The sequence below is a fragment of the Grus americana genome, chromosome 3 (assembly GCF_028858705.1).
Source record: "Grus americana isolate bGruAme1 chromosome 3, bGruAme1.mat, whole genome shotgun sequence".
NCBI classification, from domain to species: Eukaryota; Metazoa; Chordata; class Aves; order Gruiformes; family Gruidae; genus Grus; species Grus americana.
Window position 1 is genome coordinate 93807646 of NC_072854.1, and position 272869 is coordinate 94080514.

At 40.0% G+C, this 272869-nt stretch overlaps 1 long non-coding RNA gene across 7 annotated transcripts; it reads left to right on the plus strand.

The window, feature by feature from the left end:
• Positions 1–1447: 1447 nt before the first annotated feature.
• Positions 1448–235666, plus strand: LOC129205198 (uncharacterized). 7 transcript variants are annotated; one of them, XR_008576648.1, is made up of 19 exons: positions 1448–1605; positions 21498–21617; positions 26160–26321; positions 32310–32740; positions 155284–155414; positions 160383–160591; positions 160681–160825; positions 162235–162393; positions 163036–163415; positions 165001–165176; positions 176572–176644; positions 186733–186805; positions 187390–187574; positions 190120–190221; positions 195278–197875; positions 202544–202686; positions 208881–208964; positions 209159–209256; positions 235579–235666. It is a non-coding gene; the product is annotated as an uncharacterized LOC129205198 (long non-coding RNA). The 7 variants fall into 7 exon arrangements; XR_008576646.1 differs by lacking the exons at positions 208881–208964; positions 209159–209256; positions 235579–235666 and adding an exon at positions 202916–205700; XR_008576650.1 differs by lacking the exons at positions 208881–208964; positions 209159–209256; positions 235579–235666 and adding an exon at positions 205505–205700.
• Positions 235667–272869: the final 37203 nt, after the last annotated feature.

Here is a 272869-nt window from a genome sequence, read left to right on the forward strand (position 1 = left end):
AGATGATCCTTAAGGTAGATCCCTTCCAACCTGGTATTCTATGCTTCTATGATTCAATCCATTACTTTTGCCAAAAAAAAAAAAAAAAAAAGACAGATTTAGTACTGGGATGAGAAAAGTGCTGAGGGATGCTGTAGGAGCAGAGCACCTACTGCTGTTCTTTGTTCTTCACGTAAGTTCTGAAACCCTCATGTATTCTACCTTGTGAAAGGCAGAATGTACAGTTCCTGTGGGCTGCTTGTCTGACCAGGGAGAGCAAACATTTCCTAAAGGACCTAAATGTTGAAGGAACCATGAAGATCCAAGTTCTGTCCTCTAGAGTGGGTATGGTTAATTCTGCATTAAATCTGAATCTTCAGAGCAAGACCCGTGAGTCTGTGGTGCCTAGTGTGTACGCCTCAGCAGATCTTGCTTGTTTGTTCTTCTGATTCAGTGCACGTGATTTTGTTTCCTTCCAAAGGCTGGCCTAGTGAGTTATAAAAGCCTGCTATTAGTGCATCTAATAGAGTTGCTCCTTCAGGTCAAGCGGTGAAGATTTATGCCTTTCATGCTCGACTTTGAATCTCATTGATGCCCTCAGTGTCCCTGTGTAAGTATGATTGATATACATTCTAATGTTAATGTGATAAACAGGAGGAACACTGACTTTTATTTCTTATTCTGAACCACATAATCTTGGTCAGAGTTTTGTTTCAAAACGAGCTGATGACTCACTGCTGGGGTTGCTATTTCATATCAAACTGGCTTAGACAGCTTAGATCTAAACTGTGGGATGCAGGAATACTTCCCAGCTCCTAGGTTCAGGGCCTCTATCTTCATATCTTTCTTATGGGAAGAAAAAATTATTTTGTGTGGGCTGGAAGACATCAAGGATACTCCTGCAAGTCTCCCAGTCTGAGTAGTCAGAGGACATCCCGAATGAAGGACTTTCTGATGAAACGTAATCAGCTTGACATTATAAACTTTGCTTTGCAGGAGTAGGATTTGCCCTCACATTGCAAACAGCATGGTAATTTTCAAAGTGGTAGCAGTTTTCAGTCACCCCAAACTCAGTCAGGCAGGTCTCAATCAAGAATTCATAATAAATGAAAAAAATCTATTCATTTCATACCATTTTATTAACTCACGAGATCAGCTGACAGTTTGATCTGAAATGCAAGTTGTAGTGTAACTGGAAAACCAGTCTGGGATTTGCATGTTGTAATAACTTTGGGAAGGAGCTTAAACATCCAAAGGATTAAAAGATTTGGTAATAGTTTAGTCAAGTATGAGAGACAGTACCTAAAAAGTGGTGCAGCCAGTCAATACCCTGAGGGAAAGGGAGGTGGGAAGATGAAAAAGAGCTTTCAGTTCCTGTTATTTGCATTTGTCCAGAGTTAATAATTATTTGAAAGCAAATTGCCTTGAATCAGTGCATTCCACACTGCTGGCTCTGGAGCTTCTTATCTCTGGGGTTTGGAATCACTTGTACAATGCTCCAAAACATTTAGCCAAAGTATTAAAAAAAACCCCAAACCAACATTCCCCTTAATGTAGAGAAGTGAGGAGAAGGAACATCTTGGACAGCATTAACCAGAAAGTCTCTTCACATAAAGCAAGATGGAGGTGAGTCTAACTGAACTCCAAAGACTTTGATGGATTTTATAATATTGTTATAAGTCACGATTATGGGTCAACACTATTAGACAGCCCAGATAAAGTATTCTGTTACACGTTTTTTTCCTGCCCTTCTCTTTGGTCACTAGTACAAACTTAAAACCTTCTAGTCCTTAAAGAAGAAACCATAATTTGAAAAGTGAAATCCCAGCCGTTATTATATCTCCAAATATTTCACTCCAGGAAGAGTCAGTATTAGAGGTTAGAAATGTTTCATTGATTTTACTGTGAAAAGTCAAACTGAGTTCAGGTAAGGGTGGGAATATTAGTAAAATATTGATTAAATACTTCAGCAACCAGTAACGGATGGAGTTTACACCTTTATCAGTTCTTAGCTGTATAATTTCAAAAGCAGTATAAAATTGAAATAATTGGTGCGCATCATCCTTTAAATTTATGGATTGAGTTACAAGCCTCATCAGAGTAATCTGCATAATGTTCTGACCTTGCGTTTCTTCTGCTGGTTTCATGTTTGCTGCTTAGTCTCTCCCTTCTTTCATCACTGTTGAAGTCTTCCCCTCACTACATCTTTCTTTACATGGATCAATTACACTGCTCTCCATGGATGGTCAGTCATTTCACTTCATCTTTGAAAGAGATGATTCTTACATTTTCTGAGGATAAAAATGATTCCTATGCTTCCATTTACATCTGAAATCTCCATCTCATTATTCGCACTGTCTTGAAACAATAAGTTGTAAGTTATGAATTTAGTGCAAGGAAATTTGACATTGATGAAAGATACTCTAGTGACATCTTTCTTTCTCCAGGAAACATATCCTGTGAGCAATGTCAGGGCAGGCTTTTCTTATAACTTTCACTGATATACTTTTGATTTGGATGTAGGACCTACAAGGAGACTTGAAGCTTCTTACTCCTTATATTGGTGTTAAGAAATCACATGTGAAAGAGGAATAGCATTTTGCTTGGTGGTCTCTGATGTGAACAGATAGTGAAAGACTATGCCAAAAGAGACAATGACAAGTAAAAGGTGAGAAGCACAAGTTCACAGAACAAGCAAATACCCTACTTTGAATCCTTATAACTGGCTCTGGGTCCTTGTGCCCTACTCTGTTTCTTTCGTCAGTGTCAACCACTTGATGTATAGCACCCCATCTGTGAAACTTAAATGCTTTCAGGTTGATAGCACTGCTCCCTCATCACACAGACTATTTGCCTCTTTTATTACATTTGAGTACTGTTTACTTGAAGACCTTAAAAAATGTTGGTGATGCCATCAGTCCACAGTGACTGTCATTAGCTGCTTCAGGTGCATGTAGGGAAAAAAATCCATGGAACAAAGTAGAGCTGTACCTGCTTCCTCATTTGTTGTGCTCAGAATACTGATAACCTGTATAAACATAACTTGTTAATTGCAATGCTGATCTTTGTTTGTTTTCTTGGTAACCAACAAGTTGACAACCTGCATTCTGACAGATTTTTCTGAGATTTTATATTCTGTATAGAAATAGCCATTTGGAGGATCCATGCCTAAAAGTCTGTAAATACAGTCCTCTGTAGCAATAAAACTGTCTTCCCTTCCTTCAAGTAAACTGAATATACCTTATGCATTACAGGTCAAGGGAAAACTTGTAAAAAATGAGCGTTAGTTGTGGGATTCCAGCACCATTTTGTCTTGCAGCCCTACACATTTGGAACTACGACAGAAAATTATCCAAGTCTGGGGATATGGGGAAAAGGAGGCTTGCAATTTCTTTAATACAGATGTCAAAATAAGAACAGGTAACGCAGAATAGCAAGCAATGCCACCAGGTGTTGCCTCCCTGCTTTTGGATTACCAGTTCTCAAATAATATTATTAGCTACATAGCACATTAGATTGATAAGGAGTGAAATTCTCTCCATTGTCATAATGTTAGGATTAAGGAATCATTAAGAATTGTGACAGAAAAATGAGACAAACCAATCCACCACTTATCTACACTCTCATTTGACTTTCTCTGTCCTGATCTCCTTGGTTAGTCTGTTGCTGTATCATGGAAATAACTCTGTGTTTCTCTGAGGCAGGAATTACCAGCCACATCTGATGTTGGCATGACTCTACTGATCCCGATGATGTTGTATGATCTGAGAATCTGACGGAGGGAGTTGTTTTTAAATGCCTGGAATACTTTGCAGTACTTCAAAGTAGATTATTAATTTATGACTGAAAAGGTTGAACATTGATGTAAAATTGGCAAGGGGATAGGCTTAGTAATATATTGTAAATATTTATGCGGAGGCCAATCAGTTCCTGACAATGGGATTTCTTCTTGCATTATGCTCACAGCCTCAAACTTTCATTCACCATCCAAAAAAAGTATCCTAAGAAGCACACATAACCTCCCTGCTTTCTGTTTCCAGAATGAGCCATGTTTTCAGCAATGTCCTGAATGAGAGAAAATTAACTGAAATTTTAGTTATTTTCAGTTTGTGATGTGAGGTGGAGGCTTGGCTGAAATTTGAGTCTGCTTTTCATGAGATATTGCACTTTTGCGGATATTATATCTTATTATTCAGACTCTCTTCATTAACTCTCAGAGATGAAGCCTTCCAGAATCTATGTCTCGTTGATGTCTCTATCTGTCTTACAGAAGTGGAAACAAAACACAGGGTAACTGGGAGGTTTATCTAACATCTCAGAGTGAAGACTGTGTGGGAAGAACACTGCCTTTCTTATTTATACCCTTGTCTTCCAGCACTTCGACTCTGTTTGTTTGTTTGTTTGTTTGTGGGTTTTTTGGTAATTTCAGCACTGCAAAGTACTTTTTCTGCTTTCAGTGACTTTCTTTAGAGCTCCAAATGTTTTGAGAACTTAGTGCACAGGCTGTCTTTTTGCCATTTCACCCACGCTGACTAGTCATTCCTCTCCCAGAAACCCGATGGATACCAATGCAGTTTATGGGGTTTAAATGTATTTCCTAGTTTCCTACACAATGTCACCATTAGTTGCTTTCAAATGTTAGCAACCATGATATTTAAAGAGGTGTTGAGAAGCTGCTTGATTATCTGCATCGTACTGGAAACTAATCTGCTAGCTAGATTGTTTACAGCTGGGTGTACAAGAAGTTGCTTTTCTCAGTTGCCATCCTTTTGGAATCATCCTATCCTTCTAGATTCCTCCAAACAGCTTCTTACTTTGAGATTGGTTCTCCACTGTGTTGACTTCTGTTGGAGCTGAGGACTCCCAGGAACAGAATTTCATGGAATTCTTAGTTCACCTCTTTCCTGTTATTAACTTGGGGAATACTCCTATTCAAGACTGAATTAGATGACTCACTGTGCAATCCTTAAGGAGGCTGACATGTTGCAACTGTAAACAAATTGATTTGTTTGTGTTGTATGGCTGCTGTTTGAATGGTTTGAATTTGAAGGTACAGCCCAGAGGAAGTGTTTCTCCCAGCAGCTGTTGGAGGCTATAGCTTAGTGTCTTACCACTTGAAACTCCTCAGATTTGAGTGTGTGAGAATGAGATGAATCAGCGGGAAAGGCAAACATGGGAAAGTGAGGTGCTGACTGTGAATTCCAACTTCTGATGGAAATCTCTTGGTCAAACAAGGCATAGATGGAGAGGAATATTCATTAAGAGAGACAAGACAGCAGACTATATACCTGATTTACTTTATATATTTTGAAGTGAAGCAGCAGCAAATTCCCTGATGTCAGGAATTTCTTTTAGCATCAAATCAGTTTATGGGGCCAAGTGCATGCAGGATGCGAGTAAATATAGTGATGCTCTTTCTCTTAAGTAAGTGTTGTGGTTTAACCCGGCAGGCAGCTAAAACAAGCACACAGCCGTTCGCTCACTTTCCCCCTCCCAGTGGGATGGGGGAGAGAATCTAAAAGGAAAAAAAAAGTAAAGACGGTTTAATAGGACAGGAAAGGATGATAACAACAACAACAACGACAACAACAACAACAATGACTAATATACAAAACAAGTGATGAACAGAACAATTTCTCACCACCTGAAGTTGATGCTCAGCTACTTCCTAAGCTTCCTCATCTCCCGGCCAACCGCCCAGTTATGTACTGAGCATGACGCCATATGGTGTGAAATATCCCTTTGGCCAGTTTGGGTCAGCTGTCCTGGCTGTGTCCCCTCCCAGCTTCTTGGGTGCCCCCCGCCTTCTCGTTGGCAGGGCAATACGAGAAGCTGAAAAGTCCTTGACTGCTTAGCAACAGCTAAAAATGTCAGTGTGCTATCAACATTATTCTCATCCTCAATGCAAAACACAGCATTATACCAGCCGCCAGGAAGAGAATTAACTCTATCCCTGCCGAAACCAGGACAGTAAGTCTCAGCACAGTTGGGTTTTTCAAGAAATTCACAACCCTTTGGAGAACCAGATCTTAAATAGAGTAATTTGAAACTTCCATGCAATGTCAGCCCGTTTGTGGTATGATTTAGTTAAAGGGACAGTATGTGACTACCTGACCTGGTGGTTAGAGAGAGTCACATGTGTTGTGTTGTCACTATCCACAGGAATGAGACCTAATGTGAGCTAGTTCTCCAAAGGACTTATTTCAGAAGCAAGCCGAGTTTGAGTACCAACAGACTGTCACTAAGGATTCCTGGGAGATTTTGGGCCTAAGTGCACATTCACTAGTCTAGCTGGTCTAGGCTTTAGACAAGAGTTAAATCCTGTGCTTTGAGGGTCCTGATCTGAATCTTTGGAAAGTGGATGGTCTGGAAAGTATTAATAATAAGTGAAATACTGAAAGACTTATTATGTTCCTATTGAATTTTGGATCTTAGCATCATTAAAGGCCTGGCCAATTATTAGCTAATTTACATGCACAAATGCCTATTTTCTAGGACACAAACGGGGTTTTTTTTTAATGCATAATCACCTTATTAATGAAAGCACAGAACTCACAAAATGCTTAGAAAGGTTAAAGTTGGTACAGGCAAAGGAGAAACTGATGACTAACTCCAGACATGAGAGATGCTCTGAGGGAGAGGGATTTCATTGTATAATTTATGGGCAGGAAAATGAAAAGAGAGGCTAAAAAAGCAATGAGAACTGCTTGGCTAAATTCCTGCTAAAAACTTTGAAACTATACTCCCTGTCTTCTTATGGCAAAACAAAACCAACCTAACCATTTAACAGATGATCCCCTTGCTATAAAAAGCTGCCAGCTCGTATCATTTTGGCTCACGTATTTGGCTTGGAGATAGGAACAGCTGGAGCAAAGCAAAAGGAAAAACCCCAAAGTGCTCTCTTCTTCTCTTTGCTCACGGGCACTGAGCTTTAATTAACTTCATCATCCTCTTATTAAAATCAAACTCTTCTAATGGGGCTCTCCCTCTTCCCCAGTCTTTTTATTCAAGCTGTGTTGATACCAAGGAATTTTTCTCTTGGAGGCTGGAATTACCTGGATATCTCTGAAAGCATTCATACCATCCTTCAGATTAAGATTGCTTCTGAGAAAGCCAATACTAAGATCCCATAGAGAAAGAAGCAAAGTCTTAAAAAATTGTCTTGAATGGGAATGCTATTTTTCATCTTGAGGTAATCTTCCTCTGTTAATTATATGGGAACACTATTAACAGTGTTGACAGGCCAAGGAATAGTGTTTTGAGAGTACAGAAGAGCTCCAGAGACACAAACAAGCCAGAAGTTTATTTTCTTTAATAGTATTATGTTCTGCAAAGGGAAGCATTGCTCCTTCCAGGCTATGTTAGTGATCTGCTGGCAAAGACCTCGGCCGTACCTGCGGGTAATGTGTGCTATCGTTCCATCCTTTATTGCTCTTACAATGAGGGCACTTGAAAGAGACCTTCAGATATTCATATCACTACCCCGACATCCGAACAAAAACTGCCAGATATGAAAGGACATAAGCAGCATTGGCAATTTGCACAGGGATTTAGACTGACAGCATAAGCTCTCACATTCCAAACTGGCACACAAGATACCAATCATCCTGTAGGGAGATGAACTCAGTGGATATGCCTATTGCTGTGTCACAGGACAATATAAAAAGGAAATAGTTACATTTGTTTTCTTATTTATTGTTTAGAATTTCTTCTATTCCTTTTTACTGCCTGAATACAAATCCCCTGTTTGTGGTCTTCTAGCTGCAAGTAAACATTGGTTATTGTCCTCCCATGCTTCCTCGCTTTTCTTTTTTAGGTTTTGCTTTATTTAGGAAAAACAGTGTTTCAGCTCTAAAATGAGTCTTGCATCAAGCCATAGGTTCTGTCAAGTCTGTGCACTTTCATGGCTTCTGCTCCTCCCTACCTGAGCATTACTTGGTCTCTAGCTGGGATTAATATGACATGTCAGGGTCAGGATTAAAAAGGAAACATTCACCTTTCTTGAGTGATGCTACCTTTATGGATACCTTATGTCCACATGATGCTAATCTGATAAACCATGACCTTTAAAAATGAGCTTTGCAATAATTCCACACTGGATAAGAATTTAAATGAGAAAAAGCTATTCTGATTTTAAAGCTGTTGATATAAAAGAAAATAAACCATAGGAGGGATGGCTGTAGAAAAAGTGGACTTGGGCAAAAAATCTCTGACATACTCTCATGTGCAAATCTTTTTAGGTATCTGCAAGGGAGCACCCCCTGTGTATCTTTTCTATTCCAAATATGTCAGCAGAAGTATCACAGAAATTTTTAGAGAACTGGCATCTAGTCCTCTGCCTGTAAAGCCAGGTGTCTTCATTATCTGATCCAAGTTTTTCAACATCATTGACTCTCAGGACATCTGTGCGTATTCAGCACTTTGGAAAAATATCACAGCATTTAGGTTTGCATTCAGTCTCCCCACACATATCTGTACCTGCTGTATTTTGATGCACTGTGTATTACCCAACTGCTAAGAATCAGTGTGCCAGTTCCAGTCACACAGTGATCCCTGGTGAACATGGGAGATACTGTGAAGCTCATCTCTTACTTGATTATAAATACCTCATGCTTAAGACTGATCCCATATGTTTTGGTGCTGTCTGACCTACTTGCTTCCAGAAATGTCTCAACTGGCTGACAACCCTGTTTATTTCATATTTACTAGTCTCATTCTCAAGCCATTTTCTTTTTTAAGTCAGTGTGCCCTGGTGTTCATTTACTGATTTTTGCATAAGCAAATGTGCTATGTTCCTTTGTACCAACCAACCCATTATATTCCAATATGAAATTGAAGTCATCTCCCCTCTTTTTTAAAGACTGTTATTTTGACACAGTCTTTGGCACAGTACTCAAGATTTCAGTTTTGTAGGAATTGTCAGAGAATGGAACAATATATGTCCCACCTAAGGTAGGAAGAGTAGTGGAGACTGAACACTTTTCCAAATGGGATCCCATTTCAATGATTTTTTTTAGCACCTATGAACTTGGGTTAGACTCGTACTTTGTTCATTGCATATACTTTAACTTTATTAAAATCATGTGCATTTTACAAATCTCTATAAAATCAAACACTGTCAGGTAACAATTGTACAAATATTTGTTAAATAGACTTTATATCCATATTTTGGAAGGAACTCCTCTGAAAGCCTCAAAAATACATAGAAAGAAACATTTTCTTGATAGCAGCTTACAGAGTTTTAGCGTATGTCTATGAAAACATGATACTTGCACGTGCATTACATTCTGTAGTGGTTCTCTGTATAGGATCACCATCCAGTATCATCTAGTACATACCATTGGGAAATCCTTACTTGGTCTATAGTAGACAAGTCAGTTGTTTCATTAATTTGGAAGATAAAAATGTACACTTTCCATTTTGTCTACAACCTCTCCCTGTCCTGTGTGCACGATTGTAACCAACGTGTTTAGAATCACAATAGGCAAAACACATACAAGCCTGTTATTGGACCTGATTACAAGACTCTATTAAAATTAAATGAGCACATGGTTTTCACAAAAACAGAATTTGTATTTCAAAGGAAATTCTAATTCTGCAACGATGTTTTCCTGATTTACATAAATTATGAATTTTGCAGTGATAAAATTTAGAAAAAAATCCAAAACAAATTAATTCTGAAAATTCAAAAGGTCTGTATTAAAACCAATTTTTTAACTACTAAATCTTAATAATTTGTATTTCTGAAGTAACATCTATGTTAAACATATCCACTTTTATTTAAAAAAAAAAAAAAGAGTCAGAAGAGAACCAAATGAGAAGATCAAAATGAAATACCACATTTTGACATCAAATCACTTCAGAATTCTTCCTATGGAAAGAATTAAATCAAAATCAAAACATTCTAGAACAGACAAGCAGACAAGACACCATTTTACCAGTGAAATACTATTGAACTGTTTCCTATTAGCCTGCAGTTTCACTTCAGTTACAAGAACAGCATGAAAGGTAACTTAGCTCAGTTTTGTTCCTGTATAGCACAATATATCTTCTACCCTAAAAAAAAAAAAAAAAAAAAGAGAGAGAGAACAAAACTGGAATATCCTTGTTTAAGATATGGTTTCTGGGAGTGAGGACAGCAGTTTTCTCTTCCATGGTCTGTGAACTAACTGCCTTAACTCCTCAAATAGTACCTGTCTTCTGGAAATAGAATGGACTGAGTTTGTTTAATGTTTGCAAACCAAATTGAACCATCAAACAGAAATCACTTTCTAAGCATGAGGTATGATATTTGACCTGAGTCAAAGTTAGAGCCGAGGTTAAGGCAGAGTGGAAAGAGAATAAACGATACCAAGAACACAATATTCAGAGGAAAAGGCAGGGTTTATTTTTAGGGTAAGTAAGTGGAAGAAATTGAATAAAACTGCAGGATTAAGTAGTTGCTATAAGGAATTATCTTTGTGCTATGAACATTTTTCATCTCTTTTCCTTTCAGTACAGTAAAAAAATTACAATGCTTTTTAGCCATCTACTGTAAAAACTCTTTACCTTTGGAACTAGCTGTTTGGAAAGGGCAGAACACATCACAGGACTGAAGCTTGTGTAGAAGCACTCGGTGAAACTGAGAAAGCTGTTGTTTCATATGCAGCCTCTGTTGCTTGTGGTCTGCGACGTATCTAGAGGCTCCCCTTTGACACTTTGCTCCCTTTTATCTAAGTATCAGTGCCACACACACTGATTGCTGAAAATTACCATACTCGGTCTGAACACGGCCTGAGCTAGGCTGACCCTAATTTACTCTTTGGCACAATTGGGTGAAGGGAGGTTATGGTGGTTCCGTTACATTTTACATTTCCCCTATTCCTAAGCTAGTCAAGGAAGGGAAATTGCCATTCAAGGAAACTAATTTCTGGTTTAGGGATCAGCTAGAGTAGTCTGTGGGTAGAAGATCACAGAATTTGCATTTCTGACCCTTTCCCAGTTTTGCTAACTGCCCCAGCTCAGACTGTCACTCATGTTCTCTACCAGAATTTGCCAACATGGGGAATCTTTATCAGCTCTTTTCTGTTGAACCTAATGCCTTTGTGTTGTGTTTGGATTGTAGACCCCAAGAATCTTGTTAGGTATGGGTATGAAACTCAGTCTATGTTGATACTGCAAGTAAAGGGGTGATTGCAGAATGGGTAGGAGTTTCCAGTTCATTCTACCCTGACTCTCAAAATCTTTGCAACAGCCATTCCTCCTGGGACAACCAGCTTTGAAGCATTTAACCATCAGTCTATTTAATCATTTCACTTTCAGCTGCATCATTTAGCAACTAAGTGTGTTTTTTCTTTGACAATAGAGTTTGAGTACCTTTATAGGTCTGACTGCTTAATGAACAAAATAAATGTTCTAGAGCTTAGAAGTCATGAGTCCAACAATTTACTTTTTGTAAAGTGTGGAAGTGTGGGTGTATTACTGAAAGCAATTCGTCCTTTGGATTTGGCACACAGTGAGATGATTTGATTTGTTTCTATTGCCACATGCTACAGGCAAAGAATAAAATTTAAAAAAAAAAAAAAGAACATATTGTGCCTGGGATGGGAGAATGTATTTAAATAAGAGGCAGACCTCTAATTTGATCAGGGCTGGCATAATTCCAAGAAGGTGTTATCTCAAAAATTGGAAGTTATCATCATGGTTTGCTACTGGTTGCACTCCTAAAAAAAAAAAAAAAAGTAAAATAAAACAAAAAAAATTTAACCATCTAAATGTAAATTCTTTTTTTGTTTGTTTGTGGGTTTGGGTTTTCTGTTTGCACTCAAGGGCTTGCACACAAAGTACAGTTGCCTAGGAAATGTCAGTCCAATTAAAATTTTAATTCTAAACCTGTCAAGATCTGTTGAGGAATAGAAGTGTTTCTAGAAGACCCACACAACAACAAACAGTGACTCTCGCATGATGATGTAAGACTTAATGAAACTGGACTCTGGTGGATAGTATGGTACTCTCCCCATGCTCAACTGAAACCTGCAATTTCTTTGCAGTTCTAAAGCCTCATGATCTGGAATTGTGAGAGACAAAGTGACTTGGAAAATGAAAATAACTCTGCTTGCTGGGTGAATTTTTAAAACAGTCTTAAACTTGTGTATAAGACAAGACCACTTGTCAGAGATCTAAACTAGTGGAACAAATATGGTGACAGGCAGGATTATTATTCTGAGAACCACTGTGAGCAGCAACCCGAAATCTCTGAGGCATGAAGAGGGCTGAAAGCTGCTTTTTCTTTGGGGCTTTATTGTTTTGACTGACACTGTTAAAAGGTCTAGGTTAGCCCATTTAATCATCTATTATTGTTGAAATTATTATTATGACAGTAATTTTTCAAGTGTGGACAAGGCACACAGGAACAGATGGTGTAGATCTCAAAACGCTTACAAGCCAAGTGTGAATATGCTGTTGTGAATCATCTCAGTAATAAGCCACAATCTTTTTAGAGCTGTGACTAGCACCTGTTACTGAGTGTACTGCTGATTTCTGCCTGGGGTACTTGGTTTACTGCCACAATAGCAGTAAGAAGATTAACATTAGAGCAAAACCAAAAGTTTTCCAGAGGCTTAGACAATGGAGTCAAGCCTTCCCCTATTACTAGTCCAGAACGCAAGCAAAATTTTTTCAGTAGAATTTGATGAGTTGAGCTAGTGAAGAGAACTTCACAACTTTCAGAGTAAATCCAACAGTTTCTCAAACCCACAGCCAAGCTTCACCACATGAACTGAAATGAATACGACTCATGCCAGATTTTCAGAACCTGTCTGTGACTGGGTCTTTTGGAAGGTGAAGAGTTGCTCTGTGAAGTAGTCCCCTTCTGCTTCCTGTTGCTCTTCCCCTTTCTCTACCCTTTCCCTGCTCTTTTCCTTTCCTTTTTTTCTTTTTTTTTTTTTTTTTCTGGGGGGGGGGGAGGTGAGGGGAAGGAGTGTGAGGTGTGGGAGGAATCCAAAGCAGCATAATGACATTGAACACTTCTTGAAGACGGCCTACTTTGGATTCATCTCACCTCTGAATAAGTTATTTGACTATCTGATAGAAAAGACAGACCCTTGCAATAGTATTGTACATCCTCTAGAGACACACAAGCAGTAAAAATATATTTAATCTAGAGACTCTTCACTGAGTTTGATGACATCCTCTCTCATCAGTTTCAACCTTTCCAGATGTTTTCCCTTTCCTTCCACTTAAAAAATAGGAAGTACTTGCAAGCCTGTGTGTTTTCTAATTTAGATTCCAGTTATTGTTTGTAATTGTCTCTTTTCAGCCAATAAAACATCCCACAGGGACTTTTTAAGGTTTCTTATGCTGAAAATAAATAATTTCAAACTAATTTTGAAAATATATTCTAATTCTGTTTACCAAATTTGCACAAAGTGCACAAAGGCTCTGCTCAAGCGCACAAGCAGTACTCTGAAATTGCGCTCAGACTCAGAAGAGAGCTCTAAAAGGCAGCACTGTGTAGAAAGTAAATGTGAAGGTAAAAATGTTAGATAAGTGCCTCAATAAAGCAGACTCAGTGTCTAGGAGAATGCCTCATTGGTTAGCTGAAGGAGTGCAATCAATGAGCTTCAATGACAGAGTTAAGACTCGATATTATAACTCCAGGACTGATTGAAACATGTGAAGGGATAAAGGTTCCTTTGAAGCTACATTATCATTGATTTGAATCTAGACTGGAAAAGGTCAGAATGGACAGCAGACAATATAGGAGATTTGTATGAACTATAGTGACTTCTTTAAGGTTAGACTTGATGATGTTAAACATCTTTTCCAACCACAACTATTCTATGATTCTATGATTCTCCACTGCAGTGTATGGCTTATGTAGCTATTTTTGTTTGGTTAGTTGAATTTACTGAATTTATGGTAAAGGCACACCCACATATTATTTTACCCAATTCAGGTTTTAGAATCATAGAATCATAGAATAGTTTGGGTTGAAAGGGACCTTAAAGATCATCTAGTTCCAACCCCCCTGCCATGGGCAGGGACACCCTCCACTAGACCGGGTTGCCCAAAGCCCCATCCAGCCTGGCCTTGAACACTGCTAGGGATGGGGCATCCACAGCTTCTCTGGGCAAACTGTTCCAGCGTCTCACTATATTTTAATCATATATTTTATCATTTATTATACAATTTATTTAGTTTATGGTTTAATCATATATTTTTAATAGCAAGTCAGAATGAAAATGAAATTGGCAACCTAACATCCAGTATCTTTATGGCAACTGAATGTGAAAAAAAAATGACAACCTCTTTCATTCAAGTCTTTTATCTATTCCTACTCCGTATCTCTTTTGCTCATTTCAGGAAAGATTTAATACATTTATCACTTAAAAAATATGAGGCTCCAAGAGGAAGGAAACAAACTCACTCAAAAACCCTCAGTCTGCATCTACTGTATATTGAAATGCAAACAGAACTCAAGACAAGGCTATTCCAAGTGATCAAATCTTTGCACCAGAAGAGCGCAGTTTGCATATTGAGTTAACTCACAGTTGTCAATATGCCAGCTTGTTTTCTTACTGTCCAGCCTAATCCTTGGCCACCACAGTGGCCATTCACCATTTTCACTCTGCTAAGATCTGAGAACGGCTTCTCAAAGCTCTCTGAAATAGATGGGTCTGAAGTCCCTAATAACTTGGATGACTTACTGTTATCTAAGTCTCAGACCTTTGTAAGTTTGATGTTTCTTCAGGAAAATCGTTCTATAAAGAAATGAAGGACAGGTATAAGGGCTGGCTTTAATCTCTTTGAATTCACAGTGAGTGAATTAAGATCAAGATAAATCAGAAGTAACCCTCCCTCTCTAATTAACATCCAAGACAATTGTGCCATTAAAGGTGAACACAAATCTTAAATCCTGTCTATTTTAGCATAAAGTACCTAGGAATCAATCAAATAGCAAAGTAGCTAAAGATTGAGTAGAACTTCAGTCCTGACTCCCAGCCTCCTGCTTAGACTAGGAGATCACAGGGATTTAACTTCATGAAGACATCAGATACACCTGCTTTGGATAAATTTCTTTTCCCCTACTCTTTTCTCCCTTCTGAGTGGAAGGAAAAGTTTCCTTGGCTATTTTAGCAGAACATGGTTGTGAAACCTCCTCTTTTTCATTCACCGTATTCTGGAGTACTATGTATGCAGAAACTCTGTGGTAATGCCACCATCAAAACAGTGGCCTTCTGAACTTTGGGAAGCTAGACCCTAGGGCTGTTCATTAGATTGCAACTTTTGTATGAAACAACTCTACCGGCTACTTTTTCAAACTAAAAAGAGTAGCCCCCATCACTCAGCCTCAAACCCTCTCTTTTTTACTAGATTCAATTTCTAGCTTTTCTGAGCTCTGGATAAATTTGTTTAAAGAGCATTAGAATCTCATGTCTTCTTTTCCATAATGCATTTTCCTGGAGCATGTGACAGCTCAGTCATGGCATGTTCTTGGTGTGGTCTTTTCATTGATGCTGCCCCTGATGCCTGTGTGTAGTAGCTGTGTTATGATGTGCTGTAATCTAACAACACGTTAACAAACTAATACAATTAACTCCTCAATAGTTTCCAGAATTACAGCAGCAGCTGCACAGCTGGATGACTGAATATACTTCATCACCTATTGTAGCAGCTAGACACGCATTACAGACATGTAGTGTTTGGGCTGTAACCTGGTTTATAGAATACCACCCACATTCAAATAAGGTTTTTATGCAATCTCTGACTTTAATGATGGTTATATATATACATTTTTTTTATTGCACCTAATAGATGGAGTGAAATATTTCCAATCTGCTATTGATTTCCAAGGCAAAGCAGCCAGCCAAATCAGATGAGAGCAATTTGCCAGCAGCTGTTGAGCAATAAATATTAGTCCCAAAATGTCATGTTTCTTTGCATGCTTCTCTGGAAGGAGCTGTCAATATTTTCATCAGGAGGCTGGTTCTAAATCCTCTTTAGTGGTAAGGGTTTCCCTAGGGTATTCAGCACCTCTGAACAACAATTAAGCAGCCCATCCAGAGAGCATGCCCAGCGGTTTCCAGCTATTTCTTTACAGCTTGTAGGTGAGAAACTTGCTTGCCTTGTTAGCCAGAGTTCAAAGAGCTGAGGGAAAATACTCTGGGTAGAAATGAAGCAAAGGAGGAAAACTCAGTATCAATGAGAATCGAGACTTATTTATCTTTCCTGACACGAACCAGTGATTTAAACAGTACTCTAGGCACACAACTTGAATTATGATGCTAGAGGTGTGACAGCAGCTTTATAATTGTTTATCAATCATTTAAAAAATGCAGCTCAGTGTCTGATGAAGGTCTTCAGAAAGTTTGTTTTTAATTTATTGCAGTTCTCAGTCTGATTTGAGAGAATGCTATAATACATGGACACATTTTCTTTTACCTACCTTTTTTCTATCTGCCTTACAAGGTTAAGTAATCTGAGCAAACTGCCTGCATAAATATCCTCTCTTGTATACATGCTCTATCACCACCTGTCTTGCTGTTTCTCACTTATGAATTTATACCCACGAAAATGATTAGTTGCAACCCAGCTCTCCACCACATGAGAGTACATTAACTTTGAGGAAACAAGGGGATGTGGCCGCAGGAAGGAGCGCATGACTGAGGGAACATCAATGAATTTTAGACCTCCTCTTAACCCTGTCCTAGTGCTATAGAAAACATAGGAATTTAAACATTATCTTAAAACTTATTCTCTTTTCTCCAGTTTCTCCCTACTCACAGTTGTCTCCCATCACAACCCTACAGTCAATCATTTTCCTTCACATTATTGAATTGTTCAATATATCAAGTGGCAAGGTTGGTTTACTGTTCTTGGGTACTTCAGTATAATGTGCATGACATGTATAATACTTGCTGAAAAGGTGAGAGGGGGAAAAAAGAGGGATAGGGGAACCTAACATCAAGTGAGCTGGTGAGTCAGGAGATTTTTATCTCCACAGTCAGTAAGACAGACCTGTACACTAACTAAAAGCAAGTTTTGCCAGTTTCTACTTGTACCCAAGAGGAAACCTGACTCACACTCTATCCCAGCCTTTTCAGTTTCTTAGAAAGCTCTTGGAGCTTGAACACAAAAGCAAGCACTTCTCAAAAGATCTCTTAAAAAGACAGCTGGCCCAAATTAGCCTGACTGGAAGGAAAGCAACAACACAATAAGCAGGCCATCTGTTTCAGACATTGTGTTCCTTGTCAACAACTGGCATTGCAGGTTGCTAATTGTTTAGTGGAGGAAGCAGGGATAATGTTCGTTGACCCAGAAAAGCCAGGTTTCTCAAGGTATTTAGGTGCCAGTAGGATTTTCAGTAGTAGATGTTTATTTTCCACTGGATCTAGAAGTGATGCACAGGGGTGCAAATATTGCAACTGTGGACACCAAAATATATTTTTGAAATATCACCATTTGCTCTGTAGGAGTGTCAGGAAGCTGTTTTCCATGTGAAATGCATCACCAATTGAATCAACATCTCATGTAAAGGCAATTATGTTAAAGTTCGTCTGCTTCCCATACTCCACTCAGACCTGATATAAGGACATCTGAGAAATAGAATCATAGAATCATAGAATGATTTGGGTTGGAAGGGACCTTTAAAGGTCATCTAGTCCAACCCTTCTGCAATAAGCATGGACATTTTCAACTAGATCAGGTTACTTAGAGCCCTGTCCAACCTGACCTTGAATGTTTCCAGGGATGAGGCATCTACTACCTCTCTGGGCAACCTGTTCCAGTGTTTTCACCACCCTCATCATAAAAAATTTCTTTCTTATGTCTGGTCTAAATCTAGGCTCTTTTAGCTTAAAACCATTACCCCTTGTCCTATCACAACAGGGTCTACTAAAAATTCTGTCCCAATCTTTCTTGTAAGCCCCCTTTAAGTATTGAATGGCTGCAAATGGAGTGACATTGGCTGAGGTATGGTTGATAACATGAGGGGGTAGAAGGCTAACCTCTAATTTTGCAATCAGTTGGGCAGGGAGACAGGGTAGAGCATTACTTTGTCTTCTACTACTATTGGGTTTCCTATGGCCTCAAAGCTAACCTCATGGGTGCTGGGACTGAGCTGCACATGAAAATCAGCAAATGGCATTTGCTTACAAGTTGTGTAAACTTGTACATTTACCTAGCTACATGTGGATTCTCCCTGTCTCCTTCAAAAAGCACATGTAGTGCTACTATAAGGAAGCCATTTGGGTAGCAATCTAGGTCTTATACGATTGCGGTCAGAATCCAGCAAGTTTGAGGAACTGGATACATGTTTCTGCTGCCCAGTTCCAGGTCTCACCACCTGGGTCTGTTGGCTGTCTGTGTGAAAATCCATTATGGCAGAGCCCAGCTCTCTGTTATTCAGTTGTCTCACTGTCTGGCTAAAATCAGCAAGTAGCTGTGAAGCAACTGTCTAAGCCTAAGTCCATTCAAAGAGATGCTAGAGACAGGAATGCAGGCAGTGTTTTGATGGTGTTGTCACATTTGTATGCATTGACAGTCTCTGCTCCCAAAAGTCAAATTGGTTCATAGCCTGAGAGCATTTCTGGACTCCTTTGATTCTTGATACACAAATTTAGTCCAATGCCAGAAAGACATTTTTCCATCTGTGATTGGGAAAGGGACCCTGTACCTCACACTCTGGCCATTTTACTGACCAAATTAACTCATTCTGTATTGGAAAGCATACACGAATCATAAAACTCCAACTGGTCCAGAACAGACCAGACATCTCCTGGAGCTATGTCACTGGGTAGAAGTAGATTTGCCGAGCACTTCATGCATCACATCATTGGCTCAACAGACAAGTTTATCACAAGACATTGATACTTGTGATGATAGTGAAACTACATAGAAGGCCAATTCTCATTTAAGATTAGGAAAACTCTTATTTGCTGCATCCTACCAGAACTGTGGTGGTGTCAGGGACTGGAGGACCAGGCTCCTCCTACGTGCCAAGCATTCAAAACAGTATCAAACCTATAATCAGGTTAGCAAATGTTAAGTAGCCCTGTATTTTCCCTTAATGCTCTTCTCTCCTGAAAATCTTGCCTCTGTTAAAGATTCCCTTTGTAGCATGATTTGCTTCATTTCTTTGAGCCTCAGTTTCTTCTCTGGTAACTGGGCAAGATTTATTTTTCATTTGGTCTAATTAGTCTTATTCGAAAATAAGCTTTTCAAAAACAAGGAAAATTGTGGCAGATATTTACATAATCGGAGGAAGAGAAAGGGAGGGAGCTGAGATCCTTTAGTCTTTCTTTCACTATCTGCTGATGCAGGGTGAGCTACCACATGACATGGAGTGAGTATGATTCAGAAGAGGTCTCTGTTGGCCCCATAGAACTGAAAAAAAACTTGTGACTTGGATCCAGGAATTGCTGGGTCAAATTCTATGATGTATATGTGTTGGGTTTGCATGGCAAGGTTTTGGTAGAGGGGGCGGGGCGGGGGGGGGGTGTCTACAGGGGTAGCTTCTGTGAGAAGCTGCTAGAAGTTTCCCCTGTGTCTGATGGAGCCAATGCGAGCCAGCTCCAAGATGGATCCGCCCCTGGCCAAGGCCAAGACAATCAGCGCCTCTGTGATAACATATTTAAGAAGGAGAAAAACAGTTAGAGAGAGCTTTTGCAGCCAGAGAAAGGAGTGAGAAGATGTAAGAAACTCTGCAGACACTAAGGTCAGTGCAGAAGGAGGGGCAGGAGGTGGTCCAGGTGCCGGAGCAGAGATCCCCCTGCAGCCCATGGTGAAGGCCATGGTGAAGCAGGCTGTCCCCCTGCAGCCCATGGAGGAAGGATGAGGGGGTGTAGAGATTTCACCTGCAGCCTGTGGAGGACCCCACGCCGGAGCAGGTGGAGGCACCTGAAGGAGGCTGTGGCCCGTGGGAAGCCCACACTGGAGCAAGCTCCTGGCAGGACCTGTGGCCCCGTGGAGAGAGGAGCCCACGCCGGAGCAGGTTTGCTGGCAGGACTTGTGATCCCGTGGGGGACCCATCCATGCTGGAGCAGTTTGCTCCTGAAGGTCTGCACCCCATGGGAGAGACCCATGCTGGAGCCGTTCGTGAAGGACTTTCTCCCATGAGAGGGACTCCATGCTGGAGCAGGGGAACGATGAGAGGAGTCCTCCCCCTGAGGATGAAGAAGCAGCAGAGACAACATGTGATGAACTGACCGTAACCCCCATTCCCTGTCCCCCTGTGCCGCTGGCGGGGGGTGGAGGTTGAAGCCGGGAGTGAAGTTGAGCCCAGGAAGATGGGAGGGGTGGGGGGGAGGTGTTTTAAGATTTGATTTTATTTCTCATTCCTCTACTCTGTTTTGCCTAGTAATAAATTAGATGAATTCCCTCTCTAAGTTCGGTCTGTTTTGCTCATGACAACAATTAGTGAGTGATCTCTCCCTGTCCTTATCTCGACCTACAAGCATTTCGTTATGCCTTTTCTCCCCTGTCTAGTGAATGAGAGGAGTGAGAGAGCGGCTCTGGTGGGCACCTGGCCCCCAGCCAGGGTCAACCCACCACAGTCCTTTTTGGCGCCCAATGTGAGGCACGAGAAAATCGAGATAAGGATAGTAATTGAAAGAGGTAACGGGCAAAACATGAACTGAACGTAGCTTGAGAGTGAAATAGTGGTGGGAATTAGATGAATATTCATGTTAGTCCTGTCTGGCCTGAATATACAGTTCAGTAGTTCTTGGCTTTCAATTCTACATACTCTTTTATGCTCTATAACATCACTGTATACTGTATAACACTATTAATTTTCCCACTGAAAAATATATGCATAAATATCTTCTCATCTAGATGATCAAATAAACAATGGGCGACAGTGTCACTTCCTCCTCCTGCCCAACTGCACTTATTACTACTTTCAAGGCCTCCTAGAGTCCCTCTAGCAGAAGAGGGAGACTCACGTTTGTGTTTGTGATTTACTTCTGATTTGCTTGTGTTTTCATTTGATTGAAACTACAGTGAGGAGGAATGTATTGCAGAGAATTTCATGTTAAAAAGTTGTTGCGAGATTAGAAAAGGTCTATCAGTTGCTAAAGCTAATATGTGTACCCAGTCTGAATTCTGTAGAATAACCTTTTTCTCATTAAGTGTAGCATTTTAATGAATTAAATTTATAACAGGCACTGCCTTGGACCTTACTGGCAATAAATTGCTTAGAAGGGTTAGACCTTGGAGCTATAGGAACCACATATTGTAGTTAATTAAGGCACATTAGTAGCACTTTTATTAATCAGAAATTATAGTATCACCCTTGAAGCCTCTTGCTTAATATTTCTATATTAGCATTTCAACTAGTAATGAATCAACCTTCCAAATAAATACAGCTTAAAATAATACCATTAAAATGATGTGTGTTAATATTCAGTGCATTGACTTCTTTCTTTTAACTGATCTGCATCTAATGAAATATATTGTGAGGAAAAATGAAAAAAAATGTTGAAATATTTCACCCAAAATAAAGAATGAATCCAAAATAACTCCTTACAACATCTTAGCCTCAGCTCCAGGAAATTCCTCTGTAGCCTGGTGAACCCAATGGTGTCTCTACATGCTCATGATGAACCACGTCTGTTAGCATGATGGCTCTTGGACATGCAACCTTGGGGAAATAAAAGGTAAGAAACTTCTCTAAAATGGAAACTCTTTTGTGTTAAGAAAATGGCTTCTCCAGTAGGCAAGAACTAAAATAACTGAAAATAAATTCTTTATTTCCAAAGTTTTCTTCGAAAGCCTGCATATAGGTTTGGAAAAGCTTCTGAAAATATCACACCACTTTTCAGTTTAGAAAAATTAAGCCTGAGATCCCAAGACATCCTATTTTAGATACTTTAAGCATAGCAGTACTTAATCATCCAACTGTGGAGAGGGGAGGGGAAGCATACCACAGTGAAAAGTCTCTGACTTAGTGAGTTTTTCCATCAAAATATTGGATGTTCTTGAATGTCAAAATGGAATCTGTCTCACCTCTATTGTGTATTTTCTTTTTAACCTAATCATTTTTTTTTTGTCCAGGAAATTTTTACTTGGTAGTTTTTCAACTTAAGCATTGAACAAACATGAACTGCAATTCTTAAGAAGGTATCTTCTGAAGCTTCTCTATCCTCAGTAAACATAGAAAATTGGCATCTTAAGGAGTCTCAAGTTCACACACTAACCTTATTCATTTTGCAATCTATTAAAATAACAGTGCTGTTTGCTATGTTTAAGATAACACTAGGTTTTAGTGGGTATTGCAATGGTCTGTATTTTGAATGGACTCCCTCGATCTATTTCTACCTGTACCTCCAGCTGTTTTGTTGAGATCACTAGTGTTGTGTGACAATGAATGAAGATTTTTTAAACACTTACAAATGCAAGGACTCTTATCTTTATGGCCAATACTATATCAAACACACTTGGACAGGACAGCTGTTCCTGCAGATTACAAGAGCGATGAACTTCAGAGTTCAAGAACAGGGCTGTCTTGTGAAGTTCCTTAAAATCTTAAAGAGGTTTTTTTATACATACCTATCCCTTTTAAAACAGTCTGCCTCTTCTTTTCTTCCTTTTTAACATCATCTTCTTCAAGTGTCCTCTGCTTTTACATACTTTCCTCAATGAATATGTTCACATCCCCTCTACTTACTTTTGTTTCTTTGTAATTTTTTGCTTTTTTTTTTTCCTTTATGTAGGATTCAGTTAATCCAGTTTCTGTTCACCATTTCTGTCACTGCTTGAGTCCTTGCTTAAAAGACCACACACGATTGGCAAAAATGGATACAGGCTTTGTCTTGCCCTTCTTCCTCTCCCTTTCCCCAGCTTGCTCCTGTCACTGACACTGGTATACATATTTGAGTGCAGAAGGATAGAGAGGTGGGTAAAAGAAAGTGCTGAGCAGAACAAAGTAAGGATATATTTGCAACTGGTTCATCATCTTTTCTGTATCTGCTTGATAGGAACATACAAAACAAAGTAAATTTTTACCAGCAGACTCTGCTATTTTTGAAACAAAGATGACTACAATTCTCTCCTTGTTCTAGACTTTACAAGGTCTGCAGATAATAAAGTTCAGAAGTGTCCACAGACCATTTTGTCCTTCTATCAGTTCCTGTCTGTCAATATTCTGAGCATCTTCAGCTCACAAAGGTAACATATGTTAAACATTTAGACCATTCATGTCTTCTAAAATCCAGGCCCATGTAGAACTCCAGCTATACACAAACCTGAATTTTTCTGTAAAGGCAACAGTGATTTGAGGCATTAGGGACATCATTCAAGAGACAAGAAGGAGAAAATTAGAAAAACAGTTTTCACCGTTGGATCATTGAGATGCTATCTCATATTCCAGGTCACGTTTTAAGGAAAGCTTCAAACATATTCAGATTCTCTGGTTTTGTTCTTTTGGGATCCTACAGTTTATCCCTGTGCTTTCAGCATATGTACCCTCTTCACTAAAGACAAAAGAAGTTGAGGTACAAAGAAATATTTGACTTTTCAAAAAGCTTTTCTGTAAAACAGTTTCAAAAATGAAGTCTGCCATATTTTCTTCTCAAGTTCTTTTGGTGCACAGGTCTTTGAGTCATTAAAGCTTTCTTCTTCCTTTTTCCTGACTTCAAAAGTAACCTACAAGTTTTTTAAGAACAAATATAATCTCCTCCTGAGGTCCTGCCATTGTTTCTCTGAAGGGTCACTCAGCAGTGTGCTGTGTCATTCAATACAAGGTACAGGAGAAGATCAGTAACCTTCAGAGGACCAGGTTCAAATCCCACTACAGTCAATGGCATATTCAAAGTTTGATTTCAATAGGATTGAGCTACAAGTGCATTGCTGCCTGTTTGTTTACTCTATTCAGGTACACCAGTCATAGCCTATCCAAAATATAGAAACATGCATGTTTTTTTGTCTTGTTTCAAGTGTCTCTAGAAAATACATTAACAGAAATCACAGTAATTGTTCTGGTGCCCACATAACCATATGTCAGCTTTTTCTACTTTGCATCACCATTTCCTTCTAGAGCTGCCACCTCTGCTGCTATCAGACACACAGACCAGACATTCTTGTTTTCAAAGGTAGAGTTGCTAACTAAATTCAAGCAGAGTTGTGGGTGATATCTGTATCCTCTCTAGCCACACTTTCTTTATGGCAATGGGTTAGTCTTTGGTTGCTTGGTATTAAAGTTTCTCTTATCATCAAGTTTCAGTGGCGCTCATCATCCATTTTTATAATTACGCGGTCTTTCAATCTTCCTTACTACAAGGTTTTACTGTAAGCCTTTTTCCTTTTTTCTCCTGTCTGTATTCCTAGTTTATGTGAACAACATACTAGCAGCTATTGAGTCACTGACATTTAGCTTTTCTTCTTAAGGCTCCTGCCTGCTCCTGGAAACATGTAATATAAGCAAATAACTGAGAAAACAATCTCTCCCTTGAGATTCTGGTGTAAAGTAATTTTCTAGTTTAGAAAAGCTGAAGACTTACTTGTAAAGGCTCAGACTCAGAGTGTGAGCTCATGTATTTAAAATATAAACAAACTTCATGATTTTTAAACCTTTTTTATAATTATCCTGGAATCTGGTTGTTGATGCTGAACACCTGATATTTAACACTAATGTATGGGAAAGTTTATACTGAAGTTTGTTTACTTCTTCTACCTAAAGTTCCAATCTTGAGAAAATGAAGAAAAAACAGGCATCTCCAAAAGGTGCAATGGTGTGATCCTCAGTTTTTTGAGTGCTACTTTCTTCAGACTCAGGCATTCATTATCCTAAGTACTTATTCTTTAACTACAGTTATCTTGTAAACTTCCAGCCTCCTGCTTTCAACTCTTCATGGCAAATCACCTAAAAGAGAAGAAAGCATCCCTTTTCATAAAACATATATTTCAGCCAAAAGTCTCATTGCCCTGGTGTATGAGCCCTGTAGCATTTTCATTTCTGGTACTTCTGCCCAGGAGGAACACAGAAGTATAGGTGGGCCTAGGCTACTGGCAAGGCCCAATTCATTTTGTCACAAGCATAATTTCACTCTTTAAAAATTCTTGTCGAAAGAACCAGCATCATAATATATAAGAAATGAATAGAAATGCATGAAAGATGCTGTTCATTTGAAAACATTCCTGAATGTCCCGTGGTTTTCTGCAGTTCCACCATTTGACTTACACCAGCTTGCAATTCGGAAGGAACCATGTCACTTTCATATGTCTGATACGAGTCATACTATAGGGCTTTCCCTTTATGATTGGCTGACTGTAATTCATTTCAGATGTAAATGCTTGCAAAAAATACTTTTTAATTTTTTTTTCACACAAGCATTCAGATATGCAAGCTAATACATATATTTTGCATGAATATTCATTTCAGAGAAATTCAATCATAGAAGTGCTTATGGGAAATGATCACAGAAGACAAGTGCATTGATATGAACATACAGGCACTACATTGAAAATTTTGATTCCCCAAAGACCTTCGCAGTTACAACCTAAAATCTTTAAGCACCTCAGCTTTTGCCAGAATATTTTTCTGACAAAAGGCTTTCTTTATTGGAATGGATAATAGATTTAGATTTCATCTTCTTATCTTCAGTGACTGACTAATCTCCCAAGCTTTCTAAGTTATTCCACCTTTCTTTGTCTGACCCAACTGTTTTATGAAGAATGGGATAGCTTCACCTAGAGATACTGAGAGGTCATGTCTTTCCTTGGCTCCTTTTCCTGTCCTCAGACCCCTTACTCAACTTCAAAAAAGAATGCATGGTCTAGTAATAGGGTACTTCCTAAGCTGTGGAAGGACCTAACTTCATAAATCTTAGCCACGGAACAGCTAGGTTTAGGCATTCAGGGACATCTAAAATGACAACCAAATTGCCTAGCCTAAAATTTAATCTTACCCTCAGATATTCGTTGAGATCTACTTTTTTGTTCATTCAAAGAATCCTAGGAGAACAGTTTTTCTTAATATAATTGAGTTTCCTGGTGAAAATAGTAAAACAAAAGAAAATAACAATCTCTCTCTGGGGAAGTACTGCCTTTTAGCTCAAATGTTAAAATCTCTTTGAGATGTAGAGTCCAAAGAACTTCTTCCCTAATCATTTTCCTCAGCCGAGTTCTGCTTTTCCTCAGCTGATCTATCAACTTCCTTGAATTAAATTTTAAGTATCTTTCTTTCCCTATGTGTTATTTAGGCCTTTTTGCTATGATCTGCACCTGAATGGCAAGCCACCTACAAACTACTTTTGGAGGGGTAATTATTGGTTCATGGAAATTCTCCTGTGGAAACTGGGACTCTTAAGGTGCTTTTATTAGAGACTGCAATAGGACCCCTCCTCTGTGCCCAAATTCCCCTGGTAAGTCTTCCATTGTTTTACCTTCAACAGTCCCATGAGAAACAGTTGTATGGAAAGGTTCATTAGAAAATGTGGGAGGTAATGCTCCATCACCTCCACATTTCCCAATTGTTTTACAGTGAAGGATAAAGCATTACAATGCATCATGCTATTACATTGTCATGTTTTCACTGGTGCTATCATTGCACAGTCCATAAATTCTTGCAATGAAAAAAGACTACTAAACTGTCTATACAGACAATGTTAAATTCAATGTGTTGCCTTCCGTTTCATCTCAATTAGCAGCAGCTAAATGGTTGGAACCAATTCTGCATCTTCATTTGCACTGCCTGTCTAATAGCCTGATTTACATCAGTAGCACCAGCACAGAATTTTAGTTAATTGGGATTTCAGTAGGTAAATGGCATTTCATTGTCCTAGCAAAACAAACACGTGTTTATGAGTTTTTAAGTAAAACTGTAAGAGCTTCAAATGTTGCTTAGTTTATCAAGCAGCAAAACTGCTTTCTATTACAATTCACCATTCATAATGACACACAAAACACTAATGTATTCTTTGGGGAAGGGATGCCTATAGCCACAGTAGTGACAGGTAAGGTGTAAGCACTGCATAGAAACTCACCTGATAGTAGCTTCATAATAAAACTGTTCATTACATTATTCTGCTGTACTGTGGAGGTGGAAACTTCTCCTTGTGAGCAGAATTAATTCCACAGAAGCTGTGCTGTTTTATCACAAAAGCTTAGATGTATTGTGAAATTCACTTCTTTTTATGCTCTGCTTAAGTCCTGCTGACACCCAGAGGGACCTAGAATAGTTTCCTAGCTATAAGATAGTGTTTGTTTTATTGCTACAGTATTGCCTAAGGGCTTATACTATGATGGAGCCTTGTTTTTACTGTCACTCAGTATTGTTAATTCCAGGCATTCTAGAATGATGAGTCATGCCCTTGAAAATCATGAGATAAAATGTTTAAAATAATGAATTTAAAAACCACAATAATAACATGCCTTAGGGCTTTATTATTTTACTTTCATTTTTTGAGATTAGAGTGGATCTGAGTCCAATGTTATTCTCCCATCAAAAAACCCCCAAACCTTACATTATCAAGGTACAAGGGTGATATATTGCCCTGATGCTGGGAGATCGGGGTTTTGAAGAAAATATCAAATTATGTGAGGCCTTTTTTCTAGTATGAGATGTATAACCATATACTTATCCACAATCTGGTGAATGTACAATTGAGAAGACTATCTAAGGTGTGGTTGAAGTATGCAAGCAGGCAGGGTGAGGAGGGAGGGCAGTGGACCAAAGTGGACGAAACTCTTGGTTTGCATGCACTGAAGCCTGGACTGCTCTGTGTACGACTCCTAGCATGTCAGAGGCAACACACACTTTGTTGTAAAGTAAAGTAACCTTTACTTGCTGTTTGCCTCCAGAAACAAGTCTTGAAAGTGTATCATAAAGCTCAGTCCCACCTTTGACCTAGGGCAATGGAGCAATTCAGTCAGTCTGCTCCCATCTTGTTTCTGTGATTACAAAGAAGAAAAGAGACACACTCAGGAAACAGAGGACAGTCCATATAAAAAAGAAATGTGCAAATGTGAAAGCCTTCCAAGAAATAGTGAAAGTACTTCATAAAAATTTGTAATAAGTTGAAAGAGTAAACGAGAATAGGTACATATAAAGATGGAGAGGTTGAGAGAAATGAATCTGAAGCAATTAAAAAGAAAAAAAAAAGGTATTAGAAATCCTGATTAGAATTCAACACAGACTCATATGTCCTGCAAGGGACAGTTGCATATACTGTATGAAGCATCCTCAAGGCATAGCTCAGAATAAAGTGACTGATGACTGTAATAATGACCGTTATTTCAGTTCTCCATGTCAGCATTCAGAACTGAAAAACCACTCCTGCTTAGAGCTACAGAGCATGTTAATGAAAACACAAAAGACAAAGTCAAGAATCTCATTTTACCTTGGGGGAGAGGCAGTTTAATACCCTTCACTTTTCAAAAGTGATGGAATTTCTCTAAAGTGATGACAATGTTGCAAGTTGATGACTTCAGTGCAAGTCAAAGAAAGCAGATAAAATTCTGCATGAGAAAACAATTAAAACCACAATATTTGTGAAAGATCTTGCCGCCAAAGCAAAATAACATGCGTAATTCTCTCTGAATCTCAATGGAGCACTTAATCAGCCTACCAGAAGCACTAATGGAAGGTGCATAGTAAAAATCCAGTGCAATTGTTTTAAATCTGCACATGTCAGTGCTAGGTCAAGGAATAATGATCATGAAAATTTGATCCAGAGCTTTCAATTCACAATAATATTTTTCTAATTGGTTTTCTTCTTCATTTACCACTGTATTTTGCTTACAGTGGACTGTATAAAAGTTAAAATTGAAAGAAAATACCTCAATTTTTTCCATCTTGAAAATGAACACAATGTGGATGAGTGTTGGACTTGTAGAATGGAAGAGCAAGAGCTTTGAATGATTTATAGTACATTCAGGATTGCATCCATTTATCCACCACAGTGGGCCTCAGTTTGGTCTTGGGAAGGTAGCAGTCCTGTTAGGTCAATGTTGTTAGGCCATTCTTTCACTAACGCACTGTGCTTCATCAGCAAGAACATGACTGTGATACCACATTCTTCAATTCTACCTGCATGGTGTGGGCTCAGTAAAGCTGTTTTTCAAGAGTTTAAGATGGTAGCTAGTGCTGGTAGAGGAACTGACAACAGTGCCATGGAAGAGTTCTCACAAAACCCTTTCTGTAGTAGCAAATGCAATTTTTCCAAAATGATTTTTTTGGCTGGAAGCAAAAATTATGTGATCGTGTTGGCTTTCCACCTGTTTGTTCATCTGTTTGTCCCCTAATCCTTACCTAAGTAAATCTGAAATCTGTTGGCCAGTTTCAACCACATTTTGGATGGAAGCAGAGACATCAAAGGTAATTGCATTTATATAATCTTTGGAAAAAGTAGTAGGTGAGAAGAGAAGCGAGACCCAAATCAGATATCCCGCAGAGGGAAAGGTTGCAGTGAAAACTCAATGGTTAACTGTTCTGCTTGGCTTGCCTCTGGCAAAATATTGCACACAAAGCTTGGAAGCTGTTTGAGCACATGTCCTCAGTCTGTTAGAGAGTAGCTAGTACAGGGATTAGACTGAGTGTGTAGAGGCTGTTCATTTTTGTATTGGGATGAAGGAAATGAGGAATATCGAGGTATTTCAGAGAAAGGTAAGATTTTTCAAGGTCAGAAGGGTAAAGGAATGCACTGGGGTAACTGCTGACAGAGAGCACCAGAATTTGAGAGTTGGTATCACCTTCGTTTTCCCACTTGTGGAACAATGTATTTCCCCCTGGTTAAAAATCCTTTACACTTTCCATTAAATGACATTCAAATGCTGCTACACTGTGGTATTGTCCTGGTTTCGGCTGGGATAGAGTTAAATTTTTGTCCCAGCAGCTGGTATAGTGCTGGGTTTTGGATTCAGGATGAGAATAATGTTGATAGCACACTAATATTTTAGTTGTTGCCAAACAGTCAAGGACTTATCAGATTCTCATACTGGCCTGCCAATGAGAAGACGGGGGCAGCCAAGAAGCTGGGAGGGGACACAGCCAGGACAGCTGACCCAAATTGGCCAAAGGGGTATTCCATACCGTATGATGTCATGCTCAGTATATAACGGGGAGTTGGCCGGGAGGTGTGCGGCTCAGGAACTAGCTGGGCATTGGTTCCAAGTAGCAAGCAATTGTGCTGTGCATCACTTGTTTTGTATTATTATTGTTATTATTGTTGTTATTATTATTATTGTTATTATCTTTTTGTTATTGTTGTTGTTTTAGCTGCCTGCCAAGTTAAACCATGACAGATATCCTTTTCTGCCTGATAAACTTTCATATACTAACAGACTAATAACTACATTTAGAATTTTTCATCAGATTGATGGGAATCAAAACTTTTTCTTTCATCATACAAAATAAGGAAATGTTTATTTTCTGGGTACATTCATCATCAGTCCACATCTCCCTGAACCACTAAATGCCCCACGTTGATGTCTTATGCTGCTATTCTCCACTGTCAAGGCTCCCGATCCTGTGATGAAGTGTGTTTTCTCTAGCTGAACTGCTGTAATGCTGCACTGCAGTGTCATGACTGCAGTGACTACGGGAAAAGTAGTTACCATTTGTCAGCTAGCCTTACAGAATAATTTTTTTTATTCAGAAGCAAAGCAATAGAAATATAAATAAAATCAGGAGGCAGCTTACAAATTATAATAATGCTTTCCCAAGAATAAATTATACTATAGTTAAATAAAAACAAATATGGGGAAAAAACCCCAAACAATAGTACTGACATTAAAAATAAAATGAAAAAGAGAATACTAAAAGTCCAGAGAGAAATATGTAAACTCACTGATATCTGCCTTATGGCTTCTACATCTGTAAATCAATAGTATCTGTATCGTTATCACTGGAGTCTCGGTTTGTGGACCTGGAGTGAGAGTAGAAATTGGCTCTGTAAAATTTTTAGTTGGTTATATTGAAACACTTCTGCAGATGACAAATTTCCTGGTTAAATTTGCTTCCTCCCAGTCACCAGTGGTATGAGTCCACAGGAGCCTCAAAGGATTGATTAGAAAGCCAGTAACTACATTAGTTAAATTTATCCATAGGTATGTCTCAGACAAAATCTGTAGTTTCAGTCTCCTGGGACTTGTCTGAATTACAGTAGTGTAACAATTAAAATCTGTAGGGACTAGAGATGTAGAGACCTAGAGCTGTATGTCTCTCTCTTTGTTCTTGCTTTTATTTATTTGTTTGTTTGTTTATTTAATTCTTTTGGCCTTTGGTTGAATTTGACAAGATTTCCATGAATGCTTAATGGGCAAACTAAAGGGGTTTTGATTAAACTTTTTCCCAGACATAATTTCATTCTGCTTTAACAGCTCCACATCTCTGCTCAGTTCCCTCCTTAAGAAAAATATTAAGTCAGAGAAAGTAACACATCACGGAGATGCTGCCACCACCAGCAAATAGCTGTCTGGCTGCATTGAAATCACGGAAATTAATGATGGAGATGTGATGAATTCATTCATCTTGTCCAGCCTGACTGTCATAGGAAGCATTCAGTGCTTATACTGCTAGAAATGTTCAGATGGATAGATATAATTTAAAGTGCTTGGCACACTGCTTTGCCTAAAAGTTGGAGCTCAGAGCAAAGTGGAAAACATTTCATAAACAGTCCATTCAAGAATAGAACAACTTTGAGTCAGCTGAGGAAAAATGTTTTCTCTCTCTCCTTTTCCATAATCTTTTGCATGTGTAAGGTTTTGTTCATACATCTACACAAAAGGAAACTCAGGTGTACAAAGACACACGATGGCATGACAGCTTAGCCACTTGAAAGAGGCTTCTTCTGCTGTCTTGGGTTTGCAGTGGGAAGTGAGAGAGGGGTCTGTCCCTTGATCTTCACAGATAGCATGAAAGTGGGGCAGAAATTTTTATAGTAGGCTTTTTGCTCCTTCCCCAAGAATAAACAATTCTGAGGAACGTCTGCTGCTTCCAGTCAGCCTCAGTCACAAAACAGACTGAGCTCTAAGTATGTATATTTTTGGTAGAAGTGGTTTTGCAATAAGTATTAACGAATTTTTTTCCTTTTTTTTTTTTGAGTCAGGACATGAAGCTCGAATGCGTTCACACCAGTGGCATGTCTGCTGGTTTCTAACCATGATGCTGTCATTTTTCATTCAGGTCATGGATTAATCAGATCCTGAGCTGCTCCCCACCCTGGGTACCTCCAGCTGCTATGCTGTGAGGCACAGAATACACACCACTCATCCCAAACTCAGTTTTGCTGGCTGCTGTTGTAGCTCCTTTCTTTCTATAGAAATTTGCTTTCAGAGATGAATGCAATTTAAAATGTTCTTACAATCTAATATACATAGTTTCATGTTATTCATGTTTTCCTTTTGTCTAGGTTCTCCCATCTTCCTATGTTTAAATGGGATGATGGGATGAGCAGCAGGGATTGTGTTACACGTGCCATCAAGCTTCTCGAGGGGACTATCCAAAGCAGGGATGATGACCTGACGTCATTAAGGAGCTATGGGATTTACTGTGAAAAAACAACTGAGTCTGTAAAACTGGATTTGGAGCAGAAGATCGTAAGTTTCATGATCACAGAAGGCTGGAACTACTCACTCCTTCCAATGGTGAGAGAGTGTCCTGGTGTCTGGTTCCAACCTCTTTCTGTCCCTCTTCAAACTTGAAGAGATGGACAACGTAGGAAACTGTGTTGACAATGGTGCAAAGTGTGATCAGAAGCTACAGCACCTGTTATTTTCATAGATTAATGGAATTAAAGTGGAAGAGATTGTACTGATGGTCTCTGCCTGGGATTATGGGCAGGTGAGCTTGTTTTATTTTATTTGCATAATATATTTCTCCGTATAGTTTTGTGGCAATTGCATTTCTGCTCTGAGCTCAGAGCAGCCTCCTGTTCAGAGTGCAGTTTTCCACCTTTAACCTCTTTTGGATGACTTTAAATAAAGCTCCAAAGTGAGAAAAGTATTATTCCATTCACAAAATCTAATGATAACCCCTTTCCATGTTGTTTTATCTACTTCAGAGTGCAGGTGAACAGGCACTGTTGGTCAGCACTACCAGTTTCAGCTATAGAAACACTCAAATCCTCTACCTGTGTATTGAATATCTGTTGTGGCAGGGCCTCTCCCTTGACAGAACTGCTTTGGAACTCCCAAATTAATTCTGCTATGGCTGAGGATTTGCCAGCGGACAAAAGAAACAAGACTGGGAGGTAATTAATTGAAGCAGATCAGTAGTTACAGATGGAAAGAGTAAGTAAATTCATTCCCTACTGGAGCAAGTTATATTCACTGACTGGAATATTATTTCTACCAATACTCATTCCTATTATTTTCTATTGGTAAAATGTACTTACAGCAGCAAATGGCGATGTTCAGGTGTCCTGAACACCTTCTTTTTTAAGTAAGATAGACAAAGACATGTGAAATTCAGATCTCAGGAAAAGGTGGTATGAAGTCTATGCGTTGACCTAATATGCTAAAATGTGCAAAAAGTATTCTGCAAAAATGTGCACTTTTAGGATGCAGAGGCGTGAGCGCTACTTGCAACTGCCTCCTGTGATAGGCCAGCTGTATGTCATCTCTGTATTATACTCGTGCTCCTGTGCAATTTTATAGATTTTATACCTACTCTTCCACTCCAGCATCTCATGTGTCACATGCAGCTGGGCAACGGATAGATGGTCCAAGAGCTGAAGTTTTCACATTTGTGTTCATGTGTGTCCTGAGGAATCATGAGGTCCTGCACATGAAATCCATGCTCATAGCCTGATCACATTGCAATCTGTGCTGTGGCTATGCAGCCCTGAGAGAGGAACACAGATACCTTCAGCCTCTACGTTAAAACTTTATTGTGTGCAATCTCAAAGTCTATAAGAGAAAGAGATCACAGCTTTATGCTGCAAAAATGTAAAGTGTGAAGTGAGAGTCTATAAGCACAAGTCTGGTAGACAGTGAATCTAGATGGGATTGTCTTGGATTCTCTTCTTGTTTCATTTCACAGAGTTGTTAAAGCTGTAGGACAGCTACCGTCATCACTCATTCTGGTAGCTGCTACAGATAATAAGGGTTGGATTTGAACAGAGGCTTCTCTAATGTTGTGAGAGGAATACATACTAACAGGAGCTGTGACATTGTGAGAAGTTTCAAGTTCTTATGTATAGAGTGGAGAGCGAATGCTATTAATAAAATTAGGATCCATTTTTTTTCCCAGATGAAAGCTCATATAGATTGTAGATTTACATTTGAAAGCAATGAAGACATTATCGATGAGCTTATTTTAGAGAATCACCTTGGATTTAGTGCTCACATATAACTACAACTGAAAGTGAATAGAAGGATAAATAAAAAAGAGCACTTAGCACTTGTTAAGCGAAAGTGAGGTTTCTCTCTTCTGTCATCTCTTGCCTGTTGAGAAAACTGGGTTCTGAGTTTCTGAAACTTTGAAACTCTGTTCTCAGAAACTTCTGCCATTTGGCAAGAAGCACTTCAAATTCTGCTCTTTATTAAGTTCACCTTGTAATCAAATTTTGGATGTTTATACAATTCACAGACTTTAATATATGCTTAATTATACAAATTATAGCTTCAAACACATACTTTTAACTGTCTAGTTACCATTTTTCTTCTATTATTACACACACTCATACATTAATTTACAAAAACATAAATATGTTTATTTGTGAGTATTTATCACCAACTTCTTCTCCCCCTGCCTTTTTCTTTTTACTGATTTGTCTTGCCCGATTGTGCCTTTGGGATCTTCCAGGATTTGAAACAGTGTCCAGTTGTCATTCTCTGTTTAAATGCTTTCTTTCATCAGATTTAGCTTGGTGAGTTACAGGTTTTCACTGTATGAAACTGAACCTTCACAAAGTCAATATATTCCTGGCTGGTATTTAATTCTGTGTGCAAGCAATGAATAAAATGCAACCTCTCCCTAAATAAAGGCACCTCTTGTTGCCATTATCTTGACCTCCTTTGATATCTTGTGGATTGTTTAGGAATGAAAGAGAGGGAGACACAAAATATATGCAATTAGGAATTTCAAATACATTTTGTTTGGAAGTATAGATGCACTGTTTTTGCCAGGACAGGACTGACTTTTTGCTGATTTTAAAGTTTGTGTGTTTTGGTTTGGTTTGGGGTTTTTTTCTGTTTTTTTTTTTTTCTGTTTTTTTTTTTCCCCTGAGTGCATAATAAAATGCATTATGATGAATGAAATAATCCACCATTTATTATAGGAAATGCTACCTCTAAAATACAAATTACTGTTTACCACGTCTATTTTATTTCTCCAAGTAGAAGATAGAGCACAGCCTCCTTCGCACAGTCTTCTACTTTTCCAAGCTCTTGTGCTTAAAGTTTTCTGAACAATAGTTTACAAAGAAAGTTATCGAGGATATTGACCAGCTCTCATGGGAGAAAAGCTTCTTTCTAATGCCATCATCATCTGTATTAGGGTGTCTTTTGGAGATAAATGACCATGAATTTCAAGATAATCCATCAACATTAGTGTTATCAAAGCTGTCATGGGAATTAAGGGGTTTAGAAATAGGATCTTTATATTTAGGGAAAATAAAATTACAATTGATCAAAAATAAAATAATTACATCAGTTTTGATTGTAGACATTTTATTAATGACAGGTTCCCTTTGTAAATGAAAGCCAACACATACAGAAATTGATGCAGCAATATCCAAGGAAATGAATTTTGCCCAGTATTAATGCCAAGTCTGACACAATCCCTGTACCAACAGGGACAGTTTTACAAGGATCAGTTTCAATCCTGAATTTTTAGGACATCTCTTCTACTGTCAGTGGTCCATCAAAGGGAATTAGTATCAGATCAATCTAACAACTTATTTGGAAAATATGGTGTATGCCAGTCCTATAGCAATACATTAGTAGTCAACAAAGTTCTTACTTTTGTCTCCAGTGATGCTCCTGACAAAATCTTTCATCTGGCTGCACTAGAACATAAGACCTGCACATAAATATTATTCGTAGAAACTTGCTCACAGCTCAGGCAAATCCAGGTTGAGCAGTCCATTTCTGGAATATGCCACTTCCTGTCTCTTTCCTTCTTTAACTTAATCTAAATGTACATACATGGACATAAATAGGTATGAAGGGTGGGGCATGTTCAGGAACACAGAGTTTGGAGTGGATAGAGGAAGTTACAAAGTTTGTACCAGTAACATTAAGACAGGTCTCTCTCTGCCACAGCTTCTACGAAGGATGCTAACAAGGACCTCCTCTAGATTCCTTCTTGTTTCACTCATATTCATTGTCTAAATTTTGTAATATATTAACAGTGCCTAAAATTGAGTACCTGTCAGCTGAAGGTCACAGAACATTTGACATAGATTGCAAACTCCCTGAACAAAAAAAATCACTTTAGCCTCCATTGAACCCCTTCTGTAGCACAGAATATAAGTTTGTAGCACATGCTAATTCTTCATACTAGCTTAGATAAGGAAGAATATAATGTATTAGATCAAAATTCCAGGTCTATTTACCTAAACCTGCAAATGAAATTTTGCAAGTATATCAGAGTTAGAAGATAACATATATGGAGACATCATCATCTTCTGGCAACTCAGTGCAGCACAAACCTTGGCTTCCTATCACATCTGGAAAAGAACACCCACAGCAAATATGACACTAAAAGCATTGGATATTTGCTGGCTCAGAGCCCTGATTGGTATCATAATCTATGGCACCTGAACATTCCTGATGGCAGCATTGTGATCAGGAAACTAATTAGCTAGAAAAGGGAAATATTAAGTCATCAATTACTGATTACTATGCCATTATGTAAGGAAGCAATCATGCGATGGAAAAGTACAAGCCTGGAGGATAGAAAAGGTCCAAAGTAATTTTATGAGCATAAATTGGTCCAGATACAGAAGGAAAAGAACAAGTAAGAGGTCAAGTACTAGCACTGAGGGGCATATTGAACTCATGAATAATCAGCTTGTTTGAAGACAGTGCCTGCTAGTGAGAAAGTTACCACTGCTTTAATAAATCAGTGATCCACCTGTAATGGGGAAAGCTGCAAGAAGAGCGAGTGGGTAAATTGGAGCCTCTAAGGTCAGCAACACAATGCGTTTCTCTCCCACGTGTTTGATAATAGCAGATGGAGGAAGTGGTACTGTGAAGTTAGTTCTCTGGCTGGTGTGAAACGAAATGTGAAATATTTCTTTTTGCATCTCTTTTTCCTCTCTTTTTTTCTTTTTTTTTTTTCCTCCCCACTTGTGCAGACCCATAGCTGGATAAAAGCCTTACAAGTATGTTCTTCCTTCTGGAGCTACTTCATGTTATGTCAGCTGCTAATTTGGCCTATTGATGTCAATAGAAATGTGACTTACGTTGGGGTACTGATCTGTGGTACTGATTCTAGTACGGTTTTACACCTGTTGAGGATTATATCTAGAATTGGTTCCTCATTTCAATTTGACATGGTCCTTCAGTTACATATTATTTATACATATTTTAGAAGTGAACAAATAACATCTAAAGTAACTTGACACATAAATATTTTTTTTCTACTCCTTAAAACAATATGTAAGGATATAACTTTCCATAAAGCACTCTGGGCCAACAACTCTTGGTCTTTAGCTCTTAATGAAATTAAAGTCGACTTTCTGAAAACATTCTGCAACAGTTGCCTAAAGCTTGTCTCTAATCCTGCAAACTCACATACTGAAATCAACAGAGATGACAAACTAAATACATAAACAGTTGAAACAGGTCTGTTTACCTTTCTTGACGTTTCTATTTACCTTCTCTAGATTGAAACACTGCTCTGGATGTGTACTTAGGGATCTGTATCCTTACTTTCTATTATTTTGTAAAGTGCCATTAATATTTACTCTGAGTCAGATTTTACCGCTTTTGATAGTGCGGAATAGCACTTCCTTACTTGAACAGACAATAAGAATTCTCATGTGGAGAGTGTTATTTAGTGAGAGTGAGATACGTTGATAGACTATGAAGAATACTTACCATTTTAGAAAACCCTATAAGGAATATTTTACACATTTGAACAGTGGTACTTTATATGAAGTTACATATAACATTACTCTTCAGAAAACCGGGAGAAGATAATGTTCTTTCAAGAGCATATAACTAATTTCAGAGGAGCATTGCATGTTACCATGGAAACTAAGAACTTAAATTACTTTATGAAACTGCTAAACAAAACAGGTTGATTGAATGATAAAGCCCAAAATATCAGATCTGGTCAAAGATCTATTCCAAAACAATTTGTTTGCCATGGGGAGATGCCACTTAATCTGTACCAAACCTTAATTTAAGAACATAGTATATAACTTCACACCCATGGATTTACTTAGGCTGAACTCTTGGCCCACACTGCATGATGTACCACAAAAAGGCATTCTGCATGAGAGCCCTTGACTGATAAATCTCCTCTGCTAAGCATGAAATCATAATGGGGTGGATGAGATTTAAGGTGTTCAGACCTAAGAATAGCGATACTAGCAAATGAACCGTATCAAGTCAATTAACAGAATGCTTAGCTCAGTACACGGTTCTTCATGGTGTCCAGTAGACACTGAATAGGAAAAAGTATATGAACAAAACAGTACAAAATTATATTTTCTCCCATTCTTGTTCCCAGATTCTGGAAATCTGTGGTGTAAGGATTCCTGAGGCAGGTGCTATAACAATTTTTGTGTTTAAGAGCCCTTGAAGAATTTTCTTGCATGGATAAATCTAGTTACTTTTTAACCGTTTGTACTTTTGACCCCTGTGCTGTCCTGAAGCAAGGGCATGTGAAGAGGATATTGACTTTAGTTTCAGACTCTCAGTCAGTCATTGTATTGGGTTCCCTCTAGCTCTTGTGTTATGTGAAATGGCAAAAAATTGTTCCCTGTTCACCTTCTCCATGTCAGTAACGATTTTGTTGTTGCCTGTAATATCCGTTTCTTCTGTTTCATCTCCAGTATTAAGATCCTTTATCTTCTAATTTTTCCTCATCTGGAATCTGCTCCTTATTTTTCACTGGCCTCATTTAACTGCTCCGAGGCATTATAGCACGGCATAATGCACTTTCTATTTTCTTTTTCCCAGTATTTCTCTCTCACCTCTTTGTAATAGTCTGTTTCTCTCTTTGGCTGATGCTGAGCACTGAATGGATGCTTTCATTGAATTCCATGATCATTTCTTGAGAAGTAAGAGTTAACTTACAGGCCGACATTTTACCTGTCTAATTAAAGTTGTTCTCCATGTGCCTCAGTGTGCATTTATTGACACTGAATTTCATCTGACACTTTATTGCTCAGTTACTTAGCATTAAGAGCCCTCTGCAACTCCTAGCTGTCAATTCTAGTTTTCACTGCTCTGAATAACTTTGTGCCACATCATATGTGAACACCTTAAAAAACATTAGGACTACTTTTGATATCTTTCCATTGTGAAAATTAACCATTTATAGCTACTTTCCCATGTTTTATACTTTCTCCTGAGAGGGTCTTTTCTTATGCCCTGCGGTGATGTATCTTCCAAAAAAGAGTTGGATAAACTGCTCTGGAAATCAGACCAGCTGGAACTAAACAATGCAGTAAGAGACTGTCATGTGTTCTTGGGTTTTTCAGGAAGCTGAGAATCTGCACCAGTAGCCTAGAATAAATCAGAAGCAAAAAGCCCCAGATCTTCAGCAATAACACCACACATGGCAAATAGAAAATAGAGATATGAAAGTGAAGTCCATCAGCACTGCAGAGGGATTCAGCACAAGACGTTAAAACAACACAAATGGGTTTCAGACAGGGATTTCAAGGAAAAAGTATTGTCCTCATGAATAGAATTAGGAAAACTGCACCTGATTTTTTATAATACTTGCCTTGCATTTTGGAGAAAGTAAATTGAGACAAATGCCAGTTGTACTGCTCATGTGTGGATCAACTACTGTATTTAGGCCTGTCTACAGCTACCAGAGCTTGAGAAGTTACCTGGAAAGATGGTTTCCATGCGTAGGATGCCATAGGTAAAGTAATTCCTACAGCCTGCTCACAGCTGCAACTTTTCTTGATTGCTCTTGGGACTAGGACAGGGAGTAGACAGTGAAATGCAGGAACATCCTATGCCTGGGAGCTCTTTTACCTCTTAGTCCCCTCAGTCTTTCTTGCATTGTGTGATCACACACTTAACACGTTGTAGAAAAAGATGCTTGGGGGAAGGTAACCTCTTGCTTTCAGAAAAATCCATCTTCCTTTGCAAACTGCTGTTGGCTCAGACTGAGACCTCTGAAAGGGAATCCAGAAGCAGGCTACAGCCTGTCACATAAGGCTACAGATGGCTTGTGGGCTGAAATCCCTTGTAACGAATGAGAACACAGAGCATTGTTGCATTGTTAAGTGCTTAATTCGTTCAAAGGGTAATTTTAGGATGATAGTTTGAACCAGTCACTTGAAATGTTTTCATTTTTCCTTTAGCAAAGAAAATTCTTTCAGCATTTGGGTTTTTTTTCTCTTCAAGGTCACTAATGAATGGTTGACCTGTGAGTGGAAAAAATGCATATCTTCAGGTCACTAGCTTTCAGATGAGGCCATCTGCTTCAAATTGGTGGGAAAAAAATAGCAAAGTCTCTTGCTGGAAATTAAAAAATTGATTCAAACATGCTCAGGAAATTGTATTGTGCCACAGGGAAAAAAATATTTATGACCTCATCTGGAGATCACCTTCTGCCTCAAGCCACAAAGACTCTAGGAGCAGGCTGGATAAAGATATTGGAGAACAGTTTCCATGGGAAATCCTGCCATTGGATGGACTGGATGACCTATAAAATAGTCTTTTGTATCTCTAATTTTGGAGTATCTATGATTTTCAGCCATTATAATCTCATTCTACCTAGTGTCACTATGGATGCAAAACTTATTCCTACGTGTTTCTCATCTTCCCTTTAGATTTATGGAAGCTATCTGCTTTAATCTTGTAAAATAGTTCAAAGGAAAGGATGGGTCAATATGTTTTTAATTTACCATTCTATTAGGTGCTTTTGTGGCCCCTATTGCATTTATACTTGAGTGTCCCATACCATCTCTGCAAGAGAAGTGCTTTCTTGCTTTCTACATTTCAGCTGTGAGGATGAAAGGTCACACAGGACATCTATGACACTGCAGAAATCTGTCTTGGACTTCTGAGCTCCAGCCTATCTCTTTGTCCACTTGCCCATCCCATTATTTGCAGGTCCAGGAAGAACAGCAGGCAAGTGTAGGACTGAGAAAGGAAACTGGCTTTGTTTATATATCCAAGGCTCTTGCAGAACATTAAGTACAAATATTTTTCAACATATTTCAGTGCATGCCTTTTTTTTAATTATCATGTTTGGGGGCAGGGAAGTAAATATAACATAGTTAATTAAGTTATCCATTGCATTTGCAGAGATGGAAGTATGACTAATGAAAACTAGTGGAATATATCAGTAGTAAATCCTCTTCTGATGCATGTTGTTCTGAGTAGCAATGGTGAACAAGCGTGACGCTTTGAGTCAGAGCTCTGACCCACCTTAAAGCCTCACACTCTTTCAGGACCAGAAAAATGTTGCCAGCAGTTTCTTTAGACAGGACACCTGTCTTCTAGAGTAAGAAGTTGTGAAAGAAAGTGAGCAGAGATAGGATGATGACAGTACCTGCAGACTAGGAAAATAAACAGGAAAGGGTAGAGGATTTGGGTGCATAAGAGTAGCAGAGGTGTGAGAGAGCTCAGCAAAGCCTGAGGGTAAGCAGGGTAAGTAAATAAACTAGAGGAAAGATGTGAAGGCCCCTGAAGAGCAGGTTGGCTTGCTAGTTGCAATGGTTAAAAGAAAACATAATTGTGGTAACTGCATTGTAGGAAGATGGAGCTAAGGAAAGAAGTAGTGTGGGACTGGAAGGTTTAGACAGCAATAGATCAGGTATCAGTGTATAGACAAAAATTCCCCAGTGGACAGAGACTGGGACATGGCAGACTACGCCCTGACAACAATACCTGAGTGTTCTGGCTGGAAGAGACATTAACAAGCTCTTGGTTTAGTTAGGAAGCATTTTCAGAATGTTGCTCTTGCTGGTTCTCTTACAGAGAACTGATCCCAATGTGAACCTCAGCCCTCAGCTGAAACAGGGCTGGGAATTCCTCTAGGTCCTGAGGGCACATACTGCTTGGAGGAGGATTTCTGCTGCAGTCCTTCACTTTTCCAGCCCCTTTTCAACCAACTGTATTCCTAGTGTTGCCCAGGGATTTTCCTTTTTAAGAACCCTCACTGTTACCTGAACCTGGAAAAGAATCGGATTCAAACCAGACTGTCTTCAAGTGCCTGGACAATGTACAGTTGGGAGGGGTGTCTGAGTTCAAGACCTACATATCACCTCGATGGGCCCTTTTGAACTCTACTTTTACTCTGTCTCTTGTTCAGGTGTTTCTCAGCACCCTACTCCCTTGTCTGAGGGTGAGGTGTATAGATCTTAAAAGCCCTAGAGAGAATGATACTTTGCAGACAACTGAAAAAAACAGTCCTTTCCTTTTACCACAGGTCCTGCCTGCCTTCTCCTAAGCTAAATTGATACTTAAGAGAGGGAACTCTCCCCTAAGTCCTTCAAAGTACTGTACAGCAGAGAATTGTGGCATCAGACCTCCACTAAGCTGGGAAGTAGACATGGTTGTCTCTCCCAGCTTTAACTTCTGCTGAATGCTAACCCTACACCTAGGCAACCATGACATTTCCACTCCAAATATTAAATAATAAAGGTGTTTGGCAGGAACCCTGGCCTATGTCTCAGTTCATAAGAAGGGTTAAAGTAACAGTGGAGTTTCTGACAAGGAAAAAGCCTGGAGCTATACTGAGAGTGCAATCTGCATCAGTAGGCTAGAGACTACTGCTAGGTTTCCTACCTAGGGGGTGTGTGTGTGTGGGTATGTATGTGTGTGTGTAAAAAAGTCCAGAGGCTTCAAAGGGTCCTTGCTTAAATTTACCCTTCCTGGCTATTCAACCCTGTTGCTATCATCTGTCCTGGCTTTCTCATTCTCCAAACCCCAACCCTTGTTGGAGACATAATCCCCAGCCATCACTGAGGTTGTGTGCATTCCCAAATTATTGCTAGCAGGATAATTCTACTGGTGTGCCCTCATTTACTTCTGCAAACCCTTTTGAGACCCCTTTCCTCTCTGTCTTGCCTTCCCCTTGCCTAACACCTTCCCCTGAAATAAAATTCTAATCTGAGGTTCTGGCAGTATCCTGCCCATGTATCCGTACTCTGCATTGCTGGAAGAGGAATTCTAGCTGCATTCTTCAGTTTATTCTAGAGGAGCATTTGTCCCTAGTGTGGAAGTCTTTCCTGGCTTTCTTAAAACTCTAATTCTAACCTCTCTTGGAGGCAGTGATATTTGACCCTGCAAGGTAGAAATTCAACCCAGCTGCAGCAGTTTTTCAAAACATTCTAGAAGATCTTTAATGAGATAAAATGTTAGTGGATATTTGCATTTTAGCAGTGTCATTATGCTTGCCCTACTACATCTGGTACAGTATATACAGGCAGGTAAAAGCCGTCCAAATAGCTTAATTTAAGTAGACAAGAAGAACACAGATGATGTGATCGATCTTACATGTCAAGGCAGGTTGACAAGAGCACAGCCTGGAGAAGAAATGACTGCAGATGTGCCGTGTTCACCACCGATCACAGGATGAAGACCAGAGGCATGTATAAGGGCCAGCTGCACCAATTTTTTTTCCTCAGACTGATCCTTCTCCACCTAGGCATTTCTCCCAATTAGTTTGTACTGGGAAGCAGTTTCTCCAGCATCAGGCAGATTTTGGCAGTAATGGAAATAAACCCCCCCAAATTAAAATGCACCCAGAAAAAGACAGGCGCTGTATGCAGAAATAAGTGACAGCAGAATCATCCGGGCATGAATTACAACCTTGCTTGGCAGCAACACTAGGGGAGTGAAGCATCAATCAAAAGGAGATGAGCCATGCCCCTTGGATCTGGGACTCCTGACATGACTAGCTAGTGCCAGACACAGCTAGGCAGCCAGCCATTCTCCTAGTAATGCATTCTTGTAGAATAAAGCCTGTATCTGTAGGCTAATGGCTTGAAATTGCTCAGAGATTTAATAAAAGCTCTGAGGAGAAAGGGAAAATAATAGTCATTTAGATAAATGATAGGACTCTAACCAGAACAAAGGCATTTTAATACAAATGTGTTGCCATCAATGGTGGCGTGTGTACTCTGCTGTAATTAGACATTTTCTACTAAGGCAACACAAAGCCAGCTGTTTGGCCCATTGTGTGTGCCTCCATTCTCTAAGTCTCAGTTGCGCGTACTACAGTCATAAGGCACAAAAGACTAGTTTCATATTGAAAATATGAAAACATGCAAACACACACACAGGAAAATGGCAGGGGGAACAGACTGGCAATCGCACAATGAGCTGATTATAGAGTGCTAATAATAAAAGCATAATTGCTAAATTACTGCCAGATGGACCAGGTACAGCTACTCATGAGACACCTGTTTTACTGGGGTGTGAAGCAGTTCCATCCAGACAGAACACAGCTGCAGTGTGGATGGATCCAGACAGCCGTGTTGGGAGAACACATGTATTATGTAGATTAAGTACCAGACAAGCGTGGGGTGAACCATGTCTGCTTTACCAAGTTTTAAAACTCATCGCAGCTTGGATATTTCCTACTGAGCTGGGTAAGTTCCACTGGCTAATGCTGAGTTCCTATAAAAACAATACCTTCTTTTAGAGAGTGAGAGTTTGAAATTGCAGTGACTCATACAGAGTTCTGGAGGTTTGCTGCATATAGGATATAATACATTTTGGCCTGAGTCCTTGTCTGGTGTAGCCTGTCAAAACTAACGTGATTTCTACCATGTGAGGATTTATCTCTGCATAATTCTGAATGTTATAGAACAACACTGATATGAACAAGGTCTATCTAAATGCAAAAGCCTTAAATACACTCCTGTATACTTACAGGTTATACAGGAAGATTGCATCTACTACTGACTCTGTACAGAGATCCTGTAAACAGCATTGCTGAGCTGTTGTATATAACAGAGGAACTGCAGAGGAAAACACCTACTGAGTTCTTGAGTATATCATGCTCATCCTCTGAATCCACTGATCTAATATCAATCTTTGTATAAAGGGAAATACGAAGATGTGGTGGAGGAAAGTCATGCCAAGGTGAAAATACTCAGCAAATTCTTGTTGTAAGAGAATGATTTCTTGTCTCAAAATATATATACAGCTTTGAAGTTATTCTCTCTGATGCCCTGAAAGATGTCAGTACTTATTTCATTGATTTATATTGTTGCAACCTTCCTGTTCTCAGAAGAGCAAATCCTGATTATCTCTGGTATAAGAAATAAGAGTCAGGTTTTCCTGTATTTTTTATTTTTTTTTTGTTTTCTTTAGGTTTGAGTAATAAAGGAGGTATACAATTATTAATATCATGTGTAATGAAACAATGCTGTGAATGACATCTCCTCAAATATCTATAAGGAGGACAAGAGGGAACTAAAGCAAAAAAGTAATTCGTGTTCTTTGCCATATGGGTACCAGACAGGTGATTTGGAAAGAATATGTACTAGTACTCATGGACTTTTTCATCAGTTTGCACAGCACAATGGGTGAATGTTATGCATACAAATCAGGAAAATCATGGGACACTTTTCTCCATTTCTTTATTTTGCATTCTTTTCACGTTGCATATAATCCTTATTAAGAAAATAATGAGGGGATAAAGGTTACTATTTTTTATATTTCCTACTATATGTAGAAATTATTATATATATAAACCTTCTTTTTTTCATGAACATCACTTTATCTCAGCGCAGCGTGACCAAGTAACTATTCGATCACGTGGAGACTTGTGAAAGTCTTATGGGCTGATTTTGAATAGAATCTGAAATAGAAATAGACTGGAACAAGCTGAGCTGGGTAGCTACTAAAAAAAAAATAAATATATATATTACTTGGAAAGTGGCCAAGGTTAAAATGACCCAGGAACTGGTGACCAAGCAGCATTCAGGTGAATTCTGGTTAGCTAGCATCAGGGCTTATATTGAAGTTTTCAGCCACCTCTGCTATTCTCATCTGGCCATCTCTACTGAGGCCATTGATCTCTGAAGGAGATCAAAGGAGATCATCCAGTTCTGGCTTATGTAAGCTGAAGACCAACTGCCATGCTTTTTGAAAGTGAGAATGAAAAAAAAATCCCAAAACACCAACTCTCTATATTTCATGTTCTGAAATGTTTTTATATTGTACTGGGAGAAAGAAAAGAAAAAGTGAGGAAAGTGAAATGAGGGAAATCTTAACAAAGTGGAATGATATTTATTGTTGTAGGCAATGGTTTAGTTGGCATATTAACTTATCTTCCTATTGGTGGCATTTTATTTGTCCTCGTGTTGTAGCCGCCTCTTAAGCCTGCAGGTAAATTCTTATGATGGATCTCTGATTCTACCATATTATTATATTTCTTCCTGAGTGTGAAAAAAACAAAAAAGATCTGTGTTATGCAGAACTAAGAAATAAAGGAGCAATAGTTCACCTATGCATAGCTCACAGCTAGTAGTTTTACTGGCTATGTATCATAATTTTATAATGATCACCACAGCAGTAGACATTCTTATCATAGTATTATTCTAAACCCTCTGCAACTGGCAAAGTACTAAAAACCCTTCCTCATATAAGAAGAAGAAAGAGGATGGGGAAAGTTATGTTCCTAATTGAACCATCTGCTAAAATCTAACCATTTCTGGCAGTAACTTGCAACCTAACCCTGAAGTCTCCAGGTGCCTCCATTTCTGTCATTTCCACTATGCACACAGCTATTCATACCTTCACACTTACGTTTATGATTTCAATAAGTGCTTGAGTATCCATTTGCCTACCTTAGCTTCTGGGACTGACCTTGTGGATGTGCTTTGAGCACGCTGAAGGAACAATCAGCAGGAAGAAATGCCTTCCTGTCTTTTACACAAAACTCCAGCTGTTGGAGCACTTACCTGCAGCTTGTGAGATACGGGTTCATATACCTCTTCAATCCCTTTTACGATAGGGATTTTAATGCAGAGCCCTCCAGAAGGGTTGCAGAAGTCTGTTGTGTGGGGTATTCTGAGTCCTGGTGCTTCCTCACAGTTCTTCACCTTTGTATGAAGCAGAGTCTGAGTTTGGGAATTTTGCTTGAGCTGGGTCTCCAGAAGTCACATAGTACCATGCTGACTGTTAACATCTCTAGTCCTCCCTCCTTGTGACACTAGCTCCAAGTGCCTGTCTGGTGGATTGAAATGGATGTGGCTGCAGGGATTTTTTTTCCAGTAGACAAGACTTACCTCAGTGATGAGGCTGGAAAGTGCTTAGAAGTTAGCTGTTCTCCCTAAACATGGCCTAAAGCCCTTTTGTAATCAGCAATGAGAATGGGACAGAAGGGAGACACCTCTTTGGTTTGTATTAACTGTCTAGTTTCCTGCAAAAAAGTCATGTTTATAACAAAATTTGTCTGCACTGGATTTTAGGAGGATGTTTAATATGTAGAAAACCCTCATCGGTGTATGAAAAGTTATATGCTAATGTTTGTTTAATAATTTTTGCCTATGGCTTTGGATTCTTTAGGTAAAAAATAGCTTTGTTTTTCAAAGATTTTGAAACATAACTGCAGGCCACCTCAGGTGAAAGTTAACCCACACAGTACTCTCTTTCCAAGGGTTCTGCAAAATCAAAGAAACATGTGAAACAGACTCTTCCACTTCATTCATAAACCAGGATCACAGCATCATCTGTAAGGACATGTTCACTGGGGACGATAAAAAGCTTCAGGAAGAAGACTGCATAGAGACTTATAGAATATACCTTTACCCATATGTTTATTCAGTGTGTTATGCCAAAAAACCACGTCCCGCTGTTCAGATTTCTCCTTCTTCGTTATCTGTCTTATCCCATTTCTGCTTAGAGCAATACCTACAGATAGTGGTGGGAATGAGAACGTGTTGATATTCCTCTTAACAATCTGACAGAAATACCATCAACACCTCAATGCTATGTAATTCTGTGGCAGGAAATATACAGTTCTCTGTTGGTTCCATAAAAATACAGAACTGGTTTTAATTTCTGTAAAACTTTGATGGCTTCAACCCTGGTAAATGCTGCAGAGATCTTTCCATACTAACACCAACATTGTGATAAACTTATAAAACAAATACATCAGAAGGGGTAAATGCAGCCAGTTTTTGTTCTTACTCAGCTATTTAGTTGTCTTGATAGAGGACTAAAAAGGAGACATTCTCAGTTTATATCTTGCCAGGGCTAAAACATGGCATTACACAATGATGAACAGAAAATGATAGTGCCATCTTTCAGAAATGGTGCATTGGTATTTATTCCTTACTATTATGGATGTAAAAAGACAAATCACCGAGGAGTAAATTCTGGTGTCCTGGCAAAATCACAAATTTGGCACATTGTATGTACAATTTGGTTCACGCATTGTACCCATATAATTTTTTCCATCAGTTTCAGTTGTGAAGTCGATGTTTGTATTTACCCTAAATGGACATGTAATGTTGCTTTGTACCATTCCAGAGCTGACTGCATTTTTGTGGTGAAATCCATGTGGCTTCACACATGGAGCTAGATTAGATGCACTTCTTCCACAGAGAAACTGGCACTGTTCCTGTAATGAAATCAGAACTGCTGCTGGACTTTCCTTTTTTCAGCACTTGAGCACTTTCAGGGGTCAATGTAAGGTGTGTGTATGTGAGGGAAGACAAGGGACCCCTGTGAACAAAATAAACTGCCTCAACTCATCCCTCAACTGTGTTAACAGTTACATGGGTGAGGAGAGACAAGACTCTGGGATTCTGGTCAGTCTCAACACAGATGTGCGAGAAGCACCTTGCTGGCTTTCTCGCATCACACCTGGAGCCTGGTGCTTCTCTGCTGGATTAGAATCTAACCCCTGCTTTGTGAATCTGTTCAAGCCTGCAAAAATTTGTGGAGCTAGCAGAAAAAAAAGAGAAAAAAAAGAAAGCAAAAAAAGCGCTGATATCTCTACATGTTATTTACTACTTATTGGTAGTACGGGGAAAAAGCATCAGCAAGCTCTGCTTTTTTGCTTGTTAACTTCTCCACTGCCACTTTGTGTCAAGGATCTCAAGCGACTGCACCTTTCAGCAGAAAGCTTTGGGCTTTGTTCCCCACTGGCTGCTGGTCTAATTGCCTTCCAGCCCTGGCCACAGGAGAAGCAGCTTAGCGTGGGGATCCAAGGGCTTAAAAAACCAAAGATAATGATGACAGCCACCTTAGTGCTGAAAACAGGAACTCCCAGATGTTGTTAAGACCACTAGAGTTCACTTTGACTCTGCTTCCCAGACACAGTCTTCCTCAAAGATGATGCAGTTGTCTTTATCTGGACAAAGAATCTTTTCCCCTTATGACAAAAATGACATTCACCTCAACATGTCTTATTAAGGACACAACTTCCAGCCCAAGAAGACATGCCTTTGTGAAGAGAGGTTGTCATGGCGCTGTATGCGGTGCCTAGCAATCAGAATTGCTGAGGATTTATTGCAGCTAAAAGGGATAGGAACTCACATGATCCCTCATTACTTCTTGTCAGCAAGTCAGCCTGGGGTTGCAGATTGAAGGAGCAGAAACTTCAGACTTAGAAGCCTAAAGCTGCTAATGATAAATTGCAATCTGCCATGTGATTCTTGTACAAGACAAACACTTGTGGCACGAAAAAGCAGAGAAAAGCTAGAAAAACTGCAGCAGATGCTTGTGCCTTGCAGTGTGTGGGCTTGGGAGGAGTCACAACACCACCAATACTGGTACCGAAGCACGTCACGACAGCGTCTTCTGTAGCACTGGGATTTGTTGAGGCAGATACAACCAGCACTGGCAGCAAGAAGAGCTGTCAGTCAATCTCTCTCTCCGGTTGGGCTGGAGCTAGTGGCTGGGAAAAGGTTCAGCCTCCCTTAGGGAAAGGCACACACTTGCAGATGTTCAGCTGGGCTCCAGGATGCTCTGCTGCCTTGGAATTGCTGTGGGATCATATAAACAATAAAGCAGAGGCGCCACATGCGAGTCTGTTCCAGTGCGGCTACCAGACGCAGCTGGGGCACTGAACAGGGGCCCCTCTAACCTGAAAGAGAAGTGGGAGTGAGAGGGTATCTCTAGCGAAGGGAAAATGTGAGTCTTGCCCTGAGTGGTTTTAAAAATTGGCTCTTTGGGCATCAGAAATTGTGGTATTAGTTTCAAAACAACAACATTTCATTATAGTAGAACAATTTGGTTACTTTTATTCATTGTCTATATTTTTAATCTTATAGTTCATGTTTTCAGGGTTTGGGGGAGGGAGTACACAACACAGTGTTGGTGAAGTGAGGTCTCAATGTCTATTATTTTTCACAGGCTTCAATGTTCTGATCATCAGAAAATTCCTGATGCTGGTCTATGGGGCAAAACATGAATTTTTAGGGTTTTAAGGAAAATGCTGATTTTCAAATGAAATTACAGTGAAATTTTTTGATCTGGAAAAACTTAGTGTGGAAGAAGACAAAGGTGTTGGTTGGATATTAAATAGATATCCAGAACAGATAAGAGCTGAATGACAGGAAAATGGCCTTTGAACAGCTGAAGGAAAACAGTGTGGAGGAAAAGAGAGATGTAGTCCTACAGCTGTCAGAGCTTCAGGGAGAAATGGTTAAGCTGAGGAGCAACTCTAACGCACAGAAGATCAGAAAAATTACTGTGATGGAAACATAGTGAAGAATTGCTGTCCTGGAGAGCCAGGCTTCCAAAACATTTTTGATGAGACCAGGAAGAACCTCCTGGGAGATGGAGAGAACCTGGAGCTTGCTTTGTCACTAAAATGAGCAATAGGGCTATCGCATTACTGTACACAAGTGGGTTCCCAGTGATTACCTGTGTTGGCTGATCCTGCATTGCACTTATGTGTCAGCAGCAGCCCTAAAAAGCCTAAAGAACTAGTTCTAGAAAGACGTTTGGTGCAGAGCATTAGTCCTATATTTTAAGCACTGGAGAGGTATGTCTTAGTGTCACTACTTGACTGGTTTTTTTGAATGATACTGGGATTACGTGTTGGCTGATCCAAGCAAGTACTATTCCTAGCTGAATTTCTGACTGCCCAAGGTTTGCAAGAGTTTGAAAGAAACAAGGGATAAAGGTGCCTCTAGTCTTGTTTGTTTGTTTGTTTGTTTGTTTTCCTCTGGTTGCAGATCATTCAGGATTTTGCACTGACCCAGGTAAACAAATAGTAGAGGCATAATTGTAACAAGTAAACGTCTGAGTTGTGTTGCAAAGGACTGCATTTACTGCAAATCAGTAGCTGGGAAAAGTCTCTGGTTGTATTCTCCCTTCAGCTGGTGATAAAGCGATTGGAAGAAGATATAGGGCTAAGGAGCTGGACAAAAATTTTAAAATATTGATTTTTTTTAACAAAGTGACAGATTTTTTTGAGGGATTTAGTAATGCACAAGTTTTGCTCGGAGGAAGACTGACAGACTTTTTTGTGTGTGTGCATATGTAACACTCTCCTTCTTTTTACTTGAGGTTTAGGTAAAGCTCTCTGCAGGATTTAGATAAAATTTTTGAGGCATCTTTTGTAACAGACTACACAGCATCCACAAGAAAGTCCATTGCTGCTCACTTTTGCAGCCCTCCTCTCATTTACCAGCTATGGTAATGTTTGTGTGTTGAGTGTCATAATATGTTTGTTTTGGTTTGTTTTTTTTAAAAGAAAGAATAAACTGAATTGAAATTGATCAAAATTAGCAGCAACTGAGATTAGCAGAGTATTTTGTATTGAATTCTGACGTGTTACTTCCTGTAAATGTCCTGTGAGTCCTTTTTTTATGAAAGGTAAAAAACACTATAGTTTTCAAGTAGTCTGTGATGCTCATTTGATTATGAAGATAAGAACAGTTGAACATAGGACAATAAAGCAATAGTTTTAAGTAGAATTAACTGGGAATCTTCCCAATTTGCTGACACAACTCTTGGATGAGGATTCTTCACAAAGTAGTTCAAAATTTCTCATGCAAACTTCAGTTTGGTCACAAGACTTTTCTTTCTTGATAGCGAAAGCAGTGAAACATCTCCCTGCATGCTTGTCTGCGGGGTGCAGAGATTTTTTGTTTTGTCTTCATTCTTCGGGGCTGGGGTGGGTCAATCCCCATTTCCTACAAGTGGATCACAAGGGAAAATACAGAGACAGACAAAGAACTGGACAGTGGAAGAAATGGGGAGTTAAGGCAGTAGAAGGGAATCTTGAAAAGTTCATTCTGCTTTTACTCTCTGTGCAGAAAAAAAAAAAATCCATTTCTTCTGTCTTATTTTGTGAAATCCTAACCTGTGAAAAATGTGTACTTCATTTGGTGTTTTTCTTGCTTTTCATTCTAATTCCTGAGGCTTCCCACCCTCCCAAAGACATTCTCTGAATCTATTCAGCTTTAATTATAGATTAGCTTGATCAGATTATTGATAATGATGGGATGTGAGAGGTGAAGGCTGTTGCTTCAGGTGGCTTGTGTTTAAGAAGTCTGATGCCACTGTGTAAATAAGTACCAGCAGTGTTCAAAGCTTTTTGTAGGTGCTCTTTTTGAATTCATTTTGTATCAGACTGGAGTCTGAGAAAGCAGAAATAAAAACACTAGAAATCATAATTGATAAGGCAGTCTAAATAAAACTTACTTAATTTGCTTTTATCAAGGAAGTCTTAAAACCTGGGGAAAATTTAGACCCATTTTCCACTCCATTAACCAGAAGAGAGATGAAAGTGAGAGTGAAAGCTGGGAGCTCCAAGACAATGTATGAAACTTGAATTCTTGCTCCTCAGATATCATATAGCAGTAACTGTTTAAAGTCCTGTGGATGTTGTTAGTCATCTCAGTATCCTCAGGATTCGTTCAGCTGGCAGTTTGCAATATGCCAGCATGCTATAGGCTAAGCTGATTAGAAATGTGAGCGTATTTTCCCTTCTTGTCAAATTTTCTGAGGATAAATAGTTCTTATATTTAAGAGAGCTGAAGTTTGTGGTGATCCAAGGGGAACAGCCTTTAAAATGCTGTGATCCTCTAAGGGATACATGGCTTTTGTGGTTATAGTGATAACCACGAATCCTATGTCTAATAGTTCTCAAACCCTGATACTGGCAAGGTCAGAGTCTTGGTTGTGTAATCAGTTTAGGATCGTTAATAATTTTGTATAAATTGTAATGCCCTCTGTAGGGTGAATTTTCTCCATAGGGAAAATTCTTTTAAAGATATTGCATTGATTTTATGTCAAGTAGTTGTACATACAAATGATACAGATGCAAAACATACCTGGCCAGGAGAAAAGGGGAATTGTTGTGAAGTTCAACAGATAAGTGGAACATTTTAGTCCAGACTTGATGTCTTGGGTCTTTGTGAGTGCTGCTCCAACGCAAGTTTGAAATTTGCATTAGTGGTGAAGTACAGATGTTAAAGTGAAAGGAGAAAATTAAAAAAAAAAAGCGAGGAAGTAGTGAGGAGGAAAATAAAGTAAAAGGAACAACCCGTGATTATATTACAGGATTAGTATTCAGGAGATTTGGCTTCTTTTTACAGGCTGGCAGCAAATGTGCAATTTAAATATAGGCAAATAATTTCCTCCAGTACTAATGTCAAGAATAAGACTTTAGAGAGTTGCTGAGAGTCTTAAGAAATTGCTTTTTATAAAGAATATCAGTGCCATGAATGGGAGTCTCACTTTATGATATAAAGATATGATAACTGAAATTAGAGAGCGAGAACAGTACATTTTTTTTTTTTTGCACTGATAATAAGATTTAGCCATTGTACAGATAGAAGCAATATTAAGCATTAAGAAAAAGAAGTGCTGAGCTTATCACAGCACATTCTTATAAATACTCCCCAAATTCCAGTATTGAGAGTAACAATTGGTGAGAATGAATTGAAGGCTTCAGCATATAATTATTTATTAGTTTATTGACAATAGGTCAACTAGTCCAAGGTTCCCATGCTTCTTATCTCTTATGAAGGGCCTTAAGGTTCCTGTTGACCCAAGAGATCTCTTAAATACCCCTCAGTGCAGTGAAATTGTAGCAATGAAGCAATGCATAAGTCAGTATTGCCCCTGTTCCTAATGCAAAAGACAAACAATCATGCAGATTTCTTCCCAGATAGATTATCCATCCTAATTAAACATTTCCTCTCCTGGGCCTTTGCTCTTTCTTGTAGCTGAGAAGGATAATTAATCTTGCAGGTACTATTGCTGGAATCCAGAAGTAGTTTATTATGTCCCCTGAATTTCAAACACATCATACGACTAAGATTTGTCTGTCTAAAATCCCAAATGTCTTTAAGCCTAAACAGACAATGCATTCTCTGAGTGCTGTTCTGCTTGTTGTGCTTTACCTTGGATTGGCAATCGCTAGTTAAAATGATGTCTTTTATTCTGTGTTTTCCACCTTCTGAATTTAGGCTTGCAATTTAACCTAAGCTTCTAGAGGTGTCTTAGGCAAGTTTTGTAACATCTCTTGGCTATAATTTCTTGCCTGAGAGTGAAGCTGAGCAAATGTTTTCTTGTGTGTTTGGTTTTTTACTTTTTCCTTAGAGGAAAAATGCAATAAGAGTGGGAGGAAGAAAAGTTTCATCAAATATGTTTCTGTTGAAAATCTTGACCCTTTGGTACATAATCAGAAATATCAATTTCAGGAAAAACCCAAAGGAATTTGGCTAAATCCTACAATTTTTAATTATAAACTTTGGGATTGAAATTGAAAGACTGTTTATATCCATAATATTTATCAAGCACAGTGCATTTTCAATTATTTCTGGAGGTAATCTAGTGTTTGAAGTGCATATGTCATGGTGCCGCAGTCTTCTTAATAAGACAGACATCTTTGGATGTAGAATTCCTTAGATGTGTTGCATGGCTGGGGAATCTGACATATAAAAGAATATTGAGCCTGAAGACAAAAACCAAGACTTTTTTCCATTTTCATCTCTAATTTCCCCAGCTCTTTGAAATGGTGCTTTCATCATCTATCATTACCCAGAGCTGACTGAAAATATTTCTTCTACCCATTTTATGGCTTATCTACTTAGATTACTTGGATTGTACCAAACTCTTGACCTCTGGCCTCTGTGCCTGGTTGCCAGGTAAAGAACAACTATGGGCACACAATAACCAATCTCCAGAAAGGAGCATCAGGAATGATGTATTTCACTGGGAGGCCCAGCCTGCACCAGAGAACAGATGCCTTGACTTGTGCGTTTGGTTCATTTCCTGGTGCATCCCAAGGCCATCCGACATCTCTCATTCATGTTAGTCTGTGCCTGGGAAATGTATCTGAGCCTGAGCTGTGGGACACATGTATTCCTGATATTTTTCAGTTCTCCCAGGTGTCTCTATTGAGAGACTGGCTGGATCGTGATACAATTATTTTCCACCTTGAACATCTGTATTTTTGTTATGGCAGGTGTGTACCCTGGTCTTGTTCTGACCTAAAGGCAGGACAACATCAAGACAGGCACACAGTAATATTACTGGATTAAACTTTTACGACATATATGTGATATGATTCATTATTCTTCTTCTTTTCTGGTCACAGAACTACAGATAGATTGAATGACTTAATCTGCATTAAAAAGGAAATTAATTTGCTTATCTGTGATTATTTGACTCCAAGGTCTAGTGGGCCCCATTTTATCACCCTTTGCACCAGATGAGGAGTCCAACTTGTGGTGTCCTCACTGTCAAGGTAGTCTTATCACTGTTAATGAAGAAAGCGGAAGTGATCAGTTTAAATGGCTCTGATGTTAAATCTGGATGATTACTGATAAGTATGGGATGCCCACAGTCCTCCTGCACTTGATACTCCCTGACCTAGCACATTTTCCAGCTAGATTCATGGGCAAAAGTATGCCGGGGACCAGGTCTTGGTCTTCCATGACAACCCCTGTGTATGCAGTGTTGCTTTATGTAAAGGTAAAAATACAGTTTTTACGAGATAAAAATTAGTCACTTCAAAAGATCTCATTCTTGTATTTCAGAACTGATTTGTGAAATAGGCCCATTGGTCTGATCCTCTGCTTTGCTAAGCTTAGAAGAATCAAAGTGATAGAGGACACTCCATTACTTTCAGATTCTTCATTTTTTATCTGTTAGATTTTTGCCATTAGTTTAAGATAGATGGCTAGCACTGGAAATCTTCATGAACCAATTTCACACATCTTATCTATTTTAAATAGGGAAAATTGTTAATTTCTTCCCTATATGTCTATACAGTGGACATGAATAATTTTTCTGGATATATGCATACCTATACTTAAAATAATCAGGAGTAAAAAGGTAAAATATATTGTTAAATGAATGTTACACAGCATGATTTTTTATTTCTAAGCCAGCTGTGATCTTGCTGCTTATCCTTGTACTCTTCCAATTTCTTTCTCTGAATGCAAGGCATGATCACATTAAATTAACCTTTTTTCAATTCCAAGCCTTCTCACAGGGGAGACTGTAGGCCCAGAGGACTCTTTCTTGTACTTGTTATTTATCTATCTTCATGTTCATAACATGTTTACAACACACTGTAAATGGAGTGAATGCATATTGCATCTCTGTGTCCTACTCACTGTGTTTATTTTCACCTCTCTCCTAAATTCATTTCTATGTTAACAAAATCCAACTTTATGCTGAAATTCATTCTTATCCTGTTTTTCCTCAGAAAAAAAGCCATTTTAATAACCTCTAGTGGGTCTCAAGATTTTGAAATATACTTCTCTAAAAATTATACTTCTGAATTCTGACATTTTGTCACAAACTGGAGTCACTCAGAGTATCTGAGGATGGTAAACTAATTATGTCTTGCCCTTCTCTTCCTAACATAAAAAGATTAAATTAATCACATTCAGTTATAGCTGGCATTAAGCATACAGACATTTTCTTTTTTAAGGGGAGAGAGAGACATCAGTGGCTTTTATTAAATGTTTTTCTCTGTATGTCAAAATCTTCTTTTGAAAATTAAAAGTGCTAAATTAACAATTTTGCCTGTTTTCTATTCATTTTAATGTTTCCATATTCTTCATCAGACAACTGACTTCTCTTAGGGTCTGTTTTTTATAACCCACTCCTAAATGAGAAATTCTATGTTCTGTGTCACTTTTTTTTTTCTTTTTTCATTTTTGTAGTATAAAAGTCTCTGAGCTGTGCAGTGAAAGGACTTTGACTTGGCAACAGATCTATCTTGAAAAGTAAAAACAAATCAAAGTTATCTATGAAAGTTCTGGTGTCTGCAATTGGAAGGTAATCTCTCTGGAAACCTTTGAGCTAGCTCACCCTAACTCAGAGGAAGTCGTGTCAGATCATTACGTGGTCACAGACAGGGGACCTCAGACACAGGAGGAACTGGGACAACTTTCTACCAGAAAGCTGAGCAGATTCCAGGAGTTGTTTGAGGATTTTTTTTGTTTGTTTGTTTGCTTGCACTGGTTTTAGACAGAATTACAGTACATGGCTCTGTGGCTGCCAATGAAAATATACTGCCTTGTCCAAAGAATTTGATTCTTAAGACCTGATTTGCACTTATAAGCTAATATACTATTTGCTTCTGTTGAGAAGCCTTGTTGTCTTAGGCTGCTCTTCCGTATACTAAGTTTTGGTAGTGGTTAGCAAACATCATCTGTGTTTGTTTGGGGTATGTATAGTTTATTCACAGTGGGATTGGGCTGAACAAGATTTATCAGGAGCAAATGACATAGGATTGATCAAGAAACACCAGCTCTTCCATCTGAATCCATATGTTGTGGTGTACAACTCACCAAGGTAAAGACCTTAACCTTCAGCTTGTATAAAAATCAGCTCAAGATCCTTCTTAATGAGACAAGACATGGTTGAAATTCTGTACCAGCACTTACCTAATTGTAAGTCTCACTCCAAAATGTCACACAAACAACTCTGTGTTCTCATGCTGCAGTTTTAGTTTGGTAGCAGATCCCATGGTAGACTGCTAATTCAGATTACTCCTCCCCATTGCTTACAGCAACTTCTATTATTTCAGTGGTCTTGCAGCCCTTCCAAATGAGATCTGAAGAGATCACTGCAGGGAGTGGGGCTCCAGAGTGATCGTGAAAAAACTATCATGTACCACATACTTAATGCAAATTAGCAAATTCCTGATATCCATCCAGGAAATCTTTCTCACAGTGAGTGAATATTTGTACCTGGGAAGCTTTCCGTGGTTTGCTGCCATTGACATGCTGTGTGTACGTTGCAGCAAATGGCATCTGATTTAGAAACAGCTTGAGTGGGAGACCAGATGATTCACCCTCAGGGATCACTTCCAGGTAATGGAGCCAGCGTGCAACGGTAGGAGAGAAGAGTGACCCTCCTTCCGGAGCCCCTGGTGCCTGCTGACAGCGCTAGTGATGCCTTCTCCAGCCATCCCTTCTGACTCACAAAAAGAAACCCTGGCAGAGGCATAGCCAAGCCATCCATCACAGTGTCAAAAGCATTGCCTTGGCTTCAGAGTAAAAGATGTGCTTAGATACAGAGTTTGCAAGGCTAATAAACTAACAGTCTGTTGGAGATGGCAGATTGTAGCTCTGCGATAGAGTCATTTGCAGTATAATTATTTATTATCTGTTCAACACCTCAGTGCTTCCAATTCCTGAAATTTTATGATGATGGTTCTGATACATGAAGTTTACCTTAAAGCTACAAACATAGATGATTGGGGGAAAATTTCTGTTGAAATGGAGGCAGGAGGAGAATTCTCAGCTGTCATGGAAACTGAAAATATCTCAAGAGCATCAGAAAGGATTAGAACCCAGAAACAAAAACTTACTTGTAAGCTGTTCTCACAACCAGTTTTGCAACGGGGATTGCTAAATGTTACATAGATTGGTTTTGGTGGAGTCCTCAATGCTGTGGAAAACAGCGAAACTGGGAGAGCCCAGTTCCAGAGATTTTTGCAGTCTAGATGTTGAGCTTATAAAGCTTCGAGAACAAAGATGGGAATTAAAAGCCTGGTGTCTGATTGCCTCTGTGGCAAAGCAGTTTGTGTTATGTATCTTGTTCTGATTAACTTGTATTCCACGAGAAGGAAAAAAACACTAAACATATTTTCAGTGACAGTATAGGTACAGTGACTAACTTTTGAAGACTGTCTCAGCTGACACACAAAATGGCAGCTCCCACCCAATGAAGTAGATTTTCCTCCCTGTTTAAAGACACTGCAAAGATAACAGAAAAATAATGTTTTCTTTCAGTCTCCTTTCAATGCCACAGTTATATCTTGTGAAAGGCCAGGGATATGATGTGAATAAGCAACCAGAGTTCAGAAGTTTCTCTAATTCCTTTGATGTGGATATTCAACTCCAGGTATCTCCTGAGATATCTTCTTTCTCCAGGTGTTAGCACAGCTGGAAATGCTCTAATACCAGCTTTCTTTGTAGCAGTTTTACAGCTAGAGCTGCAGAATTTAGAGACAAAAGGAAAATTAAAGGAAAGGGCTTGGGGAACATAATCAAAGCTTCACTCCACAGAGTTTGATGGGTAAAACTTACTTTGTTGGCAATGCCTCATGTACCTGCACACTATGTTTTAAATCCTACCAATAATACCCTGAATTTCTTCTAGACAACTTCAAATGCATTCTTAACAGAAGCTGTATTATATCAGCACCTTCCACTAATACAGTACTAGAGTTGGCAATATATAATCTTTGCCTTTGTCCCCCTCAACAGGGAGACTGACCAAAATTTTGAATTCTGCAGTCCTAAGGTAAAAGGACCTCCATACCATCTCCTACCCTGACAGTGTGAAATATACAGACTTTTTTAGAAATGTCTTCTTTCTTGATAGCTCACAGTTTTCTTATAGAATCATGGCTGCAGGTGAAACTGCTGTTGAAAACAATTTCAGGTAGCCCTTCACAGGCTGTCTAGCCTAAGAAGGACAGCCTGAGTCTAGGGCTCAGGGGACAGTGCAGGAAACATGATTAATGGGTATGAACACTTCTGCCAAGTAAAGGTGTAATAGTCTTCCCAGGATGGGACAGCAGATGAAACACATAGCTCTTTTTTCCTAAAGCATCTATACGGACCTTGACAAATCATGAGACAGGGTCTTCATCACTCTCTGGGAATAATTGTAGGTCTCTGTCAGGTTCAGGGCAATAAAGTTGCACATTGCAAGAGTGAAGATGTGAATAACAGAGAATGTCAATGGCCAGCACCTCCCTGAGACTCAGTTTACCCATTCCACAGAAAATAATATGCTGGGGTTGGAAACGCAGATTGTAAGTGCAATAACCAAGAGCATTTCAAAACAAAAAAGACATCCCAACACCAGTACCTGAGCATGCAAATTAAATAGATTTACCATACAATATCAAGCATGTAAGCAACATGGTTAAGGGGCATTCAGGCTTCATGACTTTGCAGGACTTGTTATATTTATTGGATTCTTATTTCCTGGTCACAAACACCGCTTCTTTTGGTTTATCTTGGCAGAAACATCCTTTATTCCCTGTGGCTTGATTTCAGGAAGATTCTCATGAAATTGCTGTTTGGTTGTTTGCTTGTAAAAAGCAGCAGTCTTGTTTTGCTCATGAAAGAAATATATGCTTTTCTAATGTAAACACCTGTGGTATTTCTGCTTTGTGGAGGATGGTGGTGCATGATTGAGAAGCTCCCCCGGGCCTTTGGTGGCCTCATGGGCAGTAAAGCTGCGTGTTTGGGCGCTAGTTATTCTCCTGGGCCTATAATGCTTAGATCTTGGACGCGTCCTGTTGTCACACTCTGAGGGTTTACAAATTATTCTCTCATAGATTACTCTGAGGTAATGTGTAATCATAGAACGAACAGTAATAGATGTGCTTTTGATTATATCACATCTGTATGGGTAAAGTTTAGGAATCTAGCTAGTAATAATTTCTAAACATTTTGGCCAAGTTATGAGTTACCCTTGCCATGAAAAAGTGGATTAAAAATCCTTCATCAAGGTAGTCACCCAACATAAATTTTAAACATGATCTTGCCTGTACAATGAACAGTATGATGGATTAATACTGGAATAGTATTAGAAAGCCTGTTTAGGGATGTGGGGGGTTTTTTGCTTGGATTTTTTTTTTTTTTTTGCATTCCCTTTAGTATGAACAATGAAACAGATTACTTTCAGTTTTGTTTATAGTAGGTTTTCTTTCCTAGTTGTTATAAATTCTCGAAATACAGTAATGTTATTTTCCAGGGAAGAAGAATGTTGCTCTTTAAAAAGTAAATGGCTTCCATGGAAATTTTGCAACACACTTCACGGTAGCATTTCCATTGATGTTAGCTGTTGTAATGGCTCTTCCAGCTTTTAAGAACTTGGCATCATTGTATTAAAGTTACTTGACTATATTGCCAAATCAGAAAGGGAGCACAGAATAAGACGTTCATGAACTTGTGATGCCTACATTTGTGAAATTGTAATTTTTTTTTTTTTTTCTCCCTTGCACCTCGTCTGTGATAGGCCTCTTAGGGACTTTACTCTTGGTTTTTTTCCTACTGTAGATTTGTAGATTTTTTTTTTCTTTTTTTTCACTTATCACTTAGACTAAAATTCCCTTAAATTCTGTGTTGTCTATATATGCATCTGTACCTATAGTGATATATCTACATTAGGTAAATGTATTTAAATTACTCATGGGCTTGGCAATATTTGATAATACCTATGGGTTGTGAAAGTTGAGAGTGATTAACTTTTTCTTTATGGATGTGAATGTGTCACAAATAAATTGTTTTTATCAGTCCAGCATGAGGAGAAAAACAATCGCATTTTTTAGGGTCCAGTTTTCCCTTGTCTCACATTGGCTTCAGCAGCCTTTTGGGAATGTTTTTCCTTCTGTGGCTTTCTGCAATAATCTCTGATGAAGATTCTGATATAATTCCTGTGTAAGTGTGAGTCATCTAATGCCACAGAACTTATGGCCTTGTGTTATATAAATTTCCAGGCATATGGCATAGATCACCCCTTCCTCTACTATGCTTTCATCAGGAGAACTATCAGATAGGATTTCTGACTACCAGGAGGATAGAAGGTCAACAAGTCAGCCCAAGTGCTATTTCATATGCGTGATCTCTATAGTCCAGTTTGTCAGTGGGGAACTTGACATCTATTTTAATAGCAGTAAAGTTTTGTTAAGTTAAACTGTTCTTTGATGTTAGTGAAGGAAATAAACCTTTTTAGCAAGGTAAAAAGCTATTCTGAAAACAATTTTCATCCATTCAGATTATTTTTTTTCCTCTGTCTTCAACCCACTTATTGCCAGAGGTGTGTTCAACGCGCTTAGGTCTAAAGACCCTTACAGAAATCCCATACTTTTCAGCTTCTTTTTGTCATCTGACACTAGTTTTCTCAAATGCAATATAATCATCCCTAAAGACTAGAATTTGTGCTCAGAAAAAGAGCATCACACCATTTCAATTTTCAATATAGTATTTGACTACAATTTTGGTAAATAACACTCTTTACACATCTGATGCACTAGATGTTCACATCTTTTTCAACAGAAAGGAGTTTTCCTGGACTTTAAGATCTTCTATTGGTCTTTTCTACCATGAAAAATACTTTAAGTGATCCTCTTTATGGTAAAGGACTTGTTACTCTGTTACTGTGGTCTACAAATATATATTTTCCTTCTGATTTTTATAGAAGAGGATGTAAGGTTAATGTTAACATTTGTAACAAGTGTAGAAGTGTGATGGGCAACCATGAAATCAAGCACTGAAAAGGAGAGGCGCTTTTTGGAGAGAGGAAAAGCTCTGATTGTGCAGTACAAGGAGGACAGGTCAGCTACCACCACAAGTTTGTGAACACCTGCTCTTCGTTCTTTCATGTTTGTTTACTGAATTTGTTTTGGCCTTCTATTGGTCTTCCATTTTCTGACTGTATGAACCTTGCCTTTTCTGGCAATTTAAGATAATGGTGTTTATTAAGCAAAGCGCTATATAGGGAGTCAAGTGTGAGGGAGATGAAGGAATTTTCTTGGATTTCTTTTTAAGCAGAAAGTGCTTGCGGAGCAGCATATCATCTTTTGCCATGGATGATGGCTAAAAGGTGATAAGATCAAATTCCCTCCACTGAAAGCCTGCTATTTCAGTAGTCTATTTGTTCAAAATTAATCAGATAGATACAATAATATTATTTATTATATCCTGTCATAGTCATTATATTTAGGTGCTTATATTAGCACTAACTTGCCTACAATGGGGGAAATAGTCTTGGTCTAGCTGATTTTATAATCCTATTGTCTTCAGCAATGAGAGATGACCCTGAACTAGCTTTGCAGCTTGGTATTCTGCATTATTATGAACATTTGAATATTCTTATACTGATATTATCAATATTTAGGCACACCGGGTAGTATGTCTCTCATCTAATTTTGAACATCCAAACCTGAACTAGTCTGCCTAGGTTGCTTGGCAGATGATGACGGCTTCTCTTTGGGTGTTAGACATTTCTCTTCATCGACTATAAGTATTTTAGGGTGATCTGCAGGCTTAGATGCCCAACTTTCAGACACAGGAATTAAAGGAGAAGAATCTAAAACTAGTCTGACCATGGGCAACCAACCTAATGTAGACAATAGAACCAAAACAGAAGGCTGACAATATCCAGATCTTTGCAAAATGATTTAAATACTTCTGTTTTTAACGCTGCTTTCACGATCTTCCCTCAAACCTGTATCTTCAATTTTGTCTACCTAAATTTACCTTCAATGGAGGCTATAGTTAAAAGTAAAATGGTTAAGTGGCTATGGAAATTATTTTGGAATTATTTGTAATTATAAACAATGATATCTTTGGAACTTGACATGGAAGTTGAGAAGCATGCATGCCATTTACGTTTCCCAGTGCCTTTTTCCTCCTGGAATTCAGCTAGTAGGAAGTAGCACCAATATTGTTACATGTAAAATACCCCTCCCATCCCTGCACTCAAGTACAGCAGGAGCTCTATAAATGAAGTACAAAACCTTTCAGTGAAAGATGTTAGTGCAAATCTTTGGCAAAAGATCTGTCCCATCTTAGGACAGGTTTTTCTATGGGTTTTGTGGGGGGGTTTTTTGTTTGGTTTGGGGTTTTTTGTTTTTGATTTTTGTGGTGGGTTTTTTGTTTGTTTATTTAATTCCCACAGAGATCTCTAATTAGATAATAATTCACTTGATGATTGTGAAATCCAAGAGATAAATCCCTCAAGAATCAAATTGATGGTAAGGCTGCAGGATCTGTCAGTCCGGTACTTGGGCCATATATGTCTCCTAATTTATTCTGAAAAATTTATTCTGCAAAAGAAGTGCAAGTGTCTGTCAGTCTTTCACTAAAACAACAGAACCATCTTTCTTCCTTTCTAAAAGGTGTGACTGAAATTTCAGTATTTGAGGGGCTAGTTCCCATTGCGCTGTCTTGATTTTTCAGTTCTTTGGTAAATCACCTGTTCTAGTGAAAGGTCTCAATTATCTTTATCCATGAAAATAATGTTTTGTTCCATGTAAATGAAAACTACTGCTAAGATGATGCAGGTGGGATCAGGTTTGACCCCTTCTTCATGCTAATTTTTGTGTATATTGATTGAAGAACAGCCTGAAAATCCCATCCCCGTGGCAGTTAATGCTTCTAATTTGGGGTAAGAATGACAAATGTGAATTCTCAGGATCATATCCCAGAGCATTGCAGTAGGGATCAGGAGTTTTCCCTTGCTGTATCTGGAGCCTCAACACTTGACCACCCTATGCCTCAGTAATTATGTATTCACGTTCCTTGAATATCATTAGGGTGCTTTAGGAGGTATCCCGTTTGCTCAAACAAGCAACCCAACACATTAATATATCCTCAAAAAAGCAATAATTCTTTGACATTGTCCCTCCTTCTTCCTCACTAGCTGGGAAAAATGGAAGAAATAATGGATGAAATAAAGAACATTAAGAAGGAATAACAATGCAGACTCTCGCTCCATCTTCTCTGTTGGACAATGTTAACAAGTGTTAAAGTTGTTGCAGGTACATTCCACTTAACGCCCGTTTTGATTGTATCAAATTATAGGTTGATGAGATGTGCTATTGCCTAGTCAATCCAATAATTATTTCAGTGAATCTCTTGTCTTTTCCAATTTCTATTTCTATTGCTAGTGTGAGAAATACTGAAATGCTGGGATTCACACCCCTTTCCTGCAAGTGATGACAGGAGGTCAGGTAGGAATGACAAGTGTTTGAAATTTTGCGGAAAAACACAGGAAGGGTAATGGTTTGCTGTGTTTCAAAAGAAAGAAATTTGAATATGTGAGGAAAGCTTTATTTATTTATTTTTCTGTAGTTGGTATACAGATTTGCCAATGCTCAGAAATGAAAGAAGCAGTGCTCTTCCTTCGGAGTCAGGTATGAGGGCAGAATCCATAGGGAGGGAAGGGGACAGACACTAAAGCTTTAGTTGTGGTAGGTTTTTTATATGACTTGAAAGAAAATGCAGCTCATACCTAGTAATTAAAATGTAGTGGCAATTTTCTTCCATAACCTTTAGCTGTAATCATCTTCTATAGTTATATTACCTATGCTAAATTTCTCCATATACATTAGAAAGAATTCACAACCACTGTGTTCTGTCTCCTCAATTTTTCCCTGAATTTTCAACTTGCCAGATTATATGTGGATTCCTGATTCACATTATTTTAAAAGATTATTCTATTATTCTTGTAAAAGTTATTGCTTTTGGTAACATAGAACATGATTTCTGATATGATCCTTTTGGGATGCTTTGGAATTTTAATAAGAAAAAAATGTTATGTGAATGTAAGTTCCAAGTTGTTTTCTCAAGACTTCGTGAAATTTGGGTTGTTCATGTAAACTTTTAGATTGCTTACCAGTAGTCTAGGGCTGAAGGATCACCAGCAATCACAAGCGAATGGTCACACAAAACAGCTCTGCATCACATACAATATGTCTGACATATGTGAATGCACTGGATTCACTGAGCGATTTGTTCATCTGCAAGTATGCAGTGAAATCAACATGTTCTGGATGCAGTGACTCATTGTGGACGTATAGCCAAGCTAGGAGAATACAGACTGTGGGGTGTGTGTGTTCACCCGCTTTTGGTTTTGCCCATGTTGACAGAGTTGTACTCGTGCTCTGAGGAATAAGTGTCTGCAGAGCCCACTGAAGTTCACAAGTTGGTGTGTAATCGTAATTAGTAGATTACTAAGTGTAATCAATTTTAATGTCATATTTAGCTATCACACCTTGTAAGGTCATGAGCTGGGCATATGCTCAGAGAAACCAAGAAAAAATGGTAGGTGTTCAGTGTCTCCAAATATCATGCTACTCAGATACATATTTAAACAGAGGATTAAAAACTTGGGTGTGACTGATTTATAAATCATCTCCATTAATGGGAGATGTATTGAGTGGTGTGGTATAATGTTACAACATACTGAGGTGAGACCTAGTACAGAAATATCGCGTGGCTGATCTGAGTCGCGGGTCAGGCTGCGTAGCATGCACAGAATGGGGTTTGTTCACAAAAGACAGATCAACTATTCAGCTCTGTAACAGAAAACTGAAATCCGTTGATATCTCTGCTAGAAGTGAATGGAATTAAATTGCCAGGCCCCCAAGGCCACCGCCATGGAGGTGCCCGATGGCCATGGCTGCCCCTGTGGGTGCCCCCCCGCTGCCCTGCTCTCTCCCTGCCAGCCTGGGGATCCCCCACAGCTCCTCCAGCCCCAGGATGCTTCTGGCCCACACGGCGCCCTTACCCACCTAAAGCAAAGACCTAAAGCAAAGTTACTGTTCGGAATTGTATGTATGGTGACAGAAAAAAAATGATGAAAGATAAGAAAACCCCATAGAAATGTACTGCTCTATGAACAGAGTTTTTTCTAAAACAGAATGTTGACAAAATAATGCCTTTGGCTTACTGTCATTTTGAAATATGTTTTGTTCCCTGTATAACATTAATTTTCTTGCTTGCAAAATGTCCAACCTTTTAACAAGCGATACTAACTGTAAGTGGTCAATTAGGATAAAAACTCATTCACAGACAATTCATTAGCTCACCAGTTGGACTGTGCGTTATTTGCTTACAAAGATGCAGGGCAATAGTCTGCAAAGTTTTGTTTGCAATATAGAAATATCAGTGAAAAATGCATTTCATTCTTTGTCAAGGTACTATAATCATGCTGATAAAAGGTGAAGGGTTTTTTTGCCAATAGTTTTGCAAAAGTAAGTGTCACTTTAGTTGCAAAAGGTAAGAAAAGCTTCACAAAGTGATCACAGAGGGTCTGGCAGTAGGTACATAAGGATATATTCACAAAAACCTATGTTACAGCATCTAATTTTGCATGTTGGCTAGATGCTGCTTCTGGTGAGGTGGTAGGTAATGCCAAAGAGTAATCCCAGGTCCGTAGGATGAGTCTGACTGCAGTGTCCCAGATCCATCTCCACGTTACATGATCCTGCTCAGGCTGTCCAGTCAGGGAGAAGAAATAGCGTGGTTTCTTGACCAGCTGCAAGCCCTATCAGCTAATATCTGACAAACTGCTGAGTGTTTTCAGTAGATGAAATTCCTTCTTGTGTAATGAATCAATATGAAACCCGTGTGCCAGTTGAGATCTACCTGCATAAGATAATTGCCATTTATATAAGTACAGGCTAGCTGACATGATAATAAAGTTCAATACCTAAATAATCCCCTAAAACTGTAATAAATGTGTCCATAAAATTGTTTGTCCAGTGGCTTCAGGCTGCCAAATCAATAAGGAAGCAGGAAAATGCTGAGTTAATGAACCTGATAAATAGCTTGGCAAGCTCTATTTCTAATGGCCACTCCTGATTTAATATACTGTAATCACAGAAAGACAGTGTGATAAGATAAGCATGAAAGGAGAACATTGTAGATCCACTTATCTGCTGATTTTAGCCAATATGAAAATCTGCAAGTAATCAAACTGCAGTGTTTCAGTCTAAATGGCAGGGTTTGTTATTCTGAAGCATAACTATAGGCACTGTTTCTGTCCCTTGGGAGCCAAAACAAAGATCCCTGAATGCTTGCTAGCCTGAAGTGGTTGTGTATTGTATATGACACATCTGCAGTATTAGCCTCACTGTGCTTGCCTGTATGAAGCAAAGCTGGACACCATAATCAATTCATGTAGAATTTTGAAAGCTGCCCTAAGACAAACATATTTGGGGATTTTTCTTGAAATGTTGTGGAGTTAGGAACCTGACAATTTGAGCAATTTTCAGTTCAAATGGCAAGTGAAGATTTGAAAATTCACAAAGATTAATAAGAAGTTGTATCCTCTCTCTGTGACATGTTTAGAGTAACAGGACACAGGAATGCCTTCCCACTCATAGGTCAATAAGGTGTCGGTCCTGGTAACAGGTGGCTCTATACTCAACTGAGACGCAGGTTTCATCATCTGCTTCCATGTGTTGCTTTCCACAAAAAGAAAATTGGTGATTGGTTTTAAGGGAACTGTGTTGTGCTCAACTAGATCATTGACCGATGCACTGGTGTCCTGCTATGGTACACACCAGCAGCTGAATTTAAATGTAACCACAGGTAACCTCAGAAATGTCCTTTTCCAATGCACTGTCCTGTCTGGACCAAAGTTCCATTACTCTGAGCATGAAAGTAGCACCGAAGTGACAGCCCCAGCAAAGTTTGGGGTGGGGGGTTGCTTGGGGTTTTATTTTGTTTTTTTCCCCTGTATCCTCTTTAGTTGAACCACTTACAGTGAAGAACTGCAATGCTATCAGTGCCAAAATAAGACATCTTGATGCTAACTGGTGCTATAAACAAAGTAGTAGTGAAAGTGCATGTTATCACTGAACCAGAATTGGTAGTACTCTCATGCCAGGTAATAAGGAAGGAGAGTTCATGAGAGCGTGAATGGGTCATGGTAAATCTAAGGAACAAAGTCAAAAAAGTGCAACTATCCATAAAACTTCAGGATGAGCAGCTGTCAGCCTCTCTAGGAGAGTTTGTCCAAACAATTCGGCCAAGATTTCCCTTTAAAATCAACTTAATTAATGTACAAAATTTTTAGAAAGTACTTCCCTTTTGAAAGAGCCTTTTGTTGTCCCTCTGTGACTGAAAAGGTCTGTGAGTAGCACTGAGACTCTGAAATCTCTGGTGCAAATGAAGCAGCACACTGTTAAACATAACTATTAAACTATTTTCTTGGGAGTTGTTTTTGATTCATGTGGAATAGATTAAAAGTCTGTTTCAAATCCCACAAGATTTCCCATGGAGTATAATTATACATGAAACAGAATAAGAAATGCAGTCCAACAATTACTTTAATTAGATGTTGGTTACTGAAGCTATCAGTGTGCCTAGTCCTACAAAGAGCTAAGAAGGAAGAGTTAGGTAATGGAATTGTTGATAAATGTTTGCATTTCAGAGGAATTAATTATCTGAGTAAATAAATAATGGACTAGAAAAACTGCAGTCAGCTGATGGGATCTTGCCCTTCATCGTCACTGATGATATAATACCTATCTTAAAGACCAATTTGCTGCCTTAATAAAGCAGCCCTCAAGGGCCTGCCTTGCTCCCTTTGAGCAATACAGCTTTCTGCAGTTTTATGGGGTCTGAAACCTGAAGAAGGCTCAGGTCTAGTAACATTATAAGCTTAGCATTGAAAACACTAGAGATCTCCTTTTCTTCTGCTAGACATTGAAATGAGTTCGACTACTTTTGAATGCAATAGAAAGGGTGAAGATATTAATTCTCCTTGACCAGTCAACAGTAGTGCTACTAAAGATGCACTGTGAAGCCTCTGCCATTGCTTTGAAGCATCTGCAAGAAGAGGAGGTCAGGTGGGAGGGGACAGTATTCAGTTCTGGACTGGAAGTTTTTATGTTCCTACGTATGTGACTATGCCTGTATCGTTACAGTAGTACACAGAGAAGCAGATAAAATAGGAGATCAGGTTTTGTACCTGGGGGCTTTCAGAAACAATGTAGGCCTTCAGAATTGAGCATCTTGAGTGATTCTTGCCTCCACATCCAGTTTTAAGCCCATTCGAGGTCAAAAAGGACTGAAATTCTCTTAGTTGGTGATACAGCTGGCCCTGTTGTGTGCATGTGCTCCATTGGTGCCTTTGCAGCACTTTAATGGACTGTCCTGGCTGAGAAGAATGGCCAAAAACTTACTGAACCGTGAAAGTCTTCCTCATTACTCCTATATTCCTCAAGAGATTGTCCTTTCATCACCAGAAGTGAAGCACATTGAAGGCAGAGGACAGGAGCAGTGCTTCTGTCTCTGCATCTATAGATCTGCACATAAATTGTGTTGTGGTATTCTTTCTCCCTTGGGCGAGGTAAGGTGTAGCAATAGAGACAGGGATGTAAAGTAACTATGCTTTTGATGGGGAGAATCTATTGATTTTCAGCTCTAGGAAAGGCAGATACAGCTATTTAAGTGTGCTCACTTTCCAGGTTGTTAGACGGTATCATCTTGCTACATTCCTAAGAATGCCCCAATGCAACGATAAGCTTCAGTCTTGCATGCTCCTGATCCAGCTGTTTTCACTACTCTGTTCAGTCAAAGCACAATAAATAGTGTACTGTAATCTTCAGGAGGGAGTTGTCAGGAGATGCTACTTGGGCATGATAACATTTCAATGGCTTTTAGCTGTGAAATCCAAGTTATTGGTGTTGAGTTTGTACAAAAACAGAGGAGGGAATAATACCATAAGAGAAAGTGTTCCTTGGAGAATATATCTGATTTGCAGTTGTAAGTCTTTTAGAGAGTTACGTAGCTGAGGATGTATTCTTGACACAGACAATAAAGCAATTCCCACTTCTGTGAACAAATACCCAAGATAGGGATTCAATTCCATAGACTGCAGATTCTGGCTATTTGCCTCTCAACTTAACTGATTTAATTATGGTTCACAGTTTCAGTGAATGTAAAGAGAAATACTGGAATAAAATTTAAAAAAAATCTCACCTTTTGCTTAATTGCATATTAAATCTTCATAGAGAAGAAAATCTGAACCTCTTTAGGGAGGCTTTAAGACACATAAAAGTGTATGGTTAAAGAGAAAGAAATGTACTGGCCCCTTGAGCAAATGAACAAATGAGTATCACTCACAAATTTCTTTTCCACCTATCTTTTCCTTCCTCCCACTCCATCCTGAGCAGGGACTTGATTTAGGCAATAAGTACCTACATATAATTTGCACTTTTTTTTCTAAGAGTTTCAGTTTGCAACATTAACAGTTTTCTCTTCCATGGTAACATAATGAGAATCTCAGAAGTGGGATTTAAAAATGGTATTTAGGCCCCTGATTTAGGTTACAGATTTTTAAGGATACTTTAATACCTAAGTGAAATTAAACGTGATATTAAAGCTTTACAGACAAACCTTTGCATCTATTGGGCAGAAGGTATAGACTGCACTGAGGAGCTATTCTCAAAGTCTATTCTCTTAGAAAGCTCACAACTGGAAGAGGTCCTGCAGATTTCTGGGTTGTTCTGAAGTCCGCTCTGAGCACTTGGCCAGAATGTTGTCAGCTAATGCCTGTTCTTGCCTTAACCCCCCCATCCACTTCTATGTAGTTGTTTCTCAACATATTTTTTCCGTTTACAGAAACTTTCTCCAAGCTATCTGGGATGCAAAAGATTTGCCAGATTAAGATTTGATGTGAATTGTCTTCATATTCCTGTGCATTGTCATAGGTTGTCATTTGAGATTGAGGTATGAAATGTAATATCTCTTCCCAAATCCCCATGCAGCCTTTTGAACACTTCTGGCTTCACCATGTCACCAGGTGTTCAATCACCTGAGAAAGTGTGACTGCAGACTTCACTGTGAAGCCTCCCCACTTGTATATACTGACTCCCCACACATAATATATGGAAGTCAGAATGAGGCACAGAAGGAGAAAAGCCAAGGAAGGAAGGGATCAAAACAACAACCTTCTGTTGGTGACAGCTATGCCAGAATCTTCCATGATGGGAAGCTGGAGACAGCAATTGCTTGGACCTGATCACCATGCTTTTACATCTCATTCATCCCATAAAAGAGTTGTTGGTACTCTCATATCAAGAGGTAATTTCTGATACCTCAGCACTTTGCCACATAGGCTTGGTAGACGAAGTAGCTGCACTTTCTCAAAGTCTGGATGTACTGATGTCCTGATGTGTCACAGGCATGGCTTTAAGGAAGCCAGGGAACAGCAATGGGTGTCAGGTAAGTTGAAAATATGAATTTGTAAATATTGGACTAGCCAAAGGAGGAAGTAGGAAGACCTGTATTTGTGCAAAAATCAAGACAAATTGAGTTGCTGAAGCATTAGAAGGCAATCTTGAAAGTCTGTGGTGAGATGGGCAGGAATTGGTCAATGGATAGGTTGAATTGGCCAAATTAGTGAACGGATAGGATAGAACAGGCTCCATTTCCAGTCAGATGTCCTAGTAAGTCAGTCCTTTACTGTCCACTTCATTGCTCGGGTACCAACCCCGGACTTTTTAACTCCACTCCGCTGTAGCAGATTTCCTGCTGTGGTGAGTGAGTCTCAGTGAATAGCAATGCAATGAGCTCGGGTACTTTTGTTCTTTGCAATACAGATGGGATTTTTCTGACCGTAGGATGGAGCTTGAGGGAAGGCAAAGGTCACTCCAATTACTTGGAAGCCACATGTTGCCTGCAGATATTTTGTTTCTTCTGAAGATCTTTATATTTTTAATTATTTTATTTTATTTTTACTTGTATTCTAGCAGGGAATAGCCAAATAAGCCTTGATGATTAGTGGAGATGTTCAAATAGACCCAGTATTGGCTTTCATAAATTATTCAACAGATAATTTCAGCAAGTGTTCTAAATCCCACTTTTTTCATTTGTAGTTAGTGCCTTTTAAAGTTGGGGAATGATTCCTTTGCATTACTCAGCCTTTTAAGAAACTGTTTTCTTTACTGTGCAATCTCTGCTTTTTATTTCTACCTCTTACATGGCATTTCACAGCCATTCAATAGGTGCAATGTGCCTACCCTTGCTTCTGCAACACAGTCAGCTCCTGTGGCAGGACAATAAGTTCAAGGAAAGAGCAAAAGCATACTACTTAGAGCAGGCTGCCAAGGGCTGCTTCGCTTAGCACAGCCAGCAGTCAGCAAGTTCGGAAGGCAAGATGAAATCCCACCATTAACAAGCTGTGAAATGTGCTGGCCCAGTCAGAAAGGTTCTCAGTCCCATCAGGGCTGAAAGCTGGGTGGGGGGATGAGGGGAAGCGTGGAGTTTGGAGGATGAGCAGAGGGTGTCAAAGGAATAAGGGGCATAAACACTGCAAATCTCATCTCTTTGTGAGCTTTATCAGCTGCTGAAGACCTAGAGCAGGGCTGTGTGGGTGCTTTATCTTTTGAGAATCGCATGTCATAAGAGATGCATAAGTCACATGCTTGCAGAGAGAAGCAGAGTTTAACGTGTAATGCATGCATGCATGCATCCTGTTTGTTTCCATGGTGGAAGGGAAACAACATTGTCTTTTCCTTCTCATCTGAGCAGAATATCTAGTGTTATGACCAATACAGTGTAATAACCAGAATGCTGTTCTGCTTTTGAGCATACGGGGGGAGATGTTGAAGATGGACACATGATTGCTCAGCTGAATTGGAAACCATTTCTCAATGTGTGTATGGGAGGGGTAGGTGCATCTAAAGAGGGGTAGAAGCTCTTTTAAGAAATAGCTTGCTCAAGAAAGCTCTGGAATTATTCGCTTCTAGGAGTTCATCCCTCTCTCAAGTAAAATGAGATTATTTTTGCCTAACAGGTATGCAGCATTATGAGTATCCTTGAAAACCTCTAATCAGTGTGTTCTCAGGCTGTAGAAATCTTCAACAGTTCTTTCTATAATAAAATGGCCCTTCTCTCTCCTTCATTCCCTGCTTTTCTCAAAAAGACTTAATAGCAGTATGTATAAATCAAAGTTTTTCAGAGTGGTGCCTTAATTTAGGCTAAAGTTGTTCCCTCAGTAGGACTTCTCAAAATGGAGCATTTCTTGAAAACCAGTTTTATATACTATAGTGCAGGTTCCCATGCCAACATCTTAAATGAGCTGTGCCTATCCTTTTCGTCCAGAGGATGGCCAAATAGCAGTAAGGACAAGTGCACTGTCTGCCATGTAGTGGCCTTTGATGTTGAGCATCAGGGGGAGATGTTCTACCTTGCTGGGCACTTTTGAAAAGTGAGACCTAGAGTAATACATAGACCAGCTACTTACCAAGGTGCTGTGGACTACATGATCCTCAAAATACCTCAATATGAGATCTTAAGCTTTCCTACTCCCTCTACCAGTAGTCAGCCAAATCCAGCTTGAATTTCATTCAACCACCTATTTGTAGAAAATAAGACAGAAAAAGACCTTGCAAAGTCAATTGATCCTTCCTCTGAGTCCAAAGCTGGACCGGCTCTACAGCTGGAGACTCTCTATCTGCTGATTTCCTGCGTCAGTTATTTAGCTAACTTGGGCTTCATCGAGCAGCTGGTATTACTCCATCTCCTCTTCTGGATGCCCTTACATATGTGTCAGCCCTCCTCTTTCTCACCTAGTTGGAGACCACTACCTAGGAGGAAACAGGGTGCCTGTGACAGCAAAGATGGAGAGGTGAAGAAAAAACTCCATATTGAGATGTGGCATTTGTTATTGTTTTCCTGGAGACCTATATGATAGTGTGAGGGAATAAAGATAATATGAATTGAATTATCTGTTTTCTGGGTTTTGTTTTGGTTTGATTTGGTTTTTCGCTTCTTTTCATCTCTCCTGACTTGCCTGCCCATTCTGCAGAGCCCGGTCTGCACATGTTTCTGAGCAGAAATGAAAGTGAATGAAAGGAAGCCATGACATTATGCATTTACAACATCACTGTTAAATGCCAGGCAAGCACACAACAGAGCGAGTGCCTTGTAGGCAGATGCGTTCCCTTGAACTGCATCTTCCTGTCACTACAACTATCAGAGCTTTATGATATGGAAATGTGAGAAAAACAGCTAAAAAAAGGATCCTTAAGGACGCAGAGGAGTGATTTAGATGTTGATAGAGATAGAACTGTTTTTGTGTTTATATGAGGTCCCCAGAGTAAATAGAGATGTGACTCAATTCTACCATCTTCCTTGCATGAATAGCATTTGTCTCTTTGTTAATAAGCCTGACATTAAATTGTGTGCGCTCTCTTTGTCTCTCTCTCTCTCTCTTTTTTTTCCTCGGAACTAATAATACAGCCCCTAGAAGTTCATTAATGCTGGCATGTCTCTCTGCTTCACTTTTGTAATGCATGAGAACACAGGCCTTAAATAAAATCTTTGTGAAGCACTTGAACTTGTCTGAAGATAAAAAGCATGTTCCTACATTTGCATTACAAAGAAGCCCATATCAGCATCTTCTTTCTCTGGCACCCTCCTTCCTCTGGGCTTGTATCTGATGGAAAAGGCAATTTCCAGCTAATCATTCTAAAAGCCTGTCATTTGTGTCTGTAATGAGGAAAGAGTTTTTACTGTTGATTTGCAGTGGGCATTAGGCAGTGGGATTTGTTGCAGTCCTAGGGGAAAGTGCAATACACAGAAGCACTACAGGGATCTCTAAATTCTCTGTGCTCTGTGTAAGCGTTTCTGCTCCGCTGGGTGACACTGAATAGCCTGGGATTCCTGGGAGGGGGAAAACGCATCTCAGAATAGGGAGGATTTTACATAACCTCTTCCTAATGCCCAAGGTTGTTTCCAGTCATGTTAGTGTAAATCTGGCATCGTCCTGCTGATGACAGGGGAGTGACTTCAGATTACCCAAGGGTAACTGGTGACCTGGACATGGTGCTGGGCAGCCCGCTGTAGGTGGCTCTGCTTGAGCAGGGGAGCCGGACAAGATGATCTCCAGAGGTCCCTTCCAACCTCAGCTGTTCTGTGAAACATGTTAGAGTTGTCTGGAGCAATTCATGTCCCGTGCAGCAGACATTTAGTGCCATTTCAATCCATATGTGGCAACCAGCCTGGGCTCCAGCTGCCCATTTCTAGAAAGGCGCAGTTTTTCCCTTCATCCTGTGTCAAACCCTTGCCTCTTGTGCAAACATGAGTACTCTAATGGTCTAAAATGGGACTGTAAGACCTCCTAAATGTCAGGAAATCAGACAGAAGCCTTGTGCTAGTGGGCACACACACACACAGACACTTATCACATCAATATTGGTTTATTGTCGCACTGAAACTCCCAGAACAACCTCTCTGGGGGACAGTGTTTATAGCCTTGGGAATAATTAAGGCATGCCAAGTAACTGCAGTCCTCCAGAAAAGAACTTGACCTGTAGCCTTTGGAAAGGGAGAGATGAGAAAGACTTCATATGTTTGGGTGGGAGGAGTGAGAAAAGCATCCTGCAGCTTACACTCTTGCTTACCTCTCCGTTACAGCATAACCATACGCTCTGGTATGCACAAAGAGCATCCATTTGGCATGTCCTAAATCTGAGGTCCCCCTCACAACACTGAAGCTGCACTCATGTGCTTGCACCTTTAAAGAGACTGCCAAGAGGATCAGCTGTACTCTGAGATATGTGATTTTCAGGATTAGGAGAGATTTTTTATCTCTACAGGGCAGAGGAACACAGTTTAGCTGGGATCAGGGCTGTCAAGGTCATATCATTTTCCAGGATTGCAGCACAATCTGGCTGTGTTTGTTTTAGATCATTCAATTTACCAAAACAGCAGTCCATTAGTTTAGCCCTCCTGGCTGCAGAATCCCTGCAGTGCCCAGAGGCTGCAGCCAGCAGTAATAAAACTCCCCGAATCCATCTTTCAAGGTGTGCTTGACACGATGCCAGCTAGTCCTTGAAAGGTGCTCGTGTGCGGCGATTCATGGCATTGTTCATGCTCTTCATATTTAATCATTTCATTACTAATTAATATGGTCATTACCACAGTGCGAAGGGAAAAGATGATTATTAAAGGTTAATGTCATTGCTGCTCATATCGTGCCTTGAATTGTTACAATTTTTTCCTAGGTATTTAATTAAACCGATAAGTAACAATGCAATTACATTTAATAATGTAAGTGCAACCATATTTATTTGTCCCCCGGTGAGGCCAGCGACTGGCTACAATGAGAGAGAGATAGAGAGATATATATTGAATCCACAGTGGTTCGTTTTTTTTTCCTTTTCGTTTTGCATGCTCATCTGCTTTCTGCTCCTCTCATGCTGGGTCTGGCTAGAGGGAAAGCTCCAAAGGCACATGGTCATAACGAAAAGCCTGTGATATATTTATGGGTCAAAAATATTGCTTAGGTGGAGTGGCAGCCTAGCTTAGGGAGTGGGAAAGTTCCTTTCATATGTTTTCCCCAGCTATAACAACTGTAGAGTAAATTTCAGCCAGGATTTCAAAACACTTTAAACTTATGAAAACTTATTGAATCAATGGTAAACCATGGGGCTGCTGCATTTTTCCTGCTTTGACAAGATTAACTGTTGCTGAACTGACACCCTGTGACAATGCCATAAGTCCACTCTTCTTTCTCTGTTCTCTCTGGATGCAGACTGCACTCCATGCCTGGTCGTGGCTGAATGAAAGCTTGCCTGCGACCAAACCCACTTGACTGGGTGCTAACCCACTCTTAGGCATAGCTGAGGTCTAGATTAAAGACTGTATTTGTGTGTCTCATTAGCACAGATTCAAGTTTTCCTGCTAGTAATGAAGCTAGGTCACATTTGGCTAAACATAAAACCCTGCTGTTCATCATCGTCTCACTCCTAAGGCCTTACAGCAATGTCGTGAGGTCAGTGCTGGAAACATAAACTAGTTCCAGTCTCCTTTCATGACAGGAGAGATACCATGTGTAACTCCCATACTTGAGCTGGAGGTGTTTTGAGAAGTCTGCAGACAAACCATAGTTAAACACAAAACTTGTGAGATCAGCAACATGGACACAGAGAGAATGGCAGGCTCTAGCCTACACATGAACCAATATTTTACATACAGGCAAGCACTTTAAAAACACGGTAAAATTAGAGCTAGGCAACAGAAAAAGGCCATGCTGATATGTGGGTGCATGTTCAATATGCACATTTTTGAGTGTGGAATCAGGACTACACAGGGGCGTGTCATAGATCTCCTATTGCTACCACTGTGAACAGTGTTTGGAGTTAAATTACTGGAGATATTATTTTGTACACATAATGGCAAATGTTACATCACAGCTGGCCAAAGAACAGTTAACAAGATTTTGATTGAATATTTATGCTAACAATTTGTACCTAGAGTAGTTGTATTTGTAATTAATTTGAATTAATAATGTAGTAGAGATCATAGATTATGAATTTCTCTGCTTTTGTGTGTTAAAGTGTTCAGATTCACTGCTATAATTACTATAGTTTTCAAATTCTCCATAGTATAAGATGTAAGGAATTATGACACGTATAAGACCTGAGCAGAACTCATAGGAGATGATGGAAAGACCGTAGAGCTGTAGATCAAATTCTATTGCGTGAGGCCTCTTTCTGTGTAGCAAGCTCCACTTCTCAGGACACCTTAGTAACGGACGAAGCTTTGGAGAGCAAGGGCAGTGTAGATACAGCAGTCTCCAGGCAAACGCTTTTGAAATCTTGTGGAGAGTCATCAAAGTTTCAGAAGATCGGAAATGGGCAAAGACACATCCTTCCTTAAAAACTGTAGGAAAGAAAGACCTGGAAAACTACTGAGATGTTTAAGTTTTATTGTCTGGAGAAATACTGGAACATCAATCTATTGGCAAACCTTTAAGGACTGACAAATAACCAACAAGTCTTTGTCATGAACATATAGTCTTTGTCCTATGAAACTACATCCTGTGACAGATAACAGGCCTTTTAGATAGAGAAGAAGTAGATACTGTGTATCTTCAGGTTATTGACACTGTCTTCAACAACATTCACATAACCTAGCTAGAGAGTCTTGGCTAAAGAAAATAGCTGCACAAGTGGGAGTAATAATTAGTGGGTCACAAGTAAAACTGATAAGATACCATCCGGCAGGATCCCCTGTGGTTTTCGTATGTCTGGTATTACCTAGCATCTTCAGGAATGAATTGGACAATGGAAAAGACAACCCCTTCACTTGTATTTAATTCAAATCTAGAGAAGGGACACGGAGGAAGTGCACTAAAAGACAGATTTAGAATTTTAAAAAAATCTTGATAATTTGGATTAATGAGTTGAAATAAATAGGGTACAACTTAATAAGGACAAGAATGAAGTAATGTGCTTCAGTAAGAATTCCTAGCTACACAAAAGTGAACTAGGGAATAACTGGCACTGGACCGGGGCAGGGGAAATGGCAAACTGAAAGTAATCCACCATAATTTAATGACGTGAAAATAGCAAATTCAATATAAGGATGTATAATCATGAATGTCACCTACAAAATATTTAAAGCAATCCTTCCAATGTTCCCTTGGTTCTAGGCTGGACCACACCGTGTTCACTGTTATCCATAATGCTTTAGGAGAGATGTGGACTGCCTGGAGAAGGACTGGAAGGGAGTAAGAGTGATCTAAGAGTGGTGATCGTGGCGGAAAGGCTGTAAATGCGGCATTAGGAACAGAGTAGGTCCGTGTCTGTCTGGCATGGCACTTGTATTTTGATCTTAATTTGGGGAGTGGTTTCAAGTAGATGACTTCTTGATTGTCTTCTGCATTTTCTGTGATTTTAAATTTGTGACAGACTGAATTGTGTATAAGATTTACAGAGCTGGATACATCCACATATGTGTATGCATGTGTCTTTTGTGACTACTACCAAAAATCCAACAATGACGATTCTATCCATTTTGCTATCTATCTCACTTATCTATCTTATATGTATTACAGCAAACCCAACCCCTTTAGAAACAAATTAAAAAAATTAAAAAAATAAAAACAGAAGGAACGATATCTCTTCCTCTTTGCTCTGAGAAAGCTTTTCAACAGTACATTTATGCAAAAAAAAAAAAAAAGTTTCTGTTTTGACTAACTGACATGGTATGATGAAAAATAATGTTTCATCAAAGATTACCAACCTTGTTTTGCATTGGCAGGTAGAGGATGGAATGAACCTTAACAATAAATGTCTTCCATGACTGTAGACCATAATTAAAAAGAAAATTAACAAAAACCCTGCAAGCCAAACTGCAGGAGACAGATTGCTCACTGTTTCCTTGCGAGAAATTTTTTGATTCCTGCTGAGAGCTGAGGAATCATGAAGGACTAACTATGCTGAATGCCTCTTTCAGCTGTCTGAACTGAAAAAAAGGTTAAGAATACAGACCATGTGACAACTCTGAAATAATTTTGTTATTAGGTTGCCCCTCCTGGAGGTATTCCAGGGAGCCCTGTAGCTTTTCGTGATCAGTAGAGAGAGGAAAGGAGGAACTCCAGGCTGAACTACAGCGAGCAGATGCCCTCCCTCTGGTGTTTAATTTAATTAATTGATGTTTGTTGAAATAAAGCCAATTAACCTGGCTTATCTCTTTATCAATCATGCTTCCGCTTCCATTATTCAGCCGGCAAAATGGCATCATGTGTTTTATGGCGGACAGCAGGAACTATTAAAACCAACCTGTGCCGTGTTGCCTGCAGCAGGCTTTGCAAGGGAAGATGAGAAACAGATTTTGTGGTGTAGGACAAAGCAGCCAGGCATTTTACTTTAACTGTTTTCTGCCTCTGAATACCCTTTAATTCCTTTCCATACAGGGATGAGGAGGAACTGAGGCATCATATGGTCAACAGTCTTGCTTAGGGTCACAGTGAGGTAAATCTGATTTCTGGACTCCTTGGCCTCGGACCCCTGTTGTAGATAGGAGGAAGCACATTGTACTCCAATGACGGGAGCCATCAAAGGATGATGTACTCCAAGATCAGCTGCAGTACCCATCTGCAAACATCAAAGAAGTGATTGATCGTGTATGTCATAAACAAATGCAAGAGAAGTCCACATTACTGATCATGGAACCTGGAATAAACTACCCTTCTTTTATCTTCCAGCACTTATAGCCTACAAAAGCTCATTCTTTCTTGTGCCTCATTTAGACATGCTGATGAATGCAGATTCAGCAAAAACCTTTCCTCTATATAGAAGCACCATCAGGATTATTTAAATCTAGTTTTACCTTTACATTAGTATGGCTACATAGGTGTCTCATGCTTCTCTTCGTGCGTGTTGGGATTTAATGGGGCTCTGCCCTTTTGGTTTTGCTTGTGTCTGGTGGTTTTGCTGTTTCAAGGAAGAGTTTTACAATCTTCGAGTTTTCCAGGCTGCTAATGACTTAAGAGGAATGTCATGGAGTGTTACCTGGAAATGCTGATGGCAATGGGATGGTCCGATGCATAGATCTGAAGGAGAGGCGAAAAGACGGACACACGACTTGCCTGCATTTAAAGCAACTGTGTCATGTGACAAAATTTTCTATATTTGTGGATTTAGGACATATTTTGGTGATTTTGTACTTGCTGGTGCTGGTAGCAGCTACCTGTTCTGGAAACTTCAGTGCATGATTGTTATTGTTGATTCTTGATAATCCCAAAATGCACTCAAAACCAGCACAGCAATATTGCTACCTACAGAGTAATCACTGACTAAATACTGGAACAACCACTAACTCCTGCTGAAAAAATTTCCGCTGTTTACAGTCTATCTCCAAACATTTGCTTTCTGATGTACATGGATATCTATGCCTCTCCAGAATGTTCCTTTTAGCAAAACTTGAACTTCTTCACAACATGAAACTTTTTTTATTTTTTTATAGATAATTCAACCCTTTCATTTTGGTTCATTAAGATAGTTCTGGATTAGTAATCTGTTTTGCATGATGTTATTTTTCACTCTGACTGGACACCTTAAACTTTTTGCAAAAGAATAGTAAGCAAGCAAAAAACAAAAAACAAAAACAAAAAAAGAGTAAATAACTTCTGTTTGCTGCTGCAGTTTTAGATTATTTAAGATTGCTTATCATCATATCACCAGCATTCAGTGTTTTCATTCTTATGCTAATTTTCATATGAAAAGATGAAACAGAGTGGAGGTCTATGTGTATGATATTTTTAAGTTTACCATTGCTAGGGATGTGTTTAGGAGTAGCCAACAAGTTTTATTATTTCTATAAAGCACTCATTGTATAGAGATTAAAAACATAAATCAATTATTTGCAGGAATTCACTGCTAGCATACCAAATATGTCAGTTAAATTAAAGCTGATCTTCTCGATCTCCAGTGAAAAATTGTTGAGGGCCTTAAAATATTTCTATAATTTTCTGCAATTTCTCATATTAGTTATAGAACCTTTGTGTTGAAATTACCATTTTGAAAATTTTGTAGGTTGTTTTTTTAAGTTTTTTTAAGAAGAATTTATAAGGGCAAAAGCTATATACCTGAATAGCACAGGTTCCATGGATAGTTAATATCTAGTTACTTACAGAGCAAATTAAATATATTGACCTCTTCTCCAAGGAATAATTTCACTTTGTATTTCCTGCCTCCTTTGGAGAAAAGGAAGCTGAAAATGAAAAATCCAGAGCAAATTCCACTGGAGAAAGGTGTAATGCACGTGTTTTTACTTTTTTGCTATCTGAGCAAAAACCAAGATGATGTGCAACTGATTATCAGTGTCTTCTGCACAGAAGCACAAACCTTGAGACAGAGTAGGTCAATAGGTAATAAGTGAACTGAGTTGCTGTAGGAAATTGCCATTTAGGAAGAAACTGTTGATCTGAGACTGGTATTATACACATAGAGCTGTCACGACTCATCCCATGAATGCAGTACAAAGGAAGGTGTCTCAGCATCGTGGCCTCCTCTCATGAATCCCAGGCTTTGGAGCCAGATATTGCTCAGGAGTGTGTTGCACAGTGTCAGCTGACTGTACCTGTTCACCTGAGCTCTTGCAGCAGGGTTTTCCAGGGGTGCCAGCGCAGTATTTTTCCCTTACAGTTTTATGTTGTTGTTCCTATATGGTTTTCATCATGGTCTTTCACTCAGAAGCCCAGATACTGTCTTCTGGCAGGTTCTCATGGGATGCGATTGCCACCAGCACAATGAATCACCCCTCTTGCCCATTTCCTCAGCTTTGTCTACGGCTTTTGATGTGTGTTAAGGAAACCCAAAACTCAGAGTATAGCAAAGTAGACAGTGGTCATCTAGATACCTGGTCAGGATTACCCAGTGAAACACATGTACAAAACCTTAGCAGCCAATCCATGTGCAATGACTGTGCCCAACTAAGCATGCTCCAGGCAGCACAGAAAACGTCATCAACTGGAACAACCCATAGGGTCTGGAGCAGATCCTGGTGGAAAGTACAAAGTGCTGGGGGACAAGGATGGTGATGGCTTGTCACTGTATTAACCTCCTAGTGCTGGAGAGACTGCCCAGAGAGGGAAACTCACTCACCTCTGGCCCTGTCACTGCTTTTCTCAGCTGGCCATAAGGGTAGGTGGTTTGTTGGTCTTAGCTGTGGAGGAGTTTTTTGCTTCTTGCTCTTCCCTCACTTTACCCCTAAAGTGGAGACCAGTGACAAGTGGCACTCCTCAGGAGTTGGTACTGGGACTGGCGCTGTTTAATATCTTTGTTGGCAACATGGGCAGTGGGATCGAGTGCACCCGATGACACCAAGCTGTGTGGTGTGGTCGACACGCTGGAGGGAAGGGATGCCATCCAGAGGGACCATGACAGGCTTGAGAGGTGGGCCCATGTGAACCTCACGAAGTTCAATAAGGCCAAGTGCAAGGTCCTGCACAAGGGTCAGGGCAAGACCAAGCACAGATACAGGCTGGGTGGAGAATCGATTGAGAGCGGCCCTGAGGAGAACACCTTGGGGGTGTTGGTGGATGAGAAGCTCAACATGACCTGGCAACGTGCACTTGTATCCCAGAAAGCAAACCATATCCTGGGCTGCGTTAAAAGAAGCATGACCAGCAGGTCGAGGGAGGTGATTCTCACCCTCTGCTCTGCTCTTGTAAGACCCCACCTGGAGTACTGTGTCCAGCTCTGGGGTCCCCAGTACAAAAAAAAGACATGGTTGTGTTGAGTGAGGCCAGAGGAGGGTCACAAGGATGATGAGAAGGCTGGAACACCTCTCCTGTGAAGACAGGTTTTGAGAGTTGGGGTTGTTCAGCCTGGAGAAAAGAAGGCTCTGGGGACACCTCATAGCAGCCTTCCAGTACCTAAAGGGGCCTACAAGAAAGCTGGAGAGGGACTGTTTACAAGGGCCTGTAGTGATAGGACAAGGGGTAATGGCCTTAAGCTGAAGGAGGAGAGATTTATATCAGATATTAGGAAGAAATTCTTTAGTGTGAGGATGGTGAGGCACTGGATCAAGTTGCCCAGAGAGGTCGTCGATGCCCCATCCCTGGAAGTGTTCAAGGCCAGGTTGGATGGGGCTTTGGGCAACGTGGTCTAGTGGGGGGTGTCCCTGCCCATAGCAGGGAGGTTGGAAGTAGGTGATCTTTAAGGTCCCTTCCAATCCAAGCCATTCTCTGATTCTATGACTTATGAAAGTAATTTTGATAGTAATGTATGGCATCAGCTTCTGACCCCACTAATAAAGCTTTGAACATGTAACTCTGTCCCTACCCTCATTAGCAAAGATTCTTAAGAGGATATGGTCCAATATCAAATATATTTAAGGGAAAAAAAATAGTTTTGTCTTCTCTGTCAAAGAAGAACTGGTAGAGATAAAATGTTCACAATGATGGTCACTGCTATGTCAGGCTACTTAGTTCAACCTGATGAGTCAAAGGGATAAAAGACTCGGAATTTTCTTCCTAGTGGGTGGGTTAAGTACATCTTCCACTTGGACTGGTTTAATTTAAAAGTAGAACACTGCAGGCAATTTAAAATACCAGCTCAACTCCAAGATTGTGCACCCTATACCCACCTAGTAGGGACCACTAAGTAGAAAAAGTACATCAGGCTTTTTAATCAGTATAAGTCCAGAAATAGAAAGGATAAAACAGTGATTGCTTTTGTTTTACTGATAATTTAATTTTTTTATGCTGTAGCCTAAGCATCAAAGGCAAACTCAGATATTATGTTAAATAATTTTTAATATTGGTAGTGTCTGAATCCCAAAGAAGGTTAGAGGTGGTCAGAAAAGAAAGAACAACCTAGAACAAGACATTTGGAAACTGGTATATACTTTCAAAAACCTAAAATACCATGTCATGTAATATAGGATAAGCATATTGATGAAAAGATAAATCTGTTGAATGTCTACATTTGTCTACTCTTCAGCATCCATTTCTTCAAGTCTACAGAAATCAGAAGTGGGGATAAATCCACTTTCTGCTCTCTATAATGGTACCTATGTCACAGCTACGCTCAACTTAAAAACTTTGTGGAGCCTGGGGAGTAGGAGGTTTTGTCCCAGTTAGGGTTGTAGTTAGGTTATCTGGGGTCTACTTCAGATATGTAATAAGTGTTCTCTTAGGAAATTTGTGTGTACCCAAACACTCAAAACTCAATTGCTTTTCAGTAAAATCAGTGAGACAAAGAAGCAAATGATCCTTAGTCTCTCTTCCTCCATAGGATTGGCTTTTCTTCAAGGCATTGTGGGGAAGAATCTAAAGTATTTGAGAATTGTGCAGATGCTACTTCAAAAGAAGTCTGTGACTGCGTTAATGCCATCACCCATGTGAATCTTCACAAAAGTTAACAATTCATGTTCAGAAGGTGTTTTGTCTGATTTGCTTTGGATATGTGCCTAAGAGGAAGTAAAAACAGTCAGTTATTTGGGGCCGTGTGTGTGTGGCAAGGGCTTTTGTGTAGAATCAACGAACTTCAGTAGTAATACGCTTATATTAAATCTTCCATTTGGTAGGCTGTATCTTATGGTACAGACCCATCAATGGGACAAGTTGCATGCATACTTTAGCTCAAGTTGGTGAGATTATTTATTCATATCCTACTAATAAATCTTGCTGAGCATGAGCAACATTGGATTTCATTTGGTTCTTAAGACATAGCTGTGTTTCAGCCGTATGAATGTTATTACAACTTTCATAAAATGCACAGAAAGTATCTCAAGTATTTCACTACAAGTTCCTGGGAGAATGTCATGATACGTTTGTCTTCAGAAAGATAAAAATCAAATGAACATGTACAGTCATCCAGTAAAAGGAACATTTTGTGACTGCATCTTGTTTTTTGAAACACTTCATACAGGGGAAAAAAGAATTATACAGAGCCACAAATCTACCCTGAAGAGATTTGAAATATAAACTACATAAAAAGAGATTTCACAGATTTCAGAAATTGCAGCAAGAGATTAACAGTGCACGGTACAATGAAATGATTATATACCTCATAAAAGAGGGAAGTGAACACGGTTGATAGACGGAATGGCAGAATGGGGGAGCTGAAGTATTGAATAGATTACCTATACCATCCTCCATCCTGACACGACCGTGAGATTATCCTTTGTGTGGAGGTGTTTTATCTAAACTCCACTTGGTGATGATGGGGTTTCAACATCCACCATTAGAAAATCACTGTATTTTTCGACTGGCAAAATATGGAAATTCTCCTCTCATTTCTCTCATTAATATCACCTTCAGAAACCTACTTCTTTTTTTCCTATTGGCAATTATATCTCTGTCTTTCTTACACTTCCTCACGCACACCCTGTTCTCCTTTCTTTCACACCCTGTTCTCCTTTCTTTAAATCAAGTATTACCTGTTAAAAATGCTGCTTTGCCTACTTGCTTCTGAATATTGACTTGATGATATATTGTGGTCCCACTGAAGTCAGTGTTAAAGTTCCAGCTGAATTTGAAAGTGGAACTGAGCCTTCTAAATGAGTTATAATCAGATTGATTTAAAGACCAATTTTCAGGAGTCTAGGGCTCCTAGCTGAACCATATTTTCATGAAGAACACAGTGCTGTACTTTTCTGAGATCTTAATAATTAAGTGTTACATTACAAATGACTGTATCCCGTGCATTTTATAAGATATGCCCATACCTGAAACATATGAATGGGTTCTGATTTATTCTGAAAGAATACCTGCTAGTGTTTTATAGGAAAGTCTGTCTGCTGTTCATATAAAGCCATAAACTTGGCTTTGAGTTCTTGGTGAACTGAAAATGTGGCTGAGAGAAAATTTTACAGGAAATTTGGCTGTTAAAATGTTAACGTGTCAGCATGAGGATATTGCAGAATGTGAAAAGACACACATATTTACTGCATTTGACAGCATATAATATATGATGTAGAAAATTCCCAGAACTTTATTCTTCAATAGCTCAGTTAAGATCTAGGCTGGTTCTTAATTTCTGAATATCTTCCTAACTTGACTTTTCTTGCTCTGCCATATTTCTGTGTTTTCAAGTCCAAAGTAAATCAAAAGAAAGTGGCCTTCAAAGAACTACCTGTCTTTTTTACACTGAACATGTCTCTTTAGTTATCATTAAAATAAAATCTCTTATCAAACGTGCAGCTTTTAAAGTCCTTAAAGATTCTGCTAGCCACTAGGCTATTTCTCATAGAGGTCTGTACAGAAGTAGGCGCCTGTCAGGATACTCGTAGAATGAATGTCCACAAGTATCAGATTTAGTACTGAAGCAATCAAAGCAGAGTGCAACAGGGCAATGAAATCACAGCAAGAAGGGGGAGATTATCACTGCTCTTGCCTCCCCATCATCTTCTCAACCAGAATTGCATAGCAGGCTCGTGCTGTCTTACTAAACAATTTTGGTTTCCATTCCACGTGTGAATAACTTTGGGTGTTATCCCCTGAAGATAAGCCTGGTGGACTATACTAGCAGAAAGTCCTTGGAATATAGAAATTCCTGGATCACCAAATCTGGCCTCCAATTATTAATGGTAACTTGATTACCTACGCTATTCATAACATGATTGAAATTCTTCTTAAATTTGTTATTTCTGTCCCTATTATTCCTATGGAAAGGCTGTTTTAGAATATCATTGGAAACCTTCTAATTTTTGACTTACCTAGTTTACATCCATTTTTTGTGCTTTAATTTAAAAAGTTGTCTTGTTGTTTTAACAGAAATGGCTTCTGTCCTTCATGAATATTTAATTCATGTATTTATAGCTTTTCTGAGACTCTCAGACAGAGGAAACCAAGGCTAGAAGATGCCATGGCAGGTCATTCAATTCACTTTCCTGTTTAGTGAGGCTAACGGAGCTCAGCTCATCTTGTCATTCTCAAGTTGTCCTAGTAGCTCTTTTCAGATTGGCCTTTGACTTCAGCTTCCTTGAATATGTCAAAGACTGCATATGTGTCTCCTATGTCCACACTGTGATGATGTCTTGTAGACCTACTATAACTAACGCATCCACTTCTTGATCTTTCTCCTTTGTGCATGCTGACACCTTGTTTACAGCAGAAGCTCTGTTACTCTGAGGGCATGGCATGTAGGGAATGCTGTTTCATCTTCTACCTGAAAACACCAGTTAATCTAACTCCTCCCATTTCACCCCTCCTCTGTGATCACCGTGCCTTTCAAACACAACCTAATGAGTGGCTAGACCTAGTGGTTAGGGACAAAGACTTGCAAGATCTGTGCTCAACTTTGCTATTACCTTATTGGATGTCTTCAGGCAAAAAGGGTGCTGGCCTACTGTAAATCGCACTAATTTGCTACTCTTTCTAAAGTATTTCTGACAATTTCGCATTAACCTCTTAAACGTAAAATGTTATTGAAGGCATATCAACTAAGATCATGGAGGTGTTAACTTCCTCCTTCTTGAAGGATGAGATTCAACTAGGTATAATAATAACTGAAATTACTGCAACAGTTTTGTCAGAGGAGGCTGTAGAGGCAGATGGTGTCAAGATGCTCAGTAAGAAACTAGAAAAATTCATGGACCCCAGATCCATAAACAAGACACTGAAGGGGATTGACAGGGCTATATCCTGTGTTATCCTTAATACAACAAGTGTGGATACTGGGAAATACAAAGAGAATGGATCAAAGGAATAGCCGGGGCTCCTTTGCTCTCTTAAATGTTGCCCTCTATTTCCACTATCAGAGTATTTGGCTAGATGCACCAGTGGTCTGATCCAGTAGAGCTGTTCTTATGTTCTCAAATTGACTTGCAAAGCTACATGTTAATAAGAACTGTCAATACAGTTATTCCTAAATCATTGTTAACACTTGCCTCAGTCATGCCCATTTTTCAGTAAGGAACCAAGATTACACATATTTTCCATATTAGAAGGATGAAAAATAGAAACGGAGATGTAATGTATCGTCTGTGGGGATATGGATATGTACGGTTAACATATGGAAAGTTACATGTGGAAAGAGAAGCATCCTCCAAATCTTATGTTGAGTACACTGACCTGGGTGGTTTTTTTGGCTTTTGGGTTTGGGTTTTTTTAATTACTTCTCCTCCTTCAGATTTTATAGTGGCAATTTATCACCATCTCTGTGACCGAGACATAGACTTTTCTATCTTGAACTGCAACTTTAGTTACAGATTGGAAATCTGCTTTTAGGAGCTGCCAAAAACTTGATGTTTCTGAAGACAGTGAGTCAGTCATCCTCCTTGGAAGCAATACGCTTATGCAAAACTCTATCAGTGTTTTTATTACCCATAAAATTGCCTGTTCCTGCATAATTCAGCAATATTTGACCGGATGACCTCCAGCAGCCAAGGTAGCTCTGATGCACCTGTTCTAACAGTGTTCCATCATATGAATCAAAAGATGCTCTGATTTAATTCACATCTTCCTGTTTTATTATTTAATACCATCTTCCCTTTAGTGTCATGACGTAATTAACCTTTCATCTCCAGAAGTTGAGAAGGCTGCTGCTCCCAGCTAAGTGCACAAGCCTACTTTGCCCATGTATTTTTTAATATAGATATATAAAAATATACTATAAACTAAGTCAAGAAATACTAAAATGAATTTCAATGAATATGAGGAATAAGTTGAGATATTACAACTCAATGGGATCATAGTGGGCACCTGAAGACATTTCATAACATTAAAAACATCAGTTCTAGTACCCAGTGAAAAAGCCCTGGGTAATGGATTTAAGTAAAGGGCTTACAAAGAAGTACTTAATTTAAAATAAAGCAAAGCAATTGTGAGTAAATTAAACATTGATCATTAAAAGACACTAATTAAGATGTACTAATGATATAAAACTTAATTCTCATGCAATTTATGCACAATTACTCCTGAAGAAATATTTAATTAAATTCCTTTTAATACCTTAAAACAATCTTCCCTTCTCTCTCATACTCTATTTCTAGTTGTTAGGCAGGAATATGTGAGCTCTTAATTGGCACAGAGTAAGAATGACAGGTATTAAGTGAATTCAATGCATTTATATTTTTAGTTCTGAAAAGTTAGAAGGGAAATGATTTCCAAGTGGGTGACTTGAGGAGTGTGTAGTGTTTTTACAGACTAATTGTTTTAATTAATTGAGTTAATTAAAAAATATTTTCAAAGAGCTTTTAAGACATTGATTCCAATGCAAACACTGTGTTGATATTATTATTAGTGAATGCTGCAGATGCTTCACTTCAGAAGCCGGGCTGGCAAAATCTTCATCAAGAGTGGTAATGGTTCAAGAGGAACCCAGAGAGAAAATAAAGTTTCTTACTTCAAGTCCCATTTCTAAAGCAAAACAAATGCAAATTGGCAGCTCTGTGTGTGTGAGAGAGATCCAGTGGCCTGACAGAGGTGAGGCTGTCGCAGCTCCATACCCCACGGCTGTGCGTGGATTCCCAGTAGGCGCATGCACACACATATACAACACATATACAGACAACCGCCACACAGATCAGCACAGACAGACAAACTCAGCACTGACAAAAACATAAACATCCTCAGCAGCCTCATCCTGTTCCCCTGTCTAGCTGATCAGGAGGAAAGTCCATGAGTAGGAAGTATATATAAGCATACATGTGAATATATGTATAATGTGTATGTACATTCCCTCCAGCAGCCGGCCTTAGGCAGTACCTGCCCCCTCGATCCATTCTCCACAGTTCCTGGCACCTGGACATGTGAACCCCAGAGGTCCGCAGCCCCACTTCAGCTGCTGGTAAAGACACGTTGCTTACAGGAACACACACGCACACACACACGCATACACACGGAGGTCACTGGCAGCTGGCCGGGACACCCCTGCCCCCTCCAGCAGCCAGCTCCTCCGATGGTCTCACCTCAGAGACACAAGCACACCTGAGTCCCAGGTCACTTCACCAGCAAGCCTGGCTTGACATTTGGTAGCGCTCACACACACACACCTGTACTCCCTCCAGTTGCTGCCACTACGGACACATGGGCCTCTGCCCCTTGATCCCACTCTGGTTGGTGGCACTTAGACCCCTGGACACACGTGCACACAGAATAGAAAAATAGTAAGAAAGGGAATTTAATAAGATAAAGCAGACTGCACTGAGGAAACACCATGCATAGTCATAAAAGTGCACTGACCAGCAACCTGCGTACAGGCTACGAGTTCCTTTTATCCCCCTTTCCCTCTGTTTTACCATGCTTGTTCCCAAATCACCTAGATCCATCCCTTTCTCCACATTTGGCTCTTCACCTAAGCATCCTATAATACGTCTTGTGCAATCCTGAAATGCTCTTCCCCTGCATCCCATAATGTGTCCCACATCCCTGAGCAGTGACCCCCATCAGTCTGAAAGGCGCTCCAGAGAGATGGGAGAGCACCCATCAACTCATTTTGATGGGTGTCACCCCTGGACCACAAAGCTGAGCATCTCCTGGGGCTGCCCTGACAAGGGTCTGAACAGGGTGCCCCTTCTTCTGAGTGTGTAATTTGGGTTCCCTGGCCAAGCCTGCAAGATATCCAAATTCCTGTGGTTTATAAAAAGCATTTTTTATGAAGAGCACTGGAGAACGTCTTTAACCAAGAGGTTTGTGAAGTTTTGAGATGAGCCTGAGAACTTTCAGCCCGAGCTGAAAGGAACTTCCTGAAGGGCATCCAAATTATTAATCCATATGCAATGTGCCTGAACTCAGCTGGGCATTTCTCATTCTGCATCCAAGTGATTTTTCTTTCATGTTTTTTTATGCATCAGTATTAATGCATAAAGAATCTAAATGATGCCCTTGGATTAGAAAACTTTTTCACTTCCAAGGGTAGCAGATTGTTTGGATTTCTCAGAAGTATCTACCATACCCTTACACTTCAGCGCAGTGGTTGAAGTGTCTGATCACTAATTACCAAAACCTTCTGTCCTCTCGAAGATTTGTAACCCATGAGAGAGAAGCTGGAGAATCAGAAGCAGTTCTTACTATTGGTAAGAACTATTGTACCTATTGGTCACTTCGTTGTCACACATAATAAAGAATTCAGACCTACAGGAACGACCTTCAGGAGAAGACTAAAAATTAGGCATCATGGTAGAGACATTCAGGTTGACCTTTAGGAATGAAGGTATGCACAGCATGTACTGGCACCCACTGCACAAAGGTGAATTGCAGTCTTAGAGAATAACAATATGTAACAATTTTATACAGAGAGAATAACAATTTTATATTTTCCTCTTAATAGAAAAAAATTTTTCTCTTTTAGTACAACTGTAAAAGTAATTCCCAGATAAATTAAATCATATTTTAATGCATATATTTATATATACACATACATATATATGCATATATGGAGAAACAGAGAGAGAGGGAGAGATTTTTATTTTTTTCCAAGAGCAAGAGAATAAGCTTTGATCTGTAACTGTGACTTCAAAAAAAGAAGGAAAGAAAGGGAAAGGAGGAAAAATCTTCTTCCCATGTGGGAGGAAGCCTTGTTTACATATAGCAAAGCAAATCAGAAAGGGCAGAAGAAGCAGGAGACTTTGGGAAGCTGCTCTTCCCAGCAGGGGAATTCAAACAGGTGGTGTATGATCTTGGAAACTAAGATTAATTTTTTTCCTCCAAGGCAGTGTTTTGCATTGTTAATAAATTTATTCCTATGCAGACCCAAGCTTTGCCTATTTACCCCTAGAGCAATAATTATATAGGATGGCCCTATAATTTTAATATTCCACCTGTCCTGAAGAAGCTCAATGGAGGCCTTGGAGGGGACTTAATATTATTCAAAAGAATTAATCCTGCAGAACAGCAAATGCCCTACAGAAAGAATTTGTAATGGAATTTTTGAAGGTCTAAGTGTGCTGTAGATAGCTTTCAAAATCCCCATCCTAACACCTCTAGTACTGGGCGGACAACAGTCCTTGTAGCACACACTTGCCCGGGACAGTAGGAGCCTTGTACCAGGTGAGAATTAAATTGTCGTATTTTGATATCACGTTAGCCATTTTGCAAAACAGTGACATTTGAGAAAGTAAAATATTGCACCAAACTGCAGTGAAATATTTCTTCTAGATTTTTGCATCTTAGCTGCTGAATACGATGCCTGCAATGAGGGGAAAGGAATAGTCGGTTGGTTTTAACTTCAGCTGAGGACTGAGCTCATGTGCGTAATTGGCAAACCCTTCAGTCATTCTGTACTTTAGTATTCTGACAGGAAGATGTGTCGTCTTTTTGTCTCTGAAAAGGCTGCTCATGAAAAATGTATCATTGACCTCTGTTCCCAGAGATGCCCAGGCTCTGCAGAATATAATGTCTGTATGTGTCCACACCAGGTATGAGAGTAGAGGGCAGATAGCTGGAAAAGACAGCCTCCATCGACAACTAGGGGGAATGAAATAGAGTTGGAAATGAAGTGGAACAAGAACAGAATCAAAGGATTTTTCAGCCAGACCCTGGGGATAGGATTAATCTGGACAAACGTTAACATTGGCAGCGTAGACATCTATAGCTGAGCTCGTTCTTGTAGTTAATCTCAACTATTGCTTGTGTCCCGTGACTGTGAGGAGACTGTAGGGTGACCGTCTTCAGTGCAGCCATCTGTATTGCAGGTGTTGAACATTACCTGAGTTGAATACTGCTGTAATTTACGTCTCTCTCTGTAAAACTCAGATCCTTGGGGTTGGGAGATTTTGAATCTCAAAATAACGAAGCACAAAATAAAGCACTCAGTAGTAAGTAAGGGCCATCTAGAGAGGCATAAGAGGGTCGTGGACTGAGACTGATTAAAGATAAGCTTTTAATGAACGGAAAGGAGACCTCCTTGTGCTCCATGTTTAGCTTCAGGTCTTTGCTGAGGTGTATTCACTTTTGCTTTTCCACTCTCTTTAAGTGCAGAGCTTTATTAAACTTCTGGGCAGTGACAGCCAGGCAACCAGACTGACTAAATAGACCCCAGCAGTAATTTCTATCTAGATTCAGCTAGTTTTGAAAAAACCCTGCACCTAACTCTGCTCACAGTAATGTTCCTCTCAACTAGAAGGTGACAAAGAGCCAGAGGAAAAAATGAAAAGCCATAAAATCCTGAAAAGATGATGGGCTTTCTATCAGCTGTTCTAAAATACAAGCAGTATCATCAACAAACTGACTTTCAAGGTTGTTTTGTTCTATGTCTATTTTAGAAGGGGAAGAAGAGGTTGAGGTGGTGGGGCTAGAAATGCTTTTCTATAAAACAATTTCAGCTGCTTGATGATGCATTTTGAAAATGGAATGTGTGGGAAAACAAACCTCATACTCTTACAAAAAATGTTTTGTAAAGCAGTGTTTTGGGCTTTGGAATAATTATTTTAGTTCTTTTCACATCTCAAAAGTTCACATAATATTTTTTTCTTTCCACACACAGCTCTTTTAAAGCTTTACTTCATGTCCTTTGAAGTGCACTCTAAATATTTAACAGCTAGATTTGAGAAGGAAATGTTTTCTTGGTAGCAAGACATCTGCTTTTCTTCGTATTGTAAGTAGCTGATGATAAAACATGAGGAGAAGCTTAGTTTTAAAATATACGGATTTCCTGCAGAAGGGCTTACTTGTTCTCATGAAAATATACCCTTTTCTAAATACAATGGTCATTTAGGTTATACAGTTTTTGTAGTTATGTTAACCTGAAGTTGCTTGGGGTTCAATTCAGTGCTGTATGATTCTGTTTACAAACTGCAAAACTTAAGACTGTTTTTGCTGTTAAGTACAAGGGTAAAACAAGTAACAAACAAAAAAGAGAATTTGAAAGGATGCTTTTCAGAAGCCAAAGAGAATCACTGAATATTCCTGACATATTCTTTATAGACTTCTTCCCATCAACATGACAAATCCCAATTATAACTTGCTTCCTGAGCAAGAGCATGTAACTATGCAGTCTTACTCTTTCTACAAGCAAAAAAAAAAAAAAAAAAAAAAAATCTGTAGAGAGTGTGGAAGTCTCTACAGTATTGGGAACACACATGTTTTGATATGTGGTATAGCTAAATCTTAAGTCATCTGGCTATAGGGATTGATGGAATCAGCAAAGTCCCAGACAAAAAAAAAAAAAAATGGAATGAGGAAATTCTTTGAGGGTAGAGGTAGGAATGATGTAGAGCCATGAGTGAATCTAATTGTAGCAGGGTAAGTGATCAGCTGTCAAGCCATAAGATACTATTGATACTGGAAATGTATATGGATAGTTAACATTGTATTTATGAGAGATGCTTACTTTCACAGTGAAACTGCTTCAGAGGAAATTTGCATTACGTGGCATTAAAACGAAGCCAGGTCTGTGTGGAGCACTGCATCAGTGCGGTACGAATGGTGAGAGGACTGCTCAGGGCTGAAGCTGAAGAAATAACAGCAAATCACACTTATGTTTTTAAAAACCTTGCTGATGATATTTTCAAAGGAGACATTTACTATTGTAGCTATTTTTCCCAAAACACATTTTATATGAAGGAGCTCTCAGAAGCAACCTGCTAAAATCCATTTCTGATTAAGCACAAAATCAAAAAAGGAAGCTCCCAAATAATGATGTTAATAGTATCACATATTTTTTTAAAACACAGTGTGTTTGCTGGCATCAGTGAGTTTTGCTGGAGAAACGTGGCTCTTTATTGATAATGTCCATACAACCGAGGCAATTAATTATGAGAATTCACTGGCCCTTTTCCAGTAAAACCCTAAAGGGAGCTGGAGTTCATCTGCTTTATGTACGCAAGAAATGGCTTTTCAGATGGAAACTTGTGCTGCGTTTGTTAATTGCTTTTGCACTTGCTCCAAAAAGGAGAGACTAAATAGTTTGCTCATTGCACACTCTGCATATAGATGTCCACCTGTCTCTGATCACTCATAGGAGTGGTTTCTGGCTGGATTTAAAATCGATGTGAGATTCTCCTCATGGGAAGAGTGTTTACCATGCCATGGAAGAAGCAGCTGGTGTTCTGATAGAATGGCTTTCCTTGGGTTTCTCGTATAAAAGAGAGTCCCCCGTGTAAGCTGTCACTGACTGCTGGCTTCTAGCAAAGGGCTTGGCACTGCCCTGTGCCCACTGTGAATTGCAGCTTCACCCCTCAGAGTCCAGACTTTCTTTGGGACCTGCCATGGCCACTAGGGAATGAAAATACCTGCTGGAACAGGAAAGAGAGGGAAAGGGTTGGCAGGGGCAAAAGGCAGAATTACAAAAGCAGACTCCTCTGCTTAACTGTTCCATTACCTATGGTAAATAAGCACGAATGACTTAATTTTTCAGTTTCCGTGTCTAAACCCAGGATCAGTAATGCTCTCTCATAGGGAAGCTGCACTGTGAGGCTCCATCCATTGTTCTTCTAAGAGCTGCTGCTGCTACTGCTGAGGCAGCCTGAATTCTCAGATGCTGCTAGGTAGTCACCAGGCAGCTGTGCAGGCAGCTCTAAGCCCAGAATTTCAGGAATTTCAGAGGAAACAACACGGTGTGTGCACAGACACTGGGCAGATCTGCTGATATTCTTGAGTGGGACCAGTTGGGGAGACTACTGATTTTTCCAATAAAGACAATGCAGGCAACGTGGCAACGGTCTATGGAAGTAAAAGTTCCCTAGGCTTACAGGATCCCAATGTCTGTGCAGCTTCACAAGGAACTGAAAAGTACTATCTGGATAATATCTGGGCAATATAAAATCATCAGCAGTAGCTGCATCAGTCACCTTACCAGTAAAATGTGGGGATGACTGCTCTGGTGCATAATTCCTCCGTGGACGGGGGTGATCAGGCAAGCTGTCAAAAAAACATTTGCTGAAAAACAGTGTGGTTGATTTCCTGGAGGCCAAGCAATTTGTTTCAACACAGCTGCAGTGGGCTTATTTTCTGTCACTCTATCCACTTCATTTGGATCCAGATGGAAAAGGGCTACGATTGTTGTGTTTAGAAAGTACTGCTGCTTTGGAAGGGCAAGCTCAAAGACAGCATTTGCACAGAGAAACTACAAAAATCCAGGGATGCTCAGTATAGGTCCCTAACTGACTCTTTACTGTTAGAAAAAAACGTTAGGGAAAGACAAACTGAACACAAATTAGGACAGTGCTACAAGCATGCCTCACAGCCCGAGTCACACAAAAAGTTTCCGGTCAGGTCAGATAGTCTGAGATGATGCCTGGAAGAACTTCTGCCTTATGGGAGAAGCTAGTGGTCCTGTAGGTGCAATGGCACTGACAGAGGAAAACAACATGAGGTATTCTGAAGTGCCTTCTTCGCTGGGAATATACTTTGTTCTCATACAGTCCCGTCCTCCTCTTTACTTGACAATCAGAAATTAATTTCACACTTTAATGCTCACTTAGTTCTGTGCTATAGTGTCTCTCTGTGCAAGAAATAATCAAATAAGAAAAAGGCCCTGAGATGGGCCTATTTGTCACCTCCCCGCACTGAGATCTTCCGAGGCAATAAACGAATAACTCCGGAGACCAATAGTGTGATGATATGAGCTTAAGGCAATGCCTATGTGCCATGCCTACAAAAGAGGTCTGCAATCTAGAAATCAGTATTGTCTAAATAATAAGAGAGAATTCATTTACTTTTGGTCTTATATTGTCCACCATACCACCTCCACACTTTTCAGCTTTTCCTTTGCTCTTTAGTGGGCTGACTAGGGATACTGAAGATTATAGGACCACATGTTTAATTTTTATTTTTTTTTCCTTGAGGACATGGATTCTTTTCAGTGATTTGAATTATGTTTTCCTAATGCAGTGGAGGAAAAACAACCGAACACAGCTTGCAAATGCTGGGCTTTGGAGCACACGGTGAATAACTCTGCTACTCTTAGGGCTAGAAGCCCAAAATACGGCATCAAACCACACTAAAATTCTTTCTGGAGAAAGAATGCAGCAGCTGTCTAGCAGCAGAAAGAGAAAACAGTAACATTACATCTGCGATTTTCAAAGTTGGCAAGGGCAAGGATGTTTAGTACTGAATCTAGGAACTACAATGCACAAGTGCAACTGTACTGGGTCAGACCTACATCTTTTTTAAGTCCCTCTCCCACCTCTAGCAGCTGATGCATGTCAGAATGGCTCAGTCCCTGGAATACACCCACCTGAGTGTCAACAAACTTTAACTTAAGGACTTACTGAGTTGAAGTTTGTATCTAGACCATGATGGTTAATAGACCCCAAATGACCGAGATTAATAAATGTGTCTCATTGCTTTTTGAACCTTTCTTTGTCCCCTACAACATTTTGTGGCACAATGTTCCACAGGTTTATATTGAGGTATGCAGAAAGTTCCTTCTTTTGTTTGTATTAAATCTTGTGTTTAGGTATTTTGTTGGGTGAACCTATTTATTTTGCTATGTAAATTATTCAATAATTATTCCTTAATTCATCACTCACTTTGTTGTTATGGACTTAATTAGTGAAGACTTTTGCAGATATCTGCATCTGTAGGTCTCAAAGATGACAAGGCCAAATTCTGCTCTAAAGGGCTCCTGCGCATCTCACCGGACAGCAGTGGATGTATGCATTACACAAGCACACAGAGACTGGATTTAGGCTTTGAAGCACCTCACGTTAGGCGTTCAGAGATTAGCATGACTCATACCCTCAGGAACAAACAGCATAGCTTTGCTTTTGAATGCCAACTCTTTCTGCCTACCTAAAATTGCTCTGAGCTGGAAGAGGGGAGTTGCTGAGGCAGTCATTGAAAATCACCTTACAAAATTGTTGAAAAGCTGGTGATGCCCTATCATCTCACGGGCAGAATTAGAACTGGGACATAGATGTCAGTTGACAATGGAAATCACGTACAAACAATAGTTTTACACGTACAAGCTACAGGCAGTTACCACATCTATATTCCCTCCCCCCCTACCATTACAGCCTCAGAACAGATTTTCTGCCATTTGCCTCAATGCCTGGTTTAGTCACAAGATACTCCTTAAAACCATTTCAAACCTGGAAAGTTACAGGCTCGAAAAGGAGCCCGGAGTTCTCCATTTTGTGGTTCCAGATGACAAATACAGTCGGAGCTGAACAGATCTCACTCAGTAGTGGAAGCTACGAGAGGGTATGAGGGATTCATTCAATCTTGAGACGTTTACAATGGCACTCTTTTACTTTGGGTCAGTGATTTCAGTTCTGACACTTCTGTCATCATTTGTTATAAGAACTCAAAGCCAGACTTTATTTAGTGTCCCTTGTAATCATGTTGAAATAAATTAGGAACGGTTGTGTTGTGGGATGAAAGAGTGTACAATACCTCTTCAGACTGGGCTTTGAGACCTTTGGACAGTATGCCTGGGAATCAGGAATCAGAGCTGTTTGAAATACCACACTCATCTGGGGAAACTTTTCCCACTTACTAGCAAGAAAAGGCAGATGATAGAAATGTAGAGCCCTGCTCTGATGGTAATGGATGCCATGCCACTTCAGGATGTTGGGAGTCCAGTTTTCTAGCTAACTGCAAACAGGGTGCTGGATCCCTGGCCCCTGCACACTTTCAACCATAGTGTCTAGACGCAGCCTGTTTCTGCTTTGCAAAAACTATTAGGAAAAAAATGTTACTGCCATACATCCGAAGGAGGATCACTCTGATCCAGGCAAAAAGTCAGTGACTGGGAGGAACTTGCAACAAAAATTGATATTTTTTCCACCCCCTCCTCTGCAGAAAAGATACTCCCAACAAGGCCTGTAGGACAAGCTTTCCAGTAAGCACTCTCTGTGTGCCCTGCCAACGCCCTTATTTCTAGGTACTGTCTGTGTTCCTATGAAGTCAAAACCATTTTCCTGCTGACTTCTAAATTACTTCTTCCACTCACATGCAATGAGAACTGGGCTGAAGGTGCCTGGTTTTGCTGACAGTGCCTTATGTGCTTGCAGGCCAATATATTTGCTCTACAGACCGTGTGGAGCCATGAAGCTATAAGGAAGGGTAAGAATAAACAGGATAAATTCTGCATAGCTTTGCATGCTTGCAGCGAACACCATCGTATGAACAATCATTTCCACAGCAGCAGCAGCACATTTCCCAGAGGAAACCCGTAAAGTGTGAAAGACTTCCCACTCATCCTGTTATCGATGCCCTTGTATTGATTCCTTCATCAGTGCTGCAGCTCTGAGCTACTTCACATGCAAGACAAAGTCAAATCATACTCTTCAGCTATATTTCTTTGACAAAGGAACCTCCTTCAGACTGGAGGATCCGGACACTAATGGAGTTGAAAGAAAGTGAAAAGAAGGAGGTCTGCTGTTTCTTAAGGCTGGTGTTTATCTCTGTAATGTAAAACTATCATCCAAATACTTCCTATACAGACCTGGGTCCTGATTTGCTAATGGCATTATTATGGGCTCAGAGAATCCTAGAAAGAGAACAAACCTCTTCCACGAAAGGGATGTGATTGAAAATGTCTCTTCAGGAACCATAACGAATAGTAAAGTTTGTAACCACTAGCCTGTAAGCTGTGCAAACAGCTCTTCTCTCTGACTCAGAGAATGTAAACCAGGCATTATGGTCTTTTAAATTGGAGGCAGTTCTGTGAGCATATAAAATAGCAAGAATGGAGGGGAGCGAACTCTTTCACTGCTGTTGCAGTGATTCCCTGATGCCTTAAAACATGAGACTGAATTCTATATAGATCCCCAGCTACCTGTGTTACTGTTTTTAAGGAATATCAAACATTTTAAGACTTGCTATATTTGTATCATAGAGGATTAACTCTCCATTAATTTGGTGAACAGTAAATACATATACTCACTTCTTCCAGTTAAAACACATTAATCTGTCCATTTTTCAGGCCTCATTTTTTAAGATGGGACAACACAGAAAGTGAACTTGGGTAAGTTTTCAGTAGATTGTATGTCCCTTCTTAGCATTGCTCCTTAGCCAAACCTAGTTTTCCATTTCTGGGTACGTCACTTGTCCTGTCATGGAGTTTTAAGCCCTATTCTCAGCTTATGTCCCTCTGTACAGCCCTTTGGCTCAGACCTGGCAATTAAGCAGAGCCGTGCTCAGGCTGCAGAAACTTGCTAATGTGATCTTCAGCCCTCAGCAGCAATTCCTGGGCCGGGTGAAGGGAGGGCCAGGCAAACCTTTCATTTGCTGTAATAACAAACTGTGTGTGGATGTCCTGCAGAGGAGCCAGCACTGCAAGTGATTCATGGAGCAGCACTAATTGTACCGGCTACTCACTGATAAGTTGCACACTTGGTGAGAGATTAGCTCATAAATCACTGTGGAGAGGTCATTTGTTTGATGTAATCAGTTAGGCCTGCCCATTTTGGCAGCCTCCCACTTCTTTTCTTTTCCTTTTTTCCTTTTTTTAATGAATCTCACCAAAGGGAACAACCACGGTTACATGTCTTCTCTCATTTCCTGTTCCAACCTGTGCATCTCCTTGTCTCTTGCCCAGCTCTCAGATCTTTCCACTTCACATCTTCTCATCAAGTGCTAGCTTCCAGTAAGTGAACCCTTCAGTTGCATCTTTCACCCGTGGTCTTCAAAGCCATTTACAAATATGCAGGAGTTCAGGCTCTAAACCCTTCTGCCTGCCTCATTTTGTATAGAGAAACTAGTATACACAAGGCTGAAGAAAAAAAATTGCCCAAACTCGGGATGCTAGGAGCATTTTACACCACAGTCAGTGATGTGCTGGTAACTTGCATGGACTGAAGTACTATGGAGCTGCTTTGGATGCTGATTAGCACAGATCTGTAGCAGAATAAACTTTTGCAGTTCTTTATAGGTCACTCTGTAGTTATTTGCCTACTCACTGTATTTGCCTATGTAGTGCCCAGAGGCTGAAGAGACACAAAACTATTTCATAGCAGCACACAAGGGCAAACAAAATACACTTGATGCAGCTTGAGAACTTGCTCTGAGCCAGGACGGTGCTCTTGGCTTTCTGTACAGGCTGGGAGCAGAGACCGAGTGTACCCACAGACATTACAACCTCTTCTTCCACTTTCCTAGTGGCCTGGTTGCCTGTGTTCGAGGCCACCATGACCAGACCTGCTGTGCTCTTCTCCTTCCGGTCCTACGGGACTGCGTCCTGGCCAGCGAGGGCATTGCCTTGCCAGCTTTACTGTCACCCTCACTGAGAAGCCTGCTCTTGATGCTCCCTGGCAGATCATGTTATGAGTCAGTTCTGACCAGTCATTGAATGGATGCAATACGAGCAACCACTGGAGACAGAGAAAAACTAATAGAGAATTTCTAGTATGGAAAAAGCCTGTGGAGTGGAGATAAGTAGTGGATTATATGGCTTCTGATAAGCTATTTTCAAATTGTTTTATATCTTTCTAGTCTTCACTTGCAAACTTCAAAGAACATCACTTAAACCTGGCAAGATCATGAACAAAGACTCAAAAAGCACAGTCACACATCATTATCACAGGAGCTCAGCAGAGATCCTAGGGAGCTGGGATTTCTAGAGCGCTGGCTACAGGAAATCACTGATAAATGATTTCTTCTGTGTCAAAGAGAGACCATCCACCTGAAGGCCCCTGATTTCCTGTAGTTTGAGTGGTGCACTGTGTGACCACAATGACCTGATTCAGAACTGGCAAAACTTGAGTAATCATGTAGATGCATCTTATATTTTCCTTTTTGTTACTGTTTCAGATGGGAAAATGAGCAAAACCGCAGCAAGAGTCTGACGAGAACATTTCTTGCATTATAAGGACAAAGGGAAGTTTTTGTTTTGTTAGTTGTTTTTAAGTGAAAGCTTCAATTCTGTGAAAATATTGGAAGTTAGCCGCTGTGTGGTGTACTACTAACTTTCCGCTAAATCAACTCCATGTTTGCCAAGCAGCTCAACTTTTCTGAGGGAAAAATATAAGCATTACCTCCCAACAGAAACTACATGCATTATAATTTTAATGTAAAATCGTGTCTGTGCAAAAAGGGTACTTATGTATGTAATAATACTTTTGCACATAAAAAGGTATGTGTAGCTAAATGTGCACAAAGGTTTAATTTAATTAGCTATTTAGTCAGGGCAGTTTCAGTACCAGTTTACTACTGGTAGTTTCTGACATAGAACCTTTATGATATTCTGATATTACACACGAAGACAGAACAACTATCAGTCTATCTATGTTTCTACACAAATCTACATCCATATACTTACAAATAATGAATAGAATTTCAATTCTGTTTTTAAAAAATACCAAAGAAATTAAGCTACTAATTCTATTAATTAAAGGTAATAATTCACTTCATTAGCATGACAAAGAGACTTAGTATGAGATAAAAATCATTCATACAAATAAAGGACATATACTTCTAGAGAAGCCATTAACACTTAAAAAAAAAAAATGAACAGCAATGGACCAAATGAAGGTTTAAATATAAACTGAAAGATGGCTAGAAGTCATATGAAGGAAAAAACACTCAGAATGACCTCAGATTTATATCCTCATTCCTGAAAAACTCTCATGCCACCTTCCCTGAAATGCTGTGGGGTTGAAAGGTGCTGGGGTTAGAAACAGCCCCAGTGAGAGCAATCTCTCTGTCGACTGGCTGCTGTGAACAGGCTTTTGAAAATTGTCATGGAACATTATTAAAAAATCAACAACAAACAAACAAGCAAACAAAAACAAGAAAAGAAGAATCCAGATTCTGCACAGCCTAATAATGGACATAGTGAAAAGACACTGTAAAACCAGCTTGTCTTCATCACATCAGATCCCAGTTCAAATAAATGTTGGTTGTACCGTGGGTTAGAGCCTAAATGTCAGGACAGCATTGCTTTCCCTTGGACTTTTCCCCACCAATCTTGATTTGAAACTTTCCCAATTTACAGCTGTAGTCCTGGAGCTCTCTTTAATCACGGTCGTTGAAACTTGTTACTCCACTACACTGGCCAAGGGCACTAATGGACCTCCATGCCTTGAAAACTTGGGGAGCACATCACTAACTAAGGTTCTAGGGAACCTTTTAGCTTTGATTTGCAATGTCCCACTGCTTCCAACATATCGCAGTAATTAAAAGCTACTACTGCTGATAGTAATGGGTACTGAGAGCACACTGCATAAGATGTGCTTTATTATCACCTGGTCTGATGATATAAGCTCCAGAGAGAAGGTAGAGAATATCACGCTGACTTTCTGGGAGCTTATATGAATGGAGGTCATGGTATCAGTATCACCCCTCAACAAATATTCTTGCTGCACAGCCAAACTTAGTTTCATCATTGAGTCAAAGTATGGAAACCTCTAGAGGATATGATCTTCTTGTGATTAATACATCTGGGAAAGTAATCCAGAGCAGGAGGCAGATGGAAACTGTAATTTTAGATCCAAATACAACCAAATTCAGTTCAGAGCATTTTCTCCAGGGAACGGTCAAGAAAGCATACAGCATACATCCCACTGGATGTTTCTAAGATACCATCAGGAGAATTTGACCCTAAAATTCAGATCTAAACTTTCAAAAAATCAAGGATTTCAAAGTCAAGGACAGTTCCCTTGGACCCTAGGGATACAGTTCATCTTGTAATACCTTCTTGCAACATATAACCTCTTTACCATTAAGCATAGAAAGAAAATATAATATATTGGTTTAGCAAAAATAGCTACAAATATAAGATCCTGTTCATGATAGATATTTAACTTTTGGAAATGCAAAAAGACATCATTCTTTACCCAGACATTCACTGGGAATTCTGTTCACTGTTGACATGCCTTTAATAGTTTGCAATGAGCAAAACTACCTTGTAAATTGTCTTCCAATCTTATTGAAATAGCCTGATACAAACTGCACCCTAATTGCTAAATTAGGACTGTGTTCTTTGCTGAGCTAATTTCCTTGCTAAATGGGCACGTGGTGTGGCAGTTAAGGGCTTTTTATCGGGTTATTACAATGAGGGATTATATGGTTTCAATGTAATTGAATTTTAACGAGGACGACTCTTAAGCAAATACACCTCTATAAATGATGCAGCACTGATGCTATGCTGAGGAAGTGAAGATGACAATTCAATGGTGCCAGCTGGACCTCAGGGAGTCTTTAAAACTTTAATTAAAAGCAGCAAGGATTTTTTTTTTTTCCCTGCATTATTCTTAGCCCTGTGTCCATTCCTGGCCCAACCACAGAGTCCAATGGATCTGAAGAAGATTCCTGCTTTCATTTTCAGCTATCTCAGAATTGCTGAATGGGATTCTCTGCTCTGAAAATTCAGTTTGATTGTCATTCATTCTTTCTTAAGTGCGCTTAGTAACAAATGTGGCGATGAAAACAGTTCACTTCCAGCAGTCTTAAAGACCTACAGCAGATAAAGAAAAACATGGAACATGTTGCATAAGTCTTGTCCACGTGTAATGAGAGTTAGCTTTCTGCCAGAAAGTGCAGGCTGAATTCTAGTGGTGGGTTTCAGGTGCTAAACCTTTTCTGGAGGAGCACTAAGTGTTATTTTTGTGCATGGTAGTACAATACGTCTGATTTTCACCAAAGACACAATTTCTCACTGAGGACTGAGGCAGTGGGAAATTAGTGTGTCCATAAGACTGGGGAAGAGAAAAATACCTGCCTCGAAGTATGCTCTGATAAGAATAAAATAAACCTTTCTCAGTTGTGCTGATTAATGAGGAGGGGGAGTAAGATACATGTGATGTTACACAATGTCTGTGACGGGGTATCAAAAAGACAAGCCAAACCCAGATATGTACCCTTCAACCCCAGCAAAGTTTTACAACAGGATTACTTAGCCACTCTGTACTTGTAGTAGAGAGGACTGCAAGTGGGGCAAATAAGTGGCATATAACTCATTTCTGACAAGAAGAAACATTTTTGAAATATTGTGAAACAGGTAATTTGATAATGCAAATGCAAAGACAGTTTGGGAAGCTCAAAACCCCCCAAGATGCAAAGTAACTAATACATTAGGTGAGATGTCAGTGTTTGTCGACAAGGATCGCAGCTATTTCCGCTTATGAATATGGAAATAAAGCAAGCAATCCTCCAAAAAGGAAATGCCTTGATAAGCTCTACAGCTATTGTGTTTTAACTGCTAGTAAATGCCAGCTCCGATAATGGCACCTGCTGTGTACCTGTGCAATCACAGTGCACTGGAATGAGCTAATGACTGCAGAGCAGAAGGCTGGCCTGAAGCCACTGCAGGTGTACACCTTAATGAGGGTCTCGCGGGGAGAGAGGTGCACTGAGCAACACACTTCTGAGACTGCTGGTGCTGTTGGAGCGGAGAGGGGATCACTGTGGGCCCGTTTTACCCATAGAAAGATGCACATACATTGAGGATGTTTGCTTGGCAACTGCCTGCCTCACATGCACACAGGCATAAAACTGGCTGCAATGCCACGATATGCTCAGATGCAGAAATATGTCTGATAACAGTTACCATAATGAGCGTGTTAGACACTGCTCATTGCATCATTGAAAAGCAACCCAAGCCCAGCTCTCCCTGAACCACAGTGAATTCAGCATCACAGTGCTGATATGGAAGAAAAAGTGCTGATGGCAGCTGCTTTTACCTTTACATTTTCCATTACCAGACTAAATGCTTGCTGAGAATAAAGGATTATCCCTGTCCTGCCCCATCCCTAACCATGTGGCTCTGGAGGCTCCTCAAAGGACAGCTGTGGAGCACAATGATAAGAGTGCTCACAGGGAGGAAATAAGAATGTGCTGAGAATTCTTCCAGTGATCTGACTATCTCAGGATGACTTCAAACATTGAGACATTTTGAGGCATTTCAAACACCTAATCATTAAATTAAAGATGATCCCAAACCAAATGGCAACACCACTTAGTGGTGAAGACACCAGGAAACCTGGATATTTTCTGTGCTATTGATGGGTCGTGCACCCTTGCGAAAGTCCTTTCACCTCTCACTGTCCCTCTTTTCTTCTTACTCTCCCATTCAAGCACATGTTGAGGTTCAAGCTGTCTGCCTCTGCGACCAAGGTGCAAACGGCACTGTGTTCAGGGTTAGAGAGGAATGACAGCCTTCTCTTCTCCCAGTGTGCTTTTTCACATGCCACTTGCTATCAAGGAAAAGTATTTCTAAATCTGGACAGTCAATCTGTCATTTTATATTCAGACAATAAAACATCCCTAGGTTCTTAGGACCCTTCCTAGGCTCCATCCCCACTTTTCCCTTTGCTTCTTCTGGTCCTTTGTGGTCCACCATCGTCCTTGGGTCTTTCTCCCAGCTGTGTTATTCCTCATCCACTCCTAATATTTGATATAGTGAGTATAGTATGTGTTAGCAAAGCTCTGTCTAGCTTTCTGGGAGGATCAGTAACTATCATTCTTGAACTTCCCTATAGAATTGGACATGTGGGAGCAAGGTAAATGTGGTATGTCTGATCTGCCTTGAAACTGGTTCTGTTTAGGTTCCTGGTCTCTGATGTCTGCTGATTACTAAAAACGAACATTGAGCGAATGCATAAGCAAGAGGCAAAAAAGAAATCAGCATACAGTGCTGAGTGTTTCTCTGGAGCAGCGTTTCAGATCTAGACAATGTTTGCAAAAAGCATCATCATATTGCCATCTGAGGGCTTTTTTGGTGGAGTGAACTGAAACTACACTTTCCAGTGCCTAGAAAGTATAATCTGTAACAAACCTATCATATGGCAGGATTTGAGCCTGAGACCTGCACTGTGAGTCACTGCTACAAAACATTTTTTTAGCACAATATCCTTTCTTTCTGACAGTTGTAGAGTGTTAGCTTCTAGTGACGCAGTGACTAAAGGAGGACACCATGCTGCCATTTACTCTGATTTGATCACCAACAATTTCATCAGAGAAACAAAAGATTGAATATACACGGAGACTGAAGTCACCTCTTAACCCTGAGAGTGCTCTTTCCCAGAGGAGGAATTAGACATGTTGATTCAATGCTCTGTGGGAAAAGTTTGTACTTAGTTTGTTGGTATATCAAACTGATACTCTAAAAATAGAGATGCAACAAACAGCCAATAGTAACAACACAGCAATGTCCTGCAGAGCTATTAGCCTATAAACTCATTCCCCCAAGCATACACACCTCTTGCCTTCTTTCCTGTTCTGCACAAGTGCCATTGCATCAAACATGTTGTCTGTATTATGTAGATGTGGAAATAAGCTTCCTTCTGTTTTGACAATTCGATTACACATACATTTACTCTGGGTGTAATTCTGGTGTCTCATTCCAGGTAGTTGCTCGGTTAAACCGCCGTGCTGCAGAGAGGGAGCGGGGGGAGCAGCTGAGTTGTACAGCTCTGTGCATCCTTGTTCCTCTCGGTGAACTCAGTCTGTGGGGCTCTACTCCACCCCCATCGGCAGACAGGAGTGCTAGTCAATAGCAGCATCTTTGCTGCAGCATATGCTGTACTTTGACCTTTCCTTGCCTATCTAAATAAGGGTAGACATATCCACCAGCTGATAATTCGTTTAATGCCAGTTTTCAATCTGTTATATGTGTCTGGGGACAGATACTTACTACTGGAGAAATAAAGATGGCAAAAATCTTCACTCGCTATTTCAACCTCTTGGTAGATTTAACCCTGCAGGTATTTGAGATTTAACATCTTGCTGCTGACTTAGTCTACGGTTAATACCATCCATCATTATTTCCCATCTACGAGGCCTAGATTCAGTTGAGGTTTGGTTTGGTTTGGTTTTGTTTGTTTGTTTGTTTTTAATTTTTTCTTCAACTTGTACTTATTAGAAGATGAACCTAGAAGGAACATGAAAGTGTGAAGTTTTAGAATGGACGAAGGTTTATTTCAAGCTTTTCTAAAAGGCTTAGGTTCAGGGAGGTAAGAAAGTTCAGCTTAAGGTTGGATCTGAAAACTTTTGGTCAGTTCAAAATATTTCATTCAGATAACTTCAGATGGGCTCTAGTATACTTAAGAGAAATCTGTCTTCATTTTAGCTATATAGTGAAGTATTGCTGAGACAAGTGCTGCAGATGTCTAGGTATTTGAGGAATGGGACTAATATTTGTGAAAATCACCAGAGAGTGTCCATTTAACTTAAATACTTCAGTTTTGGCACACTGAAGGTCCCTATCTCAATGAAAAAAATTGGTCACTCTGCTAGATGGCCAGTGTCTTGAAGCACCTGAAACGTAGCCTGAAGTTAGATCCCTTCACAAGGTGGTTGGATACTTCTTCCTTTTGGTACAAGAAGTGAGCCTCCAAAGTATTGAAAATTTAAATTTTGTGTTGTAAAAAAACCCTCAGACGGACTGTTCAGCTTTTGATAGAGTGCTGGTTGATGTGTTTTGAAAGACACCACTTTCCTTGTCAGGCTACAAATCTTGCTTCATATCAGCACTATTTATCTTGGAAATGAAAGCAAAAATGGTCACTGTGGAGTGGAGACGAAGTTGCCCTGTTTTTTAGTGTAATGATGGATATCTTTAGAAGTTGGACTTATGGTGGGGTGGGTTTTCATCTGGGGATGGCTCTTTCTCTCCATCAGGAAAGAGGCTCCAAACTGTGAATGTGCTTTCTTTAGTCATCTAAAGTTGGATGGGGTGAACCGTGGTTCTGGTGCTTGAATCATTTGAAAAGTTGGTACTGCATAAATGGCTAAGGCACGTTCTCACACTGTCAGCCTTAATAATTTGACAAGAAAAGCACAGGCCATGTCTTTCTTGAGAGCTTTGCCTGCACAAAAGGCAAAAAATGATAATTTGGGTCAGTCTTATTTAGCACACAAGCATTAGCAAAGCCTTGCGTACTATTGATAAGGAGAAAAAAAAAGCTGTTTCAAACAAGTCATAAAATGGCCTCTCATTAAAAAAAAACCAACACAACCCCCTTCCTATTTCTCTACTCATTTTGTTTTAACATTTTTCACCTGAATGTTCCAAGTATGCTCTACTAAGATAGAAAAAAGCTCTTGATAAGAGGAAGAAATAGCATGGTGTCTTTCCAGTCTTTGGTCCAAGCACCCCAGATGAGCAGCATTAGCCACAAGCCATTAGAAGAGCTAACCTGAACCGCTCTGTGGCTGCAGCTGAGCAGGAGCTGTGCACTCAAGGCAGAATCATGCAGTGCAAAGCACAGCACTTCTGGCAAAAGCAAAATAAATCCCCAAGTCCCCAGTAAATATTGTTTGCATATATAGTTCACCACGGCTGGCTACCAGGAGGAATAAAACGTGGAAGACAGTGCTTTTAGCTGAGGGTACACAGCTTGACTTAGATAATAAAGGATGATGGTACAGGATCTGAAGCAATAAACACCATATTTTAATGAATAACTTTTCTGAAATCACTGAACATCAAGTCATTATAAGGGTTATCTGTTTCCATCAGCAATCTGTTGTGTTTCTGATAGTAACCTCTGCCTGAATTTGTTTACATTATCCTTATGCTAGGAGCTTTCAGAGGGGTTGCTATGGCTTGTGATTCCTACGCACCTGGAAAGTGGATGCTTGTTAGCACCTTTGCACCTGAAAGGTGAAAAAGAGGTCATCAGGAAGTCAATATATGGGAGGGTACAGGCTGATCTTATTCTCTTAGTCTTCTGTTGGTGACTAAGAGATACTTTAGCCTAGACGGAGTGGACATGAGAGTTCTTCAGGGGTTTCCTGTGGTCTGTTACTTTATCCATGGTCTGAAGCTCCTGCTCAACTGAGAAAATCAGAAAGTTTGAGGAAGCTTAATGTAATATGGTGAGTAGTTCTTGACTTTTTCTTTGGGCCAATTTAGAGTTGGTTTTGTGTTTAAAATTTTTATTCCAGGTTATCTTGGTGGGATTTGTTTTTGGATCTATGTTTGTTACTAAAAGGCTTATTCTTCTGTCCAGTTAGCATAGAAAGTCTGGTTACCTTCTTGAGAGGGTGTCCTAGTTATTTACAGCTACTAAGCTTCACAACGCATTGTAAAGTGGGACTATATTGTCTTTTCCCAGCTTTGACCAGAAATTTTTGTTGTTAACTCAGGAAGGAGAAGGTCTGAAATGCAGGAATTCAATATTATTGATAGCTTCCTTTTCCTTAGTACACAGGTCTGCTTCTCCTGTTAAGACCACCGGTTTGGGGAGTGGGAAGAGAAGAGGTGCTGGCATAATCCATTCTCTAGGCTCAGAATGGGTCCTGATCCCTTTCAAGCAGAGAGGATGATGCCTTTGCTCAATAAGGGCCTCACTTTTTATGTTCCCTTTGTGAAAGTTGTCTTTGTCATGTATGGAGAGGGAAGAAAGGGAAAGTTCTCCTTGCGTTAAACGCATACCAGGGGGCAAGGTAAGTAAAGATGGCATATGAGCTTAATAACCCCTGCATATAGATCATTGCAAGTTGAAACACAGAGTGTGTGTGATGAAGAAACAGCATAAGTCTGAAGAAATAGTCTTTTGCTCAGCCTAGCTTGACTGGTGGGCAAAATACATAAGCCAGGTATAGTTGCAGAATGGGAACTTTCTTATTTTTACACTCTTCTTCTCAAGACTTACACAAACTGAAAACCCCTGGGAGTGAGTGTTAAGAGGGCTGGTAATGGAAAGAACTTTCCCCTATGGCCCTTAGCACCTGGAAAGGAGATGGTGAGTTTTTCCTTTTTCTTTAGAGGGTGGGAGAAGAGGAGGAGTGACAGGTGGAGTTGTTTTTTTCTTGTTATTGAAGGGCAATCTACTTTCTCCTTCCTGATCTGCTAGTTCTCAATCTATCCTGAGCCCAGAGATGATAATAGAGAGCTTTCACATGCAAATATGTCCATTTATTTCCACAATAGCAAACCACTGAGGGCTGAAAGGGAAGCCACTGTAACACTGACAGTTAGATTGTTCCAAAACCACTCTGCTTCTCAAATTTAGGAAAGAAAGTCTAATCAAAGGCCATTCAAGTCTCAGAATCACAGGACTTGCCTTCCTCATCTTCTTGATGCTTCTCATCTTTCCCAAATCTTCCTTTGCAGCAGGATCACTGACATGGTCACCTGCTCAGCTCCATCTGACTGTATTACACCAAACTATCTGGCAGGGCTGAGGATGTTTCTTCCATGGCCTGACAAATGCCTTTAACCTTCTCATTCTGTGGTGTGTCTGGAGCAAAGAGAAATGGAGGGCAGGGACATGCACTTATCTATGTGTCTTCCTTGTGTCTTTGGCCATAGGGGGATACTGTTTAAGAAGGCATGCAGGCTCCAGAATTGAATGTGTTACTTTGAGATGTGTTTTTCATGAACTAAATGCAGCCCTTTTCCCCACTCATATGTAAATAGAAATGGATGAATGTACTAAAATGTTCTACACAGATTATGATAATAAAATGTTTGGCTCCTTTCTGGAAAATAATGCTGCTCTCTAATGGGCTTGTAAATATGTTGGGAAACTAAAGGACCTATTTTATACCACTTAGTTTGACACCTTCAGGCAAGTTGAGACGAAATGATAATTTTTCATGATGCAGAGAAAACTGAACACAGTACCAAGTTTCCTTCCATTCTGGAAGCAGACTGGCAGCATGTATATGTCACTCAAGCTAGATACTCCTGCCTGCTAGCATGGAAGTGTTGCTGGGTTTGATATGGCTTGAGCCAAGTCAGTGGGAAGGGTTTGTGCTCAGCACTTCAGTGTCGGTGATTAGCAGGGCTGGGGATGAACTGCTTGGGAAGGGGCAGGAATGGGGAAAATGCCAAAAGGAGCTTCTGGGAACTTTCCTCTGTCCAGTGTTGCAAGTCAAGTCCTAAAGCAGCCAGTTCTTAATGCTCTCAGAGGAGCTTTTATTTTTGTGTTTCAAGAAGTCTTGCATATGTGGGGAAACCTCTCACTCCTTGTAAACCTAAGGAAGACACAAGGAAGGATACTGTCTTTACTGTGACTCTGAAGTCAGTGCTCAAACTAACCTAGAGAGTAATAAGGCTGACATTGTATTTTTCTTAGCTTCCCAAAATGTAGGTAATCCCTGCTGCTCGAGGATTTTACAGCAACACGTGGGTATTTGTTCTGCCTGTGCCTTGCACGTGTCTTTGTGGATGCACCTTGAAGCTGAGGTCAGCAGCCGGCGGTCCTCTGGGAGGCTTGGTTAACATGCCACAACAAACACACCAGGGGACCCACTTGGGTTTCAGCTGTGGCCTTCTGTTAATGCATTTTAAAGCAAATACAAAGCCTTGAAAGCCTTGAGTTAAGCCCTCTGGGACTTCTTTCTCAATAGCTGCAATATGTGAGCATGCAAACCTCTTAGTAAGATCAAGTGTCCCTCTGGGGTGTGTGCACTGGAGAATTGTAGAAAGAGGAAAAGTAGCTTTAAGCTACCTTTCCTTCTTCCTCCTCACCCTTTCCGGAGTCCAAGTAGCTATAGAAACCAGGAAGCTGTCTGGTTATGTCAAATCTTGGCAAGCAGGAGTATGACTCATGATTTTTAAAAAGGCAGCTGGTGAACAGGGATGAATTCCAACAGCAGGCAAAAAATCTCACCTCTATTCAGACAGTAATAGCCTTATTGTCATCAGTGGATGTCCTATTTCCTTCTACCTGTAGAGGCTTTTCTGTGAGAGAAAATCATTGAAAATCAAAGTGATGTAGAAGGTAGTTTCCTAGTGGCCAGCCCTAAGAGTCATCCATCATGTGGTTGTGTTTTCTTTTATTACAAATGTTTGTTTGCAAATTTCTTTATACTAAAAGTTTTGAGTTGAATGGCCTTTTTTATGCAGATCAGTGTATCTATTATCCATATATGGGAAATATCCAGTATGATGAGTAGTTGGTAACTGTTCCCCATCAAAGTGCTGTTTCTGAACAATCTAAAATCCCTTTGTGACAAACTTTATCAAATCTAAATTTTCTGGTCATTTTCCTCTTGGCCTGAGATCCACAAAATGTCTGTATATTCTTTGTTATATCAGTATGGGAACCAGAAGTTGTTTGACTGAGTCTGAATGTAACATAAGTAGACTTAACGTGAGGGTTTGACAGCATGCTCTACTTCTGGAGGATTTCTTCTGACTAAGTTGGTATTGATTGTGGAAATTTTACAAACTATTTTTTTTAATTAAGAAGTGAATTGTTTTTTAAAAAAATTGATTCACTGCCAGTTAATTACCAGGAAATGGAGAAGCATGTGCTTCCTGCCACAATTAATTAGTCTACTGGCTGTTTCCTAGCTCACATAAACCTATATTCTAATTATATGGAGACGGTGTCTGCCATGAAGCATTAGCATCCAACCACCAAGGTATATATGCAATTCCACAGATTTTATCTGCTGGATCAGCTGTCAGAAACAAAGATGGTAAAGAGCCATTAAATCATCTTGTCCCATCCTCCTGGTTGGCATTGCTTTTCTCACTTGTAAGGATTCTGTCCAGCTTGCACTTAACTGATGAAGGAATGGAAAGAGTCTTTAGCTGTTTCTGAGGAGAAAAGCACATCTTAATTTGTGGGCCATAACCTTGTAGGTATGCAATTCATGGACAGTTAAGCAGCACTGAAAATACTCTAATAATCCTCAAGCAAAGAAAAGAAAATATCCCATATAGAATTTGGGACAGGCAAAACTTTCCAAGTGTGAGAAGAAATATGGTAGTATGTATTTCAGCCAGACATATTGCTGTCATGCTTGATATATATTTTTGAGCTAAATGTAAAAGACCAGGAAAAAATCTTTTTTTGGTTTATATCTGAGAAGTGTGACAAATGTAGCTATAGGCAATATTCTAGAGACTCTGCTACAGCCTTTGCTTTTGTTTGGCTGGTATCCTTTTTTACCTGCACAACTTCTTTCCTACTGTGCAAAAAGACTAAGAGCTGGGGCAGACTGGACCCCTGAGCCCCAAGCTGGTCAGATGGGCCACTGGGCAGGGGTGCTTCCTGGAGCTGCCTTTGGGGACTTGAGGCTTGTTGCTTTCAGCCTCATTTTAAAACAATCTGTGTTTTGCTGTCCACTTCTCCCTTTTTGATCTGCAGTCAGTTTACACTGAATACCTTCACAAGTCAATATTTAAAGTATTCAACATCTAGGCAGCTGAAATCAGTCTATTTGCCTACTAGAAATATATATATATATTAAAGAGCTTAGGGTAACATGTATCAGTTTCTGAAGATAAGTTACAAAAGTTGTACCAATGACTTTCCCTAAGTCAAAACTGTCTGTTGCCTCCTTGCGTTTCCTCAAGGAGACTGGAGGCTGCAGACAAGCAGGACCTAACCTGGTGGGTGGGTGAATACTAGAGGTGGGTGAGCAGACAGCCTGGTGGGACAGGCAGGTGGTGTCAGTGATGGCAGCAGGAATTTGAAGCCTGTGAGATGTACGAGGAACTTTCTAATTCTGCTTTTGTGCTGTAGCTTCACCATGATGGGTAAGACTTGGAGGAAGCAGAATACACAGGCTGCTTTAAACTGGGTGTAACTAGTGTACTCATTAGTTGCATTTCATTCTGCCCATGGCACATTGGAAGCAAGTTGCCATGAAAGATGGCAAAAGTTTGTTGTGTGCCCAGGTGTGATGGCAGGCCGTGGATGTGTGGTGCTAGTGAACTTCTCAAGGAATCTGGGTCCCTGAGCTCAGGACAGTGCCACAGCTCTTTTATAAATAATATATATATAAATAAATAAGTTTTGCAAGTGGAAGAGACAGGTGCTGTTTCTTTGAGGATGTGATGGGTTAACCCTGGCTGGAGGCCAGGGGCCCACCAAAGCTGCTCTATCACTGCCCTCCTCAGCTGGACAGGGGAGAGAAAATATAATGAAAGGCTTGTGGATTGAGATAAGGACAGGGAGCAATTACTGTCATGGGCAAAACACACTCTATTTGGGGAAATTAATTTATTACCAATCAAATCAGAGTAGAGCAATGAGAAATAAAACCAAATCTTTAAAACACCTTCCCCCCACCCCTCTCTTCTTTCTGGGCTCAACTTCACTCCCAAATTCTCTACCCCCTCCCCACCAGCGGCACAAGTGGACAGGGAATGAGGGTTGTGGTCAGTTCATCACATGTTGTCTCTGCTGCTCCTTCTTCCTCAGGAGGAGGACTCCTCACACTTCTGCCCTGCTCCAGCATGGGGTCCCTCCCATGGGAGACAGTCCTCCATGAACTTCAATGTGAGTCCTTTCCACAGGCTGCAGTTCTTCATGAACTGCTCCAGCATGAGTCTCTTCCATAAGATGCAGACCTTCAGGAACAGACTGCTCCAGTGTAGGTCCCCACAGGGTCACAAGTCCTGCCAGCAGACCGGCTCCAGTGTTGGCTCCTCTCTCCATGGGGTCACAGGTCCTGCCAGGAGCTTGCTCCAGTGGGGGCTTCTCATGGGGTCACAGCCTCCTTTTGGCATCCACCTGCTCCGGCGTGGGGTCCTCCATGGATATTTGCTCCACTGTTAACCTCCATGGGCTGCAGGGGGACAGCCTGCATCACCATTGCCTTCTCCATGGGCTGCAGGGGGATCTTTGCTCCAGTGCCTGGAGCACCTCTTCCCCTTCCTTCACTAACCTTGGTGTCTGCAGAGTTGTTTCTCTCACATTCTCACTCCTCTCTCTATCTGCAATTGCTGTTGGTGTTTTTTTACCCCCTTCTTAAACATGTTATCCAAGAGATGTTATCACTGCTGCTGATGGGCTTGGCCTTGGCCAGTGGTGGGTCTGTCTTGGAGCCAGCTGGCATTGATTTTATCAGATGTGGGGGAAGCTTCTAGCAGCTTCTCACAGAAACCACCCCTGCAGCCCTCTGCTATCAAAACTTTGCTGCACAAACCCGATACAGAGGGGCAGCAGGGAAACATCAAGAACAGCCTGTGGCAGTGCTTTACGCTTCCAGAATGACCTGAGCAATGCATCTGAACCACAAAAAGTCCTTTTAGCTTTCATTAAAGTAATCTAGCTGTGCAATATGTCTGAGACCATCGTGAGAGGCTTAAGTATTGATATGCAACATGTAACTTATGTTTGGAAGTAATTACAAGACATAGGCTGTGTGTTTGCTGAAATGGGATACAAAATAAGCTAAGAGCATTAATTCTTACTTCTCCGTGGAGGTGGCCCTCTCTTGAGAGCAGTAACTTCAGATGCCATGTCCTCCCTTGACATACATCTTGCTGGGCATGTAACTGATTATCTAAATGGATATTTCACCAGATCACTATAGCGAGCATCTTTAATCTTGTAAGGAATCTCATAAAATGCTTGACCTGAGATTTTAATTGTTAAATATAGTTCCTATGAGGGTGCCTAGTCAGGAGGTGAAGACTTTGAGAGATGTAGAAAACCATGTTTCTGGAAAGCCACATCTTTTTCCTTATTTTCTTTCTCTTTTCTATGGAATATTACTTACGGCACCAGTTATCAAAGCATTTCATCATGTGAAGAATTCTTATCCAATTTAGTAAAGCAGTTTTCTGAATGTGGGAATTAGTTCTGATACTTCCCTCCATTTCTCAGATCTAAAGTGATAATAGTAGAACTTCTTTTCTGTGTCTGTGCTCTGTGAACTTATGGGGTGTATGGGTGAACTTAAGGGTGTATGCCTTTGCTGCAGAGGGTCACCAAGCTAACAATAGTTGCGGTTAGTTATTACTTATTAAGTTGCAAGCTAGGGGGGAAAACCAGCAAAGGCTGGGCACCAAAAGGATACCATGTCGTCATGTCTCACGTTTGCTCTATTTCTTAAAGATCTGACAAACGGGGTGTGTGTGGGAGAACTAAAAAAAGCTTGCCTTGCTTCAAATGCCACTAGTCTGTAGAGCTACTGGCTGTAATGACCATCTGTCCTGCCTGTGCTTTTGGCAGCTGGTAGAGTATCAGGAAAGGAGGTGGAATAAGGTTGAAGTTTGTTTCGTTGCCTTCCACTTAAAATGAGTGGCTGTGCATGTTAACTTTATTAAAATGGATGTTTGGGAAGATTTTTTTGTTGTAGTGTTGCTAGTTTGCTTTCTACCAGTGCAGAGCGACCCATGCCACGGCGTATTGCTTGCCAGATGCTTTGGGCACATGAATTCCAAAGAAAAGCTGAAGTTGGTGCAATAAACAAAAGCAGCCCTTATGGGTTAGCTGTTGTCAGCCTTCTGTGTGTCACAGAGCTTTCTTTGACATGTTCTTATTGATGTCATGTATAACCTCTTGAATGTCTGTAATGAGAATCTCTCAGTCCTTTACCTGGAGAACATAATCAGCTGCTATCTTAATTATGACTGTTAAGAACCTTTACCTGATGCCTGGACTGATCTCTACCTTTCTTCATTTGTGGTTATATCTTCTAAGGCTGTGAATTAACTTTCTTCCTTAATATATATATTTTTAAGGTATTAGACTCTAATCTTATTCCCTGTTGTCTTATTTTTAACTCTTTGACTTGCTCTTTGTATGGCTTATGTGCTTTATGGTTGGCTTTGGTCTTTATTTCTTTCCAGTCTCCACCTTTTTTCTAAATTTAGAAGAGAATATAGAAGTGTTTTGTTCTGAAGGCTCAGTTGCATTGCGGCTGTATAGATTGGCACTTTCGCCTCCCTGCTTTTCTGGGCGGTGTTCTTTTTTTTGTGCATCTGAGAATAATTTAGGAGCGTACAGCCGTTAGCCCAAATCTGCTGTCAGCTATGTCAAGAAAATGAAGATGAGTGAATGAAAATAAAACCACTTGAAGCCTCTGGGGTTGCCTTTACTTTTATTCTGAAGATTTTTTAAAAGAGAAGTAGTAAAGCGGAGATCTCAAGGGTAGATCAGAAAAGCAGTTTTAAATCAGAGAAGGAAATACAGACTTAGTGAGGTGATGTTCTGTTAAAGGTCCCAGCAGTGTCTGGTAGTTTTCTTGGAGGAAGTTGGTGGGATGATGATAGATTTGACTAAAGCACTGATAGACTGATCTGTTTCATTCATAATATTTATGAAGTACTTAAGGGAATTGCATCTAATCTCTCTAGTCCTTCAGTGATAATTCAAGTAGAGAGAGGCAAAAGCCCTAAAATTAGTCAAATCTACTTAATACCACTGTGAGCTATGAACCCACCGAATATTTGTGTGTAATCGCAGTATAATGTGCCTGTTTAAACATTGTGATTATCGTTTAAATTTTGACAGTGGGTCTGAATGGATAGTCAAGTATCCCTATACTAAGGAAGTTGAAATTGGAGGTGTCTGACTTTGTAGGTCAGTATAAGTGAGTGTATTTCTGTTCCTAAAAAGTGTTCTGCCAGTTAGAAGTGAAATAAAAGGTAGTTTGCATAGATCTGATCAGACAAGAGCAGGGCCAGAGATCATTACTTTGAGGATCACACCAATGGGAAGGAAACAGAGGCTCTTTGACATCAGAAGAATTGCTCTAGACTGTTGCTGACATATTCTACCTCATGGCAAAAAGCTGCTATGCAAGTACCCTGTGGGATCCTAAGCAGAGTGCTGGGTGGTGGTCTTCTGGCATGAGTTGGATTTCTGATGCTGGAGGTGCAGAGGTGTAGTGTACAGTCAGCTTCAGCATGCTGACCCATCTGGTTTTCAGGAGGCAAGCAGTTTAGACTGATATATCAATTTAGGAGGCCAGACTTTCCTGAATGTCCCAGGTTTTCTGTTACTGCTTCCCTAGTTCAGTTAATGGGAATTCTCCTCAACTTTTCCCATGCAAGGTCAGGCAGGTTAAGTTACTCATCACTTGCCTTGGGAGCAAACCCATGTGAATTCAACAGGACTGTCTAGCTGCGTACACAGTAAAAAAATTCAATGTGCTTGGGAAAGTTTGCAGGCACTAAGTTCACCCTTTCAGCTGTGCTAACATGTGCTTTTACACCCCTGCAGAGGCAGCGTGCAGAGACCGCATGTTGGGAGCGATCCCTCGGATGCTGCGCGGGCTGAGCAAAACTTGAGCACCATATGTGAAGGAGCTAGTTGGCATGCACCAGCAGTGTGTCAATGACTGTTTCCACAGATTACTAATGAGTGATATAACTGTATTCTCCTGCCTGGAAAGGTCAGGTGTGTTGTGGAGTTTCTTGCTACAGAGGCACCCTTAAGTGTTATAAACTCTGAGGTTATTCAGGGAATAATTTCTATTTAGTATGGTATTTAAACAAATGCTTACCCATGTTCACATACTAAACTCCCACTAAATCCATGGACTTTGACTGAGACTGTTATTAATAAATCCCTGACTGTAATAAAGTTGATTTAGTAAGGATTTTCTCTATAGCATGTGCATATCACAAAGGAAATGATTGAAGAAGGACCTCTGGGCACAGTTGTTCTCAGGCTTTTGGTCACTTGAAATTGCTTTCAAAACAAGTTATTTGTCATTAATGTCACCTCTTCTCTCACCCTTCATTACCCCTCTTTTTCCTTTCATCTTGTTCAGAGCTGAAGCTTTGGAACAGGCTGCCAGGACTAATTAGAAACACGTCAGCAAGTAATTTACCTGCCATCCAGAGCTCTTTCATGCCCACTTGGAAGAGGCTTGCTGGCCAGGAATAGCTGCTGCTATTGCAAGGATGCAACACTAACCAGGTGTGTCTATACAAAGGGGGAAACAGTAACTGCTGTAAATAAAACAGCATTAAAGATGACTGTTAGGTCAATTATTTTGATCCCTAGGCACTTTTTGCACATTGTTCTGCTGAACTCTTCTCTTTTTGTAGATTTTAGAGATCGAAATTATTTTAAGTCACCCAGGCTATCCCTAGGGGCCAGGCTAAGATTATTCCCTGTAATATTCTTAAATCCTGTCCACTTTTGTTTGGAGAGATTCAGGCTACCAAAGAGAGCTGAAGCACAAACATATATTTCAATAATGATTGTAGGAATTGCTGTGCATGAAGCTTCATTCACATGTTTATCTACTTACATTGCTGGTGCATTTGGATGGGGAGCCTGTCATGATAGTAAAATACATAAAGTTGTCCTGTCTGTGATATGAATATCAAGGACTTGTTCAATCTGCAGCTTCCCATCCCGGAGTGGGAATGCATGAGTCAGCGGATGACCAATTCAGCAGTTTTCTACAGAAAGGTTGTTTGCTGCTGGAAACTGTCACGATGTTAGTAGGTTCATTTCAGTGAAGTTTCCTGAACAAATGAATGCTTTACTAGAACTGTCACTAGGGAGACATAAAAGATGAAAAATCAAAGGGAAGTGGGGATGAGGGAGCAGAATGAAGAGAAGCAGCAGAACAGCTGTGTAGAGCTTGTTTTAAATTCTGTACTTTCTCAAATATTAGACCTATTTGTGGCTGTGCTTTTGATTCAGCTCCATATTTAAAATTAATTTTAAAGCTGTTTTCACAGAAATCTGAAGGCTCTAGTCACTTTAATTCTGGAATAAAGCCACAATGCTTCTAACTTTGCCTCCTAGAGTTTACCAAATAGATATGTGTAGACACAGCCGAACACCTGCATCAGACTGGACCAAGGACCCAGACTTCCTCACTTGAACTATTTAGGGGACAGTAGTTTTCAAAATGTCAATAGTGACTTTAATCATATTATTAGAATATATTCTAATCTAACTGATCAATAAAATTTACTATTTAAATATTGTCAGTATATCCTTCATGTTCACTTGAACTTAGATTGAGGACTATGGTATATATTCTTGGTCTGATCAGATAAAGTGATTTCTTTAGGATGAAAGATGAAATTGGCAGCATAACATGAGTCCTGTTAGTGAAAGAAAATAGCCTATTGCTTCAAGGCTTCATACTCTATCATCACAGTGTACAAGAGCTTGGTTTTGTAGTTCTTTTCCAGCTGCATTTTGCATCTCTTCATCCAGATACAACTAGAAATGCAACTGTTTTGTCACGTGTTGGTGTCACCATTACAGCTCTGTAAGGAGAACATCCATGATGGTCCACTGTATGTGTAGATATTGTATGTATCTGTACATCATAGGACTAAAATGCAGGTCATGCGATTGAACTCCATCTACTGATGTTAATGTGTTTTTAATACTGTGCAACTTGCCTTGTTATGCAGATTCACTCTTGCTAATTTAATGATACAGCAGCAGCTATGGTTGGGGGGGGGGGGGGATAAATCCCCTGGATGTGTGATTTCTCGCTACAAATGTTAAGATTGTTAGATTTTTTTCTCCTTAAAAATTGCTATTGGTTACATTTTAAAAAATAACCTCCTGAGGCAGTAGCTGGCTCAAGAGGGTGGTAATACCCCATGGTGGTTTACTGCACAGGGTCAGCAGTTCAAGTCCACCCCAGCTCACTGTCTAAACACATTAAAGAAAATGGAGTGCATCCTCTCTGCCAGCTAACTCAAACATATGCATCCACCTCACCATAGCTGCTAATCGTCTCCTTTGGTTGTCAAACTCAGTGGAGAGGCTGAGTGAGAGGTGAGGGAAACTGAAAAACGCTAGTAACAATCCCATTAAGGCATGTTAGCTAGGAAATGGGTCTGTGTAGGAAAGTGAAAGCCTGCACCGTTGTTGCCTTTACATCAACAGCCAATAGTGGTCTCTTGATTTGTCAGACTAGTTTGCCTATAGAGTACGTGTTAAATATAAATACAAATACATTTCTTTTTCTATGGAAGAGAACTAGTTAATGGGAATAACTGAATGGTAGTGCATCAAGATCAAGCATAAATGGTGTGTGTCTGTCCATATGACCGAGCAGTGGGGCAGGTCCTGGAGTCTTGCGGTCAGTGCGGGTGAGGAGACCACACAGACAAATAATCCATCTATCAGCGTGAGGTCTTGGTGTTCTGGCCTGCAACTCATGAAAGCAATGCTCTTCTAATTACTCTGATTTCAGATCAGACCAACAAGGTTCATACTGCTACAGTGAAACTAACTATTTGTGAACAGTTTGTGGCAGGCATGGGTAGGAAAACTTTGCTTGTGATAAGAATGAATCAGGATGGCCATACTGGTCAAACAAAGTTCATTCACTCAATACTCTATTTTTAGCTGTAGCTAAGCAGGCGTAGCTGGTTGTAGCTGTAGAAGGAGGTTATGAATGAGCAAGAACAGGTGAACATATTTAACACTTCTTATCCCTGTGACTTTCCAAACTGCCAATTACTTTTTAGAACATGACTCCAATTTTTCTGTGCATTTCCTAATCCCTAATGATTTCTGAACAGTTCGCTCTGGCATACATAAATCCAGCATCTGTTTTAGCTTCCTGTGTCCAGGAATTCCACAGATTGCTACCTGTAGTGAGTCATGTCTTTGATTTGAGTGAGGCTCTTAAGATGTTTGTTTGCCCCTTAATTCTAGTGGTAGAAGAGACAAGGAGCACTCAGCCTTAATCCACCTTCTTTGTGTCAGCCCTGATTTATGTGTTATATCCCTCCTAGGCCATCTCTTCTTCCAGACTGACTGTCCTTAGAGGAAAAAATTTGATGGCTTTAAGCTGCACTCAGATCCTATTTGATTTCTCTATCTTTGTTTCATGCAGTCTTTCTCTCTCTTTGCTATATCCTATCTGCTCATCTGCCTCTCTGCAACTGCCTCCTATGAGACTAGATGAGATGGTTTGGGGCACATGCACCAAATGCAAAGCCTTGGCTTGCATCACCATTGAGGGTTAAAAATACTGAATACCTACTAAGCAGTCTTTACTGAATGCTTTCCTCCCAGGGTAGGTGGGTTACCTTATTAATATGCCAGACAGGCTAGGATTTTTCCTAACAGGACCTCTGCATTCATTTCCATAATCAAATAGATAGAGGCACTGGTTTGGAAGGCAGAGCCTTCAGATCCTGATGTGACTGCTAAGCTAAGTAGAAATGAGCTGACACAGAGATTCCCGAGCTTTCAGTCACGAGCAGGTTTCTGTGGCTTGGCACGGGGGGAAGCAGTGAGAAGAATACAAAAGGTTTAGGGGCACTGGAGGCAGTCAAGGTCCCTGCCTACTTCGGTATGAAATAACCCAGGTGCAGACATCTCTTTGGCAGGTGCTTTGCAGAGAGGAACAGCTTTTCTTTTGAATGATGAAAAAAAGCAGGGGAATGAGAGTTGTGGTTCCTCATTTCTTCTGTGATTTTTTGGCATTGTCTTGAGTAACTTGGGGAATATCACTTGTTCTCTCTGTACCTTATTTTCTCTATTTACATGATGCATATTTATAAATGTTATATAGAGCTTTTACATCAGTTTAGTGATGGGCAAGCAGAAAATCAGAGATACTAGATTGCTAAGCAAAATGAGAAAATTGATTTGTTAGGTGTAGAGCACCTATATGTGCAGTGTCCTAGCCTTGATATTTTGTGGCTGTTAAATAGGTTGTCTTTGTCTCAAATGGAAAGAAATAATAGATAATGTGAGACTTGAAAAGCTTCTGTCTATGGCAAAGAAAAAAAAATTGTTGGTCACTTCCTCTTCAAACATTAAAACTTCATAGGCTAGACCCAGATGCAGAGGGACAAGAATGGTTCAGCTCAGCATAGTTTGTATCCTGACAGTTTGAGTTTACCTCTTATGAGGGAAAAAATAGGAGAAGGAAACAGGGAACTGAGACCTATCAAAACTATGTTTAATCCAATCAAGAAATAAGTTACAGGAATCAAAATTTAATGTAAAACATCTGCCACTATTTTGAAGGGTGACTTTCTGAATAAAACTATTACAGTCATGCTTTGGGAAACTGGAGGTTTTGAAAGCAGTCAGGATTTGGAGAGGAAACAGAGGCTTCAAGAATGGAGAGGAAAATGCCTAGAATGTGGGATACAGTCTTCAGCATGTCTCCATCCTGTCCTACCTCTCAATGAAGGAAAGGGTCTTCAGGGCATCTACATCCCACCAGCCTAAAAACATCCTACCCAGAAGTAACTTGGCTTTGCTCTTGTTATTGGGGGAAGATGATCTGGTGTAAAAAAAAAAAAAAAAAAGTCTCTGCAGTTTATCCCAGGGGAAGGATCAGCTGCCACTAAGCTTTCCATCTTTATTTAAAGAGTTGAGGCAAAAATAATCAGACTTTTCATTTAAATATGAAATGGCAAATCTGTGCTTGCTGAAGGAAGAAACAAGCTCTGGCACTACTGTTTGAATTTGTAATAATGCTTCACCCTATGTTATTTGGCTCTTGGCCGCTCATCAGGACCTCCTATGCTTCTGTCTTGTGCTGTTCTAGCCAGAAAAGGTGATTTCCTCTACAGAACCTTAGATGTAAATTGAAGAGAGGAACTGAAAACCTCTGAATAGCATTAGGTTTGGATAGGCATCTCTGATTCTTGCCAGGCATCATCAGCAAGATGGGTGGAAACACCTCTTTATGATTTTTTTAATTCAAGTTGAGTGGAGGAAGAAGCTGTCCTCAGTCCCCCCCTTCCCAGCCTAGAAGTGAGCAGCACACTGAGTGAAACTTAATGAGGCTGCTACACTCTCTGCCAACTGGCAGGAAACCCAGGAGCAGACTTATGCAATTAGCGAAATTTCTTCTGACTCATGTCCTCAGCTCTCCTGTACCCAGGCACCTGGTGTCTCAGGTTTTGCATATTACTGCAGCCACAAGGCTGGTCTGGGATCATCTGCTGAACTGGATAGGCTGAGTAGTCCTGGTTTGTTTACCTCCAGAGAAGTGACTCAATGTCTTGTGCAAAAGTCAGTGAAAAGTTCAACTTTTCCCTCTCTGTTGAAAGTAGCGGTGCTACTCAGCATATCTTCTTCTGTGTGCGCTCGTATGTCTGAGCAGGTGATGAGTCCCGCAGGACTGTGAGCTCCCACAGGAGAGCAGCAAAATCTTCATCTTTATTGTCTTGTGGGAACACAAACCCAAGTCCTTGTGGAGGGCATGGAGCTGTCAGAGCGAGGGTTAGGCATTATCTGCCTGTCTCTGGGTCCACTGTTAGATGTTAACACCGTTACTGAACAAGTCTATTGTCAGCCTAAGTCTGCAAAGATTTGATAAAATGATGTAAACCCACCTAGTCTGTGTAATTCACAGTGCTGGATGAATCCCTAGTGTGTTGTCAAGGATTTAGACCATTATAAGAAGCAGGTCCTACTTAATGGTGTTACTTTGAGTTATACCAGTTGGGGATTTTGCCAGAAGATTGGAAGTAAAGTTTGAAACTAGTAAGATTTGGGTATGCTTTCCATCTAGACCTGCACACCTGATCTCTGCAGTTTCATAGTCAGGTGGGTTACCCTGTGCATGCAAAAACTTGGCGGCTGCATGCCTGGTTGTGGCAACTGAGCTAGTAAATCCTTGGACACTTGAAACACTAGCAAATGCATGTAGAGAAACTTCATCACTCAAAGCCATGCACGATGTGCAGGTGATGGCGGACTTACAGTTTCCAGGTATGATGATGTGCACGTTAATAAATTAGAAAGTAAAAGCTTCTGAAGATATTGCTGTGAGTTAGGGAGTATGCCTACAAAATTCTAGGTTTTTTGTCCAATTTCTCTTAAGAACAAATAGCTTTTCTGTGATTTGCCCTAAATTATGCCTTTTTTTGGATTCAACAGCAGTCATCAACAGTTTTCCTTACTTAGCTTTCTAGACCAAACACCTATGTTCTTTGTGTCATTTGCACAAGTGTGTTGCCTAAGGCTAAGTTACCTTGCCTGAAAGGCATTTGTAAGAGATGGGAAATAAGGAAGAAAGAATGCATAAAAGCCTTGAATAGCTGAATGAGGCAGAGAGGAAAATGAAAGGGCACTCAGGAAACTGCTTATATTTGGCAGCATGTCCATTATCCAGGTACTTCACAAACACCACCAAGGAAAGGACCAGAAGACAACATTGTCTGTGTTCAGTACAACAAGGACCTGTTTACAAGGATGAGTTGTTTGCAGGGAGCTGCCAAGTAGTTTGTGGATTCAAAATGGATTAAGTGGTTCAAATTGCTAGGGCTTTTGAATATCCCTTGAAAAACTGAAGGAACCATTTAAAGTCCTCCCAAAGAGCAGCCCTCCTGGCCCTGAGTCTTTAAATTTGCTTTCAATCCATGTCCAGCCCTTTGGCAATCTAGGACAAAAGAAACCAATGTGGCTGATATAAACTATGTGTTCGAGGTTTTGGGTTTTTGAGAGGTGACTGTGTAGAGTGTGTGAGGTATTCTTCTAAGAAGGTTTTGACCCCTTGAAAAGGAGAGAATGACACTTTGGTGTGTAAGAGGAACTAGAACAGCCTAAGCAGCAGTTCTGCATGGCTGTATGAAAAATCACTTTGAGCAAATGATTATATCAGGAGGGGACTGCAGACAAATGAAGTAAAATCCACTGATTTTTTTTGAGGGTTTTTTGAACTAGTATGAGACTGAACTTGATTGATCTAGAACCAGTTCAGCCACTGATGTGCTGGAATTTCATTTACTTTTTTGCTTTTCATTTCCTTTGAGAGATTTTTTGGACTGATTATTGATATTTAGTCTCTCCATATTTGTGTACAGCTACATCTGCATAAAACGTGTCATTGTCCTAAAATGTTTATATATCTGTACCAACCACATATGCAGTCCAAGTCCTCCTTTCATAACTTCTACTTTAAGCAACCTCTAGGCACTGAGCAGTGCCTGCAAGCTATAGCTACCAAACCAGAAGAAATGTATTTGGCTTCACCTCTCATCTCTTATCAAAGCAGTAGAAATTTAAAGGCCATCCTATTACTGTTTTCAAGGTCCAGTAGACACGTAGCAAGAATAAAGATCAGGTTTTTTTTAAAACAATCTAATTCTCCACCTGATTGCTCTTCGTGCTTCATTTGTGCACACAGCATAATAATGTTGTTAAGGGTAATCAGTACTGCCATCATTATTCAGGCAAAGAAAGGCTGCTGCACTATTGAACAGCTCTTCCCATTTGAATCATGTGAAATAATGTAGCTCATAGAACATCCCTGTGGTATTAAATAGAATGGGGAAAAGCTCAGGCCAAAACTGTTAGGATCTAACAGAACACACAATTATTAATTATAAGAGATGGTATGCATAGCCATGTGCAACACCTTTGAGAAACCGGTGCCTTGTGGCAGGATCTAATTTTCCAATAATTGGTACTGTGTGCCTGATGTGTGCCAATGCAGGTATTGATCGAACATGTAAAAGTGAGATAGCAAAGTAAATCTCTAGGGAATGAAGGACTGTGTAGAAAACCCATTAAGTAATGTTATTTCTCATGTGGTGCCTTCTATCTGCACAGAGAACGCTAGAACACAACGGACAAAATGCAGGAAAATAACCCTAACAGAATAGGTTAAAAATGTCCACTTTTCATTTGAAATTTTACAAGAATTTTATTCTTCAAATTGTCGTAGGATTATACTACTAAATTTCAGAAACAAACCCAGGAATTTGTAGAGGAAAAAAAAAATCTTGCTTTCTTCTTCCTCTGAAGATTTTAGTTTGTTCTGTATCTTGATCAAACTTTTTTGGTTTTTTCAGTTAAAATATCCACTGGAGTTGAAAACCCATTTTAAACTTTAAAAACATTACCTTTTTACCAAAATAAATTTATTGCCTATATCTTATATAAACTAGGGGACAAAATGGTAAATCAAAAAGAAATATTACATTTGGACAAATACAGGCTTCTCTTCTGTCCTGTTTAGCTTCTGATAAGAGTTCAGCTGTATGATGCAAGCTGTGGCAGTCCAGTAAACCTTACATCTAGATAATGATCCCCAGACTTTTTTATTCACTAGTGTTATCAAGCAATGGAGACTAAGGGTGGTATTTGGGCGTCTTTACTGCTGGTGTTTGATATTTTAACCGTTGAATTTGATGGTTCTAAAATTTGTTTTAAGGCAAAATTTCACACAGTTGTAATTGTGAGAAGAGGTTTAAATTAATACAAAATGTGAGAGAGAACACATTGCTAAGAGCAGGCTCATTCAGTAAGGTAATGCAGTCCTCCATTTACTTTAAACTTAGGTGTGTTAGGCAGGTAGCCAAATACTTTCCCCATCATCACATGTGTCTGCTTTAAGCAAACTTTTCTGATCTTGAGATTTTTTTTTCCTCTGGCTCTGAAGGGCTGCTACAGCTGATCTCACTCATGCAATCTCCCTTCTTGCTGAGATTTTTCCATGGCTCTCTTTGCTTTAGGTACTTCAATTTAATGTGCTGTTAATAAAGGTGGAGATTTCTCCTGTAACCATTTTCATTTGAAGATATTCAGGTTCTTAAAAGGATTCATGCTATGTCATAGTGTAACAGGGAATCACTCCTCTAAGTCTCACCACCAAAGCCCACTGAACTCAGTGGGGATATTTCAATTGCCTTTGGTGTGCTAGGATGAGCACTAGTGACTGCTGAATACCTTGAACACACAGTAATGAATCTGACTTCATGGCGGCCCCGAGATGGATATCTCTACCTGTGTTACTGATAAGGAAACAGAAGTCTGGAGAGGAGCTTATGTGAGTTGCCTATGATCATAAAACAGCCCTGCGGAAATGCTGAGCAGCAAGTACCTGTCTCCAGTCCTGTCTTATCTGGAAGGCCAGTCTGACCCTTTGGCATCACACTGGTAACTGTTAACTTGTTCCCAGATCTCCACAAAGTGAAATGGCAGCCCCTACAACAGCTACCTGCGTATCTGTACGTGGCTCTGCAATGATCCTGCCTCACCCATACGGCACGTTAATCAGATCCCAAAGGTCTGTCTGGAGAAGCAGTTGTCTGAGTGCCTGGGGACCTTTCATCCCTCCCTGATCTCCCAGCTGTGGTAGCACTGAGAGAGGGCGAGAAGGGTGACTTAGGAGATGCTGGGTCAAAATGCAGCTTTTTGGCACTGGCATGGTGAGCCTTGCTGGGGTTGCTCTGTAGTGTTGTTACCTATACACAGCAGAGGGCATTAGCGTTGTTAGTGCTACAGGGTTCATCTGTGGTAACTGAGGTCCAAATAGAAACCCTAGGACAGCAAATTCATGAACAATACAATAGTTGGTTGATTGTTCATAAATACAATATCTCTTTATTGTAAATTGCAAGATCAGACAGAAGTGTGTCTCCCCAGGGAGGGACAGGCAAGCAATTTGGGTCCGTGTGAAAGAAGGTTTGATAACAGGAGTTATCAGGCTGATGTAATGTTTTACTGCAGATAAACATGGTCAGACTATGCATCTGCTTCCAGAACAGTCTAGAAACTCTTTGAAGTGGCAGCGCACAACCGACAGACCACTACATGGTCAGTGTGTTTTCTATGTGCCAGAAAACCTGCCTGGTAAGTCTGGACCTTTTTATATGGGCTCCCTGCATAAGTATTAAAGTTAAGTAAAGAGCAGGTAATGCACTGGTCCCACCACCTGCAGTGCTAGGGTGGATTTTAAAAAAAAAAAAGCATGAAGATTAAATGACTAGAAAGAGTACTCTTCCACTACAGTATTCCTAACAAGCTGCAGTATCCCTGCATGAAACAAAAATCAATATGCCCATCAGAGACACAAGCTTAATAGTACTATTAAAAGAAGGAGGAAAGAGTCCTGAATTTCTTATATTTTGCAATTACTTAAGGCACTTCATCAGGGAAGTGTCTTTGCAAGCAGAAAGGCTGCACAGTGTCACTTCAGTCTGTGCCATGTTTGCTGCTCAGCTGTGTCTGACAATTCAGGGTAACAAAGTTGGCAGATCTCTTTGGATCTTAGTTCAGCTGCTGTGTCCACAATTGTTCCTCCTCCAAGCTCAGGTGGTGGGACTGCCCCTGGAGACCCAGCTTGAATGCTTCTGTTGGGCTGCTTCATCTGGGGTTAGGGACCAGAGTGTCAAGGGCTTGCTGCTATGAAGGGGTTTAAATTTCCTCTTCTCAGGTAATGAGCTGAGCCTCCCCTTCCTTTCCCTCTGGGCTTGTCATATGATGGGTTTTTCTAAGCTGAGTACCTCACCTGGATCATCCAGGTCAAGCTCAGATTTCTGACAAGTCTACAAATGTGACTCCCCGTTAAGTGTTGTAAAGGGCTTAACTGTTCTCTGTGCCTTATTGTTGGGAAGGATCTGTATTGTGCAGGCTCCCGGAGGAGACAGTGGTGTTGAATGCCTGCCATGTGGCTCTGCTCTTCCTAGGGAATGAGGCAGACATTCATGCGTGTATATGTAGAAACAGAATTACACTAACACCAAACACCAATCAAAACAAGGTCTCCACAGTACTATCTATAGTGTAAATGTGGTAAGAAACACCTTATCCCTTATGTGGTTACAGCCAACATAGCAAGAGAATAAATGATGGGGAAGGAGGGACACGAGTATCAAAAATGACTTCACACAGAAGGTCTGTGGCAGCACAGATTTTCAAAGTCGGAGTCCAGCAGGTTAGTTTCACAACTACAGTTGCTCCTGCTGAATTTGTGCATCATTTTGTTGGGAACTACTGTTTCCCTTGGTGTGTTGGAAGGAAAGGGAAGTTTTCCTGGAGCAGACTGAGCTCAAATCTTGACTGCTCTTTGGGGAAGCCATTGTTTGGGCCCATGGTGGTCTGTTGCTTCTTTTTTCCTCTCATCAAGCATAGTATCATCCCTCTACTTTCTCCTTCCTTCTCACCAAAACCCCTGTCACTACCACTTTAGTAGACTAAGGTGTTAATGCCCAGGCAATTGCTTCCAAGCCCTCAGAAACAGGTTCTGAGCTCTCTCTGCACTGTATTTTGCTTGCTGTAGCACAGTTTGAACAGAAATGTGCAAAAGGATTACTAAAGTAAAGGGGTGGAAGAAGGGTGGAGGTGGATGGATCATCAAAGTTCAAAAAAGAACAAGCTGAAATATGAACCTGTTAGGAAACGGTAGTTTGAGACAATCACAAGGTAGTGTGCTAGGAGACTGAAGTGATGTGCCCAATGGGAACAATCTGAACTTATTTGTTCAAGTTCAAACTATTCTATTTGGACATCCGCTGTCTTCAATGGCAAGCACACCGACTGATTATCTGGTATAAATCTGCATAATTTGTCATTATACATAATGTAGTTAATTTACTTCAGGCTAAAACTTTCAATCTATTCACATTAACGCATTTTACAAAGAACAGGAGAAGGGCACTTGGATGACATGTGCACAGCCCTTCTACAGTTCTGGGTTCTTGTGCCGCTGGGAGCTGGCAGAGTGTCCTGGAGACGGGGTGGGGGGGGATTATTGAACATACACCCGAAGCATCTGCTGTTGCTTTGGGGTTCCCAGGTAGGATTTTGCTACAGCTGCAATTTTTTAAATTGAGTTGTGTGTGAATGCAGGCAGGATTTCAGCAAGAGAATTAGCAGAGCTAGGGTGTCTCTGTCTACGGTCCTGCTTTGTAGCTCTCATCTTGTGAGCTACTTCCAAAATTAGTAGTAACTGCACTTAAAACTTCTACCAGTGTCATGCTTGAAAGGCAGTAATACCTGTAGCTCCTACTGTTTAAGACTGTTTGGGTTAATTTTGTCTGGTGGCTGGGTCTCACTTGTCTCACTGTAAAAAGGCTTCCAATAGAATAATATTGCAAGTTAAGCTGCTCAGTTGTGGCTAGAGCTATCTTCGTGTTCCATATTGAAAAGTGAAATCATATTTTACTCTTCTTGGGATGAAGATAAGGTGTCAGAGCTCTCAGATTTAATATCAGCTGGCTGACCCCAGGCTGAGCAGAACAGAGACTCCCCTAAGCATGCTAGCTAATGGTACCCTAGAGGAGGATGAAGATGAATATGGATGAAGGCTTCTTGAAAACCCACTGGTCACTTTTCGTGATGTTCATAATAAGGTATTGATACCTTCTGAAGTCTGAGTCTGTCATGGGAGGTCACAGTAACAGTGAAAGCAATAGAAAATATATTTTCTGGGTACTGTATGAGACAAATATCTTTTGCCCAGCTCTGATTTCTGGACTGGTTCTGGTGGTGAAATAGTGGGTAAGATCTCTATCTTAAGATTATCCAGTTTATCCAGTGTTCGGATGTGTTGGGGTTTGTGTGGCAAGGTTTTGGTAGTGGGGGGGCTACAGGGGTGGCTTCTGTGAGAAGCTGCTAGAAGCTTCCCCTGTGTCTGACAGAGCCAATGCCAGCCAGCTCCAAGATGGACCCGCCGCTGGCCAAGGCCGAGCCAATCAGCACCTCTGTGATAACATATTTAAGAAGGAAAACAAAAGAGTTAAAAAAGCTTTTGCAGCCAGAGAGAGGAGCGAGAAGATGTAAGAAACTCTGCAGACACCAAGGTCAGTGCAGATGGAGGGGGAGGAGGTGCTCCAGGCGCCAGAGCAGAGATCCCCCTGCAGCCCGTGGTGAAGGCCATGGTGAAGCAGGCTGTCCCCCTGCAGCCCATGGAGGAAGGATGAGGGGGTGTAGAGATTCCACCTGCAGCCCGTGGAGGACCCCATGCTGGAGCAGGTGGAGGCACCTGAAGGAGGCTGTGGCCCGCGGGAAGCCCACGCTGGAGCAAGTCTGGGCCGGACTGGTAGACCTGTGAAGAGGGGAGCCCATGCCAGGGCAGGTTTGCTGGCAGGACTTGTGACTCTGTGGGAGAGACCCCACGCTGGAGCAGTTCGTGAAGGACTGTAGCCCGTGGGAGAGACTCCATGTTGGAGCAGGGGAATGTTGAGAGGAGTCCTCCCCCTGAGGACAAAGAAGCGGCAGAGACAATGTGTGCTGAACTGACCGCAACCCCCGTTCCCTGCCCCCTTGTGCCGCTGCGGGGGGAGGAGGTTGAAGCCGGGAGTGAAGTTGAGCCCGAGAAGATGGGAGGGGTGGGGGGAGGTGTTTTAAGACTTGGTTGTATTTTCTGATTGCTCTACTCTGTTTTGCCTAGTAATAAATTAGATGAATTCCCTCTCTAAGTTCAGTCTGTTTTGCTCGTGACGGTAATTAGTGAGTGATCTCTCCCTGTCCTTATCTCGACCCAAGCCTTTTGTTATACTTCTTCCCATCCCGCTGGGGGAGGGGTGAGTGAGCGGCCGCGTGGCACCCAGCTACTGGCTGGGCCTAAACCACGACATCGGATTAAGTTTATGGAAGCTGTGGCTTGGGTGTATTTTTGCAAATTTCTCCATTTCTGTGATAATTTTGTGTATACTGCTCTAATCTCATGTATTTGACAAATATTTTAGATTTTAATTTCAAATTGATACTTTACACATACTTACTCGTTTATGATTGGTCAGTCTTATGAAAGCTTGAGTGAGAAAAATACTCTTTGGATTAACAATAGTCATTATATCTGTAGCAAGAATAAAGAATCCCTCGGTTATGGATTAAGAAGAGTAAAATGTCAGGTGTTCGTGACAAGAGCAGAGACAAAAAAATGTGTTTGCTTACAGAAATTTTTCCCCTCTTCTGGTAGGGATAAACCAAGACTTCTCCTACAGGGTTTTTTGGAGGAGGGAAAAGAAAAATGACAACAAAACAAAATTTAAAAAAAAGCAGGACAAGGAACATGGAAACAAACGTGTGTGTATATATATATACAGATATTTATACCCAGTCAACACCAAAGAGCCACTCCTTTGTGATTAAACATTTACCTGAGCATAAGGAATTCCAAACTCATGATTCTTGCTCTGCTTGATGTTAGTTCTTGGATCTCTTCAATAAGCTGGCACGAGTCTATTTTTCAAGTTCAATATTGGATCTGGAGGCGTGGGAAGGAAAAAACCCAAAATATTTTTTTCCCTGAAGCTTACATTTTGACTAACTACTAGAGAGAGGAAAAACATCGCTGGACACATTAAAATTCAGGACACTTGTAAATTCTGATATAGCTGTGATGCTGACCACACATAAGGTCTAAGAACAGTAAGATGTGGTCATATTTTCTGTTGCTGAGAATACGCTGCACTTGGTAATCCATACTAATTAGGTATCTGCTCAGAGGAAGTAGGAGCTAAGCAAACTATTGAAATCCTCATTTTAAATCCGTCACTAAAGTTTTGATATTGGGACCTGTCATCAACAAATACGGTCTGTGGATTAAATACGGATAGGACAGAAGCCAAGTTTCAGTGTGAAGTAAATTATATTAATTGTAGTGAAGATATTAACAGCAACCATGACAGAAGTGTCATGTAGCCTAACTTCTCAGGTTCAGAAAAATTAACTTGACAGCTGAATTAGATTTGCTTTAAAGAAGAGCCAGGTAGAGCAGAAAACTGTAGAAAGGAGGAAAGGCTTGAAAAGCAGCCTACAGGCATAGGCAGGACCACCAATATACCACCACATACCAGACTAGAAATGGTTAAGACTGCAGATGGAAAGATTGTGCCATAATAAACATCCTTTGTCCTGTAGAGCATGAGTTGTCTTCCCTCTAGAACCATGACTTGGTTTTAATTTTGGTGATTTCTTTTTTGTTTATTTTGCATTATTGCTTTGTGTAGACTGTTAGTCCATCAGGGATGTGGTTGGGCTCAGGAGATACTGGTTGCATTCCTGGATTTCTCTGAGCTTTCAGTGTGACCTTTAGTGGGTGATTTTTGTATCTCTAGTTCCTGAATGCAATAAAAATGAAATTTCTCTACCTCATCGGGATGTTATGAGGCTAAAATACCATCCAATATCTTTGAGATGCTCAGGTATTTGGGTGGTGATAGCCATGTCAGTAGCTATCAGAGAGAATTAGACAAATCTCAGTTCCCTCAGTTCACCTCTCCTGAAATTTTATTCAGCTGGCAATTCAGCTAGCTGAATTTTGGAGTTTTATTACATCTTGATGCAATAAGGTAAGAGTGGATCACTTGCACTTTTTTCCTCATGGGTGTTCTTGCCTGATAAATTCACCTACCATTCATGACTGTCTTATCAACCAGTTTTAACAACTGTTAAAATAGTCACCTCCCTACCCTTTTCACTGCATCTTCTTGGAGAAGGAGGGGAAATTTGCATTTTTATATCCTTTTTTTGCAACCCTTTGATTTGAGATCAAGATTACTCATTAGGTAGAACCTGGCTTGTACTGTCAAATATCTCTGGTCTAGGATTAAATCCAACAAAGTCACATAAGAGGGGGGAAAAAAAAACCCAAACCCTTAAATAATTTAAACTCATTATTCTACTAATCCTTCTATTCTCCTAGGCTCCCTGGAGGTGTATTAGGAAATAATTGAAAACACTTTAATACACTGAAAAGACATTTGAGACTAATGTAGTCAGCCCTTGGTAACTCTCTCTACTTCTTTGCTGGCTGTTTAGTAATAAGGAAGAGCAGCTCATTTAGAGGAGAAAAAAACCTGACATATTAAAACAAAACCATCTAGAGATAATAACGTGCATTTACTGTAAATAAGTACTAAAAAACCTTAATGTTGTCTTCATTATAATGACAATTCACCAGGCATTTAGAAGAGCACGTGTAGGGTGTGAGTGTGGTGTCTGATGCTTGATGCTGGGCACTGACACAGGATGCCCCAGGGATCCACTGTCCAGCTCTGCTTGCCTTGTGCACAGCCCTGTGTGATACCTCTGGGAGTCTACCTCTGATCTACCTTTTGTGGAAAGTGCTGTTGCTACCTCTTTATCTCATGAAGCTTATATTAATTAATGCTTTTAAACCACTCCAAGATCCTTAGATAAAGTTGCTGTAGAAGTGGAAAATGTTGTTATTGCCCAAAAATCCTACAGCAGGAAAGGTGTTTAAATGTCAATTCTGATAGGTAGTGCTTTGGTAGAGGATTGAACTATGTCTGTAAAGCACTTCCTTGTATTAAGGACAGTATAAAGCTTCATTTCCCCAAGGAGAATTTAGGGAGGAATTATTTTAGCTTTTGCTTCCAGTTAATAACATACTTGCCAGATTGTGTTTGGGGATGGAAGGTCTTTAGAGCATCATTTGACACTGTAGTATGTGAGAACTGTGATTTTCTGGTTGCAGGCAGTTTATGATTCAGACTGCTTCATCCTACCTATAAATTTATTCTCATGGTTGTGCTGCGTCTGCCAGTTCACAAATGAAGGCTGATCCAAGGCATTTGAGTTGCTTCTTGTTTTGAAAGCGATACTTTCAGTCAATAAAGCTTTCTTACTTTGTAAAATTCTAGCACAAGCACTGGACAGAACAAGGAGTCAGTGATGGATTAGGGAGGCTTTCCCCTCTGGACTGTATGATTTTAAAACTTGCCTTGGAGAGTAGTACTCAAATTTGTTGTTGTGAAAAGACTGGCCAGTGACTTACACAAGAGTGTGCTGGCTGTGCCTCAGTCCTGGGACATCACCACACCTGGGATCTGTGGGCTGTCTTAACGAACCTGCAAGAACTAGAATATTTTTCAGGTGCAGATGTCCCTTCTCATCCCAGCTACTCCAGCAGGCCAGCAAAGAGCAGGGAGTAATTTATCTCCTTACATGTCCTTTTGTCATCATTACTAACTCCAATGGTTTTAAAACTTTGCTACTTAGTGTTGCATAAGGTAAATCAGCTGAGTTATATACAGTGACAGGCCTGAAGATTTATTTATGTTGGGTCCTTCTTGGGTCTCTTGTTATTTAGAGGTTAATATATTAAAATATTATGACATATTAAAGCAGGATTATTGTAAGCATTCACAATGGCTGGACACCTCACTGAAATTCGGTGAAGCTCCCAAAGCATGACTTACACCTTGGGGGAAAAGCTGGGTTCCTTAAAGTGCAGATATACAGGTGGAAGAGAAGTGAAGTTCCCTTGTTCAAATACTCCTAGAGACTGCAGTGGCTGCCGATTCAAGCTGGAGTTGTGCCGATTCACTGCCCCTGTATCCCATTGCAGAAGCTTAGAAATACAGAGTAGACAACCCACCCTGGCCATCACTGCTTTCCTGCCTCCATTCAGCTCCATGCCCACTGATTGGGTTACTTCTATTTTACCCGCATTGTGCCTTGTAGCAAAGGAAGGAAAATGCAAACCTGGCAGACTTTGTTCTGCCCTGGCCCTTGCACTGCTGCTTCTCACTGCAAGGGGAGGACCACTACCCACCTGTGTCAACTAGATGGACATAAATGTCTGTAGAAGAAAGATAAGCAAGATTTAAATGTAGCTTGTCAATGACCATAAAACAGGACCCAATAGGTTATTTCCATTCACTTTCCTTAATGATGAATTTCCTTTTATGCTTACAGCCGTTGGACTGCTTACCTGAAACTCTTCAGCGCATTTGGAACTTCGTTTGTGCAATGTTCCATTGTAAGGAAGAGTATAGAGCACAGCGTAGGCCCCCAGCACCACGTCACAGCTGCAGACAGTTCTGTGTAACATCTCCTGAGGCAATCACAGCAATTTCTTCTGCTCAAAAGTATTTAAATACTATTTATTTCAAAATGTAATTTAGTAGCTGTTAGATAGGAAAGATCTTAGACTTTGCAATTAATTTGCTCTCTGTAAGCTCCCCATCTCCTAATAAAATTACCCACAATAACAATTAAGGAACTCTCATTTTATAAGTGCAGACTCTCTCATAATACTTTCATTCCTGTTTTGATTTCAATGGCATTAACGAGTTTTATGCCACATGAGGACCTACCCTCCACATTGTCATGCTGATGAAAGCTGATCATATTTCTCTACTGCAATTTTAACAACTGAAAAAAAGGTAGTAATAATATTAATATTGACTTGTGTATCTTAGAGGGATTTTGAGGGGATCAGCAGTGTTTGTAATGTGCTCTGAAGCTGATGCTCCAAGGGCTATTAGGAAGCTGCCTTCCTGACAGCTTGACATATTTTCAGACAGTAGCAATGCAGCTGTGTTAAGCCATTGAGCAAGCAACCCCACATAAACCATCTAAATAACAGAATTTACCGAAAATAACTTCAAAAGCCCCCCTCATTTTTGTGATGCACTGAAAAGTGGAGATCCACTTCATGTGCCTAAATACATCATTCATCGGTTTGGACTTCCAGCTGGAATGTGCTAGTGAAGAGCTGGGTGATATCAGCCTCGCTGCTGCATCAGTGCTGAGTACTGTTATGCACAGTAACAGCAGTGCTGAGACCCTGGCAGGTACTTCTGTTTGGAAAATTGTGGGCCCAATTCAGCTCTTATATCTGTGTAAATCCACAGTAGCATTATGAAAATGAAGAAAGATAGTCCGCTTTGCATCAGTGTGACTGAGATGACCCAGATTCTTATCTAATCTCTGCAAATCTTATTTAATTTGTGTCCAGGTTCATGGCTAGTGAAGAACTGCCCTGTCGCAACAGGGACGGTGGCAGGGAGGTGAATATTCCTGGTATCCAAACACCGTATCTGATGACTGACTTTGTAGTTACTAGGAAAGAGCTACTCTATGCCTTTATCCAGCAGCCTCAAGATGCCTCTGTCCTTGTAATCATGACACTTTATAATTTCAATTTTCAGGTAGTTCCCGTCAAAGTAAAAAAATAAATTGCTTAAGTTCTACTTTAGTTATTTTAAGTTTAGCTGACAATTTGAAGATTATACACAGTTATTTGGGACTGAGGTAAAAAAAGTTTTACTGCTTTTAAACTTTTTATAATTCTAAAATACAGTCAAATGTATATGTAGTATTACTCTAAATTTAAAAATGCAGTAGAAAATAAAAAATATAATAGAAACAAATTTTCTACTTTTTTTTTCCCCTAGCTAGTCTGAGTTGAAGCATCAGGTAAAATAGCATGAGTTTATGAAATGGTTCATTGTTGAATATGCTATTTAAGACCACCCCCAAGCCTCAACTTTTGGCTCAAAACCAATTAGTTCAAATCTACTCTAGGAATTTTATAACCTTGGCTGTTGTAATTTCCACTTGAGAGAGAGCTGTAACTGGCTGATGCCAGTTCCTCAGTGTCTTGTCTCTTCCTCACACTAAGCTGGCACCTGATGGTGGGGAAAGAAAAAGCCTATATATATACATATATATATAAAACCTTTTGCCGTGAATGTCTATGACTTTTTTTCACCTCTTTATTGATTTTGCTCAATGTACTTCAGAGATGACTGTTATACTCTTAAGGTGATATATTTCTGTCATGGAGAACTGTGCTGCTCGTAGCATTTCTTTGACAGAAAGAAGCTGGCTAAAAGCCACTGTTTCACAGGCCTTGTACTTCGAGATGTGACTGTTCTGTAGGGGACAGAGCACGGTGTAGGTGGTCTCTGATAATGGGCGTTCTGGCAAGCAGTGTGAGGTGCTTTACTTATTCAGTTAGGGATTCTTGCTTTAATAATATACTCTTCTTTTATAATGCCTGTGCCGCAGGATGCTTGCACAGCTACCGTGCAAAACTATTAGCTAGTATAGGGAATAGCTATAACCTTCTGCTCAGTTTCACGTCCCATGGGGAACAGACTGTAAGTCAAGTTCATATACTGCATTACCTCCCATCTAGTTTCTGAATGTGCTTCTGGGACCTGACTAGTATCTGTGAGAAGCTGAGACCTGGCTGCCTTGGAAGTGACTTTTTTTATCCCCATCTCCATCAGCAGAGTCATGCGGGATGTTCTTTTTGGCTTGTGCAGGAGCTGAAATTTGAAGTACCTTGGCACAACAGCTTTTTTTTCTATCAATACACCATGTTACTTTGGGTTTCGGCTCAGGAGAATCTTCTCTCTTGCCCCCAGGACTAGTCTCTCAGATAGTGGTATGTGGTTGTCCAGGCATATCGCAAAACTCTGCAAGGATTTTTGAGATTGATGACAAGGTTGGAAAATGGTACTTCTCTTTCGAAGTATCTATTTAGTTGCCTGGAAGAATGCATCAAAATATAAAAGCAAGTAGAAAAAATGAGGATATGACTGGGTAAAAGGTATGTATGAACAAGTTTATCAGTGAAACTTGAGTGCATTCAATGTTTCTTGAACTTTAGAGCTCAGAAATCTTTTTTTCAGTAGATTCTCTTTTAATTATATGAATTGAATATGATAGATGTAATAATTAAAATGTATAATGAAGACCTTTATCTGTGGGGTTAAAAGCAACTTTTAGGCTGTGATTCTGAAGACTGATTCCTCTCTCAAATCTTAAATAATATTGTTAGTTGCTCTTCAGTTGCCAATTAAATAACACAATCAGAATTTTGTTTGGGTTTTAAGGTTTTACAGAATCTGTTATTGACAGTAGTGTATTTAATCTTTTCCTTCGAGTAGAGAGATTGCATGTGCTGCTTAAGATTTCTTTGTGGTGTGTGAAATGCAAAAAAAAGTTCATTAGACATTATTGTAGTAATAGTATTGTGTAGATTTCAAGTCTAAAGACAAAGGCACACACACCAGTATTGTCATTGTATTTGGTGAGAATCAGATCATGCAATTTTTCTTATCCTAAGGGTGCTAAATTAGAAGTAATTAAGAGCATAAATGATGAAAAGTAAAAATTAGATTAATGAATACTCTGCCTGTTTTAAAACCTGAGCTAAGGATGTTATTTCTATTTTAAATAAAGGTATTATGGGGATAAAATCCTATCATACTGAAATAGAGCATGTGGTTATGTACTTCAGGAAACAATTGTCATTTGGCAGCAGGAATGGACCAGATGAGCTTTATTAATAGTTTTTATAGAGTAATGATTTAAATACAGAGCATCCCAATTAATCCCTCCTGTATGGAGGCACAATTCCAGAAAAAGAATCCTTTTGCCCACCCCAGAAGTTTTCCATTGTTTATTTATCTTCTGGTACCAAGCTCATAACTCTTTGATGTAAATCACTGGTTAACTGTGCTAGATAGCAGAAGTTTTTATTTAATATGTAGAAAATCTGGAATTATGATGTCTTACAGCTAAGGGTGGCTGAAAACTAAGAACAAAATTCTGCCTTTACAAATGTCCGTTCCATTTTGATTTCTTCTCCAGCTGTGTAGATGGCAGTGTGCTCTCCAAGAATATCTGCTTTTCTTGGCATGTTATCCCAGATGCTGCTGGGCACTATGAGTGAAGTGTCCCACTGAGTTCACTGGCAGAGCTACTTTTGGCTTCAGTGGCATTCATCTATCAGTAGGGATCAATTGATCCTATTTTTGTTGTCTTATTTTAATATTGTGGGGTAAAAGCCTGGCTGTTAATACTAGTAGTATTGCAGGTGTGTACAGAGATTGAAGACACATAGCAGAGACTGATGATAGGCAGTATCAGAGCTCAGAGCTGTGAATGAAGTACCAATGCACACAATAAACGCTATCATAATAGTAGTATCCCTCATGTCCCCTAACTTTGTATTACATGTTGGTTCTAACTTTGTATTACAAAAGAATATGTGAATAGGGGCCTTGTTTAGGTAGTCATCTATATGTTTGTCTTCAATGTGCTGTGCACAGATAGATGAAAATGAAGACAACTTTCTTGGCTTTTTTTAACATCCCCTCTCTGTATTTAATGTGCTGTAAAATCCCAGTGACCCATTGCCATTTGTGACTGTGTACATTGAGGAGAAATTTGGTGCAACAGGACTTGTTCAGTGGATTGAAAGAGCTGGTGCTGAAGACCTTGCATTGACATAAAGTGAAGTTTAGGAGGTGCAGGTTAGACCTTCTGGGTCAGTTTCTTCTGAAAGAATTTAGTTTGCACCAAATAAGCTCTGCAAATGCAATCCATGCATGGTGAATGGGTACACTGAGAAGAGTCACCAAAATGCCCTGAACCATAATGCTAATATTAATATACCTACAGCCTATGATTGCTTTGCTTGCCTACATGGAATCTAAACTGACAGGAGGAAATGCTAACTGCACACCAGTTGGAGCCTTTTAATTAATTCTCTGTTTCTCTGTAGATGCCAAAGAGTCAGAGATACTTGTGATAATAACTGTTTGTAACAGCTGAGGTGGTTCTGATCTCTACTGATGATACAGAGGGAAATAGCTATATTGGTTTTTACTAGTTCAGTGAGCCATTCAGCCCTCTGAGCTGTGTTCTCAATAAAATAATAATTACAAAATTAAAGTAAGTTGTTACTACAGGTTTAATTAAAGTTCTGAGCTAATTTAACAGTGCAGCTTTGGGGCCTGATAACCACAGATCTAGAGCCTAATTACTGTCATATCAGGTAGCCTGCTTTACATCTAATTGCTTCCCTTGAGTCTGACAAGAGCCTGACTTGGAAAGTCAACTCTGTTTCCAGTAGAATACAGTTTTGTTATAGATAAGGAAAAAATGACAAGAAATAGACTTCTTCCCTACATCCTTACCCAGCTCTTATGCCTTGATCATGTTCTGAAGAGCCCTACTGGAATTTTGAATGGAGATGCTAAACATATGACTTCATACATTGATACCTGTTTAAACTCATCCATTCCCAACTTGTACACAAAGTTTATGGGAAGAGGACTTGAGTAGATAATGGGGAAAAAAAAAAGATAATAATGATGAATGGTGTATAAATTAAGACAGTAGGAAGGAGGAGGACTTTAATGTTGGTTCAAAAATACCTGCTCATATCTGCTGATCAGGACAGAACTCAAATGTTCTTGACTGAAAGCATAAAGTAGAGGCTTTCAGAAACACACAAATTAGGTTCATCATTGTACCACTTTCTTCTAGTAAACAAGCAGGATGGAGTTGTCTCTGGTTTGAATGTGTGGAAAGGTTTATTAATTCATCCATCCATCTGAGGTTGCAGAGTTATACTGAAAAAGGGTCTGGACCCGTGGGAAAGGGTGTTAAAGCAGAGGAGAAAGCTGTAGCACTGATCAATAGTACTTGGAAGCACAGGGATTTGTAAGTGCTGAAGGCAACCACTTATTTTCCCCATCATGTAGGATGTTGGGCTTGTATAAAGAACATTTATTTAGTTGTTGACAGTAAGAGTGTCAGGAATGATGCATGGTAGAGCTGGACACAAAACACAGTTATATCAAAAGAAAATTTTCCATTGCTTTAAATGGCTTTGGATCAAGTTCAAGCTCACTGTCACTGGACTTGCACCATAAGCTTTTGCAATAATTGATTAATTATTAGACTTCAGAAGCAGGTATATTGTGTGAAAAACTAAAAAAAAATCTCTACTTCATGACATCTAATTTTTTGCTGTGGGGGAATTAGGGAAATAACTTTTTCCCCCTCTCCTCTGTTTGGTAGTGCTATTAGCTGAACTTAATCTTCATAAACTACTCAATGTTCTGCTCAAGGCAAATATGATTGTGAAAAACTTTTGGCTTGGGATACAGTGAATTTAGTCAACAAGCCTGATAATAATTTTCAATGAATCTTTGTAAGGTTAGATTTCTAGCAGTGTATTTTAAAAGAGGGACTGGTAAAAAATACTGAAAAGTCAACTGTAATCTTACAGCTGTCACCAAAATGTGAATATTTAATCTGTTTTTACATTGTGGCCAACTAATACACAATTATTGCTTGAGATGCACAGTCTGAGGGCAGACCATGTTTATACCACTTGAAAATCAATGGCAATACATTGAGTTCCTGTTAGGCTATCTGAACACGAATGTCTTTGTAATAAACTTCCTTCTCTTCCCAACCACATCCTTTCAGATCAAACACATACTTTAAAACCGTTTCTGTTTTAGCTTGGAGGAAGAAAACAGCACATATGCTAAAAATGTAGTGGGAAAAATAGCTGAATAATTAGGAAAAGAAAAGCTCTTCTTGGCACTTTCCAAAGTTTATTATTCAGTTCATTATTCAGAAGATAGAGGAAAAAAATAACAGCATAGCATTGCATAGGAACACGTGTGTGCATAGAGTGTGCTCATGCAGAGGTGGAAAAGCTTGGATTCACTGGAACAAGCCCAGTTTGAATCATGCTGTCACAGAGGAGCACCCAGTGAGCGAGCTGCTTCCTGGGGCTGGGAGCCCGGGCTGTCTCACCATCTCAGCCGGGGAACGGGGCAGCCCCAGACATCAACCTCCTCCCTGGGACAAGGCTGAGGCTGGGCTGGGGGTCAGGCTCTGGATCAATGGGGCCATGGCTAGGTGGGGAAGGGACAGCCCTGTCCCATGGAAAGGGATGTCCCCACAGAGCCTCAGCAGCAGTAGTGTCTGGAGGAGATCTCCCCTGGGCCACCAGCAGCATCAGGTCAGTGTTGGCCCTGAGCCCAGGCAGACAAAACCCCCAGGATGGGGAAGGGGGTGCACTCAGGGCTCTGACACATTAACAGCGATTCATTCTCCATTCATGCTAACTAATTTTCTCAGTGGTCTATTTGGTGCCAGGGGATAACTTATTTTTTTTAATCTTGCTATGGGTTTGTAGAAGAGAAAGCTCAGCAGCCTGTAAAGGAAGTTTAAAAAATGTAGATTAAAATGAAGATGGAGAGGATCTTAAGGGCAAAAGAAGTGGGGAGGATGACTAAACATTTTATCCTAGTGTTTAGTACAAGGTGGACGCGGTGGCAAATTTACCCAATGTTCATTGGTCTCTGTGCTGCCATAGTGAGCCTCTGGCTTTTAGGTCAGGTTGTATGCTAAAACTGCATCTTCAGCATTGAGGTCAGCTGCAGTGAAAAAAGCTCTTTTCAGTCCTAGTGGTGAAGCCACCTCTTTCTGTTAGCCTCTTGTCTCGTAGTTAGAGTTTTGAAAAACACACCCCTTATAGGCTGAAAAGGGGAGGGGGGAACCTCCTAGACAGCTGAACTAGCCTCACCACAGATGGACCTCCTGAAATATGACTGTTGCTGATGTCAGTGGCTAAAATTGCAGTGCTGGCTGTTCAGGGAGTACAGCACGGGGTGCTGGGTAAGGCACCAGAAATATCTGTGTTCCCATTGTAGCTCTGGATTTTCTGGGAGCTGCTCAGCAGGTCATCTGGCCTCCTTATGGTTTGTATCTTTCATGTTACCAGTATTGGCTGATTCTTTGGTTGATGCTCATACTGTGGCTTGAAAAAGTAATGTATTGATTTGTTGTCATTGCCTATTGTTATAGACAATTCACTGAATCATTTTTGTGGTAGCTTTTCCTTCGATCCATCACACTTTCATTCCTTTATCTGATTAGAAAGTAATTAAAATAAACAGATGCCTTTTTCTGTATCTGTGCAATAAGCCTGAATCTATAAGTAATATTGCATCAGTAATGATCCTCCTTAGTAATACAGTAGCTGACTAGGCTGAAATGCTGAAAGAAATCACAATGCAAAGAGAAATAGGGGTTAATATGCTCATTAGCAGGCAATGATTAGAAACACTGCTTGCTTGAAATGGACACAGGTCCCTGCCTAGGAATGAAGCTGGACACTTCCTTTCAGATGAGAAATTTCAGTTTAGCTAAAAACACCTTAGCTAATGCAAAAATCAGACTTAAAACTTTGTGATGTTTCATTTTTATGTCTTAATTTTTTCCCCTCTGTAAAATGCATTCACTAGGGCATCTACAGTAACTAGAGAAGGTTAGGGAGGAGCGTATACCAAGTTTTGGATTATCTACACAGATGTTGCAATGCTTTCTTTCTAGCATTATGTGATGATCCACTTGACTGTGAGAGCCATATTCTGATCTGGGCTGAATACAAAAGAAGAAGAGTTAAGATTGGAAGTAATCCCTTGTAGAAATTGAATTATAAAAGTAAATGAAACCCAACAAAGGGGGAGGGAATAATGTTCTTTCCTTGGAGCAACTCCTTGAATGCAGCTGGGGCAATCAGACACTAACTTCTGGGAAGTATTTCCAGGCTATCTTACTGTGAAAGGTCCTCTAAGACCTTTCAGCTGTCATCATGCAGTAGTGGAGAGACAACATGTCTCAACCTAGAGTAAGTCCTTTTTAACAGAAAACATGCCACTGTTATATGATCAGACCTATCTTGCTGTATAATACGTCACAGGCTACCTGAAAATAAAATATTTCCAGGCAAACGCAATATTAAGGAGAGGTAAAGGTGAAGCCCAACACTCTGCTACTGGCATTGATGCAAAGTATCTGAGAACCACAATGTGCCCGTTCCTAAAATGACCAGTGGCATTTGAGGACTGTCTCTCATACAGAAACAGGTAGTCTTATCTTTTTTCTCTCACAAAGCTATAATAAAATTAAAATTGTGCTTATATTTTTATTCTTGGAAGATTATTCCAAGAGGTTTGCTCTAAATTCATTGGCTTTGTTGGCATTTGGGTCATTCTTCACTCTGACATTTTGCTGAGCGTGCCTTGCAAGAACATTCCATGCTCTACATTTTTTTCAAATATTACTTGTAGGTCATACTGTTATCATTGTCATCAGCAATGCTGAAGTGCTCTGTAACAGGGCTAGAAAAGTTTGTGGTGGGAGGACACCCCAGGGCCTGTCATGGACTTGCAGGCACACACGAATACCTTTGAGGTATGGTGAAGTACTGATGTCTTTAGACATAAATGCTGCCTTCACTTACAAGAAATATTTTCTTAAATTCATGTTGAACCCAAATGGATGCTTGATTTTAGGGTAGGTATTTATACAGGCATAATGCTTTATCTGGGGTATGGCGTGATATAAAAATGTTCTTACCAGGGGGAAAAAATCAACTGAACAATGCAAACTTTTGCAGAAAGTCTAATTTTGTTAATCTCACTGACAGATTGTCTTGAATGATGCTTAACCCCTGTATCCCTTGGTTCTCAGGAGGCTCTTGTGGAATCCTGTCACTCTGCTGGCTTTGCAATGCAACAAATTGGCTATCGCTGCTGGATACCATAAACTTACAATCAAAAGCAATTTTTCTACTGAAGATTACATGCAAATGCTTGATGAGCATTTGACAGTGCCTGCTGGGTTAATAAATACAACATGCTTATATAATTGTGAAAGCTGTGAATTGTCTTAAGCAAGGGAGAAAAAAGTAAGGTTGTTCCTACCTCCCCATTACCAATTATAACCTGTGTATTTAAGTAACTCTGGCATGTTTTGCATTAATTAGAAAGCATGAGAGATGAAGATGGAGCTGGTATCACATTGTTTCTGGGGTGTATGCTTTGCTCACAATTTGAGAAAAAGAGCCAAAGTGTATAGACTGCAGAAGCCTTGTCTTCTGAACAGCAAGGTCTACAGGTGGTTAGAGGAAAGACAGTCAGAAGGTGGAGCTCTGGCTTTTAACTCAGCTGCTCATAATTTGTATCATCTTGTAAAACTCACTTCACCACTCTTAACTTTTTGTCGTAAGACCTTGACATGACCAAGAAAATGTGCTAGAATTTTTCTAAAGCCATATATTTCATGACTCTTTGCTTTGGTTTCCTATGAGTGAAATGGAGATAATGTTAAATGCAAAAAGAGTATAGTTCAGAGGTTCTGTTAAATGGCAAATTCAGCAGTTCTGTTAATATGGACTGTGGTGTTATCTGAGTTTTGATAATATGCCTCAAATTTTACATTCAGAATGAGGTGTAATTGGCATTGTCACTGAGAGCAGCATCCTGTCTATCAAATAGTGTAAATTATGTTGTCAAGAAAAATAAATTTTCAGTGGGAAAAACTGGGCAGGAGTTGTACTTTATATTAGGGTCCTGCTTTTTCACTGCCTGCACTTCCTGATGTAGCTAGGTTTGATTGCACACCTTCTCCTTCAGAATCCCCCGGGAATACTGGCAGGAATCCATGTCTCAGTCAATACTGCAACTGATGGCTATTGTCATCTCTCACGAAAGCTGCAGAGTTACCACTGCCATCAGAAACACAAGGGAAACATTTTTTATAAAGTATCTAAGCTTTTATAGTTCTGGTCAGCTATTGAATGAATTGCCAATCTCTGAAGGTGTTAGACTTGATTCATGCCTCTATAAATTCTTTTTCACCATTCTGATTGGTGTGGAGGAAGCTAAAATTAAGCACAAGTTGCAATTGCAACTTTTAATATCCCCTTACGTGTTCAGGACAGCATGAGTTCTAGCATAAATGAGACACAGCTGTTCTTACATTTTACCTGCATGGGGAATCCAACTGCCTGTGGAATCGACAGGCAGAGCCTCATCTTCAGCAGGAGCTGTATTGGCACCTATGCATCCACTGAGAAAGTAGAAGGGGAAACAAATACATGTTTTTAGTTTGATATGTGGGTTTAGATGCTTTGAACTAAGACCTGGCTTCCTTTGGCATAAAGGTTGGATTTTGTAACTTTAAAAAAGTCACGATTTTTCATGTCATCAGAGTGTCTTAACTTTTTTCTTAACTTCCCACTCCTGGCACCCAACGCATCAGAGGTTGAGTCAGTCAGAGATGAAATACAAAACCAAACCTCACGATATTGATCATTAGAAAATCACAATTGGATTTTTCTTGCAAGGGTAGATGTAACCTGGCCATCTTAGTCCAGTTCAAAGACAGACCATTACATTTGGCCTATGAAAAAAATCTTCTCTGTGTGTGTCTGGCAGTCTTTGTCACTTCCTGAGCCCCAAAATGACTATTTGGGATGAATTTCACTGCTGGGAGGGTAGAAATTCTTCAGTACAGTCTATACAGTGTGGAAGGTGACAACATATATAGAGACAATCACTACATTTATAATTGACAAGATATGAATCTATTTACTGACAATTATTGTAACTGGCAAAGCATTCTTATAAGAGGTTGAAAGCTCCCTTGTCCCTATAGTAACAGGCAGAAAATCTAATGTGTGTTTATAGCTGCTGGAGTCTACATTTGCTTTAGCTTTATTCCATATCAATCAGGTGCATACTTCTCTCCTATAATTGCAAGTAGTAGCAATGATGACTATAACATGTTCTGGAGTACACAGACAAGAATCAATCTAGGCACACAAACTCACCAGGTGATCTTTAATGTTTGTGGAAGATATGAAGGGTAATTTTTAACTGAAAGCAAGCATCAGAAAACAAATGTTTCTAGTAAAACAGCACTCCTGCCTGCCATGCCTAAGAACTGCTTCCACATGGGGAGTGGGGAGAAGAGAATGTCATTTATTATGTGATTAGACAAACAGTTGTGAAACAAAGATGATGATTTTAATCCCCTGAAGAGCTATCATCTCCTGCCTTAAATGACTTGCAGAAAGTAACTTCCAGTGGGACACAAGTCCACTTAGGATAAAATGTAATTTGTGCCTTTTCCGAGACCTGGAATGGCAATTTTGATGTAGTGCAGGTGATAGCTACAAGCCTGGCTGGATGGGGAAAGACTGAAAGCAACAAATGACTGTACCCATGAATCTGAGCCTTTTGTTCCTTAGCATAGGGCTAGCTCTTCTGTAGTAGGCTGGTTATGAATGCCTACGTCTGTCATGTGTGATTCCCTTTAGGTATTGATAATGAGCAGCAGTCTGACAATCAACTGGGAGTTTTATGTGCCACTCTGAGGGTGTCCTGGGAACATGTACAGGGCATTAAAAGATGAAAACTGGGCAATGAGGAGGGAAACTATAGTATTGCTTGTAGCATGTTCATTATTTGCCATTGTTGGCCTTGCCCCAATGAGGCAAAGGATGTTCCCGCAGACTCTCTGTTGGTGGCCCCAAGAGATGCACTCAGAGAGGTGACCAGGAAATGTTCTGCTGGGAACACAATCTGAACCCACACCAGACATTTTAAAGCTGCTTTCTAGACCAATTGAAAATGCTATTGCCTTTGATCATTACCAGTCTGTCCTGAATATGAGAGAACCCCTGCCTTGGAGTATCCTAAACCATCCATTGTTACTTTCTTGGGAGTTTATTCCAGCATGATGGATTGGCAGGATTTCTCTAGCCGATAATGCAAGGATAGGTATTTTATTCCTTGCTCTTTTCTCTCTTGGTCTATTTTCTCTAATCTGTCTTGTCTCTCTTCTCTCATTATTTATCTTCATTGTTTTGGACACACTGAATTCTCCTGGAAGTTCAGAGGAGGGAAGAGTGAGAGGGAGATAGGACAGATAAGTTGTCCTAAGCTACTTGGGAAACTCTTATATAACTACAAATATACCTGTACCATGGAGGATCTATGGTAACAGCAAGTCTCCTTGCTGATGAACTGAAGATTTGCCAGATACCTCACTTTTGTATCAGTAGATCTGGTTTTACAGCACTGTTATTCATCTTCATTTCCTTCCCACTCACATTCTTTCCTAATGTGAATAAAAATGTACAGAATATCCCCCAATGCAGCTGAAAACGGGCAAAGGCAGAGCTAATGTTTTTTTGATAATTTTTCCAACATATTTAATTGTGGAAACAGATGTTTTTTCAACATCCAAGTGGGGGAGGGGAGGAATCCTCCACCCATGTAAAATTGAATGGGCATGATACCCCTCTCTAGACCTTCATGAGTAGCTGTCAGATATGAAGGTGTTATTCAATCTCTCTGATCTATTGGTACTTTAGCCCATCTGCTTAGTTTCCTACTGGGGTAACTACAGAATAGTGTTTGTGATACAGACACCTTCCATTTAAGATCTGTTGTGGCTCATTCTACATAAGGTATACCTTAACACTAGATTTAGAGCCACTCATATTGTCTGGTGCCATACCTATAGCAGGCTGTAGGAACAAGAAATGCAAGGGTTTTAGCAAAAATAAGGTAAAACACATTTGGACAAAACTCAAATATAAGTAATTTTCATTAATTTTAATAACAAGTTAGTGTCATGTGTAGGGTGTCTGAAATTCTCTTCCACATGCCCTAATGTCAGTCCTAATAAGTTGCCAGGAAGATATGCATTGAATATTCAATATAATGAATATAAATACACGTTAATTTTTTTGTGTGGAATGCAGTACATGGTGATGTTTGAGAGCATTTGAAATAGTCCTCTGCTGGGATGTCTCTCACACTCAGGGCAATGTTTTGTGACAATATTAATGATGGTAAGCAATGTTAAGATACCAAAGAGTCAGAGCTCATATGTGAGATACTTCTTACAGTGATTTTGATTCTTCTGTTGATCTCAATTTTACTGAGAAAGTCAATGAAGTTACTCTGAGTTATAGTAGCATTATTTCTTTTGAGTTACATACTTTAGAGTTATGTACTTATGTCTGTAACGTAGGCAGAGAAGCCAGCACAGAAGACTTGGGTTCCATTATAGTTCCCTGCCTTTTGTTCAGCTTTTCCTCTTTTTCCTGCCTTTGGTTCCATTTATCTTCTTTTTCCCAGTATGCTTTTACAGGCAACTGGCAATATTGCAAAGGCAACATGAACTTACAAAATCAATAACTTCTTTCTTTCAAAACTTCAAGGTATAAGCCAGTGTGTACATAGCACTAAAGATAGGATTCCTTTCTGTAAGCACCTGCTTTTTCCATGAGGTTTTCCTTTTGCTGATAGATCAGTTAGAAATGTTATCTTTTATAGATCTTTGCCAACTTGATGTTGACTTTTTGAGCAAGTTCCTGGTGGCAGAAAGCATCTTGCATGCTGCACAGAGCCATTGCTGTAAAATGTCAAGACTTTGAGGGCAAGGGATGACTAGTTCAGGGAAGGTCCTAATCTCCTTGTTATGGTATCTTAGAGTCTCAAGCAATCATGGAGGATAAGGTATAAACGTGGAGAAATAAAGTGGGTAAGGTTACAAGGTTGCAAAGGACAGTAAAAACCTTTTAAATGTATTTTATTCACCTAATAAGTCTCTCTCCCATCCTCATTTTGTGTTTTCACTTAGTTCTAAAGGGTTTCTGATTGTCCAGTATGGACTTGATACTGCAATGTGGCTGTGAGAGATGATGCAAACTCCATTGATTCAGTGAGGATAAGGAATGGGATGTCTACCTGTTTTGAGCCTGATCCCTAGCCCACTCAAGCGTGTGAGTTCTTGGTAATGTCTAGGGATACAGCAGCTCATGCCGAGATCACAGGAGTTATTTTCAAGACAAACGGAAGTTAATGAATAAGACAAGGTAAAACATTAAACATCAGGAATGCTCTAGTAGACTCTGTGAAATAGCTGCATAAAGTATTGATTCAGGATGCTAGAAATTGTCTCTCTAAAGAGCTTTAATGATGCCAAATGCAAGAGAAATCCTCCCTTATCACAGCTTGCATGTGACACCAACCAAACATCACTGAATCAGCAGAACAGACTTCTGAATGATTGCTCCTAGATGTCTTCCCTGGAGGTTTCCTGTCTGGAGACCAACTTCAGCTCTGTTTAGCTTAAAGAAGGATGTGGCTATTGTGTGAAGTGATAGCACTCCAGTTTGGAGTGCAGCTCATCTCTGTTTTCTACAGGCACGTGTTTTAAACACCTTTTAAGAGAATAGTCATTCCTTTCACTGGATTTTATCAGCAGTCTTTAACAAAACAAGTATGTGCTAGTAGCTTCTAATGTCCCAGAGGAATCTTTAAAGGAGGAATTTAAACCTAGAAAAAAAAAATCAGGGCAATGTTCAGTCATTGTATGTACTAGGGTTATTTAACTATTCTGCTTAGACCGGAGGACATATATGGGAACCTTTTATTATGTGTCTGCATATTATGTGTAGATGTGAGCTTTATTTTTAAACAGATTTATATGAATTTTCTTTCTTTATCTCTGCAAAAATGTTGTCCTGCTAACAGCACAAGCAAGTTAGGTTAATCTGTGGAATGGGGAAAAATGAAAGAAGGTGGAGCAAAAGCAATTTATTCACTGTGCTGTCTGCATTTTTCACTGGAGGGGTGTTTAGGACATGTGGACATGAGCATGGGAGTTAGTGTGATACCTGGGCCACGTACCCAAGGTTGCAGACAGTATCTACGTAAAGCTACAAAAAGCTGGTGGCCAGATGGTCTCTCTTAGGCTGGTATCAGTGCAGGGAGCAGCAGCCTCAGACCTGTGTTGGATCGCAGCACCCTGCACAACCTGAAAGCAGCCCCCGTGCTGCTTTAAGGAAAAGATCCTCCTTCCCCTCACTGCCTTCCTCTGTTCCTTCTCAGTCTGCTTCTTACCTTTGGGCTGTGTTCAGCTTCTCTCACCACATCTTTCCTTTTTCTTACTCTGACCCACCTTTCCCTCTTTCTCTGTCTCCCTCCTTCCTAGTGCCATCCTCCTTTTTTTGCACAGACTTTTTCCTGACGGGTCTGGCTGCACGTGAGCCTGGAAAAGGTTCTTCACTTGGTCACAAGCTATTAGACTCCACCCATGACACTATCTGTGATATATCAGAGGCTTGGATAACTGATCTGATATAGTGATCTTTAAAAGGGATAAAAATTAATATTATGCAAATATTTCATTGTATTCCATAATATTGCTTTAGAGAGAGATGTAAATTTTCATGCTTAATGGTTGCATGAGTATTGATCTTCCAATACTAGTAGAGGCTGAGGTAGAGAATGTTGAATGTTTGAGGGGAAAAAAATTGACTCTCACCCATGTTCTCCCTTTTTAGGACAAACACCTTAGGAAAAAAAAAAAAGGTGATTAATTTTCAGTTTACCTTTTCTTTAGCGTAACAAACTTCCATTTGAGGTTTAATTGGATCTGTTCTAGGATGCAACAAAAAGTTAGTGGAAGATAAAAGGGGCATAGCAAGAAAAAATATTCAAAGTGAATAATTTAAGATCACATCCATAATTAATGGCATTTGGAAAGCTTCCTCTAGTGCTCTAATCATATCTCAAAATGTGCTAATTAGAGCAGTTTGGTACAAAACAGAGTATGCAGGTGTTGAACAGCTTCTTCTGTTCTTTTTAAAGAAATGTCACGGTAACTGGTTCTCCTGGCATTAGTGCTCACATTTAATAAATGTTTTCCCATTTAACATATATTTGACAGCTGAAGAGCGTGCATATAATTATTACCTTGTAAAAATAGGTTTGATCAAGAATGCAAAACAAAATCAGATATTTTTAGTACAGAAACTTAAGCTTGTAGTAAACAGTGGGGCATCCCATAATGGCCATAGGGGATATAACTAATAAAGAATTGAAACTGAAAAAGAAAAAAAATCAGTGTTCCTGGTCTCGAAACAGCAAAATGTCTACATTAATCTACTTGAAATTAATGTTATCTAAAAGCATTTCTGATACTTCAGCAAAGCTATTCCTTTGCTTACTGTAAGTGTTGTTACCTTTTGGCTGGGCCAGATTTTGCTGGTCAATTCCTCATTTACCTTTGGAATCAATGACAACTGACATCAGTTCCCTTTCTCTAACCCTTCTCCAAAACTAATCAATCTGATCCAGAAAGAAATGAGCTGTGCACTCAGGTCTGTGTGTGTGTGCATTTGTGCTGGTGTTACTGCTCTGCCACAATGAAACAGCAAATGCTGAGGAGACGCTTAACACACAGATGACTCGGAACCCTCCTGGCAGCTCTGCGTTACTGGAACAGCACTGGTTCTAGGGGTGCCCAGCAAGTAGATGCGAGAGTACTGACAAATGAAACTGAAATGTATTTAAAATGAATATATCATGACTCTGCAGGATTTGTTTTATGTGGTTATTCTAATACAATGTTTTATTTTATTGAGGTTCTACAAAATTTACCAGAATGAAACAAACAGTTCTATAACCATGCATTATTAATAACACTTATCAATTCCTTTAAGGTTCGTTGACCTGGCTGAGAGCAGAGCTTTTCCTTTACATGCTGTGCATTCATTTTAAGATACTTTCCTGGAGAGCCTACAGTCTGAAAATATTAATCTTGCAAAACTGAACACATGGGCTTAAACCTAAGGTATGTCCAACTTTTCAAGAGACTCAGCAGTATCTATCCACATCCCTCTTCCCCCCTCCAAACAGTCAGTAGACTTACTGCTATCTACAAATTAGCTCTTTTCCTATGCCATGTTCCCCTCATTCCTACCCATTAGCATTCAACTCTTTTCTGTCTTCTGCAGATAGATGAATTATTCCCTGAGAACAATTCATTTGACAATGAAATTTGCCCTTTTTGCATTTGTTATTTCTCCATGAACACATCACAATTTGCATTAATTAATTTATTATTTGAAATTGTTTGATGAATATTTTGTTCCAACTCATTTAACTCATGTAGCTAATATTAATTTGAGTGTTTCGTCCCAGTGATTTGCCATTTAAACTGCGTCCCATTGTATCATGTGGTGATTGTTTCTGGATGGCACAACTAGAGTCAATCAAAAAGAAAGAAATATCTTTCACAGAAAGTTTTCAATGAAAAGGTTTTTTTTCAAAGAAAACTTTTCCAGAATTATTTTTTTCCTGAGAAAACACACTACGCTTCCACTTTTCTATTGTGCTCTTCCTTTTTCTTATTTTCAAAACTGCAAAAACACCAGAAAGAAGGGATTTTTTTTGTACTTCTCATTCAAGGAGATAGAGTAAAATAAATTGGAATTTTATTTTATCCAATAATAAAACATTTTTTTCAGTTGGGGATAGTTTTTCATCAAAACACACTTTGCAATAAAAATATTTTTTGACCAGTCCAAGTTATAAATTCTATAAATAGTTTCTGCTTTCCCATGAACTATGATTCACCACTAAAACCAATATTTTACCAGTACTAAGCAAAATTCTGATGAAATTCCACTATGCGCCATTTGTCTGAGGAAAGAAAATGATACCGTCAGGAAAACTGGAACTATGTGCACAAGAAAGTAGAATAAGGTTTCTGAATTCACAAGCATGATCATGACCCTCTTTCTACTCTATGTGGAATTCTAGCCTCTTGCTCTAAACTTCTAGTAGACTTTGGGCTATAATCACCTTATTTCTGTTAAAATAGATATTTTGTCTCTGTACACAACCAGTCTGAAAAACATCTTCTTAGGATGCACAAAAAGCTATAGTGCTCAATATGTACTCACTAATACATGTTGCTCCAAAAGAAGCAGAATGCTATCGTCATATACAAGAGACTAGAGTAATAATGAAATCCTTTGTATTCTAATATTAATCATGAAGATTATTGAAAAACAGCAGTTGAGTACTTTTTTTTAAAAAAAGGAAAAGAACTCCTTTAGACATGGATTATTTTTTTTAAAACAAATCTTGGAAAAAATAGGAGTGTCACAGTGTGTAAGCATGTGCATTAAAATTTTAATTACTTAAAGGCTGTTAAATTTGTAAAGGCTGTTAAATTTGCCTAGGAAACCATAAGGTGACTGACTGCCCATGGCAAAATCATGAAAAGTCAAGTGACAGGACACGTGGGAAAGCTGAAAGGAATGGCAGTACAATTAATGCCATCAACATGCTTTTATAAAGAGACTGATGTTGTCAACAAACAAGGATAATTATTGAGATCTCAAATGTGTTCAGTGAAGGCATCTCTGATATAATATATCCAAGACATTTTTAAGACAGTTACATACTGGAACAATGTTTAGTAGTAATTTTCTCAATGGAAGCAGGGTTGTGACAGAGTAGCTGTAAAAGTTCAAGTCGTGGTCCCACGGATGGTTTTCTGGGCAGATGTTGCCACTGTTTGTTCTTGGTCCAGTCTAATCTAGGAGGACTACACCTGCAAATACCACACTTGTAAAATTTCTGATGACACAGAATTAGTGAATGAATAATAAATTGCACATGGGGTACAGAGGCTGCTCTGGATCCATTATAGAAGTAAACAAGCAGGTACTTCAACACACATTTTTGTGCAGTCACCTTACAAGGTTATATTTTGCAGGCATGCAGAAAGTGTGTCAGTCTTAGGAATGGACTTCATCCTTGAAATCAGTACCTGAACATGAGTGAGCAATCTGGTTTAGCTAAGGCTCAGTACAACTTATGAAGAGTTAGTTGGGAAATATCATTTATGAACAAGGAAGTACTATTTTTGCAGTTGTCATGGCACAAAGAGGGACTTGCGTGCTTCTTTCTAGCTATTTCAGTTGCTTAAGTGAGAGTTATAACTGTTGCTATGAGTCATGAACCTCTGGCGCTAATGATACGCTTTTGTTTTGAGTTCTAATAGTCATTCTTCAAAAAAAAAAAGGATTGAAATAAATTCAAAAAAGAATAATAGGAAAATATTCTTTTCTAGGGAGAAACCAAGAAAATTTAATCTGTTCAGTGCATCAAAGAGAAAATTAAGAGGTGATAGTGGGAAGAGATGGCTTATTGTAGGTGGTATTTCTGTCAGAAAGATGGATCCATGAGATTCAGGAGCTGGAAGCTAGACTAAGGTAAATTCAAAGAGTAATTAATCAGTGGAACAACTTTCCTGCAGTTATGATAGATTCTCTGTCACTGACAGCTTCTAAATCAAGTCTCAATGTCTTTATAAAAGATATTTTTGAATACTCAAAATAAGATAAAACTCTCAAGAAGAAATAATTTATGTAAGATTTTTAGCCTACTGTGTAAAGGAGGGGAGAAAAAAAAAATCTATCCATGAAATTTGCCGTTGGAGTTTACACATGCTATCAATATTTAAATCTTTCAAATCACTTTGAGATGTGTGTACAAAAGACACTGTATGTCTTATCAGAGGGAATTCAAAGTGAATCTGAGAGCAAAACAAATATAATTATAATCAAATTGGCAAATAGAACAAAGCTATTGACTTCTAGGTATGCCAATTCTGTTTCTCACAGCTGGGACAAAAACTATATTTATATTTCAAGCAGGTACAGGTGAAAATATGGAAAGTTTTTTCATAAAGCGATAGATATGGTCACATCTCTAAGTGCTTTACTACCAGAGCTCCACATTAAGCAATTAAACAGCAAGTCTTTCTGGAGCATCATCAGGTCAAAAAAACTGAGTGATGACAGCAACAATCTAAATTTTATCAATATATGCAATATTGTCTGAGAGTTGCGGACTGAGTGGAAGTATTTTCTTGTTGGCAGTGCAGCAGGCAGAACTGCATTGCTAAATGCAGTCTGTCTTTACGGTGGATATTTCTGTGCTGAAATGCCGTAGCAGGGTATTTCTTGTATCGAGAAGAAACTCCAGTCACTTCTGATAAAAGTAATGGCCGAACACTGTATGCTGCTTTATCGTAAAGCTCTTTGGTTTATTTTTTTTTTCCTGGTTTAGAGTTTAGCATTTTAGCATCTTCATGAAATTAGTTGCATTTGTTGGAAAGGTTGGTAGAAAGCAAGTCCAGTGGCCAAGCAATGGCGTGCTTTGGGATGACTGGAAAATACCCAGGATTATTCCTCTAGATCTGTATCTTATAACTCGGAGAAAAAAATCTGTCCATGATCAGACAAAGAGAGTGAGCAAGCCTAGATGTGCCAGCAGAGACTGGGAGTGCTTGCTTCATCTCCATGTCTCAGAAAGAGCTGTGAATGTGCCCTTTAGGAAGGGCAGGGGGAGGCTGTTACCAGTTAGCGGGGCTTTCTGGAACTCGTCTCTGTCACTGGTGATCTCTGTAAGTCGTGCCCCCTGAGGGGTGGTATGAAATCTGGTTAGGAAATAATCTCAGGTTTGGCCATTGATCTGTGGCATTGGCTTACCTTTTGGGTAGGTAGAAATGGGCTGGAAACAAGCAGGTGAATAAGTGAGGTAAAGTGATGGAGTGCAACTGCTTCCATGGCAAAAAAAGACTAACCCTCTGCTCTTACTTAGTTTCTTTCCTGACTGTCATGTCTACAGCTATGATACTCTTTTCTCTTCATTGCTCCTTTAATTAAAAGAAACCTCCCTTCTCTCTGGAGCACATCCCTGAGGAGAGATTGTTTTTGGATGAGAAGCATATTCTGCTCTTTCATCCTCTTCAAAACCCAGAGTTTGTTTTCCCTCTGTTTGTCAATCAGCATGAAAAAGCTTTTTTTTTTTTTTGCTCTTAGTGCACCGGAAACAAATGTGAAGACAAGACAGAAAGCTCCAGGCAGTTTTAATGTGGGAGAATGCAATGCTGATGTAAAGCTGCAGCAGATGTATGCCTTAATTAGATGTTAATGAATAGACAGGCGCATATAAGTGAGCAGCTCTGAGGGTGTGAAAGGAAGCAGAAAGATGGGGCAGTAAAAAGACTTTGATGTTGCCTGGGTAAAGGTACTCTTAAACATTCCTCTGTCTGCTGCCTTTTCTTGTACCCAGCCTGGATTTTCCCATCACTGTGTGGCAGCAAATCATTTTATTTCTTGCTGATACAGTGAGGGGAACTGAACTCCACGCTCTCCTTCCCTCAGCCATGCTTTGAATCGCTTCTGTTCTCCAACTCTAGGGGAAAGTCTGCAAACCTGAATTGGCAGAGATCCGTGAGGCAAAATTTTTGGCAAATTTTAAGTGTCAGAATTATGGAGAAAGTTAAGGAGGCAGCTGGAGAAGAGAGAAGGTGCTCTGGGCTTGGAAGGAACAGGTAAAGAGTACAAGCAATGATGAGGGGCACAAAACAAGATAGAGACAGGAAAAACAAGAAATTATATCAAGCACTGAAATCACAAATCATCTTTGATCATACAGGTAAATTAGTGTGCAAAATGGTTAATCAAAAACAGTGTAACACCCAAGATTAAAAATACCTGTGAAGTAGGGTTAGGGAGGCACTGGTAACCCCTCCCCCCCCCCCCCCCCCCAAATTCTATCAGATAAAAACACTAGAGACAGAAATAACGTGGTAATAAGAGTGACGATAGGTTTAAACACTTGCTATGCTGCTTGTTGAGAGGAATACATATATTCAGTGCATATAAATCAGCTTGGATATATTTTTTGGGAGTAGTTTAATATCTAAAATCAGGGCATTTTCATTGTCTGTTCTCAGTGCGGCATTACAAATCTTATTTATGGATTAAAAGGGGCTCGAGGCGCTGCAGTATTCCCAACAAAAGGCCTTTTCTCTCCTGGAGTTTACGCAGCTGATGAAGATCACAGGTTTGGCATTTTACAAATCCTTGTAAAAAAACCACATCACTTCCCAAGGCAGTGGGAGCAGCCTGGGAAAAGAGGTTCAGTGGAAGCTAGGAGATGCAGGTGAGGACACAAAGTTTTTCTTCACAGGGAACTGTGGGTCAGAGGGTATGTTTTGGGAAGTTTTGTTTTCATTTTTCTGAAATGTGCAGTAGGAAGCGGTGTCAGATCCTTCAGTCTGCAGCAATGGACCTTACTGGTGATGAAGGGATCCAGAGACTGCGGTCCAGTCTCTCGTGGGGATTGCAGGCAGAGACGGCTGCTGATCCTGTACTTCTAGGGATGCATCCTGATGAAGTGAGAGCATTCTTTGTTTATTAATTTTGTTGCAAATATATTTAGATTAATGTCTGTGGAAATATATTCTAATGTGGGCTCTAAGTACTTGGACTGATAGGCAGGCAGGCCAGACTGTCTTTCTATTTTTCTGCCTGCCTGCCTGCCTATCTGCCTTTTGATCAATCTACCTACATTTTTTTTAGTCTCCCAATGGTACAGACAGCCTGTCTCTTCTGCTAAACGGGGACTCCCCTTCCCAACAGCCTGTCTGAAGCCAGTATAACTTCAGCGTGACGAGGAAGCTTTATTCCCGATAATAAAATAACATTTTCATACTTTTCAATGTATGAAGGTGTCAGTGCTCTTTGTGAAACCCATTACCTCCAACACACCTTCCCCTGCCCCCTCTGCTAAATTAGCACCTACCTGTGACACTAGTACCACCTTGCTAGTTTTGGAACAGGGACTACCCCTGCATATTCTGAGGCCAACTATTAGACTTCCGTGGGGCGGAGGGAGTTCCTGGGGCTTGTGCCTGGAAAGGATAGGACTGGTAAATGTAGTGCAGGATGCTTATACCTGGTATTGGGCTCAGAGAAGCCAGGAGGGCTAGGGAGAATCAAGAACTGGCTGGTAAACCAGGGCTACGCTCTTTGTTGCCTGACACTGTGGCATTGCCACACACTTGGCTCCCTCAGCCTTGCCTGGCTCACGGTGCAGAGGCTTGTGTCCCGAACCTCACAAACACTGGCTCAGTGCGGAGGCAGAAGCGTAGTGTCAGGTCATGGCAGGGCTAAGGACATGTGGAAGATACTGACTTGCAGGCATAAACTGGAACTCCAGGGGACTTTAAGGTGCAGGGTTTTTTTACTGAAGAAAAAATATCTACTAGGAGGTATCATCTTGCATGTGATAAATGTGTCACAGTATATATATCACATACAAGAAAAATACAGCTAGTATACTTAGCTAAAATATTTATACTGCTCATGTTGTCTATGTTATGCCTAACTTTGTTCATATAGAACATCCTAAGAACTGTTAGTGAGTCACAAAATGTTTACTGTAGCCTACATTGCTGTATTACTACATTCTTCTTTGTAAACACTACTTCCTTTTTTGAAAAAGTCTTTTAGTTGTGTTTGCTACTTAGTAGGTTTGCTACTAGTTTGCTACTTAGACTATTAAATTCTGACAGTTCACAGAAGTCATCTGGCAAAATGGCAGGAATTCCAGTGTATTGGCTACTGCCAAGCAAGCTGAGTCATCCACATTTATTAATCCTGTAGAGTCTGTTAATATTCATTTTTTGGCAATGGAAAAAAAAAATCTAATCTTCTGTATAGATGCATAGTAGGTAACATGTTAAAAAAAAACCAAAACCCACTGTTCAAAATAAGATTTTTCCCATCTCCTTTCATCCCCAGGTCCTTTATCAAATGTGTAGGCAAGAAACCAAGAGATAAGTATCAAACTAATTGATTGCCGTATCACTTCTCCTCCTCCCTTGTCTCCTCAATTTGCACAGTTGATCTATGCCTAATGCTCAGGAGGTACCTGTGTTACTGTCTTGTGGGAGAAGCAGAGTGAGTATTGTAAAACTAATGCATTTTGTCTGTAGGGAAAATAAAATCTATAACAACTTAAAGAATCTGTGAGAGAAAAAGAAAAAGCTGGGATCCTTCTAGGAACCCAATCTTCACCCAGGAGCATTTGGGTTCTATTTAAAAATGCAGAAGGAGCATTGACATCTAGTGTTTGCTCCAGTATTTTACTAAAGAGATTTAATGGTCCACAATTCAATTTGAAGTGAAAGTATCCCCCAAATGACTCTTTATAAAGTCTTTTGGAGACCGGAGTCAATATCTATAGGCCTTTGGAGATGCAGCAATTGATTGCCTGTCCAAGTCAATGAGCATTAAACCCCAAAGAGGTTCAGAAGTACGCTTCACTGTTACAAAACTTCACCCCTGATACCACAGATGCGCGTTGACCGGTCCACAGTGAAGTTCAGTATATAAATAAAGCATCTTGTTCTGAGACCTGATTGAATTTTTGTAACATTCAGAAAACTGTAAGTTAACATCTTTTGTAGTTGTGCTGGTATGCCTGGATTTGTACCTTTAGTGCATGTCTCAGTGCATGATGGGCATAAACTATATCAGATTTTGGAGCCACTTATTCCTTTGTCTGCTGACGCTGTTGTCCTTTGTCTCCTTGGCTTGCAGAATGTCGCCTTGTCTTCTCAAAACTCCTTTCACCCTGAAGAGCTCTACCAGCAGTATACAAAAATCACTTCATCCTCTCTAAAATGAAGTCAGTTGAGCAATTACTTTGTGACTCTCTAAAAGGCAGGAGCTGTTTTAGGAGAGCAAACAGTTTACGACTGAAAAGGAGAAAGAACAGAGTGTCCATCTGCAGCTGTGTATGATAAATAAACTGCAAGTGACAGAAACTGGGACTCAGTAGGGGAAGGAGCTGATTCAATCTTTTGGAAAATAAGAACACTTCTCTGAGGAAATTGCTAACTTTATGCATTTACATCTTACCTGAAAAACATCATTTATGAACACTAAGTCAAGGGTCTGTTGCACTAACTGAAATGTAAGTGGGTAATTTCTTGGAAATCTGATGTCATGTCTTTCATTTAATTTCTTTTTTCACTGAATCTCATGGCTGAGTCCTGATGATTAAGCAAAATTCCATTGGAGGGGAGCTCAATAGGTCTTCTAATTCTGAACCTTAACTATATCTAACCTGAATGCACCCACCATCCCTGAGAGGTGTTTGACTAACTGTTGTCTATCAAAATCCCTTAGGTGGGGGAGATTCCACAGTACTGGATGACAGTACTTTAAAGTACCACTGATGTCCAAACAACATTTCATATATGCAATGTGTGTGAACCGTGTCGCGCGTGCCAGTGACTGTCACGCCTGTGGAATGTCCTGGCCATAAAGCATGTGAGCTGCACTGTTGCTCAGAGCACACTTTAAAAGTCCTGTGTTTCACAGAAGTATCGGACTTTCTGCGCAGTACTGCCTGCATAGTATGCTCTGCCACAAAGTTTTAAACTGCTGCTCCTTTCTCCTTAGCTCTTAGCAGTAAGCAGCATATAACAAGAAACCATTCTTCTTTTTTTTTTGAGAGAGATCTAGCTAAAAGTCTTGTTTCTTTCTATAAGAAGAGTAATAATATGAGGGAATAAGTATTGCAGTGGTTAACTTCAATATCAGGACAGCAAATATTTTGTTTTAGAGAAAAAAAAAAGGTAACTTTGTAGTGCACTGGTGTGAGTTTGGAAATCTTATAAAGTGTGTAGCTGAGATCCTGCTCATCCTTTAAAAAATGTAACAAGGACAGTCTGGGCTATGTGCTAGTCAGCATCCCTTGAGCCTCCAAAAGGTTGTAGACCGTGTACTGATGGAAGCTGTTTCCAGGCACACAAAGCACGAGAAGGTCACTTGAAGAAGCCAGCATGGATTTACTGGGGTAAATTGTTCTGTGATGGAAAGACTGATGTTGTGGATGAAGGGAGAGTAGTTTATGCTGTTTGCAAGCACATGTTATTTAGCACAGCTTTATACACGCTGCTCTGTAGCATCCTGCGAGCCAAACTGAAGAGAGAGTGATTAGGGAATGGACTACAAGGTGCGTAACGGGATACAATTTAGAAATGCATGTGAAAATATCAAATACATGTGACATACTGTCTTTCTAAGAAGTGGTTACTAACATCTGTCCTCTGCTTTCTGTCTACCATGGCGGAGAAGTGTTGTGAACTTAAAGACAACTGAGAGATTCATTTTATTAGAAGAATCACTTGATTATTACTATGAAAGAGAGTTAGCGGGCTGTATGTTGATTTTATTCTTCAAATATACAATATTCCTATGGGATTTTTTTACATTTCTTGTGTTCAGAGAACCCTTTATTGCTTTTCTTTTTAGTTACTTTTTGATGACATAATCAACAAACATGTTATAAGTGGACTTACACTGTATCTTGAGATATTAAGTAGCAGCAGCAATCCAGCTTCAGAAATCCCTTTATAAAAAAGATAAAATCATAGAAAAAGATGATTTTTTTCTTTAATTAAATAAATAACTTTTAAAAAATATTGAAAAACAAGGGTAACAAAAAGAAAATGCAATGTTTCAGAAATATATTTGGAGTATTTTTTTTTCTTCTAGGATTGTTGTTCCTTATCTTTCCCAGAAGCTTAGTGCATGAACTGTTGTATTCCAGAGTGAGTTCTACCTGGAGGGTGCAAGAGCTGAGTCAGCCTTTCCCTGCTCATTTCTTGTTTTTTTTTAAAACCAAGAAAACCTCAACACTCCTGGTTATTTGTCACATAAGTCCTGATTCGGTGAGTAGTTAACTGCTTTCATTAAATACACATTGAACCTTAAACACAGTCAATCTCACTGATTCCTCTGGATTATTTATATACCTAAAAGAGATATAAATAGGATTAAAAATATTGATAAATCAGTGTATACTCTGCCACAAAGTTTTAGACTGCTGTTTCAGTTATGAAAACTTTGGGAATTCCAGTGTCCTAGAAATACTTAAAATTATTGTACACAGATAGATCTGTGTTGACTTGTCGGAATTTTGCTAATTTGCCAGCAGTGGCAGACTCAGTAGCCAAAGGAAGGAGGCTAACCATCTCCAAGCTCTGACTGTTTGTAACTACTTCTTACAGCCCACTGAAAAGAGTATTTGTTACTTTAGTTTTGGCAGTTAATCTAGCACAGAGAAAATTAGTTGGTTTTTTTTTTTTTTTGGAGATTAGACATAGTTGCAAAAATATATTTATTTAGTATTTTGATGTGGAACAGGGAAAGCTCATTATCAAATCAGGCTCTCAGCCTTATAATCTGATGACATTTTATCTTGTCTAGACACAGTCAGAATTTTTAATATGTAACTGTTTATGCACCTTGGGGAAATAGCAGGTGGCAGTGAAAATGAAATGAGACTTGCTTTGGGAAATGATTCAAGCCCAGATTCTCCCATCTGAACTAAAGGCTCATACAGTTTGAGGAACATCTATTGAAAAGTAAAAACTTTAACTCATCTGACCACCAAAGGTGTTTTCTTCTGTTCTGTTTTACTTGTCCAGGAAAATGAAATGTTAACTACATATCATTACAGACAGAAAGCAAGATTCACTGATTTCCAAGGGCAAAAGAAAAGTATAGATATGAGGTATGATATAGCATTAAAGCTTCCTGGTGGATAAGGGTAGCTGGTCAGAGAATTTCATGCAATACTCTTTCCTGAAACTAAATCAACAAAGTCAATGAAGCTAAAGTTAGATAATTATTGACTCCTGGAGATGGAAAGGACTCAGGAAACAGTCTTTTTTTTCCAGATAGATGTTATTGGTCCTCAACCCAGGAAATAAAAAGATTAATTAAGAGAAATGGTAGAGCCAAGTGTGCTTGCTATGTGACAGCTGTGTAACTGAATGCTCCTAGCCAAATCCTCTTTCTTTGCTTTGGACAAAATGTGAGGAATTTGACTATTCAGGATTTTTGGAAGCTTGATGCTGAAGATGCATAGCAGCTCTGACAGAAAGGTGGATTTCTGCAATGGTGAAAGGCTGTACAGGGGACAGATAGATATCCTCTGATTTTGTGGTCCTACAGACACTCTTCCTCCTACAAAGAAAGATGGTACATATACAGTAGGTTTAGTGAGAGGTTGAACAGGTGGCTCAATTCATGTTCTTTCCATGCAAGTTTTTGGGTCTGGGAAATCCCAGACTAAAGTTTTATGTGCCTTGAAATAAAGTCTGAGAGAAGATGAAACGAAGGAGGGAAGAGACTTGAGGATCATAAAATCATAGAATGGTTTGGGTTGGAAAGGACCTCAAAGATCATCTAGTTCCAAACTCCCTGCCATGGGCAGGGACACCCTCCACTAGACCACGCTGCCCAAAGCCCCATCCAGCCTGGCCTTGAACACTTCCAGGAATGGGGCCTCCACAGCCTCTCTGGGCAACCTGTTCCAGTACCTCACCACCCTCACAGGGAAGAATTTCTTCCTTATATCCGATCTAAATCTACTCTCCTTCAGTTTAAACCCATTACCCCTTGTCCCATCACTACACTCCCTGATAAACAGTCCCTCTCCAGCCTTTCTATAGGCCCCCTTCAGGTACTGGAAGGCTGCAATTAGATCTCCCCAGAGCCTTCTCTTCTCCAGGCTGAACAACCCCAACTCTCTCAGCCTGTCCTCATAGCAGAGGTGCTCCAGCCTTATCATCTTTGTGGCCCTCCTCTGGACTTGCTCCAACAGGTCCATGTCTTCCTTATGTTGGGGCTCCCAGAGCTGGACACAGTACTCGGAGTGGAGTAGAGGGGCAGAATCATCTTGACCTGCTGGTCACACTTCTTTTGATGTCGCCCAGGATATGGTTGGCTTTCTGGGCTGCAAGCACACACTGCCGGCTCATGTTGAGCTTCTCATCAATCAATACCCCCGAGTCCTTCTCCTCAGGGCTGCTCTCAATCCATTCTCCACCCAGCCTGTAGTTGTGCTTGGGATTGCGCTGACCCACGTGCAGGCCCTTGCACTTGGCCTTGTTGAACTTCATGGGGTTTGCATGGGCTCACCTCTCCAGCTTGTCAAGGTCCCTCTGGATGGCATCCCTTCCCTCCAGCGTGTCGACTGCACCACACAGCTTGGTGTTATCAGCAAACTTGCTGAGAGTGCACTTGATCCCACTGTCTGTGTCAACAACAAAGAAGTTAAACGGCACCTGTCTGAATACTGACCCCTGAGGAACTCCACTTGAACATTGAGCTTGGAGGAGGTGACCCTTGAATACTATGCAGCTTTCTTGGGCCCCTCTTTCCTGCAAGGCTTTGTCCCATGGTATTCTACCAAGCAGATCCCTGAAGAGGCCAAAGTCTGCTCTCCTGAAGTCCAGGGTAGTGAGCTTGCTGTGCCACCCTCCTTGCTTCTCTAAAGACCTTGAACTCCACCATATCATGGTCACTGCAGCCAAGGCTGCCCTTGAGTTTCACATTTCCCACCAGCCTCTCCTTCTGGGTGAGAACAAGGTTCAGCATGGCACGTCTCCTTGTGGGCTCCTCTGTCACTTGGAGAAGGAAGTTATCATCAATGATTCCAGGAACCTCCTGGATTGCTTATACCCTGCTGTGTTGTCCCTCCAACAGATATTGGAGTGGTGGATGTCCTCCTTGAGGACCAGGGCTTGTGAATGTGATGCTGTTTTCATCTGTGTGTAGAGGCTCTTGTCTGCTCAGTCTTCCTGAGGGGCGGTGGCCTGTAGCAGACCCACTCTATAGTGTTAGCTGTCCCTGCCCTCCCTTTAATCCTGACCCATAAGCTCTTGGTTGGGTACTCATCCATCCCCAGGTGGAGCTCCATGCACTCCAGCTGGTCACTGACATTGAGGGTGACATCCCCTCCTCATATCCCCTGTCCTTCCTAAAAACCCTGTATTCTTCCACTCCAGCACTCCAGTCATAGGAGCTGTCCTACCACATCTCTGTGATGCCAGTAAGATCATAGCCCTGCAGGCATGCGCACTTCTCTAACTCCTCTTGTTTGTTCCCCATAACACGTGCTTTTGCATAGAGGCATTTTAGTTGGACCCTTGATGAAGCTGACTTACTGGCTGGAATTCCTTTGTGTTGTACTTCAGGTGGTCTCTCGCTGACCTGTGATTCTTCTCCTGGCTCTGAGCGTCTATTGCTGGCACTGGCATCAGACTGGTAGGAGTGAGATGGATTGAGGTTCCCCTCCCCCAGCAACTTTAGTTTAAGTTAACTTTGGGTTTGTCAATCCCACATCCTCTGACTCCAATATTCTGTCTTAAACTGCTGTGCAAGCAGCAGAAATGGCTCTTCCTCCTGCCATGCTTTTAAAAGCTCTGAATCTTCATACACAATCAGTCATGAACTGAAGGGAAGAGCCTGAAGGATGAAGGGGGTGTTAGTGCATTTAGTCATTTGTATCTTTTGCCATTGCTGTCAGCAGAAGAGAAAGAGCTGGAACCGCTCATAAGTGATTTTTATAAAAAATGCTTTTACCTGTTTTAGTTTCTTTGAGAGAAATACATCCTAGCTATTCCTGTGCACCTCATGAAGCTTCAGATCTTTTTGTCTCCACCAGTCCTCTCAGAAATAGAGCTCTTATTTGTCCTTGTTTTACTGATCTAAGCCACACAAAGTCTAATTGATTTGACCAGTGATGAGCAGGGAAATTTGTGATAGAACAAACAGTTAAATCCAGCATCTGTATCCCAGACTATCCTGCTTCCCTTAAACCATTCACCAAAGAACAGCTATTTAAAGAGAGAGAGTTCTGTTTAGCATCCATAAAGCTGCATAAAACATTCACTGCCAATTTTAACAAGTGAATTACAGGGGCAGAGCTCCACCTGGTTTTTTAATCCCAGTCATTCCAAACTCTATGAAATAAAATGAAAATGTTTCTCCACAATTACTTTCACTGACAGTGGGAGATACTTCTACAAAGAAATCCAGTTCCCTCTAAGTCTTGGGCAGAGAATTTATCTGTTTGGCGGAGGACTTGCTCTTCGCTGCAAATGCTGTTTGCTGTTGTCATAAAGGTGTGACACAAAAGATCAGTGTGAGAATGAGCTGAATTTCCTCTCCCTGATCTCCTAACAAAGTCAATGTGCTGAAGGTTAATTAAAACTGCTATCATCTGACTGAGGTCAATATGCAATAGCTTCTCTAGTTAATGCTACAGCCATCTGATAAAAAACCCCATAGGTTGGGGGGTTAGTAATCCCTATTTGCTAGGGGTACACTTTACTTCTGGGAGAAGGAAGGAAGAAAAACCAAAAGCAATAAGAGAGTTTCTATGAAGTGCCAGTTGGTGACAATGATTGGAAAAGTTCTGTGTCTCTCCCAGGTGAACTGTGGGGTGGCTAGTGGGGAATTGAGATGAGGTTTGTTTTCGTAGTAGCCCAGTCCTCTGAGCATTGGGATCTTGCTTAAAGCAGCACACAAACATTCCCGCTCCTTATTAAAAGCAAGTGTCCAGGAAGGGAAGGTAGTGCTTTGCAACAAAATGCAAAAGCTGGAAAAAAAGATGGGGAAAGTCGAGCTAATGCAAGCCAAAACCCAAACTCTGACAGTGTTTGCCACAGGGAGAAAGCTTCCAGTTCAAATCACTGTGGATCATTTTACGTCTACACTGACCTGTTGATGTTGAAGTAGAACAAATTCCCTTCAGCAGAAGATGAAATACCAAATTACATCTTGATATGAAGATTATTGCAGCATTATCAGGATCAGTTTCTACATTAACACGCGCTGCTGCCCAGTGTTTGCTCAATAGTCAAAGACTTCTCCCTCACCAGCTTAACAGCTTTTAAACCTCTCTCATTCTTAGCCTTCCTCCCAATTCCTACTTTAATATATAGTGTGTGGTTCTGGGAAGTATTTTGAAATGCAAAATTAAACCGAAGTTCTGCAAATCAATTAAAATTAAAGACTCCTATCATTTTGCAAAGCTAGCCATTAAGGCACTTTTTTGGTGTTTGTTCATTTGTTTGGGATTTTTTTCCCCAATCTTTGAAACGCCATGCAGAACTTTCAATTAGTGGGGATTCAAGGGCTTTCAGGCAAACAGAAATTCTTAAGAATGAGCACTTAATGGAGTTTCCTTCTCCGTCCTTCTGTAACGCCCCAGAAGAGACAGACCTTTCAGAACTGCAGCAGCGTGAGTCTCTGTCTCCACGTTTGTCGCCTCTGGGATGGAACAAGTGGCGGTGGTTAGTGGCTCTGTGTCTGCTGCTCCAGAGCCGTAGGAGAGGAGTTGGCACTGCTCTTCTCTCTGCAGGACGTGGCTACCCCTCACTGACCTCAGAGAGAGAATCAGACCTTGGGAGTTTTATAAAAGCCAAAAGTATTTTGCTATGATGACAACTTCTGAAAGAAGAAGAAGTTGAATGTCCTCACAAGTATGTCAGAAACAGTTTGCATGTCTCCAAGCAGTGTTAAGGACTGATTTTTATTGAATTTTCTTTCTTCTATGTATGCTTGTTCTCTCGTGCTCTTTCTCTCTCTGGGGGGATCAATGCAGACTTTTAACAAGGTGAACTTTGAAACAGAAATCACAAAATGATTTTCTACAGTACTTCAAAAAGGAAAAAAAAGAAACTCTAACATGTACGAAGAAATGACAAGTCGCAGTTGTTTAGAGCCTTAGGGGTTTGATGGTTCAGCCTAGTTTGCATATGAAAAATTTTCACATACATATGGTTAGAGAACCATGTATTATTTAAGATGGCAAGAATGTCAGCATACAGTTATCCACATGCTAAGTAAATACTTTGTTGCATATCCAGTTTGGGACAAAATTCAAGCTGTAAATCTTAACAAAGTTACTCATTCAGAATGGGACCTGACTTACAGGTCTAGTAGCTTTATTCCACCTCTGTTCCCACAATTTGTTGCTTGTTTGAAAATCTGGCTATATTCATAAGATATTCTTTTCACTGCGAAGTCTGAGTGTTTTGCAGTAACGCATCAGGCTGTATCAGTATCAGTTAGTTCATCCTTTTTAATCTCCCCTCGCATGTGCTGAATTTGTCCTCAGCGATCATCTTCTATTCTTTCACAGTCCAGCTAAACACTTTTTTCTCCCTCTGCTTGTCAGCTCCTCAGTTTGGGATTATTCTGATCTCATCGTGCCTCAGTCCCTGATCCTTTACAGCCATCCATAGAGGTTTTCTTTCATAAAATATGTTTTTAGTCTTTCTGGCTCCTCCTTCTTCATGAGGCCAAATCCAGGTGTTGACTCATTCGCTGTAAATTAAATCTATTAAAGCTGGGCATTGGTGTTCGGTAAGATCACCAACTGTCGCCCAGAAGGAAACTTGTTCTGGACTCCTGGGTTTGAAGGCTTTAGGAGGGGCATGGCTTACTGCAATACGTTATCTTCTAATACACCTTTTTTTTCCTAGTTCTCTTTTTCTGCTTCTGGTCACTAGGTATTTGTTTACATGGAAATGAAATCAGAGTCTGTCTTCTCTCTGCTGTCTGCCTCACAAAAGCATCTCTGTCAAATTAATTTGGCAATCCAATCTGTCCCCTATCTGGTCATCATCAGAAGTACTCAAACTTGCTTTTAAGGCTGCAAAATGAAAATGTGGATATATTTATTTTAGTTTTTAAGTCACCATCTTCGAGCTGGTATCTAGTTTTAAACCTCACATAATTCACATATATAGAAAACATATTCTTCTGCTGAAAACTCGTGTACTTAGTGCACTGTGGAATTCCAGTCATGTAGGTATATCTGATTTAATTGGAAAATATCAATTACTTGATAAATCTGCAAAATACCCTACTAATATTGCAGTGACGTGGGTTCAACATTTGTCTTGGATTTCCTTTTGCGGCCTTGAGCGACTACCTCACTTTACTCTGTCAACTTCTACCCTCCTGCAAGGGGCAGTTTTATTGCCAAAGGTTCACTGCCTTCCCGGGACATTGTAAATAAAACATACCACTGAAAATGAGTCTTTGAGATATTTCTGTGAGGAGGGACTATCTAATTAGGCAGAGGGATGGAGCTGTTAATAATTTGCAGACACAAACAATGGCATACTGACACTTCTCGCAATCTCGTTGCCTGTAACCTACTGTAGCTCTTAAAAAAGATTAAAGTCCCACAGCGAGCACGGAGAGTCAGTGCTTCTTCATCCTGGTCATTTCTGAGAATCATCATCCTCACCACTGCTTGATTTAAAAGAAAAATTGGTACGTATGATGGTTGGTTTGGATAAAGGTATGCTAATCACTGACTGTTTTCAGTATATAAAGGCTGCTGCATTGTTAGAAATTTCATCCCTAGTACATGGCTTTGGAAGCCAAGATGATTTAATTGCAGGTGGGACACAGAAATGCTAATGAAAGAAAAACACAGTCTTAGGGAGCAAGGAACAAATTACCAAGGCATTTTTTGCCTTTTATTTTTTTTCCCCCCAGTGGAAGATGAGGTCATTGTTAACAGCAAGATGGCTCTCAGAGATAGCTGCCTGCAGGAATAGATAGGGGGTTTATCAGGCTGCCCAGCTCCAGTGCTGGGGATTTTTGAAGTGAGAAGAATGTGTGAGATGCTTGTCCAAATGCTAAGTGAAAAAGCAAGCCCTTGATGAATAAAGCCAGTGCAATTTTTAGTGAAATAAATCCAGTCCTGGTTAGAAGTTAGAACTTCAGTTTTTGCCTATGAAAACTGTTCTTCTCTCCTGTTCCTTTGATGAGGCCTAAGGCAAGAACATCTAAAAATAGTAGAGCAAGATGAGAGAAAAAGGGAAAATAAATCCTTCCAGTAAGGAACTTCTAATATGCCTTGGTTTTCTGTCTTTAAATCAGGGATGCTTTCTTACACTGTATTAAGCACGTTGTCTGTACAAATCAAATGTTACTATTTTTATTAGTGATGCTATAAAGATCCATTAAGAAACAGTTTAGAGTGACAAATCTTTCTCAGTCCCATATAAAAATATTATTGTCTGCAGGTGCTACTGTATGTATATAAATATTTTTATTATTGGGCTGATTTGCAGCGTTTATTGCATGGAAAAGCTGACACACAAGTATTATTTACATATACTAAACTCTCTTCACAGAGATGAGAAAGTTCTCATTTAGTCCTTGACTGAAAGAAGCTTTTTACTCAATCAGCATCACTGATTTTATGTTGAAATTCCACAGCAGACAGTAGCCTGACCTGCTCCATCACATCCCCAACATCAAACTGACGTCTGTTACTGAATTTCTTAAAAATGCTCCTGGAGATTATTGTAAGTTATGTGGGCTGCACTTTCTAATCCCTGTCTAACCCCAGATGAGAAGCTACTCTTCCAAGGCACGTCCCTTACCTCACATTGCGTCCGGGAGCTGTTCTGCTGTTGATGGTAGGGATGCTCAACTGACACCTCTAAATCCCCACGTTAAAAAGACAGCATTACCCAGTGATCGCACCCTGAGTTCTCTTCCCAGTTTCTCATGCCTGTCGTGGCCTTTTCCATTTCACCTCTATATGCCCTTCTGTTTAGCTGCTTTTAAATGGGCATAAAGATACTGGCTGTCTTTGTAAAACACATTCGGTGCTACAGATGAAAAATGTCTTGTGATCCAAGTTGTTATTTCACAATTGCTTGCTTTTTGTTTCATATTTTGGTCTCTAGTAAATGAATATGATTTCTGGTTTTATCTTTATATCTTCCTTTTTATTGTGGAGGAGCTGTCTCACTCTAATAAATCATTTCCCACCCTGTAAGAAATGGGAATGAATGAGGATGTTGCTGCACCTGAGACTGCGAGCACACATTTGGGTGTGCATGCATATGAAAAAAAGCTGTGAATGCTTACTGCACCGGCGGACCTGAAGCAGTAAGATTTAAACCTGTTCCACAAAGTAACCTAACTTCAAGGAAGAGAGAAAGAGAGAGAGAGAGATCTTGTTTTAAGATGACAAAGCTTAACATTCTGTATGTGTGCACCCGTAAATACATCTGCGCATGGAACTGCTCAGAAGCCAACTTTATAACTGTACAAGTTGTGCTGGCTTTGCACTCAGGAAGAGAGGAAATCTTTATTACTCTTTCAACACTTGAACCTTAATTTGTGCTATGATCATCTGTTTGGGTTAGTGTCAGTACTGAGGCCTTAGTTTTAAAGTAATTTAGAACATTTTTCTAAAATGTGGTGGCTTCTGGTTGCATTTGTATAGTGTTCACAATATCTACATTGTAGCAAAAAAAGACAAAAATTTTCCAAAAGACAGTCTGCTACATCAGTCACATGAACAACTAGGAAATGATAAAATTTAAGTTTCCTCTATGATCTTAACAGCTATCCCTTGAACTATGTCTGTCCAATGGACTTCAGGCTGTCACATCTCTGATACTTTACATCTTTCAGCTCAAGCTTCCAGACCGAAACTCTTCTTCTGGCTCCTTTTCCCAGGCTTTTTCATCACATGAACGTGAGCTGCAGCTCTCTGCTGAATCTTCCATTCCGGCACCACGTCCTGCCCCTTTCTCATGGTACCCAGGTCTCTTCCTCTCCTTTTCTGCCAGGCAGTTCTGCCCTCTGCAACATGGCAAAGCTTGCAGGTGCCCCTGAGAGCACTGAGCTCACCAGTCCGGCTCACCGTCACTTCATGACCTTTTCTTGCCGTGCTCTGGTGAGTCTCTGCCGACCCATCTCACACTAGGATTTCCAAAGACATATAACTTATCTAGTGCCAGGTGGGTTTTCTTGGGGGTGACAAAAAGCCCATGCTGCAGTACTTAAAATCTGCAGATTTGAAGTATTATTCCAAATCAAGGGGTAGGAATGGAATTTACTTGAAAGCTCATGAGAAATTAGCAAAGTATTTTAATCTATGTTTTGGAATCGTTCTTGGCTAAAATAATTAACCTGTAAACTGTGCTCGACATAGAAAAGTTCAGACCACAGTCAAAGCAAAAAATTAGTGTCCAAAACCTGGAAATTTTTCTCCTGGAAAATTATTATATTTTGACATTCTGTCTTATCTCCTACTGCAATTAAGTGCTTCCACTCTGAAGTTCAGATTAAAAGCAAATTCTGTTTTTTTTTTTTTTCAGAAATCTTCAGATGACCTTATTGAAAAGCTTCATTTTGATAACATTCAAGTTGTTCATTTCCGCTTTATCATTGAGACTTTTGTGTATTTCTTTGTCTCTTGACATTAATCCATCTCCCTGAAGGGAAGATACGTTAGCTTTCTTATGCCCAGAGCACTAGCTTGTATACTTTTAGGAGCCCTTATTGTTGGTCTTCACGTCCCTCATCAGATTAAATTCTAGGTGGGCCTTGGCTTTACTGATCTCATCCATCCCTGCATGCTCAGACAGAGTCTCTATATTGCTGGCAGGGCATCTGGCTCTGCTTTCGCCTCCTGTACCTTTCTCTTTTATGTCTGAGTTCAGTCAGGAGCTGCTTGCTCATCCACACAGGCCTCCTGCTACCTTTGCTTCATTTCCCGGTCATCAGGATGGACCGTTCTTGAGCTTGGAGGAGCTGACCCTTGAAGATCAACCAGCTCTTCTGGATCTGTCTCCACTCCAGAAATACCCGTGGTATTCCCCTAAACAGGTCCCTGAATAGGCCAAAATCTGCATTCCTGAGGAGAACCATCACACAGTTGGATTTTTGCTGTCCACGCTGTTTTTATTTGCAGAAACTTGTCTGGAATTCATTCTTTTTTAGTTAATTTGAAAATATATTTACCTATTTTAAAAAAACCTGATTTTTCATTATATTGGTGAAATATTTTGGTTTTGCACATCATTATAATTATAAAGGTAACTTTGGCAAGCTAAAATTGCAGGTGTTAGATTATATGGTTTAGGTGAAAAAAAGCAATAGTTTTCCATCAAATATGGGTTCAGAAATATTTCTTTTTATCTGAAAGCCCTTTACAACTTACAAAATATTTCTGTTAACTTTTATTGCCTGGATCTGTTAGCTACATCTCTTTCTTCGCATAAATATGTGTCTTTGGCTTCAGAGAATGAAAATCCAATGCAACTGTCAGATTGGAGGAGTCTTTAACAAACACCTAAGACAATTATCTCCCCCCCCCCCCCCCCCCCCCAAGCCTTGCCAAACTTGGAAACATGAAGAACAAGTTCAGTGGGGTTTTGGATTTTAAAAAAATTATCATCATGCTATGGCTGCATCTTTCTCAGTGTCACTTGTTCTTTGCAGAGAGATTGTGCATGAGACAGAATTTCCTGCAGAAGTCAAACAAAAGGTCAGGCTGCAACGTAAGTGAGAAAAGGTAAGAAAGTTCAAACAAACAAAAGGAAGTAGGGATAGGCATGAAGCCAGGCAAGAAAGAGTATGGAAATACCATGGAACCTGTGTGTTCAGGTGGCCAAAGATAACTAAATAAACTAATCAGAATATACTATCAATGCTCTATTTTTTAGCTAGAAACGCTGCAGTTACTTTACCTTTTTCCCCTTTAGATTGCTGAAGTGATAATTACATTTCTGGTTCTGATGCTGTAGATTCTGAAAAGCAGAAATGTCAGAAATGAGAACAGGAAGAAAGAAAACAGACAGATAAATACTAATTATGAAGGGAAAGCTTTGAGAAATGCAGAGTCACTAATTTTATAGGCATTAAATATATATTTTTTTCGAGGCATTTCTGCTAATACAGTTTTTGTTACATTGTCATCTGTCCCCTCCTTTGTATTTATCATGTTAAATATGCTACTAAAAAAAAAAGAAAGAAATTGGACATGTTTATAAAAACTCTTCTGTCATGGGGTTTTGTTCCTCCTTGAAAAATTGTAGATCTTGGACCCAGAAGAGGAGATCGTGTTCAGTAGTGGAATTATCTGCATTGTTCTTGTTGAAGACCCAGGAAAAACACTGACATACTGTTACTTCACTGGGGCACCACACAGGATGAATTACTGGTTTTATGGCGTATAACTGCAGTCTTAGCCAGGGATGCTAATGCCTTTAGAGACCTCTGTGCGCCAGCCGGAACTGGGCAGCACCGAACCTTTCACAAAGGTGACAATAAGGAATAAATTTAGTTTCAGGCTAGGTTCTGTTCACCTGGATACGAAGAAATGCTGCATTGCAGTCTTCAGCTGCCATCCCATGCCCTAGTCCATTGCTGTTCCCCAGATGCTCCCTCTCTCCCTGCTTCAAAGTGTCCGAAATGATCAGTATGTAAGTTAAGCTGCAAAAGCCTGGCCATTGGCTCCGGTTTGTCTGAGCAATGTATTTAGATGTATGGTATTCATCTGTAGGTCATGGAAATCTTCCCAGTGCCTAAATTTCCCCCTTCAGTCCTTAGAACAATCAAAGAATATTGTTCCTGCTTTGTGTGAGACCTTATCGTTACTCAGCTGGGTCATAGATCTAATACTGACATCCCAAACCAGCACAATCTCTCACCATCACCTATTTCGTGATAATCTCTGGGTGATAATGCAATTGTTTTTGTTTCCAAGAGCTGTGCTGTTTTATTTACTCCTTTCTGTTTTGTGATGTATACTTGGCCAAAGTCAATATCTCTAATTGGGAGACAACTGGATATTTGCCATTTGTTTGTCTGCAGAATTGTCTCTCCCCTGCTTAATATATTCAGTGGCACATTTCTCATATGGCATTATTTCCTCCACAGATACAGTGGTTTATGCATGTGTCTGGGAATTGTGTTTCTCTTTGATTTATTAACTAAGTACGAAGTTTTTGTCCTCTTATTGCTATCTTTGTTCACGCAAGTCTTGGCACGTTTCAGCAATTCTAGCTACGGCTCATTTCGGTCTGTTTTCTTTTGAGCCTTGTTTGTTTCACCTAATTACTTTTGCAGTAACTATTTTTAGGTTTTCAACATTCATTTTTACTGAGGTAGTTTATTCTTTATGTGTTTTTATATCCTGGTTGGTCTCTCAAGTGTAGTTTCTCAGCTGCGTGCATTTAGTTTGTTCTTGAGTAATGACAGGAGACCTTTGTGAAAGGAATGAAAATATAAACATATGGGTGGTGTGTGAGTGGCATCTGAATGATGTGAGTGAGTAGAATATACCTGTAAGTGTGGTGGGCAACACAGGTGAATATCTGTATTTAGATCTTGCTGCTATGAACTCTTGGTCCTACATCTTAACAAGAGACTGGGCTGGAGGCTTCCTTGAGAATCGTTGTAAGCCTACTTTTTCTTACTGTTAATGTAAGAGAATGCCAAAATGTAAGAGAAACACATAATTCTATTCCTGTCCCAAAAAGATGGTTTCATAGCTTGATTTCCTAATGGGTGTGTGAAATGAATTCTTCTATTGGCTCTTAGATCTATCACTGTTACTTTTCAGTTCCTAAAACTTCCCACTTTTGTCTCCTGCAAAGAGAATAAAACATCTAAAGAGCCAATTAATGATATTCACAGCCAGCCAAACCCCAGAGTTGTTTTCCCACAGCTCCCTCGAAATGCCAGTAATGGCACTACACTTAGCAATTGTGTAGGTTTTGTTTGTTAATATCAATAAAGCACTTCAAGAATCTTGTGCAATAAATGACAGATATGATATCTGAAGGAAGACATAAAACAATTTGTGCCTTAGCAACATGATTGGGATCTGGATTCTGAGCCCAGCTTACTCCAATACAGTTCAGGGTGTTTGTGGCCAGGCGTTGATTCAGACTTGTCTTTTTCATCAAGAGGACACCGGGCAAATATCATTTATTATGCGTGGGCCTTGCTTCTCCTGCGAACCCACAGTCACTGCAAACTTTGGTGGCTGAGGAAAGTTAGTGAATCAAAGCAGTAATAACTCCTTAGACAAAGCTTTTGTGTATATACATGTGTGCGTATATATAGGGAGAGTATATACTCATAGAAACCACCAACATACTGGCTTGCGAACATGAAATTTCAGATAGCCAAGCATACAACTCTTATCAACTCAACTGTTGGTTTGAATCTGAATCCCACTAAACATTATTCATATATTAATCTTACTTTTTTTTAGAGGAAAATTTCTGATGTATTTGTAGCTTCCACTATCTGTTAGACATTTTTCAAATACGAAACCTGTTCCCTCAAAGAACATCCAGTATAAAGAACCCAAAGGCCATGGAAATGAAAAGCAAAACGCATATACTCAGAGAAAAAAAACCTTAACTGGTGAGTTCCTAAACTGACTTTCCCTTGGCTGAAACTGTCTCTAAGTAGAGCTTGGTGGCTGCCAAGAGCCCTAAGTCATTGAGAGGCAGAATGACTCAGGTGCTGCATTAGAGTGATGCAGAGGGCACCAAACCCGCTGTATGTGAATAGCACCCTTTCGATGTCTGCTTATCAGCTTCCTGGTAAACAGAAACAGAGCGTGTTGCTTTTATCACCTGAATGTGCGTGTGAAGTTGTTAACACTTGCAATTAATAAAAAATATTTTCCACAATTTTTTAGCGGTAGGCCAAACTGCTAATTATGCCTAGAGGCCTCTTACGTAATGTACCAGGCAAAGAGAAAACTGGAATGATCAGAGAAAGAGGCTGCTAGAAAAGGATTTCTACAGGTGATTAACCTAATGAGCACCAGGATTTTCGTATAAACTGTTAGCTACTTCTGGTGTTAGTACCTGAAGCTCACAAGTCTGATTCTTGCAGTTCTGCTCCTGCATCTCACACATGGGGGTTTTTTAATGTTAGGCGGCATTTTTACTTCTTTTTATTTTTGCTTAGCTTACTTCATTTCAAAATGACAGTAGTATTTACTTACCTTACAGAGTTACTGTGAGTCTTAATTAAGCATCCCTAGAGCAGCTTGGAGAGAGCTGGACAAAAGCTGCTGTTGAGGTAACAGCAATTTTTTGGGACTGAACAGTGTCGAGCAGCATGGGGTATTTCATGTCCCACCTCTTACCTGCTGCTGTGTCAGACAAAGGGATGAGATATTAGCTTGGTAGATTCAGAGGTAACTAGTAAAACTGGACACATTTTCAGACTCTCTTTTTGATAAATAGGAACTTGGCAAAATTCATTTGGAGAGGTCAAAACTATGCATGTATTTGGCTCTAACCGGAAGATTCACGCATCATTAAAAAAAAATAGAGAATGTCCATTAAAAAAAAAAAAAGGCAAGAGCATCTCCCTTAGTCCTTTTCACAACTGAACTATTTTCTCTTGTAAATGACAACCTGTTTTATTTCAACAATTTAAAAAGCATGATTTGACTTTTTAGTTTGAAACAATGTTTTTCATTTTAACATTAATATTGTCTGCCATGAACATGGATCAAAACTATCAGTTGTATGTCTGTATGAACTGTAAATGAATGTCATACCTTTGTGAATTCAGAGCATGAGAGAGGCTTCACCCTCGGATTTATATATCCTTTCTAGCAGGTGGAAATAAAAATAACCTCACGAGGGGCTAACAGTTTGTTAGTACACTAGATGAACCCAAGATAATCAGCAGTTGGAAGGAAGATAAAGTAGTGGTTACATGACCATGTAAATCTTATGCAGCTCCAAAAGTAGCAGGCTCACCCCCATCCCCGTCACCAGTGCTGGATGTCATTGTCACCTTTTCTCTTGTGCCTCAGTCAACGTTGTGCAGCCCCATGGTGATCGGAGTGGGGAACAGCTCCACTGACCTCTGGTTTTCATTTACAGGTTTCTTTCACCTGAATTCATTACTCGGTGTGGTTTTCCATCCAGCTGGATGAAGGGAGGAGGTTGGATCAGGTGGGCAGTAGTCATGTCCTCCTTTTCAGCAAAAGTCTGGACCAGTGGTGGTCCAAATAGTCAGTATAACCATCATATAAAATATTTCCTGATTAAGTTTCTCATTAAAGACATTCACGGACAAAGGAGGGAGTTTCATATGAAGGGAAGCCCACAGTGAATTGGGGATATAAAATGAAGCATGTGTCTATCAACGTCATCTGTTTTGGTTTTTGGTTTTGGTTTGGTTTGGTTTTTTTCTTTTTGCCTAAATGTGACTTGTATTAAGGGTATCTTCAAGGTGACTTATGAATCACAGAGCTATAGAATGGTTTGGGTTGGAAGGGGCCTTTAAAGGTCATCTAGTCCAATCCCCCTGCAATGAGCAGGGACATCTTCAACTAGATCAAGTTGCTAAGAGCCCTGTCCAGTCTGACCTTGAATGTTTCCAGGGATGGGGCATCTACCACCTCTTTGGGCAACCTATTCCAGTGTTTCACCATCCTCGTTGTAAAAAATTGCTTCCTCATATCTAGTGTAAATCTACCCACTTTTAGTTTAAAGCCATTATCTCTTGTCCTATTGCAACAGGCCCTGCTAAGAAGTTTATCCCTATCTTTCTTATAGGCCCCCTTTAAGTACTGGAAGGCAGCAATAAGGTGTCCCCAGAGTCTTCTCTTCTCCAGAATGAACAACCTCAACTCTCTCAGCCTGTCTTCATAGTAGAAAGAGAGCAAGATGTCCTCCCCTTTGGGTGTGGTAATTCATAAATCACATGCTGTCTTCCTACAAGCTCTGTGAGATAACTCAGGATCTGGTAAGATGAGGTTTCTGCATAGAGAAGACTCAGCTTTGACCACAGGTCCTGGTGGCATATGACACAACCATAGAAAATGTCCATGAATGTTGACGATCTCTAAAAAAAAAAAAACCAAACCCAACCTATATTAAAAGTAGGCTCATTAAAATATTATTGATGCATATTTGTAGTAATATACTTGTATATAATACCTTTATAACATTATGCATTTGAGCAGTTAATTTTACTTTAAAACAAATAAATGGATTTTTCAAGTGGGCTGGAGAATACGAAAATGGCACATTTTAGCTGAATGTAGTGTTTCAGGCTTAAATCAAAATTAAACATTTCAGAAAAAAGCAGTGCCATATCAGTCCTTCCAGCTCAATTGCCAAAGTATATGATCTGGAGGAAAACAACCAAAATAATAAGGATCGTAATAAGTAATCATCTGAGGGGTTTTTTGCCCAAGTTATGCTCTGCTCAGGGCAGACCGGCAGTCTTTTCACAATCTTGCAAAGTCACATTGATATTGGAGAAAATAATGAAAAACCCCACTTTGTTTCTTGGAAAATTGTAACTGGGAGGATTTAGTGTTATTTAGGATCAGTAGAAAAGCAAGGGAATAAACTGATTGCATGCTTTGCTTGAAAATAGAGATTTAAATTCATATGTCCTTTGTCTTGAGCCTTACAAAGCTTATTGAGTCACTGAGATTTAAGCACACCCCCATCCTTTTTTTTTTTTTGTTAGCTGCAGGTCTTTTGATCTTGCTGTGACAGAAGAATTTGTTCTAGAGTGAGAGGCAGATGTAGAAAGAGGAAAGACAAAATGGAAGCAATATGTCATTAAGTGAATGATTCCATAAAATTTAATGGAGATGTCAGGATTAATCAAAAGAAGACAGAAAATATGGAGAAAATCAGAGTCACTGTCTAATAGTTAGATAATGAAAAATTACAAAGCATCTGTTACGAAAGTAAAGCACCTTCAATTTTCTGAAAAAGAGAAATTGGGTTCCAAATGCTAAGACCACCAAACACTCCTCTAATTTAGAGGCCAACAAGTAAGAATAACAACTGTGTTATGAAAAGTCAGTTGGAGCTGTGAAAACTGAATTATTTGAAATGTTTGTAGTTTAAAATAAGATTTTCAAAGGACTTCAAGCTTAACTAAGCCTTTGGTTCACACCGCCTTTGATAGGAGAATGGCATTTTGAAGGAGGCACATATCAGGTATCTTTCACAGCTATGGGCTATGAGTTACTCTTTGCGTGGTCTGTCCTCCATGGTGTAAGGGGTTGTACACAGAAGCACTTCCCGTAGGGCTGCCTTGGACAGCAAATTGTTATTGGGGTTCCTGGTTGCACTGGGAGTGAAACAGGAAACATTTAGCATCATTTGGAGGATGCAGAATATTTTGTTCTCTCCCTCCACATAGGCAGGTGCCCTATGTGTGGAGTAAACAAAACTCTCCTCCTATCTGCTTATCAGCCCCACATACACCTACCTGGCTCCTGAGATGGTGTGCTTGCCACACCATGCCACGACTTTCCCAAATACCAGGCAGTAAATCAGATCGCTTTTATGTAGCTGCAGTATTCTAAAGGCAAAAAAAGAAGTGGGAAAGAGTACAATATGATGTCTGGATGATATCATGTTCCCTTCTTATTGCCTGAGCAACAGTGTAAGAGTAAAGCACACTGTAGCACCAGTAACTCAGGTAATTTTTATAAGGCTTGAGCACACGAATAAGATTACATTCCTCATGTAATAATACTGATGTCAGAGAGGCTATCACAGAAAACAGGTTTTCAGTTTTGCAAGACTAGCTCCAGAAAGCAAAAATATGGATAGGCATGGATAGTCTCAACTGGAAGGGACCAGAAACTCTGGAGTAATACGAATTAAAATAACTTCTGCCCTAGTAATCAGCCAGCCAGGTGTCACTACTAACACAGAACGGGACACTCATGCAGAAATAATATCTAAGAGAGAAAGAAAATCCGGAAAAAAGCTCCTGCATGGTCTTTGCAAAGAAAGGGTTTTCTGACAGCTGCACTCTCTCTGCCTTCATTAGGGAGTATATAATTGATGTAATAAGAATAATCTATTTGTTTGCATCCTAGAGAGGATTGATGAGTGGCACTGTGTTAATAAAGGCAAGAAAAGCAAGCCACCAAACCACAAGCTGCTGCAGGGATTGTCTCCCGCACAGCTCCTGGTGGAGCTGCAGCCTGCTGGGAGCAGCAGGGAACCCCGGGAAGGGGGTTCTGTTAGTGAGCATGAAGTCAGGCTTCACATGACAATATTGCTCTCTTTTCATCCAATTATAGTCAGTAAGATCATTGGGGCTACAGACGTTTGAAGACAGAGCTGGTATTTTGACTTGTTCAGGGAGAAAATTATTCTCGACTTACACTTCCATTCCTGTCAGGTCATCTGAGTTATTCTGCACTGGCAGTGATGTAAGTGATAGAAGGACTGGACTCCGAGTCTATGAGCAACATTTTTGGAATATTCCTCCTGTATTAACTTCAGAACAGCCTCACGCTTGTAAGCAGCCTCACCCAAGCTTGCTCCAGAATTCCAGGCAACAAACATAAATTGTCCCCTTTGCTAGTGTAGTACTTTTTGTTTGAGGTTCTCAAAGAGCTCTGCAAAGCTTAGAAAGTTTCACAACTTTAAGTATTACCCCTCTTAATGCTTCAGAAAACTGGGAGAAAAAAAAATGTAAGTCAACATACTCAGAGCTATCCATTGTTTTTGATTACTGTTTTTGTGTTTTGTTTGGGGATTTTTTTTTTTTTTTTTTTTTTTTTTTTTTTTTGTATACCAAACAGAGCTAGCTGAGGCCCGGTTACCCTTCCCCACTGCAGGATCACTGGGAGACCTCAGCACGTGCCCAGTTCTGCATGCTGCGGCCCTTCCTTGTGTGCCCAGCCTGTGATGCACGCAAGCTGGTTGTTCTGAGGTGCTGAGTCCTTAATCGTCTCAATGGGATTCAAGAGCGCTCAGGCTTCTACGCGAACAGATGAACGAGTCGTTTGTAGCCACTTCAAGGTGGTACCCCGGAGCTCCTTGCTCTGGCTTTTGTGGATGAGATTTCTTGAAGGGAAAGGTTGAGAGCTTACTGGGTCAACAGAACAAGCTGGAAACATGTAGGTTTAACCTGAGTACTGGTAACACATGAAGTAATACAGATTCCTGCAAGTTTTGTTCTAATCGTACTGCTGGAAAACTGGCAGTGAGACAGAAGCTGATCTCAAACCCAAGGTTTGGTGTGGGTCCCTACAATGTGCTCTTAAATGCAAAATGTTTCCAGGGCTGCTGCAACATCTGTGCTTGGTATAACAGAGCTATTTATTTCTCCAGTCTACTTGGGCTCTTCCCTGGCTACCCATTCCTAACCTAGGCTAAAAAATAACTTATTGGCCAGCTAATCTTGTGAACAGCAATTTATTTTAGTGATGTCATTTCATTTTCATGCCATCATGACTGAGTTTGCAATCTGTTTTAGGGAATATTAGCATTATCCTCCACCCTCCTTATACAGGAAGATCCTAATATTCCTTCATTGACGCACCACCTTTGGGCACTGTAATCATCATTTTACAGTCCTGGTCACCATACCAGGTTTAAAAAAAAAAAAAATTATTAATAGAGTAGGTCTGTTTTATTCAAGGACATGTTCTCATTGCAGGACTAATGTGAACAGACTAAGATAAGAATTGCATTTTGCTTAAGGAGTCAAGGAGAAATTAACATCCATACCTCATGCTTTCCTGATATTCGGGTCTCATTGTGCCCATGGATATCATGTGCTCTGATACCCACTGATCCTGCTAAGTCGTAGAGTCTGAGTATGTGTGCTCGAGTCACTGCATAGATGAGGTTTCATATCAGTCTGGACTTAGTTTGGCTGGGGTTTCCTTTTCAATTCTTTTTTTTTTTTTAACTTTTATTTATTAATTTGCTCCTTTGCCTCATCTATAAATGGTCATAATTTTCTGTTATTATTGGTTAATATCTGTGCTGGTTTGGGCTGGGGCAGAGTTAATTTTCTTCACAGTAGCTGGTGCAGGGCTGTGTTTTGGATTTGTGCTGGAAACAGTGCTGATAACACAGGGATGTTTTCGTTACTGCTGAGCAGTGCTCACACAGAGCCAAGGGCTTTGCTGCCTCTCACCCCACCCCACCAGCGGGATGGCTGGGGGTGCACAAGGAGTTGGGAGGGGACACAGCTGGGACCCCAACTGACCAAAGGGATATCCCATACCATATGATGTCATGCTCAGCATATAAAGCTGGGGGAAGGAGAAGGAAGGGGGGGACATTTTGAGTGATGGTGTTTGTCTTCCCAATCACCGTTACACGTGATGGAGCCCTGCTTTCCTGGGGATGGCTGAACACCTGCCTGCCCATGGGAAGTGGTGAATGAATTCCTGGTTTTGCTTTGCTTGTGTGCGCGGCTTTTGCTTTACCTGTTAAACTATCTTTGTCTGAACCCATGAGTTTTCTCACTTTTACTCTTCCGATTCTCTCCCTCATCCCACTGAGGGGGTGGGGGGGTGAGTGAGCAGCTGCGTAGTGCTTAGTTGCCAGCTGGGGTTAAATCATGACAATATCAAGTATGAAAACACATTTGAATTTCTTGATGGGAGAAATACAATTGCTATATGTGATTTTGCTTTCACTAAATGATGCCAAACCACTGGTATATAGGAAGAGTTTAAGTGGAAGTCAAACTGACTGCTGTAGAACAGCATTGCTTTAGGGCAATATTGTTATAGCTCAAATAAATTGGCATCTTCATATGGTCGTGATGCCCACTGAGACTGAAACTATTTGCAAAGAGCTAACTAAAAATTTCTTGTTCTGCTTTCAGACTGTGCTGGTATTGCCAGAACTGTTTGCATTTGCGCATTCACCTACCATCTCACTGAATTTATCAAGTTCAGGTAAAAAGTGGTGCAGTCATTTTTGCTGTGTTATGGCTGCACAATATTTGATTCGTCTAACATTCTACTGTCTAAGGCAGGGCAGTGAAAGTGAATCAACTGGATATTTTGTAGATATGGAGGATTCATAGGATTTGATGATTTGATGCTAACTGGGTTCTCTTTCTTTCTTTGCCCATTTGATACATACTGGGTTACTTGTTGGTGTATGTGTCTTATCTCAGATGGTAGCTACTAGCAATTAGCCTTTCCCTGGCTGAGATTACTGACCTTAGAAATGGAGCAGTGCAATTCACTGAGCAGGTGAAAAATAAGTTTGCTGACAACCATTTTTGGTTGTGATAACCACAGACCAAACGGAGATGCCCCAGTCCCACTGCAAGGTAATTTGCTTCCGGCCTTAGAGCTTGCTGAGTTTTTCAAATGTCAAAGAAAGTGAAGAATAAAGCTGTGTTAGTCTCCAAAAGCATGATGTTATTGGGATTGTTAAAATTGCTACTGCTATGTGCTGTTAGTGAGGTAGATACACACGTTTGTGACTTATGCCATGTACTCTTACCACAATCAATCTGCATTTCTTACAGCATTCCACTCTTAGGAATTTCTACATGACTGTGGAATAATAAAACACCTCTTTCTTGGTAAAAGATGCTCTGAAGACATGTGCTAGGGGATACTGCTGGTGCAATGGCAGGAGTAAGTGCTTCTCCATGATCAGATCTTCTCTGTGCAACAGAGCTGTGGGACTCCTTGGCAAAAGATGTTGCAGGTACAAGGAATTTTCTTGGGCTCAATGGAAGATGGGAGAGGAACTTGGTGGAGATATTAATTGATGGTTGCTAAATAAACAAACCACAAAATTCATGGACAAGCAGAAAGTATATTAGAGTAGAAAGTATCATACTTGCTTGTCCTGGTCTCGCTTTTCCTAGGTTTCCACTAGTGAGTGCTACTGAAGACAGAAGACTGGGCTAAATGTGCTCTGCAGCCAGGATACAGTTTTACGTTCCTTCGAGCTCCCACCAGGCCCTGTCCCGCTCAATACCCCAATCTTGCCCCATCCAATCTACGTTTTAGAGTTCTGCAACTTTTCCAGCATAGGAATTTCCTAAACCAGCCACTGTATTTGGCTTTTCTGGTAACCTGTAATGTTTAATTCCAGCTGTTCCAAGCACCATACAAGGAGAGCCTTGAATGTCCATAAGGACACACCATACCAATATTATATCACACTTTATTTAGCGGAGGGACCTTTCTTTCCCTTTCTGCTCTTGTTTCAACCATATCAGTATGCCATTGTTTTGGGTTTTATCCATCCACGTAGTTAGTGTCTTCAGCCATTTTTTTTGCCCTTTGTTTTGGGAATTCTCTAAGAACTTGCTGTTGCTACTTCACAACTGCACACCAAACACCATTATTTTCCCCATAGTTATGACTTCTGAATTTCATCTTGAATCTGTGGACAACTCATCTATTTTTTAAATGCTTTTGAGAAAAAAAAAAAGGAAATTATTCTGTCATCAAAATACATTTGATTAGTTTTGGCACTTGTAAATCACTGATCTTCATTCACATTGCAAACATACTGCTAGAGCTGCAATGGCTAGAAATTAATATTCTAGACAAAGTTTGTACGGGAGTGTAGGGTTACATAAGTTACATGTTAAGATTGAGGCACACAAGCAAGTTGCAAGAAGCTTAATATTGGTATAATAAATGGTCTTAAGAATCAGGTACTGTGTCAACCCACAGAAGTGATATATAGAGATATAGAGTCTGACAGTTTTATTTACCAGGACAAACATTTTTACCAAATATGACTATTTTATATCAAAGAAATTCTTAGCATGGGTAAGAGGGCAGAATGATGTCTCTATCCTGGCCTGGAATGTGCAGCCATAACTTTGGTGAATATTTGGAACGTGCAAGTAATCACATTGATGTCAGTAGCTCTTCAAAATGAATAAGGTTGAACAGATCAGTTCTTAGACTCATAACAGCCTCCCAGTGTGCTGCTCACATCCTCTGTACTTAAAACATCACCTTTGCATGTGGCCTGCTGGGTCCATTAAAGTAGTGAGTTGAAGCAAATAGAGCTGAAGCCAAAGGGCTAGAAGAGAGAAGACTGAGAAGAAAGGCATTTGAAGACATGGGAGGAGGTTAGTTCTACCTCCTGAAGAGTTCATGCTAACTTTGAGTCCTACTTCTTTTAAAGGGTTCAAGGTCTAAAGTCCTCTTTGTAGCACACTAACTAGCATGTTGTGCGTGTTCTAAGAAATCAGTCTGTGGCTGTAACAGTGCCTTTCCTGCCATCTCCAGACTGGTCCTTCACGCTCATCTTAAACGCATATTCATATCTGCTGTCTTTGATTTTCACACGTGCACAACAGTTTTGCCGCCTGCATGGTCCTTTATTTATAAAGGCTTGTTGCTGAGATATGTGTTTGGGTGCAGAGGTTCCTTGAAAATATCCTGGGCGAAGTGCATGTTCCAGCGCTTAGGCGCAGTATAGGGAATAGGGAAAACTGCCTCTAGGATGCTGAGGAAGAAGGATTTGTCGTAGCTTGTGTTGTTAACTATAAATTTGTATATACCATTTTTATTTCTTATATATATAAATTATACAAACGTAATATATTCAATTTTCCACTCACATAGGAGAAGAAAAAAAAGAAAAAGCTATACATCAGATGGCACAAGAAAGACGGGAAGAAAAAAAATTAAAATAATAAATTATAGATATGGTTGGGCTTTGTAAAACACTTTGTATTTAGGTTGCTGTTGGAAGGCAGAAATCATTGTCCAGAACCAATAAATAGCAGGTAGCAAGGATCACATTTTCTTTACATTCTAATTAATATTTCAAACAAGCAGCTGAGATGCATGTTCTCTGTAACCAACTGGCTGTCGTGTTTTGAGAGCTCTCTGATGAGATGAAAGATGTAAGGATCTAAGGGAGTTCATCTGAGTTATACCATCACTAGCCTATCCTATCAGTCATTGGTATGATCAATTATTTGTGTTGAGGTACCACATTAAGGCCCTAATTTTAATAGGAGCTCAGTAGGTATTACTGATTACACAAGACCACTCTGGTCCCCAAAAGCTCAGAGTTTGAATGCACAGACAGAAAAAACATAGAGAGGAAATGAGCACACGGAGTTAAAATGAGCTGAGGCAATTATATTTTCCATGCTAGTCAGAGAGATATGAATGGAATCCAGAATTTTAATTTCATAGTCCTATGACTTAGGTATAAGACAACACATGTTTGTGAACGGTGCTTGCTCATGATACTGTTACTCTTGTGAAAGTGTTTTCAGAAGCAGCGATGACTTGAAAGACAACAGAGAAGACCCCAAGAATGCTCCCTGGCTGCCCCTGAGAAGCTTCAGAGTTACATCCATCATGCACATGTATAAACTGTTTTTCTCAGTGCTGATTTTTGTTCTTGCCTGGGAAGGTTTAGATAGAAACAAGGAGATTTACCTGACATGCAATAATGGAGATAGACAGTAAGGCTCATCCTCCGCAAAAAGGCCAGTATTTAACAGCGTGTGTTGAAAATAAACATTTTAAATCAACAGGTTAATATAATTTCTGCGAGAGTAGTAAATAAGCTATGGAGTTTTGTAAACAGCTTATGTTAATATCTAATAACTCTTGAAAAAGAAAAAAAAATCTAAATTGCTGGAGGGCAGCCATTTATATACTTTATATATGTTAAAAGAGGAAAAGAAGATATGCCAGCAAACAGTAGACCACTTAGGCTGATTCAGTGATGGGTAAGTTAATGGAATAATTAATTTGGGACTTTATTACTGAGGTAATATAAATAATATCAGGCAACTTAGCTTTGTGCAAAGTAGGCCTTGTCAAACAAACTTTTAATCTTTTTCGGCAAGATTACGGGTCAGGTTAATGAAAACAACTTTGTTGATACAGTGAATTTGTTGGATTTCTCCAAGGAATTTGATTTAGTACCACATGGCATCTTGCAGGGGAAAAAAAATATATGGAATGAACAGGACACACTTTAAGTGGATTAAAACTCTCTCACTAGCAGAGCTGGAAATGCAATAGTTAGTAAAGATTATCAGCAAGCAAAAGCTTTACTAGTAAAATAATCTATAGGTGCGACTCTACTCCTTTTGTTTGATTGTTTTCTTATATCTTCCTGGTGAAATTCACCAGCGGTACGGCGCCTGTAGAAAGACACAATCCTGAGAATACTCTTAAATTTCATAACTTCTCTGAATTACTCTGACATGACACAGAAGGTGAGATTCAATTAATAATAATTTAAAAAAAAAAAAAATTCAGGTGCCATTTTAAGTATCCTAAGGAATTGGATTCAGCTTCCTGGGACCGGTAGATATGACACAGGATATATGAGAAACTCAAACCTTTCCAGAAGAGCAGCTTGGGCCATGTGGGATGTCTCCTAGCAATCTGAACAGGACTGCACACCCATGTTTAGGCAAGCAAATCCTACCAGAACTAATGTCTGTCAGCTGGATGTTTCTCTCCCGAACCACAGCTCCTACTTACAGCTTCCGATACAGCAGTTGCAATCCAAGAGGAGGAGGTCACTAGCACCTAGTGATGCCTGAGGTGGACTCTTGAAATTTTCAGTGCGCCCTGTGTTAAGTTTACTACTTGCTAGGAAGACAATACCCAGTGTTTGCCAGAGCCTTTGAAATCACTTAACTACACAACCTTTAAAGAAGAGCCAAAAAAAAAAAAAAAAAAAAAAAAAGACTGGGAAAAGTCTTCTCATGTGAACTTCAAGAAGTTTAATCTATTTCGTTTATCAAAGAGAAGATTGAAGGATTACCTGGTTATTTTGTAGAGGTCCTTAGACATGGAAAGCTATGATAATGAGAAGATTTGCAGTCTTGCAGACAGAGATATAATGAAATCCAATTTGCTGGAAGTCAGACAAATTCAAGCTTGAAATAAAACACACTTTTGAACACTAAGGTTAATTAAACATTGGAAGAATTTCCATGGAGGGGGTGATAGATTTGCTATTGCCTAGAGTCTTTCAGGCAAAATTTTAGTTTTGGACACCCTTTAGTCCGGTCTCTAGGAAAAAAAAATCCATGGCCTCTGTGCAAAAATTTTCAAACTAGATGGTCATAGTGGTCCTTTCTGACTACAGAGCACATGAATTTACAAACAGAAGGAAATGGGCTGTACTCTTAGAAGAGAACCTATACTATTGAAAATTTGTCCCATCTGAGAAATATTGGAACCACTACAACAAAATCCTTCCTTGGAGGAATGTATGACTATTCTCTCAGCACGCATTTTTTTAAATTGCCTCAGTAGAAGTCAACATGGCATACTGCTCCTCTTCTTGATAAGCATAAACTTGGAGACAAGTAGAGATAACGTCATTTGAATAACAATCTCAGGCAATGGAGTAAACACCTTTTCCCCTATATTTGACTGCACGCTCAAGCATCAGCTTTTACTGACTGTTGATTTCTTCCCTTCCACATTCATATCGCTGTTCAGAAAATGCATTTTCCCCTCTTGGGCAAATTATCTCCCATAATTATCTTCATTCCCAGGCATTCCTGCTGTTTCCAGGAATACAAAAAAAAAAAAAAAAGCCAAATATCTTGGTAGTCCTTCATTCTTGAACAACAAAGTCAGAGGAAATTACTTCAGAGATCAGAGGAAATTGCCCCAGAAATCATGCTGATGTGAATATCCATACTGTAAGGCTATGGGTCTGAGGGAGAGACATCAGTTGTAAAGAACAGGGTTCAGGAAGAAATCCTGGATGGATTCCCCTGAGAAGCAATAGGTATGACTTACTGTGAAAACTACAGTGGGAGATAATGATGAACTTACTAAAGACATGAAGATACAAAAAGAGGAAGGAAGAATTTCTGTGTGGGGCCGCAATTCTTGTTTGTCCTTTTATCCTTATCAGTTGACTCATTCTTGCTTCTTGGCCAGTAAGAAGACAAGAGAGGTTCTTGTATCTAGATTTGGATTTCAGATCTGGGTTTGTATAACAAGTTCTTTCCAGTGGTGTGGACATTCAGTTATGGTGATACAGTTCACTGTTGTACCATGGGGATGACTTATGACTGAAAGCTAGATTTAAATTTGGACCTCATATGACTCCTGAAGAAAATACAAACCACTTCTGATTTTGCATTTTAAACATCTTCTCTTTCACCATATGCCTTTGATTGAAAACTGGGTTTTATGAATATATGTATATAGTTTCTTTAAATGGATTGAAGGAAATTGATAGTGGAAGGCTGGAGAATCTGCTAGGTAGACAATGGACAGTACAACAGAGATTGATAAAGATTAGTCCTGGGAATTGTTTCATTTTGATCTAAGAACAGATTGGTTCAATTTAAGGGAAATTACTCTTTATTACATTCACAGAAGTGTGCTTCTGGAGCAGCATCAAGATTATAGCTACTTTTAGGTTTACACACTGCATCTGTGAGTGCTCGCTGTACTGTTTTCCTTTTAGGTCCTTGTTCAGGATTTGTTAGCTCTATACTGGTCTGGTCATCCTCATGCTCTAAAAGAGTGCTTCACTAAAAGAGGATTCTTTTGAACAACATTTCTGTGTTTGATGTTAGCCAGCTGCCCGTCACCAGTACTTTTCTTTGCAACAGTGATTGCCCTTTAATGTTAGCTAGCTGTCTTTGAGCAGAGATTTGTACGCTGCTTAGCTGTGTGTCCTATGTCTTAGTTTCCATCCTTTTTCCCATCAACAACTCTCTACTAGCCTTGTGGCACCTCACTTAGAAAACTAGTATTAGAAAAGCTTTTAACATCACTGAGGCTGCCCAATGGAAACAGAGAGGAGAGATCAGCCTGAAACGGATTCTCATGCTGCACAGTATCCATCAGGGTTTGTGTTACTTAGCTCATGAAATCTTAGCCCATAGATCTCAGTCAAATTGCCCCGATATACGCAGCTCTCCATGGTAGTGAACGTAAGAGAGGAAATACTGTCAAAACTTTTAGCATTGGAAGGCATTTTGATTTCTTATGATGAATGCCTCTTTACATGAATGAATGAATGAACATAGATAGTAGATGTATATGGTATGGATATGCATGGGTAGATAGCTAAAAGAATGATATGAATAGATGGATGTATAATGCTGGATGTACTGAGAAAAAGTGATGACTACAAAACTATCTCAGGAAAAACTGGGAAGTTTCTCATTCAGTGATGTGAACTTCTGCCCTTTGTGTCAGCTTAACAAAAACAAAATACAAAAAGGAGATATCTCGATTAAAGGCCACAGCAACTTTAAAGGAAATGTGCTGATTTCAGTAAACGCAGCTGAAATACCTCCCCATGTGGAGGAGGGTTTTGGCATGAATCCTGCAAGCTGTGGGTAGAAAGTAATTGCCAGCAAACTTTGCACCTCCAGAGAAAGATAAAATAAAATGTAGTTTAAGCATTTAAAAAATACATTACTCTTATGCTTTACACTTAAAGAGGGTGCTGACAGGTATGGAGAACCACAGAGAGGAGTCTTACCAGCACAATCAGTGCTAAGGGGTCATGTTTTTTATTTGCATTTCCTTCATTCTGTTCTTTCTTTTCCTTGCAAAAGATGAAATTGATCACCAACTTTGTTTTGATGAGTTCCATCTTTCCCTACAAAATCAAGATAGTAGCTCATGCCATGATTTTAAAATTAATTTTTGCTGCAAATGTGGAATCATTACTCTTCTTTTGTAAAGCTTTCAAGTTTTACTTTAATGTCGTATGTCTCATTATTTCAGAGGTGAAGAGAAATCAGTCCTAATTTTAGCCAGGCATGCTGGGCCAACAGATAAAAAATATGAGCTTTGGCCAGACTTGTGAATTCCCCTGAAAACTTACTAACTTATATATTCTCTGTCACATTCCAGTTTTAGATTAAACTTTCAGTGCAGAAGGCTGAGTTATGTACTTAAAAACATTTAAATTGTTTTGTCTTTAATAAGCATCATTTTTTCTACTACATGTCTAGAAACCTGATTTCTTTTGAACATGAAAAGGTAATGTTTAGTGTTTTCAGGTAATTCAGTCCTGGTAAAGGTTGCACAGAACCACAGAGTGCTTGAGGTTGGAAGGGACCTCTGGAGGTCATCTTGCCCAACCCCTCTGCTCAAACAGGGTCACCTAGACCAGGTTGCCCAGAACCATGTCCAGATGGTTTTTGAATATCTCCAAGGATGGAGACTCCACCACCTCCCTGGGCAACCTGTGCCACTGCTTGATCACCCTCACAGTGAAAGTGGGTTTCCTGATGTTCAGAGGGAACCTCCTGAGTTTCAGTTTGTGCCCATTGCCTCTGGTCTTGCACTGGGTGCTACTGAAGCTCTATCCTCTTTGCAGCCTTCCTTCAGGTATTTATATATATTGATAATATTCCCCCCATAAGCCTTCTCTTTTCCAGGCTGAGCAGTCTCATCCTCTTTTCATAGGAGAGATGCTCCAATCCCTTAATCATCTTTGTGGCCCTTCACTGGACAGCAGTTTGGACCCCTCCACACTGGACTTGGTTCTTTCTACTGCACAAAGTCTTTCAGCATTACCTCAACAGGTCTCGTACCCCCCATTTCCCATGCTACCACTTTTTCCGTGCCCCGTGTCACACATGCTTAAATCATGGTATGAAAAACACGTTTGGTGTGCCATGATGTTTCAGGCACCTTGAATTGATAAATCACATATACAATAGTAATCATCCCAAGGGTGCCTATAGAGGACCCATGAATATATGGGGCTCATAATAGGTGATAAAAATAAGTTTAAGTTTCTCCAGAAGCTGTCAGTGCTGTGCAGTCTGGATACGAGCCGCTCTACGGTACTATGCCTGGCTGCTCAGGGTAGGTCCCTGAGACAGATGCCTTTAGCGATGTAGACATAGCTTGAATGGAAAAAGTAGTCCTTGGGGATGTTCAGTCAGAGCACGACCTTTCAGCAGATGGCACATTTTTTATAGCCGAGCTCTAGGTCACACAGGAGTAGAAAAACTCAGCTATTCCTTGTGCTGAGAACTGCTAAAGCTCCATCATCAGGGAGCCCCTCCGTGGCAGCATAAGTGAAGGTCAGATTTCCATATTGTGTCAGCTCTGGGACAAGGTCATAGTTATCATAGTTATGTACCTGTGCCACTGAATTTTCCATGGCAAAGCAGCAATATTTGGAGGTCCTACATAAATGCAGGCAATAGAAAGTTGAAAGAAATTTGCAGAAGCTAAAGTGTATATTAAAATGTAAATAGCAAGAGAGAACAGTTTGTGTAAGATTAGGGTGAAAAATATATATGATGATTATAAAACCTGATGTAATGAAACATGACAGGGTGGGGCCCTAGGGCTGAAGTAAACTAAATTCCACTCCTTAAACTACATTATGCAAGAGTGAAGATATAGAAAATGGGAAAAGTAACGCAGTAATAAAAATGTTTTGGAAAGTGAGACAGGATGAACCAACAGTCTTTTACCCGACATGAATCTCCTGCCAATACCTTTGAATATGAGTTTTATCCTGGCCTTGTTTATGTCAAGCTTATTTAAGTTTTGAAAGGATTCATGGTTTCTTTTTTTTTCTTTTAACTGAGTAGAATATGTAAATATCCCCAACAAAGAAGAAATGATCATTAGCTAAAGCACATATGGAGAATTCATATTACAATGTGATCTGAGTGCTTGTGTTCCCCTCAAGCACCTTTGCAATCCACCCATGGATAAGCGTGCACCCTCATGCACCAGTCATGCAGACATGTTCCTGCTTAGATGTTTCACGGGTAGACACAGCAGCAACCTGACAGCAAGGAAAGAAATGTAGAAGTCCTCCCTCACGTGGGACAAGAACACGTGCCCTACTGACCAGGGCTTACCACCAACACCAACAGGGGTCCAGTCCTTCCCCCTCACCACTCCTTCTGCTTTGCTCTATAAACTTACGCTTTTGTGATCACAGATGTGTTGCGTTTATGACGGATCTGCTTATAAGTATGGCTGTGTTTGTTATACAGCCAAAATTTGCTGCCATGGAAAAGGACTTAAAAGCTGGTCTGGCCTACAGCCCAGTAATGAGCTGCATCAATCAGATTCAATAACACTCTGGAATCGAATACAGGGATCTCAGTGTGCAGGGCCAGCACTTGTGTGTTTATACGCCCATGAAAGAGGTAAAGTCCTTTCCATTTTATTGTCTGGGAAACTGAGTCAAAAGACATCAGCAGCCTGGTTCTGTTGCCATGGAAGTCAATAGCAAAAATCCCTTTTACAGTCACAGGAAATGAAAGGTTGAGTGAGAATTTATACATTTCAGTAGAAATGCCAAATCTGTTGGCTCCCAAGCTTTTCAGTTAAGCCCACGTTTTGTTTCATTCCCTGTTAGGCACCAATGGTGTATCATGATCAGTACTTTCTGTTGCACATCTGTGATGCTTCAGAAGGAAGTGACTCTTTTATTTGTAATGAACTGATACAGATTTGCAGTCCTGCATACTGAAGGAGAGGAGGTAGAAGTGGTTTTCTTTAGTAAACAGTTTACCCTGGAGGAAGAATTTGGGTTACCTCGGTATATGCGGGCATTATTTGATGTCTATTACTGACGGTAGAAGTATTAAATTTCTAAAATCCAGTATGGTGTACTGGATATGTGTTCAGTTACTAATATTTAGCACAAGAGGTCAGACAGCACTCTGTGGAAAAAAGGTGCCTTCCTTGGATTAGCCATACTGTTCTTTAATGTCTTGAAATCAGATATCATTCATAAATTACAGGCAAAATTAAGCGAGTGAGGAGTCATCACTCTGCAGTACCTGTTTTCATCAACAAGTTGCCTTCTGTATATAAACGAACACTGCTGTGTCAGAGCAGATTAAACCCTTTGCTCTTTTTCCTCTTTGTTCTGAGTACGGTGTCAGTACCACGCATCCAGCTGTTTGAACAAAGAGGATTAACCTTCTCCTGGGGCCAGTTATACAGCCCAGCTGTCTGCCGTCATTGCGGAGCTGCCAAGGAGCCCAGCCAGGGACACATGTGGCAGGAGCACCTGTGTCTCAGGTGAGTGCTCCTGGCAGTTCCTGAGATGTGGATTCGGGTAGCTCAGAGCACCGCCTGCTCGGCTCTCGTGGTGATTTCTGGCTGCTGAGGCTCACACTCGGTCGCTCCACCCCGGCAGCCTGTATGAATGAGCACAGATCCAGATGTGGCGACCTCAGGTTGTCTTTCACGGGGCTGTGGGCATCAGCCCCGTTATGGGTCAAGAGATGTGCACGTGAACGCTGCTAATTGGGTCTCTACCAAAATCCTGGGCATTGCTGGGGCTCTGGATCTTCAATCCCTGCTCCTGACTTTGGGATCTTGCAGACTGGTGCTCTAATGGGCACCAAACACCAGTGGTCTGACCCCCAGTTTGTACGTGATGATTATGCCCACCACACTTCCTATATCAGTGGTAGAAACTTGGCAGTGATAAAGAAAGAGTCACTGCTGTATGTCTGATCAAAATGCACCTGCTCTTTGTATTTGTATGAGGCATTAAAATACGGTAATATAGAAAATCTGAAAGAATGTTTACTAGACTAGCCACTGGTAAAAGTGCAAGCAAGAAATTTTGAGCTGTTTGGGGAACCATCCCCACCTGACAAATACATGGACAGGAGATAGACATTTCTGGAGGTTTTCTGCCTGGGGGGGAACCTCCCAAATCCTTAAAGAGTGTTTGGTTGAAAAATCAGGGAGAGGCAGTGAACGATGTTTTCCTTTCTCCCTATCTCTCCAGCTGAGCACACCAGGACCATAAGTTCTCACAAAAATCAAAGTAGTTCCATTCTGTTGGCTGCAGATGGACATTTTTAAATCAAACATTTATTCTTTGATTTTTCTTTTGAGTACTGAAGGAGAGCGTAGAGTGGGGAGAAGGGCAAGGGAAATGATGCACTGAAAAATTTCTATTTAATTGTGGGAAGAAGACCTTGAAAATTAAAAGTCAGTCTTGAAAGTGGTTGATTTTAGGAAAATGACCTTGGAAATATTTCCCAGCTAAATTTCATATTGCATCAGGATATGCTGAAGCATGACTACAATACAAGTTTGCAAATAATACCTTGAACCACAGCCACAAGTGTAACAGTGAACGCTAACACCTTCTGAAAAGGACATTAAACTTTAAGCCTATTTGTAATCATTAGAGATCAAACTGAAACATAACAGAAGACTGCTCCCAAATCTGCTTGCAGTGAGCTGCCTCTATAGCTTCCACAGACTCCTCTGTTAGGCAGAAGATTTGGGTCTGATTTAGTTCTTCTCATCTTCTTAATCATGGCAATGATTGGAAAAATCACTTTAAATAAGGAATTAGGAGTGATCTGCTGCTTACATTTGAAGCACAAAGGGGTGTTTTTTTTTCATGTGCGCAAGCCTTGCTGACCCAGATCTCCATTTTTTCAGTGCTTTCCCCATGCATAGTAATAACAGGATATTCACGCTTGTTTCTGGCGTGTTTGAAAACTGGAAGACTGGTTCATAGTGAGCTGAACATAATGGAGCTGTCAACAGGGTTTTTGCAGTCATTTCTCTTAACGCTAAGAAAGAATATCAAATGCCCCCCTGAGAATATGGGGATTGTATGTATTACTGCCCATAAAATATGATCATTCTTTTCCCACTGAAGAAGAGAAGTGGTAGTAAAAAAAAAAAATTCTTTATATAAAAACTGCATCAGAAGGTTTTAAAGGGATTCTGCCTCAGTTTCCCTGCAATCATAAATTAATAGTATGGATACCATGAAATGTTAAATCTATCTGTTGACCAAAGGTTGTTGATATGTAGGGCGGGAGCGACTGTTATTTCTTCAGAGCTGAAAGCTGTTATATATCTAGTGATGAGAGCAGGGTTATGTAAAAAAAAAGGCAAAGAGAAAAGAAAGAAGAAAAAAAAAAGAGACGAAGGCAAACCAAAACACACACAACAAATCCTTTGAAACTGATGGGAATATTGCCTTTCCAATACTTGAATTATGCAGTATGAATACTTCATCTGATGCATTTAGCCCACGCTCCCATTTTTAATTTGTGAATCAGTGGTGAAATAGTCTCAGATTTCACATTATTCACAGATAACCGACAAACACAGTATTAAAGTCGTACTAGAAGCTCCTAAACTTCTGAGTCTTTTCTCTGCTACTAACTCCACTACCAGCATATGCATCCAAAATGAAGAAAAGTATTTTTTCTTAACATGCCAAGCATCCAAGCAATTAAATTCACATGCAACCACTGGCCTGTGGAACATGATTGAGGAAGTGCTTTCACAAAAAACCCCACTTGCCCACGGTTCTGTTAGACTGCCTATGAACTGTGATAGTTAGACAACCACCCAACATTCTGTGACCTATTTCCTCAACTGTTTCATTATTTATATAGAATTGTGATAACAGAAAATTACTCCCAGCTGTTACAAAGTGGCTTGAAAATGGGATTTGTTGTATGAAAAACAGGTGCATCCCTCTGCCAAGCTCTGGTCCAGAAGAAGTAACAAATCATGCCAGTGACACAGATGGGGCTGGACAAATTCAGAACGTGAATGAAAGGTGCTTTCTAACTTAGTATGAGTTAATGCCAGTATCATATGAATAGGCACATGGATCAGAATAGAACTGTCACATCCCACATTTGTGAGGTCTGACTCCACACTTGCATAAACCTAGCATGAAATAATGCTGATTGAAATTTTTATGTGGTGTTCCCAGCTACTTGCCTAGAATATGTTTGTCACGTTACTGTTTCACTTTCCTCTTAAGGCGCTTTGCTGTACATTGGATGAGCACCTGGTACATAACGCTTATCTGAAAATGTCGTATCTGAAAAAAAATGGACTATGTGTTCCACATAACCAGATTTCTCCAGCGCAGTTTCTAAGTGAATCAAATATCATGGCAGAATCCTTCTTACAGCGGTTGTGCTTCTGGGTTATGGTAGAAACCAGAAGGTCTCACAGGTGTGTGGGGGGAATAGGACATTTCCATATTTCATTGTCCCTGACAGTGCTGACTTAGTCTATCAGGACTTGAGTAGACAAAGTACCCAGACGTACCCATTAAGTCCCAAATAAGGCAACAGAATGTAAATGTATGCCTTGAGTTTTGTGTGGATTTATGTGCTCTGCTGAGCTCTACATTTGCTATACAAATGGAGTTCCTGTCCCTCGTGTGCTTGTGTTGTACTCGGTAGGATTCCAGACAAGTGTCTATTGATTATGTTTTAAAATCACCATGATATTATGAAGAGAAAATAATAAGACAGAGTAATAATCATAATTAAAACCCTAATTTTTCCTTGAGGTAGCTCAATTCAAATTCAGCGGAGCTACACAGAGCTCAGTTGGGCTTATTATTTCCTATTAGATTTTTCTGGCAGAGCTAGGATGTCATACAAACACTTAAAAACTGAAAAGAACACAATTACTACATGCCAGTTCTATGTTCTAGAGACAATTGGGCCAATCACTCTGATTTAAGTCTGTAACTAAGCACAGTAAAAGCAAAAGAACTGCACTGAAGACCTAGCAGTTAATTTGCTATGTAGAAGTAAAAAGCAGGCAAGCTTATAAGTCGTCTTCAAATTTACTACCAAACAAAAATGACACATACTGTACTGGAATGGACTGGAAGTGCAAGAATTCTATCTGTTCGACACTGCAAAGGCTTGCGGAGGGACATGTATGTTGAACAGGTATTTGAGGGTAGACACCAGCTGAAATCCTCTCTGTATACACACATTTCTTGTATATTATGCATGCATTTTTATATACCTATATACATACATGCAAGTGTTTATATAGGTGTATATTTTGAGTTCTTTGTCTTTTAAGCATTTTATACCTAGCTGACTTACTCCAATGAATTCACAAGCTCTGACAGCAGAAGCAGGGCGGGAGGAAGCAAAGTTATTACAATGCCCTCTGATTTCTGTGCAGTTTCTTGTGCCTGTGAATACAGGCATCAGAACAAAAGCCTGCCTGAATTCATGACACATGTTGCTGCTGACAGCGGCAATAACCAGCCCTTGAGTGACTGCCAGCAACACTCAGCACAGGATGAGCTTCCTGCCTGTACCTACGGGTGATTGGGAGAGATGTTAAAAGGTTTTTGTATCAAATGTCTTCATTTAATTAAAACAAGGGAGGAGAGGAAAAGGTCTAACTAATAAAGTAGCTGCATCCCCCGTGCTTCCAGCAAGCCCAGCTGCTCGCACAGATGAGCATAAATTCCAAACCAATTTTTCATTAATGAAATTTTCCATTCCAGCTCTACTGATGTAGAGGTTTCTACTTTCAGGCCCCTTGCTGTACTGCAGAGCTTATTATTAGTTATTATTCGTCTGTCCTCAATTCAGTGATCAGGTCTGTCTGTTGCTGCTTTAGGAGGCAGAGATTCTAGCCAAGCTTACTGAGGGGAAAAAATGGAAAGCAGGCAAACACAACCATTGTGTGAAGTGCTTTTCCTGCGGGCTGCCAACCTCACCCTGACATCATGCAGATCAGGAATAATTTTCAATCAACAAAGACAGGGCCATTGCAGATAAACCCTGAGACAGAGAGAACACAAAGTCACGCTGTCCTCACCCTCAGCTGAGCTGATCCTGAACACTTCTCAAAGATACGGGTGACTGCAAAGTACCACCTCATCAGAATTCCCACTAACATCCTTCATAATTTTTCCTCTCACAGTGCAAGCAGCTGAGAAGGTGCAAACAGGAATATTAAACTCCCGGCAAGGCAGAGGGCAACAGTCCCAGCAACCGCTACTTCCTGGCATGGGAAAGCAAGCTACTGCTGGTTACACGAGAAAGAAGAAGAAGACAGAGACACAGGTCAGTCTTGCCTCTTCATATGTACTGCTTCCAGCTGAGTGCGGTTCACAGCGAGTAGGAAAGCTCACTCCTCATACAGGTAATTTCCATACAGCTTTGTAGGGCTTGAACAAGCCTAGGTCCATGTGTCTGCTGCTTCTGCTACAAGGATTGCCCTTTGTGGAGATAAACCGGACAGGGCTGAGGTGCAAATGGTGACAGAAGTGTGACGCACAACTGCTTTTGGCAGGGAGTTTCCTGAGGTTCTGCCTGGCCTTGTGAACAGAATAACTCGGCTCCCTTTCATCTCTCCTTCCCGGAGCACTGTTGAAAACACCCCACGTGAAACAGCGTGGCTTCCAAGGCAGCCGGCTGGAAAAACTGGACGGCAATCCGAAATAAGAGCCAGCTGCAGGTGACGCATGCAGAGATAAGGTCCTCTTGTCTAGTCCGGCTGATCTGGCAGTGCCCGTGCAAAGTGTGGAAATGTGCCCCTGCTTGAACTGCCTCTATCTGTGTGTTTTGTGATCCGGAATGCAGAGATCTGGCATTAGTAACCACAGAATTGTACCCTCAGTTTACTTCTGGGTAAAACCAGAGGACATAGATGAGTAAAAGTATACTCATGTTACTAGACAAAATGATTAGGTTAATGAAATGCAAACACAAGTTTTATGGTTTTGAATGCCTAAAAAATGCCTAGTTAAATGTATCTATAGTAAACACTATGCCCTTTCCAGGTACTTGCCAAGAGCAGAGATTTGTACTAAACATCAAAGGCAAAATTAATCAGGGGTAACCTGCAGGCCTGAGAGAGCAAGTAATGGACATAGTCTGCAGTTTTTCGGCTCGTGAACCAGACAAGGACATCCATTTGAGGACACTAATAAGTTTTGGCATGTCAGCCACAGATCAGCGATCAAAGCCATGCTGATTCGTATTGGCTCGCACATCACTATTAATCTACCTTACTATTTATTTATTGGATTATAAAATAACTTAGACGCTTAAATCCCTTGTATTCCCACAGCTTGAAAAACTGTTCAGTTCTGGTCCTTTCATCTGGAAATGATATTTAGCAAAGCCAGGAAATGTTCAAAGAGGGACAACAGGAATGACTGAAGGGATGGCATGGCTGTGCTAATAGAAAACACTAACATTTGAGCCTGGAAATAGTGAGCACAAGCCTCCAGACCAACCCCTCATCATATTTGACAACACGTACCCATGTCTTAGTTCTACTGAAAGCCTTAGCGCTTGGCTCAGCTTCCCTCATTTTAAATGTATAAAGAAACTTCCAACGAAGTTCAAATGCGCGGCCTGAAATGCCTTGTCATGAGGAACTGAACAGAAAAACCCAGGCAAAAGCTCCTGTACGTGGGAGGTAGATATGAAAGTAATTCTCTGCTGGTTTCAGCCAAGGGAGAGCTGGGTACCTGCCACTTTGCAAACCCACAGATTTCTGAGATTATCCTCTGATGAGCAGACGTTTTCTTTAAATAGCATGCTGCAAATTAACAGTTCTCAGAAAACTTCTTTGACAAAGTCCCTGATAAAGTTTCTTTCTTAACCCTTAAGCTGCTGTCTCAGAGCAATTAATGGAGTGATAGAAAAGGAAGGGGATGATACAATGATTTCCCCTGTGGTTGATATCCTCGTGTGGCAATATAAGACTGGGAGATAGTGTGCTTGCGAAGTGGGAGACAGTGGATAAATTTTGAGCTCAGAGGCATCTGGTTATAGCTATTTTCTCTGTTCCAAGGCAATTTTCAAGATAGTTTACATTTTTTTGCTGTCCTGAATTATGATAAATACAACATATGTCTGTGAAATAAAAAATCAGGACAAACTCTTGGGGTTTTTTCCCTCCTTCTCACAATGAATTAATTTAAATGTTAAAAAAAAAAAAAGGAATATTCTGTTATGTAATTCACAAAAATCTCACATAATTTGACAAGCTTGTTTTCACTACTTGTTTTAAAATTTTAAATTCTTTAGCATGGACCTTCTCTGGCAAACAAGAATTGGTATTTCTCTATGAAAAACGTTTCATTGAAAACTGTCTGACTGATATGCTACAATGCAGGAGGGGCTAAAACTGCATTTTTTGAACAGAAGCAATTCATACACTTGCAAACGAAAGCACAGTAGTTGCTTCCACAGTAAGAGGCAAGACCTCTACAAGTAAATCAATGTAATTCCATGTCTTTCAACAAAGCAGTGTGAATAATGTTAGCAGCAAATCTCTTCCCTGGTTTCTAAAGCAGAATTTCCTGTCACAAACAGGTTGGAGCCTGACTCTGTTAGCATATCTTCCGTGTCTCCTTATACTTTTTCTGCATCAGCCATTGCGATACGTATTTGTCCTGAACTGTAATAATCATAGACTTAATCACAACATGAGTGCTGCTGATTCTTCTCAATATGTGTTGCATAATAATATCAATCATTTTCTTTAGTGAAAATGCCATTTAGTCTTTACAAAAAAAACTTCATGGGCACTTACCCTGTCTGAGGAAGATCCAGTGCACCATCTTTTGTAGTGTTGCCACAATGTTTTTCATTTACAACTAAATACAAACTAGGTTAAACTTTGTTCTTTTATTCCTTTTACTTCCTCCCATTTTGTTTGTTTGCTCACTTGCATGACTGGGCGAGAGCACCTTTGTTTTTTAATTTTTCCTCTGCGATCATCTCATGGACCACTTTCCAATGTCCATGTCTCTCAGACTGCCACCAGTCCACAACCTACAAGACAAGAGTCACTAATGTATAGCACTGCAGTGCTACTATTCTTAGCCCCCATGGACTATATTTTCTGTATTCTCTCTTTCATCAGGTTCTTCTTCATCGAAGTAAATCACCTAAGTCCAAGGTCTTTTGCCAGTACTGTTCCACTGAGTTTTGGTGGATTTTGCTGGCATAGATGGGAGCAGAACACTGTCTCTAATTGAAAGAGATATGCAAGTCTATCTGTTCTCATAGAAAGGCAAATAGATGAAGAGCTGCCATCAAATAATGTGTACTGTCCAAAGTCTGAGCTGTGTCAATAAAATCTGTTCTTCCAAATCTGTTTCCTTGATTATTCTCTCCCACATTCAAACACATACGTTACCAGTAGAAAAATAACGCAAGAATAGCATTTAGTAAAAGAAGACAATACTTTGACAAAGGAGTACCTTCTAGTAGCATGCTCATAGAACATTAGTAAGAACAGTAGGACCAGACTTTCTAAACGGGCTCTGCAGATGTCTTTGGCAGCTGGATTGTCAGAAGCTCCAAGGTCCTGTTGGGTCCACAGGCTTCAAGATGTCCCTAGTGAGTGTGCAGGTGGAGTAAGTACTTCAGGGCTGTAGGCTGTGAAGGTGGAAGAGAGCAGAGGTGAGAGCATTCATTTGCCTAGCTACGTTTCAGTCCAGGTGCCAAAGGCTATACTAACTATGCCACTCTGCTCCTTGGAACATCTATTCCTCAACATAAAAATGGAAACTGAGGACTTCTGGGAGCCTTGGGAATCTGTGTCTTCTTTTGGTACTTACAAGGATGCTGGCTGAATCCAGAGCTTTGGTTTCTCTAAGTGATGGATATGGATCTAGCTCTGTTCCTCATAACACTATTGCATCTCAGCTCAGCTCCCGGGCTCTTTTGTGCTAGCTTTTCTGTTCTATAATAACTCCTGCTGCAACAATCACTATCTGTTGACATTTTTCCACCACATTCCCCAACAGGAAGCTTTCTTCAAGTTATTTTCTGTGCTTTTTAAATGTAAGAGCTGGGATAGAGAAATTCAGTTTGCAATAGGGGTGCACTGGGGAGGTCTGGGAGAGTCATAGCTAGCATCTGAAATAAAAAGAATCTCTGATGGAGAAATCTAGGCAAAAAATGACAAACAAAAATTCTATACTCACTGTATTTAACATCAGTTGTACTGAAGCTGCAATTATCCTCAAAAGTACATTAAAAAGCTTGGGACATTGAATTACAGATACATAATTCAGGTCATTCTTGTAAGTGGGCCTCACTGTAATATTATGCATATTAATACTCCCAAGTCTCATCACAGCTCCAGTTTATTAAAAATAGCTTGCTCTCTAGAAGCATAGCTAGACGATATTTCTATGTAAATATTTATTCCAAGATGTATGTCTTTTATATAGAGACAATCAGACAAAGACAGCATTTACTGAATTTGCTAATGAAACTAGTAGAAGCAAAGGGTTTGTCTTTTCCACAAGATAAGTCCTCACAGGACAAGACGAAATGGCCTCAGGTTACACCAGGGGAGGTTTAGATTGGATATTAGGAAAAATTTATTCACTGAAAGCGTTGTCAAGCACTGGAATAGGCTGCCCGGAGAAGTGGTTGAGTCACCATCCCTGGAGGTATTTAAAAGACGTGTAGATGTGGTTCTTAGGGACATGGTTTAGTGGTGGACTTGGCAGTGCTAGGTTAACGGTTGGACTTGATCTTAAAGGCCTTTTCCAACCTAAATGATTCTATGACTCTATGAAATCAGAGTCCTGGGAGCAGGACCTTTACTTGGTTTACCTGTCCAATGCCATGGCTGTTAACAGCAAAGTGTACATTGCTGCCTCCCTCTTCTTACTCAAAAAGAATCATTCATTCAACACAATATGTGGAAAAAACTCCGTAGATAAATGGTGCTGAGGTACTCCTCTGTCAAAAGGTTTTTAAAATATGCATTGTCAGGGCTTCAAAGACCCACTACACTGAACTTTGCTACAGTACCTAAAGAAAAACATGAACCTTGGTTTCCATCTCAAGGAAAGAAAGAACGTGAGAATGCAACATAATGATGTTCTTGATGGCAATGACAAAGTGGTGGTCAATTTGGCCTTAAGTCCACGCTTCAGCTGTCCCTTTACACCGGTAAGGCCAGAGGCAATAAGACTCAATCAGTTCCAGCAGTAGCTTGAATCATTCTCTTTCAAAGTAACACAGAGAAAAATGTTCATCTACTGTAACGTACCTTTGTTTGAATGAAGAGGACTGCAGAAAATTAATATACCGGGATACTGAAGACAGAACAGAGAAACCTTTGGTAGTACTAAGTTTTATTTCAATTAATAGCACAAACAACTCAGTAATATAAGACATCGCCTGAGCTCCTTTCTTTGCCTGTTGAACTTCATCAAGCTCCCAAATGAGCCAGGTTTATAGGAACAGACACAATCTAAGTACTTTTTGCTATAAACTCATTGTTTTATTTACTGCTTTAAAAACTCTGGTAAGTATTTCACACTGTAAAAATTTAGAAGACCTTAGAAGATTTTGCTGTGAAGATCTTATTCTTTGGATGACAGACATGACAGACAAATGCAAAACTGGTTTACTTTCCTGTCATATGTGTAATCTCCCATTTTTCTCTTAGGCTTTACCTATCCAACACAATAGACCCTGCTTTTGAAGGCTGATTTTTTTATTACAAAGGACTGTACAAACTGAACAATAAATTATCTAAAGCACTGTGCATGCAATTGCAAAGCACCATTGCCAGATATTCTGCAGTAACCTAAGAAGAAGGTCAAGGATGTTAAAGATTTATCTCAAGCTCACTGGAAATCTGTATTCTTTGTCTGCAGTAGTTTCAGCTCTTTAGCTCTAATTATGCAGCTTTTTACTTTTAAAATACTTCATTATTTTCTTTGTGCATACCACTTTGTGTTGTATTAAACAGAAGAAATCTGAGTTACACAGCAAAACTGCAGTGATTAGTTTTAGTCTTGAGATACTTATATATTCAATGAGAATAAATTAATAATTTTCATCCTATTTGTAAAGCTCTAGTTATCTACCTGTCAATGTATCTGCTTGTCCGTCTATCTCAGTTTCAGTTTGGACAAAATTTTTAAGTCATTCCAAAATGGAATATACCATTTGTTTGAAAAATTACAATGTAAGAATTTGGGAAAGTTATCTGTGTCTGAAGTCAATGTGAATTGGCAGGCCATTTGGATGCATCATAAGCTTCAGTATTTATAAATCAGCATATATAGAGCAAGAACACAACTAATCCAAAAAACCAAACAAACAAACAAAACACATGCAGCTCTAATAACAGGAAAAAACTCCACGTATTTCATTCTTTCACTTCCATGGACGGCGCCTTTGGTAACCTGAAATTCATGCCCCATGTTGCCCATTACACCAGTTTAATATGATATTACCGTGGCTCTAATTTTTTTTTTTCTCAGGTTGGCCACAGAAAACCAATAAAGCAAATGTGTTTTTTACATGCCAAGAGCTGAACCAACCATGGAGCAGTCTCCATTCATCAGGTACATCTCTGTGCTTCATTAATTTTAAGTTAACACATGTGCATCTCTGTGGGGAAAAAGAGAGTGAGAGAGTCAAGCAAAGGTAAAGAGAGAGAAATGTTGCCATAGAATTTTAACACATCAAAGCTTGCAGGAAAAAGTCACCTTGCTTTCGACTCCCTATTTTTTATTTCATTTTCTTGCTCTAAAATTAGACACATCCATTTCAAAGGAGCCATCTGGGCAATCCCAAGGAAAGCAAGAGAGACCAGACCTGACATTCACTGAAGCTCAGTCAACCTGAGGAAAAAAAGTAATTTATCTTCTTTTTCCTTCTCTTTCTGATTTGAGGAATTAAATAAAGCAAAACGAGACAAGAGAAACTCCTATTGTGAAGCATAATAGAGAATGTCAATGCAGCTTTTCCTTAGATGATTCAAGGAGCTTGTTGTACCAGCATGCGTCTGAATTTGTTTTATAACAGAGCGGCAGCCAACAGGTTAAATGCTTAATATAAGGCTGTGATTCAGCAGGCTACCTCCATTCAGAAAAAATACTGAAGCTTAAACTCTGCTATGCTAGTGGTTTCTATGTTATACACTCTCCTGAGCAGGAATCCTGGAGCCCAATACTGAATTTACAGATCTCCACACAAGTACAGGAATGACTTAACCATAGCTATCCTAAGGACAAAGGAACAGAGAGGCAAATTCTCCTATGTATTTCTGATGTGGACAGATTAGCACCAGGGCATTTTTTTTGTTCTCTTAGGGGGAAAAAAAAAAAAAAAAGATAATTTTTTTTCATATTCACTCTTGCCTCTCCTGTTTATGTTAAAGAATGACTTTCTGTGATGAGTGCCATTGATTTCAGTAAGCAACCTGCGGAATAAAATGACACTCTGACTGAGCTGAAGAAGGGGAACCAAGCCCTCTAGAAGGAGGTAACTAAAGAGTTGAATGGAGGATGAGAGGCAGCTACTGTGGAAAGCAGTATGTAGGCTGGATATCGGAGACCGTTTGTAGCTGAGAGACCTGTCAGACTTCCATAGGCACAGACAAGGCAAGCGAGGAAGCTTTTTGCTAAGATTTTTTGAAGCCAGTTGGTCAAACTTGTTGGGAATAAAGTTTACAATGCCTGAGGGAGGGAAGGAGGGAATAAAATCAGACTGCACAGAAAGTACCCCAATTGCTTTTTGCCCACTGAATACTGGTGCTCATTGAATGGTAAATTGGCTGGCTTAGCTGGCATTGTGAAATGTAGGGTTCGATTACCTTTACTACTTAACTACAACTGTAGTTATTGGTTAACAACCTGTCTGGCTCCTATTGGAAACAAATCACATTAATTGCCTTAGTTTCAGCGGCATTTCCACAGTTCTCCCCTGCACTGCAAGCTTTGTGCTTGCTTATCTTAATATTTTTCTCCATTTCTCTTTCTATTGTCCTCTTAACTGTTCATGTTAAGGAGAAAGTGATATTTTTTTCATTGAAACCTTCAAAATTTTAAATATTCCCTTTAAGTTTCCCTACAAATATTTCAAGCAGCTTCCTTCCAGCATAAATATTCTTAATTACCTATGAATCCAACCAGGACCCTAATCCCCCCCTTTACTTTAAGTATGATTCCTGTTCTACATTTCTCAAAGGTGAAAAAGCAGTTTCGTTAAAATGTGTGAATGAGCTGTGTATTATACTGTACAAAACATATAAAATAAAATGTTCTTGGTTATTCTCTCTCTCTGGTTTAAGATGCCAAACACCCTGTTTGCACGCAAGCTCAGAGGAGACATCTGCCTCATGCTATGTCTAACCAAAGTAATTTTAACTGTGCTCATCATCTGCCTTCCAAACTGGTTGTGCTGGCTCCTCCATTTCTTTCTCCACTAGTGTAGCTGGCTGCTGGGTTTAGAGACTGTGAGTGACTTTGATTTTTTTATCGTGTCAATGTTTTCTGCTTACCCAAGATTAATTTAATCTACCATCATGCTGCCCAGATCTCCAATGACTTTAAGTACAGTGGGGGAATTTCACAATCCTCAGCAGGTGATTATTAGCTGAAATAACTTAACCTTCTATCATTTTTCAATAACTTGCTGTCTGCTTCTTTTTCTGGCTTAGTAATGCGTTAAAAAACACTGGTCCCAATATTGACACTTTAGGACACTTCTGTATTGACCATCTTTCAAGCTCAGAAATATTCATTTTATAGGTTCTTAGAATTTGACATACTACCTAATATCCAACAAAATCTAGCCTTCTTAGTCTATTGATATTACCTTTATTTTAAGTCTATACCAATATTTCTTTTATGGATGATCATCCTCATTGAGCCAGTTCTATCCATACGTAGGCTTTAACCAGTTAAAGAAAAACCACAACGATAAAACTAATGGTAGTACAAAAATATTGTTAGTAGGATTACATTTTTTTGCTGTGTTTAGCACTTTGAATTGTAAGATCACAAAATATTTTAAGAAGGAAATAAAATACCAGAAAATCCAATTCACTGATGCGGAAACCGGTACGTGCTATACATAAAACTGCATAAAGTGTTAGTGGCAGAACTCAGGGCTTCCAAATTCTAGTGCTCTCCCCACTGAAGTGTGCTGCCTCTCTTGCTGGCACATTACCAGTCTCCCTGTGACAGAACCCAGGTTGATGTGAGGTATAATTACTCATGAATGCATATGATCACTTTGTGGTAGCGAGTACCAAAAGGCAGGGCAAAGACATAGTGTGATGCACACAAAGAAAAGGTAACTGATAGGTTTGCTTAGAAGGCACTCACCACCTGTGTATAGTAAGGCTGAGTAGGAGAGACACACCAGGAAAAATAGGAGCTGAAAGAGGTGGGGTTTTTTCTCATTTAATAAATAAATAAATAAATAAATAAATAAATCACAGTGGAGTAATTTTATTTAACTCTGGGTAACAGTTTGATTTGGAATGAGTGTGAAAGAAAGCAAAATTAACTGGGTGGTTAGAATGGATTTGTAAATTAATGAATGACCTTTGGAAGTAAAATTGCAAGTCACCCAAAACGAACATTTCCATTTTCTTTTGTTTGAAAACGTTTCTCATGATAGAAAGTTTTTGCGGAGAGCAATTGCATTCAAGCACATCTCTGTGTCTTCACATTCAGGCAAATCTGTGTATAGAAAATGGGTGAAAGAAGAGAGGGAAAAAAAGAAGAGTTTATAGGAAGGAAACACATTCAGCTCTAGAAAGAGCAACATACATAAGATCCTGTTCCAATTTCCAGACCCATCAGATAATTCACCAGGACCATTTATTATCCCACACACATACTTTTATCGCCATGGCTGGAGGAGAAGTGATTGGTGCTAACTATAGGCAATGTGGTATACAGTTGGGCAGTTCGGATTCCAGGAGAGGGAAATGGTTTCTGTTCAGAGGGATCAATGATTTTTTCCCAGTGATACATGAGCAGATCCTTCATGTGATTCTCAGGTGCAGAATGTGTTCCAAACACCTAATTAATTCTGTAGGATGGTTTTGGTTTTTTTAGTCCCCACCCCTTCCCCAAAAGCTGAGATTGCAGGTTTGGAACAGTGATAGTTTCCCAGGGACAAGGGTGATGCTCATTGTTTTGGGAAGTAGCCGGGATCCATGGTGGCTAATAGAGAGACAGGATCGCTGTAATGGCTTTAAAGCCTAATTGTGGAGACAAGAATCACCAGATTTCCTGTTTATCTTGTTCTTTGTATTTTCATGCAAAATGAGTCACTGCCAGCCACAGGAGGTAAAACAGAGTGCTAGCTGCCCTCTGAACTTGAAGAAAAAGATACTTGTTTTCCCCTGCAAACAACATGGTGGATATATCTGACCAGCAAAAAGATGTTAGCATAAAATTGCTATCATATCTGCACTGTTGTGATCTAGCTAATATGTGCAATGATATCTGCAAAGACATAATAATATGGGGTTCAGTGTGTGTCAACAGGCAGCATGTGAATGCTTTGGGAGCTTCTGGTTAAAATCTGTTATAACTTGTGCTGGCTTATATTTGTGACTACTGTTACTAAGGAGAGCTAAAGTAATTTTATACAAGTATGTTATTATGAGCTACTGTAAATCTACCCTCAGTGGACTCTGGAGCAAACGCACTGTGCTGGATTTCTCTATATTTAGACGTCTGAAGGATAGGTGTCTACTTGTGAACTAGTTGCTCTCAGTGTGTGGTTAATCTGACCCAATTTAGCTAAATAGTTCCGGAAGGAATTCATGACAAATGTACCAGGCTTCTTCTTGCAAGAAGAGTAAGCATGACTAGCTCATGCATAAACATCTGTGTGGGAAACATCTGCATTTACTCAGGTGATTCCCACCTAAGCTGTCTTTTTAAAGACATTGCTTTGTGTAACAATGAACAAACTCAGGGTAAGGGTACCCAGCTGGGATAAAGGCCTGAAAAAAAGCTTAAGCTGAATTTGAGCAGGTTTTGACTCAAACGAGATCCCTGTCTGTTGCTGGCTTCTTTTATTATTATTTTTTAAATCCTGATTTCTTAGTTTATCTGAATTTTCAACAGAGACAACTGAGGCAGATCAAGAAAAAGGTACCAGGGAAAAGTCAGGCCAGAAGCAGTGCTCTCAGCACTTATCTTCTGTAACACTAATTGATAACAGTGCTGTCATCCCCCTAAATGTTAAATCTAATCTAGGTTAAATCTCCATATTATCTACTGATGCTTTGAAAGAAGGATGTAATGAGATTTTGAAAAGGAATTTCCCTTTTATCTGTTCCTGCAGTAACTAGAAACTTTTCCTTCTCCTCTACCCCTTTTCTTTTGAAAAAAAACCACACAAATCTGTTAATTAGTTACTGTTGTTAAAACAGAATATTTCATTTCAGTGTATCTTTGCTGAGTGTTGAATTGTAAATCTTTACTGGTGGTCATATGCTTGCGAACACTACCCCAGACACATTTCATTACTGCAGTGCTGTGCTTGGTGCTTATTGGGGTTCCCCACAGCCAACCGCAATTAAAGGTCAGACGTGAAGAGTCCAGATTTCACGGACAGAGGAACAAACGCTGCCTTGGCTCTGCAAGGCTCTTCATAACAATAAACTTGCTACAGAGATGAAAGTGGCTAAGGTGGGCAGAGCACTCTAGCTGGGCTGCTGAAACGAACTGGTATCTAGGAACAAATTAAGGCCTCATGGGGGTAGTGGGACACCATCTGTAGATGTGTTAAGCATGGTGTATACTAGTACTATCTAATACGCATGTGTTTTCATGGTGTAGCATGAGAATTTGGGTGCACAGAGCATCATACCTTCTGAATTGCTGACAGAGTAAAATTGCTTGTGTGTAAGCTAACCCAATCACTGACTTCTTGCTGCTTCTGTACTCTTTTATTCTTGACTTTTAAATCGAACAAAGAGCCTTTGCAATATATTTATTTTCTGCTCAACAGATCTGCATGGCAAATTGCATAAGTATGAGCCATCTTTCACAGCACAGACATCTAAATATTTTTGTAAGTTACTTAAGTCCAGAAGGGAGTGATTAGCAAAACTTTCTCTTATAATCATGCTTAATCTTCTGTGCTACTACCATTCTCCTCAAGTTATTTTTTAAACCTTTTTTCCATCCAAAGAGAACAAATTGTACTTTACAAATAGTTTATAAATTAATGGGAAAGTTCATTCATGTTCCAGGAATTTCCTGTTGTCACGTTATCCATCACAACTTTCAATTCATGGCTCTGATTTTTATTTAATTGTTAAAGCATGCATCTTTCCCAGGTGAGTTTTTGCATCTCCCTGGAGAGGGACTGTTTACAAGGGCATGTAGTGATAGGACAAGGGGTAATGGCCTTAAGCTGAAGGAGGGGAGATTTAGATTGGATATAAGGAAGAAATTCTTTACTGTGAGGGCGGTGAGGCTGTGGAACAGGTTGCCCAGAGAATCTGTGGATGCCCCATCCCTGGAAGTGTTCAAGGCCAGGCTGGATGGGGCTTTGGGCAACCTGCTCTAGTGGAGGATGTCCCTGCCCGCAGCAGGGGGGTTGGAACTAGATGATCTTTGAGGTCCCTTCCAACCCAAACCATTCTATGATTCTATGATTCTATGTCCCTTATTCCTTCTGTGCAATGTGAAGATCAGTTTCTGAATGGAGAGCGAAGAGATTTAAAACACTGGTGTGGGAATGACAGAAGTGAACAAAAAGGCAGTCAGTGCCAGACATCTTGCTGGTATCCTCTGCTTTCAGGAAAGGAAGTCATTAACAAGTCATATAAGCTACAACATCAAAAAAGCTGGCTGTTTTACTTAAATATTAATATCACTCTCCTGTGGATATAGGAGACAAGTGCATTTGGAGGACAAGGGAAGGAGTGAAAGAACTCAAAATGACATAATGGCTCATGACCAAAATATTGCATATCCACATAGTTTCTTTGGCACTCAGTGAGGAAAACATGAGGGTAGGAGGCTGTCTGGGACGTCTACAGCCCACTTGTTTTGCCAGTCCCCAAACTGTTTGACTGTGTAAGAAAAGGAAGTTAAGCCCATTTCTAAAGCAATGAGATATTAGGACTCTGGACTGAGGCTGCCTTTTAGAGTAGATTTGCATAGTAATAATGTGATGGTAGCAGTGTCTGGGTTTGAGTGCAGGATCAGAGTGTGGTTAATTTGACATCTCCTAGGAGACCTGTTCCACCGAAGCAGAGAGGATACGCACTAGCGTGAAGCTGCAGGGTGAATCAGTGTCAAAGACATGCCTAAAACTCCTGCCTGTTCCTGGTCTGCACAGCGTCCTATATTTTCATTTTTCCTCCTAGCCGAAAGAAAAGGGGTGAGGGAGGGAAGGCAACTGAAGATTGATAAAAGGTAATTGTATGAAACCCCATTATCAGTCTGGGATTCCTTTCTAGGCAAAGGCACAGCTCAATTTTATTTCTAACCTTTCCAGCAGATACTTTCTCTTGTACCTGCAAACCACCTGAGAGAGTTTCTTGCTCTCAATCTAAATAATGTGCATCCACCAAGAGAATGGCAGTTGGAGAAAGACATTGCAGTGCTGCCCACATTATTAAGAAAAATGTCACCACAAACCACCTAAGACATTCCTTGAATTATAAAATCTAAGTGTACACACCATCTATAATGAATGACCCATTTCCTGTGTAAATGCTAGGAAATCCAAGAGAGATTAGCCTGAGTAATGGAGTTAAAATCAAGCTAATTTGTTTGTGAGATTATTGGCAAGTCAAAAGTCTCCTTCACAGCTTTGTTAGGCAGAGGGGTGGAGAAAGTCTGTGTGTTAGACTCAGAGGTAATCAACGTAAATTTGTTTTTATCAATATACTTGGCTCTGCTGAACGAAATGAGCTATATTCCCAGCTGCGTGGCTGAACCTGGACAGATTCCAATGCAACCAAAGGTCTGCAACAAAAAGGTTTGGATCTGTGGAAGTATAAGATGAGAGAGAGAAGGGAGGGCTGTGAACAGCTCTGGAGCTGAATGGGGATACACTAAAAATAGCGGAAAGAGCAGGATCCACAGTGCTGCTTTACTTTGTTTGATGTGTGCCTGGCAACGTTGGAAATGATCAGAACTGTGAGAAAATACTGATCCTCATTTTGGATTTTTTTTATTTTATGCAAAATGTTAATGTCTCTACAGCTCCTTTTCTTTTGCTACCCATTCTATGCCCTTTCTTACATCTGCCTGCCTTTCAGATGTTCTCCGCTCCTTCACAAACGCCCCTTCTTCTTTCCAGCCGTGCTTTACAACATCTGTTTCTTCATGCTCTCTCCACCCATTGCATCCTTCGCATGGCCAGTCCCAGCTGTCCCCATCTCTCCCCTCTGCTATCCCAGCTGTCTTGTTCCCTTCCCTTCCCTTCCCGGCAGCTTAGAGAGGAAAGCAAAATGGCTGAATACTCCATCCCACAGAACTGCCTTGTGGCTTTTCTGTTGACTTCAGTGGTTGTAAGGGGAAGAAATTTGATGAGGTGCTAGACACAGGATTAAGAGAACCTATGATTTTTCATCCTCCTTACCTACTAAAATTACCCTTAGTATATCTTCAACTTCATACATAGGCAATAGGTTTTTCCACTTAAAACTGTGAATTTACTTGGAAAAGAAGTTTATTCTTCAAATGAAAATTCTGAAACAACATGCAGCTTTCCTTTTATTTCAACTGAAAATATCTTATTAGTTAAGGTTTTCAGCATTAAAAAGCTGAAAAGCAATGGTATGTAATAAAGAATTAAACAAATGGGAGAGGACTCATCTGACCAGTAGTAGGTGTCTCTGATAGATCTCCATTTGAGATTGTTTCTGTAGTCTCATACCATAGTCAGTGGAGAGAGACAGTAATTTTAAGATCATTATTAATCTTAAAGTAGATATTTAAAATAGGTCAGATGAATCACACCTTAAATGTACCTGTTTCTCTCCATTGACTATGAAGGAAACCTGGGATGACTAGCTCTGAGGTTGACGCCTACACTATGCATGTCTAAAGTTAGACAAAATGAATCCCACCCTAGTTGTCATCTTAAACACTCATAGTAACATGTCATTTATTTTTCTTTTTTTTTTTAAAAAACTAAAATTCCAAAGCAGAACAACATTTTAAGATAAAATGAAAAATATTTCAGCTTGATGCTTCCCATAAAAAGATCAATTTTTGTGTTGAATTTTGTATTTCCCTTAAAAAAGTTTCAGTCCTGACAAAACTACTTTTTTTTTTTTTAATGAAGAAAGCTTTTTAAATGAAAAATGTGACCTGACTCTCCCTGGCACATAAAAAGCAGAGTGAGTGTTCCACCCCACTTGGCCTTGGGTGCTGGTGCTAATACAGTTTCATTGGGGCCAATTTGAGTCAGAAATGGTGGTAATTTCATGACCAAGTCATTAGGAGCTGGGCTAAGAACTGCCAATCAATTTCACATGGATTCGGTTCTGTTGTCAGGTGGCAATAACTTCTGGTCACTATTGAACTGGACTGGATTTGCACCAGTGGCCTAGAAGAGAAAAAAGAAATTTATTACCAGTTCCTTAATCCATCCAGTTCAGCAAAATAGCCTTGTATCAAAATGTATCATTTATTTCCTTATACCTGCCTGGCAGGAGTGTAACTATAACAAACCACCTCAAACAGCAGTAGGATGTGGTAATATAGAGCAATTTAAGTATAATGGAGCTCAGAGCTTTCTAGTACTGTGAGACGACAGGTTTTGGAGGGCAGGATATAAGGTGAGGAACAATTGTTTGTCTTATCCCCAGCCAGCAGTCACTGTCTATAAACATCTTACCTATTCATGTTTGCTGGGTCAGGGGGGATTTTCAGAGCACTTTGAAACCTGCATTAAAACTGTCTTAGACTTTGAAAAGGCCTACGGTAATTTTCTTCTGCCTGCTGTGACTTTCTTTTCCAAGTCCTAAAACTGCATGACTGATAGGTGGGTAATTTCTGAATTTCAACTTACATCCTTCATCTTGGCCAGTAATAAACCTGAAAAGAGTATCCTGGTGTGGGGAGCAATTGTATTTCTATGCATTAGTCTACGCGCTCCTTTTACATTTGTCCGTTGAACACCTTTGCCATTCGTCTTTCCCAAGCCAGATTGAATGAGGTGACAGAAATCAATGTCTCTTTGTAACCTCTGAATATTTTTTTCCCAGTAGAGTACTTCCCTAAAAAGTGGTTAAGTTGAACAGCGGGAAGTCAAGATTTGTTGTCACTAGGTCAATAGCAAATTCTCCATTGGATCAGTCATTCACTTTCTGTCACTTCACCTAGTACTAGCCCAGGTGGTTCTGGGAGACGTTTTTTCATTCATTTCTGTTCTTATATGTTTTCTCAACCTTTAGTCTCTGATTTCAATTTTGCTTGCAGTCCTTTATAATTAAATAGTAACTCCAAACAAAGCTTAGTTTTGGTAAATTCTATATTTTGGTTTCGAAGGGTTCAATCTTTCCAGTAAACAACTGAAGTAAGAAACGTAAAACTCTCTTCCTGTCCAGCGAAAACAAACACGCACTCAGCTCCTGTGGAACCTCTGAATGTGTGAAACGTGGCAGAAGGTGCAACACACTCACCAGGCTGTTTAGTCCCAGGGAAGCTAGTTAAACCTTAAGTTTTGGAGCAGGTACTTACGGATGCCTAGCAAGCGTAATTTAACTTCAGAGACTTCTGCATCACTTCAGTTCTATGCATTTCAGTTCCTCCAGAAAAGCTGACACCAACACAGCAGGATTTTCTTTGACAGATACATTTTGTCTGGATAGTAAAAGAGACTCTGGATATTTCTTCATGCCTTTTGGATGCCTATTGCAGTTGACTCGGTCAAGTTGTCTGATGCCTCAAGTTCAGAAGTGTTCTTCAAAACCGAAGGCACCTACTTGAGGAGTGAAATGTTCTTTTTCTTATTTTGGACATTTGAGCTGCAGCTTAAAATGGCGAGAAGAGTGCAGTGTGAAAGGCTTCAGAGGGTAACTTTTTCTGTGAGGAGGCAGCTGGACAGGTTTGTCAGTTTTATCTAGATTAGATAAGATTAGTAAGAAAGAATCACCTTGATTAGCTACTTTGACTTTCTCTGCAAAAGATATAAAAGTTCATTAAAATAATTATTCTTTGAGCTACAGCAGACAGCTCTGACAAAACCATGACAAAACAAGATATTTCCCCAAAATATTTATTTTAATGTTTCTCTTGACAAAAGACCCATCACAATTTTTATTAAATGATTCCAGAAGTTAAATATCCTCATCACAAAACCAGTGCATTAATTTTTAAATTGGGGTGTGTTTAACTTCAACATCCATCCATTGTATCAAGTTATAATTTCTCTGGCTAAACTGAAGAACACATAAAATATTTCTCTTGGTAGGTAGTTGCAGAATGGCTGTGATCAAATCGTTCTATACATTTTCTTTAACAAGCTCAATAGAGTTCTAGAGTCTCCCACTACCAGCAATGGCTTCCGCAACTTAAGTCATGCTTGTAGTTCTTTGAAATCCTATTATTTCATAATAGTTTTCTTAAATTTTGGACACAATGTTCTGAAATCAGTTTTACCCGCATCAAATACAAAGATATTATTACCTCTTCATCCTACTATATTTTCTAATATTCCTAAATATAAAGGGCTTTTTTTCTATGACATGATATTAAAACTTAATTTTAATGAATTGTGTGCTGTAATCTCTTAAGTTCTTTTCAGTCATTTTTTCATGGAACACGTCAATCCTTTCGCGGAAGAAAACTGCTCCTAGATATATGCTTTCCTCTGTCATTTATCAGGGGTTGACTCTTAACAACATTGTATCTTCTCTGTTATTTTCCAGTACTTTATTTTTTTTTTAATCTGAAAAAATACTTATTTATTGATTGATCCAGGTCACAAGTGAAACTGTTAAATAGTGTAAGCACCCCCACCCCAAAAAAAGGATGTCTGCAGAATCTCTCAGTGAAATTAACTCATGTGATGATAATTCCTCACTTAAGTTACATTTAGGGATCTGACAATATTCTTAAAATGTGCATTGATGTTTCCACTATCAGTTTAGTTTCTTAATCAAAATGTTGATGATATCAAAACTGACACTTTATAGATATCTAAAGATAGTTTGTAATAATTTTTATCCTTATTATTCAACTTTTCGAACCAGTTTTTTCCCATAAAATAGTGTTGGTATTAATTACATTACCTTCCTCTGTTCTTTGTAAGTTGAATTCTAATATGAACTATGTCACAATTTTGCCCATTATCAGTGCCAGGCTAGAAATCCTAAATGTTTGAGTTGTGCTGAGATTCCAAAGTAACGGGCAAAGATAGAAGACCTCATAATTCGGGCTTTGGATGCTGATACAAGATGTGAGGTATACTTCTCAGCCCAAATCTTGACCCTTTTGCAAACTTCAAATTGGCTTGGAGGTTGAGCCACAACATCCTGCAGAATAATCTTCAAGCAAATTCTCGATTACCAAAATTTTTAGAAGATCCTTAAATAATGATTCTGGCATCATTTAGGAAATGTGAATATTTTTTCCTATGAGAATTAGAATCCCTTTAGTACGTGGTTATCCATGCCATTCTTTTGCCCAGTAATCCCAGGGGAAGGTTGGTGAACCATCAGTTTCCAGGATGACTAGGCAATGAACCCTAATGTGGCAGGACCCAGAAAAGCAATGACGGTTCCACTCACTGACACTCAGATTAGCAAGTATGGAAGCATGAACTGCTTTCAGTCCCTTTGAAAAACAGGTTGACTGTCCCATGCCATTGTCTTACGTCTGGAAACGGGCTCACAAAGAACTAAAGTGCATTTTGAGTCTATCTCACAGAAGCACAGTATCCAGATCAGAGCGACTATCTGTTAACATAAGCGCGACATAGCTTGTTCCTAGATCCTGAGTGACTGGGGATGGCTACAGGAACTCATTTCAGGATGGTCTCCATAGTATCATGGTGTTATTTACAGCACATTGTCCTCTACCACGCAAAAAGCTTGGGACCCCATCCTGCAAAATTATCAGCAGAATTTGCTAGCCCGTACCCTGATTGTCTTTGCAGAAAAGCATTGCATTTCAGTTACTCTTTCTATGGCTGCTAATGGTCACAGACATTTTTATATCTCCCTCCCTTGCTTGTTTCCTGATGTCAATGTTTTTCAACACTTGAGTTCTGCCAGGTGGGATGGTCTTCAGAGAGGAAGACGATGATGGGGAAATACAGCTGGTCTTCTTGACAACCACATTGGCTTTTCCCTTCTTTTTTCTGTGAAAGGTTAGTTGTTCTACTTAGTTCCTTATATTTTATTTATTTCCTTAGTTTATTTATTTACTTCTGGCTCTGAGCTGTTCTTGAAATTAGACTCATCGTAACAACATAATGCACAGACTGTCTGCTGACTGTGTCAGATCAAGCTTTATAATATTTTATGTGTATTGAAAGAGCATACACACTGCAAGTAATAATTATGCGCTGCCCTTGGGCCCAGCTCCCACTATGTATTACAAATCTCAGAAATGTGGTCATTACTTTGTCTTAGCCGCAAAATTACTTTTATTGAATTGCAGTTAAGGTATCCTGTTATTTGTGGTCTTTTTTTTAGAGAGTTTTTCCACATTCTTCCCCCTCCCTTTTCTTCTCCATATGTGGAAACATAATAATGCCATTTGATCCCTGCAATTCTCTGTGGCTGAATTTTCAGCCCAGGTTCACAATCTGTTTGACACCATACAATCTATGAAAATGAAGATTAGTACTTGCCCAACTATGTTTTATGATTTTTGCCAGTGTCTGGGTTAATATATCATTCATGAACTAGCGTACATTTTTTTCTATCACTTTTGTAATTTGCAGCTTTTCATTATTTAATGTAAATGAACCATTTGTAGCCCATAGTTGGTTTGCAGTGCACTTGTATGACCAGTTTTTGAATCATATATTATGTGATTGACCACATAGTGTATTGTTGCAGTATTGTTTATACTCCATTATTGGTTGTTCCTTTGGGTTTAAATCAAAACTTCCTAATTCAAAGCTGACTAGTCTCCCAATAAGAAATACTAACCCAAGTCATTTTCAACTTGTGTTTTGCATTCATGACAAAAATGTCAAGAGCATGTCAGATCCAAATACTGCTATTTCATCTGGTCGTGACTACTAAAGCAAGTGTGACATAAGGGGAAAAACAAAACAAATCAAAACAAATCCTTAGGCAGCAGTTTATGAGAATGTTTTCCAAACTCTTCCTCACACACAAGTTTCATCCATGGAGCAGATAGGTGTTTACAGTACAGGAGAAATAGAGTATTGAAAGTAGATATGTATAGATCCTCTTCTCTATGTATGTCTGGTGAAACTCGCTTTTAGGTAGATGATAAGCCCAAACTTGTTTCTCATGCACTGAGATTTAAGTGATGGAAAAGTCTGTACATATAGTTTAAGTATGAATAAATCTATATCAAAAGAGACATTGATGCAAGCCTTCACTTGAAAATAAATCCTTTCAAAATGTTAAACCCTATTTTGAGAACTTTCTGGCATTGTGTTTTGGGTAAGGTATCTTATTTGAACTATTATTCTATCTGATTGCTTCATCCACTATATGGCTGTTTTTAATGGTATCTTTAAAAAGATTGATTCCCATAATAAAACTGAGTTGGAATGCTGAGGTAGTACTCAGTAATTTTTCCAAACCAGGAATTTGTTTCTAAATTTGATCCAAAGGAGATATACCTTAATTATGATAAAATAAGCCATCTTTCAATCAGCAAACTACTTTTTATTTTCTTCTTTGACAAACAAAATAAAGAAAGCAAAAATAAAGGGGAAAAAATCCTATTGCTAAAAGAGAAAAGGTTGAATTTCAAATCACAGTAGAAAGAGAAGGAATCTTGAGAGGACATATCACCCATACTCTAGCTATGGTGACATTAACTGTAATTATCTGAGGCAAGTTTGTCCTTCTTGTTCTTAAAAAACTCTCATGATGGAGGTTCCATACCCACTTTGGTATGTCATGAGCTCTACCACTAGAAAGCTTTCTTTAATGTCTTACCTGAACCTCCCTTATGGCATTTTAAACCCCTTTACTTCTTGTCTTAATCTTATGGATAAGGAAGAGATATAATACCCTTTGTCTCTCTAGCATCCTCTTGCATATTTGCAGACTGTTTCCATACTTCCTCTCATTTCCAGACTGTCCTCATGTGCCGAAAGATGAGCTGGTGGGGAAGAAGGCCAGCCTGGCTGAACAGAGAGCTTTGGCTGGAACTCAGGGGAAAAAAAGGAGAATTTATAACCTTTGGAAGAAGGAGCAGGCAATTCAGGAGGACTACAAAGACGTCGTGAAGTTATGTAGGGAGGAAATTAGAAGGGCCAAAGCCGAGCTAGAACTTAATCTAGCTACTGCCATAAAAGACAATTAAAAATGTTTCTATAAACACATTAGCAACAAAAGAAGAGCTATGGAGAATCTCCATCCTTTATTGGATGCGGAGGGAAACATCGTGACAAAGGATGAGGAAAAAGCTGAGGTACTTAATGCCTTCTTTGCTTCAGTCTTTAATAGTAAGACCAGTTTCCTCCAGCTACTCAGCCCCCTGAGCTGGAAGACAGGGAAGGGGTACAGAATGAAGCCCCCATAATCCAAGGGAAAATGCTTAGCAACCTGCCACACCACTTAGACAGACACACAGAAGTCTGTGGGGCAGGATGGGATCCACCCAAGGGTACTGAGGGAGCTGGTGGAAGTGCTCACCAAGCCACTGTCCATCATTTATCAGCAGTCCTGGCTAACCAGGGAGGTCCCACTTGACTGGAGGTTAGCCAATGTGATGCCCATCTACAAGAAAGGCCGGAAGGAGGATCCAGGGAACTGCAGGCCTGTCAGTCTGACCCCAGTGCTGGGGAAGGTTATGGAGCAGATCATCTGGAGTGCCATCACGTGGCACATACGGCACAACCAGGTCATCAGGCCCAGTCAGCATGGGTTTATGAAAGGCAGGTCCTGCTTAACTAACCTGGTCTCCTTCTATGACAAGGTCATAAAAGGGATGAGGGAATGGCTGTGGCTGTTGTCGACCTAGACTTTAGTAAAAACTTTGATACAGTTTCCCACAGCATTCTCCTGGAGAAACTGGCTGCTCATGGCTTGGATGGAGATTGCTGGGTAATCATTGCTGGGTAAAAAAACTGTCTGGATGTCTGGGCCCAAAGAATTGTGGTGAATGAAGTTAAATCCAGTTGGTGGCTGGTCACAGGTGATGTTCCCCAGGGCTCAGTGTTGGGGCCAGTTGTGTTTAATATCTTTATCAATGATCTGGCCAAGAGGACCCCAGTAAGTTTGCAGACAACACAGGGTTGGCCAGGAGTGTTGATTTGCTTGAGGGTAGGAAAGCTCTACAGAGGGATCTGGACAGGCTGGGTAGATGGGCCAAGGCCAACTGTATGAGGTTCAACGAGGCTCAGTGCCAGGTCCTGAACTTGGGTCACAACAACCCCACACAACGCTACAGGTTTGGGGAAGAATGGCTGGAAAGCTGCCTGGCAGAAAAGGACCTGGGAGTGTTGGTCAACAGTCAGCTGAATATGAGCCAGCAGTGTGGCCAAGGTGGCCAACAGCACCCTGGCTTGTGTCAGAAACAGTGTGGCCAGCAGGACCGGGGAAGTGATGGTCCCCCTGTACTTGGCACTGGTGAGGTCGCACCTTGAGTACTGTGTTCAGTTTTGGGCCCCTCGCTACAAGACATTGAGGTGCTGGAGTGTGTCCAAAGAAGGGCAACAAAGCTGGTGAAGGGTCTGGAGGACAGGTTGTGTGAAGAGTGGCTGAGGAAACGGGGGTTGTTTAGCCTGGAGAAAAGGGGGCTGAGGGGACACATTATCACTCTCTGCAACTACCTGAAAGGAGGTTGTAGTGAGGTGAATGTTGGTCTCTTCTCCCAAGTAACAAGTGATAGGACAAGAGGAAATGGCCTCAGGTGGCACAAGGGGAGGTTTAGATTGGAAATTAGGAGCAATTTCTTCACTGAAAAGGTTGTCAAGCATTGGAACAAGCTGCCCAGGGAAGTGGTTGAGTCACCACCCCTGGAGGTATTTAAAAGATGTGTAGATGTGATGCTTAGGGACATGGTTTAATGGCAGACTTGGTAGTGCTAGGTTAACAGTTGGACTTGATGTTTTTAAGGGTCTTTTCCAACCAAAATGATTCTATGATTCTATGATTCATTATTCCCTTACCTAGATAATATTTCCTCTCAGTCTTTCCTTATAGGTTATTATTTCTAGACCTCTGACAATTCCTGTTGATTTCTCTGTCTCCAATATGGCAACATCTCTTTTAAAGGGTATCCTATAACTGTAATCCATTTTTGTTTAACAACTTCTGTTACGAACTTTAAAAATTTACATTAATGTGTGTATTAATGATTGGAGCACAAGAGAGCTGCTATTAATAATATATCAAATATCATAATTTTTCAGACTACTGTAGTAGTAAATAATAATTTTCTGTGTCTATGGCACTATTGAATACATGGGTCTTCAAAGACTTTTCTGGGTTATAAACTTGTTGCCAGAACAAAAATCCAAATAAATAAGAAGAGAGATTTTCACTGAGTTAATGAGCAGGACTTTGATTACAATATAATTTACGTTAGGTTTAGAGTAGCATGACACTAGTAACATCATGGAAGTTTTTCAGTGGTGTGAAATGAGCCTGAACCTCTGTTAATATTAGGAATATCTCACCTGCTGTCCCATAGCACTGAGCAGTGAAAGTTGCTTGTGTCACTCAGCATAACAGGGAGAGCCTATGTGTAATTTAGCCACTAAGTGGGCTGGTGTTGGATTAGAGGCAGATATTTGTATTTTTTATGAAGGGAAAAAAGGAGTCAAGAAAATTCTTTAGATAGGAAATCACACAAGTTCTTTCCATTCTGTATTTGTAATCTTCATCTCTAGTTCTCTGCTGGTGCATCTTGGATTTTTTTCCTCCTTATCACCTTGACAGTGGCTTTTGAACAGTCCAGGGTCATAGCCTTGGAATGAAAAGAAGAAGAATAGCTCTGTTTTAGCCCCTCTCGCTATTATAATCTGTACATAGTCCTTTTAATGAGGCATAAACAGTATCTGTAGATTGTAATAGAGGGCTGCTCTGCTACTGTACTTTGACCTCTTTTTTTTAATTTATATCCACGTGACTATGAGTTTCAATTTTTTTGCAATTATGTTCCCCTTCCTGAGTGTTTATGGACCCTTGCTAGCTATGAAAAGCAAGAAGGGAGCATAAGAGTCAATCAGTTAAATGTCTAGTGCTTTAGTTAAACAGTATTTGTATTGTACTCAGTAGAATAGATTTCTTGGCGTGAGCCATACTACAGACACTTGATGTAGGTCCCACTTGCCCAGGTTACAATATAAAGCTCATGGCCTCTTCAGCTGCAGGAGGAGAAGAGAGATACTTCCTAGGAGCATTTTTAATAATACGCGTGGAGATTTAGTGAATAAATGGTGTACTGAACACAGTTTATGTGGCATGCCCCATTGTGTCCTACTGCTTACCGGCAACAGACTGCTCTTGGCCAGCTCTGTTCTTTGCTGCATTGTGTTTCCCACGAGCTACTCCCATCCCAGATTTCCTCTTGTGAATAAATCAAAATGGTATTACTAGAATCTATTTTGTTCATATTTCAGGTTGCTGAAAGGGGTTTATTCCTAAAGGACACAGTGAGACAAAAATGCAATTATGTTTTGTCATGACATTGTCAGATTATCTTCATTAGAAATGCACAAGAGGTATTTCTCCATTCTAAGATATGACTGCTTTTGAGGGGAGGTTACTTGGACTTAGGTGCCTTATCTTGGACTAACTGTGATGTTCAGTAAGATACAGTCAGGCCTGCCATCTGTGCCTTTTTTTTCTGCTCTGGCAGTATGAAGTATTACAGCAAAGCATTATGGCTCCAGTTCTGTAGAATTATGACAAATTCTAACATGAAATTGAAGGCGTTTCTCCAGGAAATAAGGAGCGCTGTATGACTCCCCATGAAGGTAATTCACTCCTCTCCAGTTGTGGGAGATCTAGTGATCCAAGTGGAGGTGACACCAGCCCCTGCAACAGTAATTACTTAACAGATGCAGTTTTCTTTTCTTTTCTGATCCTCTGTCTGTGGGCAGACCTGGTCAGAAAAAGGCCATTTTGAATACGTTCTCATTTGCTGAATTTCAGAGAAGCTTTTTCAAGCTTTCCCCAATGAGTGTCAACGGTGTGTCATTATGTGGGACCCTAGAGCACATTGGAGGTCAGGGACAGAGCCAGGGGTTTGCTTCAAACCCCTTTACTTCTTGGCTGTGTGCTAATCACTGCACTGGAGCGTGTCTCAAAGCCATAAAACGCCCTGTGCGCAATCTCTCGCGCTCACTCCCACATGCTCTTCCTACTCCTCCTCCTCCTGTTTTCATACATTTGCCTGGATAATGGATAATCCTCTTCCTGTCACCCCACATCGCCTCTCAGTTGGAGACAGTGTTGCTTAATTGTAAAAAAAAAAAAAAAAGTCTCTTTCTAAAGCATTTCTTTGGAAGGGAAGGTTTCTCCGGTCTCCACGGCTCCTTTATTGTATGCAGTGGAGTTAAAATGTTCATACTTTTAAAAAGCTTTCTCAGTAGTAATTATTTTACTCTCCTGCCAGAGGAAATGCAAATGCCTTTCTCCTCTTAGGCTCATGCTTAATCTGCTGTTTGTTACCCACACTAGAACTGACCCAAGGCTCCTGTCTTAAAATGACTTGGGCATGATTTGCACATATATCAGCTTCCAGTATGGAGGAATCATGTGCCTTTCATGTTGTTTTGGGTTTGGGGGGGTTTTGTTTGGTTGTGGGTTTGGTTTTTTTTAACCACCTTTATTTAGTGTGACATATATATATATTGCATAGATATTACGGAGAGGATTCTCTAGGATCCTAATATGGCTTTGTATCTTTATCTGTGGCATAAGAAAGGGAGGTAATGGAGTAGAAAGATGAGGCAGGCAGTGTAAGTGGGTGTGGAATAAAAGGACTACAGAATGGAAAAATGATCTCTGCTTCCAAGAATTAGAGCTACATTTTTACACCTTAGAGTTGCTCTATCTCCAAGACTCTGCGAGTCAAAAAGTGATTCCTCTATCTTCATTTGAAGGAAATAGAAAAAAAAAGCAGCATGAAACAAACCTGAGTGCTTTGCTACTGCATCGGCACCTAGATAGTCTTACAGTTATGATGAACTGCATAGTGAACATCATATACTTGGTGGTTTAACTCAAATTCTCAAAAGTCCTAATCCAAGTGTCCCATTCTTCTTCCCAGTAGTAAATAGGGAAATTCACACAGAGCTGGTCTGTTAATCACTGTAGAGCACCTTTATGTTTCTTTCCTCAGTAATAGGCTCTTGAAATGGGCATAAACATAATTTAAGGCAATTTTATTGTCTATATATGCTCCCAAAGAGGTATTAAGGGATATTAGTATTCATTAATCATTACATTCAGAGCTACTGAAATGAATGACAGTAGATCTGAGGTTCCTTTCCAAGGAAATGTATTTTTCCTAGTTTTTCCTACTTTTCTGTAAAGTTTGTGAAAATTATTTTCTCCCTAGGAGCATTAATACTCTTTGCTCCCAGCCAGACCAAGTTTGTTGTTATTTTTCATTTCTTCTGCCTCTTTGTCCTGCTAAAAGACAAGGGTCAGAATACTGCAATAAATAATAGAAGTGGGACCACCCTTTGGGCAAGGAAGACCTACCTCAAATGAAACACCTCTGAGAAATATAATTCTGAAACAGCTAGGAAGCTGACTGCATGATCTAATAGCTCTTTGCCCTCTTTCCTAGTTTGCATGAAGGGAAAGAGAGCAACCAATTTTGGGTCTTTTTTTCTTTCTTTTAACCTTAAAAGACAGTTTATCTGGAATGTTAAACCCAGTTTCATTTGTGGTTCTTTTATGTTCTCCAGATGGATTAATCTAACACATACTGACAGCCTGTAATTTTATGCAGCCAGCAATAGGTAATAAGCTTTTAGGTGTTTCTTGCATGAAATAGGATATTTGTTAGAACTAAATGGTCCTGGCTGCAGGCAACAACCATGTGAAGGATAGGACAGTCATCTCTGAAACAATGTGTTGGATAAAATAAAATAAAACAGAGCTTCAGTAGGAGTGAAAACAACCACCACAATTCTCTGATTTGTGACAAAATTAGTGTTCTATGCACACTCTAGGTGAGCACTACAGAATGTAGCTCTGAGAATGAGAAGCACTATCTATCCATCAACATATCAGCGTTCAGTGGACCTCTGATGGCTTTGGACCACTCTTCCACCTACGACTGCCTCCAGAGTTTTCCCAGTTAGCACTTTCTTGGATATGCAACAAAGCAGAAGTCAGCATGAAAGGGAAACACTAGGAAGCTGAGCTAAAAGGAAGCATTTATGATTGGCTATAAGCTGCAAACAAACTAAAATATTTGAATTCTAGATTTAACCCGTGCTTTACCTTGATGACAGCCAGTACATAGCTAGCACAAGTGCAAGAAATTCAGTTCCTTGGAAACAGGATTTATTGCCTAGAAGTTATCTTAGCTTTCAGCCAAGGTGTCAGGGTGTCAGAGCAATTTGTTACACATGTTTACACTCTATTTTGTTTTCAGGTGTGGGTTTTTCCTTTTCATGGTGCTTCTCCTCAGCTAGCACATGAGTGGCTGGAACACTTCGTTTAATACTTCCCTTTTCAGTGTTGTACCACTGGGCTCCTTTCATCTGCCAATATTTTATCTGTTCCCCTTGTTTGCACTCATCCTTCACAAAAGCTGTTCACTTCATCATAGCCCATACACTGAGATGTGTCCCCTTGATAAAGCTAGGGGAGTTCTATAAATAGTTTCATTAACACCTTGTCATTCCTAAGGAGAATCACAGCAGCCCATCCATAGGTCAAGCTAGGAACAGGAGAGATGATCCCATATTGCCAGATGACTTTGGATTTCTTACTGTAGGGCCAATCCATCCTCCAGAAGAGTGAGTAGGGGATGGTATAGCCCTACACAATGAAAGTAAGATAAACCCTTGAAAAGATTCTTCCATTCCCCTTATGCTGAATAGTTTATAATGTCAGTCTACATCAGCTTGAATCATATCAGCAACCCAGTGGGTAGCTGCATTTTTATGAATTTCAGTGCTTTGGGATAAGAAGTAGTGTGGGTAAATAAGATCACAACTGCTTGACTTGTAAATTCTTCTCCACTCCAAATAGCTTTATTGCTGACAACTCATCATTTGTCACTGACATCAGGGGTGTATCATTAGGCAGTTACATTGTCTGACAGTGAGACTAATCCTAACATGTAATTAGTTACTATAAACCACTGTTTCATGCAGATGCCTGTTCAGTGGATTTGCCCAAATGACGTTTTCCCTTCAGACCTTGGACAATTAGGAAGGTGTGGCCAGGTAATCATTAAAGAAGAAAGCACAAAGAATCATGTTAATGGTAAAAAGCACCAGTAGCATTATGATTATTGAAACTTGCAGAGGCTTATAGAAGTTGAGGAGGACTGTAAAAATTACTGGCTGTACTATCCTGCAGTTCTGACCATATTAATTCAAATTGCTTTCATGGACCTCATCCAAACTCAAATTCCAATTCAGTGACTGATTAGAAGAAAAATTCTATCACATATTTCTTGCCATGGCTGAGCATAAATGCTCTTTTAAAAAGCAAGCAAGATGGATGTTCATTTGAGATAATCATCAACTACATGTCTGAATATTTTAAGAAGGATATTAGGTTTTGGATGCCTAAAGTTTTGGATGCCTAAAGTTTTAGATGCCTGAAGTTTTGGAAGTCTGGCTTGAAAAGTAATAAAGGGAACTCATTTTCCATAAGGTTCTGAGCCTGCCTTTTGAAAACCAGCCCTCTGAAAGTGTTTCACCTGGCTCTTGTAAAGAAGGAAACAAACACTAGTCCCCAGACATTTCTAAAAACTCTGGGCACCCCAAGTCTGTAATTAGAGAAATGATGAGTTGTCTCAGAAGGTCAAGTCATAGGCTCAAAATTAAAATGAAAGCTGATGACAGATATCACAGTTGTAGACACTGAGATCCACATCACAGGCTCTCTCCTGGGGACTGCTGCAGCTAGACTTATATTAATATGTTTTCAAGCCCTGTCACAGCCTGTCTTTTCTTGCATGGTTTCATGTGCTAGACAGATTTACTGTGTTAATGGTAGAAATGGCAGTGCCACCTAATAGGGACCAATGGTTTAAAACACCCACCAGCTGACAAACTCTTCAGTTGCTATCTTGTGCCAGGCTTCTTCCTCCTTCCTGAAATTCTAACGCAGCAGACGCATCTATGATAAAGCAGGTAAAGCTTGCCTTGCAGCTATAAATTAATGTTTTTGGAGGGACTAAGAGAACAAAACAGTAAAAAATTGTTTGAGTAGGGAAGTATTTGTGAAACACTGGCATTTAGGCTTTGCACTGTGACATGATAGGAGACTCTGCTTGTCATTTGTAGTAAAAGAGAAATGGACAGTGAAGTGTCAGAATGCCTTTCTTCTTCTAAAATAAGGCCAAAGCTAGTAAACAGAGCTACTCAGAGTTACAATGTCTTGGATTACATAGAGCTGGTTTGGCTAACTCCCTTCTTTCTCTGCTAGATGAGCTGTGGAGGTAATGATTTACAAATTAAAATATGCTCTCATTAATAGATTTTCAACAAATGAGCAAAGAGGGCCAGTGGAGCCACACAGGATGTTATTTTGTCCATGAGGAGCAATACACTTTATAATTAGTTTCATTTACATGTGTTCAGTGGCTACCGCTCAAGTAATTTTTTTATCCCTATCTCCAGAAATCATTCTCAAATAACTATCTGTATATATGCAACACTGATGAAAATGGAATAATATGTTGGCAGTGCTGGAGAACCTAATAAATTATTCCATCCCCTGGAAGTCATCAAGATAGATAAGGAAATTGCAAAGGCTTGATAGGTCGCTGTGATTATTTTCGTCTTTGTAATTAAATGTCCAGCCTACTCAGATTCAAGGAAATAAAGGGTTTTATAAGACAGGGTTTTAATTCTTGACAACTAAAGCTATTTTCTAAACCATTCCAGTGCTGTCAGTGGAAAGGAACGTGTTGATGAAACTGGAGGCTTTTGTGCCCCATGTGGTGCTCAAAACTCTGCAGAGCTCCCACTGGTTTGATCAGGTTACCATGAGCAGATACAGGAAACTAAAATGAGATTAAAAAAAGCCTGTAGAGAAATGAAACTCACTACTACATTAAATTAAAGCTACAGAAAGTTTATCTTTTTCTCTCATACACATGCATATACCTGACATTCCTCTGTTCTACAGCCTTCCTCCTTCAGAAAAGCCCTGCATGGAAAAGTACTTACCCAGCCCACAGGTCCTCGGCTATGTTTGTTATTCAGATGCCAGGAGGCATGGAGAAATTTTCAAATTTTCAAAACGTACTTTACCATGACACAGGATTAGCCTTTTGGGGACAGACATTGTCATTCGTTGTATGTTTTACAATCTGAAACACAAAACGACCCACTTCTCAGTTGGCATTTAAGCATTACTGGAGTAAAAGAGAACAACAACAACAATAAAATGTTTCCATAAACCAGAACCAGTTACTTTTATTAATTTAGTTTCTTGCCATAGCAGTGAATCAAAAATTCCATTATTTGCATATCATAAGAAGTCTTTTTCTGAAGCTAGGAAAACTGCCATTAACATTGATTTCCCAGAATTATTTTTGCTGGGGCATAAGCCTTCTGAATTACCACTCCCAGGACTGAGTTTGAGCACCAAGAGACATGTTCTGTTCTTGTAAAGATAGAACCCAGGGAAATCCAGACGGAGAGGAACATTTCAAAAGGCAACTTTCCCTCAAGATACTTTAAGCAGGATTTGGTGCATGTTTAAAAATATTGTTCAGTTCAGTATTCTGTGCACTCTAAAGAATAGTACATTCTCAAAAATTGCCATCAGAGTGTAAATGGAGAAAGTTGGCCAAATGGAAAAGAGAACGGCTGAAAGCTCAGGAGTCTCCCAATTTGTGTAAGAAGTGCCATGTGAAGAGGGCATTGGAAAAGCAATTTTAAATATGCTCAATGATATACATGAAGACAAAGAGAAGATAGGTATTGGGAAGGAGAGTTTGGAATTAGAAACTGAACTTAAGAGGAAACTAAACTCAAAGAGTTGAATGCTTTCAAGTGAAGGGGAATAGATCTTCTCCAGCCCAGAATCTTGAAAGCACTGGCAAATGAAATCGTCATTCAGGAAGGAAAGATTTTAAAACCACTTCAAGTCAGCAATGGCACAAAACTGGAAAAAAGAAGCTGCAATGCCTTTATGTAGAAAGAGAAGTACACTGGGAAGTAAGAAATCCATAGGTCAGACCTTGGAAGTATGTTAAGAATTCAGAAAGAAAGACTCATTGAAGAGACTGAGGAATAGAATATTACAAGGGCTTATTAAATGTAGATACTGCCAGGATAATCTGATTTCTTTCTGTTATTTTTTTTTCCTCTACAAAGGAAACACATTTGATCTTATCTAGCCTAGAATTAAATAAATTATTTCAGTTGTGAAGTTGTGTGAGGAATTACTAGTTCTGTGCAGGGAGATGTAGACTAGCAAAAAGCATGAAATTCTTACGAAGGTGGCTAAAGTCAGAACAAGAATTGTTGAGCTGTAAAACAATCACTGGTGAATTTTCTCAAAAATTAGTCTTAGGAGCAATCTGATATGTTGTTTTTGTGAATTATCCTGATCCGGGCACAGAAAAAGAGGAACTGATGACACAAACACAAGAGACACAAGCTATAGAAATCAGCTTTGGAATATTACACAGAAAGAATTAGATGTCAGAAGATTCAGGGTAATAGGAAAAGGGCAAAATGAGCTGATGTTTAAGTTTAACATCATGCACCCACGGACAAATGACAAGAATTTCTGCAGTGCCTTGGGATCTCACTGGCCAGAGCAGAAAGAGAAGGAAAACTATCTGAATATATCTATCTGTCAGTCCCAAAATGACTGTGAACCACTGGTATGATACCATCATTAAAAAGTCAAATGTTCTCTTTGGATATATCAGGAGACATATGGGAGTGTTAATACCAAAGTCGTGGGGAGGTGTTATTTGGAATATTGTGAGTGAGTCTCACCGCCTGTGAGAAAGATGAATTCAGACAAGAGAAATGGAAAAGATGGGTAAAATGATTAAGAATATGGATATCCAGTTGTGAAAGAAGAGTAGAAGAGTGTAGGCTGCTCAGCATAGCAAAACACAAGCTGAGGAGTCACATGATTGCTACCTAGGAATAAAACAGAAGGATAAACACCAGTGAAGGGAGTTACTTAAACTACAGGACAGTGTTGACAAAAGGATAAAATAGATATTCATTTCTCACAATTAAATATATGCTGGATATGCAAAACTTTCCAATGGTGTCAGTAAAATGTTCTACAACACTGACAATCCTGGAAAGCCATAGTCAAGAAAGATTAAATCAACCTGAAACAAGTGCAAAAAGGAGCTACTAGATGAATAGCGGAATGATGAATTTATTGCTCAAGAGACACTAGAAGAAAACTTGCCTTACACAGCCTAGTAAAATAAAGATGGAGAGGGGATAATGCTATTCTCTATAAATATGCCAAGGGAATAAAGATCAGAGAAGAGGAGCCATTTTAAGCTAAAAGAAAACATTGGTATGAGTATAAATAGATACGAACAGTCTATGAATAAATTTAATCTAGAAATGAGAAAAGGGTTCCTAAAGTTTGAAGTAGCAATGATAAGAACAGCAAAATGAGTGAAATTATTAGTGAAATTTAGTGAAATTATAGGGGACACAAAAATGACTGCTGTTTGCTAGTTAGAAGAGGTTACTACTTTTGATAGCTTGGAGTGATTGACCTAGGTGACCTAAATGGACAACTTAGATCAATTAATTTTCAGTAAGTTCAGCCACAAAGGTCAATGAGAAGAAAAAGGCATTAATTTGACATTCGTCTTGATCTTCACTTGCCCTAATTTCCTACTTCCATTTCTATTCCATATACAGTCAGTAAAGAATCCAGAGTGTCTCCAGACTAAGTTGGATGACAGAAAATCATTTTCTACACAGGTCAGGTATGTAGGTTTTACCCAAGCTGCATAACCCCATCGTATCTACTAGAAACTACGTTGAAGGTCCAAAGCAAATGTTTTTACTTAATTTTCTGACTCCAGAGAAGGCAATAATTTTTAGGTCACTTCTTTCTCTGCATCGTCTACTTTGCCCTAAACAATGGTTAGAGCAGAGGTGGAAAGGAGAATAAATGTAGAATCCAGCTTATGTTTTGCCACTGCTCTTCCAATGGTTTATGACACAAAATGGTGCAACAAAACTAGCAGATTCTTAGTTTTTGATGCCAGCATAATATCCACTGTCTAACTATGAACCTTGTAATGTTCACATATAACTATGGATCTCTCTTTTACATCATTGTCATATTTGCATGGCAAAAGCTTTTCATGTATCAATTCTAATCCAGCAAAGGGTCCAATGTTGAGATTGCATAAACACACAGGAGCAGGGTGTTTCCATTAATTTCTTGGATCTCTCTGGAAATATTCCTAAAGTTGTCATTCTCTGAGTTTTCCAGATCTTTGTGAGTCAACTCAAGCTATAAATACACAGAGATTTTATTCTGGTGGTTGGACACTTTATCTTCATGGAAGCCAGAACGATACATTAAAAATAACTGTGAAGAGAAAGAAATAAAAGGTATTTTAAAAATTAATGTTTTGATACTATGTTGAGTTTTCAGATAGACGTTCATGCAGATGTCATTCTTGTTACTGATTTTCTCTCTACAGGCACAGTGGACATGATGATAAATTTCTCTTTCAGTTGCTTCCAATTGCTTTACTTTATTTACCTTAAGAAACAAAGGAAAAAGGCTGCTTCATGAAAACACAAGGCCTACAGCTCTGTTATTGCCAGCTGCTGGATGTGTAGAAAGAGACTTGAGGAGACAATCAAGTGATATCAGTGGCAGGATGATTCAGTGGCAACCAATGTTTTTTAAAGGTCAGGCAACAGCCTGATTTATTTCCCTTTTCTGGAGTGATAAGACAGAGTGAATAAACGGAATAGAAAACCATTGCTCTAATTGCTGTACAGGGACACAATTGTTCATTGGGCCAATACTTGGGGCATATTTTTTCCTTCCGATTGACCTTTTCCTGTGCTTTTTTTCCCCTCTGGTTCATTCTTCAGCGATAGTAGTAAATTATAATTATCCCATTCAAGTCACCTGCATTTTTCCCCTGTGAATTCTCAGAAAATTCTATTGTTCTTTCTCTTTTCTTTGTTTCAACAGGAATTTTGATTGTTTTGCTAGTACTTAGTTATACATGGGGTATAGTCTCAGATATATTTTTCATCCTAAAAAACCCAAGAACCCAAAAAATCATTTTACTTATTCTGAAATTCAGTAATCTCTGGAATGTCATGTACTGTCCAGTCATGCTTGGTGCTGTCTTCCTACTCCTATAGGCAGGAGTGGAAGGACAGTATCCATCCTACCTTCTACCTAAGATCTGTCTAGAACTACTTTTTTTCTCTGGTCTTAAATCCCACAGGGTTGTGTTTGTGGTTTTTTTCCCCACAAACTCAAATCTACTTTTCATGCTACTTTTAGTCCTTTTCAGATTATTTCAGGGTGTTTCTTTCAAAACATCAGGCATGCTTACTGTTGTCCTTTGCTCTGAGCAGTCTAAACTGGTTGTCTTGTAATCACTAGAGCACTGGAGGAAGTCAGACTCAAGATTTACATATCCTTTTAGTCAGGAGCACCCTGAAGAAGAGCTGATTGTGTCCAGATTAAGCTTGGGTTGGAGTGTGGGTATGTGGCTGGATGATGTCAGGGTTTCAAGTTTAACAGAAATTGTATGATGTTGATTCATCCCTTTGAATATTTCTTCACAAGAAGAGAATGGTAAATTTTTGTAAAGTGATTTCTACCATCTCCTTCCGCAGACTATTCTGAAAATAGTCTGTCCCATAGGATTTCTACTGCATGGCTGAGGAATAAAAAATATATCATCTTCATGTGTTCAACCAGTTCCGCTGAATAAGGGATGGAAAAGTTGAAGCTACAGTTGTTAAAACTAATTTCGATACTAAGACCTTGTGTAGGTAGCGACTTGGTAGAACCCTACACCATTTCTGGTCTTATGACTTTCTCTGGAGTGAGCCTACTAAATTCTGTCAAGCTTACCACAGTCCATAGCCGTGCAATGGAAATAAAATACACAAATTAGGATTTACAATGCAATGTGCTGCAAAATTGCTCCTAACCTTTTCTTGCAGGAAATGAATGAGACGGGAGTGAAATGAAAATTGCATTCATCATTTGATTAAAACCTGTCACAGCCCATGTAATCCAAATGACTTTTGAATTACTGTCATTGGGACTGAAGTTTGGAGGAGGGATTACCAGAAGTTAAAAAAAGTGAGAGTAAAATAAAGAGAAAGAATCAATGGTAACTATAATGCTTACACAAAAAAGAATTCAAGTTCACATTGCACTTAGAGACAGTTGTGTTTTGAAAAAAAATTCTGCTCTATGATCAGAAAACAGCAGCATCTGGGAGAATTTCCAACTTGCAAATTTTTTGCCTTTGTTTTCTTAAAACATTTAGTGTTGGCAAAAATTCTAAAATGAAAGCCTTGAAAGTTAAAATCTACTCTACGCCAGAGCAACTACTGTAAAGAGAGTAGTAGGTCAGAAAAGTTCTTCGAATTTAACCTGTCTTCTTGCCAGGATGAAGGTACCTCTGAGGATCTGTGAGGTGTTCAGTTCTCTTTAACCATTACACTTTTCTAAGCTTTGCTGAAGCTTCCAACATAAAGAGTCTACTGGTACTGGTAAGGTTTTCCTGAAGCCTTACAAAAGCAGATAATGTCAGTGTGCCCAGATATTACCTCTTTCAGCAAGAGCACACATCCAATATATTTAAAGTAAAGGTAAATTCCCTTTGCAGTCAAGATTTTGGGGAATTCCCATGGTTATGCTTGTGTGAATTGAATATTTAACTCTCAGCTATAATGGTTGCTAGCACTTTCAGTCATTTCTATGAATTTCATCATAACCTCTGAGCCCTCCTCAGCATTAGCCTCCTAGCTCTGGAGAGCATAAGCAGCCTACACATTCATCCAGGAGAGCACTGTCAGGGTTTTAGCATGACTATGAGTAATTTGGATTCAAAATTCCCCCCTTCTACCTCCTGGGTGACTTTGTCCTGGCATCTCCACCTGTTTTGCTTTTGTCTACATTGCTTTATTGAGATATCAAATCTTCAGAGAAGGGACTGCCTGTTTTATCCAATATGTATTTCTTACCTATCACTGGGATACCTAGTTAGGAATTTAAGAAAGGAAAAGAGAATAGTACACAAGTCACAGAAAAAATATTTAGTGGGATCAGGAACAGGGCTCTCAGCCCACAGACCTCAATCCTGTCCTGCAAGCAGGATAGTATTTCCTGATATTCTCCCCAGTGCTAAAAATTGTACCAAAGGAAAAAAATATAACAAAACAAGATATTTGTGAAAAAATACGGAAGCTTAATGCCATAATCCCCTAGCCATATACATTGGCCTTGATTCACATGCATTGACATCTTCTATCTTCTAATGCAGAACATTTATTTTGCAAAGCAGGTACATGTCTGTCACTTTCATGCTCACAAACTGTATATATAATATCATTTACATTACAGAGATTTCTTTTTTTCTTCACAAAAATCTTTCACCTCTCATGAAATGCTATTTTGCCTCCACACCAAAGAGGCACTTTCATCTATTGGTGTGTTTATAACTCAAGCACCACAGTCATCAGATACTGAGAATGCTAGCTGATTGGAAGCCAGCCTTAATGTGATTTTGGATATAAGCATATGGTACCTAGCAAGCCTTATTTTTTATGTGAAATCTAAGCCATGTCTTGAATCTTACTGGTATCCAATGACCCATGACTTTTCATCCAGTGCTACACAGACTTTTGGCTACTGATTTAAAGGCAAGCAGGAATTAGGTTACTACTTTATATTTAGTTAGCATCTTAGGACTTCAGGCTTAAGTGAATTAATACTGTCATTGATAATGGGAATGGACTTACTTCAGGAATCACTTCAGGACTGTATCCTAATCAGAAAAAAATAAGACTGTGAAGCAGATGGTCTATAGTGATGCTACTGCCACTAACTTGTTGGGAAAAAGTCACAAAAAATTCTCATTCTTTAGTTTTCTTTTAGCAACATACCAGGTTTTCCTCCAAGGGTACTTAGAGATTCACCATTTATGAAAAGCTGGCTATTAAGGATTGTTTTATTATTTACAATGTATTTTATTTTTAATAATCATCCCTAGCTAGGAGAGTCTCTCCAGATACCACGAAAATAATTAAAGAGCACAATAGAATAAAGATAAAAACTTCTTTAATTATTTTTAATAGGGCTTTGGTAGGATTACAGAATGTCACTGAAATAATAACATGAAATAAAATATTTGTTTCTCTCTTTGATTTTCCAAAGCCAATGATCTGTAACTGCTTAGCTGTTACACAATCGTGTCTCTACGTATGCATTTAATATTTTAAATATGCCCTTGATTATATGAAAGCTTGATTATTCCAACATCTTTCAGGGTCTGCATGATAATCAAGGTTGTGCTCAAAGGACCTGATCTAATGCCAGCTGATGTCAAAGCAAAACCCAGCACTAAATACTGCAGGCAATATTATGGATCTTCTACGTCAGCGTTTCCTGAAGGAAAGCTGTGTAGCTCCAAATTCGACAGTAGTGGGCGTCTCTCATCATTTTTCTTTGATGTCTTCTTTGATTGTAAAGAAGAATTTCTTCAACTTTTATGGTTGCAGAGAGCTATTTGGAAAATTTAAAGCAGGTGTAATTGGCCTCATGACAGAAACAATCTGTTGAAACTTCCCCTTAGCTCCTTCCCACTGTTTAACCTCTCAATAATGGCCTCGTCTCCTTATGGTTCACCTATCATATGGTCTGCAGGACAGAATCAGGAGAGTTAGCACAGGAACTCAGACACCAAGGTGACCAATAACCTGAGAGATTCCTTAAATATCCTTTGCATAGGGAAGTACATAAATATGCAAATATTAGAGAACTAGGTAAGTAAGTAGATAGACAGCGGATGAATAGGTAAATAAGGAAACAGTAGTAAAGATCTTTTATGTCATCCTTCATTTCACTGCCAACGTAGAATATTTTTTTAAAGATTCTTGCTAATGAACAGAGCATCTTGCCTAGGGTTTAATTTTCACTGTCCAGTGCCTGAGGCCTCTCAGAACATCTGAAGCCTAAGTGTCTGAGGTAGCATCTGAACTAATCCCACTAGGTTCATTTTGTGGACAGTGAGAGAAAAAGAACTTCAGTAACATCAGTTCTCTGATCTGAGTTAGATATCTGCTTTAGCACAAGTTGAATCACATCTTTTTTTTCCCTATTGGATATAAAGCTCAAGTAATCAGTGAAATGGTCACACTGTAGACATATGCAGATGAGATAAATCCCACCCTCACATGCTCCAACTTTTGGTAGGACTATAGGCTCAAAGTTTTACTAAACCTGCGTGGAAGACAAGGACCATGGTACCTAACCCAACAACAGTAAACACTAAGATGTCTTATTCTTGATATTAATTGTATTTCAGATTTGATTTTGTAGTCAAGATCCTGTGGCAGGATCCTATATCCTCCTCCACAATAAATGCTTTCAGTTAGTCATTAGTGTTCTAGGTGATTATACAGAACTCATCTATTCCATTCTCTTCCTTTAAAATGGGGATGATACTTTCCTGTCATTGTACTGTTGTGAGGGTGAAGTCAATCCAGCAGTGTGAGGCACCAAACAGTGCAGGGCAAAAGAGATGTTATTAGCTTGGTCCTGCATCTTGTGCTTTAGCATGTTCTTAGAGACAATTTCTAATCACATCTGCAACAAATTGATATGAGCTGTAAGCATTTTGGAGTATTTTATACTGTAAATTGAAATCCTCCTATAGTTCCAAGCTCTAAAAGCTAGTTGCATCAAAAATTCTATTTGAATTGTTTTTTTTTCCTCAAATAACGCAAATCTGACATTTCTTCTGATTATTTCTCATCAAAAGGCTCATCTTTATCTGAGGCCTCTGCTCCAGTTCCTTATTTTCTCCCCTTCTTCCTCTGTCTCTGCATACATTTTAAAGTCTAATTTAGGCTCCCAACACCATACTAAATGTTATCTGTTCCTTTAGATCCTTATTTAACTGTTCTTGTCTTAATTTCATCTCTTGCAAATGTAACTCATTATTCAGGTTATTTCTCACAAGATTGATTTGAGTATTAGGGGATCATTTACTTTTCCATTATAACAGCCACTTCAGGTTATAAATTCTGACTGTAAGGAGAAAATGTGCTTATCAGTTTTGTCAGCATTTGTGTGAAACAAGACTGGGCTTGTGCTGCAGAGGCTTTCATGACTAATACAATTTCTATCTTTGCATTTTCTGTGCATAATCCTGCTGTTGAATCTCTTGTATGTTGAAGTGCAGAGGAAAACATTTGATTTTTATTGCCATTATTTCTATTTTCCAATATGAATTGAGTATATGCCTGAAGTGAGAGGATCTTTCAATCTCATGCCTGTGTTATGAGCTGCTACTTGGGGGAGCAGATGGTTCAGGTGATTGCTAGCTATGGCTTATGTTGCTACTGTTGGGAACAATTATGGCTTCATTTTCTGTGTGTTGCATCTTTAAACTTCCAAATGTTTGCTGGAGGCTGCTGCCATTTTGTGTTCATTTCAGATAGAGTATGTTGCAGAAGATCCTCTGCTCTCCACCATGGGGGATTTTGTTCTTCCTTTTGGTTTGGCTTTCCCTTCATCCACATTTAATTAGTGACAGAATGAAGCATGAACTGATCTTTGTGCATGTAATGGGAATGTCTATGAAGACTTCCAAGGTAGGTTTCTGGCTTGAAACTAGCTAGATGCACAGCAATCAGTAGCAAACACTAAAGCTCCTTCCCAATCTGGAGATGCGGACTCAGAAAATTATGATGTAAATTGCTTACCTGCCCATGATATGTCTTGATGGTTATTTTAGGCACCTCTTCAAGCTACATGTTGAATGCTGTTTGTCTGATGCTCAATCTTCCAGGTCTGGCATTCTTCTAAGCACTAGCAGAAGGGGGTTGCAGAGGTTTGGTTTGATATCAGCATTGCATTTCAAGAGGAGGGTCCCCAAATAAATGAATGGAGCCAAGTTTGACGCCATTATTATTACCGCTGTAGCTGTTATTCCACTGGCCCCTCTTGGCTGAAGTCAGGATAATTTCATTAATTTTTATTACTGAGGAAACACAGGCTTTGGCCTAGCCACTACCAGGTGTCATGGCCTTACAACAGCTTTGCAGCAGCACTCAGATGTTTACCTATCTGTGCTGTGGCTAGAAAATTTGTTTTTAAGGTCAGGGCCTCCCTCACTGTAAAAGCCCTCTACAATTTCCAGAGTAATCCCCTCTATCTGCCAGGCCCCTGCGGGCACCGCCAGCCCTGCCTGCCCTTGCCCAGTCCTCCAGGGCTCCCCTGACCCTTCCTATGGCCCAGGAGACCATGTCAGCCCCCTGGGACAGTCAGCCCCTGCCCCAGTGATGCCACAGCAGGGCTGGGCTGCAGCTCCATACAGCCCTGCCCTGTCCGCTCATGGGCCACCCCAAGCCAGGCCCATCCACAGGCCCATGTCCCAGCCTGGCCTTGGCCTGCCCCATGCCCAGGGAGGTGCCCAATGTTCAGGGCTGGGGCTGCCCCAGTGCCCCTCAGGCTGTCCTGCTCCCTCCCTGCCAGCCAGGGATCCCCCACAGCTCCTGGCACCCCTGGTCCTGGGGAGCTGCTGGGCCGCACAGTGCCATGGCACTGTCCACTCTGGCCTTAACTGAAAAGCTGCTTACTTCCTCAGTGGTCCTCACTCACATCCCACAACAGTTAGGTTTTAGTGCTGGTTTTATATGAGTGATTGCTGGGGAACAGCTGGCACTCATAAAATGAAACACAGAAGATGTTGTTAATGACTTGTCACCATTTTTCTCTCTTGCTTTATGGGATGGGTGAAAGCAAACATCTTCTCGGGTCTGTGCAGAAGGGCCCAGCAGCCTTTACCCGGCTTCCAGGAGCCGAAATGGCATTGACTAACCACACTACCTTAAATTGAAACCATGCAGAGTGCATTTACACTATGGATGCATGTGGAAATCCACTGAGTAAGAAATGCGACATATCTGGAGGGGAATGGCAAAGTGGCAGAGAAGAGTTTGGCAACACACGTCTCTCTTGTCAATTATTTACCAGTGCAATTCTGGACAGCCCTCAAAATGCCAGCAGCAGCACAGTGGCTCCCCGTACTGCAAACACTGCAAGGCTTGGACTGGTGGTAGCACTGGGAGGAAAATACTGCAAGGTGTCCCCCAAGCAGACAAGGCCTAAAAATGGGGGGTTCTGAAGCTACAGGTTTTCTTGTAAAAGCTCCAAATTAGCTAATTTGCTACTAATCTGCTGTTTTCTCACACACCACTGCCTCGAGTCAAATGAATTTAGCTAGTCCCTAATTTGGGAGGAATGGGAGCATTCTGTAGCTTCTTCTCTTCAAAGCAGTTATTCAAGTCAGTAGAGGAAAAAAGGGATGTGTGTTATGCTGTCTCCTCTTTCTACTGTTAAAAGACTGTCTTTAGAGACGTAGGTCTCTTTGATCATTGGAAAATCTTCCCAAACTAGTGATTTAGGAGACAAAACCTCTGGCCTGAACTCAGAAATGCAGTTTATGTCCTAATTCACTCTCTCAAAATCTACCGGGAGACGAATGCCAAGAGGTATTAGGTACCTAAACACATTTGTGGATCTAGGCTCTTTTTCCTTTTATTAGTACATTGACTCTTTATAGTTACCAAGTTTATTAAGAAAAACAAGCCTTACATGGAATTTTATAAAACTAGTATATTGTTTAAATACTAGAGTGGAACAGCACCTGAGGACCCATGCTGTTTTCTGGGGTGTAAAGAGGCATTCAGGCAGCTACTTAAAACCGTATCATGTACTCAGTTCAGAGCTGTTCCAAGCTATCAGCTGCATCTGCATTCATATCTACAGCATATGGTATTTAACTATTACATTCGAACTGTTGCAGCTATGTTACTGAGATGAGTTCCTGAGATTGTTTCCACCCTGTGGCAAATGAAGGATATGCAGGTTTCTGAGCATAACTCCATCCCAGATTTAGAGATGTCTTCTGTTAAGCCAGTCTGTCTTACTCAGCAATTATCCTTTACACTCCCATTTGTACTAAGCCATAAGCTAATAAATACATGAGCCTTTTTTGGTGCAACTAATGCACTGATGATCCAGGAAAATAAAGTATCTTTTAAACTAAGAATGTTCAAAGTAAACTGACCCATCAAATCTGTGGATACTAAGCCCTGTTACAAAGATAAATGAGCCCATTCAATGCCCTGTGAGCTGAGATGGGCATTTAAGACCAGTACCTAATCCCTATCATCATGAGTGTGATTTAGCTACCTAAATAGAGATGTCTCTTACTATTTTATCCAGCTGTATCCAAAACCAACTTCACAACTAAAGGGCATGGCATGTAAAATGGCCTTATTTTCGCCTTCCAGTTGCCAATCCAGAAAGGCATGGCATCCCATTTTATGTAAAAAATTCAAGGACTTTGATGAGACAGGCTGTTCACAGATCATCTTCAAGGTCTTCATCTGATCTTAGACCTTCACATTAGGTCCTCTGAGGTGGCTGGAGTGCTTTCCCAAATGGTACATAATTTTCTGAAGTTCATATATTCTGGTCTTTACGTGAAATTATATTGCAGTTATCACTGCAATCTTTGAGCGTTGAACCACCAGTAGCTAACAGCCAGGGCAATAAATTGTCATAGTATGAGTTCATTATTGTCTTTAATGAAAACATGTGATATAGGCTATGTAAACCAAACTATACCGGCCCACATATGACTCAAAAGAGTTATTCTGTTCTTCCATGTAATGCATTAGTCACTATCTTATTGAAATGCCTGTTTTGTAGGATTATCCTTGAATTAAAAGTGATAAGATGGAACACAAACAATGTAAATGTCCAATAGGAAATTTGTGCTAGTAAAATTTATGATGATTTACTAATGCTATTACTGTCTCTAGCAAAATCTAATTTTTTTTGCTTTTATAACTTTAAAAGACATAGTCCTATGTTTAAAAATTAAGACATGGTCATATAAAGACCTCTTATTTTCAGACCTTGAGGTGTTTACTTCGCAATAACCCTGACGATATCAACACACTTGAAGTGTAGAGTGATGCAACCAAGGACAACCATTGGTTCATTTGTTTGGAAATACTTGTGGACGGTAGCCTCTAGTTGTGAGTAAGGGGCCTGTGATGTGGACCAAGATAAGTCCAAAGAAGTCTACAAAGCTTCTGTCAAACTTCTTGTTTAGAGTAAATGTTTCTGTCATGGCTTTTCAGTGCATGGAATATAACATTTCTATCAGCTTAGTCCAAAAGGCATTAGTGTGCTAAATCAGGTGGTGAGGCTGGGGTTCCATCTGGTTAACCAGATTTGTTTCTCTAACAGCAAAGCTGGATGTAGGAACCACTGAATCGAAACCTAGGACAGGTTTGAGTGTTTGTGTGTATATATTTGTATGTCTTTTTAGCTTCTTTAGTTTTGTGGGGTGTGGGGCTTTTTTTAGCAGACCAGAGTAGACAAACTTTGATGTTTCTTTTTGATCTTAAAAGCTTCTTTACTTCTTCCTTCCTCTCTGTCCTGGTTTCAACTGAGAAGTTCTGAACTGCACTGCACTACGCCGAGTGGGTATCCACACTAAGGCCGGCATCAATATGGTGAGCCGCGGGGAGGCAGGGGACACCAGGTTGACCAAGGAAGGGCAGAATCTGTCTGTATTTCTGGAGTGACAGGAGGATCCCAATAGTTAACTGTATTGGAAGGTGAAGTAAGCCTAACTGGGAATGAGTGGCAAAACCACCCCATTGTGACTGGCCCACAGACTCTGTGTATCTTTGGCATAGACTACCTCAGGAGAGGGTATTTCAAGGATCCAAAAGGGTACCAATGGGCTTTTGGAATAGCCGCATTGGAGTCGGAGGAAATTAAACAGCTGTCTACCTTGCCCAGTCTCTCAGACCCTTCTGTAGTGGGGTTGCTGAGAGTTGAAGATCAACAGGTGACAATTGCTAACACAATGGTGCACTGGTGGCAATATCGCACTGGCCAAGGCTCCCTGATTCCCATCCATAATCTGATTCATCAACTGGAGAACCAGGGAGTGATCAGCAGAACTCAGTCACCTTTTAACAGTTCCATAGGGCCAGTGCAAAAGTACAATGGAGAGTGGAGACCGACAGTAGACTATCATGGCCTGAATGAAGTCGTGCTGCCCATGAGTGCTGCCATGCCAGATGTGCTAGAACTTCAGTATGAACTGGTGTCAAAGTCAGCCAAGTGATACACCATAACTGATGTAGCTAATGCATTTTTCTTGATCCCTTTGGTGGCAGAGTGCAGGCCACAGTTTGCTTTCACTTGGAGGGGCGTCCAGTACATCTGGAATCAACTGTCCCAGGATGGAAACATAGCCCCACCATCTGCCATGGGCTGATCCAGACTATACGGGAACAGGGTAAAGCTCTGGAGCACCTGCAATACATTGATGACATCATTGTTTGGGGCAACACAGCAGAAGAAGTTTTTGAGAAAAGGAAGAAAATAATCTAAACTCTTCTGAAAGCTGGTTTTGCCATAAAACAAAGTAAGGTCAAGACATCTGCACAGGAGATCCAGTTTTTAGCAATAAAATGGTAAAATGGACTCCAGCAGATCCCAATGGATGTGATCAAAAAATAACAGCTATATATCCACCAACTAACGAAAAGGAAACACAAGCTTTCTTAGGCATTGTGGGTTTCTGGAGGATGCATATTCTGAATTACAATCTGATTGTAAGCCCTCTCTATCAGATGACCCAGAAGAAGAATGATTTCAAATGGGGCCCTGAGCAACGACAAGACTTTGAACAAATTAAACAAGAAATAGTTCATGCAGTCGCCCTTGGGCCAGTCCAGGCAGGATCAGATGTAAAAAAAACTGCTCTACACCGCAGCTGGGGAGAATGGCCCTACTTGGAGTCTCAGGCAGAAAGCACCAGGGGAGACTTGAGGTCGACCTCTGGGGTTTTGGAGTTGGGGATACACAGGATCTGAGGCCTGCTACACTCCAACTGAAAAAGAGATATTGGCGGCATATGAAGGAATTTGAGCTGCTTCAGATGTGGTTGGTATTGAAGCACAGCTCCTCCTGGCACCCTGACTGCCGGTGCTGGATGTTCAAAGGGAGGGTCCCCTCTACACAGCATGCAACTGATGCTACCTGGAGTAAGTGGGTTGCACTGATCACACGGTGGGCTTGAATAAGAAACCCCATGTGCCCAGGAATTCTGGAAGCAATCCAACTGGCCAGAAGGCAAAGATTTCGGAATGTCGCCAGAGGAGGAGGTGACATGTGCTGAAGAGACCATGCCATATAACAAACTACCAGAAAATGAAAAGCAATATGCTCTATTCACTGATGGGTCCTGTTGTATTGTAGGAAGGTGGAAGGTTGCTGTATGGAGTCCTACATGGCAAGTTACAGAAGCTGCTAAAGGAGAAGGTGAATCAAACTAGTTTGCAGAAGTGAAAGCCATCCAGCTGGCTTTAGAAATTGCTGAGTGAGGAAAGTGGCCGATGCTCTACCTCTACACTGATTCATGGATGGTGGCCAATGCCCTGTGGGGTGGTTACAGCAATGGAAGCAGAGCCACTGGTAGCGCAGAGGCAACCCCATCTGGCCTGCCCCATTGCGGCAAGATATTGCTGCCCAGCTAGAGAAGCTGGTTGTAAAGGTACGTCATGTAGATGCTCACGTACCCAAGAGTCAGGCCACTGAGGAACATCAAAACAACCAGCAGGTGGATCAGGCTGCTAAGATTGAAGTGTCTCAGGTGGATTTGGACTGGCAACATGTGGGTGAATTATTTATGCCTCACTGGGCCCATGACACCTCTGGCCATCAAGGAAGGGATGCAACATATAGATGGGCTAGTGATCGAGGGGTGGACTTAACCACAGGCACTATTGCACAGGTTATCCATGAATGTGAAACATGCGCTGCAATTAAACAAGCCAAGTGGTTAAAGCCTCTCTGGTGTGGAGGATGATGGCTGAAATATAAATATGGAGAGTCCTGGAAAATTGGTTATATTACACTCCCACAAACCTGCCAAGGCAAGTGCCACGTGCTTACAATGGTAGAAGCAACCACCGGGCAGCTGGAAACATATCCTGTGCCCCATGCCACCACCTGGAACAATATCCTGGGCCTTGAAAAGTAAGTCCTGTGGTGACATGGCACCCCAGAAAGAATTGAGTCAGACACGAGAACTCATTTCCAAAACAACCTCCCAGACACCTGGGCCAAAGAGCATGGCATTGAGTAGGTGTATCACATCCCCTGTCATGCGCCAGCCTCTGGGAAAATTGAACGATACAATGGGCTGTTAAAGATGGCACTGAGATCAATGGGTGGTGGGACCTTCAAAAATTGGGATACACACTTAGCAAAGGCCACCTGGTTAGTTAACACTAGGGGATCTACCAATCGAACTGGCCCTGCTCAATCAAAACTTTTACATACTGTGGAAAGAGACAAAGTCCTTGCAGTGCACATAAAAAATGTTAGGGAAGACAGTCTGGGTTACCCCTGCCTCGGGCAAAGGCAAGCCCATCTGTGGGATTGCTTTTGCTCAAGGACCTGGGTGCGCTTGGTAGGTGATGTGGAAAGATGAGGCAGTCCAATGTGTACCTCAAGGGGATTTGATTTTAGGTGAGAATAGCCAATGATTTGAATTGTATTATGTTAATTGCTGCATAATGTTGCATGTCATCACTACTGTGCTTGTATGCCATAACAATGGTATTACAGTAAGAATCAACCGGACTAATGAAGAATGAACTTTGATGAAACTGAGCAAGGTGCAGAGGTGACGAAACCAGAACTGGCTTCAGCAACAAGCACCCAGCAACTTCCTCAAGACTGACATCTTCAACCTGCAGACCACAAGCATGGACCACACCAGATACACCAGCTGCAAGCTCTGGATGCAGCATGTGACAATCCAACGGCACACACCATCTCTCCTACCCTGAGAGACTGTTATGACAGATGGAGCCTGAAAGTCATGGACTAAATGAACTCAACGGACATTTTAGAGGAATGGCCCATAGACTAAGGGAATGACATCTGTGTGTACATATCAAAAGACAGGAAAAGTGATGGTGATTATTTGGAGTGTATTGGGAAGTATAGGACCTGAGCATAATGTAGATAGTACGGAATAAGAGGTGGATACTGTCCAGGTTTCAGCTGAAATAGAGTTAGTTTTCTTTCTAGTAGCTGGTATTGTGCTGTGTTTTGGATTTGGTATGAGAATAATGTTGATGACACACTGACGTTTTTAGTTGTCGCTAGGTAGTTGTGGTATCTACACTAAGTCAAGGACTTTTCAGCTTCCCACACCCTACCAGGTGCACAAGAAGCTGGGAGAGCACAGCCAGGACAGCTGACCCAGGCTGGCCAAAGGGACATTCCCTGCCATATCATGTCATGCTCCATATAGAACTGGGGAAGCTAGCTGGGACATGGGATTGCTGCTTGGAAACAGGCTGGGTATCAGATTGTTGTTTTTTTCCCTTCCACATATGGTGAGCAATTGCATTTGTGCATCACTCGTTATTGTTATTGGTACTGTTATTACTATTATTCTCTTCCTTTGTTATCCTATAAAACTGTCTTTATCTCAACCCTTTAGTTTTCTGTTTGTTTGGGGTTTTTTTCCTCTATTCTCCTCCCCATCCCCTTGGGGGGGAGGTGTGAGCGAGCAGCTGTGTGCTGCTTAGCTGCCAGCTGGGCCAAAACCATGACATTGTCTTTTTGGAAGATATCTGTAATATTTGTCTTCAAGTAATTAGACACCTCCTTCAACTGTCACAACTCTTCAAATATGATAAGAGAGTGACCTTGCACTGCCAGCTCCTTCTTTCAGCACCCTGATGTTCATTAGTAACAAATCAATGAGAAGAATCCCTGTCAGAGTAACGGAGTATGTGACTAGATGCTCCACTTTACACATATCTCTTGGAAGTTGCATATCTTAACTCCAGGGTTTGTGGGGACCCGTGAGTGACACTTCAGTGCTTTCTCAGAATGTAAAACTCAGTAAATGCATGTTAAAATAAACCAGATATTAATATTTGAATGAAACAAATTGAAGTGTTGTGTGGCTTGCAAACCTCACAGAATTGATGTCAATGCACTTGAAATGCTGCGCTGCCCACAGCAAACCCTGGCCTGGTTTTCAGAGATGCCGAGATGTGCATTGAAGAGGACTACTAAGGGAGAGATTACTTCAGTCCTCAGCCCAGGACCTGTGACCAGGATTAGTTAAAAGGAAGGAGGCAGATTTAAGCTATCTGAAAGAGAGCTATCCAGTGTGATGATATTAAAACACATTGATGTGTCCACATGTGTTCTCAATGTCCTAAAAATATTAGTCACTGGTCTAGACAAGAGTGTGATCAAAAGCAAGAAATTGGCTGGTATTCAGAGCATCCCATTTTATGCATATCATCAGTGAGACAAATCTGATCTTGGATGAGCTGGCCTCAACTGTGTTCCAGATGTATCTCTCTCTCTCTCTCTCTCTCCTCCTTTTCCTTCCCCCTCTCCCTCCTCCCTGTTGAGAGTTTTCACTTAGCTTTCTTAGTTAAGTCTGAAAATTAACTGGGACAAGTCCAGGCTTGTGTGACTATGGGAAGTTATCGGGGCTGTGGTCTCTTCTTGTCTGTTGCTGTGTGTCTCTGTGTGCTCTGTTTTCCCACCTGTGAAATGAAAGTAATACTTGCACAGCTTCTGTGTTTGATGATATGCAGGTGAAAAGTGCAGTGTTGTCAAATGTTGTGATTGTACAGTAACATTTATGCTTTTGGAACAAGGACTACACAAAAATTTAGAGCCTTACCATCACCATGCAAGATAATGTGTATGAAGCACAATGGATATAAACCACTTGTTTGGCTGCCTGAGGGAACCCTTGCTAATGTAACAGTTTAGATAATCTAAATATTCCCTTTGGGCAGAAACCAAGGATATTTTGTCTATTGCTTTTCTGCAGAAATGAACACTGGACCATTAAAATAATTGATTTTCTAATGAATTCTGATTAAATTTATGTTTTGTTTTGCTTTTTAAATGAAGGAGTAAGCATATGTTCTACTGTTTTCTAGTATTGTCTTCTCATGTTCATAGTTTAATCCTTCATCAGAAAGATCGGCTGTTCAGGAGGCTGACAAAAGGAAAGAACCAAAAGATTACCTTGTAAATAAATTGTGGACTGAGAAGGTTTCATTCTTAGCAGTACTCAGTGAATCGGTTACACCTATTTCCTCTACCTGAAAAATAAGGCTAAACAGTATTTAACTATCTCACAAATCTATTGGGAAAATTAAGCATTTATTAATCTTTCAAAAGCTTTCTGAAATTTCTCAATTAGAACATTTTGAATTACAAAGCTTTGTATTATTATAATAATTATTTATGGTGAAGGAATTCTTCTATTTTAGATCTCCTGTTCCTGTGTCTTTTCTAGTTTTGATTGTCTCTAAACTTCCTGAACATAGAGGGACAGGTCTGTGCATGTTTTATAAATACTGGTGTTTCCTCAAGTGTTGTGATGTACATAAACCCCAGGTATTGTGATGTGACCACTTTTCTGTGATTTGCACCTTTGCATTTCTAGGAGCTTGCTGTCTATTGGAGGAGAGGATGTTTTATGTTTATTTTAGATGTAGCATTTCACAGAGGAAAGGCATGTGCTGTGCTTTTTCATGAGAGACTTATTTTCTTGTCTCTTTCTTTTTTTTTCTTCCTTTTTTTTTTTTTCCTTTTGCCCATAAGAATCATTCAGGATATGAAAAGAAAAAGACAGTTCTTTGTTTATAGCAAACACAGCAATAGTGTGTATCTTTCTCTTTTGGATTTTCTTTCTGATCTTCCAGTGTGCAGAGCAATTTGCCTGCTAATTCATTTAAGGCTGCTTTTGTGAGCCTGTCTGAACATCTAGTAGAATAGGAAAATTTGCAAGCATAAAAATGCAGAGACGCTTTCTACACTAACCATTTGAAATGCTAAAACGGGCAACTGCAGCAGAAGGGTTACATGCATGTATAGCACTGTGACAGTGCGAGGGCCTCGTGGGATCCTGATGCTCAGATGTGAAATTGAGAGCAAGATCACACGTGCCCTTTTGGCTGGACCAGATCACCTGGAGACATCCTTCTTCCACACTGCAACTTTTCCTTCTTCCCGTCAACTCTTGCAGCTGTCTGATGAGCTACTGGGTGCTAATTCCTAACTCCTAGTCGAAGTGACTATTTCTATGACTGGGCTTTGCCAATCTTCATGGTTTTGCCTTATAGGAGTAGATGAACCAACATGTCTGGTGATAATCCCTGGGGTGAAGAATCTGTTGATCTAGTATGCCTATGAGTGACGAGAATGACTGAGCAAGCTGCTGCCATGGAGCAGAGACTCAGCATACAAGCTGATAATGAGAGCGTTCAGTACAGACATGACCCAAATCATGGAACCTGACCCTGTAACATGCAAAGCATCCACTAAGAGGTACTGGTTTGCAGTGCATTTTCTAGAACACAATACACCTATATACCCTCAGAAGACAGTAACCTTGCAGGTGAATCAGACTTCTCTGCTGCCATACTGTAGGTGTAGAGACAAATTCTGCTTAATTTCATAGTACTGTCCTCATATACTTGCAGGCACTTCTATTCACCTGCTCTTTCAACGGTTTCTCTGCAAGTTTATTTTCCCTCTTCCTCCGGCTGTGATGATTGATTCATAAAGCTCAGAGCTGGGCTTTGCAAGGTCAGCATCAGCAATGTTATTACTGTGTGCATAGTTTATAATCCCAACAAACTTACTTTAAACATTGAGCACAGAGGCATACAGCATCTGTTGATTGGAAATCTCCAGGTCTCTTTTTTTTTTAACGTATTACTAAAAAGCAAGCATTCTTTCCTTTATAAACTGAGAGGTTTTATTTGCATTTTGCCTTCACAATGAATTATGGCCAGTTAAGCTGAGTCATGGTTGATAATGACTGTTTTTTGTGGGAGTAGAAACACAGTTAAGGTCTTCTCCTTACACTCAGAGCCCAGAAAAAGAATTTGGCAAAAGCCAGAACATTTGTCAAGTAACATGGAAGAAAAGCTGTTCTGGAAATGTGTGATCTTGGGTCTCAGTCATAATTGGTTTTCAATTCTCTGTGAACAGGTTTTAACTGGCAAAGTGTACATGTCATGCAATCTACTTAAACATCAGGGGACTCACCTGTGCCACTGAATTTGGGTTCCGCTACTGGGCAAAGTGGAATTTCTCATTCTGTGAAGTGCCCAAGAACTTAATTATTCATTCAAGGTCAGAATAATTTAATTCAGTTATGATTTCCTGACCTACTAACCAATGGTCACATCCCTCTCCTCTGTCTAGGGATATTCTAGGGAGAAAATCTGAAATGTTCAGGGGAAGAATAACACACCTTTGCCACTTAGCTTCCGAAGGAAGACAGTAGGTCTGGTGACCTCAGCTCTGTACTGGGTGATAAGGTAGAATTCTGTTCCTATGAGCCAAAGGATTGCATTGAGCAATATATTCCTTAAAGGGAGTAGACAACCTGCTCATATATCTCATGGAAATTAGAAAGTCTTGATGGATCCCTATCTCCATGACACATGTAGATAGCCTCTTCTGATTTATGTATTCCAAGTGTTTTGCCTTGGACATGTTGAAAAAGAGAAGAAGAGGGTAAGAGCACAACAAAGAAGGGGAAGGGAACTTGACAAGAAGGTAGGGAATGAAGGAAAGAGGACATTATCAGAAGAAAAAGTATAACAGTGAAAACCAGGATGTGAAGTTGTAAGTTCGTATCTGTGGGTCTAATGCAGGTGGTTAAGGGGAAGCATCAAGTGAAAAATGTGCAAGTGGGAAAGCCAAAAGAATAAGATTCAAAGAGATGTTTCAATATTTTCACATTATAACAACTCTCTCTACAGAAAGTGTTGTTTCATTAAAGCTGGTTTCAGCTCAATGATTTCATTTTTAAGTGTGGAAATGAAACTGACAAATATTTTTTCCAGTTTTCCTTTTACTTTAAACAAATAGAAAGTGTTGCAAAAATACACTTAAAATTTAATTTTGAGGGAAAGAAAATATGACACTTTTGTCAATTTTAATTTAATTGAAAATATAAACATTTGTTGTTTGGAAACTTTGGAAGCCAGATTGCAGTATTTTTCAGAATTGTAAAACACAGTGTGTTTGGTACGATGGTGGGTTTTGGGTTTTTTTCTGCTCCAACTTGAAGGAAAAGTAATTCTGGAATATAGAAATCTCCAGCCAAAAGACATTCTGTTCTTGCACGGTGCCTTAGGTGCCACAATCACTGTGAAGCTGAGCACTTTCTGTTTGCTGCTCTGAAACCTGCCTTTGCTCATTGTAACTAGGCACCTGGGCTCTTATGACAGGGCTTTCCTGAGTTGCCAGGGCAGTATTTTTTCCCCGTCGTTTAATTCTGTTAGTCTCACATGGTTTCCTTTATGGTGTTGTACCTGCAGCCCACATACTAATTGTATAGATGGTTCTCAGGGCATGCAATTGCCTTCGACATGGAGAATTGCCCTTCCCACCCCTTTCCATCTCATGGCTTTTAGTTAATATTAGGGAAACCCAAAACTTAGAGTATAGCAGAGTAGACAGTGGTCATCTAGACACCTGGATGGGATTATCCAATGGAACACATGCACAAAAAGCTTAGTGCCAACCCGTGTGCACTGCCAGTGCCCAGCTAAGTGTGCTACAGTCTGCATGAAGAGCGTCATGAATGGGAACAGCCCATAGGATCTGGAGCAGGTCCTGACTGAAAGTACAAAGTGCTGGGGGACAAGGATGGTGATGGCTACCGTCACTGTCATAACCTGCTGTGCTGGAGAGACCACATGGGGGGATGGATGTTAGTCTGGCAATGGCTCCCGTCACAGGGAGAGACTTTCCTTTCCTTTCCTTTTCTCTCTTTCTTTTCCCATTGTTTTTAATACCTTTGGTAACTCTGGAGTTGGTATATATGCCTTCATCTCCACACCCCACTAATAAAGCTTTGTGCATTAAGCCTGTCTCAATGCAATACTTTTTTGAATAACTGTACTCTTCAGTAATGGCTAACTGGTGGTAAATGTGATTTATAGCAAGGCCCACTTACTTTGAGTAAGACAAACACATCTCTGCCAAACTCTTTCTGACTTGACCAAAAAAAGAGTTTTCTTCTCACAGGACATAATAGAACCCCAAGAATTTATACAGATTCTGTGTCACGCATTCCTGTTGTTTCTCCCTACACAGAGTGAATTTCAGCTTGAGAGGAGGATTGGGCAAACCTGCACAGTCACAGCATCAAGTGCCAATAGGTAGATTGCCAGGAGAGATCAAAGCTGAAACGGAGAGCCAAAAAAGCAAGCTGTTTCTTCTCTCCTCTCATCACTGCTTGCTTACCTCCATACATTTCCACAGTACCTTCAGGTTTAAGCATCTTCTGCATAAAGTAGTCCGGCCAGGTCCTCTGACAATATTAATATATTCCTTGGCTAATATGGACTAATATATAACCAGTTAAAGGCAATGAAAAGAGTATGGCGGTTGTTGACTAAAGTCAGATTTCGGGTCATGCCCAAAAGGATTTCACTGTATTTGTTGCTGGTGGACACCCAGAGAGTTTATATGACCTATTTACCAGAGACTACATCATCCTAATTCTGTGAAAGATGCCCCTATATACTGCTGGTGGAGTGGAAAGGGTTGATCAGCCTCTCGAAGTGCATCCCTCTCTCCGCACAATGGCTGCAGAGGGAGCCTAAATGACTAATATACACTAGGCACTTAAGTTTTAGATGACTAAAAGTAGGTAAGATGAATCCCAGCCTAAGTGCTCCACTCCTCTTTATCGTGTGCTTTTCCTAACAGTGCTCCTGCTCTAGCCTCATCTAAAGAGCACGCAGCAGCACTATGTCCTGGCAAAGCACTTGCTTCTCCTCTCCCTGAACTCAGTGGCAGTTTTTGATTGCTCTTCATAACTGCAGAATCAAGCCTAATGCCCCTTCTTGTTTTGTACAATTTCAAGTATTAAATAGCAAAAACAGATGTTGCTATCCCAGCAGCAGAACACGTTAAAGGACTCAGCCCCTGGATCTCCCTGTGCTTCTCTTGGCTGCCCAATTCCCTCCCCACCCTGGCTGTGCAGAAGATCACAGAGGGTAATTATGCATGTTTGTTTATATCCACTTCTTAACCTAACCAAGAATTGATCACTCTTACAAAGTAGTTAGTTACCACCCAGGGGATGGAAATGGAGCCGCATTTTTCTCCTGATTGGGTACACCTCATTAGGTCCACGACAGCCTTCGGCTGAACTCCCTGCCAGGGTAATTGGTAGTGACAACGATATCGTTTTGCCACATAGCAGTCAGCATTGGCAGGAACAGCCAGATCAGAGAAACACGCAGGAGGAGGTGAATCAAAAAGATTACAGAGATGTCACGAGATTAGTAATTAAGTAAGACCTCCAGAAAGGCGTGTGTTAATTTTATTAAGAGCTGTTGAGGATGATCATCTGTCTTAAGTAACAGATGACTGAGCATATAATTATGAAGCACCAGTTAACAGAATTAGCAGCAGACCACAGAAAATTCCAATATTTCCTGTAAACAGAGCTCAATGGAAGGGACAAACTGATCTTCCCTTTATTTTCCTCCTATACATCAGCCAGAAAGACTTGCATGTGTGGCCTTTTTTTTCCCCACTGTAAATGAACTTCAGTGATCTGTCTACTGGTGGCTTGAGCTGGGCCTGTAAGACCTGCTGGAAAGAGTTTGTCGTGAAACCAAAGAAGGGGGCTATATTTAGCTTACCATGACAGAGCTACTGTGAAACCGTTGTTAAAATTGTCAGAGATGACACAGCAAGGCTAGACTCACATTGCTCTGATTCAGTCTGATGTCTGCTGTACTCTGCATGCATTTGACCTTACTTGCGCCGCTTATGTATGATCTTGGTGTCCTGTAGGCAATTAAAATATCACAATGGGCAAATTGCTCGCTTCTTTCCATAAAACATGGAAAATTTTCTCAAAAACTTTGTTGTTCGATTTACAAGTAGAGATGCCAGACTCCAGGAATATTTTGATCATCATTTCCAGGATTATTCTGAGAATTTGGCAGGAATGTGACAACAGCATTTTCTCCAAATTTTGTAAAGAAAGACAGTTAATTATATTGCAGTACTGTGCAGGAAAAACTGTGTAGTACTACTAGAGCCCATACAGAAGCAAACCAGAAGACAATGCCTGTCACAAGGATCATAAAATCTGAATATTGTACTTAAAAGGATTTGCCTGCACAACTTTTTACTAATTTAATTATATTATATACAGAGCTGTTCAAACAATGTGTGGACCAGCCAAAACATATGCTAAATATATAGTTTCTATTAAGCTTTGCAGCATAAACAAACCACATAGTACAGCATACTGTCTGCCAAAAGCTGTCATATGGTTGGTACAGTCTTAAGGGACACATAAAATTAGAGCTTTTGGAAGTATGGTGGTTTTTTATGTCAAAGATGATGGGATTGACACAAATAAGATTGATTAGCCATATAGATGTCTTTATTAATACTTCATAGGAAGTAGATTTCTTGTTCTATGAAAATTTAATACTGAAAAAACCCCAACCATTCCTTTCCAACTGGAATACAAATAAAATACATTCTTTAATTTATTTGTCATTGTTGAATTGTATTTTGTTTCATTTCATAACAGAAAAAAACCCTATTAAAATGGAAAACTATGCCTTTAATTTCTGAAATGGAGCTGAAATTCTCTGTTTTGACAGTTCTGCAATATTTTCCTGAAAAAAAATATGTAAAAAAAAACTCAGGAGAAATGGTCTGCTCGCATAAATTATTTTTTACTTTATTGATCAGTAATTTCTGACAAAAAAAGGTCAAAAAAATCCTTTCAGTTCTAGTCAGTATAATGTATATAAGTCTGGGATAATTCCATTGTCTTTAATTGCTTGTAATTTGCACTATTGCAAAAGAGCTCAGTATCATGTCTCTCAAAATTTTCTTGAAACCATGTAAATCATTTAACCTTCCTGATATAGCACTGATGTATTTTCTCTGATAAAGGTCTATTTTTGCCCAGAATCTGGAAAGGAAAGGTATTTTCCCTTCTTTTTATGTCATTTTCTAAATCGTTAGTCTCTGCCTTTGTCTCTCGTGTTTCTGTTAACCCTTTTTATTTTTGTTTGTTCCAGCCTTGCTCCATTCTCTTGCATGGCACCGGGTTCACCATTCCCCCCCACCCTTTGCTCCCAAACATTAGAAAGGCAAGGGGAGCTTTCATTTTAAAAGAATTGAACTGTGTGTGCAAGTAACATGGAAAAACTCACTCTCCTCTGTTTATTATTTGAGGAGACAGGTACAGGTCTTGATTTCACTTGAACCCATATTGGTTTAGTTTCTCTAAACTAAACATGGGGACCAACACGTTATTTAGATATGCATTGCTTGATTGTTCCCTTGTTTTCCAGTGTGCTTCATTCACAAGCAAAAGTGGGCACCTTTAAGGCAGAGCCAGCAGGTGTTTGGTAAAGGAACAAGCAAAGATTACCTCCACCAAAGGAACATCATATAGGTGTAAGTAAGCACACCCACTGCCTCACAAACTTGAGTGCTGGGCAGCCACAGTGGGTAATGACAATTGGGTTCAGGACAGCCTCTCAGAGAGCAATATGTATGCAGAAATAAATCAAATTAGTGATGAACTGGACAAGAAGTACAGGCTCCTGAAATCTCCTTAATAACAGGCTTGCTCTACAGCTTTTTTTTTTTTTTTTCTTCTTTTGTTGCTCCCATGCCAAGGCAACCACCTCGGAAATTCAAGAAGGAAATGGATAATTGTCTTTAGAGATGTGATGGGAATGGTCCTTAAGGACATATTGCCTCAGATTTGCCTGGTCCCCTTATGTACCCTTCCTCTCTGTAAAGCGATTATGAATCCAATGCTATTCGTACTGACTGCTTTGCCTGCCTGCATGGAGCTTTTGGTACTTACCCTGATTTTTCACTTTGTGCTGGGCATATCAAAGCAAAAACCTCCTGCCAAATTGTCATCTCTCATTTAGGGGGGCTGTTTCTTTTACCTGCTTTTAGAAGCTCTTCTTGTTAACTGCCTTTCCCTAGCATGTGAGAAAGTGAGCCCTTGCCTTTAAGCCATATGGGATAAATCCATGTCATACAAACAGCAAGAAGGGATTTGCCTATGCTGTGTCTTTAATCCAGTCTAATTCAGAGCAGATGGCTCTGAGAGCCGTGCATGGGGGCACCTGCAGTACGAGCCCGTCCCTCCCCACGCCGCTCCTGCTCACCATCAGCAGGGCGGTCCCCAGCCACCCATGCAACTAGAGGGGCAGGAGGCTCCCCTGCTCTGTTCCCCACTTGCAGGAGTCCAGAGTGTCTTTTCACGTGCCTGCCTCATCTTATCATTTGTAATCTTCTGGAAGAGGTTAGTTAACCTTAAACCTTCTTCTGTCCCTTAAAATCCTGTGACCTCATCGTGGAGGAGGGATGCTATCCAGTTAGTGGCTTAGGGTGCATGGGTGCTGGAGCCCTCAGCGAGGGAAGGAGCTGCAGGTGCTGCATGCGATGCTCAGCTGAGAGATGACATCGAATCGACAGTGAGAAGTAATAGGCGAACTCACCGTTTTCCTCTTTCAGAACTGGATTAAATGCACCCTTGGAAAAAACACGGTGATGGGTTTCCCTAGCAGGCCCTGAGAAGGACTCACTGCCCTAGTGCGTCTCTTGAAATGTATAGTTTCTGTGTCCTATAGCTTTCGGCCATCTCTGCTAAATGCTATAAAAGACAAAGTCAACAGGCTGCACCTAAATTTGGCTTTATTCTGAAGGGAAAAAGGATGTGGTTTCCATCTGACCCAGTCTGATACACAGGGTGGATGGCCTCAAGTTTTCAAAAATCATGACCAAGACTTACTCCAACCCAATCACAAGATATTATAGTGCTAAAATGATATCTTTAGCATTTGAAATACCTTCTGTTTTTCAAATTTAGTCAAGAGGGTTTTTTTGCCTCAGTCAGGAGGAGTAAAAACTATTTTTTTTTTAATTGAAGCTGACAATCTGTCAGAATAATATAAGTATAGGACCTTTATGAAAGACAACAAATATAGCAGTGTCACAATAAAAATCAGTGACACTGGATCCATTTTTTGCCCTGAAACGTGCAGAGTGACAGCCCTTAGAATTTTTATGCCAGCAATAGTAGCTGCAGATCCAATCATTATTTACCTAAATGAAATGTATAATCCTTTTACTGAAACATTTTCAGCTAAAATCAACCCTAATAATTCAGTGGATTCAGCCCAGGTACTTATTTTGTCCCCATCAATCCAGTATCTGAACATCTGAACAAAATTAAAATATACTAAGAATTTCAAGGTCACTGCCTGTTGGCAGCAATTAAAATAGACTCTCTTTTCCATGGAGAACTGATTGATTTTTTTTTTTTCATACGATTTTTCATGTAGTCTGTTAATTCTAGAAGATCATGGATCAAAGACTTCAGAATTGAACCTCAAATCAGGTTAGTTTGTGATTTTGGTCATTAATAGTCCAGAGTAAGGTCAGCTATTCCACAAAATTTAAGTGTGTTTATGATCTCTGCCTTCAAGGGGAAAATAAAAAATCCCTTGCTCCAACAGAACAGGAATGCTAACAGTGGCCAAAGATTAGGGAGACAGGACAGTTTTTTGAAGTCTTCTATTCCTACAGCGTTGAGGACATGAAAAAATGAGACCAGGAGACAGATACATATGAACAAAGAGATGTCTAAAGTGTTAAATAAATACTTCATGGACCACCTCCTGGATTTAGAGATTTGAAAAAGAATCAGACTTAATAATCTAGATGCTTTTGTAAATATTATTCTTTATTTGTATTCACAACTAGGTGGCCTAGATACCTTTGCAAAGCCCCCCTCTGTCCCAACAAGACTGTAATCATAATGCAAAGTTGAAAAAATAAGAATAAGATTTGATTAGAGAGTCCCTCCTGTTAGGATGGTGGGCTTCTTGATTGATGCACCAGGTCCAGCTTTTCAGATAGATCTAAATATACTGGATTCAATACTATGGGACCACAAATATGACACAATAACATGGTCATTAACTGAAAGGACACGGGACAGTTCTCCGGGTAATCCGTGTTTTGTGATACTCTGGACAAAGAAATCTTGATATTTCTGCTTGAATGGCCACTGCTGCATTAAAGACAAGCTGTAAATGAATATCCTCTGTCACCAGTGTGCTGCAGGGCTGGGCTTAAGGCTGTACCTTACTGGTACCTCTGTGAAACACTGTCTAAAGCTGAAAAGAATGTAACCAGGGTAGGTGCTTCATGGTTACACAGCAGGAGAGCTGTGAGGGAGCAGCTGTCCTAAAAGGCACCCCTATTCTCCAGTCGCTCCATTTTAGTTGAACACAGCAGAATTCCGCACTCCCTCCCTTCAGCATCTTGGATGTGCGTGGCGGGAGCTGCAGCAAGGAGCCTGTGAGAAGCACTCCTGACTGCAGGTCTGTGATGATGTAACAGGTATGTATGACATGTGAAGGTGAGGAGACCTATGCGAAGTACCACTGTTGCACCCACAAGTTGGTAAGTTTGCCTTTCCTGCCCCACCTTGCTGTATCCTCATTTTCCTGTCTTATACTGACCTGACTCATGCTGGTCTTGCAGCAAACCTAGGATCCTGATCCCTGGAGCTTCTTAGGTACCCAGTCACCACAGAAATGAAGAAAGAAAAGATATCCGAAGTGCTGTCAGGGGCAGTGCTTGAATTTCTCATCTCTTCTAAAAAGGGGAATGCATTTGGCGAATGTGAAGCAGTGGTGAATGCAGTCTCTGATATTTAGTAAGGAAGGAGCAGCACAATCAGCGCTGGAAGGAGAGGGCTGTCACTGCAGTGTGTCTGCAGTCAGTCTCTCGCCTCTGACACTGTCCTCTTCTGTGACCTTGGCCATTTTACTTTTCTTTGGTGCAGAAAAATGAAAATGCCACAGAAATACTTTAACACATTAGCACTGGAGACTGACAGAATTATTATATATGTGTGTATTATTAACATAGGAATGCATGCATAGTTTTATTTATCAATGCCATATATTTTCATAGACACAGTGAAAGAAAGCAAACAAAACCCTGCACAGCTGTATATTTTTTTGTTTCACACCAAACCTACATAAAGGGGTATCCTAAAAGGAAAGGAGTGGTTTGAAATCTCCCTTGGAATTAATAGAACAGTTGCACTGTCAGTATGTGGATCAATACAGGCCTGTCTGAGCTTTCAGCCTCAGACAGAGAATATATAGTCTTATAAACATATTTACCAGACGTAAGAAGCATAATAAATTGAAACAGAAAATTTGTATGTGTGTGACAGAAAGGGGAAGAGACATCAATGAAGAGGTGATGTCGTACTTCATTTCTGTCAGCTCTTACTGTAAGTTTAAGGAAATGCCCAAGCAAATTAGCTGGAGTCTTTCTGTTGCTACCAGTGATCTGAGGACTATGTGTAAATCCAGTGTTCAGACAACATCAGAACTGTGCAATGGTCAGACAGGAGTGGAGACAGTGTCATTTTGCGTTCGCTTTCGTGCCAGATATTTATACACTCTGTAGGCCACTGGTTGTTTGATGTGCTGAATGCAAATCATATATGAAGACTATTGAAGAAACATATTTTAACAGAAGTTAAAAATCTTGTGCCGTGCAGTTGACTGCAAAAAAAACCAAGTCCCCTTTTTGCCTGTCTCCTATACCACACACATTGAGAAATTTCCACGTGCTCTCACCCCAGGTTTTCCTGCCAAGCCCAGCGCTGCCAGGCCATTGGCACTCTGCTATCATGGTGGCAGGGACCCCCAAGAAAATGGGATAACTGTAAAAAATGCAGATTGCCTCCCACAAATCTGGGTGATCTCCTACTTCCGGGGACAGAGGAAAGTCCTAACAAAATTTGTGCCGTTTGAATTCACTCAAAAGGCTCCCATTTGAGTCATGCTTTTCTAAGTGTACTGATTTTTAAACACTGGGATTAGACATCTCGTGCAGCTTAAGAGAGGTCAAAATGTTGTGAACAGAAGACTGGGTCAATATGCATCTAGTAATTTGGTTTTGGCTGCTCACTCGAGCAAATGAGTTTTTCTAGGTCAGCGATTTTATTCATAGCACCCTAGGCCAGATTCTTCAGTTGGGATAATTTGGCAGAAGTGTCCTTGAAATTATACCCATCTATACAAACTAAGAAGCTTCCCTGATGCCTCTAGCATTTCTTTGCAATGTTCTAGGAGAACTCTGCCTTTGAGGGAGATGACAATACAGCCAGAAAAAAGTGAGAGCAAAGTAAAACTTGAATACAGACTAATTTGGATGTTTTTATAAAGTCTTGCAGACTTCTCTCCACAAACCATTAAGTCTTAATTGCCACACTAATGTTATTTTATATTGTAAGTGCAGCTCCCGACTCCTGATATTATGGCACCCAGCGGAATTAAAGCAGGCACTTAGCTTTACCACCTTCTCTGCTGTAACCTTTTCATTCCACGATTATTATTCTGTCAACGCACGCTTGTTCATTATTACTTAAAGGTGTCGCCCCTTCCACCAGGATGACATGCTGCTGTGTAAATTAGGGCCATAACTAATCTGGTTCGGTGCTGAAGCAAGCGCCTTTCTTCTGGCAAGCCATGAATTAAGAGCTTCTTTCCTCCCAGTGGAAGGAGCCTCTCTCCTTCGTTCCTAATAAGGGCGATGCTGAGGTGGATTTAAAAGGTTCTTTTCTCTTCTGTGATGATCTCCTATAATCTGGAGACTAGGAGCAAACTGAGCATTAGGGCCAGATTGCAAATCCACTCTCAGACTTTTTTTATTAGTTATTTATTTATTTATCTATCTATTTATTTATTTATTTGAAAACTTGTTTAAATACCTTCCTTTTCCCTTCCATAAGGGACATTAAGGAAACGCCTTTCTAACTAGGACTCAAAGTTAATTAATTACTGTTTGTTAATCCCAGTTTCGGTAATTGCATTCCTCCTTCACGAATTTCACATGCCTTTTAGAAATTATACAGTGTTGGGCTGCAAACTGCATGCTATAAATCTGTTAGCCTCACAGCTGATTTTCTTGCTCTGACTGTATATGGAGTAGATGCTGTACAGTTCAGGAAACATTATTATTTCCATTTTAACTCACCATTAAATCGCTTAGACTTATATTTTCCAAATATATCATCTAATGAATTCGATTTGGTTTTGTCCTTGCTGTGTTTTCATTCCCGAATTGCTTCTGACCTATAAATATGTTAGCAAATCTTAGTCTCATTTGCAAATAATTTTGGAGAAAAACATTTTATTCCAGGATTTGTGATTATATTGCTAATTTCAGCTGTTACATTCCCTACATAGCTATTTGTGATAGATCAAATGTTATTACTTCTAGTCCCTTGCCAGATGAGAATAACTTTTTCTATGGCCAAATAATGAAGAAGACATGAACAGCAAATAAGGAATGGAGAACACTTGTACTCACGCGGGAGTACTGTATGCTAATACAGGCAGTGGTAGAAGGACCATTCCCCGTGCAGTCATATGAATGAAAAATAACTGACATAAATATTTATGAGTTGAAGATAACATGGGATAGACAAGCCACGCTGAAACCAAACACATTTTCAGTATGGCTGGGTTCATTCCCTCATCAGCTGCTCTGTACCAGGTAAAAAATAATGGGGAACAAAACAGCCAAGGGAGACTCTTACCAGTGCAGGAAAAGACTATCCCCGAGCTGTTTTGGGAAGGGCTGCTAAACAAATCCTGCTGGGTGTGCTGAGGATGACAGAAAAGGACACACAAATTTAGACCTGTAGAACTGCTATAATTTATACAGGTCTCTAGCACTGGCTAGATTGTACTGGGGGTTCTGAGGCAGGTTAAGACCAGAAGAATGCAGATCCACCTCTGTTCAGCACATTTGGTGTTGAAGTTTTGTGCAGAAAGCATACGTGAACATTTCTGTCAGGAGTTATTTCATATTTAGCTCTAATTGTCCCACTCCGGTTTGTGCTTGGGGTATAAATCCAAAATAAATTCATTCTTGAAAGACTGGAGATTTAACCTGGTAGATTTTGGAGGATATTTGGTCTAATGTACAGGATTTCATTCTGAACAGCAGTATGGCCCAGCTATACTCACCATGAGTAGTATGGGTAATGGGAACATGCCACACTGCACTCTGTATTTATAGAGATGAAGTTATATAGATATATAAAATAAATATATACAGTAATTAGCTCATTAATCAGATAGAGCAGATTCTCAAAAAAACATCCAGGAGAGGATGGGGCCTCTGAAGGGTATGAGATCCTCTCCTCACTAAAATGAGATCCAAGTCACCTGTCCTAGAGATTAATTCTGAAACTCTTCACCAGGTGTAATCCATATTAATGCCAGATACAATTTAAACATAGTGGCATTAACAGTAAATCTAACATACCTGACATAGTAATACCTTTTAGCTGTTTGAAAAGTGGGTCACCAGTTTGATATTCCTAAGGTCTATACTTTGTCTCCTGCTGGAACAATGACAAACGAATGGGTCTGTTTAATCAGTGTCTGTATGGTCAATTTGTTTGTTTGTTTTGTGGTTGTTCTGAAGAAATCATCTGGAAACATCCATCCCCAAACTACTAATCAGGAGTGAAAAGGTAGCAAGGTCCCCAGTATTGAACTGCGTTCATGCCACCTATTGGGAGAACATTGAAGGATAACAGATACCTCTCAGGAAATTTGGGTCCTCAGTTTCTGAGTGATGAAGGAGCTCAGTTCATCTGATTGCCTTGTTACACTGAATAATTCAAACAACTGTAATTGTAATCATCAGTCACTGTAGCAAACAGCAAAGTTGCAGCAGGGTAACTGAGAAAGGAGTATGGCCAGAAAGCACATCAGCCATATTCAACCTGCCCATTCTCCTGTGGTGTGTGGTTACTTCATAGCACCAGCCAGGCTGATATGTATGGTAGATAAAAAGTAACCTCTTGCCTGAAATTAAATGATAAATCAGTGGAGAAAGGGAATGGACAAGGTATGAAACTGGGGGGGGGCGGCGGGGAGGAGAAGAGGAGGACGGGGAAGGTGGTGAGTCCTGGAAGGCCAGGCTAGAGATGCGTGTCCTTTCCTCTCAAATAAGTTCAAGCTGTTACAGACTGATCTAGATGGCAGAAGCAGGGGCCCTCCTTCTGGACTGAGGTCCTAGAGGGATGTGTAACCTACATTCCTCAAGGAAGGACAAGTTCCTCAACCTCATTCAAGATCATGCTTGGTGGTCTTTGTGGAGGACGTCCAACCCAGGTGGCTCTGATCCTCAGATTCTGGGTGGCCAAGGCCAGCAGCAGCACAGTGATTTGGGCACCCAGCAGCGTGCAGATAGCCCAGAAGCTGCAGCCAAAACTGTATTTCTGTCATCTGTATATTGCTGTCATCTGTATTCATGACTTCTAATGAATGCTAACCATTAGCCAACAGTCAGTGTATTATGGGCAGTTACATTTCAATCATTTGGGTCTGTATAGTCATTTTGGATGTGTTTGTGTAGCAGCCCAACCGTATTGCAAGCTGGGACTGTCTGGCAGCTGTTAAAAGCATTTGTATTAACAGCCCCAGGACCGTTTGCATTTTCATGCACCTACTGAGCTTTGCATTGGGCTTGCAACACAACTTTAAAGGCCCACAATCCCATTGGGGTTTCTTTGACAGAAAGCCATCATCTTATGGCTTGTTTTAAACAGGAGACAGATAAGATAACATCTTCTACTGATCTTAATTCTAGGGATATCAGTTTCTTAGGATCAAATTTGTGCTATACTGAGGGTTTCCTGTCTTATCTCCAAATCTTACTACACAACCTGGTACTGTGCAATGGTCCCTTGGAAGGTGGGATCTTTTTTCTATACAAATTTTGTACAGAATGCATATATAGAAGGGTATTTGAATGGAAGAGAGAGTATCTGGTCTTTTGATTCTCAAAACCATGTGAGAAAGGTACTTGAGGTGATGGAGGGGTTTTTTTGCATTATGGCACAGAGTTTCGTATTTGATAATGTTGTTACAGGTTTTAACATTGTTGCTGTAGCTGTACACATTGCTCTGTGTTTAATGACAGTGAGAAACACAGGAGGAGCACTCTGGCCTTCTTGCAAATGAGGAAAGTTCTCATCATCTCTATAAATACTCACCTGTCCATTTCCAAGCTCCTTGGGCAACTCAGTCTCAGATGACAAGGACTGTCTTTTTTGTTAAGTCAGGCTGGACAGGCTCAGAGGCAGAAACTCCAAAACAGGAGGAGTCATTCAGAGCTTGTTCTTGTCCCAGTTTTAGTTCTAAGTTGTGCTTTAATTTTTGGGAGTGTGAATTTTGGAAGTAATTCTTTGCTTCCTTATGGAGAATAGGATGAGGACTCCCAGCCCATCAGGCTTTGGGACAGAGCTCTCTGAAGTTTTCCTGAAGGTACTTTCTCTGAAGTAACTAGTGTTGAACACTATCACAGGATACTAGGATAGGAACGATTTATTGGACCATCCAGGTGTAACACGTTGCATGCCATGCAACAATACATTGCCATGCCTCCTGTCCGTGCTGGGACTTGTGCAGCGATCCCGTCCTGGGGATCCTGCTTCGCCGGGCCCAGCCTGTGTGTGTGACACCAGTTCCACCAGTGACCAGCACACAGCTCTCTGCTGCAGTAACACTTGGATCACATCAGTCCGACGAGTGACATTTTTCTGTCTATGCTACACCAAATTTATGAGCCTAATTATTTGAAGTTTCACATCTCTGAGTCATGTTCACAAGAAGGAAGATTAACACATCCCCTCTCTGGATTTCTATTTAAGCCTCATTACCACAGGGTAAAAAGTAGATATTTCACTGCATGCAGCCCTGCCTATGCCTTCTTAGATCCTACATTTCATACCGATGTAGAATAACATTGGCAAAGAGGACCAACTTCCCTGAAATTACAGAGGCTCTTTTTTCCTGTGCAGACAGTCCTCTTGTGATTTGACTCATAAATAGTACAGGTGGTAATTAACTGCTCAGTATTAAAATATTCCTGCATTGTTCATTGCAGGGAAGAGGATAGGAGTATTAATACTTTTAAAATAAACTAGTCCCACAGAAGGAACTTGGAAAGTGTCACAAAAGACATCCGTTCAATTTCTCATTGCATGAAAAATATTATGAGCAAACATTGCTGAGCAACTTTAACAATAGGTTGATGCCTGCCTCTGTAACTGTACAGGTAACTAATGGAGCATTCTCCTCTCCTATTTCCAAACTAAGACTTATGGATTTTAGAGTCAGGATTTACTTTCTCCTAGTACAGGCCATTGATTTTCAATGTTTCTGTTTCCCACCAGTTTGTCTAGCCCTATGTCCAGGCTCCTCATATGGCTGAGGATAACATGTGATGTCCCTCTCTCCCGAAAACCAAACTGACAGCAAACTAAAGCACAACACTGTGAGCACATTTAAGAGCACAAACACGGGCAGTGAATGCAGAACAGTAGCTTCCTATGGCTGCGTGCCTCCCTGCAAAACATGAGTCCTCAGTGACAGGAGAAGTATCTGGAGCATGTGATGTGAATAAGTCAGGTGAATAAAAGCCCTAATGTAGGAGTTGAGCCTTCGCTGTGGTCATATGAAATGAATGAATCCTTTCACCTCCAGTTAAGTTCATTTCAAGCGTTGCACTCTCCCAGATGGAATGAGATGCAGACTATCACGTAATCTGCTTCCTAGAAAGAGGAGGTCTCTGTTCTCTCTCTCTTTCTCCCATTAATATTTCATTGAAAATGTAAGTGTTCCTTTATTACCAAACTAGGAAATCTGTACATCACAAACCATACAGTTAAAGAGCACAACATGTACATGTGTGCATGTGTTCATTTGAGCATGTATGCATGAATACAAATGCATGCACTTGCTGATATATTTCTATCTGGATATATATTTATATCTCTGGCATTTGCCATCTGTTGGGAGTGTAATACCGGGAATAAGCATCTGGCACTGTTTCGTGTAGTAGGGCCTTTTGACAGCTGATGCTAGGGAATGCTGTACCTTTGGGGATTAAGGCGTAATTAATTAGGACAAGGAAAACATACTGCAGAACATAAAATTCCTATATTAAAAGCAAGAGTTACAAGGTACTCTTTGATTTAGTTTTCATCTGGCCTGCAGCCTAAAACAAAACCTAATTTAATGTTTTTGGAGGGAATCCCCTCATCATGTTTAGGGGAATTTAAAGGTGAAGCATGTAAAATGTTAATAATGTCACTTGTTAATTCCACATCCAGAATAGTATTACACATCCAGAATTGCCCAAGTATTGAAGTACAAATACTGAACGCAGAGGGGAGAGTCACTGAGAAAAGGTTCCAGAGAAATAGGCTGCGAGGGGTGGAAGGGGGTACGGCGTGCACCATATGGTGTGCTGTGGATTACCCACGGGTTAATGGGTACAAAGCATTGCAAACAGATGTGACATTCAGGCTATTCAAAGACTAAAACGTTTTCTTGGTTATCAGGTGGAATTATTCATTGGCCTCCAGGTTACAAAGTGCTTAAATCATTGCTGCATTTATTGCACTCAGACACCTCTAAGGACTCTCTTTGGTCATCCATCTTTGCAATCCTTTTCTGGGTGAACAGTGAGAATGAAACAAACAGAGTCTTTTGGAATATTATTTTCCTCTGTTTCCAGAGCAAATCAATCCCATGGTGTGGGATATAAACAGGCTTAGCAAAGGAAAAGCTATCACCTTTTCAGTCTTGCATCATGCAGGGCAGAGGTACCTTTCATTGCTTTATTCTTATGCATTGCTTTACGAGTGAATTAATACAAATTGTAACCAACTACTGGGTGTAGTTTGGAGACATACAAAAGTAATCTTCCTCTAAGGATGAGGGGAAAGCAAATTGTTTGCTGTCCATTAGAGCTGGCAAACTCAGAAAAGACATTTGAAACCAGAAATACATTCCAAATCATGACATCTGTAAGGAGGATATAAATTGTAAGAAAATAGTATGGTCTGCTTTGCTACGCAGACACACGCATGCACATACTTTTTTTTTTTTCATTTCGTACAACCATTTGGTTCCTAGCAGACATCAAATGAGATCCACATCATTGCTAATTTCAGAAATTTTGATTTCACCATCTTGTTTAATCATCTCCAGGATGATAATTTGGCGACTTGGATTGGGTTTTTTAGCAGGACTAACTGTGTGCAGCATTTCACAGTGGAATCATATCCTGATTTTTCAAGTAAATGGCATATATTTCTACACAAAAAGCTTACTCGACTACTATAAAACATGTAAAAAAATTAACTTACAAGGGTTACATATGCTTTTGCAGTTGTCTTTAATTATTTCCACAAGCTTCACTTTAAACTCTGTAGCACCTTCAATTTCCCAGGCTTCTCTTTCAGAAGGCTCTTGTTGATCTCTGTTTTCCTCCTTACTATCTGCTCTACCCGACACTTGCATCTAGAGCACAGCTGGTGCCGCTGCACGTCACGCTACCATACGTTAATTTATGAGACAGCACTGTTATTTCAGGCCTGTATAAATTTATCAGTGAAGGGTTGTGAGACCAGGGGACTAGGCCATTGGAGCTAGCTGAACTCCTCAATGATGTATGAAAATATTTATTACACCCAGGTAAGTGGATATCTATATGTTATTTCACCAGCCACTGATGTATAGAAGCAGAGCAAGAAACAATCCCTACCGTGCAGTGGCACTACAGAAAAATAATCAAATCTAGAGATGCTGAGTGAGGTGCACACATGAAAATGGAGGCAAAACAAAGGCAAGGGAGAGGTTGGTCAGGTTGCATGTGGAGGACCCTGGGGTCACACTTCTGCATTAGCCATTAGGGCACGGATTCAGGATGTAACCCGAAAGACAAGAGCTGTCTTCAGCAGCTCTCAAAGGGGTAAAGGGGAAGCCACAGGGTAACTGCAGAGGTCTGCTTGGCCGGCTGTGTGAGCAGGGCAGTGGCTGGTGGCACCTGAGGGATGATCACAAGCCAAGAGGTGCCCAGGCACAGGGCTGGCTCCATCCCCCTCTCTGGGCTGGCCACTTGCTGGCTTGCCATGGGGCTCCCCGCCTCACCTACGAGTCCCTGAGTCCTCCCAAATGCTGTGAGCACCACAGGGAACTGCTGGGTGCTTGTCTCATTTTGCTCAGTATTTGCAAATTGGCTAATGAGGATTGAGCCTCATTCACTAAAGCTAAATGAATTAAAATCATGCTTAACAGTAATAAATGCAGCTGTTAGATTGTGGACTTTATTACTTGGGTTCTTTGGCAACTATCCATTATTTTAAAATAGCATCTGTTAGCTTACTTCCTCTAATCTTGCATGAGAAAATGAAAGAGATGTTTTCCTTTTTCACAAAGAAAATAATATAGGATATTGCTTTTGAAAATTCATGGGTGCATATGCTACTAATATTGATGATGAACTCAACAGCTAAATTAAAAACAACCCAGATGTCATGTTCAAAGCGAAGCAGCAACATAATAAAGAAGTCCAACCACACCACTGTGTAACAAGGAAAAGAAATAATTACATGAACGTCTTTAAGAGTCTTCAGTGCAACATAAATGTAAATGTCATTAATGGTTAATATGAAGGTGCCATCTGGACAGTTGGATGATGTAGATTCTGGCACTAGAGGTGTCATTCCTCTTGGAAAGCACGAGAAAACCAGAGACTTTGAAAGATGTTGCAAACAAAGTTTGACTGGATTTCTTTTGAACATATTAATGTCAGTGGTGAGCAATAATCTCTGAGCAAAAATCTAGAAAGTCAGGTCCTAAGCCTAAAAAGTATTCCTCTTATTTC